This window comes from Cyprinodon tularosa, unplaced genomic scaffold (assembly GCF_016077235.1).
Source record: "Cyprinodon tularosa strain WSP-4 unplaced genomic scaffold, ASM1607723v1 ctg289, whole genome shotgun sequence".
Lineage (NCBI taxonomy): Eukaryota > Metazoa > Chordata > Actinopteri > Cyprinodontiformes > Cyprinodontidae > Cyprinodon > Cyprinodon tularosa.
The window spans coordinates 399,696-688,053 of NW_024038995.1; the positions used below are offsets into that span (position 1 = coordinate 399,696).

The window sequence follows — 288,358 nt, forward strand, 5'->3', positions numbered from 1 at the left end:
ACTCAGTTGTTTGAAAGGCGTTATGCAGGGGTGTGTTAAATGAGTTGAGGTCATCCTGGTTACGACCCCAAACATTATTACAAAACAAACATCACTACCAAACATTATTAAAAAAAGCAGGAAAAAGGCAAAGCTCTTGATGTACTGTTCAGTCTACTTTCCTACTGTCAGCTACGTTCATGAAATCTATATCATGACTAAAAGAACAAGATCCCGTACTGTATACAAGGCGCAGAAATTAAGTTTCTCTGCAGGGTGGCTGGGTTCTCCTTTACAGAAAGTGAGGATCTTAGATATTCAGGAGAGGATCAGAGTAGAGCCGCTTCTCCTCCAAACTGAGAGGAGTCAGCTGAGGTGGCTCAGATATTTTTCTTGGAAGTCGCGAGATTTTCAGATTTTCCTCCTCCAGGAGAAGGCCTAGAGGAAGACGCAGGAGATGATGGAGGGTCTATGTCTTTCGGCTGGCCTGGGAGTGACTTAAGGCTGATTTATGCTCAGAAACCAGGTTGTCTGCATGTGAGTCGCAGTGAATGCAAATGTACCCTGCCCCTTCCGCAGACACTCTAATGCACCTCTCCCAAATTGCAAATTGTAGGTGACCGCAAACAGTGCCGCAGACAGGAGGCATCTAATTGGTCAAATCTACATCCGCTCTATACTATGCATATTTCCTGTTTGGTACCTTACCGGCTTTTTTTGTTTTTATGACCGCCATTGTGGAAAATGACTCATGAAGATGGAACAGCTAGAAGAGCGAGGTGAGCGAGAACGCTGGGACCCTTTTTCAACCTGGATTCCCCATTCTTTTTCGGCCTCATATCCCTCCGTTGTCATACAAACTTGCCCCCACTTCCTCACCGCCTCGGACGTATCTAGACCCACAGCTAGTTCGTGATTGTCCCTCTTGCGTTGTGGTGTAAAATAACATAGCGCAGATCACTCTTCAAAATTGGGCATAAATCAAAAATATCTGCAGCAAGCTCACTGCGACACACTGCTGCGGGAGGATAACCAGCCCTTTAGGCTTCCCGCAGCAGAGCTGGATGTGTCCAAGTGGGGCATCTGGGAGTCTCTACTCAGAAAGCTGCTCATGCGTCCTGGTTCTGGATACAGTTGAAGACGAATGTGAGTGTGAGCCGTCATTCGCCACTTTGCAGGTAGAAAGATTAGGATGACCCAGTTTCAAACATTTCTTGAGACCTGTCAGATCTCTTTTTTCTTGATAAAGGATCAGCTTTTTTGAACATTAAATTTAAACAAAAGGAAGAGAAAAAAATGAGAAACGTCAATGGCACCTTTCTGTCATGTGACATAGTAGAGGGAGTTGGAACTGGATTGCTGAAACAACACAATAAAACAAAGTCTTAAACCTAATTTATTAGTTTCTCCGAGGTTATGTTCATGAGCGGTTCTGGAAAGGGACTAACAGGGGCCAATGCCCCTATAAAACTAGCCCTGGCCCCTGTCATGCACCCCATACTGGATATATAATACCAAACTAATTTGTTATGATGAAACCATAACGGATTGATCCCTTTGACCAATTAAATTGTTTACCCATATAATTTTTACCGTAATGATTTGAATATTAAGGATCACAATTTTCATCTGCTAGATCAGGGGTCTGAAAATGGCTCTTTGGCTTAATTAAAACAGAAAAATTGTTCTGTCACAGCTCTTTTTGGTAGTTGTATTCTTTTGTTTTGTGTCCCTTTGACAAACCTGCCCTGCCCCCTTGGTATATTTGGTCTAGAAGTATGTTTTAGGAGATGTATTTAATCTACTGCACCAGGTGACCTCATATGCCTCAATTTTGCAGTGTTCATAAGGGCTTTTTAAGCTGCTTTTGATCTTTTTTTGTGCTTTTGGTTACCCAGAGCCTGTTCGCCTTGGGAGACCCTACCACAGACATTTAAGCCCCTGACAACATAGCCTCTGGGATCATCATGTATCTCCAAAGCAATGTTATTTGTACCTCCAGTGTTTTCCCATTAATTAAATTTTACGTTGTGTAAGAACAGCAAATTAAGCAAGAATATAGTCTATAAAAAAGCTTCATAACTCTGATTTGTTAACTGGAAACATAACAGCATAAATCGATGCGCAGTCAAAGCGGCTGAGTTGTAAAATATTGAAGACAAGCTTTTGTCTAATGTTTCAAACTGTCTCTTGAATATTACTAGAAACCAGGATTCTCTCGTAAGAAGCAGACTAACAACCATTTATCCCATTTCTAGCTTTTTGCTGAACTCTGTTCTAATACTTAGTCAACACTGATCCAAGTCTGGGAATTCAATTCAACATCTTTTATTTATTTATTTTCTTCATTTTTGTGTGGCATAGAACATGAAAATAGTCATAGATGCTGTTTTACTTGCAGGCTTGGAGCAGCTGGTGTGTCTTCATCACTTTATGTGCTGGCACAGGCTTGCTGCTGTCCCTCCTCCTACACATGCAGATAGACGCTGATCACACTATGATTTTCTGTTGTGTAATTTTCCTGAACCAAGTGACCACAGCTCTCCAGTGACTGCTAATGAGGAGAAGTAAAGTGAGTCAGTTTGTGTAGCAGAGAAGCAAAGAGGGAGCCAGCGGTCAATAAAATCAGAGGAAAGGGACTAGAATTTAACAGAAAAAGGCAACATAACGTCTGAGCTGGGCAGTGAAGTGAAAAAGAACAGGACCAGGAGAAGGAGTGGGCAAAAGAGAAAAATGGACAGGAACCAGAGTAATATGAAGTATTAAAGCTTAAACCTCAGGGGTTCGAGTCTGCAGGCTGTTTAGTTGTATTACTCCCTCTGTGTTGCTCACAGATTCAGTGACATTTTTTTCTGCCAACCCTCTGAAGCAGCCACAATTTGCTCTAAAGATGCACTGCCTCTCATCCTCGAGATGATTTGCTTTAATTAGATGAAGGACGAGGATGACAGAGGATCGCAGATATGAGGAAGACGAGCAGAAAGAGGCTGAGAGTAAGTGAAGAGGAACCAGGTGAGGGAAGAGGATTAGGCTGAGGCGGCGGAAGAAGAGGAAAATGGGAAGATAAGGCGCCGTGTCTAGCTAATAGTTCCCCATGTCTTTCTTTCCTCCTGTGACATTCTACAATTTCACCCCTGCTGGCTTTTAAGGCAGAAAGAATTTGTATGTTCCTGTTTATAGTTTAGCTTTGCAGAGCTACAGGAGAAGCAGGAATTTTGCAAAGTGGCTGTGCTATAAATACCAGACAAGTGAATGTTGAAAAAGAGAAGCATTTTTCTCCGAGTGGCTTGATCTCTAAAATTCTTGTCAGTGTCACAAGTAGGTATTAAGTTTTCTTTGATGTCAAAGCTTAAAAAAGACATTCATGGATGACTAATGCAACAATATTCATCCCTCTTCTTCCAAGATTAGGATCCAATCTTAGCAGGATCTTGAAGAGAGTTTCTAGAAATTATTGTGAAATTGTGAATAGAAATTAAAGTTTAAAAATTTACATGCATTTGCATTAGGCTCCTCAGATCCTGATCCATTGTGAAAAACAGTGAAATCAGTTAGCTTTAGAAATAGCCTACCGTAAATCCTCTAATATTGGCCTGTATTCCATTGGCGGCCGGGTCTCTAATAATGGCCGATCTCACTGTCGGCGGAGGTAAATACTGGCCGGACTCGTATAGAGGCCGGGGCTATAAGTAGAACCAACAGTGTTTCTGGGCATTCCTCAACAACTTGTGATAGAAACATACAAGTACCACAGGGGGGCAATGCTTGCTAATGAATCCAAGCCATTAGCATGGGAAGTCCCATGCTTACAGAGATCATATTGGCCTTGCTCAATCGTTCTAATCTGAAAGACAAATGTGATTACCGGTAGGTCTGGTGGTAACCAGGCAGTGTTAAAATGACAGAATTTCGTCGGCCTTTGTTGTTCTGAATTTCCCTTGAAATATATGATACTGGTAGCCTACTTCCACTTAGCCTGTGTCAAAAAAAATTTGCTGTGATGGCAGAACAGTTCCCATTGAATTGTTTTTTTTTTTTTACTTTGTTTCGCAAGTCAGTTAGGCCTTCTTTTCTTGGATTGCCGTGCAGAAAAATTGCACTTGCTGGAAGATGTCTGAATAATGTTCTGTATACCGTTATGGTAACTGTACTTTTTCAATAAATGAACCTACTATTTTATAGGTTCAAAAAGACACAAAATCTCTTTTTTATTTATTCCACTGGTAGTGTGTTTTGATCAAATAGAAACAGAGGCCTGCCACCAATTCTGGCCTCTTTCCAATAATGACCTGGACCAAGATGTTCCTGAGTGAAATAAAGGCCTCGTCCTATATTGGAGGTATTTACGGTAATTTGTTTATGCAGTCTGCCTTGTGTGTATTTTAATCTCACTATAACTGCAGCTATCTTTAAGCATATTTCAGCGCAGCTAGCCCTTACACTCAAAAAAGTTGCTGTTACACTGAACATCAGACCAACCTGTACATTTTTATAAGTGTAACGGCACTTTGGCATCTGGGTTCTCTCCAGTGCGTTTCAGCAGAGATGCTGGTCACACTGAAACCTTTGAAATTTTAATTTAGTAATGCCGATACCCTGACTTTTAATGAGCTTAACAATGTTTAAAAAAAAATAAATAAAATATCTCCTTGATTGCAGACATCAGGAAGGCCCTGTAAAAATGTGAAATGTGTGCCACTCAATCGTCATTGACTCGGGTCCCCAAGGCAGGTGAAAACGCTTCAGCCTCCAAATGCTCATAAAAAATAAATAAAAATAAATAAATTCACTACGCTCATGAAAAATCCTGGTGAGGACCCAGGGTAATAATTGATCAGTGAAACTAAAGGCTAAGGAACACAGCAAGTATGTTAGGGAGACGGTTGTGATAACCTTTTAACCAGGATTAAGTCATTGGAGTTTTAAACTTCTCATAGGCCACTGTTCCAGCTGTCATCCAACTGTAAACCTACCAAGGCAGGACCTTCAAATCAAACAGACAGGCTCAGCGAAGGAGGAGAGCAGAGACACCAGGGATGTCCGTGGTAGCTGCAGAGATCCATCACTTGGTAGGAAGACTATGTCAATGCTTTACAAGTTAAGGTAGAGTTATTCCTGACGCATGTACTGTATGTTCTTTTTTAAATGACACGCAGAACACAGCCTTTGCAGGTTTATTACTTCATGTGGCTTTTCCTCCCTTACCTAATATTCTGGCCAGCTTGTGGTGGAAGTATAGGGCAAAGACTGCAAGCCTAAAACACCCACTACATGTAGAAGTAGGAAATAATGTTATTTACATCATATTTATAGCCTCTTTGTGAAAGCACTTTTTTGTTTGGTAGGTGCTTAATGGCATGATTTTGCAACATGGACATTGGGAACATATCAATTAAGTTTTACACTCCAAGGTCTTAACCAATACAATTACCAGCCTATTTTTGGCCAGTATATTCATATCAGAATTGGCCAACATGTCAATGCGTTTCCCGTTTCATTATTCCATTCAGCAGCCATGCATTAAAGTCATGTGACACGCATTAATTGCCCCTCCCTTAATTTGCCATCCATTCTAAATATTTTTTTTCCGGTAAATACGTAAATGTCTATGTAATGTATAAACTGAGACCTGGTTAATGACGTGTTATCATTGTGTTATTTTCATCATATACATGATGCGTAAAAATCTGTTCCCCAAAAATTGACAGCAAATATCTGTTACGCTAATTTAAAAATAATTGATATGGGCATTGGCCTAAAAAAACTGAATGAGTCAATCTCGAGTTAAGACCCCATAAATAAATTATTTTTGAAAGATAGCCATAAGAGATTCAATTAACAGTTTGACACTATCCTTTAGGAGGGAAACAGCATGTGGGAAAAAGGTGCTCTTAGAAAAAACCCTATGGGTAGAACACTAACACTGCATTTCCCTTCCATTTATAGCACCCCTATATAAAAAAAGGTAATGGTAACATAATGCTACTTGAATAGGAAGAGAAAGGCTGATCAGCATTAATCAATGTAGCTTAATAAGACACAACTCAGGAGAAACCTTGCTAGAGGTTGCAAAATAGATGCAGCTAAGGTGGAGTTTTACCCTCCTGCAGTACAAAAAACGTAAACCAGGTCAAGATATTTTGATGTTAGAGTGGCCTTATCAAATTCAAAACCTCAGTCTTCTTGATTGAATAAGGATTTTAATATCGTGGTTATTAATTTACTTACAGAAGAAAATAAACAAAGTAATTCTCAAACTACGCAAGAAGAAAACACCTCCTAAAATGGCACTATGTAGCAATAATAGCTCTGCACCATCATATTTACATTATGCGGATTGGATGAGAAAAACTCATGCAATAAAAAAACAAAACAGTCCAATGAGATGACACAAGGTAGAACTGTTTCTCTCTTCTAAGGAATATATTGCATAAGGTAGATTTGTAATGTCATTGGTGCTAAATTCTCTGACATACAATGTTTAAAAACGTGATTGTATGAAATCTCAAATAAATAATCTCTGTATAAAGACCTATACTTCCTACATGCTGAGGTCGAGGTCCATCTCTATTTTATAACTTTGATATGATGCTTAAATTACAAATTGCTGGGATGTGATGAGGCGACTGTGCTGGTGAAGGTTCTCAGTCATCCAGGTCATTGTCATTCCAAAAAAAAGTTAAAAACAATCCATTGGACTTTGTTCCCAAGTTTGAAAACGTTTCGCTTCCCATCCAGGAAGTTTTTTTTTAAAACCTGTAAATTGAAACAGAAGAAGGGGTACACCACTTTGGAATGGTGGTGGTTTGGCTTTTTTTGTTAGCCTGCAAGGCCCCATACCCTTCTAATTCTCTGAAAGGTCGGTCGTTAGAGGGAATTGTTAGCCTGGCTAAATAGGCAAGGTCCTCCTGCGATGATAGTGGGAAGGGATTAACTTAATTGCTGCATTTTAGGTTTTTGAAATTTGAAATCTCAGTCCACCCCCTCTGTATAAGGTTGGTTTCTCTTTCTTAACATAAATGGCTTCCTTTAAGCCCCTCTCAAACCACCTATTTTCTTTGTCCAAAATGTGAACATTCTGGTCCTCAAAAGAATGTCCTTTGTCCATAAGGTGCAGATGTACCACAGAGTCTTGTCCCGAGGAGCTCGCTCTTCTGTGTTTGGCCTGTGGAGAGTTTGTTTTTGTGTCTCCAATATAAAGATCAGAGCATTCCTCCCTGCATTGAACTGCATATATGAGGTGACTGTGTTTGACACTTATTAAATCCAGTACAAACACAAACATCTAAAACCCCGGCAAAATAGACAGAAACCCTCCAAAGATTTTTTTTTATGTTAAGATGATTAAGCTTGGCATTTCTTTTAACCACCTGAGATTATATTTAACTGCTGCTGAAATCATTTTTCGTGTTTAATTTCACAATTTGCTGTACTTCTTTTACTTTTTTCTATATATTTCAAAAATCTTATTGAAAAATCCGCTACATAGCTGCAGGAGGTTCAGGTTCTGATCGGTTACATTGCGACAATATGATAAATTCTTACCCCTGCAACCAAACACACAAAAAAATTCAATTCCTGTATGAAGCCTTATTATCAGCTTGAAGATAAAACACTTTAAGCTTCAGCAGGAGATTAAATTTTGGCAAAGCGGAGAACAAATGTGTGTAATACTGGTCAGGAGCGATGCCATGTGCAATCATCTACTCCATAACTTCCGGCAACACCATCAGGAAGAAGATTGTCTTCACAAGGAACTCCAGTAAAACTTTTGCACAACGGCTTCAATTTTTCACCTCATGGTTTAACTGGATTAAAATATGTTGTTTTTTCATGCTAAATGAAAGAAAATTTATGCAGGCATTTGAAATGTAATATAGTCGATCCTGCTCAAAGCAAGTTCTATAAAGTTTTAATTGGCAAATAAAGTTTTAAAGACTATAAACCTACAATTTTACTAACAGGAAGGTATATTTAAAGCATGAGCAAAACTAAAGAAAAAAAGACAATCTAAATGGAGAAACCACAAAAAGAGAAGGGGTAAAAAGACAAGCCTAATTTGTTGGACCAAAGTGGCAATTTTTAAAAAGAATTAAAAAACTTACCTTTCTTACAGAAAAAAATTATAAAAGCGATCAGGTACAAGATATTCGTTTCTAACAGTGTGAGAAATCTGAATAGGCCAACAGACCTGCAAGAACAGACCTGAACACTAATTAAAAGTTTGGTGACAAAATGAAGAAGAACAAGTCATCCTTACTGAACTTTAAGCCTTATTACATACTATTAGAATCTTCCCTGTCAAATCTACTGCCGTCTAACAAAGAGTGATGATTTATTCTTGCTGAATTTGTCAGTGTTTCTGAGGCACAATGTGCTTTTACACAGAGAAAGAAGCGAAAGCAAGGTAACAGAAGATACCTTGCCTATATATAGTCTGTGCATAACTTTTAGGTTTGTGGTAGAGCTGCTGCTCCTCCAAATCATAAGGAATTTGCTGAGGTGGTTTATCTTAATAGATCTCTCCTGGTTGCCTTTCTAGAGGTTTTCTAGGAAAATCTAACTGGTGAGAGGAGACAATAACAAAGAAGAATTCCAAGTGTAGACCCAAACTTTATTCAAAACAATCAGGCCCACAAAGTCCAGAAAGTAAGTAAAATGTAAGATGAAGGTGAAATCCAGAAAAATGTGCAATAACAATAATATACAGTCCTGATCAAAGGTGAAGGTAAACATTTAGAGAGGGCTAAATGTTAAAAAAATATTCCAGAATTAATAGATGACAAGAGATAACTGTAACAAACTAGCTAAGAGGAGCGTTAACCTGGCGACTTAGATATGACACAAAATAATAGTGAACAGGTGTAACCCTCAGGACAGCACTCCGGATGGTTTCTGACGAGGTAACCATAGAACTACACTCACCGGTCACTTTATTAGGTACACCTGTCTAACTGCTCGTTAACACTTAATTTCTAAGCAGCCAATCACATGGCGGCAACTCAGTGCATTTAGGCATGTAGACATGGTCAAGACAATTTCCTGCAGTTCAAAGCGAGCATCAGTATGGAGAAGAAAGGTGATTTAAGTGACTATGAACGTGGCATGACTGTTGGTGCAAGAAGGGCTGGTCTGAGTATTTCAGAAACTGCTGATCTACTGGGATTTTCACGCACAACCATCTCTAGGGTTTACAGAGAATGGTCCGAAAAAGAAAAAATATCCAGTGAGCGGCAGTTCTGTGGGCGGAAATGCCTTGTTGATGCCAGAGGTCAGAGGAGAATGGCCAGACTGGTTCGAGCTGATAGAAGGGCAGCAGTGACTCAAATAAGCACCCGTTACAACCAAGGTGGGCAGAAGAGCATCTCTGAACTCACAGTATGTCGAACTTTGAGGCAGATGGGCTACAGCAGCAGAAGAGCACACCGGGTGCCACTCCTTTCAGCTAAGAACAGGAAACTGAGGCTACAATTTGCACAAGCTCATCGAAATTTGACAATAGAAGATTGGAAAAACGTTGCCTGGTCTGATGAGTCTCGATTTCTGCTGCGACATTCGGATGGTAGGGTCAGAATTTGGCGTCTACAACATGAAAGCATGGATCCATCCTTCCTTGTATCAATGGTTCAGGCTGGTGGTGGTGGTGTCATGGTGTGGGGAATATTTTATTGGCACTCTTTGGGCCCCTTGATACCAATTGGGCATCATTGCAACACCACAGCCTACCTGAGTATTGTTGCTGACCATGTCCATCCCTTTATGACCACAATGTACCCAACTTCTGATGGCTACTTTCAGCAGGATAATGCGCCATGTCATAAAGCTGGAATCATCTCAGACTGGTTTCTTGAACATGACAATGAGTTCACTGTACTCAAATGGCCTCCACAGTCACCAGATCTCAATCCAATAGAGCATCTTTGGGATGTGGTGGAACGGGAGATTTGCATCATGGATGTGCAGCTGACAAATCTGGGAGAAATGTGTAATGCCATCATGTCAATATGGACCAAACTCCCTGAGGAATGCTTCCAGCACCTTGTTGAATCTATGCCACGAAGAATTGAGGCAGTTCTGAAGGCAAAAGGGGGTCCAACCCGTTACTAGCATACCTACAGTAATAAAGTGGCCGGTGAGTGTTAATGTCCCTTCTAGGATGCCTTAAAATAATCTGGATTATCTAAAGTATTTTACAGGTGAGAGAAGTCAGAGTTTTCTGGACCTTTTTGGACCAAGGGTAAATCGACTCCCACGTTTTTAAAAAATCTATTAAACTTTTGTGTTCTTCTTGTGGATAAATCCAGCAGCTTGTTGTCCCTTGAGAGACTTGTCCTCTCCCTCTCTCCTTCTGACAGAAAATCTGAAAGTTAAAGGAAGATTGAGCGGCTTGATATGGCATAAAATATCCTTTAGGTTTCTTAAACTACAGTAAGTCACCCTATTTCCTGTCCAATAATTGTGTCCTGTGAAGGCTTACATTTTAGCCCAAAAGGTCTGCTTCCCTACTTGTCACCATTATTTTTTGAAAATCCAAGAATTCCTCTGTGAATCAAAGATATTTCAGCCCCCGGGCGAGCTGAGCTAGGATTGTTAGAGAGGCACAGGAAGGTGGGGAGCATCGAATTATCTGCAGAGTTTTTTAAGGAGCACTTATCTTTTAATGCTTCCTGTGGGAGGATGGCTGCAGAGATGAATTCAGCTGATGCCGCTGTTGCTTCAGCTGCTGTTGTGGCTCAGCAGAGAGGTCTGGAAAGTGTGCACACAAACACACGTGAGGGCAAGAACCGTGATTCATGCACACCCAGTCAGTCACAACATCCCATTTTTCTTCTGCAGAGCTAAAACGAAGTATTTCTTATGAGTGTCAGTGCTGTGGGGGTTCCTGGTCTCTATGGAGGAAACTGATCTACAAACTGCTCGGCGGTTTGCAGGAAACATCTTTCCCCTTATCTTAATAAGAGTTTCAGCACAGGCAACTTTCCAAGTCTCCAAACTGCTCCTGTTAATTGATGCATGTTGCGGCTGCTAATACATCAAAATAGGCTAATGGACATAATGCAGCTACGTTTCATTGTTTTTTTCTTTTGTAGCAGAGAAAATTGGACTCTAACCTCTCTTTATGACAGTCGGACAAATTGTTCTTTGCTGCTCACTGAACTGTGACAATATTTTGATCATTAATGCACATGCCACGGACCAAATCTCAAGGACATTATTGCAATGACAGGATGCTGTCTGGTAGAATAAAACGCATAATCTGGGTCAAAGGTTTTACATCTCATGTGCTAATTTAAACTTTGAGCCCAAATTTACTTCCAATAAGTCAACATCATGTTGTCAGGGTTGCTTTGCATCAAGCTGTACCTAATTAAGCACAGATAAACATGCCTTTTTTCATCCTGCATTATAAAAAATATTTTTTTTTATGCAAACAAAGATCCCTTCTACACCCCAAAACTTATCTTCTCTAGCTTAATTCAGGAAGAATTCGGTCCGGACAGAGATTTCTCCTTGGCTCTATCCGTCTCATACCTCATCCAAAATAGTTAGGCTATGCCGACCTATTTTTTATATTTATGCTGCTATATGTTTTGGCTGCTGGAGGACATAGGGACCACTTTTAATCATTTGGCTTCAATCTATCTCTTTTCTCCCTTTCTGTGGTATTTGTTTGTTCCATCCATAACCCAGTGTTCTCTCTGCTTTGTCTTGTCATAGTAGCTTCAACTGTTTGGCTGTGACTCCATTCTGGATTGAAATGTCTCTCACCACAGGGTGACTGTAGTTGAAGATAGTCCACAAGAGATTAAGCCATGAGATGTACATTATGAAGCCATTTAATCATTTACACATTAGACTGTTTTTCCTTTTATTTTTATATCCTATTAGAGCTGTTTTAAATGAGTCTTATTCTTGTATTTTATATTTACAATCCTTTGGATCTTCATTCAGACCCCATTTCAAATCTTTATATTTCCTGTGAGGGTACGCACAAGAATTTGACATTCGTGTAAGAGCTTTCGTTTGGATGTAGCATTCACAACATTAGCAGTGTCCATGGTTTACAGTACCTTTTATGGTCACTTACACAACAGGTAAAACATTACACAAACAGCAAACCTTATTGACTGCCTCTCAGGTGAGTAGAATTGCCACTTTTTGGTAGAATGGAGACAGGTTGGTTGAAAGCAAGGTGAGCTAATGTTAGCACCCTCTTTGAGAGACACATTTCAAAGTGGGGAACCCACATCGTGTTCTATCGAGATTGCATTTGTTTAGCTATCCTTACTGCTTTGGATGATCATAATCAGAAATTGATCTGGACACAACATTTTGAAAAGATACAAAACATACTAAAACTATAACCAGACTCAGTTTAAGATCTAAGACTGATAATTTGACTCTCCTTCTGTTTTAATTTGTGTTCAAATTTCTTTCCCAATTATTCTGTGTCCTCATGTGACCTTTTAGTTAACAGATGTAATTCCTTCATAGCTAGAAAGTGTGCGTTTTACATTAACAATATGATTGGGATGGCAAAACGCCATGGAGACATAGGGAGGGAGGATAGCTCAGACATCATGTTGGTCAGTTGAAAAGTTGGCACAAGATAAAATTATATTTGGACTTTGTAATTTAACAAAATATTGCAAACTGAGTCAAATCAAAAATTAAAAGGGCCAGGAAACCTTATTTCCCTGAAACATCTACAGAGTAAAAATTGTGCGTTAAAAAAAATTCAGACTAAACCTACTGTATTTTACTCTAAGTAGAATATGCAGTGCAACTTTTTATCTATATAGTGTCAATTGCTGACCAGACTCTTAGAGGTCTTCTTGATTTGACATGAAAATGAGTAAAATTAACTCTGAAAAGTTAACATTGGCTATAGAGTAAATTTTGCGGTAATTTGGAATAGGACCAAAATATTATCTGAGTTATATGACAAAGTTATATTCAACAAAACAAAAACTAAGTGTTATAGTAACAGTTGTTTACTGTGTATGTTAAAGCTGATCGCTGCTCAGTAGAGCAGTGGGTAGCACTGCTACCTTGCAGCAAGAAGGTTCTCGGTTCGATACCCAACCCTCTTTCTGCATGGAGTTTGCATGTTCTCCCTAAGCATGCGTGGGTTCTCTCTGGGTACTCTGGCTTCCTCCCAGAGTCCAAAATCATGAATGTTAGGTTATTTGGCTTCTAATTGGCCTTTAATTCTATAGAGAAATTCAATGATTCTTTAGAGACAACACTAGAACAAGTTTTGTGACAAAATTTCAGGCAAATAAGCTATTAGAAACCATAGGCAAATAAAGCTTGTGCCTTGAATCCCATACCCACCAAGCTTTATAAAAATGTCAGTGCTTGTTTGGTGGATTACATTGTCTATGCTTCTCTAACCTCTGAAATATTTCCTTGTGCTTTTAACATGGCAATGTAACACGAATGTTATAAAGAAACAATTGACCCTCTTTCTTCTGATAAATACCATTTCCAATCAACCATACTTTAGTAAGCTACTTCAAAAAGTGGTTTTCAACACGTTCATGTATATGAACAGTTTTGTTGATATATTTCAGTCTGGGTTTAGAACCAATCACTCTTGACTAATTTAAAATTATATTGCTTATATATAATAGTTTTCTTTGACCTTTGTGCAGCTTTTGACACCGTTTACTCCTTAAACATTTTGCACATCATCAGTTCTAAATGATTCTGTTGTTAGTTGGTTGTCTTTATATCTCATGGATTGAACATTTATTAGGTGAGAGTTGTGGTTCTAAATCACAGTGAAGGAGTCTTTACCCGTAGCACAGTGAGCATTTTGTACTTTACAGGAGTAGCTTAATAAGCTCAAAGAAGCTGTGTCAACGGTCAAACCACTTCCAACCACATCTACAGACTTGTCGGCTTTGTAGATGAACTGCAGGGGATTGGATGACTTAAAGTGGGTCAGCACAAGGCACTAAAAGGACTTCATTACCACAGAGGTCAGGTTGACAGATCTGTAGTCATTTCATCCTAATAGACCTAGGTTTAGGTGTATTGATTGCTCTTATTTTTATATTTTTTCTAGCCTAGTGAATCTTTGATTGCCATACAACATTTAACTTATAGATAAACTTCACATATAATTAAATCAATAAAAAGACATTATCTTAAATAATTTGTAAAATGTCCAACAATTGATAGTATGATGCAGGCCAAAGTTGGCCATCGAGAGCAATTCTCCTGCAGGTTTTAGAGATTTTCCTCCCTCAACTCAGCTGATTCTGAGGATTGCAGTTCAGCAAAAGCCTGTTAATCACCTACCAATGGAAATGAGAGGAAGCTCTAAAACCTGCAAGTACATCGACCCTAGAGGGCTGATTTTGGGCAGCCCTGGACTAAGGTTTTCGCAGTGAAATTGATTTTTACTTTAACACTGGCAATATGACTATGTTGTCAGTACAATAAGGCATATAAATGGGTGTATGTTTTCCTGTCAAATATGTACAAAAACCCCCCCTTTAAAAATAGATGGTAAATAATTTGCAGCATGATTTTATACACTTTTTAGCAAAATTGTAGTGATTAAAATGTTGTTTTATTATACAGAAAATCACAAATGTGTACAATGGAAAACCTCCTGCTTAATTTGCCAGTTGACCTGCTATGCCCTTTGTCTCTGTGTCTCATTACTCTCATCTTGCATTATGGAGAAAATGTCCCCACCAAGGTACATATGTTTTTTAATACAATGCTGCAAATTACATTTAATGCAATACGGCAAATTTTAGATATCACAGTTTAACATGACACAGGACCCCTGAGCATCTATTATCTTGTGTAACTGACTAAGTACTTTATGACATGCCATATGTCCATCCAAAGTTAGAGAAAAGGAAATGTTTTAATAAGCAGGGGTGGGTGGGTAGGGAGGAGATACTTCCAATGACCTTTGACTAACAGGGCCCCCGCATTTGAAAAAAAGGTTTGATCGTTGTTTAAGTTAAAAAGGTTTCTGCCTCTACAGCTTCTGCCTTGTCTGATTTATTTTTTGAGAGAGAACTTCAATGGTGAAGTGAGTCTGTTTTATCCTCTCACGAAGCAGCTTGTTGCGCATTCCTGAGCATGGAAGGAGATGGAAACATCAACATTGAAGTGTATAGAAATTATACTCACACAGACTAATATCTTCGTTTTAACTCACACCGCCCATTGGAAAACTACGGAGCCCCTCTGATGACATGGTCAAAAAAATTTTTTTATTGTGGCCACGAAGTAGTATTTCGTGGCCACGCAATAAGTTTATCGTGCGCACGAAATACTATTTCGTGGCCACGCAATAAGTTTAACGTGCGCACGAAATACTTATTAATACTATTAATATCATTCCTGGACAACTGGGTAAGCAAATCGAGCGCGCCTTCTCTAAGGTCTAAGGCGCGCTCGATTTGCTTACCCAGTCGGTCTCCGCCAGTCACGTGACATTTGTTGCTAAGACGCTATTTTAGGTGGAAAAGGCGTAGTGTAAACAACCGCAGCATAGCTAAACGAAGGACTAAAGGCCCGTTTACATAGCAGCCTGTCCAAGATAAGTCATTACAGTTAACATAAGCCTGAAAACAGGGGCGGATTTATTGATATTATTAATAAGTATTTCGTGCGCACGTTAAACTTATTGCGTGGCCACGAAGTAGTATTTCGTGCGCACGTTATACTTATTGCGTGGACGCGAAATACTACTTCGTGGCCACAATTAAACATTTTTTTTGACCATGTCATCAGAGGGGCTCCGTAGAAAACAAACTGTGTGTCATTAAAACCTGACAACACCGGGCCGAGCATGTCGCTACTGTAACAAAAGGAAAGCACAAAGAACAGAAACACATCAAAGATGCTCTCCAAATCAGCAAGGAAATCCAAAAGACACGCAACAGGACATAACAGCGAGAACATTAAACGCAAAAACATTGTCATCCCATATATTGCTGAAGTCTCTGAAAAACTCAATCGGATTGGATTTTCTCCAAACACAAAATCCCAGTACCTTTCAAACCAAACAAGACCCTTAGACAGAGACTAGTGCATCCTAAAGACAAAACCCAGATCTAATATAAGCGGAGTGTTGTATGCAGTTCAGTGCAGTGAGGAATGCTCTGATCTTTATATTGAAGAAACCAAACAACCTCTCCACAGACGCACGGCTCAACACAGGCAAGCTACCTCCTCCGGACAAGACTCTGCTGTCCACCTACACCCTAAGGATATTCTGAGGACCAGACTATTCACATTTTGGACAAAGAAGACAGGTGGTTTGAAAGGGGTGTGAAGCTAGCCATTTACATTAAGAGAAAAAATCCAACCTTAAATAGAGGGGGTGAACTTAGGTTTCAACTTAAAAACCTACAATGCATCGATAGATTTGATCCCTTCCCGCTATCATTTCAATCCTCATCACGATGCAGGGAATCAACGACCCTAACCACTCCCCATTACTAAGCCCCATTACTAAGGGGTGGACCTGCTTTTCGGTTCAATTTCCATGTTTTCTGAGTCATAACAAGGCTTTTGTTGGGCTACTCTATAAAGCCTGGAACTTGATGCTAGTCCAGTAATTTTGAATCGAGAAAGCTTCCTGGATGAGAAACTAAAGCTTTCAATCTTGGAAAATAAAGTCCAGTGTTTTTTATTTTATATTTTTTACTTTTTTGGAATCACTATGGCCAGGACACCTGATACCTATCTCCAACAGTTTATGAGTGAGAGGTGGGTTACACCTTCAACAGCCTGCCAGACCTTCACAGGACCACAGAGTTACATACAAAATGCTGCACACCCACCCACACACACACACACACACACACACACACATACTTGTCTCACTATCTTTGCGGGGTCTTTCCATTGACTTCCATTAATTTCTACAGCCTAACCGTGACCCTTAGCCTAAACCTTCACTAACCATTGCGACTTCATGGCTAACCCCAACCAATCTAAACTCAATTGACACCTTAGTCCTAAATGTGACCCCTGACCCAAAAACAGTAAAACTCCATTTGGGGTCCAGGTATTGGTCCCCACAAGGAGCAGTCAACCCCAGAACCTGCTATTTTTCCACAAAATTGGCCCTGAAATATATAGAAAATAACAGCACACACATATCTGAGAATAATTTAGAATAATATTTTTGACTTTGGGTGGAAGCAGGAGTAGGCCTACCCAGAGATATTCATGGACACACATGGGGAACATGCAAACTCCATGTAGAAAAGGCTGCAAACTGACCCCAGCAAGTTGTCGCTGCAAGGCTACAAACTCAGCTACTGTGCCACCCGATGTTTGTATATTTGAATGTATTTTGATAAAAAATGTCTACATGTTATTAGTTGTAATATACACTGTGTGCAGAATTATTAGGCAAATGAATATTTCAACCACATTATCATTTTTTATACATGTTAACCTACTCCAAGCTGTATAGGCTTGAAAGCCAACTACCAGTTAAGTAAATCAGGTGGTGTGCATCTCTGTAATGGGAAGGGGTGTGGCCTAATGACATCAACACCCTTTATAAGGTGTGCTTAATTATTAGGCAACTTCCTTTCCTTTGACAAAATGGGTCAGAAAAGAGATTTGACAGATTCTGAAAGTCAAAAGTGGTCAGATGTCTTTCAGAGGGGTGCAGCAGTTTGGAAATGGCCAATCTTTTGAAGCGGGATCATCGCACAATCAAACGGTTCATGGCAAATAGCCAACAGGGGCATAAGGAGCTTGAACTGAGAAGGATCACGCGTGAAGCTACCAGGAAGCCACTTGTTGTGCCATATTTCAGAGCTGCAACATGTCTGGAGTGCCGAGAAGCACAAGGTGCTCAATACTCAGGGACCTGGCAAAGGTAAGCAAAGCCGAAAAAAGGCCACATTTAAACAAGACAAAACGTCAAGATTGGGCCAAGAAATATCTGAAGACGGATTTCTCCAAGGTGTTTTGGTTTGATGAAATGAGAGTGAGTCTTGATGGGCAGGATGGATGGGCATCAGGCTTGATCAGTAAAGGGCAGCAAGTTAATTATCGACTCAGACGCCAACAAGGTGGAGATGGGGTACTGGTATGGGCTGGTATCATCAAATGATGAGCTTGTGGGACCTTTCCGGGTTGATGATGGAGTCAAGATCAACTCCCAGACCTACTGCCAGTATCCGGAAGACACCTTCTTTAAACAGTGGTACAAGAAGATGTCGCCATCATTCAAGAAAAAACATGATATTCATGCAGGAAAATGCTCCATCACACGCATCAAAATACACCACAGTGTGGCTGGCCAGAAAAATTCTAAAAGGAGAAAAAATAATGACATGGCTCCCTTGTTCACCTGATCTGAACCTCATGGAGAACCCATGGTCCTTCTTGAAATGCGAGATCTACAGGGAGGGAAAACGGTACACCTCTCTGAACGGTGTCTGGGAGGCCGTGGTGACTGCTGCACGCAATGTGGATCTGCACGCAATGTGGATCGCAAACAGATAAAGACACTGACAGAATCTATGGATGGAGGGCTTTTGAGCATTATGTTGAAGAAAGGTGGCTGTACTGGTCACTTATTTGTTTTGTTTTTTTGTTTTTGAATGTCACAAATGTTTATTCAAGAATTTTGAGTAGTTATATTGGGTTACTTGGTGAAAATAAACAAGTGAGATAGGTATATATAGTTTTTTTTATTGCCTAATAATTCTGCACAGTAATATTTACCTGCACATACAGACATCCTCATAAAATGGCCAAATAAAAAAAAGGAGTCTTTTGGGTTGATTGAGAATACAATTGTGATCCAATAATAAAAAAAATCCTCAAAAATAAAGCTTGCCTAATAATTCTGCACACAGTGTATAGTTCTGTGTATTTTATAAAAGTCTGTTTAAGATTATTTATTTTTCAAAATTTTCAGTAAATTTATATAGATTGCAAAATATGGTCTTTAGTTAGCTTTTCATTTCTGCTTTTAGACTCTCTAGAATGTAGCATTCTGTCGTGGTCTCTCTTGTATACCACTGAAAGAAGCAATACAATGTCAGATCTATGTTGCATAAAACTTTTGATAGGTCATTTAAATCCTAGAGATTTGGTGACAGCCACTGCTTACAGACCAGCGGGCCAAATTTGTGGTGTTTTGTTGGCCAGTGGGCCAAAAGTCCTGGCAGCACCCCTGTTAATAGCTGCCAAAAAAAGTAAAAAAAAAAAAAAATGAAACATTGTTTTAATTGGAATTAAGGACATATAACCTAAACCTAGAAAAAGATCCTTTTTTTGGAGATAACACCCAGCTTGTCCCTCTGTTGATGCATTTTGTCTAGATCTTAGACAATATGTTTTTTTTTTTTTAAGTTTCAGGAAGAATTTTCTCTCTACAAATGATCCTCTGTGTTAGAATACTTTTGCCCTGTGTTTGAGATCTTATCTTATATAAGTTATAGTGATGGATAGTTTCTTAAAACTTCACATTCAGAAAGAAAATAAACTCACAAGCTTAAAGTAAGTAAAGTAAGTAAGTAAGTAAAGCTGTTTAATGAGCATACAAGTATTTGCTGTATATTAAAACTGATCCCTGAAAAAAAGTCAAATGTTTAATTCCCACTAAGTACGGTAAATGAGGCAGCCTGGATACTAAACAACGCAGGATCTGGTCTTACATTGCAATATAAGCATCACATTGATGGCTGCAGACCTTTTACAAACACGCCATGCTGCCCCTAGAGCTCATTTGCATAAAAATAGTTTCTAGTATAAGCTTTTCTGGTGCTGCATTGCAGTTTTCCATTTTATGAATCCCCAGCATCCAATTTCGTGTTTCCTTTCCAAAATAAATTACATTTGCAGAAGCGCTTGGGTGATGTGTGCGTGTAGTTTCATTTGAATCAGGAGAAAGAAAACAGTTTTCTTTTGTTGTTGGCCTGCTACCCTCCATTAAGAGAAATTTATATCAACTACGTCAGCAGCATTTACTTCATTAGGCTTGTGAATTAGAAGATATTTTATTGTGCATAACACCTTGTAGATTCATCAGTATGGGCAGTGCAGTTTCCTGTACATCTGCATATATCAGACTAGATTGTTTTGCATTTCTGCTTCTTTCAGCTCCTCTGTCAGTGACGCCTGGCAATTTAAGGATGAAGCGATGTAAGATAACCACAGAAACGAGGCTTGTTGTTGTTTTGATCATATCGTTTAGTTGATGTCTGTCTCCCACTCAGACACCCACGTCGCTGATCAGTGTGATGATTCTCAATAAGAAGGAGGATTTCGTTTATGCTTCCAAAAGCAACGACAGATTGGTGAATGTGTGGATTATTGAACAATCTTGTATCCACAGATGCTGATGAGCACAATCTCGTTGTCATTTACTGTCAGTGAAAGAAATCAGGCTGATTTAGCTGTGTTTGCCTTAAAGGATGCAGAATGTTGCATGAAGAGCAAGTGCTCTTTTTGTTACACAAAGCTTGAAGACAAAGTGCTGAACCGCTCACTTTAGTAGCTGTCAGAAAAGCAGACTGTTATCTGGCCAGAAGTGTCAGCTCTCTGGAGAAAAAGACTGTCAGAGAGGAGGAGAAGGTCAGACCTGAAGTATTGAGGTTTCACAACTGAGCCAGTGCCTTGGAGCCGCAGCAAACACCAGAAAAAGTTTTGTAATCTAAATGTGTGTTAGAGAGAAGAATCCTCTGAAACAACAGCAAGCATGTCTAGGAAATAAAAAAATAATTTTATTCTCTGATCATGGTAAATGACCGTTCTTTACTCTCTATGTTGCTGAAATCACTGCATTCAAAGAAACAGCGAAGAGAGCCACAGAGATCTATAGCTCGGGAGTATCAATTAACAGGACAACTATTAGCTGCACAGCCATTAAATCTAGGTTGAAAGAAGGAACAACAGGAATAAACATTGGGTTTTCCCTAGCAATTTCCAAGGGGGCTGCCCTCAAGATGATCATGGTGTAGTGATTGTACACGTTCACAGTTAATGTCATTATATTTACTTGTCTCTCTAGATGACACCATATCACTCATGAGCTATTTCTGTCCCTACATGTACGCTCGTCGACTTTCAACTCTTTTCTTTCAACTTTCTAACTTTCAACTCTCTCTTATGAAGCAACAAACTTGACAAAAGCTCATCAAAAACACACACTTCACAGAGACAGAGTCAGTCAGGCCTGCTTGCGCGCAGATGAATACATGCACTCCTACAAGCAGAGAGTGCCACCTTTGAAGGTAGGGGTAAGGCTCTCATAGGGAGATTAGTTAGGAATCCTGAACTGCTGACTATGTTTTTCAAGCCCAACCAACTAACTGTTAAGGTTTATTTTTGTATCCGCAATTAAAACATATGCATATTGTTCCCGGTTGCAAATGTCAATGTCAAACCGGGTCAACCTGACAGTTTATATAAAAGGGATATAAATACAAGAGATCTAAAAAAAAAGAACAAAATAGAAATAAAATAAAAAGAGTGGCTATATTAGAAAAGAGGCTGGTGAGAAAGCAGAAGGCTGGATGGATGAATGGCTGCAGCAGAGAAAGTTTGTGCAGGATGCAGCCAGAGTACAGAATACATGAAGCGTACGATGCTGTGCATAAAATATTAAACCTCTTTGTTTATTAAAAGAAATGTCATCCATACTAGTTGACCTAAAAAGAAACCCATGGTCTTACTGCACATGAAAACATTTAAGGAGAGTCTGTTGAATTAAGTTAGAGAGATATTAGAATATATACTGTATGTAATTTTATTAATTAGCCTTTTTGCTTATGTTGTGTTATATTTTGTATTGATTTTCTAGCTCTGAAAATACATTCGTTTTTTGTCACCCTTATCCCTGCTGGGTTCATGAGGGCTGCTGCTGCCTATTTCCAGCTGTCTACGGGTGAGAGGCAGGTCGCCAGGCTATCACAGGGCAACACAGAGACAAACAGGATAAACAACCATTCATACACATACTCACACCTAAGGAGAATTTAGAGAAGCCAATTAACAATGGCTTTTTGGACTGTGGGAGGAAGCAGGAGTAACCGGAGACAACCCACGCATGCACACACAGAACATGCAAACTACATGCAGAAAGACACAAAGGCCAGGATTCGAACCATCTTCATGCAAGGCAGCAGTGCTACCTACGATGGAGTATTAGGGCCACACATGAAGAGAAAAAATATTTTTGCCATGACGAGATTAAACTCGACATGTCGACTTTAAACTCGACATGTTGAGTTTAATCTCGTCATGGCAAAAATATTTTTTCTCTTCATGTGTGGCACTAATACTCCATCGTAGCTACCCACTGCTCCACTCTTAAAGTCGTGTTATTTTAACAAGCTGATTGTCAGTGTTTTGATCAGCTAGGTGATGTGCAGGAATACAGTCATACTAATTGAAGGACTGAGAAGGAGCAGTAGAATGAGGAGAAGGTGGTAGAGAGGAGGAGAAGAAGAAGCAGGATAGTGGAGGATTTAGTCTGATACCCTCATTTTCACAGAGCTTTATACTTTTGTCCGGCTGATAAAATTATATTTTTTTTTATAATCATTTAAATTATATCATCAGGTACTCAGTAATTGACATGATTCTGGAGTTGACTCTTGCGCAGACACAACACGAAACTGGAAGCGGTTTAGATAGTTTATTGAAAAGTTTTGACAGAGAGATAGTTTTTGGATCGGCGAAGATTCTCAGGAAACAGCAGCTTAATCAGGAACTGCACAGAGAGAGAGATCAGTTAGATTCGGGCTAGGGAACTGAGTTAACTAGAAAAGATGCAAACTCCTTACAGGTCGATGGAGAGCGGAGCAGATGGAGGGGAGATTGGATGAGCCCACAGAGATTGAGTTTGGCTGAGTGTCGGGTTTCGGCTTGAGAGCTCCAGAGGGTGGACAGGCAGGTGAGCAGCGGAGGACGGATCCAGGAGGACTGAGAAGAGAGCCGGCTTGGAACTGCAAGGCTTCTAGGGAACAAGGAAGACAAGGAGGTGAGCTTGAGCCAAGACACAGAGTTCACTTTAAGACGAGCTAGCTGGTAAGTTACCACTGCGTGGAAATTAACCGACTGGCGTCCGTCCCAGGAAATCCACTCCTCTAAATACTGCTCCCTGATTGCGTCCAATTGGAACCAGCTGGAGGCTCTTCTGGGCTGGAGACTCTGAGGAGGAAAGGTAAGAGAAACCCTAACACAGCTCAGCACACAATCCTGAGGGCCCAACAGTACCCCCCCCTCAAGGGACGCCACCTGGCGGACGAGCAGAAGAAGACGCTGAACGGCGCTCAAAGTCAGAGATGAGCGCGGGATCCAGAATGAAGGAGCGCGGAACCCAGGACCGCTGCTCCGGACCATAACCCTCCCAATCAACCAGATATTGGCAACCCCGACCTCGGGGACGGACATCCACAATGCGACGCACAGTGAAGGCAGGGTGGCCGTCAACGATCCGGGCGGGTGGAGGGGGCCTGGAAGATACTGGCTTGATTTGGGAGACATGAAAGACGGGATGGACGCGAAGGTGAGAAGGGAGCTTCAGGCGGACAGTGGTAGGACTGATGACGGCTTGGACTGAGAAAGGGCCCAGAAACCTGGGAGACAATTTTCGGGAGCACCCCTTAAGAGGAAAGTTCTTAGATGAAAGCCAGACCTTTTGTCCAGGAGAATAAACTGGGGCAGGGACGCGTCTGCGGTCTGCAAACTTCTTGTTCTGGGCAGCCGTGCGGTTGAGGGCTGCTCTGGTCTGGTCCCAGATGCGGCGACAGGCCTCCATGTGGCCCCTTACAGAGGGGATGACAGTGTCTGGAAAAGAAGAGGGGATGAGGGATGGCTGATAGCCAAGAGAAGCTTCAAACGGAGACAACCCAGAGGCAGCGGAGATGTGACTGTTGTGGGCATATTCAACCCAAGGCAAATGTGTGCTCCAGGAGGAGGGGTTGTTGGCGCAAACGCAACGTAGTGCGTTTTCTAGTTCTTGGTTCAGCCTTTCACATTGGCCATTGGTTTGGGGATGAAACCCTGACGAGAGACGAGATTTGGCCCCCAGGATAGAGCAAAAGTCCCTCCAGACACGAGAAATAAATTGAGGACCTCGGTCTGATAGAATCTCTGAGGGGATGCCGTGAAGTTTAAATACATGAGAAAATAGGAGGCGAGCGGTTTCAGCAGCAGAAGGAAGCTTGTTAAGAGGAATTAGGTGGCAGGCTTTGGAAAATCTGTCTATGACTGTCAGGATGACTGTCTTATTTTTAGAGATAGGAAGACCAGTGACAAAATCTAGTGCTATATGTGACCAGGGCCGACTAGGGACTGAGAGGGGCTGCAGGAGACCAGCTGGAGGGCGGTGAAGATTTTTTCCACGTGCACATGTGGAACAGGCAGAGACAAACTCTAACACATCCTTGTTGAGGGAAGGCCACCAGAAATAGCGGCGGAGCAAACCAATGGTACGGCTAGCCCCTGGGTGACAGGAGAACTTAGAAGAATGAGCCCATTGGATGGCCTGAGAACGGGTTCTGGCCGGAACATAGAGGCGGTTTGGAGGTCCCCCCCCCAGGATCGGGCTCGGCCTTCAAGGCTGCTTCAATGGCCCTCTCCAGATTCCAGGATAGCCCCCCTACCACGCAGGATGGTGGAAGGATCGGTTCAGGGGTTTTAGAGAAATCATCTGAGGCAAACTGTCTGGACAGGGCATCAGGCTTAATATTGCGTGACCCAGGACGATAGGAGATATTTAGGTTGAATCTAGAAAAGAACAAAGTCCAGCGGGACTGCCGGGAGTTAAGCCTCTTAGCGTTCTGGAGGTAGGACAAATTCTTATGGTCAGTCCAAACGACCACTGGGAGTTCTGAGCCTTCTAGCCAGTGTCTCCACTCTTCAAGAGAGAGTTTGATGGCTAGGAGCTCTCTGTCTCCAATGTTATAATTTCTTTCAGAGGGAGAGAATCTTTTAGAAAAGAAGGCGCATGGATGGAGCTTACCATCTGCTGGGGACCGCTGGGAGAGTACAGCCCCAACACCAGTATCTGATGCATCTACCTCCATGATGAATTGAGCCGAGGGATCAGGATGAATAAGAATGGGTGCCTTAGAGAATTGGGTCTTGAGCTCAGAGAAGGCTTTTTCAGCTTCAAGGGTCCAGATGAAGGGTCTCTTGGTGGAGGTTAGGGCGGAGAGGGGAGCGGCGATGACGCTGAAGTTTCGTATGAACCTCCTGTAGAAGTTGGCAAATCCAAGAAACTGCTGAAGCCGCTTTCTGGTTTCAGGGGTTGGCCAGTCCAACACTGCCTTGATCTTGGCTGGATCCGTCTTCACCTGTCCACCCTCAAAAACAAAACCAAGAAAAGAGATTGAAGGAACATGAAATTCACACTTTTCGGCCTTAACATACAGGCGATTCTCTAGCAAACGGTGGAGAACCTGTCTGACGTGGGTCTTGTGTTCCTCCAAATCTCTGGAAAAGATCAGGATGTCGTCTATGTAGACAAAAACGAAGATGTTTAGAAAGTCCCTCAGGACATCGTTTACGAGGGCCTGAAAAACTGCTGGGGCATTAGAAAGACCAAAAGGCATGACCAGATATTCAAAATGACCGATGTGAGTCTTGAAAGCGGTTTTCCACTCGTCCCCCTCCCGAATACGGACCAGGTGGTAGGCATTTCGGAGGTCGAGTTTATTGAAAATGGTGGCTTGGCTTACGGGTTCAAAGGCGGCGGATATGAGAGGAAGAGAGTATTTGTTTTTGATGGTGATCTGATTTAGTTCCCGATAATCAATGCAGGGGCGGAGAGTCTTATCTTTTTTCTCAACAAAGAAGAATCCAGCCCCAACTGGAGATGAGGAGGGACGGATGATACCTGCTTCAAGAGAACTGTTAATATAGTTCTCCATGGCCTGACGTTCAGGTCTGGATAAGTTGTATAGTCGGCCTGAGGGAAGAGGGGCGCCAGGAAGAAGATTGATGGCACAATCATATGGTCGATGAGGAGGCAAGGAGAGGGCTAATTCTTTACTGAAGACGCGTTGTAGATCATGATAATCTGGTGGAACTTTAGAGAGGTCAGCTGGAGGTTGCTGGGGATTGGACACAGAACTCTGAGGAGGGAGTGCTGAGCGGAGACAGCTATTAGAGCACTCAGGACTCCAGGACTCAATGCGGGATAGAGGCCAGTTTATTTGGGGATTATGTCTGATTAGCCAGGGGTAGCCCAAAACCACTGGGGAATTCTTAGTGGGAAAAACCAAAAATGAAATCTGCTCGTGATGGTTGCCTAGGGACACAAACTGAAGAGGGACAGTCTGATGAGTAATGGTTTTGAGAGCGCTGCCATCTAAGGCTGACACAAAAATAGGAGTTGGGAGTCTTTGAACTGGAATCTTATATTGGTGAACGAGATCAGGACTGATGAGATTCTGTTCAGAACCGCAATCCACTAGGGAGAGCACGGGGAGGCTTTTATGGTCTAGGCAGATGGATGAGTGAAAAGTTAAGCGGAGGTTGTCTTGAATCATGGTTTTGCCCGCCAGTACCCCCAGATTTACTGACGGGCAAAGGCTTTTGGGCGAACCGGACAGGTGGAAATAAAGTGACCAGAGTGGCCACAATACAAACAACACCCTGAAGACAACCGCCGTTGGCGTTCTTCAGGTGAGAGCCGAGCTCTGCCAATCTGCATTGGTTCAGGAGAAGGTGGCCGAGGCTGAGACTGAGGGCTAGGAGTCATAGCAAAAGCTTGGTGCGGGGAAGCTATATTTCTCTGACGGTTCCTTTCTCTGAGCCTATTGTCAATTCGGATGGCTAGATTAATTAACTGGTCTAAGTTTTCTGGTTCCTCTCGGCAGGCTAATTCATCCTTAAGCTTTTCACTAAGGGAATGTTGGAACGCCCCCTTGAGGGCTGTCTCGTTCCAACCTGAGTCGGCGGCTAGAGTGCGAAACTCAATTGCCAATTCGGCAGCCGACTTGTTTCCCTGTTTCAGAGTCCATAATTTTTTGGCTGCTTCTTCCTCCCCAACATGCAGGCAAAATGTTTGTTTGAATAAATCCAAAAATTCTCTGAAGGAGTATTCATCAATGTTAGATTCATCAATTATTGCTTCTGCCCACCTTAAAGCCTTGTCTCTGAGCAGGCCGATGACGTAGGAGATCTTGTTGGCGTCATCCGGAAATGACTGCGGGGACCGCCCGAACACTAGGGAGCACTGTAGCAGGAATCCTTTGCTCTTGTTCAGGTCGCCGCTGAATGGCTCCGGGGTGGGCAAAACAACGTCTCTAGGCATGGGAGACCTGGAAGAAGCTGCAGAGCCAACAGGTAAGTACGGTTTCGGAGGAGAAGGAGACGGCAATTTAGAGCTTAATTCCTGTACTTAGAGTGACAGTTGGCTAAGGGTTTGCATGAGTGAGGTTTGTTGCTGAGCAATAGTAGAGATAGCCGAATCGTGCCGGCCGAGGAGAACTCCCTGTTCAGATAGAGCGGTTCGTAGTTGTGCTGCAGAGTCTTGCTGGCCAGTCGGTTCTGACATGATTCTAGAGTTGACTCTGGCGCAGACACAACACGAAACTGGAAGCGGTTTAGATAGTTTATTGAAAAGTTTTGACAGAGAGATAGTTTTTGGATCGGCGAAGATTCTCAGGAAACAGCAGCTTAATCAGGAACTGCACAGAGAGAGAGATCAGTTAGATTCGGGCTAGGGAACTGAGTTAACTAGAAAAGATGCAAACTCCTTACAGGTCGATGGAGAGCGGAGCAGATGGAGGGGAGATTGGATGAGCCCACAGAGATTGAGTTTGGCTGAGTGTCGGGTTTCGGCTTGAGAGCTCCAGAGGGTGGACAGGCAGGTGAGCAGCGGAGGACGGATCCAGGAGGACTGAGAAGAGAGCCGGCTTGGAACTGCAAGGCTTCTAGGGAACAAGGAAGACAAGGAGGTGAGCTTGAGCCAAGACACAGAGTTCACTTTAAGACGAGCTAGCTGGTAAGTTACCACTGCGTGGAAATTAACCGACTGGCGTCCGTCCCAGGAAATCCACTCCTCTAAATACTGCTCCCTGATTGCGTCCAATTGGAACCAGCTGGAGGCTCTTCTGGGCTGGAGACTCTGAGGAGGAAAGGTAAGAGAAACCCTAACACAGCTCAGCACACAATCCTGAGGGCCCAACAGTAATAGGCTAGACTCCTAAGCAAACACTTTTTGTCTTTATTTAAGTAATTATTTAGATTGGTACTTTTCTACTTTTACTGGAGTAAAAATATGATAGAGTAATGCTATGCTGGCTAATGTATGTTTTTTGTGTTTGTTGGGTTTATAGGGTTCTTAAATGCACAACTTGATGTTGGTTGCTGTTTGCTAGTGATGGATGCAGCTCATCAGTATTCAGGGTTTCCCAATCTCTGATGGACTTTGTGGGCACTTTGTTCTGCAGTAAGAAAAAGTAAGTGTGGAAATCTCAGGAATAAGTCTCGGTTTTCCTCCCTTTCCGTGATGGTAGCCTCCCTTTCAGGAAGGATTATATGTACTTAGTGTCCTCTCTCCAAATATTGTTTTAAAACTTTTTCTCGAGTTCTCAATGCAGTCAAACTCAACATTTGTCACCTCAGCAAAAAAGTTAACCCAGCACTGTTGGAGATGACGAAATGTCAAAAGGCTGAGTGATGGATGTCAGGGCAAATATTTGACTGTAGAAAATCGATATTTACCATCAGTCAGTGTCGATTAAGTTTGCTGCTGCATAACTTTGTGTTTTACCAGCAAAAATAACTTTCTGCTTTTTAGTATGAAAAAATATTTTATTTAGTTTTTTGAAAAAAACAAGAAAAAAACAGATACTCCACCAGTTAACTTAGACTTAGACAACTTTTACTGTCATTTTGAATACACAGCGTTATGGCAACTTGAAAGGGCTTTTGCAGAATCTGCTGGACCTGCATTGAATGCTGTAAGGGCAGCAGGGAGAACAGTCCATGGTGGGGGCGTGAGAGGTCATTGATAATATTGCAGGTTCGGGACAAGCAGCGCTGGGATGAAATGTCTTTAATGGAGGGAAGAGGAGCCCCAATGACCCTCTCTGCTGTTCTCACCACTCTCCTCACTTTCTCCCAGTCTGAGGAGCTGCAGCCTCCACAGCCCACAGTGAGACAGCTGGTCAGAACGCTCTCTATGGTGCTTCTTTAGAGCGTTGTGAGGATGGGTGGGGGCAGGTGGGCTCTCCTCATCCTCTGCAGGATGTACAAGCACTTTTGTCCCCTTTTGACCGGTGAGGTGAGATTGTCTGTGATGTGCACCCCCAGAAATCTGGTGCACTAAAGGTATAGTAGAGGATGTTCTTTTTCCGGGTGGATCATCAAAATAAGTTGTCCTCCTAAAGCCAAGCTTACACTGTGTGATTTTTCACCCTTTTCAGGGCGTTTTTCCAGCTGTGCGAGAATTTTTTGATCGGGCTGACTTTCAGCCTGATCGTACTTCTTGTAGTGTACAGGGGGTAACGAGGGGCGATCAGCCTCTAAAAACCACCTCCCAATCATGAAACGGGAAGTCGGGATAAAATCAAGCATGTTTGGTTTTCAGTCGGCCATCGTGGGCAAATTGCTCAGTGGGCATGCACAAGCAAGGATTCTTCTTCTTCCTCTCAGATGTAAACACAGCAGCATGGCAGGGGTGCGAGTAAAATGGAGTTCTTTCTGTAAAATTGAAGGACCGTAGTAGCCACATTTGTTCAGCCATGTCTTTGTCCAAATATGTCATCACCTTTTTGTTTTAGAGCTTTCAGCACACAAAATTGCACAAATTGCTGAAGCCGCACATTTTACTCTAGTGAGCTTCATATTCCTCTTCTATTTGTTCTTGGCTTCTGGATAGACGAGTCAGAATAGCTCCATCTCACTGCAGGGCTGAATCCAATGTGGTTTTTAGACGTACAGTGTGAGTAGGTAGATCGCATCAGAGCGTTGTACTGAACCTACATCGTGAGCTGTGAACTCAGACGAAACCCTGCTGTTTTGTCTACAGTGTGAGTTGGAGCTGCGTGCAACGATTGCAAAAAATTGCATCGGAATTTAAAGCGACACATCAAGTTAGAGCATCCGTGCTATCTTGGGAAATATCTGCTAGTGAATGATTAATGTCAGAAATAATTTTTGATACAGATCTTTTCAGCAGAACCTTAATGTACCTGTATGTTTCTGAAGTTCTGGGTAATTTGGCTAAAAAAAGGGCTTTGAATCCTGAGATTGTGAGTTCGATCCCCCACTCCCACAGGCTGCCACTCTGGCTCCCTGAGCAAGACCCTTGACCCCACACTGCTCCCTGGGCGCCGCACAATGGCAGACCACTGCTCCCCAAGGGGAAGGGTTAAATGCAGAGAAGTAATTTCCCTCTGGGATTATATAATGGGAGTATACAAAATAAAATAAAAAAAATAATAAAAAAAAAAAATCACATACAGTCCTTGCAGTCAAGGTATACAGTATTTTCCATTCTAATGGTTTGCGATGGTTCTAAATATGGTTGACCCTCCACCTGAAAACACAAATGGATTGTTAGTGTTTAGAGGTCAGTTTGGCCTAGCGCTAGGATGAGCTACACCCTCCCAGTAGGATAAAGGTTTCTCCTCACTCATTTGCAGGTTTTTGAAGCTATGTTGTGAGCTCTCTGGGAAGACAGTGAAAGTGGCCCAGATTCTCAACAACTCTTGATGGTTTCAGATACTTTGTGGAAACTGTTAAAAAATAACTTTGTAATTATTTTTCTAAATTTGGGGAAATCTTTAGCATTGCGAGCTTGTTTGACTTCCAGTTTACGGTGAGAGGATCGATCAGCTGTTTAACTTTAACTTCTGGGTGTGTTTTAGTTTCCATCTTATTTTTCAAAAGAGCTCATTTCAATATCAAACTTCTGCAAATATATTGGAACTTTTTTTAAAGTGGTTTTCTCCTTGTATGTAACCTTATGCTGTATATTGACCAGCAGGATTTAACCTTAAATTTAACCTTTAAATTGATTATAAATTAGCATTAAGATTATCAAGTTATGGCTGATAAGTAATTGAGTCAGTGGAGACACTTGGGGTGCTGGTTGTAAATGCCCACTAAGAACTGTTATCTGTGTTTCATCATCTGTTTGCACAAAACAAAGCTTTTATTTGAGTTGCTGGGCTTGATATTTAGGGAGGCTCTCAATTCAGCATCACTAGGGTCAGTGTTAAGGTTTGTTAAAGGCAAAGGCCAGCAGGTATTCAACATTTACCTCCATTTTCCTCTGAGCTGTCTGTGTTTGTGCTCCACTGGTCACACCATCAGGGCTGTCAGCTCCTAAATGCCAAATAAAACAGCTCGGTGCTTTTTAACTCCATAGCCCTTTCTCTCTCTCTGAATTCTACCTCGCCAAGGCTGTGCTCCTACCACATATTATCTCCTCGGGGATTACAGCACTCCAGGTTGGAGAGCCATCCTTCTTATTTCTCCCCTTTAGACCACTGTAATCCACCTGTCTTTCACAATAGGAGCTCACCAGTACCTACTTTAACGACTGTCTGTCAATATAAGGCCTTTAGGTATAAAAGTGAAGCATAAGAGGACCACATAGCTGGAGAAGCCTTTGCAATGGCTGCGCGAACCGTGCAACCACAACGGGCCTCGTGGTAATAGGGGTCCTTATTCCTGCAGTCTAAAAAAAAAATGTATTGTAAGAAATGTATTTGTTATATATAATTGTTTTGATTTCTGTCAAAGGCAAATATGAGATCTAAAAGTACATTCAAACGATAAAGCTGCTTTGTTTTCGTTTTTCTTTGGTATGCCATTATGTGTCCTGGAGGAAGCGAAAAGGGAGGAAGCCAACATGAAAAAACGCGACCGATTCCGCAAGAACATATCAGGTTATGAGAAAAAAAAACTATTAAAGAAAGAGGAAACTAATAAACCACTAAGAGGATCTTTAAAATTAATTCATCAGCCTTATCAGTGAGAGAGTGGCTGCACTAGAAAAAGATCTAGGAATAAGCCTACATTTCTTAAATTAAATGTATGTACCCTTAATTTGAGTAGCTAAATAAAATGATTAGCCAAAGAAATTAGATTTTTTTTTCGTAACAAGATAGGTAGATATTATGCATTTGAAATAAGAATTATTATTAAATAATTTTTTTCTTATTTTAAATGTCAATTGTATTGTTCCATTGGCAAAAGGGTCTCAATTTCCTCCTCAATTCAAGAACAAATGCACATTTATTTAAAAAAAAAAGACTAATTTAGTTTTATATTATTTCCAGTGTGAGCAGTTTCTTTGCATGAGGTGGAAGTCAGTTTCATATTCAGAGTTCAGAGGATGGTGTAAAGTTTTAATTAAAACAAACAGTGTTGTGTAAGAGATGTCAAGATACCAAAAATGAAGTGAGCTGACTTGATGTAAACCTGCTTGCTTCACTGTTTTTTTTTTTTTTGTTTTTTTTTTTTTTTAATCAATAGAAATACAGGTGAGTCTAAACAAAGTTGTATTATTCCTCAAACAGGGTTAAATTGGAATGTATCTTTCAGAACATTTCCCAGATGGTGCTGTGCTTTAATAATATTAAACCAGAGTTTTAACTTTTTTTTTTTGTTAAGAGGGGTTCACAAGATTCGGATTGGTTCTGTGGTGGCTGGGTTCAGCTCGGTTGGCACCATGCTGCTGCAGCCGGGTGTGAAGGCGGGCGGTCAGTGTTGGAGCCCTGTGTGCAGTGCTGGTGGTTCTAGATAGCAGACTGTGCTCCGCTGCTGTGCCTGGACAGGGAAGGCGGTAATCCGATTGTACTGAGCTGTCCAAGCACTGGATCCTTTCTTCTGTCCGGGTGGGAAACATTGCCCTTTAGATGTGGTTATTACCTGGTTCGGCTCATGGCTGCTGGCCGGTCGGGTTCGAGCTCTGGGTCCCCACCTGCTTTATCTGACTGTTATCCATCTCAGTTCTTGTTGTTCTGGAGCCTGGATCATAATGATATGGAAATCCGTCTGGAGCTGCGGCTATACTAACTGTACAGCTAGCTAGGATGTGTTGTTTTATGATATAAAATATTTCATAAAAAAATAAACAATGCTTTAAATCAGCTGTTTGCTATCAGGCTATTAATGCTATACAACAGAGAAAACAAGCCTTTGATACTTTGGTATATTGAATCCAACTGATGATGTGAGAGCGGAATTAATGATAAAAGAATCTGCCCTGAAGTCATCCTAAAATAGTTTGGTGTATCGGCTTGGACGCCACAGATTGTCCGGTTAATTTTTGTCTAATCCATTTACTTTCCGGATCGCAATTGCAATGATTAAACATTATTTTTTGCCGAATGAGTGAAGTAGTGGTTGTATACACCAGCCCAAAGACGTTTGACTGCACTGACGTATAGCTTTGACTGCTCTCCCCCGCTCTCCCCGGACTCGCAGATCCCTACAGGCGCCAAGCACATTTTAAAATTCTCTCGATTTTTAATTACCTGCTGTATTTTTAGCACGACTTAGACCAGCGACGTAGAGAAAAGAAAGAATAATCTGCTATCAAACATGATAAAACTGCTCTAGATGCACTCCTTTCTATTTGACCTTTAGGTTGCCATGTTTCCAGCTTGCTGTTTATGTCAGGCATGCAGTTTTAGTCTATTTGATGTTAACGTATTGTAGTGGGATAGTGTGTTTGGTATTGCTACATGTATGTCTAGTGCTAAACGTTAATTACACCATTTTTAAGTCATTGTTATATCCGTGTGGCTTTTTCACTTTACCTAATATTCTGGGTGGGTGTAGAACACAGAAAGAAAGGTTTCGACACAACCCTACAAGCAGGCTCAGACTGGTAATCTGTGATACCGGGCATTTGCCCGGTGGGCCGGTCCTAATTTCAGTGTGCGAGGGCCGGCCCTCCTTAAACCATACAGGCCCCAACACTTCCGGCTGAAGCTCCTACCTGTGACAGTAAATAACTCAAGGAGCTCAAGAAGTAATCCAATGTTAACTACTTAAATAATGCATGCAGTATATATAGCTCTCCCTTGTCATGCGCATCCTTAAGATGGTTGGCATATGGTGAGCCTGCGTACAAGTAGAATAAAAAAAAAATAAATTTAGCCAACATTTTCAATGCCTCTTTGCATCATCCAAGGGTGGCAGTAATTTCTTTCCATGGGTTGTTAATAATCAGTTGCTTGTTCATCTGCTCATTCAATTTTACGTATGTTAGAATCAAGTTGCCTCAATTTTTAACCTTGGTCTAACTATGCAATTTGGCATTGATATAACAAATCATTTTCACAAACTAAATCCAATGTTTACATAACAGTTTATATGAAACATTATATACATACACTGGTGACATGTTCATTCTAACCTAGATGAGAGAGTGTGTATATGATGAAAATCAGTGTTTCCTGGCAAGCATTTATTGTTTGAAAGTCTTACTTTATGCTACTTTTTTTTTAAAGTAGTGTGATATTAACACTTTAATTAGAAAAATTATCAGATGGGTTACAAAATGCTAATTAGAGCTTGTTTTGTTGGTGCATTGATGTTGAAAGAGTTATCAAAGCATTTGCTTTATTTGTTATAGCGTTCTGAACCCTAATTTTTCTGCAGTGTTAATCACAGTAATTGGTTGTTGTCTCAGTTGTGCCGAGACTCTTTTATTTTAGCACAAAGTTAGCTGCCTCCTCCCATATCTGTAATGCCAACAAGCAAAAAAAAGATTTAATTTCTACAATACAGTCGTAAATAGATGCAAAATGTACAAATGGTCTTCTCTGCCTGAAGAAAACAAGTTTAGACAATATAGAATCAGTAGGATAAGCGATTTCGGACTTCAAATCATTGTTAGTCTCCCCATTGTTTTATTTAACACTTTGTTTTTAACCTAAGATTTTTATAAAGTCTTTTATGTTCAATATAGTTGTGTTGCTTCTGCTGTCCCTGAGGGGCCAGTATTGGAACCAAAATTGCTCATTCTTTACATAAGTGAAATATGCAAGGTTTTTAACTTAATACAGTTCCTTTTGTTTCCAGACAATAAAAATATTTTCTGTTCCCTAACACACCAGAGATGAAGCTACAAAACTGATTTGAAAAAAGAGAATTGTCCCTAAATCTGATGAATTAGGTTCAACTTATTATTATGAAGACTAGAAATTATGAAGGAAATATAGATGTGAAAGTCATAATAGATGGGAAAAAGGTGTAAATACAAAATTCAATTAAATTCTTAGGTTTGGTTATTATACAAAATCTCCTGAAAACCTCACATCAAATCTATTCAGACTAAAGTATCTGGAAGCATCGCAATTTATATTTGAGTAAAACATTTTCTGAATTATAAAGCAGTGCACATGGTGTACTGTTCGCCGTTTTTACCATACCCTTACTGTAGCTACATATTTTCTAAAAGTCTGGTTTAGCACCTACAAAACATGAGGCAAACCACAATGCACACTTCACCTGAGACATCAGGATAATTCATAAGGCTGGCTATCATCATCACACTAATGCATTTTTCATTATTTCCTGCTGGCTTTATTTCCCTGATCTGGTAGAATTCCAAACTTCACTATCAATGTATAAAGCTAGAAATAAACAGCTACTAGACAGCATGAAGAATTTATTTATTGAGCAAAGTTGAGGGTATAATTACAGAGATAATCTAAAATTTTAAATCTTATATGCTCAGAGAAACATAAAAAAAAGAAAACATGACTTTCAATAAAAATTGTGTGAAAGTATGGAACAAATGTGGTGGGGAATGAAAGCAAGCATTCATGCAAAAGACTGCTTAGGAAAAGGCTCCAACTAGATTTCTCCCAGAGGACATGAGATGGAGGAAGTGCGATGAACATCATCTAAGTCAGTGTACATGAGTATATATATATATATATATATATATATATATATATATATATATATATATATATATATATATATATATATATATATATATATATATATTTATATATATATATATATATTTATTTTTATTTTTATTTTTTTTCCTGTAGTTGGGGTCGTGTGGGCTATGGGTAGGAATTGTATAAAGATGTTTTGCTAGGCCCATTAAAAAAATTAAATACGTATACATATGTTTATTTGTACATAAAATTATTTATCTGTCCACTATGAGCCCATACTAAATTGTAATAGTATGGGCTCATAAGAAAAGTGGAAATATTGTTGATGTTAAGGACAACTGATAGAGAAGAAATAACATCCAACATTATGTCTTATTTAACGGGTTTGTGTTAATTCCTTCTGGGAGCGAGTGTGTCTCACTCCCATGATAAATCATACATGATACACGCCTACTGACATAAGAAACTCACTGCACTCCGTGAACACTTTGCATCACAAATGAACCAGTTGCTGAGAGATGGGAACCACCATAAATGGCTAACCAAAGGGCGCACAATCCTGATCCTGAAGGACCCCTCAAAGGGTACAGTCCGATCCAACTATCAGGCCATAACCTGCTTCTCCACAACATGTCCAGCTCAGGATCATAGCGGCTAAGATAAGCGGGCACATGGATCAATACATGAGCACAGCTCAGAAGGGAATTGACAAAAATACCAGAGGTGCCAAACCCAACTCCGGGTAGATAGAACAGTCACTCAAGACTGCAGAACCCGGAACACTAACCTAAGCACTGCCTATATTGATTACAAGAAAGTCTATGACTCAATGCCACACACTTGGATCATTGAACACTTGAAGCTATACAACATCAGCAGGACTCTAAGAGCCTATATTGCAAACTCAAGAGGTTGTGGAAAACCACCCTTGAGGCCAGTAGCAAGATACTTTAAGTTACATCAAATGTGGCATATGATGCACTGTTCTCACTGCTGTTCTGCATAGGTCTGAACTCCCTTAGCCAAATAATCAACAAACTGGCTATGTTTATATATATATATATGTATATATACCCAGAGTGAAAATGTACCCATCAAATATCCAAATTTGCTAAAATACCTGTTTCCATCCAAGATCATTGCTCCTGCCCCTGAATGATCAGCATTTGCTCACCTTACCCCTTCATATTGCAGTGAATTCATACAGTAAGGGCTTTAAAAACAGAATATCTAAAGCTATTTGAATGAAACTATTTTCAATTTAAAAGCTGATGGCGTGGAGATAAACGTCTCTAACCTCTCAGCATCAGTGAGCTCCTATCATGCTGCTTTTAACAACTTAACTGTCTTCCTCCTCGGCTGAGAAAAAGAGAATAATCCATCTCCAGCTGTGTCAGGTTTTGCGACGTATTCACTTTCATGACTTTGAACAATGGGACTGTTTATAGTCCTGCTAAGAAAGAAGATGTGGCCTCTTTTCAGTTAGCTAGCATTACACTTAATGTCTACTCCAAACTATTTAGAAGGACTAAAAATGGAAAAATGCAATTGACTTCTCTAAACCTAAATTTATGGAAATGGTGATGTGTCCCTGGATGGAAGGTTTTCCTAAAATGTGTTTCCACTCCTTCAAAGCTTGATAAATGTCTGGTTAAACTAGTGATAATGGCAAAAATTATTAATTTTATTTTCTGACAAGAAAAGACAAACAATATACATTTTGTTTAAGCAATTAGATGGAAGGTGTATGTTTTGGCCTCTCTAACTGAGCTGATGTATTTTCAAACATTTAAAAATGCCTTTTTTTTCTTTTTGCTTTGCTTTTAAAGAGCAAAGCTTTGTTGCAATAGCTGCTGTAGAGCTCTTAAAATATCCTCCATGGTTTTAGTTTTATTATTTAGTTTTAATTTATTATTATTCAGTCTGACAAAGCTAGCTAAATGTGTCATACTGTGCACTTAAAAAGGAAAATATATGTGCTGTTCAATCTTCACAAGTAGTGTAATACATACTAGCTATTGAAGGCTTCAGGGTTGAGCAATGATTAGAGCTTTCCCCTGCAGCCAGAAGATCTTTGGTCGTTTTCCCCAAGGATGCTTGAATTCTATTTTGGCTCCCTGGACTTCACTATTGGCCCAGAAACATGACTATTAGGTCAATTGAGCCCTCTAAATCACCCTTTAATGCAAATGTTTGCATAGATAATTTTTTCTCCTTGTGATTGACTCTGCCTCTTTCCCCCTTGACCAGTCTAGATAAGTCAGCAAGCTTTAAGCCTGTATGTAAGTATTGTCAATTAGTTTTTTAACCCATGCAGTATAAGCCTGCTTTACAAAAAGGGCTCTAGATATGGTAAAAGCCTGTTATGATAAGCAACTTTTCAAGTAAAGGGACTCCAAAGTGCTTTAAAATACACATGGTCATTCACCCATTGTGGCAAGTTACATTGTAAACACAGCTGACCTAGGGCACACTGACAGAACCAAGGCTGCTGCACAAAGGCACCAACAGACCATCTGACCACCACCCAGAGGGTCTTGTTGTGCCTAGATAATCAAGTTAGTGTGTCTTGCACAACCACACAACAACAAAGACATCTAGAACTGGCAACGCTCCAGTTGCGGGATGAACTCCCTCTTAACTCGCCAAAGCCACCGCTTGCTAGATAGAAGAGTCCCAACAACTTTGATGTTTATACTTTATCTTTTTGTAGAACACTGGACAAGATATACCTGAAAACACATTTTTAATCAGTATATTTTGTTGATCTGGAGAAAGCTTGTGACAGTAATATGTATCCTTTTCGAGATAATCTTGAAATATATTGTTTTTACGCTCATATTGAGGTTAATTCAGTCCCTCTATGATTAAAGTGAGCTTATTTAAATTCTGCTAATAAATCTGAACTATTCCCAGGTAGTGTTGGAGTGCCATAATAGCCATTAGAGTTTCATTGACTGAATTTATAAGCACACACACTGTAGTTGTACTTATGTTGGTAGGGTCTCTATTATCAATCCATTCAGCAGTTTATCCAGATTCTGATCCTGTCATTAAACTGGAGCCTGAAGCTGGCAATGAAATCATTTGTAACTCTTGAAACTGCCAAAAGGAAGATTATAGGCTAGTTATCTGGCCCTTTGGTCTTAAACAGAAAGAAGGTTGTTTTATCATCATAATGCTACTACTCCATTGCTTCCTGAATGTAAGGTGCTCCTTTGTTTACTGTTTTTCTCTAATGGATGAACTGATCGATCTATGGGCATTTCTCAATTCACAAGAATGCAAGTGTGGACTTGTGTCCTGACAAGTATGTTCTTGACAGGAAGACAAGAAAGTATGGACTCGGGGAGTACTGGAGCATGTAGCATAAATGTTAGTCAATTGAAACAGAAGCGCACTTGTGACATCACCACATGCTCGGCTCTTCTGGAGCTGCATTTCCCCCCCATCAATTTCCCTGCCAACCAACTTTTCATAAGCTGTGGGTAGTAAGTACAGAATGGTTAAAAAACACTTTTATTTACCAAGCTTGTAAATTCACCCTCAGTAAGTAACTAAATGATACTCAGCAGAAGTTCAAACTGATTTGGGGCATTTGATAGGGATGCCTTTTAGATGCTTGTTTTAGACATGTCCCCTATGAATAGAAGCTAAATGGTACTGTAATATCAAGAATCCCTCCCTATCAAATGAAAGTGGCTGCAATGGGGGAAGAAGCCTATCAATCTATAGCTCCGCTTCTATATACTACCCTTTTGAAACCGAGCCGAGCACGGTAACCAAGATAACTGTTACGCAGAACTGAACTGGACCGACAGTTCCTAGATAACAAAGAGCGTGTGAGCAGACCGCATCATCTCCTTACAGTCAGCCTCCGTAATCATGAAATTACAGACATTGATAAAAAGTCTAACTTTCCTACCTTGCCACGCGATTTCCAGAGATGATTCTGCCTAGCAGTGTGATTAACCTCAACGTCTGTCATTGTTTCCTACATCTGTAAGCCCTGATTAGACTACAGTATCCTTTGTCGTGTCCACTTCCCAAAGAAAGACTCTGTCAAGTAAAGTCACCAACAACGAAAAATCCTATTATAACCAAACTTCCTGAATGTTACAGGCACCTCCATGTTGATTTGCTTGTTTACCTTTAGAGAGCAGTGGTACCATAGGAGGCGAGTAGTCGTGCTAGCATGTTGTGTTAATGGTCATAAAGAACCGACTTGGCACGGTTAACTGATTCAAACTTAGTCTGAACTCGGCAGGGATCGGTTTTCAGAGAGCAGTGTAAATGGGACTTATGTTAAAATTGTCGATTTGGTCTTTAAGCAACAGACGTTTAGATATACAAAGGTACTCACTGAACTTGTGTAGTGATCTTAGATAAAATGTTTATCCCACCATTTGGATTGTCTGATATACAGGGCAGCAGCAACTTAATTTTGTCTTAATTCAGGCAGGGACCAGTATGTCTATTTAGAGATGATAGTTTTAACAACTTTCTTGTTATACTCAACATACAAGAGGCAACATGTGGTGTTAATCAGTTCTAATGTTTTTAACAGTTGATATTATGTGAATAGGCCAATTAGAAGACAATAAGTATAATAATAAATAATTGAACTGATTTTACATTGGTGAAATTTACCTCAGCATTCAACCCGGTGTGGGATTAAGGGTCTTGCTCAGAGACCCAGATTGGCAGTCTGTGGGATAGGGTTTCAAACTCACAACCAGAGGATTCCAAGCTCTATGCCCCAACCACTAGGCCACCACTTCCCGCCGCTGATAATGATCAGGTTTGACGCTTGCATTCTGATGAGAAGGATGGTTTATTGTTCAATTTCCAGTTTGAATATTTCTGGGTTAAAATGTATGATCAAAGAGCAATCATCAAAACATGTTGAACTAAAAGCAAAGAATACCCTTTTTTCTTCTTAACACCTAACCTGGTGCACAGCCAATGAATACTGGTAACACGCTCTGTTTATTACTTGTTATCTCTGTTTCATCTTTGTTATCCTTGTTATTGTTTTACAGAGGCGTGTGACTTTGCACTGATTTCCAGTCTGCCACCATCATCCTTTAGGAGCTCCTCCCAGCTTTCCAGCAGCCATGCTCCAGGTTTCGCCAAGCTAAACAGGAGAGATGGTGAGAATCAACAATGATTTGATTATTCTGGTCTGTGTTCATTTTGGGTATTTATATCTTACATTGTGGGACCGTTTTCCAGAAATCATAGCACATGGAGGGGGTTACGTGTTAGGTATAGGACCAAGGAATGAATTGATTTTAGGTTGGGGTTTGGGTTAGATATGAACCCGTAATGGGTTATGTTTAGGTAAGGGTCATGGTTAGACTCTAGAAATGGTATAAAAATAAATGGAAGTCAACGTAATGTCCCCAAAAGGATAGAACAACACAATTTTGGTTGTGGAAGTATAATTTTGAGGTAGGATCCATCTGTTTCTAAGTGTGCTTCATACTGATCGCATTGGAATTGCTGAGTATTAAAGGTTGCCTCAGTGGTTATACTTGTGTTTCTGAGATGACCTACAGTATGAGGTGCAGAGGGGTGTGGGAAAAAATTGATTTGGCAATATATCGGGATTTTTGGCATCCCAATATCATATCCATCCTTACGGTTCTGATATCTATTTTTTTTTTAACACATTTTTCCCTACAACAATGGGGAATATGCACTACTTTCACACATCCGCTCTGGTAGATGGGGTCCTGGAGCCCTTTTGCTGTACATTTAGCAAAGGCAATCACAGTAGCAGACGCTGAGTGACTTAAATCCCAAACAACATGGCTACCAAAAAGACACAATAACTGAATGGTGAATATCTTCTACTGAATATAAAAAGCAATTGCTTTTTGATCTCTATATTTAATTTTGATATTAGCTGGGTAGTATACCGTAATATATATTGATATTGCAATTTGTGACAATATTGTGTCATGACCCAAGTATCGCAATGCATGTCATTTCACAACACCCTTGCCAATACTCACCCCTAGTAGTGCATATAGTATGTAATATTGCCAAAATTATCTTTACCCATCTAAATTAGGAATGCTCGGACAATTCGACAATTTGACCACCAAAAATGTTCCACCGAAGCTGATCAAAAAGTGCATTTTCAATATTCCCCTTCAAAAAGGTGACAACAAAGCCGAAACATCCAGCATGGGGAAATAAGATCACAAGCAAAAAGCACTGCCAGTGTGCAGAAATGTTGTCAAGCTTGCAAAATAAAGCACTGAAGCAAGCATAGTGTCCTGATGGGTTAACGGAGGCAAGCCCAAGATGCAGAATACACACGGAGGAGGCAGGGGAAAAGTTCAAAATGTTTAATAAAGTCCAAAATCACAAAGTTTAACACTGGGACTGAAATGGGTCTGGGGCTGGTTCACTGGAGTCTGTGCAGGGAGCGGGGGATGGCTGGATAACAGAGAACAACAGGGGATAGTCCACATGGGAACCTCTAGGGAAACTCCTCAAAGAGGTCTTCAAGTTCAAACCACGTAGGGATCCTCGGGTTGGCTCAACAGGGCGGGTTAGCAGGTTGGGCTTTCCAAGAGCTTCTGACTTGAGACTGGTTTCCTGTGACACAGCTCTCCCAGAGCTGCAGACCAGAGACAGGGTTCCAGTGAGGGTGCTCTCCCAGAGCTTCACAAGGAGACAGGAGGTTAAGCTCATCCAGAGCTTTCACGAAGAGACAGGAGCTTCACCAGGAGACAGGAGGTTAAGCTCATCCAGAACTTCACAAGGAGACAGGAGGTTAAGCTCATCCAGAGCTTTCACGAAGAGACAGGAGCTTAAGCTCATCCAGAGCTTCACGAGGAGACAGGATTCCAACTAAGATCAACACTGCGGCGTGGGATCAAGGTCAGGCAGGAGCTTATAAAGGAGAGGTCTTCTAATGAGAGGATTAGGAACAGGTGTGCAGGTGTGCAAGTTCCAGCTCCAACTCCAAACCTAAGGGAAAAACAAAGAGAGCAGAAGAGGATCCTCGGCGCCCTCTGGTGGGCAAGCCTGAGGATCCCAACAGAGCCCCCCCCCTCAAGGGCGGATTCCAGACGCCCCCTGAAAAAAAAGTCCAAAAAACAACCCACTCAGGGTGGGCGGAGGGGGCACTAGGGTGAGGAGGGCCAGAGACAACAGAAAATAGAGTCCAGAAAACAAAAACAACCCACCCAGGGCGGGCGGAGGGGGCACAAGGGCGAGGAGGGCCAGAACTAACAGAAAAAAAGGTCCAACAAACAAAAAACAACCCACCCAGGGTGGGTGAAAGGGGAAACAGGCCAGGAGGGCAGAAAACAAAAACAGAGTCCAGAACAAAAAACGATCCACTTATGGTGGACGACAGCAAAAGAAAACCCAAAAACTTTCTTGGGCACAGTCTCTGGTGGCCGGCCGAGGGACCGGCAGCGGGACAGATTCTCAGGTGACCGGCCGAGGGACCGGCAGCGGGACAGATTCTCAGGTGACCGGCCGAGGGACCGGCAGCAGGACACAGTCCCAGGTGGGCTGCCGTGGGGCCGGCAGCAGGACACCGTCTCAGGTGGCCGGCCAAAGTACCGGCAGCAGGACAAAGTCTCAGGTGGCCTGCCGTGGGGCCGGCAGCAGGACACAGTCTCAGGTGGCCTGCCGTGGGGCCGGCTGCAGGACACAGTCTCAGGTGGCCTGCCGTGGGGCCGGCTGCAGGACACAGTCTCAGGTGGCCTGCCGTGGGGCCGGCTGCAGGACACAGTCTCAGGTGGCCTGCCGTGGGGCCGGCAGCAGGACACAGTCTCAGGTGACCCGCCGTGGGGCCGACGGCGGAGGCGTAGTTGCTGCTCAGGAGGTCGACCGTTGTGATGAAGGAGGAGCAGCGTCTTAGGGGGACCACCGCCGAGCCGGAGACAAGGTTGAGGTTCAGGAGGCCAGCAGCGGGGTCGAAGGCGACGCTGACACTCTGGGGGTCTGCCACGGGGTCGACGGTGAAGATGATGCTCCGGGGGTCTGCCGCGGGGCCGGAGGCGAGGCTGACGCTCTGGAGGTCTGCCGCGGGGCCGGAGGCGAAGCAGCTTATCAGGAGGATGACGCCCAAGCTTCAGCACGGGGTACCCCGTCCCCTCCTCGGCAGCTCAGGAACAGTCTCAGAAACAGCCGCCGACTGCGGCTCAGGAGGAGGCTCTGAGGAGAACGCCGACTGCGGCTCTGGTGGAGGCCCTAGGGAGACCGTCGAGTGCGGCTCTGAAGGAGGCTCTGGGGAGACCATCGAGTGCGGCTCTGGAGCAAGCTCTGGGAAGACCATCAAGTGCGGCTCTGGAGGAGGCTCTGAAAAGGCCGCCGACTGCGGCTCTGGAGGAGGCTCTGAAGAGGCCGCCGACTGCGGCTCTGGAGGAGGCTCTGAAGAGGCCGCCGACTGCGGTTCAGGAGCAGGGGAGCCCGCCGATTGCGGCTCCCGATCAGGAACAGGGGAGCCCGCCGATTGCGGCTACCGATCAGGAACAGGGGAGCCCGCCGATTGCGGCTCCCGATCAGGAACAGGGGAGCCCGCCGATTGCGGCTCCCGGTCTGGAACAGGGGAGCCCGCCGATTGCGGCTCCCGGTCTGGAACAGGGGAGCCCGCCGATTGCGGCTCCCGGTCAGGAACAGGGGAGCCCGCCGATTGCGGCTCCCAATCAGGGACAGGGCAGACCAACGACAGTGGCTCCAACTCAGGAACATGTGAACCCACCGACCGTGGATCCGTCTCAGGAGCAGGTGACACCACCGACTGTGGTTCACCCTCAGGAGCAGGAGGGACCACTGATTGCGGTACAGCCTCAGGAGCAGGTGGGACCACCGACTGTGGTTCCACCTCTGGAAACTAAGGGATCACCCATGGAGGCTCAAGTTCAGTCTCTGAGGTGGCTTGGGGCGTTGGTGGAGGGTCCCTGGTGATTAGAGGCCTTCGCTGAGGGACTCTTGGAGGCACACTTTCACCAACACAAAATTCTGAAGTTCTCTTAAATGTATGCTCAAGGGTCTCTGGACAGCACAGTGTAGGCTCAGGGGTCTCTGGACGGCACAGGGCTAACTCAGAGGTCTCTGGACGACACGGGGCTAACTCAGGGGTCTCTGGACGGCACATGGCTAACTCAGGGGTCACTGGACGGCACAGGGCTAACTCAGGGGTCTCTAGCCGGCTCAGAGCGTGCTTTGAGCCAGAAGAACATTCAGCTACGGACCTAATACCCTGTTTGAAATTCAGAAGGTAACTGGAAACGGAGAAACTAGAGGACTGGCTAAAGGTTCTTTCTAATTCTCGGTTGAATCTCTCATATGTGTGGTTCTTTCTGGTTTTTAGCGGAAATTTTGTCTCTGCCCATTCAAGGGCCTCATCAGACAGAAAAGAAACTACAAAAGCAATCTTATCCTTATCATTAAGAAAGCTAGTAGAATGAAAACTGAAAAATAACCGACACTGAAATAGAAATTCCCTTAGCTTACGTGGGTTGCCAGAAAATCTCTCAGGAAGTGAAGGACCAGGTGACGAAAACGACGGACTGAGCTCAGAATAGAAAGGAGGGTTATCATCTTGACTCAGGGGTGACGTGCGGAATTCCGGAAGTGACGAAACCGGAACCGGAAGTTGAACTGGCGCCATCTTGTGATTCCCACGAAGCCTGTGGGATCTTGAAACGTGTGTTATCTTAAAGTAAAACTGGGATTTTAACTCACGGAGGGACTGTGTGTGATCAGGAGTCAGAGCGTCCAGTTTCTCAGTTCTACGACGGAGGTGATCTGCTGGGCTTAGTGTGGCCGCAGTGTTCTGTCATGATGGGTTAACGGAGGCAAGCCCAAGATGCAGAACACACACGGAGGAGGCAGGGGAAAAGTTCAAAATGTTTAATAAAGTCCAAAATCACAAAGTTTAACACTGGGACTGAAATGGGTCTGGGGCTGGTTCACTGGAGTCTGTGCAGGGAGCGGGGGATGGCTGGATAACAGAGAACAACAGGGGATAGTCCACATGGGAACCTCTAGGGAAACTCCTCAAAGAAGTCTTCAAGTTCAAACCACGTAGGGATCCTCGGGTTGGCTCAACAGGGCGGGTTAGCAGGTTGGGCTTTCCAAGAGCTTCTGACTTGAGACTGGTTTCCTTTGACACAGCTCTCCCAGAGCTGCAGACCAGAGACAGGGTTCCAGTGAGGATGCTCTCCCAGAGCTTCACAAGGAGACAGGAGGTTAAGCTCATCCAGAGCTTTCACGAAGAGACAGGAGCTTCACCAGGAGACAGGAGGTTAAGCTCATCCAGAGCTTCACAAGGAGACAGGAGGTTAAGCTCATCCAGAGCTTTCACGAAGAGACAGGATTCCAACTAAGATCAACACTGCGGCGTGGGATCAAGGTCAGGCAGGAGCTTATAAAGGAGAGGTCTTCTAATGAGAGGATTAGGAACAGGTGTGCAGGAAAGTTCCAGCTCCAGAAGACCCACAGCGCCCCTGCTGGAGACAGAGGGTAATCTCCAGATCCCCACAGTAACTCCAAACCTAAGGGAAAAACAAAGAGAGCAGAAGAGGATCCTCGGCGCCCTCTGGTGGGCAAGCCTGAGGATCCCGACACATAGGTAATGGAGGCAAGTTTTCAGAGTTGAGTGTGTGATAGACAGGTTTTGAGTGAGGGGAGCAAGTTTAAATGCCACATCAGTTTCACTGGGGGCTCAGGTCAGTGGCACAAAATTTATGCCATGGAAATTTAAATGTCACCATCACCATTCTGAATATTAGAACAATGCATTTACAGAAAAGGAAATTTACACCAAACATGCCAACTCTGTCTGTGGTGGAATTGTGTGAAAACTCAGTTTCCCAGTGACTCTGCTAGGGAAAAGGACATAACAAGAAATATCATGGGTAAATTGATGTTGTTGTACTTTGTTATTGAATAGCTTATAATTTATTGAAATGCCTTGAATTTTTATAGGGGTAGTAAAAAAAGTTTTCCAAAATGCTATGCTTGTAATATTTCTCATAATAACCTATTTTGAAGTTTAATTTCAGCCAAGAGTTTTCATTTTGGTGCATCCTTGATCTACATTTTTGGAATCATTAACTCAGTGAATTATAGTGTGGAACTGTGATAGGATGCTATCTGAGCAACAAATCCTGTCATGAAATGTTCTAGCTTCTAAATGGTCCACAGACAACTTTCAGCTGTATCGTATGAAAATGAAAGTGCTTGTGAATTACAGCAACTGAGCGATAAAGTGGTCGGTCACGTAAACTGATGGCTAGGGGACAGCAGATGCTGAAGTGTATAGTGAAAGTGGTCGGCAGCTTTTAGCAGAATCAATCACTACACACTTACAAACTTAATTTGGCATTGAGATAAGATCAAGAACAGTGCATAGTGCATCCATGTAATTGGCTTCCATGGTCGAGCATCTGCATCTAAGCCATACATCATCAAGTGGGAAGCATCAGATGCAGTGGTGTAATGCACTTACCCTGCAACCAAGATGAATTGTCATGTGATTTGTGAATTCAAAAACTCACGAAAATACATATTGCCAGCAGAAACGTTGAGCTTGGTATGAAAATGGTTTGGACCAAGTGATTGGCTAAAAGCCCAACATGGGAGGTGGGTACCCAATCAGCTCGAAGCATTGTGCTTAATTTCCCTCCCTTTTGCAAACACTCCAGATCAATACCTTTTAGAGTTCAGAACAAATTCCACATATGATTCTGGCTTGTGCCAGGTTAAGAAAGCACCCTGTCTGCACTGAAGGATATGTGTCCTCTTGGGTGACAAATCACATTTCTTTAACTGGAAATATGACGGACGAGTCTGGGTTTGGTGGTTGCCATGAGACTTGTCTGACTGCATTGGGCAAAGTTTAAACTTTGGTGTAGGGGAGGGGTATTATGGTGTGGGGCCGTTTTTGATGAGCTGGGTTTGGCCCCTCAGTTCCAGTGAATCATTCAGCATACCGAAATTTTGGACAATTCCATGCTCCCAAACCGGGAACAGTTTGGAGCTGCCCCTTCCTCTTCCAACATGACTGAGCACCAGATCACAAAGCAAGTTTCATGAAGACATGGATGGCAAAAGCTTTTGTGGATATGACCTGACTTCAACTTTATAGAACACCTTTGGGACAGATTAGAGACTGAGAGCCAGACCTTCTCATCCATCATCAGTGTGTGACCTTACAAATGTACTTTTGGAAGAATGGAAGTATTTTTCCCATAAAAAATACTCCTAAATGTTATCCCAGAAGAGTTGAGGCTGTTCTTGTTGCAAAGGGTCATACCTAATCCTATGGATTAGGGATGGGATGTCACTCAGCTCAAATGTGTATAGTGTATACATTACAGGTAAACACAACAAATTCTCTATCCTACTGAAATTGTGCAATAACTGCAAAGAGGAAACCTCTACAAGAACTGTAAATGTAAACGAGACATTTTTCCTGGAACTGTAATGGTAAAAATTGAAGTTTCTGACTGGATTCATGACAGCGTTCAAAATAAAATGAAAGAAAAAAACAAGCAGCAGAAGCTGTCTGTTCTGTCTCTATAGGTGCTGTTTCTATTGAAGAATTGTATAAGAATGATGGATAGCATTTGCAAGTCCAGCATAAAACCCCGACTGGGAGCAAAAATGCTGATAGGTAGCTTTGACGAAATAAAGATGGTTGTTTCTCTACTTCAAACTGACATCAAAGCCCCGTAACAGCTAGGAAGAAAAACAGGTTTATTTTGGATCAGAACAATTTCCACCACATCAGAAACATACTTGAGAAAGCTTTACTGGATTTTTAAATCATTTTAAAAGTTGAAACCCTAAAGCAGCAGAAAGCATTAACATTATGTCTTTGAGCCAAGTAACATTTAATACAATGGTGGCTCCACACATTTTTCTCTGCAGGTGCTAAAGGGGGCTAAGCATTGAACTGAGGGTGCCTAAAGCAATTTCCCCCCCTATATTTCTTAATGTACAGAGATGCAAACAAAAACAGTGGAGCACTCACTACTCCTAAATCAGTAAAAGTCAAAATAGGGTGGATAATAGGTTGTCAGCTATAACATAAAGAAAAAAAAATGTGTAGAGTATAATATAGAATATAAACTGTTATAATCAATTCACTGCTATTTGTTTCCTCAGATCTGGGATAACAAAATATACTGAAATCATTGCGAGATCTGGTGATGTAGATGCAATGTTATTAGTACATTAACAATACGTATAGATTAATCTATAGGTAAATGGTTTAATCATATTCCCCAAATGACTTTAACTTCTATTTTTTCTTGTTTTGTGTAAAAATAATGCAAAATGTTGTGTATGTAATAGTAGGGGAAATAAAAATACTTTTTGATAAAAATAAGACATTAAAATCTAAATAGGGCCAAATTTAAGTTGCAGTATTTCATAGAAATGATCAAAAGCACAAATAGGACCAATTTAGGTAATATGTTTATCATGAAAAGCTCTCTGCAATGGTTGCACCACATCATTGTGTGCTCCACATGATATTTTGAAGTCAAATCAAAGTTGAGAAATCCTCAACTGAATATTATGATAGAAATAGAAATTCTTTAAATTACAGGTCTACAAATTACATATGAAATGATGCCCAAACTTGCATAAAATACATTTCAATTAAGTTCAAAGACCTTTACAAAATAGTAGTTGCACTGCATGATATTTTTACACTATAAATAATTGAAAAAAAACAAAAAAGGTGAGTGCATCTATAGAAGATGTACTACTGATATGGTACATTTGTATTCATTTGAATGTTTTAAAATAAGCAATTATTTTTCTTTTGATTGGGACTGGTTGTGTTATTTCAGGGAAAGCCATAGCAGGCCCCCTTGGCACCACCACTCTCAATAGTTTTTAGTTTCACTCAGCATCAAATAATATTCAATTTAGAGTTAGATTTGCCCATTGCTTCTGTTAGCAGTAAAATAAATGAGGTCAAACCAGAACTTTCTGTACTTTTTTACATAGAGAAAAGCTTATTTCTATCGTGCCCTTTCCTCAAACTTGCTGCTTAAATCTTACTTCTGTAATGAAACTTATTACTTGTCTCTGATTCACCTATAAGAACCTAAACTTATAAAAATGTCAAATCTGAAAAACATCATACATCTTTTTGACTCTATAGTTAAGTTTGTTCATTTCCGTTTATAGCTCTAATTGACAGCAAATGTCATCTCAAAATAGGTAGATATCCAAATATAATGATTCAGGTTCAGTTTCAGATACATTTCTTTAATTCCAATACCATCTGATTATATAGTCTCACCAGAAAATAGTCACAGCCAAATACTGAACCCTAGGAGTATTTTCTGTTTGTCAGAAAAGCAGAATAATATATGTAGTTAATTGCAGATAATAACTCTGTCCAGGTAATGAGGAGGCACTTGGTCAGGAATCTTCTCAATGGTACTGAAAAGCAAAGAGTACCTAAAGTTAATGAGAGCAACAGCGTGGTCAATAGCTCTATTGTTAAAGAAGGAGTCCTAATAACAAAAACAAACTTAAGGTTTGCTCTTCAAAAATTCTGAATATAGGGTCTTAATTTTCATGGAAAAGAAAGCGATTCCTAATGCAATAAATAGGTGTATTGTGAGTAATCTACAAAGATTGTGTGCTGACGGAAAATACGTGCAAGCATGTTCAGTTTCACTCTATTTTAATAAGTAAATTGTATGTGTTACTGGCAGTTTGAGAGTGGCCGTAAAAGAACTATGAAGTTCTAAACCATGAAGTTGCTAAACAATGATAATAATAATAATAATAATAATAAAAAAGTTATACATATTAACAATAAATAGTATTTAGAGTGTACTTCACATATCATAGTGGTAAAGGCAGGTTTGTTAATCCCTCTGTTGGTGGTAAGCTTTTAAATTTGCATATCCCTCTCCTTCCTCTGTGTGCTTTGGTCATAATCATATAATCTACATTTTTGGGGAGGACACCACTGATATCTCTTTATTCACTGGATTGCTGATTGCACAAAAAAATTGAAGCCACTGGCCGGCATGTTGGTACTCCTCACTCCCCCGGAGATGCACAGTAAAAATGCCTACATGTGCAGCATTTGGCTGCAAAAACAAGCAGTTTGTTGCTTGTTTTTGCAGGTAATTTAGAGTCAGTGGATGTACTAACTAAGACAATCATATATCTATATATACTATAGTATAATATGTATACTATATATTCTATAATGTAGTATGTATGTATAGTATGTAGCGTAACATTAGTCTGGCTATCTCAGACTCAAAGATTTTGACTGAATTAGTCATTGACATGTTTAATGTTAGAAAACAGAAAGTAGAGAAAATGTAAAGTAATTCACTGTGAAATGTCAAAGTAGTAATTCTTTATGAAGCGGATGACGCTGTCGTTTTTGTATTGTTTGTTGTATTTCTAATTTGAAAAAAATTATTTGCTGAAATATACTGCATGTTATAATGACAAAAAAAAAGCAACTCAAACATTTTTAAAGGCTGATGCACAGACACAGCATAAAAGTGTATAGCATCATTCATGCACAATTTGCAAATAGGAAAATATAGCATTAAGAGACATGTACTTGTAATTCCGTCTTGATGTCAAATTTTGAAATTATACGTAATATGTTATAACAACAATAATATCCAATGTACATCTTCAATTCAATTCAATTCAGTTTATTTATATAGCGCCAAATTCACAACACATGTCATCTCAAGGCACTTTACAGTTCAACCAGATCATACAGTCAAATTGATACAAAGTTTTCTATCTAAGGAAAACCAGTTGATTGCATTGACTCATTGACTCAAATACAATCCCTCACACTAAGCATGCTTGTAGCGACAGTGGAGAGGAAAAACTCCCTTTTAACAGGAAGAAACCTCCAGCAGAACCAGGCTCAGTGTGAGCGGCCATCTGCCAAGGCCGACTGGGGTTCAAGGAGACAGAAGCAGAGATACAAGCAGCTGTAAAAGGCGGCCCTGTCCAGGAAACACACAGCCAGGCAGACGAGCTCCAAGGCAGCTCCCATGCCAGAGGATGAAGAGAGCACATCCACCCAGCCACGGCCAGAGAAACAGGACCACACCTGAAGACAGGCCGATCTCCAACATCTACAAACAAGGGTGTTGATGGAAGCAGCACAGCTGATGTTTCTTTCCTGGATGACGTCACAGCCAAACAGGAACAGACGAGGCAAAGCTACTCTGAGGAAAAGCAGAGAGAGCAGAAGGTTAGAGATTGAACAAACAGATTCTGCAGAATAGGAGAACAGAGAGAGAATGAAGCAGAATGATGAAATGGGGGTCCCTATGTCCTCCAAAAGTCTAAGCCTATAGCAGCATAAATATAGAGAGAGAGCTCAGGATAACCTGAGCCACCCTAACTATAAGCTTTATCAAAAAGGAAAGTTTTAAGCCTAGCCTTAAAAGTAGACAGAGTGTCTGCCTCACGGACTAAAACTGGTAGTTGGTTCCACAGGAGAGGAGCCTGATAACTAAAAGATCTGCCTCCCATTCTACTTTTAGAATTCTAGGAACCACTAGTAAACCTGCAGATTGAGAGCGAAGTGCTCTGTTAGGAACATAAGGAACAATCAGATCTCTGATATAAGATGGAGCTTGGCCATTTAAGGCTTTATATGTGAGGAGGAGGATTTTAAATTCTATTCTTGATTTAACAGGAAGCCAATGAAGAGAAGCCAGGATAGGAGAGATATGATCTCTCTTTTTAATTTTCATCAGAACTCTGGCTTCAATTTAGCACTTTTGGCACTTCAGTATTATTATGTTAAATTTAATTTATTATTTATTAATTTAACCCTCCTGTTGTCCTCGGGTCAAAATGACCCGCCACTGTGTTAAACCCCCCCTAAAAATCCACTAAATGTTATTTTTTTAACTTGAGATTTTAAGACATTTCCTAGATTGGCCAAGACAATAGAAAAAGTTAAATGTTGCTTTTATTCACATTTCCATGTAAGCTTTATTGTGATGGATTTGAATAATATTTTATATTACATGATTTGGAGACTTCATTGACTTCATGATGACTATGCAATGTGATGTGACAAAGACATTCATTTATCTTTATTTTAAAAGTCTTAAGGCGACCTGGAAATAAGATCATCATGGTTGTTTGATGCTGTAGCGCCCATATTGTTTACATTGCGACCGGTCTAACTAGGGAGTACAAATATGGCGGCCAGTGGCTTCACCTTTGCCCCGTACTACCAACGGGCAATCTGCAATCCCAGGAATAAATAGATAACAGTAAAGCATACACACACACACACACACAGAAAAAGTCTGCTGCTCATGTTCAGAATATTTCAGAACTTTCAATATGGATTACAACTACTGTGAAGATCAATTCTCGGATGCTAACAAGCTTGCAGGGCTTTTAAATCGCTCAAACCTTTTGACGACCAGAACATTTCTCTAGGCAATGCAGTTAAACATAGAGGTACTGCTATGTAAATGTAAATGAAAGTAATGCATCTAAACACAGAAGCACAAAAACAACTTCAGATAAAGTCAGAATAAATCTGTAGAACAGGTAAAAGTATCCAAGGCAAACGTTTTTTTATCCTTGGCAGAGGGTGATCAGCCACATATAGTTTATTAGGTAGTGAGAGCAGAAGGAGCCATACTGCTGAGAGCGAACCATCAGTGTGGAGCATAAAGTGCAGACTCTGAGCTAAGCCCGTGCAAAGACGCATTTTTTCACTAGCGCAGCTGGAAGATCAGTTTGTCAGACACTTAGACCATTCTGGATTATTTTCTCCCCTGCCGCTGCTGCCATGATCCATCTGTGCTCCTGCAGCATGTGTAGCGCTGCGCGTCAGGTGGGCTGCGTTTTAATATAGGTTGCAGCAGCGCAGCTGATACTGCTCTCAAGTTTTCATCAACAAAGATCCATGTCTAGCTCATCACTTCTCATTATCGTCATGAAAAATAGGAGCGTCTACGAAGTAATTTCGTCATACTCATCATTGATGAAAACAATACTGGTAGAGTGAGTACCAATAAGGGTAAGAAATAAGAATCTAAGACTTGATTGAACCTGAAAATAAAATAATCTATCCTGTTGAGGATCCCCGGAAGAAAATCAGCACTCAGAACTTTTTGAACTTCTTTGTGTTTTAAGTCCTCTTATTCATCAGTGTTCATGACATTTATTTATCTCCATATCTTCTTCTCCTCACTTCCTCACTGCTCCTCCTCTTTTCTCTAGGCCCAAATGTATGTGTCAGTCTTCAGCTCCTTCTACCCTGCATTTCATTTTCTTTAGCAGGAACTAATTTAGTCTGTGCTGTCCTCTTGCCAAATGTTAATAGCACTCTTCATGTTTAAACATTTTCTTTCTTCTGTAGGCAAAGCTGACAGTTATCAGTGACGCTGCTACAATTATGCTGAAATGCGACTTGAAAAGAATTGCTGTGCCTGAGTAATCTTCTTTCCCTCCGAGATTTGAAGGCTGAATTAAACTTTAATTGAAGGCTGTGTAACAACAGCCAATTAATCGGTTGTTGACGTTCAAATTAATCTGTCCTTTCTGACCTCCAAGACTTCATATTGTGTCTACATGATTAACTTTCAATCTCTATAGAAAATATCACCATCTAGGTATTGAATATTTACAATTGCAATAAGTGGAAAAAATAGATTAAATTCATACATGTAAGGCTATGTGTTTGCAAAAAAATGTCCTTTGTTGTAGTTACTTCAGATTTTCATATCCTCAGTTATTTTTTACTTGTTTTAAACATAAAAAAACAAATAATCAATGAGTAGGAAATTCAACAACAGGTGCATGCTTAGCACGTATACATAGGAGGGGGGTGAACAGTGATAGCTTTGCCTTAGCCCAACTCATCAGCTCCTGCGTTTGAAGACAAGAGAGACTACCAAGCCAATTGTTCATCACCTAATGACATCTCTTTTAGAGCAATGGTCTTATAACGTTTGTTAGATGTAGGGGAGCGCGCGGCATTTTTCTCTGAGATCATCCCTTAAGTCTTTCCAACTTAGGGTTGTGTTAGAAGACACCTTTAACCCTTTAACTGCCTTGTCTGTCATGATGGGTTTTAAAGATCTCACCCACATGCAGAGATTCACTTAGAGAGCCAGGAGAAAAGTTAACAGGTTTATTGAGGGGTTGACAAAAAACAGAGAGAGAGATTATATGCAGGGTTATCGCAGTGGGACTTCAGCGGTCTGGTGAACCGGAACCGGAAACTGTTAAGGGATCAGTTAAAGATCCGTAGGGAAAATGGTAAATGGCATGTACTTGACCAAAGTGCTTTACACTACATTCATTCACCCATTCACACTGATGGTGGCAAGCTACATTGTAGCCACAGCTGCCCTGGGGCTCACTGACAGAAGCGAGGCTGCCATACACTGGCACAACCGGGCCCTCTGACCACCATCAGTAGACAATGCAGGTGAAGTGTCTTGCCCAAGGACACAATGACACTGAAAGTCGGAGTCGGGGCTTGAACCGTCAACCCTTCGATTTCAGAGCAGACTCCTACATCCAACGCCACTGTCGCCCCTGACAGTGACTGAGACTGGTGAATAGCTGGAGAAGGCTCATGTTAGGGAGATTCTTGGTTTCCCTTGGGTCCGGTTTGTGGGGGGTTTAATCCAGAGATGAATTAACTCATTGGAGGGCGGACAGGCAGACTTGCGTGGGGTCCAGAGGAGCAATAGTATGGCCTGTCACCGGGTTTTCCTGAAGTGGGCTTGAACAGATCTGGCGAAGGTTTCCCCTTGCTCAGTGTGACTGAAATTATTCTTTCCAAGGGGGGTAGAAGGACCAGGCTTATCCTGTGGATCAGGAGGGCTACCAGAGAACAAAGCTTAGACTCAGAGAGACAAGGCAAAGGTTAGACTCAGCTAATCTCAGTAAGGCTAGAGTACCCAATACTGGCAAACACTACGGCGTCGAGGTGGTGACAGTCCGCAGCTCAAGTACTCCTCTGGTAATGATCCAACGACCGCAGGTGTGCAGAGGGGCCCAACGAGAACAGGGCACCGCCTGGTGGTGGGGAGAGGAAAAAACACAGAAAAACAACCCACACAGACTGGAACCCTAACATTGTTAACTTCCAACCTGCATTTTCCGAGCAAATTGTCAATCATTTGATTGACCGGCCAGTTAAACTTCCTGAACATGTCCATTAATTTACTAGGAGCAGCACGATCAGGCTTAAAGATTACATTTTCATGTAAGCGGCAAAGGTCTCACATTTTTTCTTATCAATGTATTGACAATAAAAGGCACTTCTATCTTATATGGCTATACATATTACTATTACCTTCTTCCTGATTTTATTAAGGCAAAATAAGGATTTTTTTATGGACATGTCAGGTAGCAAACCTGCAGCTTGATGTTTAGTTCTGGAATGTGGCAGCTTAATTTACAAGTAAATAGGATGAAAATTACAGATCTCTCTCGTAATTCTAAACAGGAGAACTTGCACAATATGTGGTTGACTAGATATTTTTTGACCCAATCGTATGTAGTTTTAAATCACTCGGGCGTGCAAGTGGCACAGTGGTTAGTACGCACGACCCATATTCAGAGGCCTTAGTCCTCGATGCGGCCGACCCGGGTTCCAATCTGGTCCTTTGCCGCATGTCTTAGCCCCTTTTCTATCAGCCTACTGTCAGAAAAATGAGCCGCTAGTACTTTAAAATCTCAAAAAATAAAAAAATAGCTGAATTTTTTTTCTCAAAGCTATCCCAGATGCTAATACAACACATTGCAGAAAAGATTCATTTAGCTGTGAATTATGTAGTTCTTTTTCTGTGAGCATGATGGACTAAATACATTACTGAAATTTAAGCTATCTTATAAGAGGTGGTGGAATTTTTCAGGCTGCAGCGATCATTCCAGTTTGCCCCTCAGAGTAGTGATATCACACTCTGACCCCCATTAATCTTCACTTTCAGCTGTGGGTGGTTGGATCTGCCACCTTGACAGACACATGGGAAAAGGGAGCCAAAGATATCTCTTTGATTCAAAGTGACAGGCGTGACTTGAAGTGTTCAGACCATCCACCAGCAGTTCACCTCCATTATATAAGTCGCAGTTATTCTGACAGCGAGGACACCACGAATCTTTGTACGCCCCTCATTCCCTCCATTGTTTTTCTTTAATCTCCCTCTCCTATCCTCCACAGTCTAATCGCCATGCTGAAAGGTCAGAGTGTCTGCCCTTTTCTTTTCTTCTGCCACTGAACACGTCTTTTAGTCAAGTGGTTATTAGCTCTGGCCTTTAGCTCTTTAGAGATATGCTACCAGACCGACACTGATTCATTTTCACTGCTGAGTGTTCTCCTCTTCCCTTCAAACAGCAATCAAAGTTATGTCTCAATGGCAAAAACAGTAGCTGTTCAACCTGTTACTGCCTCCAGGTTTACATGACAAACACACAGAGAGACTGCCAGCGTTAGTTAAATTGGGTAAAGACAAAAAAGACAAAAAAAAACTTTCAAATCTGCCAAAATATTAAAACACCCATTCACCTGATGACAACCCTTTCATCAGATGAACAGTAGCGTCAGGGTCTGCATGAGAAAGGAGGTGCATCGTTTGCTCACTTTGGAGCTCAGCTGGGTAAAGACCGTGGAGATGATCTCAGTGAGTGCAACCTTCCAAATGAGTTGCTGGTCACCTTCTGAACAGCCATTCTTCATGTCTTTTCTTTGCTTGCATCCCCCGTACAATCAGGACAGGTCCAAACTGCAATGAACAATTAGCTCTGCACTGCAGAGAGAATAATCAGGTCTGACCTTCCCTCTATCCAGCATTTGTACAGGTCAAATTTGCACAGGCATCTATCTCCTGCTTTTGTTTAAACACAGCGTGTTTAAAACTTATACAGTACATAATAAAAAATAATGTAATTTATATTTTTCCCCTTAAAAATGTTTTATATGGAATGTCTACATTGAGAGCAAACAGATCTAAGGTCAAACTCTTTGTCTGTCTGCAACAGTCAGTAACACTGATTCTGATTCTCATCTGTGCTTCAAACATCCATCCATCCATCCATCCATCCATCCATCCATCCATCCATCCATCCATCCATCCATCCATCCATCTGTCTATCATCCATCCATCCATCCAGCTGTCTATCATCCATCCATCCATCCATCCATCCATCCAGCTGTCTATCATCCATCCATCAATCCATCCATCCATCCATCCATCCATCCATCCAGCTGTCTATCATCCATCCATCCATACATCCATCCATCCATCCATCCATCTATCCATCCATCCATCCATCCATCCATCCATCCATCCATCCATCCATCCATCCATCCATCCAGCTGTCTATCATCCATCCATCCATCCATCTATCCATCCATCCATCCATCCATCCATCCATCCAGCTGTCTATCATCCATCCATCCATCCATCCATCCATCCATCCATCCATCCATCCAGCTGTCTATCATCCATCCATCCATCCATCCATCCATCCAGCTGTCTATCATCCATCCATCCATCCATCCATCCATCCATCCATCCATCCATCCATCCATCCATCCATCCATCCATCCATCCATCCATCCATCCATCCAGCTGTCTATCATCCATCCATCCATCCATCCATCCATCCATCCATCCATCCATCCATCCATCCATCCATCCATCCAGCTGTCTATCATCCATCCATCCATCCATCCATCCATCCATCCATCCATCCATCCATCCATCCATCCATCCATCCATCCATCCATCCATCCATCCAGCTGTCTATCATCCATCCATCCATCAATTCATCCATATATCCTTCAAGTCAGCTGTCTTTCCATCGGTTGTTTTTTTTTTGTTTGTTTGGTTTTTTCTAAAGTATATTTACTTAGCTGTTTTTTAAGTATCATTGTGAAAAAAAAACCCCAGCAGATTGTCTTTTTAAAAAGTTTATAGATAGCAGATTGCCTCCAGTCTTCGGAAGAGTTAAATTATAATTTCCGACACAGCAGTTGGTTTGTTTGCATTTGGTTATATATTCCTATAGGGCTGCTGAATAATGTTTAGATAGAAATAAATAACAGAAATATACTTATGTATTCATTTTATTACATTCTGGTTAGCACACAGAGGGCTTTTTATTGTCTCTGAGCAGGTATACGTCAACATGTTGCCAGAAAACTGGCTCCAAGCTGCTGAAAACGAAAGAGGTCCCTCTGAGTGTGTTTGTGCTCTGTACAGCTTTCTGCCGCTAGTTTTATGAGTGTGTGTATGTGTGTGCATGTGTGCTCAGTGGGTTTCTGGTCTGCAGCCTTCTTCAGGATCCGTCCATCTGGTGTTTAAGCTCTGTGTGTCATCATTTTGGCCCGACAAAATGTTTTCCATGCACGCGCACATGACAACAGACCATGTTTTCTTCAATGAAGATTTTGTTGTACTGCAGCATGTTTTTATGACCTGGGTTTATCATTTTTAGCACATTTACTCTTCTGCACATAGAGAGTTTAAGTCTATGATGAGAACACTCTAAATCATTGCTTAATTTGCGTTTAAATTTCTGTTTTCACATAACAATAATTTAGGTCACTATATTTTCACTGAATTTCCATTGGAAACATCCTAACCAGGAAAATGTAGCACAAAAGAACTGAATGTAGCAGAGCTCCTTTATCAGTGTCATTTACCAAATGAAAGGATACACATGTTAGGGGTTACTATATATCTAATCAATACTTTGTATCGATTTTTATGAGAAACCAAATTATGTAGCTGCTGGCAAGCTGCAAGGTTTTCAGGTCACTGTCTGTTTGCTGGTGAAAATAATCACCATCAGTAACTTTAACTTGTACAGAAATCCTTCACTGTTCTGAAGAACAATGAGTGCCACCAACCAAGTTCATAAGTTAACAGCATGTTTCACTTGGCTATCAATCTTCATGAAACAATACCTGTTCACTGCTTTTCAACTGAAAACACTTTCATACAAAAGTAAAAAAAAAAAATACTTTTTGTTATAAATTTTTAATGTAATTTACCAGGGAAGGTCACATTTAAACATCTGCACTGCTTTAAATAGAGTATTTTTATTGAGGAAGTAAATAATTAATAAGATGGGTTTATAAAATCAAACAACAAATAGTTTTTTTATGTAGAGACAGATTTAAAACTTTGACCAGCTATTCTTGGAAATTGTATTTAATATTTATTCTTGCTGTAAAAAATGCTTGAGTTAACTGTTGTTTCTTTTTTAAACCCATAAACTTTGGCTGCCTTTTTTCTCTCTTTAAATCTCTCAGAAGATAATGTGTTCATTTGCTTAATTGCTCTAAATGCAAGGAGGTAATGTTTCTGTTGGCACAGACACCTTAGCAAATAAATTATTCTTACATTTTTTTTAATTAAGTGATTCTCAAAGAACTGTTTGCAAAAGACTTAGAAAAAGATGACTACATATCACTCAGGCTCTGTTTAAGGATCCGTCCTGCTAACCCCAGCCCTCAGCTGGACTCATTCTTCAATTCAATTCAGTTTATTTAAATAGCGCCAATTCATAACACATGTTATATCAGGGCACTTTACAGAGACAATTCAACCAGATCATACAGTCTGATTGTTCAATTATTTTTTTCTATTTTAATGGCTAAAATGTTTCTCTTAGTTTTCCTTTCCTCATTAGAACAAGGCTGGTAAAGACAGCTCTAAAATATTAAGGTGAAATCTTCTACTTTCGAAAAAAAGCATATAGAAACTAGGAATGGTTTTAAACTTTGATATTTTAAGGCTAGGGTCTATTGTTGATTGTGTTTAGAGAGGAAAAGTGCAGATCAATAGTAGATTTATGAGATTAAATCTGGGGTCAGTTTAAGCACTGACATAAAAATAACCAAATCTTATAAAGAGGAAATTAAGAAATGGGGGCATTTACGGTTTTATTTATTTTTACATATTTACACCTTGCATCTTTCCTGACTGGCGTTAGCATGATCTATGAATATCATGAAAGAAGGGATATATTGTTAATAAGGTACTCACAGCTGAGGGTCATTAGTAAATTCAGTTTTAACCATGTCCTTTGCTCCTTTCTTTCAAAAACTGTTCAATTTTTTCCACCTTCCTGTCAGCCTTCCTAGGTTCCCTCACTTTGATTCAGTCTTTTTTCCATCATCTCTCTCTTAACTTCTACTTTACTCTTCCTGTTTTTCTTATCTCTCCTCTCTTTTATCAGTCTTCTACTAGTCTAATTACAGCCCCCTCAAGCAACACAAGAGCATAAATCCAGATACCATACTGAACGTTTTCAATTACCAAATAAAATATTTCATTTTTATTCCAGATGTTATAAGTTGGTAAGTTTTATGCGAAATGCGAATCTGGGACAACCCTTGTTAAAATCTTAATATAAAGATTGATAATTTTAACCATTTTCCTTAGCTGTTGAAATGCCAGAAAAGCTAAGCTTTCATTCTGAGCTCCATGCTGAACAGTTTAAATGTACATTTTTAACCAGGTGATTATCTCTCCCTCCTTACTTTTGTCAGTTCATGGGTCCTTACCTACTTTATCAGTTTATGATTCACCTATTTCCTCTTTCTGCTGCTGCAGCTATCCATGTGCCATCTGCCTTTTTTTTTTGGATAAGTCTATTAATGAAGCTACTTTTTATGTTTGCACTTTGGTACCGGTACTTAAAAAAAAACTAATTAGATCTCATACCATTTTGTTTACCTGGGCACAGTAAATGCTGACAACACTACTTACCTAAACTAAACTTATTTCATTGCAAAGATCAGCCCAGTCCAAAAAAACGTATGGATTCACATCTACCCTGAGGAGACTGGAACAGAAAATCAACTCTGGCATCTTAGGCCGAATTGCCACAGATTTTAAATGCTTTCCAAAAGTATTATTGATTAATACTACTAAAATGTTAACCACCCTATTATAGTAATCAGTCTTTGTGCAGCATCCACTGTATTATGTGTGCCAATGTGTTTAGGGGAGGAGAAAATAAAAAAGAACAAGAAAAAAAAAACAGAGATAAAAAAAAAAAAACTGAATGAAATCTTTCTAATTTTTTCAAAATATAATGCCAGGTGGATTATTTGTCCAGCATGAAATCTTCAAGTCATTCTTTCTTTAATTCCAAGTATTATAAAGTCCTCCTACTACCTTATGATATCTAAAAGACATTCTGAAGCTTGTTACTTAAATGTATTAACTTAAAAGAAACACACATTAAATATTGTATGATTATAAATCTTTGACTTACTGAAAGACATCTTTAAAATAGCCTTTTTATTTAACCCTTACGACTTAAAGAGCTGCCTTTTCTCAATTCATGAGGACGCGAGTCAGATAAACACAAATGAAATAAAACTTTTTGCCAAATAAAACAAAAATATCTGCATCATAGCCAGCGGTCCTTCACACATGGGTATGCCGAGAGGGGGCTGCTGCAGACTACAATTAGCACTGGCTGCCTTTAGCCTCGGAGTTCTGCTGATTGCCGCGGTCCCCTCAACTTCGGAAAACATTTTGAAATTATGCATTAAATCGGTAAATGGACCATATAGTGAAGCTTAAAAGCGTAATGGTATCCCCTCAAATGATTCTAAAACGTACTTTTATTGAACAACGGTAACAGAAAGAGAGCTTTTGACGTAATACTCTAAGCTCTTTGAGCGCTACATTGGAATCTGCTGCTGTCGCAGTGCATACTGGGACAGCTGTCAATCTCAAGAATGGACAAGTCTGCTCTGATGCATGCTGGGTAAAGAGGGAGGGGCAAGAACAACATCCGTGGACTCTGTCCATTCTCGGTCTGCTGTTCTTGTGAATTGAAACAGTACTAGGGCTGAGACTAACGATGTTTCACGAGTACATGAGAACGCACAAGTACACATATTGAGAAATGGCCAGCATTTAAGGAGCTGACTGACACCTCAGTAGTTCAGCGCCATTGCATCTATAAGCCTAGCCTATGTTCCTGACTTTGGTTGTGACGTTTCCATGCTTTATCTGTGCATGTGGCATCAAGCACAGCCATGTTAAATGGGTCTGATTTAGAAAACAAAGGCAGTGTTATATTTAAGATGGATTTTCTGGATACTCAAAAGCGTTCAGCACAACTCATACACCAATGGTAAAAAAAAAGAACTTGCTACAAAGAGCGCTACAAAAATGAGAAGACCAGTGTTGCAGTTCTGTGTTTTGGGCACAGGTGGCAGTATCATTAGAAAACTTTGTCATAACAAGACTTTAAAAGTAGACTAAAGGGTTTCCTTTTTCAGGGTGCATCATCAAAATAAGTGGTCCTCCTAATTGTCAATCATTCGTCCCAATTTTCACTTACCGGTGGTGAGTCTGACATAGTGGAAAAATTGCAAATCTTCTTTTGGAAAGTAAGCTTCTATGAGCGATGCAAACAGCAACAGAGCGTGCACGAGGGGAAATGGGCTTGTGCACGTGTTTAATAGGTGTTCCCTCTCAGGATCGGGTGAATGGATTGTGCATTTGCATTCAAAAATTTACGAAAATCCTCCACTATACATTTAAGTTAACAGAGTATCCTTGAAGGGACTTGGCCAAATCTTGCATTCCTTCTGCAATACAGAATATAGTCTTACTAATTTAAAATTGGCGACAAACTAACCTGCCCATAGAAAATCTGCCAAAAAATAGCCAATAATATTGGAGCAGCCCAGCTCATTGCAGGTACCTGTTCACTGCGCCACCTTTCCCCGTCTTTCTGTCGTCACCATCACTCTCATCAGTGAGAGTTGATGAAGGTCCTTTGCTGGGGCATTTTTACAGTCATATTGCCATTTTTGATGGAGTTCAAATGGAGAAATTTTTTTCTGTCACCCAGTTTCTCTGTTAGTCATTTCTGACCAATATCTGCATCATAACAGATGCATATCAATGTTACACTTCATTAGGTGACTCTGTTCAAAGAGAGAATGTGTTCCATGATTCTGTATTATTGAGCCAACCTTGTTTCAGTAAAGGAAATACAAATCAGCCCCAGACAAGTGTTTATCAACTGGAGGACAGTTGCCAGATAAGCTCCTGCGCTTCTCTCCTTTTTAGTTTTTTTTAAACCAGCTACTCAAAATGGCAGCCATTGTAGCTGTTATTATGAGCAACATGCTCAGTTTTGACTTTACAGGGCTACCATAACATGAGTTTATATGATACTTATTTGGTTCATTCTTTTGGAATGTTTCTGGGGACAGTTTTTTTGTTGGTGACAGATTATCCAAAACTGGGAAGTACCTCCTAAAACTATATATATATATATATATATATATATATATATATATATATATATATATATATATATATATATATATATATATATATATATATATATATATATGTATATATTTAAATATATATACATATACATATATTTATATATATATATATATATATATATATATATATATATATATATATATATATATATATATATATATATATATATTTATTTATTTTTTTAAACAATATATGTTTTTTTAATGATCTTAGATTGCTTTATTTTTGCTGGTGTCCTAACATGCTAACTATTGACAGACCTGTGTGTTAGCAGACCTTCAGTTGGATGATATATGCTTATTTAAAACCTTCTAAAAACACCCTGAAAACTAATTTCTTATTTTACTGTTTTATTTTTTAAATCAATTTTTATTACGCTTTCAGTAAAAGAACTGAGATTGAGTTAAGGGGCTGAGCCAGATGATTAAATATTTAGTTTTCACCAGAACACAGAGCTAATAAATCAAAACTATCCTGTTGATTTTTTCTTCCTTCCTCTGTAGGAGCTGGAGGCTGGTCTCCTCTGAGTTCGGACAGGTATCAGTGGCTGGAGGTCGACTTGGGTGAGAGAACCAAGATCACAGCTGTGGCTACGCAGGGCCGCTATGGCAGCTCTGATTGGCTGACATCTTATCAACTAATGTTCAGCGACAAGGGACACAACTGGAAGCAGTTCAGACAAGAGGACAGCATTGGGGTTGGTTTATTCCTTGATTCATGAAAATAATATGTTTTTGTTATTTTTATTTGTCCTCACAAATGACTTTATTTTCAGAGCTTTTAATATACGTAGACTATTCCTTCTGGGATCATTAACAGAGATTTTCCCGTTGCTTTAAAATTACAAATTTTCTGCTGTGCTACATGTACACATTTTCTTAGTCAACAGTTTATCTTTTCATTTGTAATGTATAAGCTAGTGTCGGAGCTTTGCTGACTCTGCTGACAAAACATTTGGCTGCAAACCACAAACTCAGACGCAGTCAAGTGGGACAATTTGTTCCCTTTTTATGTCTTGTTTGTTGCTCCCTGTTATTTTTGTCAACTCAGTTCAGCTCGGAAAAGGCTTAACTAGCATCTAAGTTCAAGAAACAATTTAGCATGAGTATCAAAGCACAGCTTCACATTTTCTCTTTTGATTCTGTGAAGACAGTGGAAAAAAATAACAGAGTAAGAGAACAGAATTGGACATAATGTGCAAAAATCTCCCCCCATTGCTCCGAATAGTGTTAGATACACAGAAAAACATCTTTTGACTGACAAATATATTTTTTTTTCTCAAAGAGATTAAGATTATATGTAAACGATCATTAAATTTTCTCAGTACCAACTGAACATTCCAGCTCCTGACTGATCTTGCTTTTCTTTACAGTTTATGTTCAGGTTTGTGCAATATCTTTAAACCAGTAGACGAGTATTCCAAAAAGTTAAAGATAAAAAACAAACCTCTGGACTTTGTTTTCCAAGTTTGAAGACATTTTGCTTTCCATCCAGGAACCTTTCTCAATTAAAAATGTCTGGATTAGCGTTAAGTTCCAGGCTTTTATAGGGTAGCCCAACAAAAGCCTTGTAATGGCTTAGAAAACATGCAGATTGAAACTGGAAAACCAGCTCCATCCCTTAATAATAACCCCGTTTACACTACCCTTAAAAAACTGAGCCGAGACCGGTCCGAGCTCAGTAACTGAGATAACTTGTCGTGTGTGAACGGAAACAACCTGAACTGAACCGAGATAGACATAACCGGACCGCGCTAACTGCAGACCAGTTCCCGAGGTGGGTTCGGCTCGGTTTTTTCCTGGCTCGGTTCTCTGATAACAAGAGCGCATGAGCAGAACGCGTCATCGCCGACTGGCAAGGTTGCCGTCTTCGCCTTACCCACCGCAAACACCGAAGTACAGCAATAATAATCAAGCATAACTTTCTGAATGTGACGGGCGCCGCCATTTTGATTTGCTTGATTCCCTCCTCCTTCGTCTTCTTCTTCTTGGGTTTTACGGCGGTTGACAAACAGCGTTTGGTGCATTACCGCCACCAGCTGCTTGAGTCCCTCCTTCAATCCTAGCAGTAATACCGCACATCGTCACTAGGAGGCGAGGAGTCGAGATAACCGAGATAAGTGTGACGTGTGAACGGTTGTCAAAACTGAGCTTGGCCTGGTTACCGATCCAAGCTCGGACCGGTCTCGGCCTGGATCGGTTTTTCAAGGGTAGTGTAAATGGGGCAAATGAGAGTCATTGAGGTCGTTGTTGGCCTGCAATACCAGATACTGGCCTATTCCTCTTTTTATTTATTTATTTTTTTTCCTTTTCAAAGGAATAGGCCAGTTTCGGGTATATCAGGCCAATAATGACCTCAACGACTCCCATTATTAAGGGTTGGAGCTGGTTTTCCATTTTCAATGTGCATGTTTTCTAAGCCGTTACAAGCCTTAGTTGGGCTATTCTATTAAATGCTAATCCAGACATTTTGAATTGAGAAAGGTTCGAGGATAGGAAGCGAAAAGTCCAGTGGTTGTTTTTATACTTGAACTTTTTGGAATAACTATGACCTGGAAGACTGAGAATCTCTACCAGCATACAGTAAACGAGTAGGTCATTGGCATGTTTTAAAGAGTTATCAACTGTATAGAGTAAATATACAGGTGCTGGTCATAAAATTAGAATATCATGAAAAAGTAGATTGATTTCAGTAATTCCATTTAAAAAGTGAAACTTGTATATTATATTCATACATTACATACAAACTCATATATTTCAGATGTTTATTTAGTTTAATTTTGATGATTACAAATGACAACAAATGAAAATCTCAAATTCATCATATCAGAAAATTAGAATATTACTGAAGACCAATAAAAACAAAGGATTTATAGAAATGTTGGCCAACTGAAAAGTATGAACATGAAAAGTATGAGCATGTACAGCACTCAGTATTTAGTTGGGCCTCCTTTGGCCTGTATTACTGCAGCAATGCGGCGTGGCATGGAGTCGATCAGTCTGTGGCACTGCTCAGGTGTTATGATAGCCCAGGTTGCTCTAATAGTGGCTTTTAGCTCTTCTGAATTGTTGGGTCTGGTGTATTGCATCTTCTTCTTCACAATACCCCATAGATTTTCTATGGGGTTAAGGTCAGGAGAGTTTGCTGGCCAATTAAGAACAGGGATACCATGGTCCTTCAACCAGGTACTGGTAGCTTTGGCACTGTGTGCAGGTGCCAAGTCCTGTTGGAAAATGAAATCTGCATCTCCAAAAAGTTGGTCAGCTGCAGGAAGCATGAAGTGCTCTAAAACTTCCTGGTATGTGGCTGCGTTGACCCTGGACCTCAGAAAACACAATGGACCAACACCAGCAGATGACATGGCACCCCAAACCATCACTGACTGTGGAAACTTTACACTGGACTTCAAGCAACGTGGATGAAGTGCCTCTCTTCTTTTCCTCCAGACTCTGGGACCTTGATTTCCAAAGGAAATGCAAAATTTACTTTCATCAGAGAACATGACTTTGGACCACTCACCAGCAGTCCAGTCCTGTTTCTCTTTAGCCCAGGCAAGACGCTTCTGACGCTGTCTGTGGTTCAAGAGTGGCTTGACACAAGGAATGCGACAGCAGAAACCCATGTCTTTCATACGTCTGTGTGTGGTGGTTCTTGAAGCACTCACTCCAGCTGCAGTCCACTCTTTGTGAATCTCCCCCACATTTTTGAATGGGTTTTGTTTCACAATCCTCTCCAGGGTGTGGTTATCTCTCTTGCTTGTACACTTTTTTCGACCACATCTTTTCCTTCCCTTCGCCTCTCTATTAATGTGCTTGGACACTGAGCTCTGTGAACAGCCAGCCTCTTTAGCGATGACCTTTTGTGTCTTGCCCTCCTTGTGCAAGGTGTCGATGGTCGTCTTTTGGACAACTGTCAAGTCAGCAGTCTTCCCCATGATTGTGTAGCCTATAGAACTAGACTGAAAGACCATTTAAAGGCTTTTGCAGGTGGTTTGAGTTAATTAGCTGATTAGAGTGTAGCACCAGGGGCCATCAATTTTGAACCTTTTCACAATATTCTAATTTTCTGATATGATGAATTTGAGATTTTCATTTGTTGTCATTTGTAATCATCAAAATTAAACAAAATAAACATCTGAAATATATGAGTTTGTATGTAATGTATGAATATAATATACAAGTTTCACTTTTTAAATGGAATTACTGAAATCAATCTACTTTTTCATGATATTCTAATTTTATGACCAGCACCTGTATACCTAAAGAGGAAAAATTAGACTTATACATCAATAAAAACAAAAACTAAAAAGGAGTTTTGGATTAACCACAGTGATGTAAATCATTTCATATCTGTTTAGGAAGTAGATGTAAAATCTGTTTTTAAATAGTAGTGCTGTTGTTAAAATACTAGTTAGTCACACTAGGATGTGCATAATAAGGCATAAATATCAATAAAGACTTTCAGTGGAAGGAGATGAACACAGCATTACCCATTACCAGCACCTGCCTATCCTTGTAGGGTAGCAGGGGGGCTTATGCCTACCACCGGTAACTTGGTGAGAAGCAGAAGCAACAATATATACAAGATTACTGTAATTACAATATAAGAGTTACTGTAAAGGCAATAAGTACAGAATCTTTAGCCTCCTGAGACCATCCTGATCTCGCGAGCTTTCAAGATTTCACTCGCTAATCAGTCTGGAGACTCTCCGTTGAAGAAAATTTGGAGCCGTTCACCAAACGAACGTCCAATCAGCGTTGGCTTTGAGGCGGGTTGAGGTGTGACGCAACGAGAAGCGCGACAGTTCAGTCTAACGAACATGGCGGCTTTCTTCACTGATAGAAGAGCAAAACACTGCTCTGGAGGCTTTTCTCAGAGGAAAAGATGTTTTTGCTCTTCTCCCGACTGGTTTCGGCAAGAGTTTAATCTATCAATTGGCTCCTCTTTGTCGTCGCTCTGTTACGTCATATGCTTCGTTGATCTGATTGGTTTATTTGGCCCGTCTATCAACAACATAGGCCAATCAGCTAACCAGTATTTTCGCCCCTTCCCAAAATTACTTCAACGGAAGGTTTCCAGATGGATATGCGGAGCAAATCCATCTGGCGGAGTCAGGTTACAGAATCTTAGCTTTCTGGTAAAAGCTGTCATTATTCCCTGAGCCCCCGAGGATAATTTCTTGATTTGGTACTTTAAGTTTTGTAAGGATTTCCTTTTAATATTATTAAGTAATTAATATACTATAACTTTCTGTTGTCAACTTGTTTTGCCAGTACTGTCACACCTGAACTCTGTCACTATGGGACAGTAAATTTAATTCTTTTTATTTTTATTTCTCTACACAATTGTACTTTGATCTAATAAACGTGATAATATCATATTCTCACAAGCCTAGCATCTTTTTTGGTGATCATTTAAAAATTAATGATGGGAATAAACTTTTTTAAAGTCAAAGAACAGTAAAAGCGGCACATTTTAAACATTATTGACATTCTATCTTGGTGATCTTGGTCATTTGAAACTTTTTCAGATAATAACAACATCACTCCATTTCATTTAAAAGATATTTAAATTATTTCTTTAATTCAATTTGTGAAGAGTTTAATTTGTGTCTTCATGTTAATGGGACTAGATGACTGTTATAATGTAGTTTAGCTATTTGCAGCTCTCTCAAAGGCAAGATATTCAAGCTGTTGTACGGAGCTTATTAAAGCTTTTACAGTCACTCTTTAGATAATTCTCTCAACTTCAGATTGTGACCCTTAATAATCCTTACTAAGAATGCATAAAAATGCTGATATTCTTTTTTATGATATGTAGCAGATGCAGAGACAAGGGGCAGGTTATTGTGATCAAGGAAATATGTAGGTTTAAGTTAACTGACATCAACAAATTCCTGGATTGAAACACCCCAAACATGCATTCACAAGAGTTCCTCTTCCTAAAGTCTCCTGGTAGCTTGAGCTGACAGAAGCTAAAGGATAGAGGAAAATGGATTCAGGAGAATCAGATTAAACAAAATAAGATTTGAGCAATATTTTTGAAAAGAAAACAAAAATCAGTCAAATTTTATTTACTCATTAGTCACAGAAGGGAATTGAAAGCATCTATAATATACAGTATATCCAATAATCCAGTTGATGATTGATGCTCTTTATATCTTGTAGTTTTAATGTGTCTTTGGGTAATTTTAAAGGCAAAAGTGACATCAGATTCTCCCTTGTTGTGTTACAAAATCAACTGGATTATAAATCTCAACTCGTCTTGTCCACATATTGTTCGACTTAGACTTAGATTTATTTGTCTTTTTGTATACACAGGTGTAAAACAAAAAGAAATTTCTTTAAGATCAGCTCTCTAGACAATTTCATTTTCTTAAAGTTCAACCTTGAAAAGTTTGACTATTCAAACTTGAAAAGTTTGAATAATATGATTAATTTAGATTTGACAGGAGATTATCAAATGCAGTCCAGACTCATTCAAAGGCTCAAATGACGCTTTAGCATTTCAGTAATAGAGAACCCTTATCAGATGATACTTAAGCATTTTTATGCTGTAATTCTTCATACAGTTTTATCTCTTCTTCATGTGTTAAAATGTGTAACCTAATGTTACCACCCAGCCTGATGAACTGGCTGGGTTCCAGTTTTTGTTTTTGTAACCTAAAGATGGTCAGGACCAATTCCATAACATCACAGGAACAGGTATAGAAATGTGAGTTGGAGAACCAAGCTTGTAATCATTACTCAGAACTAGAAGTGCAATTGAAATGATTAGAATATCATAAAAGAAAAAGAAAAAATACCACATGGTGGAGACAAACGCCCTTGTGGGAAACAACAATGACACTAGAGGGACATGATAGGGAGGGATGGACCACCAATCCTAAATCCAAGTGGTGTTTCATTTGTAGATTTCTGTGCAAGTCATGGATTGGTCATAATGGACACCATGTTCAAGCATACGGATGTCCAACAGTGCACTTGGCACCAGAAAACCCTCGGGCCCGAGGTCCAAGGATGGAGTTTGTAGTTCTTCTGGCCTTTAGTCGTATGTCTTGGACACGTTGATTAAAAGAGGGGTGTAGCTGTGCGCTGATCACCATCTGGTAGTGAGCTGGAGGAGGAGGATGCTGAACAGACTCAGTATTGAGGCTATTGAGGAAGTGGTGCCTCCTGAAATTTTTTTATAGGGGTGGCCAGATGGAGTCACGAAAAATCTTGTGGTTGCATACTGAAAGTAAAAGTCCTACTTTGAGGGATTGCATCTACTATTGTGGTAAACCTGCCTGTAGAAAACTATTATAAAGACTTAAGTAAAAACTTACTCATATCTTGGTTTTTGTGTGTGCAATTGTGTGATGTGACCAATGATCTAATATGTATAGATGCAGATAAGTTAACATTTATTTTTATTATTCTTATTCCATTGTTCAACATTTAAGGAGAGAGAGTGCACATATTTTAATAATATAGCATTTGCCTGAGGCACAATGCCTACAACAAGCAACAAATCCTCTGAGATTAACATCGAAACATTAAACAGAAAGTACATAGCTTTTGTGCATAAGCAGTTTCCTCACACATTTGAAAAACAACTTTATACCTCTGTCAACACAAAATAGAAATGTAATGAAACCTACAAAATCAAAGTGCATAAAATCTCTGATATAAGTGCAAAGTTTATCACCAGGTGCGTCCATGTATTTTTACAGTTGAAACAAAGAGGGGACGCACACTCAATGTTTAGCAGGGAGCTAGAAAACATGCACACACACACACGCATTCACTACACCTACTACACACGGTAAAACATTGTTCTGAACTACAAAAATATCCCACAAACAAATTTAACATCCCTTTAACATTTTACTGGATTACTACAACCAAGCTATGTTTAACCCTTTAAAGCCTGATCCAAGAATAAAACCAAACAGAAAATTACTTTTTTCTGGTTTGAATTCCTTATTTGGCCTCTTAACAAAATATGTAAAAGGAAAAAACAGAAATACATTTTTGATATGAATAATTTATTACTATGTGATAAGTCAAGATTATTTTTTGTGTAGTCTTCTACTGGCTGTTATCAGGTATATCTGATTGTGTACAATAGGATTTTGAGCAAAGTTTTTACCATTAAATTATGCAAAAGGTGTCAGACGCAAAACATTTCAGAAACCGTATGTATCAAATACGATACATTTGGCAGTACAGGGTTAACAGCAACAACATACCTGAAAATGGGGAGGAATGATGACAGTGAAAAGACATGTTTCCTCAGCGAGAACCTTTTCTCTAATGAGGAAAAGACCTCAGCATCTCCAGGCACTTGGGCAGAGATGGATGGTGTCCAGTTCAAGATTTCTTTGTAAATTGTAAATTCTTCTTAACCACAAATTGCGAGTGGGATGGCCAGTGGGTTGGCCAGGGCATTGTTCCCCTGGCCACCCCCTGGTGGCGCCACTGTACTGAGGCTCTGCAGGGAATGTCTGGTTGATCCCTTGGTCAGGTATGTATTCAACTCCCATCTGCAGAGGCTTTTTTCCCAGATTTTTGGGGAGGCTGGGGATATGTATTTTGAGTGGAACGTGCATTTTGTCTCTATTGCCAATGTAGCTTTGACCATGAAGTCTGTGGTGCCTGTTATGGAGACATTCTTTGAATCTGGTGGTAGAAACCGGAAATAAAAGATGCTGTCAATCTGAGGAAGGATTCTCATCAATCCTGGATGGCTTTTGGAAGTAAAGAGTCAGCAAGCATGTACCGTCACTGCTCAGGGGGTCACAGAGGCAAGAACTTGGCCTAGCAGGGGTTTGGAGAGGCCATGGAGAAAGACTCGGTCAGCTGTCCGACGCCATCGGGGGGAAAAGCAGGGTTTTGCTAGTGGAGTGGAGAGCTTCTGACCCTGAAGGAGGACATCATAGATTGTGGAAGGAATAAGTTGAGGATACCCTTAACCCTTACACACCTTCAGTAGAAAATGCAGGTTACTCGAGTGTAGGGTGCTTGGGGCCTGATTTGTTTACTGAGGTGGTCAAAAAGCTCCATAGTAGCAAGACTTCAGTACCCCATTGTCCAACGTCAGCTTCAGGCAGAGCAGTATGAATTTCTTCTCAACCATGCAACAGAGGACCAACTCCAGACGCACCACACTCTTTACTAGGGGCTATCCAGTCTCTGTACAAGTGAGGCAGGAGTTGGATCCTCATCGGTGGTCATATGCGGTCCTGTTCATAACCTTCATGAACAGGATTTAGTGAAAGGGTCGGTATGGGGACTGGCTAATTCAGTCCATGCTTTTTGCAGATTACCTGGTTCCGCTGGAGATTGATTGGTGCAGCTGCTGCTATAATGCAGATGCTGCTAGGGTCTGTTGTGGTGAAGCCGGGTGAAAGCGCAAAGCTCTCGATTGGTTTACATTCCTTCCCTCATCTTGGGTTATAAATCTGTACATGACCAAGATCTCAGATACAAACACCTGGAATAAGCTTTCTTCGCAGGATGGCTGGGCACTCTGTTAGAGATGGCGTGAGGAGCTTTGTCATCCAGGAGAGGTACAATAGAAGTACCAGGTTTCTTGTACTGTATGTATGTTTATTTCTTTGCACTCAATATTTAATTGGGGCTGCGTTTGCATGAAATATTTATTTGACTAGCTTTTGTTCCGTTCATCAGTGTGGATAGATGACAAGTCCTGCTAGACTAGTGTTATCTAAGATAAGCTTGTCATTAGAGGAAAGGTTGATCTGAAATGAAGTGTAAGGCTGCATTGACTGTCAACTTGAACCAATACCAGCAGATTGATTGACTTGTCACTGGTTCATAAGTGGATTTTCAGCAGGAATGCTCTATTTGTAGCCCATGTGTAGGATTTTTCTATGCCTAATGGTTCTTGAAGTGCCATCACAGCCTCTGATCACAGCTAGTAAAGCTCCTACATTTCTGACTGGATTTTGTTGGACAGTCAACTAGGCTGTAGTTATCTCTGAAGCTAATTAACATTCTCCTGCAACACTTTATCCTTCCACTAAACTTTAAAAAAATATTCTGTTGGTTTTTTACAATGTTGTTTTTTTTCTGAGACATCAAATGTTGTGTTTTGAATTATCGGTAAACCATAATAATCAAAATAATAGATAAACATCAGGAATATTTCATTCTATGTGCAACAGATTTTTTTTCAAATTTCGAAATTTAATGAAATTGAAAATTAATTCTATATGTTTTATATATTTATTTTGTAAATCTTTCACCTTGGCTTAGTATATACATTTGATTCATGGGAAATTGTGTTTATATAGTTTGTAGTTCTAGTAGTTATTTCTGTGTTTTGTCATGTTTTATTTTGTCTTTGATATTGCTGCAAAACAAAGCAGTGCATTCCATCAGCTGAGTGAGCCTGGTAGAGTTTTTTTTTTTAGTTCTGTATCTCCTTACTGCAGATCAAGTAATTCAACAAACTTTAACTCCCCCCACCCCCACTTTGGGCATAAACATTAACCCAGTTTGAAGCCCCATTTGTCACACTGCAGCATGGAGGTGTTTTCTGATTAGCAGCCCAGCCAGGCAATTTCCTCATGTGCAGAGAATCCGGATAATCTCAGTGCTGTGGATCCAGCTTAAAACAAGTTGATCTGGCACTGTACATAAATTCTGCACCAGCTCAGCCATGCTTCAAAGTGTGTCTGAACTTCTGTGAATGAGCGAGCTAAGGCAGTCTGTCAGAGGAAAAAAAGTGTGGCAGAGCCGATGGATCAAGCTCAACACATTACCTACTGGGCTTCAGATCTCAAAACAGGAGGATACAGACCAGAGGAGGCAATATTTTGTTTTCCTTTCTCTGTTAGAAGATGTCTTCCTGTACCCCATCCTCCCTTAGAAGCCTGTTGGTGTTTGGAGATGCTGCAATCCATCTTTTCTTTATTGTTGCTTCTCTTTATCTGTTACTTTCTTGCCTCCTTAAGAGCTGAAGAACTAAGACCAAGTCCAGATTCTTTTATCCATCATGTTTCCTTCATCATTTCCTTTTTAAATTGAATTTTTTTTCTGGTGTTTATTCCCATCTATTTTGTTTTTCTGTTTCCTTTAGTTTTTGTCCTTTTTCCATTTCAGCCTCCTGGTTGGTAATGGCAGTAGGCTCATCATAACACCAGACCTTGTCTGACAATTGAATAAAAACAACACGTAATAGAGTCCAGCTCAGAAAACTCACGTGCATTTCTATTTTTTTATATAAAAGTATACATTGTAACACAAATTTTTATTTGATGAAAGAGAGAAAAGGATTCTTGAACAAAACACGTTTCCACATTTTTAGCTTCAACCTCACGAAAACAGATCAATTAGAGTCTTCACGCTTGCAGCTCTTGACATATCTACTTACCATCACTGGAGACCTTATTAGGTACCGTTACATTAAAATACCTAAAGTGAATCACACAATCCTTTCGAATCAACTTAATTTTTTTAGGCATTTAGAATGCCCCTAAAGCAGGGGTGTCAAACTGCTTCCAGAAAGGGTCATGTGGCTGCAGGTTTTCTTTCCAACCAAGCAATAACACACCAGACTCCATTCATCTCATCAAATGAGTCCAATCTGGACATAATGACTTAATGGGAGTTAGACTGGATGGAAAAAGAGGATTTAAGCAGACAATAACACAGGGCATGAATCTTTCAGACATGCTCAGTGAGTATTAGCGTTCAGTTCAAAACATACAACATGTGTAAAAATATCTATATTACGCTAATCATTCAAGCAGACTATTTATTAAGCATCCGATGAACAGAAGTAAAAAGGGGGTTTAATATGTTGGCTCTGTGGAATGGAGGGGGCGGGGTTTTATTCCATTTGGTCCAACTCAGGATAAAGGAGGGTGAAGTCTGTCTCAATTCAGCTCAGGAAACACAGTCCACTCATCCAACCGGCAGCTTCTCAAACACTAAATCCCGTCCTGCACTTTCAGATTCACACAATAATTGTTTAATACTTAACAGTTTTAAAAATGAAGTAATCACTTCTGGTGTTAAATATTTGTTAGTAGAATTTTACTCAATACACTCTAAGATAGTAGATGTGTTTTGGTCAGAGTAAATTTCACTTATTTATTTTCTCCCACACTGTTTACATTTGACCACTAATGCACCTTATGGAATGGAAATGTTCTTTATTACCTGGAAAGCTGTAATAAACAAAATTTTGGTTTCGTTTAGTAACCAAAATTACGAAACCAAAACTCTGTGTATACAAAATGACGATTAAAGTTGTCTAAGTCTATTTGGTGATTTAAAAAAAGTATCAATTGAATCTTAAACTGATTTAGTCATTTAACTGTGATTTACATATAAGAAAATACCAATTTTTTATAATCACAGTAAAATCCTTTTAATTACAAGATGAATCAACTCTGCTGTCATTATTAAGTTGGGATTTAATAAGTTAATTACATGTTTAGTCATTAATGTGCAGTGGGGGAGCTAGTTAACCTGCATGTCAACCACATGGGAGGTCAGCAATTAGGAGAGATTGCCAGATGGAGGATATTAAATAGAAATTAACTGAAAGAAACCCAATAGGCATTCAGCCCATAGTTACAGAGATCAGTTTCTAACTTGTCATTTTTCTTTTTACTCTGATGTTGTTTGGACATGGCTACACTTTATGAGCATCATAGCAGTATTTACCTAATAGGAACTCTAACCCTAAAAAGGGAAATAATTAAGCTAGCAATGCAGTGTAAGCTTTAAGTTCTTGTAGATTTATTAATGAGAAGAAATCTTGTATGTAAGTTTGTTTGGTTTGACCATAATATGTTGTCAACTATTAAAATGATTATACAGAATGTATCACAATGGTGATCTGTGCATTTCTCATAAAATATAGTTTCCATTAGTGACAATAAACCCTGAGAAGGATCGCATCCATCCATCCTTCCATGGCAGTGGGGCTGGTGCCTCTCTCCATCAGTCTATTGGGGACAGGCAAGGTACATCCTGGACAGGTCACCAGTGCATCGCAGGCAGTCAAGTGGGAGTAATTCCCAGGTTAAAACTAAAAGGAAAATGGTTAAGGTGCAGAGTTTTCTCTGACACAAAGATGGACCCTAATCCAGAGGAGGTCAGACTCCATCAGGGTAGCCCCCCCTTGTCTCTGATCTTATTTAGCTTTTATGGAGCTCCACATCGCTGTTTAGAAGGTGTCTAGTTTAGGAACCATAATGGTTTGCAGCTGGGTGTGAAGTGTACAGAATGAGAGTCTGTACCACTAAATATCAAGCCAAAGTGATGAGTGGAAGAAACTTTAGGGTTTGGGTATTAGGTTCAAGTATCAGGATGTTATCCAGAGTGGATGATGGAAGCAGTAGAAGATGAGATGATCAGATGGAAGGAAGTTATAAGGAGGTTACTCTGAACTATCAGGATACAAGACAGTAAATTCAAAAAGGAAAGTGTGTAATTGGGTGTGTATTTATCTGATTGATTTGATGATTATTTTTTGAAATAAATTGAATATTTATTTTTCGTTGAGATAGAATTTGTTTTAAAAACCTTAACTCTTTATAAGGCAAGTTGCTGTTTTTGATCACTTGCATACGTCTTACAAATGGAGTCCCCCACATCCCTCAGTGAGGTCTGGAAGCACAAGATCTATATCCAGCTATTCAGCTAAGATTCCACTACATGGCTGTACATCTTATTTTGGCAATTGACCAATTAGCTGAGCCTTTTAATTATATATTGCCTACTTTAAATTTAGTTTGGAAAAAAAGTTAACAAGTCAAGAAAAAAGGTAAAAAGCTAATTGAAAAGTTAAAAAGTAAAGTTAAAAAGTTAATAAGCCTAGTTAACAATAATATTTAAGTTTATAAACTAAAAAAATATAAGTGCCAGTATCTGCATTATATACCTCTAAGGTTATGTTGTAGCAAAAAAAATGTTTATTTTACTGAATTTTCTGATTTCTTATAGAAGCACGTTTGTTATTTTTCTTAATATATTCGGTCAAGTTGACGTTTGTTGTTATTACATTGACATAAATTTTTGCCATCAAAATATCCATATTTTTTAAATGTTACAAAGGTAATAAGTCTGTCCTGGTAGTAAGTCCTGTTCTTGATTCCAATAACACTATTGACTTGGATTTAGATTTTTAAAGTATTTCACTGAGTGCCCTACAAAGGGTTAAAATCAAAATGAATAGGATAAAGAAGAACTACTCACTTGACTGGTATCTCCAGCGTCTTCATTTGGTATTTCTTTTTGCCTTAACAATGAGATTCTAGGTAGAAATCCTGAAAATAAAGTTGTTCTCTGAGGTGATTCTATTATCCTAATAGAGCGGAAAATAAACCCACTGCTCCTCTGCATCAGAAGGGATGTTGAAAAGGTTTGGAAATCTGTTCAGCTTGGCTCCTTGGTGCCTCGTCTGAGTATGTCTCACTAGAATGAGACCCAAGGTCAGAGAAAAGTCTCTAAAGGGATACCCTTTCTTGACTTGGAACAGATATGGTATCCTATGAGGGAATTGAGAAGTGGCTGGGGAGGGAGAGGTTCGGGTCTCCCTGCAAGAAAGTTACTACAAAGGTGGAAGACTGTGGATAATAATACAAGTTCATTATGTTTATTTTACACTTTTCAATGATGGATTTATTTTTTTACTTAAATGTTTATATATATATTTATCTGTGTGTTTCCAGTTTTTTCCAGGTAACTCTAATGCAGACAGTGTGGTTCAGTACAAACTGCATCAGCCTGCAGTGGCTCGCTTCCTCCGCTTCATTCCCCTGGACTGGAACCCTGTCGGGCGGATCGGACTCCGATTGGAGGCCTATGGATGTCCTTACGGTGAGTCTCAAACCGACATGACTTTAACTTTATTTCGCAATGCGTTGCTGCTCAACAATCTGAATTAAGAGATGCTTTTCGCAGCAACTTTGCACTCCTGACAGTAAAACCACAAAACGTTTGTGTATTAATTTATTAACAGCAATTTTATGCTAAAACCAGATTGGCACTACTGATGTAGGTTATTCTTTATAACCTAATGAATGGTCAATTTATTATCAAAGCACAGGCTGAAGTTTTTTTTTTTTTTTTGGAAAATTGTTATAAATACACAGGATGGTTATTTTATTTGCTGCTAAATCAATTGTTTCATTATTGTTTCACCTCTTTCTTTTATAAAATGGATAAATCAAAGGAGCAATTTACCCACCTATAATTCCATTTGAACAGAAGTGTGAAGCAAACCTTTTTCTATGACTCTAAAACCCAGCACTGAATATGAAGTTACTTCCCGTAGCCCTTAATCCTGCTTTGTAGTGAAAGCCCCAGGTTTATGTCTGGTGCCAAGCACTCAACTCGAGGTGATGTTCCTCTTTGTCACCCACTGAACGGTGGAGAGAATTGCACCTGCAGGGGGGAAAGTAAAACCTCATGCTGACATTTTGTAGTGCTGCCTGCTGAATTTTCCTGAAAAGCTGCAGCATTTATCCGGTAATGTATGCTTTGTTTCTATTTGAAAGTATTAAAAAAGATTAAAGTAACCAAATTTGGAGTCAGTGCCATTCATCTGCCAATACTGAGAACTAAATTAGAACAATTTCCTTCTACATCTGACATTTTGTCATGTTTCAAATGTTTGCAAGCTTAGATGCAAAAATGTTCTTTCAGAAGAGCAACACTGTTGATTCATGTCAGAGATCTGCAACCTTTACAATCCAGAGAGCTGCGTTAGTCAAGCTAAATAAAGAGAATTTATATGATTTTTGATATAAATACTAAAGGATATGTGCTATTTTTAAAGACATTTTGGACAATATTTTATTTTTTTCTAGACTTTACAATAAAAAAGACTACGGATATATTTTATTTGTTGAATGTTATTTCTGTATAATGTTGGTCTAAAAACATAATTGTTGTTTTTGTATCATTTTGTGAATAAAATCTGTGCAATTAATCCACAAAAAAACTAGTTCAAGGTGCATTTGTTGCTGTTGTTGTAGAATTATCTGGCTGGCTTGCCAGATATAGAAGCAGCTGTACTGCCTTACATATCCTTATTCGTGGCCTTATAATCCTAGCAGTACATGCTGAAGGTCAAGTATGAGTCTTAGCAATAATAAGGTCTCTAATGGCTGTTTCGTACGCAATTAGATGATGTATTAAGAGGTTTTGATATAAACGGGGAACATCTGGAGAAACATTCTTCCCAGTGTCAGAACAACCTCTGGCGTCGACCAGCACACGTGAATTCCAGTAAGCTTTGACATGATATTACATTGTGCATCTGCACTTAGGTAATGCGATGTTGAGACTATAAAGCAGCCTGAGATGAAATGAGAGTTGGGGGAAAACTGAGATGTCTGACGATGTAGCGCTTAACTTATGAAGTGTTGAAGACAGCAGTAGGAATTCGGAATTTAAATTAAAGTTTCCCCCCTCCGGAGGATTAAATGATGTGAATCGTGTGCCCTCCTTTCTGTCATACTGTAAGGGAATTCTACCAATGAGCTTCCACAATTGGTGCATTGGCCGGGAAATTTTGAGTAATTCAGTAATGTGTGGGACCAAATTCGTCAAAAAATACTACAAGACAAACAATGACAAAACTTTCTTAAAAAAAAGAAACAAAGAAAAGCAAATACAAATAATGTGCACAAGAAATACGATCTGGTCTAGACTATTTCTATTACAAAGTGTTTGGTTTTAGTTATATCTCGTTTCTGTTGTTATGCAAATGCTGTCGATGTTTGTGTGATTTTTGGAGATGAACCTTGAGAGAAGAGCTGAAAATATCTCTATTTAAAAAAAATTGGTCCTTAATGTCCTTTTTAAATTCACTTATGAATATTTACTAGATTTCATAACACTTGGTTTACTGGATCTCTATTTAATGACCTCACTAAAGTATTTGATATGGTTGCTTACTTTAGAAAAGTTACACTTGTTTGGCCTTTGATTTGATATAACTCTTCACCATTAACAGAGTGTCTCCTTTAAAGATAATAATTTTGATTTTCAGTGAACAGACAGAGGTGATCCATAGTGTTCCTTAATTGGACTTCTTTTATTTAGTTTTCCTGTACATGTAGTCTTAGACACTCTATTTAAAAGTATTTTCTTGTTCCATTAATTAAGAAACCTGGAAAATGACCTTGTTCTTCATTTACAAGTAGATTTAATTGTTTTTGACTCTGCATTATTTTTAATAGCTGTAATGTTGCTAAAGTGTTGCCATAGAGAGTATTTTGTGTGTTTGAATGTTTGTGAGATTGGCCATATATATCATTATGTTAGGTTTTGTATATACAGTATTAATGTTTTTACATATGTTGTTGCATCTATCTTATGTTTGTTGTTTTGTGTGAATTAGGACCCCTTTGAATATGATATGTTTAATTACACAAGGGGCTTGTCCTTTTAGATACTTTAAAATGTAATGCTTTTAAGGCAAAATGAGGACAGCCATTAAGGTCCAAAAAGCCACTTGCTGCTTTGTACACCTCTTTTCTTTGTTGGGAGCTTGATTTTACATCAAAAGTGCAAGTAGACTGTAACTACTTGTTTTAAACGCATTTTTGTATGCCTAACAATTCCCAATTGCCATTTGAAGGAAGAGCACAGATACTGCAACACAAAGACTCGGTATTTTGTGTTACCTCCATTTGTTAATGAAACAGCACTTAGTTATCGGTGAATAAATAAAATAAGGTTGAGTGAAGAGTCTTTGAGAATTCGTATTTGCATAATCGCTCTAGATCTAGATGAATGAAACCTGTCTTTTTTAATTGGCATTAAAGGTTTTAGCTGAATTGAGTTATGGAAACAGGCTTGTGGAATAATTGTGTTTGTAGAGCCATTTCTGGATTCATTTTGCTCCTTGTTTTAGGTCATTACCTATGGGAGACCCATCGATAACCCATTTCTAGTAAACAAGGCCACCAGATTTCTATTCATAATGCTCTCCATGCAAACACATTTCTCAAGGTCTTCAAATGAGATTTATTTGGTAAAAATTTGCATTGTGAGTGATCAAGAAATAAAACAGTCCCATATCAACAGCCAACATCTAGCATTAATATCAGCTATCTGCTGTATAAGCAAACCAACATGTAGCCCTGTCCCCACAGTTTAGCAGTCAACAGATCTGTTTCTGTTTATGCAAAGCCACAGATGCACCTGAGACACAGTGATTTCTGTTATAAATCCTTTACAAGCTCACCTGTGCAGCTTTTTGGACACAATAGGAGGAAGGGAAATGATGTTGGTCTTCACAGACCTCACCTTCTGTGCATTCTAACCCATAAAAAGCCCCACACTAAAACAGCAAACAGCTTTCTGCTTTTGTTACTGTGGAGAAATTCCCTCACCAGTAAAATATAACAATAGTCTTTGATCAATATTATCTAGCATTATGAGTTTAGATATTGAATATTATTTTAAACTAGACAGCAGAATAAATCTTCCACTATTCTACCAGTAGGCTGCTCGTTTTGGGGATTTTGTCTATGGAAAGCAGTCCGGATGACCGTTGTTAAAGGGGAACCCTTTCAGGCCTGTAGTTTGGCAGCACTTTGCAGGTCAGCCTGCATTCAGACAGCTAAATTATGCAAGCGCCCCAAGCCTCCTCTAAAGAAAATCGTCCTCAATTCATCCTGAGTGCACTCAGTTTTGTATTTAGTCGTCTTCTGGAATATTTGGTTCACTTGGGGTAGATCCCTGATGTGAACACTATTTTAGGATGTTTTCACATCTCTTGTGCTTAATAGGGGTGTAAATCAGCAGCTTCATCATGACAAAATCTTATACAGATTGGTTTAAATGAAGATAAGATGTATGCCTATATCACAGTGTGACGTTAAATGCTGTCCATTCAGTTCACTTTACAATAGAAGTCTGTGATCAATGTGATGTCACCAGGCCTATCTAACAACTATTGGTAAAACAAAAATGTATTAACTACTACAGAACTAAAGAGGAACTAATGAATAGGTAACTGATACTTTTTGGTGCATGCAAATCATCCCTTGTTATGGGACTACTGCTAATTTATTAATCATGAACTAAAAAGTAGTTACCAAGGAAACAAAAGTAACTGATCAGGAACTATTATGAAGTTACCAAGAAAAGTGGGACTAACAAGGAACTAAAGGTTAGTTAACTAGTACTTACAAGGTGACTACTGGTTAATTAGTGCCAAATTAAATTAGAAATGCTCAGTGTAGGTTTAGAATAAACCCTAAACATGTGAAGTCACAGCTTAGAAAAAAAATTATTTTACTGAATACCAAATTATTGCATAGCTATTATTTTATGGACTTTGTTGAGTCAAGCGTAGTTGGTAGTTGCAAATGAACTAATCCTTACCTCATTAGTACCTGACCATTATAGTTTTTATGTACCCTTATGTGAAGTAAAGCTACCCATTTGTTCCTAGTTACTCTGTGTTCCCCAGGTGCCTAAGCACTAGTCCCATAATAACACAATTAACCACCCATTAGGGCCTGGTTAGTTCCCTAGGGGCTCTCTAGTAGTTAGTCAAATTTCCCTTAACTTAGTGTAAAATACTACCCAATTATTTATATCATCAACTCCAAAAACAATTACTGTTATTTCTAAGCTCATGGATCAAGCATTTAAATGAAAACCAGCATTTTTCTAAATATAAGAAGGGGAAAAAAATAGATCATCTACTTACCATGAGGGAATTTGGTCCCACTAAACCCTCTTTTTGAAGTCAGCTCCAAGTAAACTGTGATGTGGTTCACATCTGATATGCATTAAAATCAGTTTCAGTTTGACTCCTAAAGGAAACACTCATTGCTTTGCACCTACCGGGCCACTGCAGCAGGGTCTGTAGTGAAAGACAGTGTACTAATGTCATACCTGATTCTCGCCTTCTTAGAAACTCTGCTGCCCCTATGATTAGAGTTTGACAAGCTGAGCAGATGTTATTCTTGCTCTTATTGTCCTGAAACATGTTGTGAATGAGCGACTCTTCAGATGTAGCATTTTTGGTACTGTAATAAAAGCACAAAAGTGCATTAATAAAATGCAGCCCACAGGAATTCCTTGATAGTTCCCCATTTTTGAGTAACGGACATACCATATTACAAACTCTAAATTAAGTCAGCTTTTGGTCCAAAGTGAATTACTCTTCTTGTGTCAATATACCTTCAGATTTGTTCTGGTTGCGAAATAGAGTTAAAGTCAAGTCTGGTTCTGGCTGTTCTGGTTTTAAACTTTTTTCTATTTAATTTCTGCTGGATAATATGGGAATGTTTGGGGAGCAGTCATTTTCTTTCCTACGAAAATAAACCCACAGCTAATTATTGACATGTTTTCATGTATTTTCAATGTTAAAGAGTGGCTAAGAGAAACAGGTAAGAGAAATATGATATGAAACAACACTGTTTCATATCATATTCTGTCTCAGGGATATACAGTAAGATGTCATGAATTACTGATGACCTAACAAAAAATATTCTAGAAACAGAAAAGGAAGATTTAACCTCTGCTAATTCTTTTGTCAAGGAAATTGTTGAAAACCGTTTCTTCCTGAATAAATATATCCCAGATTATTTATTGCTGAAAAGTCTTGTAATACTCCTAATGGGTTCTCATTATGTGAACATAATAAATGTGACCAGGACTGTGTGTAGTTTATACCATATTTATGAACTGGTGTCACAGATGTCAGATTTTGGTGATCCTGCAGGAGACCAATGCAGCTCCTACAGCTGAATCTTCCTCTAGAAAAACAGAAATGCTGTAAAATAGAAAGGATTGTGGTAGCTTAGTAGTTGGTGAAAAATGTTCACCTCAATATCATTATACCGGTTGTACATATTGCATATTTACATTTACAGTCAAGCGACTATTTTGTTTGACTTTTTTTGACATCTTCACCATAGGACATTCTGAGTTAAAACAAAATGCTGCAGCCATTAGGTATTAATTCAGCGTAGCTGCATTTTGTTGAAGTCTAGAAACAACAACTTTAAATTTCAGCTGTCCTAAACATGGCTGCTGATGCAATGCAACATAGTTGATGATCCAGAGTTTCCATCTGGTTTCAAAACACACTCCAGCTCATAAACTATAGTAGCAGAGTTAGTTTTATGGCCAAGCTGTCAAAAAAATAAAATGAATAGTTAAGAATAATTACAGTCTCCGGCCTCTTTGCAGTTGCCCACGGCAGACGCACAATCTGGATCTAAATGAACTCTGAAAATAAATCAAAATCTAGAGAAGTAATTTTTTCTTAAAATAAGTCTACTTTTTATTGGATTGTGGCACATTTTGCCAATGGAACAATTCAATTCAATTCAGTTTATTTATATAGCGCCAAATTCACAACACATGTCATCTCAAGGCACTTTACAGTTCAACCAGATCATACAGTCAAATTGATACAAAGTTTTCTATCTAAGGAAAACCAGTTGATTGCATTGACTCATTGACTCAAATACAATCCCCCACACTAAGCATGCTTGTAGCGACAGTGGGGAGGAAAAACTCCCTTTTAACAGGAAGAAACCTCCAGCAGAACCAGGCTCAGTGTGAGCGGCCATCTGCCGAGGCCGACTGGGGTTCAAGGAGACAGAAGCAGAGATACAAAAAGCAGCTGTAAAAGGCGGCCCCGTCCAGGAAACACGCAGCCAGGCAGACGAGCTCCAAGGCAGCTCACATGCCAGAGGACGAAGAGAGCACATCCACTCAGTCACGGTCAGAGAAACAGGACCACACTGGAAAACAGGCCGATCTCCAACATCTATAAACAAGGGTGTTGATAGAAGCAGCACAGCTGATGTTTCTTTCCAGGATGACGTCACAGCCAAGCAGGAACAGACGAGGCAAAGCTACTCTGAGGAAAAGCAGAGAGAGCAGAAGGTTAGAGATTGAACTAACAGATTCTGCAGAATAGGAGAACAGAGAGAGAATGAAGCAGAATGATGAAATGGGGGTCCCTATGTCCTCCAAAAGTCTAAGCCTATAGCAGCATAACTATAGAGATAGCTCAGGATAACCTGAGCCACCCTAACTATAAGCTTTATCAAAAAGGAAAGTTTTAAGCCTAGCCTTAAAAGTAGACAGGGTGTCTGCCTCACGGACTAAAACTGGTAGTTGGTTCCACAGGAGAGGAGCCTGATAACTAAAAGATCTGCCTCCCATTCTACTTTTAGAAATTCTAGGAACGATTAGTAAACCTGCAGATTGAGAGCGAAGTGCTCTGTTAGGAACATAAGGAACAATCAGATCTCTGATATAAGATGGAGCTTGGCCATTTAAGGCTTTATATGTGAGAAGGAGGATTTTAAATTCTATTCTTGATTTAACAGGAAGCCAATGAAGAGAAGCCAGGATAGGCGAGATATGACCCCTATTTTTAATTTTCATTAGAACTCTGGCTGCAGCATTTTGGATCAGCTGAAGGCTTTTAACTACAGTTTGTGGACTTCCTGATAGTAAAGAATTACAATAGTCCAGCCTTGAAGTAACAAATGCATGGACTAGTTTCTCAGCATCACCCCTGGACAGGATATTTCTAATTTTTGTAATGTTCCTCAGATGAAAGAAGGAAATTCTGGAAACCTCTTTGATGTGGGATTTAAATGACAGGTCCTGATCAAAAATAACACCAAGATTTTTTACTTTATTATCTGAAATCAGTTTAATCCCATCCAAATGAAGTGACTGGCTAATCAGTTTCTTTTTCAGAGACTCTGGTCCAAAGACTATAACTTCTGTTTTGTCTGCATTCAGGAGCAGAAAGTTAAGAGTCATCCAGGTTTTTATGTCTTCAAGACATGCCTGTAATCTATGTAATGGGTTAGCTTCATCTGGATTTATAGACAGATATAGCTGGGTATCATCAACGTAACAGTGGAAATTAATCCCATGCTGTCTAATAATTCTACCAATTGGGAGCATGTATAAAGTAAAGAGAATTGGTCCTAGCACTGATCCCTGTGGTACTCCACAGGTAACCTTTGAGCGTGTTGAAGATCTATCATTAACATGAACAAACTGAATTCGATCAGATAGATAAGATTTAAACCAGTCTAGTGCTGTTCCTTTAATTCCAACAAAATATTCAAGTATTTCTAAAAGAATATTATGGTCAACTGTATCAAATGCAGCACTAAGATCCAACAGGACGAGCACAGATACAAGTCCATTATCTGAGGCCATGAGAATATCATTAGTGACTTTCACCAGAGCTGTTTCAGTGCTATGATGAGCTCTAAAGCCAGACTGAAACTCTTCAAAAAGTTCATTATGGTGGAAGTGATCGCAAACTTGTTTGGCAACTACTTTCTCAAGAATTTTGGATAAGAAAGGAAGATTGGATATAGGTCTATAATTGACCAAGTCATCTGGGTCAAGAGACGGTTTCTTAAGCAGAGGTTTAATTACAGCAACCTTAAAAGCTTTAGGTACATATCCCTGTAACAGAGATAGATTAATCACATCTAAAATGGAGGAGGAGATCAAAGGGAATACCTCCTTAAATAACCTGGTTGGAACTGGATCTAACATACAAGTTGAAGGCTTAGATGAAGACAATAATTTTGCTAATTCAGAGAGTTCAACTGGATCAAAGCAGTCTAAACCCGGTTCAGATTCCATGACTACCTCAGGTACAATCGCGGATAGAGGAGTGCTTATGATCTTATTTTTAATAAGATCAATCTTATTTATAAAGAATCCCATAAAATCATTGCTGCTAAGAGCAGGTGGAATGGACGGTTCAACAGAGCTATGGCTCTGGGTGAGTTTGGCAACTGTATTAAAAAGAAATCTAGGATTATTCTTATTCTCCTCTATTAATGAGGAGAAGTATGCTGCTCTTGCTTTACAAAGAGTCCTCTTATACGGCAGTAAACCATTTTTCCAGACTAGGAAGGACTCTCGCAGGCCTGTGGAGCGATATTTTCTCTCCAGTTTCCTAGCATTTTGCTTCAAAGTACGCAGCTCTGCATTAAACCAAGGAGCAAGCTTTCTATTTTTAACGGTTTTCATTTTCAAAGGAGCTGCGTTGTCTAAGGCAATACGCAGAGAACTAGCAACCCCATCAACAAAATCATCAACCTGTGAAGGGGAATAAGCTAAGCTTTTGCACTCTGCAGCACTGCTCAGTGACACAGAGGAGAGAGAAAGTGAAGCAGATTCTTTAAAATTTATAACTGCACTATCTGATAAAGATCTACTAAAATTGAACCTTATTTTGGGGGAGGAGAACTCTGTTAAAGTAATCCTGAAGGTTATTGGAAAGTGGTCAGAGAGGACAGGGTTGTGAGGAAATACTGTTATTTCTTCACATTCTATGCCGTATGTCAGCACAAGATCCAAAGTATGAAGATGAGAATGCGTGGGACTATTCACATTTTGAACAAAGCCAATAGTGTCTAAGATAGCATTAAAGGCTGCTCTTAAGCTATCGCCTTCAATGTCAGCATGGATGTTAAAATCTCCCACTATGATGACCCTGTCAGTATTTAATACCAAATCAGAAAGGAACTCTGAAAACTCATCTAAAAATTCAGAGTAAGGTGGACGATACAAAGTTACAAAAAGAAGAGGTTTTCTTGCCTTGAAATTTGGATCAGGGAAATTAAGGGTTAAATGTTCAAAAGAGTTGTAGGTATTAATTGTTTTGGGAGTAATCAGTAAGTCAGACTGGAAGATTGTTGCTACTCCTCCTCCTCGCCCAGAACTTCTGGGGATGTGAAAATTTAAATAGCTTGAAGGAGTTGCCTCATTTATGCTCACATAATCCTCTTGCTGCAGCCAGGTTTCTGTAAGGCAAAACAAGTCAATGTGATTATCACAAATCAAGTCATTAACTAGTAGACTTTTAGAGGAAAGCGATCTTATGTTAAACAGACCGCATTTAATTGTTTTAACTTTTTCCCCAATTGGAGTTATTTTGATTTTAATTAGATTATCATGATTTACTCCTTTGGGAATCTTTGCTAATTTATTAGATTTTGGTCGTGGGCAAGACACTGTCTGGATGGAGTAAAGAGTGGGTAACAGTAGAGAACAAGACAATTTACATTAAAAATAAGAAAACACGATTGCATTATCTTATTTAAAGCGCATCATATCTAATTATCTTATTTTAAGAGTAAAAATAGTCATACCATTGGCAAACTATCTCATTTACCTACTCAAATTAAGCATAAATACACTTAATTTAAGGTCTTTTTACTTATTAGTAGATTGTTTTTTGCAGTTAAAAATGTCTGGTTGACATTAAAGGAAGCAACGTTTTTAACTGTATGTAAAGGATGAGTTTATAAGTCTGAGCTTCAGCTTGCTGCCCTGTAATCAGCAGGAATTGCACTGTACAGTGCAATAAGCACATTACTGTGAGCTAAGTGAGGTCAAAGAATTGCCAACTTCATTAAAAAAAGAGAAAGGGAAATTAGTTGTACAGCTGAAGAGGAAACTGATGCTGAGCTCAGCAGCTGCTCTTTTTTAAAACAGTCCATTCTTTACCACCCACACAGTTTGGCTCACCTCAGTCTAATTCCCAAGCCGGCAGAGGACACCGGCAGAAAAGTGCTTGATAAACAGAATACAGATTTGTAACCTGGTAGCAATCTGAAGACAATAAGTGTTGAGAATCACTCGGATATCGTAAGGATAGGAAGGCTGCTGTAAAGTCCCTAGAGCTGAAGATGCCTCTGTCCTGATTTTATTGTTTATCTTTATTTTCAGCCTCTGATATAATGGGCTTTGACGGCAGCAGCAGCCTGACTTTCAGGCTCGGCCCCAGGCTGAAGCACGGGTCAAAACAGGTCGTCTCCCTGAAGTTCAAAACCCTGAGGAACTCTGGGACGCTGCTGCATGTCGACGGGCAGGATGGGATGGCCCTTAGTCTGGAGCTGGAGAGGGGAACGCTGCAGCTGCTGCTCAAAAAAGGTACAACACTGCTCTGAAGAAGTCGAAACGCCTTATTGTGACTTTATGCGCATTTCTGTTATCCATGCTTTTATCATCCCTACACTCACCTGTGACTCACTGCACCTATCCGCTACCTGAATCAGTACCAATATTTATCACAATACCCAACCCCTCAGACATTGCTAATTTAGTTCCTTTTGTCCCTAAAATTATACATTTTAAACATGATTGTCGAAGGTATTTTGTACAATATATGATTATTTTTCTGTCGATAAATAAATACAAAGTTCCTGGCTTTGGTGTTTCCACACTTTTCCATACCATGGTCCCAGGTAATACTACAAAAAATCTACTTTTAGATTGTTTACATTCGGCCCAACTCTGCTATTAATACAGTTGTTGAACATAGAAAATATCAACTCACTTTCAACAAAGTATTATGTTTCCACTGAGCAAAAAAGAAGAAACTCAAACCTCTCTCAAATGTGTGCAGTGGGAGGGTTGAGTTTATTGGCCATTAATGACCATTAATGGCCATTAATGATATGTAGACGTTCTCTGTTTTTTATGGAGAACCTTGAGAGTTTTGCAAAAAGAGAAAAGGCATTCACAGAGTACATGATACACAGTTTTATAAAAAACTTTGATACTTCCTTTTTCATAAATTTTCCTCCAATTTTCTAAAGGGCTACAAACCCTGCTTTAAAAATCATGTGGTGACATGATAATGTAAGATGAAAACCCCTAAATAAAGGTAAATTTTCTAAGGATTTATAGTGCAAATACCTACTCTAAAGATTAAATGTAAAAATATTAACAGTATATTATCAGTGATTAGAAACATGTTTACTATGTTGCACATATAAAACAAAAGCAACACGGTAAAGAAGATTAGAATTAGGAGAAAAACATCAATTAGGCAATTGTGAAGAGAAAGGTACAAACCTTAAAATTCTTAGTGGCTAATAAGGAGCAAACACATCGACAGGTCAGTGTTGGAGGCAGCAGAGTAGCTCCTCAGGTGTCCTCGTTTGACTGACGGCTCTCAGTGATTATTGGTCGGTTTGAGACCACAGGAATCCAATTAGTAGCCAGACTGTTTGAGCAGACTGGAAAATAATCAGGTTATTAACACCTTAGAAGAAACCAGAGAAAAAAGATATCATCAGTGTTGTTTGCTACCAAAATGTGCAATAAAAACAGTTTCAACACAATAAAAAAACATAAACATTTCACATGTGCACTCAGCAGTCAAAACAGATCTAAACAGGTAGGTTTTCATACGAACTTTAAACTGTCAGATGATCTATAGTTAAAGGGTTAGCCTTTAGACAATGTTCCTAGACTTTGACAGGTTTAAGGACAGGTTTTATAGGATTGTTAAATCTACCTCCTCCAACAGGGAAAAAGGATGACACAACAGAAAAAACTAAACAAAAAAACAAGATATGAGTGTTTACTTAAAAGCATTTTAATCTTGAGAGACTCATAAGGAGGCAGTTAGAGAGTTCATTGACATGAATGAATTTAAATATTTAGGCACTCAGACCCCAGCAGAGGATGTAGAGCTAAGGATTTATGATTTTGATAGAATGTGCAGAGTTATAAGAATGGAGATTCGGTTCCATTTAATAAAAAAAATGTTATTCACTCCAAAGGGAATGTTGCAGTAATTCATAGGCACTCAACAAGTTTTGGTATAGATGTCTTTCACATAGGACCTGGACACTGATTGTTGACTGGATAAAAAGATGCATTGGGCTGATTGGAGTAGGAAGTAGACTGGGAAGGTGAAAGGGGTGGAGGTCGGTTGCATCTTGGTTGGACAACAGATATGGCCATAGCGATTAACTTAAAAAGGAAAGCCTGGGTTGCTATTGGCTGCTGATGTATTAGTTATGTTCTTTACAAGTGGCCATCTTAAAGTGGAAAATGCTAAATTGTCTGGACTTCTGTTGGTCCTTTTCAAGTCAGAGGACTTCAAAGGTCTGTACACTACATTCAGTCATTTATGCAAGATGGCGCCAGTGTGTCAGGCGGGCCGTCAGCTGCTCTGATTGTTGTTTGTTTTTCTGTTGTTTGTAACTTATGTTGCACATACCGTCAACACTCTACGGGTGTATGATCGCCAAACGCTGTTAGATCTGAGGATTTATGGCAAAAATCTTGTCAACGTCAGCTTTAATTATTATGGACAAAAAACGTTGCCTCCTTTCCTATCGGGCATCCCGACGTACCTCTGCCACACTCCGACGCCACCCCCGGGGCGAAAACGGCACCACCGCCGGGGTAAGCATAGTGGCTGTCTGGTGAGGCTGAAGGCCGGGTTGGTACGTCCTGATCGAGGTGGACATGGAGCGGGGCTTCGCCTTTGTGTCTCTCGACGTTCCCTGGACCCCGTCGCTGCCTGGTTGGTACCGGTGGCGGGCTCGGATGTGATGTTTCAACCCCGCGGACTCTGCTCTCTTCGTCCCCGCTGGCGCGGAGTAAATCTGGGGAACCTGCGGCCTCTGTGTCGGGCATCCCTGTCAGCTGTTCGTCCTGACCAGCCAGCTCATGCTAGATTTGGCCTGGTAAACGCCAGATCGCTTGTGAATAAATCATTAATTCTTAAGGATTTCTTCTTATCCCGGAATTTGGATTTCCTCTTCATCTCCGAGACCTGGCTGAAGGTTTTAGTTATTTTATCTTTTTGTGCAGCACTTTGGAAACCTTGTGTTTATTTAAATCGTGCTATATAAATAAAGTGGATTGGATTGGATTGGATTACCCATTTCCACCCTGATGGTGGAAAGCTACGTTTTAGCAACACCTGCCCTGAGGCTCACTGAGAGTGGTGGGACTGCCATACACATGAGTCACCGGGCCCTCTGACCACCATCAGTCCAGTATAGTAGAAGAGTAAAAAGAGGAGATTCTGTGGAAGTCCGGCTTAGACATGTAGTAGCTAACATGTGGAATATAATATCCTGGTTAAAGTAAACTAAAACTGAGCTCTTTGGCCTCAAAACTAAGAAAAATCTAATACAACACTACATGTAATTGTATATTTACATGTAACATATCTCAACTTGGAAGAAATACATGTAGTGAAACTACTACTATTAGTACTATGATGCTTTTCTTACACAGAGAGATGGGCGAACCCCAAAATCCCTCAATCACTGTATAGAACGGGGACTTTATAGTGAACTCAGTTAACTGACGGTTCGGACAGCTGATCACTACTTTTTACTCCCTGTTGGTCACGTAACTCCGCCTCCCCGCGCGGGGCCTGCTTAATCTTTGTCCCCTCAATCCCTACCCCACAGCAGGCCGCTGTCATAACAAATTCCATGATACTTTGCTATGAGAGCTCTCGCAAAGCATCCCGGCATATATCTGCTCGGCTAGTGACCATGGATGATCACTACTTTTTAAGATGCATTGTTGGACATTTCGAGTCCAGACTTTTTCATCCACTAGAAGTTCGGACACTCATTTAAAATGGCGTAACCACAATAAAGTTCCGTATATATTGATTAGGGCAGACGTTAAGACACAGCTATGGAGTCTCAGTGTTTGTCAGTGTTGATGCATATTACTAATAAAGAAAGTGACGCTTGTTTTCGGGAGGATTATAACATAGAGCCAGAACTAGTGTGGAATGGTTCAGATTAGAGCATAATCTGGTGGGATGGTAAATGACCTGTACTTATATAGCGCTTTTTCAATTCAGAGGACTTGACAAAAGCTCTTTTACACTACATTCAGTCATTCACACACACACACTCACTGATGGTAGATCAGTAGATAGGATTGAATCAAGATCCAAATCTATTTGGAAAATATAGATGTATACAAATCCTCTCATTCCAAATGGACTGAACTAGAAGTGTTTAGCATAGAAGAATTGGTAAAAAGCTTAATCTAATTTTGTGCAAAGCTGGTGGGGCATACCATTAAGATTTACAACTGTAATTGTAAATGATTGTTCAACAACATATTGGCTTAAAATCCAGATGACACTTTGCAGATTGTATATATAGATATAGATATAGGTATACTTTCAGTTAATAAATATGTACAGTTTTACCTTGGACTCTTGCGTAACATATTTGTGCTTTACAGAAAGAACAAAAAAAGTGTTGCTAACATCCATATTTAACTTAGGAAACTTGATTTTCAACTCCAAGACCTTTTGAGAGTTTGTTCTAAAATCTGATCCTCCCACAAATTACAGTTTCAGGTCTTTATTGTAAATATAAAGAGCTGTATGTGAACAGCAAGCTGAAAGACTTTAAAATTGAACCCCGGAAAAATAAAAGGGAATTTCTAAAGGGATGCTGTGTAAAAACTCTGCGTTTGCCAGTTTTAGCTATTCTGAATAAGTAGAAAAAACAATGTATCCATGAAAGGGCCATCTATTGTTTGATTTATAATCATTGAGCTCTGTAAAAAGAAAAAAAGGATCCTGTGATGTATTTTTTAGTGAGAGTTACTGGCTGCCAGCATGCATGCTGTATTCTGATTGGTTCAATCTCAGTTCTTTCTGGCTGCTGCATCGCTGTCTCGTTACTGCCATGATGGATGGTCCTGGTTCATGGCAGCATGTGTTCTGGCTGGACTTACCAAGACTCTGTGCTCGGCTTCCAATCTGTGCAAAATTATATGTTTGAATGAGTTAATATTTCTCAGATTACATTTGGCTGAAATTGCCTTCTAACTTCCAGGCTGGTATTAACACTTCTATTCTATTCTATTCTATTCTATTCTATTCTATTCTATTATATTCTATTCTATTCTATTCTATATTATTTTTTTACTCTTTGTTTAGTTGGTTTTTATTTTCACATTGTCTTTACATTCCCTTTTTTTTGTTTTTTTTTAGCGTTTTTTAAGATCTGTAGAACAATTTGAACAAAAGGATAAAGCATTTTTAAACAAAAGTTCTGACACTGTGTTAATAACTCCTGTATGTCTCCTTGGGCGCCCGCTGCTCTATGACATTTAGCCCCTGTATCTGTGTCACCTTTTTGAAAAAAATGACCCAGGCACCCTTTTTGGAAAGTTTCTGTTTGTGCAAACCTGGAGATCACCTTGGAAAACTGTCCAATTAGGATGATGAAGTACACAGCCTTAAAAATAATAATCCATTTTTCTTCACCCATCTATTAGAGTTGAAAAAAAATCACAAGAAAAAACATAGGGTTTTTAGACATTCCTATGAGGACATCTTTTTTTACATCCTCTAGCTCAGCTTGAAGCTCCTGATTTTAGGTGTTTGTATATTTGATCTTATGGACTGGCTCTTCTTCTAAATATCCTCCCAGCATTTAAAAGAGAGAATAAAATCTGTTCCAATTTTTTTAATGCGCTTGATATATCTCAGACAATGTAAAGTGGAGATTTTTTATACCTTTTTAGCTGCTTTCTTTGTCTTATTGTCCCTTTTATTGCTCTGGAGTCTGCAGTATATCTCTAAAGGTTTTCAGCTTTTAACAGGAGTTCATGGAGGGTTATTGAACCATTTCAAACCATGCATAACTCAGGCTGGATCATTGTCCCCAGACTAATTGTTGTTACTGAAAATGTTCTATCCTATATAATAATGTATATTTTTAAAATCTCAGCAACTTTAAAAGTTAAATATCCTATTTTCATCAAAGTGACATTGTCTTCTTCAGTGTTAGCACCGTGCCCCATTAAAGTCACCAGTTCATGACTGCTTAGTATCATTTCTTTTTGTGAACTGGAGCTTGGTCTGAACTTGAAGTTTCTTTTTTGTTTTAAGATAATTAACTAAACACAAACAAGCACAATAAAGTCACACGTCACTCCTGCAGACAGTATTTTGATGTGGAACAGTTTAGTGAAGGTCTTGCCCTCCGTTTTCATATAAAATGTTGATTTGACCTGTAGAATAACTAGTAATAAAATAATTTCTTAGCAGGGTCAATTATGTATCTGCTCATTTTTCTGTCTACCTTTCAGTCTGTCTTTAAGATAAATGAGTTCATTTTAAATAAATTAGGGAAACAAGCTTCACAAATTCAAGCCTTTGCTTTGAAGAATGAAGCTTACTTTATTGTAAAGAAGAAAAAAATAGGTTCACTCTGCTGGTTGAAGCCAGGGATGCTCCCTGGCCTGCCGAGAAACATGTCCCTGCATCGTGTCGTCACCTGAGCTTCCTCTCAGTGGGACGCACCTGGAACACCTCCCGAGGGGAGGCATCAAGGGGGGATTCCAAAAATTCCTAACTACCTCAACTCAGACATATTGAGCCGTTTTAGTTCTGGACAAACATACAAAATGTCCTTGATGTCCACATTTTTCAATCAGGTTGAGTAGAGGTTTGAAGAGGACCCAAATACAGAGACTGAACCTGAATTGGTTTCTGGCAGGTTTAAAAAAAATTCCTAAAATACAGAAATCCAAGAACAAGAAGACTTAAGGAAAAACACACATAAGGGATAAAGAAGTGAAAGGCGACAAGAAAAAAGTGACTGAACAGAAGGTGTATATATGACAGAAACGACGGGGGGACTGATTGGCAGTCGAGGAACAGGTGTGGACAGAAGAATCTAGAAGGGAGCGAGGAGAAGGAGACTGACACAAGAGGGCAACAGAGGGTAAACAAGAAATACATAAGAACTCAAATACAACCATGGCAATAAAACTAATGAAAAGTCAAAAAGAAAACTTAAAGAGAAACAAAACCATGACATTTTTCAACCAGGCTGTTGATACGGTTTTAGTTTTACCTGTTAAAAGCCTGACAAATTTAAAACTGTAAAGTTGCTAAAACTGTAAAAGTGGTTCCCATTCCGAAAATGTTTTCAAAGTTTTCTTCTGCTTAGAATCGTTTTTCATGTTCTTTCCAGTGGTTATATCTGACTGTATCTATTTGGCAATTTCCAGTTTTAATCCATAAATAGGCATATATAAAAAAAAAAAAAAAACAATTATATTTTTTTCTCTCTCATGTCTTCTATCCTGTCTTGGTATCAGTTCCTCGTCATGAACACACACACATATTGTAAATACCCAGACAGAAGCATTTAAACTATATCCCTTTCTTATCTCTTATGTGTTCCCCATCCTTTATCGTCCCATATCCCTGCCTTAGTCCTTTAGCAAACACATTCACACAATCTGCTTTATTTCCCCCATTCTTGCTCCTTTCCTTCCAATTCATATCATCTGCTTTGTCTGCAGACTGCAGATCTGTGCATATTGTGCTCTGCTGTTCCGACACATCCAGGCCTCCTTTCTCCTCCCACAGTTCACTTTAGATCCTGCACTTTTCTTTATGAGGCAACACTGAGCAACAGCCCAGAAACACCAACATAATCCTAAACAACAGAGAAACCAAGAACCCCAATTAGAAACTTCAGAACGGATTAATTTTGAGAAGAAGAAAATAACTTGAAGTCATTTTTCTGTCATATGAAATTATCAGCCTTGTTAGCTAAATTCCCACCTGTTGTTCTGAGCTCATGGGTTACTTTCACGTTTAATTATGTACAAGAAACTTGTCGTTCTTCAACCTTTTGATGTGCAGTCTGAGCTATAAGAAATGACTCATTCCTATCAGGGAATAAAAAGAAAAAGATCTTGGTGCAAACCTCCCCTTTATTTGATCTGAATTGAATCATTACAGAGTGTCAGTGACGGACGCTGTGCTTTACGAGAGTCAGCTGCTGAAATGGCTAACAGCGGACGGTTTTCCCGATAAGAACGATCAGATTTAGAGGCGTTTTAATAGAACAGCAGAAGAAATACAATGAAGCCATACTCTGAGGACATGTGCTGAATGATAAAATGAACAGAGTCGACTGTAATGATGACAGCAGCACAGTCAATCCTAATGTCCTTTATATGAGTGAAGGGGAGAGCACTAAGGTTTATTAAGATGGGTTGTGTTCAAATTGGGAAAATAAACACATCGCTGTTCAGATGCAGTTAGTTGATAAAAAACCTTGTTTGCTTCTCCGTCACAGATAACTCTCGTATCTGTTAATAAATCACGCTTCTCTTCATGCAATCATCCTCATCTAAACTAAGAAAGGGTTGATCTTGAATGTTCTGTTTTTTTAAAGGACTCAAGTAGCAGCAGACTAATGCCTCATTTGTGTCACAGCTTCAGTAATCAGAGATTATCAAGATAGAGCACGTTTAGGCAGTATTTTCTTATACAGCTTGGATCAAACTGGCTGGATTACATGTGAAGCTTATCAACATGTGTTAGGAGAGTTTGTCCTCAATAAATATGGAATAGTTTCTGTTTTCTTTACTCTGCAGTGTAATGTCAGCTTATTTATGTCAGGGGATCCACATTTCAGCTTTTATTAGTTTACTTACTTCTACATATACTATAAATTAGAAAATGTGGCTGGATATATAAATTTCCTGTCACATCCCTTCTAATATTAATTATGAGTGCTGATTTTAATTTTCTTTGCATATAAAAGTGTTCACTCAGGCCATCAAAGACCTGCAAGGCTACAGAGTGCCTGAGTGAACGAGTTGTTTGGAATAGAGGCCAAACTCCTTTAGGATCAAGGTTTATTAAAAATGTGACTGTTTTCTTTGACTCTGCAACTTTTTTTGATTAACTGTATGTGAAGACCTTCACAGATCTTTGCAAACTTTAAGGGAAAAACAAAAAACCTTGTCTGGAACAGAGCATGGAGCTGTGAGGCTGTTCGCGCCCTGGCAAATAAAGTGTCACCTCACCTATTACCAGTGTTGTGCCTGAACGCGTTAATTGAACGAAAGTTCATGAACTCGTTCATATTTTGGGCAAACGTGAACTGAACGTACTGCATTACTGCCTGATGAACGTTATTGTGAACTCGTTCATTCTGGCGTCTGTGAACGGCACGCTCTCTCAGTTCAGCTCCGTTCAATAGGTTGCCAGATTTCTATAAAGCCCTCCAGGCGAAACCCCGGCTAAATCACACCGTAAACAGGCCTTAATATGTAGCGGGAAAAACACCCAATCTGGCAACAGCAGCTACCAGCCTCGTAGCCTACAGCCGCGTGCATCATCAAAACAAAATGCAGCGTGGAAGCCACAGCAGCATGGAGGCGACTTAAAACAGGTTTATGACCAGGTGGTCGGTGAGGATGATGGCAACAAGTTTGCCCGCCGGCTTTCAGTAAAAAATCCGCACTTCAGTAACCTTAAATTTCTACCTCCTACCTCAGCCTGGTCCCTCAGTTTGTGTTAGTAAAATCTTCTTGAGCGGAGGTCTTCAACAGGGTATCCGCGACCCCTAGGGGGTCTACGGAGGTACTGCATGAGGGTCTGCATGGTTAGCTGATATTTTTATATCCCCCCCCTGCAATTTTTTCCCCCACTAATTGAAATGTCTTTAAATACTCATTAACATGAAATCAACACACTGTAGTAAACAGATAAATGGAGACAAAAGATGTCTTTCAGTCATCAATGCACACATTCAGCGACACACAGGAGCTCTTTCAAGCTGGGCACCGTTTCCTTCACAACAACCAGGAATCAGAATCAGAAAAACTTTAATAATCCCAGGGAGAAATTAATTTCTTTACATTACTCCATCTGTAATAGAGTGACATCAGTTTGGGGGTCCTTGGTCTGGAAAAGAAGACCCCTGTTCTTGAGGGTTTTACTATCCATGTAACTTGTTTGTTAAACCTGCCTGGTATAATTTTCCAGGATTCCAGGATTCCTTTTTAGTACGTATTGAAATGGAATTTCAAATGGAAAAAATTATTAAAATAAAAAAAAAAACATTTGCACCTTAAAGACTACTTTCCTATTTTTTCTTTTAATAATTACTCATAAAAAAGACCATTCAAGCAGCACATTTTTCCTGATGTTTTTGAGAATATACTGTAGGGGTGAAAGCTGCAGCTGCTACTAGTGTGAAGTGAATGGACAGCAACAAAGCATTAAAGCAACAATGGGCAAATGCTGTCCCCTCAATGCTAATGTAAACCCTGGTTGGATAAGGATTCAAAACTGGATATGAAGATGAAATCTGACGCACAGCTTCAGAGTTACAACTGATAAAATAATTACTGTCTGTGGTTCTACAGTAGGCTATGGTGTAATTGAGCAATATATGAAAAAAAAAGAAAAAAAAGAACTATGAACTAGTTCGTTTTTTGGAATTGTGAACTATGAACTGAACTAGTTCATTTTAAAATGTGTGAACTGAACTTTGAACTAGTTCACGTAGAAAGAGGACTTTCCCAACACTGCCTATTACCATCGATCCCCTTTATTTAACTGATTGTTTAGGTACTTTTTCCTTATTACAACATATAGGGACACATGTAGGGGTGTGCAAAATAATCGTCATGACGGTGCATCGCGATTCTAATTTTTGTGATCTACTGCATCGATTCTTGATGCCAAGTATAGATTCTTTATTAACAAAAAGGAATAAATAAAATAAAATAATGAATGGTTGGCACACATCATCCAAAAACAAGTGGAATACAACTTTCCAGTAGATGTTGCTGTGGATACGTCATTTATAAACAAAACATGGAGACTGAGAAAATTTGCCCAGCTCCATCACATTCCAAGTCAGATGTTTGGATGCATTTTGGCTTTAAAATCAAAGAAGGTAAAAACGAAATTGATATGATGCACGTCATTTGCAAAAGGGGAAATGTCAAACATTTGAATGTTTCCATTTCATTGGTTTAAAGGACCACTGAGGCCATGTTAACAGCACTGTTATTTTAAGTTTTATAAATCCTAAGCACTTTTTGTCAGTGTGTCCACTCCAGTAATAGTAATATTTCTGTCCAGTATTTGTTTTCATGGCAATACCTTCGATAGTTGTTTCAATAAATACAGCTATGTATGAATTAAGCTGCTTTCAGTTATGTATCAATTGAAGACACTATACAGATTATACACAGCCAGTCAGCCACTGGTAAGATTTTTTTCTTACAGTGTTCATTGAAAATATCACGATGAATAACAATATTTCAAGTATCGCGATGCATCGTGATAGAATCACATCGTGGCATGTGAATTGTGATTCGGATCGAATCGTGACTTCTTTGGCAATACCCACCCCTAGACACATGTCAGAATACATGTGTGTCACAATATTAGGCTGGATTCTGTTAAACAACTTCCTTTTTGGCTCCAGGGGTCGGTTTCACAAGGCAGGTGTAAAAAAAAAACTCAGATTCAAATCCAAAACTCTAAATTGATAAGAAAAGATAAGATAAGATAAGATAAGATAAGATAAGATAAGATAAGATAAGATAATCCTTTATTTGTCCCACAGTGGGGAAATTCTAGCCTAAAGTCGAAAATCTGAGTTTTTGGTTTCACAACAGCTGCTTTCAATTAGTTCAATCAACTCCAAGTAGAACCTCTCAGAATTTAGCATGTGCGTAACAAGTATGAAAAGGCATCATCACTGGAGCACCGATTTAACGAGTATCCATGATAACAGGCAACAAACAGGAAGTGCCGATTTCACCCGTCTGGATCTAGAGATTTTAATAAATGATTTTAAAGAAATGAAACAAATGTAAACTAAAAAAAATAGCCGAATGTGTTTAAAAGACAGAGAAACAGCGCTACAGCTACAAAGGAGAGGACAATGCAAAGAAGATTGTTGCTGGAGTTAATGTGTAAGGTATATGGCAGACCATTTCTACATTTATTTAAAGCACTGCTCTCTGTTGTTCCATTTGTAGATCTTTAAAATAAGATTCTTCCTGGTAAAAATCACACTCCTAGACCTAAATACATTTTTGTAGCAGAAACTGAATTGTATAAAGTAAAAAAAAAAAAATAAAATTATACTAGTATATTTAGAGATTTTTTTACACATTTTAATTGGCTGTTCGGGCATTTATCAGCTTCATTGAAAATATATTTATGATATATTAAATACATTTTTTCATAGTTAAAATAATGCAAATCTTGACCAGTAATATTAGTAATATGTAGATCTGAAATTAATTTCTAGACATTCAGAATATTTATTGTAGATGTGAAGAATGTCATTTTGTTTGAAATGGTCATTTAGACAAAGAAAAAAGTTTTTTTTTCAAGATATCAGGAATACCTATTCAGTAAAAATAGTACATATCAAAGGACTTGCCATAGTCTTTTATGATCGTGATAACATTAAGGGTTTATTTTTTAAATGGTAGTAGATCAATGTATCTATTTAGGTGAAACCTTCTGGCAGCAGGTGAAAATGAAGTCTTAAAATGTTGTTCTAATACATAGAATTTGTGCATCATCTCATGCATCACTCCTCATGTTGATTCAGTCTTTTTTTACACTGTAAATACTAAGTGGCTGTTTGCAGCTGCACTTCGGATGTTATCATCTCGATAAATGTTTGTTATTAGTGGCTATAAGGCCCACAGGTTGTGCCAGTAAGCTCATTAGGTTGTTATCATCAAACAATTCCTAATCCTAACCCTAAGGTAATTAGTTTTCCTCGTTGGATTAATGAAACTAATTATTTGTAATCTGAAAATAATTTCAGTATTTCTTCATGTACTGTAAATATAACTAAATAAAAATAAAAGCATCTTGGTCATACTAAATAAACCAAAAACAGTCTAATCTCATGCCCTGTCAACTGAGTTAAGGAATCCTCTCCCTGTAAATATTCAATTATCTGTGAAAAAGTGCTGATCATTCTTTAATAAGGTCCTCGTCAAACTGACACATTTTTTTTTTTTAAACTAATGTGTGTAACGGACCTAGTGAATGATTGATGCATATTTTTTTATGCACAAAATCTGACTAAATCAGGAAATAAAACAGCATGATTGGCTGTAAGGAGAGCGGAGACAGAGGACCATCCAGGTTTAGTGAAGAAAAGCTGCTACCCACCAGGTTAGCTCTGGGGAGACTGTTGCTATGGTGACTGAAACAGAGGTTGAGGAAACTCTCTTTGTGAATCGGAAAAGTCAGAGTTTCCCGATTTTCAGGTTTAGAAAACTTAGACTTTTCCGTAAACCTGCTTCGTGAAACGGACCTCAGCACATAAAACTAGACATGTCAGGTTGTGTGAAGGTTTGAGGAAGACCCAAATGCAGAGACAAAAGCTGAGGTGGTTTCTTCAGGTTTAATTAATTCAAAAGGTGGCAACAGAAGCAAAAATCCATAATAACAACATACAGAAAACTGAAATCCAGGAGACATAACTGAAGAGGAGGAGTATAAATGGGAGACTGAACAAAGATCAGGCTAATCAGCTGATTGGGAGCAAGTGTGGACAGAAGAATAAAGAAGAGAAGCAGACTGACATGAGAGGGGAACAGAGGGTAAACAAGAAATACATAAGAAATTAAATAAAACCAAAAACAACTAGAACAACACAAAATGGAAATAAAACCAATGAAAACTCAAAGGAAAACTTAAACAGAACCAAAGCCACGGCAAGACAGGGATTACTGTATAAAATGAATAGGTTTAAAAAATAGTAAACCTTTCCTTTCTTGAGAAATGGATGGCGTCTCCGATACAAATAGGATAGTCAAACTTTAGTAGCAGCACTATATTAAATTATTTAACTGTATACAGAGTTGAACCTTCCAGGTTTACACCACTGATGTTATTAAAGCTAAAACAGTACACACTCAAACAATATATTAAACTGAAATAATCAAAAACTAATTCTGATCTGTCTTAAAAAAAGGACAAAAGTGGGGTGTTTCCTAACTCTAATCTGTCTGGAAATTAACTGAATTTCTCTAATGAAATTACAAATATGGGTTATGTATTGATAGACCTCTGTCAGATTATGAGAACATTAACAGTGATGTATTTTTTTATGTAGAAACTGATATTCTTCCTTAAAATGTGGTTTTTGTTCTATTGAAGTTAAACTGAACTTTTTAAAAGCCAGCCTCCATAGGTTGCTAATGGTTTACGACAATCTACTAAGAGTTTTGATGAGAAAGCCCAGATGGACAAGTGTTATTGTCTGTAGGAGTCAGCATTTCTTGAAACAGCTTGATGGTTGTTTAAAGAAATGCAATATAAAGCTGTCAATTAAATACTCTGGACAATATCATCATTATGTTCCTGACTGACACTGAATATATTGCTCTACACTATGTTTCTGTGCTTTAAAAACACTGCTATGGCTTCCTCCTAGACAGTTAGAGAGCTTTATATATATATATATATATATATATATATATATATATATATATATATATATATATATATATATATATATATATATATATATATATATATATATATGTTTTTTTTATCTTATTTCTTTTTGTTACTGTGTTCATGTTTGTATAGTACGTACTGCATGTCTGAAATAAATCTATTTATCTTGTAGTTTTAAGATCTATCAATAAACTACTTGGCAATATAACATTTCTCATTCTGATTAAAAGAATTTGATGGATTAAAAAAAGTACTTTTCTTTTCCTAAATACATAAATTCTCCAAGAAAATACAAATTTGTTGGAGTTTTACTTTTCAGTCAATCATTTAAATGTGTGCTTAATGACTTATCAGGATTAATTGATTAACAGTAATTTCATTATTTATTTGTAAATTCAAAAATGGATACATTAAATGATTTAATGGGAAATATATTTCTTTACTATTTCTATATTTCTTTAATTTAATTTTGTCCCAATCTGTCCTGTAAAAAAAGTCAGTGTAGAACATCATGATTATTCAAATTATCTTAGAACCCCCACCTGGCAATTGATGATCCATCACACCAAAAAAGTAGCTTTGTATAAATAAAGTCATAAACCATTTTTATGTATCTAGAGCCAGTTTGAAAGAGGAATTTCAAAATGAAATTATTGCTGCCTTTTCTCACCGTGATATTTATTTATTTCCATGTATTCATTTATTTTTTACAATTTTTTCTATAATCTTTTTCGATTATTTGGTTGGATTGAATATTTTCACCATACCCTTTCGCCTGTTTTAAAATCTGTAAGTAGATAAACTAAACTTAAATTGATCTGAAAAACAAAAGGAAAAATACGATAGAAAGCATCTTTGCTTTTTTTTTTATTCTAAAACATTTTTGAACACATTTGATGGCCTCTATATGGACTCAATAAACTGAAAATATATTGTCAACTTAGACACAGTTCACAAAACATATTGTCCCCTGACCATGTTAGTTTTTAAACTAGAATTAAAACTATGTTGCAAACTGATAAGGAGACCATCACAGAGGACCCCTTGAAAAAAACATATATTCACTCTTAAAAGAGTTAATACGTCCATATTCAAGTCATGCATGTATGTGGTATAATCTTGTTTATGCATGGCTCATTTGAGAATAAGATTTTTTTAAATTCTTAATAAATGCATGAAAAGTTTGGTTGATTTTCTGCTTGACCGATCAGGAATTTAAGTGAAATTGGGCTGTCATACCAAATTAAAAGAGCTGAATTTTGATGTTCCAGAAAGTTTCCAGGGAGCAACACTACAACGGTGACTGAGACAGAGGAGGAGAAAAGAGGAGCGGCTCTATTCAATATTATCATTAGGCACATTTTCTTAGTTAGAAAATTTTATATCTCATATCGATCTTTGTCTTTCCCTTCATTTATGTAGTAATCAAATCATCCATTTGATGAAACATCCATCCAGTGGGATCCTCTTCTTTACAACCTACAGCATATTAATTGTTCTATTAATCAATGCCAGTGAAGCTATCTAACTTGTTTTGTCTTTCCATTCATATTGATTGCTTTTGTCTCTTTTTGCTTACCCGTCCTGAAATCAAATAAATCATCACAATAGCTGTGTTGACTGCACAGACTTTCCTCTCTATCATGAGGTGAAAATCATAACTTTCTCTGTCTGGATGAAGTTGTTTTCCTGTGGAAAATCTATCCTCTCTTGGAATGAGTTCAAATATCAAAGGTACATTTGTCCATCATCCTCCAACCTGCCAGCTCATCTCTTTTCTCTCTCTTTCTTCTTCTTCTCCTCCATGACTGAGGTAGGGATTGACTCTCCATGAAGGATGTGCATTGCATTTTTAATGTGGCTTCTCATCAGTTTCTTCCCTCAGCAGAACCACAAAGTTTTCTTTCACATCCCAAGTGGAGATCCACTTATTAGGACTGGCTGATGCTCATTTATGATTAATGATGTCTCACCATGTTGCTTTTGCAGTTCTTTATATTCGGCATATTCACATATTTGCCTCTGCTTTCCAGAACAAGTATGCAGATGTACTTATGAGTAGATAATGAGATGACTACGGGTGACCTTGCAGTGATCCTCTCTGTGTGAGCTGAGGAAATAGGGTTTTCTTTTTTTAAATGGAGCACAGAGCTCTGGTGGGTTCTATCTGTCTGCAAAAACTCTTTGTTGCTCTGACTCTTGGTCAGATTGTCAGAGAGAAGATTGCATGGATTACTACTAACATCTGGTGAAAATGTCATGTCAATAGCACCTATAGAAATATACAGTATTTACTGAGAATGATGGTAAGGTGTTCAATACTTATTTCACCTGCTGTGTGTGTGTGTATATTCCATTCACATACCACACATTTATGTGAGGCATGTAAATGGAAATATACACATATCTGTGGTTACTTTTGTCAATTTTCAATTTATTTTATTTTCATACCCTTTTAATTAAAGGGTATGAAAATGTTTCTTCACAACTGTATACACAAGTCAAAGGAGTTAAAGGAAAACCTTAAACATACCAATGAAATATATTTATCTTTCTTTGTTTTATGTTTAAAAGTAAAAAAATACAGTAAAACACAAAAAGAATCAGAAATACAGTACCTTTATTGCCCAAGTTTGTACAAATAAGATGTATGAAATCAGTCTTGCATCCTCATAGCATACAAACAGTGAGTGAATAAAAGTATTTTATCACAATCTTTCTAAGACACAAAAAAATAGAAATATTCTTTGGACAAAATTAAAAAAACACTTTTGGGGAATTGTGGACTGAGTGGTGATGGAGCCGGTAGCACTGCCTTGCCTTGCAGTAATAAGGTTCTGGGCTCAATTCCTGGCTAAGGGCCTTTTTTTTTATTGAATTTGTATGTTTCCCTGTGCAGGCCTGGCTCCTCTCTGGGTACTCTGGCTTCCTTCCATAGTCCAAGAACACTTGTGTTGGGAAAAAAATACATCTCCTATTAATTCGCTTTTACATATTTAGATCTATGAGTGCTGAGTTTCATTCATTCAGGCCTCAGAGCTTTAAGGCAACACAGTGTCTAAGGGAGAGGGATTGTTTATCCCATTAGGGAGTATTTGAGATCAAAATAATGACTGTTTCAAACTGTGTCGGCCAAGTCGAGTTCTAATGCCTCCGTATATGAATCATGCGCGCCAACCACTGCGCCACTGAAGCAGGCCCAAAAGTAGAAATATTCTTTGGATAAAATTAAGAAACACTTATGGGGAATTTTGAGATGAACGGTTGTGGAGCTGGAAGCACTGTCTTGTCTCTTACTTGCCTTGCAGTAAGAGCGTTCTGTGCAGGGTCTTTTTGCATAGAGTTTGTATGTTCTCCCTGTGCAGGCCTGGCTCCTCTCTGGGTACTCTGGCTTCCTTCCACAGTGCAAAAACACACATAGTAGGAAAAAATCCATCTCCTTTTAATTCCATTTTACAGATATAGATCTATGAGTGCTGAGTTTCATTCATTCAGGCCTCAGAGTTGCAAGGCTACACATCATCTAAGGGGGAGGGATTGTTTATCCTATTAGGGAGTATTTGAGATCAAAATAATGACTGTTTCTGAGTGTGTGTGTGTGTGTGTGTGTGTGTGTGTGTGTGTGTGTGTGTGTGTGTGTGTGTGTGTGTGTGTGTGTGTGTGTGTGTGTGTGTGTGTGTGTGTGTGTGGTTGCCATGCGACAGACGCCTATCCTATCCAGGGTGAAGGCCGCCTCACCCTGGATAGAAATGCATCAACCCCACTGTGACCCTGATGGAGTAAGCAGGAGAAGATGGATGAATGTGTATAACATGGAACATCCTTAGAAGAAAAAAAAACTTTAAAACAAAGATTTGACATGTACATAGGGAAGATGTCAGCAGTGGGTAGTGTTTTCACAAAGTGCAGCTGGAGTAGGTCCGGTCCATGAGATTGGCTGATGGTCTGTTTAATCATCAGCAGAGAGGCAGTGAGCCTCCCCCAGGGATGGGGGAGCTCTCAGACATGCGCTCTATACTACTGGGGATGTTTTGGTTTTGAAGAAGTTGATTTTAATTATGTCTTTAATCTTTAACAGCTGAAATGTTTTCCTGAAGGAAGTGTGATAAACAGTGCATTGATTGGGTTTGATATGTGGCCTTCATCTGAACTCAAGGAGCATAGATTGAGTTTAGATCTGGTAGACCCTCTGTGCCATCCTCACCACCCAGGTTTAGTCCTTCCTTTCCTGTGCCTTGCAGCTCCCATACTACCCTGTCAGGCTGAGCCTGGTTCTGCTGGAGTTTTCTTCCTGTTTAAAGGGAGTTTTTTCTACTCCACTGTCGCTGCATGCATGCTCATATATGAGGGGTGGTTGTAGGGTCAACAGAACAATGAAAACAAATGTCTGCTATTATACATGTGCATCCAGGAGGAGTGTGTCCTGCATAGTCAACGACTTCATGCAATTTAGATGACATGTGTTTGGAATTGGCCTAAAGTAATAAATTAAAATTGGAATTTTGACAGCAGGTGTTTTCAGTTCAGTTATCTGTTCATAAATGATTTTTAATATATTTTGAATTCCCCCTACTAATTTCCTCATTTACTATCTGATTACAATAAATAAAGTTTTCAAGTCACATGCAATTAAGAAAAAAGATAAGGACTTGCAGATTTTAAACAGCCACAAAAAAATGGATGTGCGCACCTGTTAGCTGGTAAAAGTGCCAATGAGATTCTTTGAATAGTGACTCTTTTTTTTCAGTTTCTCATCTTCTCCCAGTGTAGATCTGCAGAGTGGTGCAGTGGTTCGTCCTGCCTGCCCCCTGCAGAGAAAAGCCATCCTCACTTGAATACCTACCTTGGCACTTTACTGCATTTTTTGCATGTTAGTGTGCTTGATTGTTTGTTTGTGCGGATATGTTCACTTTATACCCCCAAACACATATATACACAGTGTGGATATAGACAATGGATGGATGAGCTTCTACTCCAGCCATTCTCATGCTTTCATCAGCTGCCGTCTTAAATTCTCCCTCCGTCTAATTTTCTCTTTTCTCTTTATCTTTCCCTTCATCATTTCCTCTTCTCTCCTCTCTTTATTCTCATACCTTTGACTCTTTAGCTTCACCCCGTCCCTTCATCATGTCCTGTCTGTCTATTTATCTACTTGCCTCTCTTGATTTATACCTCCTGCTTCTCTTTTTGTTGCTCTATTTTCCCCAGGCACCTCTTCATCCTCAGAGCAGCTGACCTCCCTCGGTAGCCTGTTGGACGATCAGCACTGGCATCACTTGGTAATGAGACAAAGAAACTCTCAACTCAACCTCACTGTGGACAAACATACAGAGACAGTTGAGACCCCTAAAGGCTTTAACCTCTGGGACGTCAAACAGGTGCACAGAGAAATTATTTAAACCATAGACCTGATTTTTGAAGCTTATTTACATGCACACACAAAAAAAATACTAAAGTCTGTGTTTTCAGTTAACATTAGGAGCATACCAGGATCTTGCCGGTGCCCAGAAATACTTCCAAGGCTGCATGGAAAACCTGATGTACAGCGGTATTAACCTGACAGAACTGGCTAAAAACAATGACCAGCAAGTTCATATTTATGTAAGTATACTTTTTACTCCTTCATTTTAACAATCTACAAGACTGATTCTATCAGGATGACCATGAAATAAGTATTCCTGACACTTTCAGTTTTCAAGTGTAAGTTTCAAATTGTACATGCCCAAAGAGAACCAAGAGTGGATTGTTTCGACTTTTCTAAAAAAAGGTCAATTAAAGAAGCAATTCCACAATATAATTGTTTTCCAGTCTTTATCTTGTAATAATTGAAAAAAAATCTTCTTCTTTCTTATGATAACACATCGACTTCGGAAGAACTTTTGTTATTTTTCTTTAAGTGATTAAAGTTTTCCTTTTCATTGGTTTCTGTAAAAAGATTACCTTTATCTGTTAGATACAGTATGTATTGAAACCATGAGCTGTGGGATGTTGCATATATATATATATACATACGTGTGTGGGTGTGAGTATAGTGTGATATGTATGTAACGCCATAAAAGAAATACTTTTATACATTTAAAGGATCGACAAAATAATTACAATTTGCTTTAAAAGTCCATGTTAATCCAGAGATGGTTAGAGTTTCCAAACACTTTACTAAAGTAAAAGTAGCAATGTCTTTACTTGGCTACTTTTTACTCAAGTAAAAGTAATAAGTAGCCATTCAACATATTAGTAGTATTTGGTAAAAAGGCTACTCAAATACTAAGTAATTGAAAATAAAATCTGATTTGCTATAAAACAACATACAAGTTATGCTCATCACATGGTATGTTTAAGACTAAAATTAAACAGAGAAATCATACAAATTATTGCCATAATTGCAAAATTCAAACGTTAAGGCACAAGAAACCCTTTTCCAAAACATGTCTTTTTTTTTTACCATCCCCTTTTTTTTTACCATTTCCATCCCTACAGTGACTGTTACAACAGTTAAGAGCAGCTCTATTGATAAGATCTACTGTATTCAACTAACCTTCAAATGTCATCAAAGGTTAAACAGATAGAAAATAATGTTGTGTACAAAAAAATGACAATTTTAGAGTAAAATTAGCAATACTTCTTAATAATGTTCATCAAGTAATAGAATAAGATTAGTAAAGAGTATGATTCAGTTAAACCTCTAAATATAAATCTTTGTCCACAAAGTTCCCGTATAAAACATGACTAGTTCATACTCACCTCTGTATAAATCAAAGCTCTGACACCAATAATTTAGAAGCTTTTTTTAGAAAGAGTTATAGGAGGTCTCAGCTTTATTTCTGTGTTGTGAGGAGGACAGATCACATAAACCTTGTGGGAAGACAGCTTTGATGTTCATCTCCTCAGGTCTCTGAGCTCTGGGCTTTCATATCACACTGAACACTGAAGAAAGACCGAATCAGTCGCAGCAGCAGAACCATATATGAAAATAAAGAATATGGGAAAATTATATTCCGCCGTGACAGTGAAAACAGCTGAAATATGGAGCTCTTTGTTTTTTTTAGATGCTTTCTACCAAAAGAAAAGAGTAATTAAATAATCAATAAAGTAAAGCGACAACTTTCCAGATATTTGCAGACACATCGATGAGCTCGGAGCTCCAGCTGCAAAACCGGCTTTAAAACATTTGAAACTCTTTTAATAACAGAAAAAACAGAGCACGGCTTTAAAGTCATAGGGAAATCATATTTAGATGTCAAATCATTTTGGCTTAAACGTGTATATAAATGTACTCTTTATCAGACCATATTGTCCCAAAATTTGGAAAATTTCTATAAAAAAAAAATCCTGTCTTAAAATCTGTGTTTTTTTTCCGTTGTCTTTTGCAGGCCAGTTAGTTATGCATCAGCTTGTACACCTAAATTCGGCCAATCATATATCAACGGTCATCTGTCAATCAAATTTTTGGGTCACAGCATCTTCATTCATATGTCGCAGCTAATATACACAACGGTTAAAATAAAAAACAAGAATAATTTCCTTTCCCATTGAGTTCCGTCCCAGTGTTCATGGGGATGGACGTCTGTGTCTTCAGCAGGCGTAGAGCTAACAGAACTGGCAGGGTTGTAAGGCGAGGGCTCAAACATGTACGGCTGGAAGCCTTCTACACCAAATCAAGCTTCTGCTGCCCTGGCATCCTCTTCCACAACATCTTCGTCCCCGCTTTCGTCCTCTAAATAAAAATGTATGATGGAGGAGACTCATCCACGACCTCCGACACAAAACTCTCCTCCTCTTGCATGTTTCCTCTGTCCATAGCGTCCCTTGACAGTGTCGTTTCTAAGTTACCAATTTAGTGCTACTTGGTCCCAATGGAATTTCCCATTGGGAACCTACTAGCACTAAGTTGCTAACTGGTTAGCAAGCTGATTCCCACAGACCAGCCATAATAAAACTTGCTTGCGAACCTTCCACCACAACAATCCCGCCCCGTTGATAATTAACCAATCACATTCACTTTATTCACTCGTTTAAAGTCATGCACCACTCGTGAAAATTTGGAAATGCAACGGTTGGAACAGCTGCTTCCCTACGACTTTAAGTTTAAACAGCTTGGAGTGCTTTTTCCAGTAGATGTTTCCTCCTCTGATCTGAAACAAAAGTGCAGAGAAGCATGATTCCTGAAAGAGGCTGTAGCTGTAATAGTGAGGGTACATTAACTTAGTTGCTGCCAAATTTGAAATGTTTCCTCTAAAGCCAAACTTTGATAGGTTTCAGTCCAAAGGTGTATGGGTTTTCTTTGGGTTTTGTGTGGATAGAGTAGCTTCGATGGACTTTTATAGTCCCATTTTTACATTACACTTTGCGGCGAAAATGCATTCTGAAGCACAAACTTTCATATATCACTTTAACGGCTTTACAAAGGGCTTTTAGATGTCATCTATGGCTACGTTCACACCGCAGCCTGAAGTGACCCAATTCCGATTTTTTTGCCCATATGTGACCTGTATCTGATCTTTTTATGACAGTCTGAACGACACAGATCGGATTTTTTCAAATGCGACCCAGGCCACTTGGATATGTGGTCCTGAATCCGATACGTATCTGATCTTTTCAAATGCGACCTGTGTCTGTACGGCCAGGTCGCATTCATCCGACCTACACGTCATTGATACTTGACAAATATTACTAAACGTTACTAATCTGCGTCCTACTAAGCGGAGGCGGGAAAAACTAACAACCATGGCGGAAGATAACACAGAGAGCAGTCAATGGAGAGAAAGTGAGGTTGCTGACTTAATTCATATTTAGAAAGCTCGATTCAGACCAAACTCGAAGGGTCTTACCGGAACCGGGGGAGGGTCTTTCTTTTTGATCTTCTTAAAAAGATTTCGTTCGTAATGTGCCTGCTCCTGTTGGAGAAGAACTTAAAGAACGCAATATACGCTGCGGTATTACGAGTCATGTTTACTTCCGCAAAAACTGAGGACGCTTGCTACGTGTGACGTCATCGCGTCCTCGAGTGCGCATGCGGGACACTTCGGTTGGACGCATTCAGTTCACACAGTAGATCACATACAAGTCGCATATACTTGGAAGTGTGAACGGACATGCAAAAAAATCCGATTTCACAAAAAAATCGGAATTGAGCATTAAGGCCTGCAGTGTGAACGTAGCCTAAGTTTCCAGAGCATTATAAAGATAGCAGGATGATATTCCCAGTAGAGTGCCGCCACAGTAATATATTACGACTGTGGCTTTAGTGGTAGATGCTGTGTCATTACCCCTCAGAACAATGGGCTAGAATGAAATGACTGTAATGTCCATACACACCACCCCTCCACTGTTTTCAGTTGAATGACTTTAGTATTTTCAGTTAGTGCTTCTGTTCTCAAGGAGACTTGCTGATGAGTCTGCTGCACCATGAAGCCACATGGACACGCCCCTTGCAGCTGATTAATATTCATGTTTTCTGTTGTTTTATCTCTCAGTAATCAGTCCTTCTGCCACTCCTCTCCTTTGCTTTCAGGGCAATGTGACCTTTACTTGTGCTGAGCCAGTTTCTGTTGCCGTAACTTTCCCTGGGCCCAGCAGCTTTCTTCAGTTGCCGTGGACAGCACCATCTTCTTCAGGCGAAATGTCCTTAGAGTTCCAGTTCAGGACATGGAATAAGGCCGGGCTTCTGCTCACCTTTAGCCTCCCTCTGCAAGGGGGAGAGGTCTGGTTGTACCTGAATGATGCCAGACTCCACCTGCAGATCCAGAAAGGAGGCCGCGTACTGCTGGAGCTCAGTACAGGTCAGTCTGCAAGATTCCATGAAGTATACCTTGAGCCTTGTCAATTTACAACTACAAATGTCAGAGTATTCTCTTCAGAAGCTTTGCACATATAGAGACTAAAGGTTCTGTCTCTGTTTTGTTTCTTTGTAAAAGCTCAGGCTTGTTTATCCCATTGTTTTTTTTTTCAGTTTCTAACCTCTATACTTAAATATAGGCTTTATCCATTGACAACGCTCTGTTGGATCAGGAACACAACTAAGGGATCCAGGACACTGGCTGTTAAGTACTGAAGTTAGCTAAGACTATTCAAAGGAGATTAGTGTTTTTAAAGTTATCTCTTATCTGTCCCTTGTTTGAATTATGCAGGCAAACAGGTCACTACGACCTTAACCTATTCCACATGTTCCCTTCTACCATGTCTGCTGTGTTCCTTGGTCTCCATGATGCTGTTGGCTTTATAATGTACTCTAACAGAGAACTTCAAACGAACAGCTGGATTCATAGAGATACAATATGGGATAGATTACACCGGAGCATTGCAAACACTTATTTAAAGCAAACAATGTTTTCTTAACTTTAGTTTATTTTACTTAATTTGAGAAGGAAAATAAGATAATTTGCAAATGAATGTAGTATTTTTCCCTTAAGTAAAGACATTTAGACTGTGATTGGGGGCTGCATGGTGCTGCATTTTATAGCGTTGTTTCCTTGGAAGAAGAAGGTTTTGGGTTAGGTTCCCTGCCCGAGATCTTTCTGCATTGAGTTTGCATGTTCTCCCTGTGCATGCATGGGTTCTCTCTGGGTACTCCGGCTTCCTCCCACGGTCCAAAAACATACCTCTTGGGTCAATTGGCTTCTCTGCCAGAGATAGGTACAACCCACCGTGACCCTGACAGAATTATATGGAAAGATGAATCGATAGATTGTCATTGTATTCATTAAATAAAACAAGATAATAGAGTTGGTTTTCTTTTTTTGTTTGTTTGCTTATTTCCATTTGTAAATTTTTGAAATCAAGGGAAACTGCACTTATTTCTTGAAAATGTGACGCATAATCCAATATTTGCAGTGAATTATTTAGGGATATCCATGTAAAGGGAGCTGAACACATATAAACTTCACACTCTTAGCTTTTTTAACAATCATACATCCAATTTTTGCTCTAATCTATTTTTCCTAGGATCCGCATTAAATGATGGTCAGTGGCATATGGTGGACCTTACCTCCAGGCGAGGACGTCTGACTGTCTCTGTGAATAAACAGAAGGGTGGCGTCGCTCATGCGTCTCCCTCCTTTCCTGTCATGGTATTAGACCAGATCTTCTTTGGAGGTAAAGATTAAACGTTGTTGGAAAGTATTAAACTTAAACCTGTATTTGCTGAGTATTATATTTGTTCATCAATAGAATACAATATAATAGAAAACGATACAGTACAATCCAATAGTTACTGTCCCTAAATGGGCTCACTTAGGTTTGCCATCACCAAAATAACAGAATAAACATCAATAGATTGTTTATTGTAAACACAAGACAATGTAAAGAACAACAGTAATTTCATGGGACATATGCAGCATCCTTTGTTTTTTTGTTGCCCGTAAATGTAATGTATGTATCTGAAGTCTCTAGGATGTAAAATAAAGTCTGATTGAGTCACTCCAAGTGCTGCATAGGTATTTGTCAGGTCCTGTGGGTTCAGTTAAGGTTTTGTTTTGGATCAATAGGGCTTTCCATATTCAGGTTGTTTTTTTTTCTGTTTGAGGTTTTCTGTTTGCTCATTTGCTTTGTGCCAGGTGTCTTCTAGGCAAGGCATGGCACGTTTATTTATGGCACAATTCACTACAAAGAGAATTCAAAGTGCTGCACATGAATTAAAAATAAAATGAAATAAACTAGAAGGAAAAAAAAGGCATGATAAAAGCAGGATTAAAAACATGATAAAAGCAGGTAGTGAAGAAAATTAAACAGTTGGTCCACAAACTAATGATACTTGAGATAACAGTCAAAGGGCGTTCTAAACAATAGGGGGTTTTTAACTTTGACTTAAAATAGCTCAGGCTTTCAGCACTTTTACAGTCTTCTGGATGTTTATTCCAGATAAGCGGCTTCTAGTGTATTTCTCGCTATGTATTTCTCAGTGTTTTTAGTTGGTTTTGTCTCTCCTTTCTGTAGTCATTATTCCTGTAATTTTAGATTGGTTCTCTTAGTTTCTTCCTAGTGTTTTTCCCACAGAATCTCTATTAAAAAAACAGTATAAATTCCTCTAAACTTTCAGTTTAAACCTCATATCTATAAAGACCTAATACAGAACTTAGAGCCACATTATTATCATAAAGTTAGGTTCTGCTTTGGTATTACAGAAGCTAACAACAATTAGCTTCTGGGACAGCATTGATCTAGGCTCCACATCAGCCTCCACTTATTTTCTCATAATATTTAAAAAATTGTTCTAACCTCAACATGATCTCTCTTACATTGAAGAAACAAAATAAAAGAACTCCATTCTCAAATTGGTCCAAGCTACGAAAAGATGGTGTGGAGTGCTCCAAGTCTTCCAGATCGTCTCACCTGCTTCACCCAATTAGAAAGCAGATCAGGATCCTAAGGAAACTTAAATAAGCCACCATCCTCCTTATAGGGGCTGAAGCAAATAGCGGCGACACACAGCGAAGACATGGCTGTATCTCAATCCATGAAATCGTCAACAATTGTACATAACAAACTACAGTTCCAGCTCTCTGTCGTTCTCATGTATTCGTCACTCCGGTTTCCTCCCTCAGTCACTGAGCAGTATAGAAACCTCTGAATAATGACGGCACCTTCAAATTATTACATTTATAATCAATATTGACGTTTCGGTCTACAAAAAATATTAGAAAATGCCAATATCGTGTCTTCAACACTTTAAGTTGTTATCAGTATTAATAGTCATAAGTTTCCTTCTTGTTTCCTGTTTCTTTCTTCTCCAGACACAATAATTTCATCAAATTTACTACCCCGCTGCTTTTTACACTTTTGTCCAGAACACCTTATTATGACAATGTTTTTATATTTTTTTTGGGTCACCTTTTTTAGTCTGTTATGTTTTGAACAATAACATCACTGTATTTGTTGAAGAACTGCTAAACAAGGTAATTCAATTCAGGGTAACTTACATTCTTATTCTCACAGAGGCATAAATACAGTAAATGCAACACACCTTTGTGATGATTTTTCAATGCAGAGCAATGTCTTCATTTACCTCCTGCTGTGGGTGAGATTTTGGCTCTAACATGTTAAGCTGGAGGGAAAAGTCGCCCTTCATTTACATATATTAATTAAGTTGTTAATAAAAAGTTTATAGGGAATTGTATATCCCCTATCAAACTACAGAAAATGGCCAAACAAAATGGTCTTTTGGATTTCCTCAAAATAATTTGGTCTCAGATGCTCCTCAGAACAGAAGCAAAATAAGGATCTATAAACCAACAATAAGGATGAATTTAGACCATTACAGTGTGAATTTTTATAAATCTACAACTGAATGATTTAAATGTCAAACGAATTATTTAAAAGCATGATCTGTTCACTTTAAACATTTATATAATAAATATAACATTCATATATATATATATATTTATAATTATATATTTATAGCACGTTAAATATTTAACAGTTTCCTCAAACTGTTGGACTTCTTTGTATGTGTGATAGATAAAAGCCAACACAAAATGCCAAACATCTAAAATACAATTAGGTCTGTTTTCATTTGTACTGATGTGTATTATATCAAGCAGAAAGAAGCGATAAATTTATGTTTACGTTATGTTCTATTTGATAGTTAAAGTAGCTTGTTTCTTTGTTTCTACAAATGTGTAATCACACTTTTTAAGTTCAAAGTTGTTATTCAAAGTCGGATTTAAGCTTGCTGTTTGGACGACATTTTAGCTGCTATAGAAAAAAAAGACTTTAAGATTTGTGCAACCCTCATAATAAAAAGCAAATGTCATGAGCAGCTTAAAGTGAAGTAGCTTGTACAGATTATGTTAGGCCCAAAGATCTGAACCTCAGTGCCCCTCAAAAAACTAATGAATACAGCTTGATAGAGGACAAAGCTGTGAATCTTTTACTACTCAACAAGCTGAGTTTTAGTATTATGTGAGCGTTGAAACATACCAGGAGTGGAGTTTGAACCGACAATAGAGATTCATCTTTTGGATCCTCAGCTCAGTATCTGAACCACTTAGCCATCCTGGTGTTTCTCATATGCCTCCCAATTCACCCCTCAATATCACCCACCAGAGGTTACTGTTACCCAACTTAAATATTGGATATGCTACGCCTGCTAGCATTCTATATTCATTAAAGTTAAAGGTTTACCCAGTTTTTCCTCTCTCTTTTTTTAATCGCTCTTTATCTTGATTTCAAGCCAATTCTCTCTCTCCTTTTTCTTTCCTTTTACCATATTCAGACATTCCAGCCTTTTGCTCCATCCGTCGTCCCTTTGTTTCATTTTTTCACCACCTAAACTGCCGCCTGTTGTTTTTTTGCCCACTCAGCAAGATTGTGGTCCAGACAAATTCTCATTTCTGCCTTAGGTTCTTCATCATCTTACATATGCAGATTTAAATACTACCTCCTCCTCCACATTTTAATGGACTACAGAAGGGAAAGAAATAGTTCCTCCTTTTAGAGGTATATTAAATTCTTCCGAGCCACATGATAAGAAGCAACACACCATAAATCAAGGAGTATCCTGTATCTTAAAACACATTCATCAATTTCACTGTCATGTTAGTTTTGTATGCATTTTTACTTAGTTTTAATTCTCTTTATTGATGTAATCTTTGCTTGTGTGTTTGAATCTCTTCTCTGTTGCTCTTTAAGGTTGTCCTGCTCAGAATTATAATCAGGATTGTAGAAACCCTTACGACACGTTCCAGGGCTGCATGCGCCTCATCACTTTGGACAGCCAACCAGTTGACCTGATCATGGTGCAGCAGAGGCTTCTGGGAAATTACAGCCAACTCCAGATCGACATGTGCGGCATCATCGACAGGTCAGAGTGACCAAAAGTCATCCTGTTGGTCTACAGTTAGAACATAATTTTCCAGCACCTGCCGATGATTTTCAGTTAAAGCAAATGACTTCCTTTGTGTTTACAGCAATAATTTTTGAGGAAATATGCTTATGGGATTCTGGGAGTGTTCAGGGTGCAGTATAACATTTGGCACAGACCTAATGTATTGTTTCTGCAGCAAAATGATTTACTGCCACACAGGAGAGCAGAAGGTTTTGCAGAAAATTTAAGAGATGTTTTTTTCTCCTGCTAGTCTTGCTTCTTAATAACAACTAACAGTGTTTTATTTGCTGTCATTTTAGATTCTATCAATGTAAATTTGTGATTGCATTCTAATGTAATAAATTATTATGCAGCATCCAAGAAGTATTATAAGCATAGCTCATTCTGCACCCATACCGTAGACTGTTTTGTGTGTTGCTATTCTTTCAAGTTCTGCATTACAATGCAACATGGAGAGCATACTGAAACTGTCAGCCTGCCCAGTTTAAGCGCTATGATATTGCATTAACATGCATTCTGCATGATTTGGATATGAACTAAACAAAGAGGCCTCACAATGACCATTTATACCTGGCATTAAAATCAACCTTTTTCAAGAAGAATCTTTCTTTGCAAATGAGACAAATCACTCAGTGGGGAACATTAACACAGTCATCAACTCGTCTGTTAATCTTTCTTTAACATCACAGTTATATTAAGTCATTACAAATTTGGATTTTTTTATTTCAACTTAAAATATTTAATAACTTTAATATTAGAGTTGTTCGAATTCCGATTATATTTATGCAGATGATAGTCAGATATATTTGCCTATTAAAAAGAAAAATGCTGAAGAAGTAACTGAAGATATGGTGTTTTGTCCCAGTAACCTTTGTGAATCCTAGAAGTACCAATGTCCAACTGAAAGCTCAGAGGGGGCGGACCTTTTTCAGCTCCCCCTCTATATTAGACAATCCTCTTCAATGTCAATTTTAAAAATTCAAACTTGAAAGGTTTAGTTTAGCCAAAATACTCAGGGTTGCCTAAAACTTTAAGTACATAATTTGTGTAATTCCACTCAGAGTAAAGCTTCCCAAAGTGGAAAAGACAGGGCATTCAGAAATAAACCCAAGACCTTGCCTTGTGCAGTGCAATTCAAGGAATGAGGTAAATTTTTTACTCTATCATTGTATGTCTATTCCAAGGAAGGTATATAGTTTCTAAAGCAAATTTACCAGGAGTGGGGTTTGAACCCACGTGGACATTTGTCCATTGGATCTTAAGTCCAACGCCTTAACCACTCGGCCATCCTGGTACCTGCAACAATGCAACATTGTTGTTTAATGGGCTTCTTTATTATTTTTTTCCTGTTTTTCCAAATCAAATGTGCTGTACTTGCGTGATATCCTCTCTTCCTTGTTTTATAACCTGGCAGAAATATAGCCCGATCCAAATACCTAAACTTGTAGCCCCTACCTTGTTCTGGCTCCCATCCACTCACCTTTCCTGGGGTTGTCAATAAGAACACTGTCCACGGTAGCAAAGGAGTTCTTGTCTGTTATGCTGAATACAAACAGCCTTCAGACATTTAGGAATCATTTGGGGACAGAGACTGTGTTTATTTAAACTCCATGTGGTGTGTTGTGCCTATAGGTCCTTTCACTCAAAATGACACGCAAATGACAATAAAAGTTGTCTAAGTCAATAAATTGTGGGCAGCTCTAAAGCTCCTAGCGACAGCTACTGTAAATAGGGATGTCAGGATGTCCCTATGCTAAATGCATCGGCACTACGAAGCATACTACTTCATTGTCCTAGCTCCTTTCTTACCACCAGTACAACCTAGATACAGCTACTAGTACTGGAAGTGCATCTACAACGTAGATTGTCATTACTGAATAGCAGAGTGTGTATGACGACATCCGCGCACGTCAGCTACCAGTCATTCATCCTGTCCGCTGAACTGCTGCTAGTTTTACTCTCATGCCTGGAAGATGTCTAGTGCTACTACCACAGATGATCTCGATCTAGCCAAATGAATAGAAGGGGTAGAGCGTAGCCGCCTGTGGCCCGGGCTGCCTGTCACAACTCCAGTCCGGCGCGCGGATGACGTCATACACACTCCACTTTGTTTTAAAAAAATATAAATATAAAAAATATAACTGCGGATGTTTGGAGGACAGTGATTCGCCTACATGTTATGAATGCTGGCGTGCTATAAATGATAAATTATGAACAGTTTAGTTTGCGCCTTCAAGTCCTTGCCCATAGGAAGACGCTACTTGGATATTACAAAACCGAATATCTTCAGAACAGCTCCAAATGACACAAAACTAATATGGGTGAGTAGAACATGATGTAATAACGCAAAATCAAGGAGCCAATGTAAAAAAAAAAAAACGGAATTCCCCTTTAACCGTTAGTTGATTACTTTCTTTATTGATGATTTAGCAATTATGTATACCACACTTTCATGATAAAAGAACAGAGAGGCTGGTATATTGATTTGTTGAAAGTCCAAACTTTGATTCATGTGCTCATTTAAATTTTTCCTTAGTTACTTTTATTGTTTTTGGGTTATAACTTTATATAATAGGTAAACCTTTAGCAGCTGTTTTGGATATTTTGGCTGAGCTGAAGCCTTGTGCTTTTTATCAATCTATGATATAAACACATAAACAAAAGTATAAAAATTGAAAACAGAATTGATAAATTAACTAAAGCAGACGCTCATGCTAATGGCATTTCAATTAAAGGATAGAATATTATTGCTTGTAATTACTAAGCCAGAAATAACCACAGGCAGCCATGTTTATTTATTCAGCCCAATGAAAAATCCAAGATATTTTTACTATGCTCTATGTTGTGTTTATTTATTTATTTATTTTATTTTATTTTTTTTACTTTTTTTTCCATTGTTTGCCCACTTTTAAAAAGGTTGTTGCAGTTATATCCATTTTAAAAATGTCAGATAATCCTTAAGGACCCTCTGCTCTTGGTTTTATGAATTGCTTCTACCTCAAAGCTGTTTTTTTCTTGGGCCCTTAAGACCAAAAACTTAAGGAACAAAAAAGATGTTGCTCTGCTGTGATGTTGAGGCCAACACACAGATCATGTTGCTCACTGAAACAGAAAAAGAGAAATAAAATCACAGCTCTCCACACTCCCACACTGATTAAATTCAGGGTCCGTGAGATATGAAGTTATAAGGAAAATTGAGTTGCGGACCCACCTTCCATACGCTTGTCTGACCTCAGATCAAACTATTACATCTGTGTTTGTGTGTCGATGTCCAGACTAAAGGGCAAAGTAACCCCATGCAATAAGCAGAATGCAGGAGCAGCCACGCGTTTAATTGATCCGAGCGATCAGTCTGATGACAGGATTTGAACTGAATCAGCAGCTCTGTTCTTATTACAAAAGTTCTGACAGAGGTGTTCATTTTAGTTTCGTTGTTGAAGATTTTAGGACCCTGCGGACTCTTGTTAGCTTTTTTATTAAGATGCTGCTCCATCTTTAGCCTATCAGGTAAAAAAGTAACTGACTTATAACTTCTTTGGTAAATTACAAAAATTAAGGACTTTAAAGAGCATCAGTTTTTCCTACAGTATCTTCCAGGCTATAGAGACATTGTGATATCTCCATATTTTAGCCACTGCCCTACCGCTTATTGAGCTCATTCTCGCAAAATGTGATAAATACTCAATCTATAAAGCCTTGAACTCAACACTAATGATGACATTTTGAATAGAAAAAGCTTCCTGGATGGGAAGCCAAACGTCTTCAAACTTGGAATCAAAGTCCAGTTTTTTTAACTTTTTTGGAAAGAAATACTCAGTCTACTCATGAATCCAAATACGCCACGCCATCATCGTCAAACTATTTCCGGTCTTCTTCTTCTTTCTGCAAAGAAGTAAGGCTCAACTGCAGACTTGTGTGATGTGAAAAAAGTGATTCCATTCATTTGCAATTTTGCAAAACTGCAATGGACATGACACAAAAACCTTTTGTCAGTAAATGTGACTTATTTTAGTATATTGCAATGTTTCCATTCAGCTCCTTTGTTTTTGTAATTATAATTTGTAATTTAATGGTATAACAAGATCAGTCACCGTTGGCCCCTTAAATTTCACTGAACAACCACCTTTGGGTTTCAATTTGTCAAATTTAAATGGAGTGACAACATGCAAAAGATGAGATAACGCTGTACTACCAGGAGTGGGGTTTGAACCCACGAGGACATCTGTCCATTGGATCTTAAGTCGAACGCCTTAACCACTCGGCCATCCTGGTTCCGGGTTCTCCAGTAGATCATACATTCAACTTGATTCAAACCTTTCTCTCTAAGGTTGATCACATTGACTCATTAACTCAAATGCTATCCCTCACACTAAGCATGCTTGCAGGGACAGTGGAGAGAAGAACTCCCTTTTTAGAGGAAGAAACCTCAAGCAGAACCAAACGGCCATCTGCCGAGACCAACTGGGGTCCAAGGAAACAGAAGCAGGGATACAAAAAGCAATTGTAAAAGGCGGCCCCGTCCAGGAAACACACAGCCAGGCAGACGAGTTCTGAGCCAGCTCCTATGCAAGATGAAGAGGGCATACAGAAAACACAGGCCGATCTCGAACACATACAAACAAAGGTGCCGATGGCAGCAGCACAGCTGATATTTCTCTCCAGGATGGTTTCACAGCCAAACAGGAACAGACAAGGCAAAGCTAATATGAGAAAAAGCAGAGAGAGCTTAACGTTAGAGGAGAACCGAGTACTGATCTAGGTGAGAGGCAAGCCGGTTGTTTCTTTGTGTCAGATTTAAGGACTCCTAACAGGAGTCCTAACAGGAGTCCTAACAGGAGTCCTTAAATAGGCCTCTTTGTGCTTATAACCAGTGTCTCCCAATTTTTTAGGGTGGCTAAAGTGTTAGTATGCAGAATGCAGCAAGGCATGTGCCACATCCTCCCAGAAACTGTTACCCTGATGTATTATATAAAAAAAAAAAAAACACATGCATACATCCATTCATTTTTCGTCACACTTATCCCTTCTGGTGTCGAGAGGGGTGCTTGTACCTCTCTCCAACAGACAGACGTTGCTATTAATTTACTTTTTGTTTACAAAAAGTAATTTAAGATATAATGGCCGTCATACTGCTATAAGTCTAATATCTCTGAATGAATTTGCTCCTAGAAATTTGGTAGAAAACATTTGATTCAATAGATGTCCACCTGTTAGACATAACAGATGTCATGCAGGGTGTTTGCTTAATGGTTGGCTATGTTTTTTCTTAGTATTCTATTTCTTCATGACTTCCTGAGTAATTTTAAACAATATTATATAATAACAATATTTTTACTTTTATCGTGTGTGGTAACATGTTTTGAATAGAAATATGGGGCCATATTTATGATAATCATAAGAATTTTGTATATATTATTATAGTTGTGTTTCACTTATGCAGTTATACAGAACTGTTTGCACTTGATATAAAAAAATAGGATATGGCAGACTATTTATGTTTATCTCATTATCACACAAAGTATGGTCATAACAGGAGAGTCTGGCTGCAGACCTGCACGGTGAGGACCCTTTTTTATAGACCTGCACTGCAAGGTCTCCTCCTCCTGTCTCAGAAGTTTATTCGAAGCCTTTCAAAGTAAAAGGGAAGTAAATTAAAATGTTTAAGAAATGTTTAAAAGCTAGTATACTGAAATTATTTTATGTTCCAGCGTTTATTTTCTGGCTTTTCATAATAGAAATATGTTTGTCTATTTGTGTGTTTAAAAATAGATGTATTTTCCCCTTTCTTTTAACTGTATAAAGTTAAAAAACACAAGAATATAACAAAATAACAAAATTAAATCAGTTCTTTTATCAAAACATCGCTTATGTGTGTCTACAAGTATTACTGTATATAGCCTTTATTCATCTTAGAATTGATTTATTCATCATAGAATTTAAACATATATTTGCCAAATGAGGGTGTTTGATTTCAAATTAACTTATCTTTGTGTACTCAGTGTGAATTACTGAATACCTATATACATGACCAAAATAGTCAATAAAATCTGGAGGGTTTTTCCCATGACACCAGAGAAAACACTAGACACAAAACACACTTTCAAATGTTAATTTATTTTATTTTCTTGGTAGTGATTTTATTGTCGAAAGAGCAGATTATCGAACAATGTTTAACTTTTTGCGACATGTCAGTGAGAGTCACAATTGAAACATGATTCTATAAGAAACACATAATGTTTTAATAAGTAAAAGAAAATCACCCAAAAAGCATATGATAGAACACAGTGTTTTTGGTCTTAAAGTGGGGAAAGTTAGGGAAAAGGCACATTTAAGAGAGCACTCACCTCGCAAAAAAATATTTCTTCTTCCTCTGCTACATGCTGTTCCTGAAGGCTTCGAATAAAACTTCTGGAATAAATTCCTGGTCCTGAAAGGACGCATGGTTCGCGTGGTTTCCTCTTAGCTAATTTGTTTTTTTAAAAATCAATTTGTGCAACTTAGTGGATGAAGTAAGTCATCTACTGTGGAAGGAGCCCTTTAATCTTTATGCCCCATGCCCGAATAAGGTTACCAGGAATGGAGTTTGAACCGACGAGGAAGTATGTCTATTGGATCTTATTTCCAACGCCTTAATCCTAATCCTGGTCCTTTATGTACCCCCTCAGCCAGGTGTCCACACCTCACACATGACAACGTCAACATTCACAATCAGCAACACACCTACATCTAGGTATGAGGCAGGTTGATTGTTTCTTGCATCTAATTTAAAGGGCACCTCAGAGGAAAGGGCGCTTTGTGCTTAAAATCAGTTTCTCCCAATTCTTGGGGTCGCTAAAAGTTTACTACCGGTATGCAGGAATTGACAAAGCCACCTCGATGGATGTCAAAATGGACTCATATAAACCAAGCCACAACTATGAACATGCAATGTTTACTGTAATAATAATTTCAGATATTTTCATCAAAAAATTGTTTAGTTTTTTTATATTGCGTGTTTCCATTTAGCTCATTTGTTTCACGGAGGTAGAATTTGTGCGATTTAAGGGTTAAAGGATATCAGCTACTGTTGTGGTGGCCGTTTAGACTTTTATGAAATATACTACCTGCAAGGGGTGTTGAGCCTTAATTCCTTCCAAAAAGGGGAACAGTTTCTACAAGCTCCTATGAGATGGCATCGTATCCATTTGTTTACATTACAAATGTGTGCAAAGCTACAGTGGCGTTGGATGTAGGAGTTTGCCCTGTAATCGAAGGGTTGACGGTTCAAGCCCCGACTCCGACTTTCATTGTCGTTGTGTCCTTGGGCAAGACACTTCACCTGCATTGTCTACTGATGGTGGTCAGAGGGCCCGGTGGCGCCAGTGTACGGCAGCCCTGCTTCTGTCAGTGAGCCCCAGGGCAGCTACAATGTAGCTTGCCACCGTGAGTGTGTGTGTGAATGGGTGAATGAATGTAGTGTAAAGCGCTTTGGTCAGGTCTCCTAACTTGAATAAAGGTGCTATATAAGTACATGCCATTTACCAAAGCTATCAACCTATGGTTGATATTCTGCTAACTCTGCAAATCTTTGCAATAGGCTCTATGCACAGCTCCACTACTTCCTGAATTTAATGCAGCTCCTTTGTTTCCTGTCTTTCATGATTGGATGCACTGATTAATCCAGGTGTGTATGACCTAAGTAACTGGCCAGACACACCTGGATTAATCAGTTCGTCCAGTAATGAAAGACAGGAAACAAAGGAGCTGCATTAAATTCAGGAAGTAGTGGAGCTGTGCATAGAGCCCATTGTGGTATTACTATTACATAAGAAATACAATTACAATTGCAAATGAATACATTTGTTCACCTGGGGGTTCACTCTAGTGCTTATTGAGCTCCTTTAGGCCTACTAAATGTAAGAAATAGTCTCCTCATGAATCCAAATATGACACGCCATCATCGTCAAACAGCTTTGGTAGTTTTTCGTGTTTCTACAAGGACTTGTAGTGCAGACTTGAGTGATGTGATAAAAGTGCTTCTATTGCAGCTTTGTGAAATATTTTGCAAAACTGCAAAGGAAACAGTGCAAAAGGTTTTTATCAAAAATATGTCTGTGTTTTCCAATTTACATTGATTCCACTTAGCTAATTTGTTTTCAGAACTTCAATTTGTGCAATTAGTGGTTACCCTATACTTACACCAATCTTTAATGCAATTAAGAGTCAGTAAAAACCTGTGTTTTTACAAATTTAGTGGGGTACCACATGCTTCGTAAGGTAGCACTGCATTACCAGGAGTGGGGTTTGAACCCACGAGGACATGTGTCCATTGGATCTTAAGTCCAACGCCTTAACCACTCGGCCATCCTGGTTCCCTCAACCAATTTGTCAACACGAAAAAAGAAAAAACAAAGAAGTTTGGGTCAAAAGCTGGCTGGTTGATTCTTTGATTCTCTAAGGGAGATCTCTGAGGGGAGACTCTCTTCATTCGTTCAACAGCTTTAATTCGGCAAATAAATGTCTAAATGTTTGAATGCATGACATTTGTTCTCTGTTCTGCCTGCTGCTAGTATGTTCTTGTGTTAAATTAAAATAATCCCCTTCTTCTTTGATTTCCAATTTTGTCTTCCACCCCCTGCCAGGAAGGAAAAATCAACAGAAAAGTCACACCTTTGTTTAGGCCCCATGGTTCAAAACGTGGGAAATAGATATTAGAAAATATGGTAATAATGTTGCCTTCATATGATATCTTAATTATGGTAAATACCCAAAGCTGATATGAAAATTGCACATGAATTCCGCTCATGTCACAATTTCCACTGGAAAAGTGGGAAACTCTATAATACTCAATGTGCAGTGATGAGGTAAACTTTAATCTTCAACATGCTTCATTTAGAGTTCTCTCCTTTTGCAGCCTACACATGTGTCACCATTCAAACTTGTCTCATTTTTGACATAACCCTTATAGTTTTCTTTTATGAATTGCTTGCTGGAGTCAGTACATGCATTCGCTTCCAATCAATTTCTCTTTTCTTCCATAGAAGCCTCAACCACTCGGCCACCCTGGTCATGCTTTTGTCATATGAGCCGTATGTCTCAAGCACAGATCATATCATCTTGCAAACATTTCAATTCAATTCAAATATTAACACCAAACAACAGAGTACTGATATAGTTAAGAAACTGGCCGGTTGTTTCTTTGCATCTAATTTAAAGGGCTCCTCAGACGAAAGGGCACTTCGTGCTTAAAATCAGTATCTCCCAATTTTTGAGGTTGCTAAAGGGTTACTATGCAGAATTCACAACGCCTCCTTTATTGGTGTTAAAATGGACTCATATAAACCGAGCCACAACTACGACATGTAATCTTTACTGTGATAATAATTTCAAACGTTTTTTTTATCCAAAAGTTGCTTTTTTTCTATATTGCAGTGTAAATGTTTACTGTTTAGCTAATTTGTTTATGGATGTAAAATTTGTGTGATATAATGGTTAAGGGAAATCCACTACTGTGGTGGGTGCTGTTTAAACTTTTATTAGAAGCAACCTGCAAGAGGTAAATGGGGCTTCAAAGAAGAGGAACAGTTTCTACAAGCTCTTAAAAGGATGCGTTGCAATACCAGGAGTGGGGTTTGAACCCACGAGGACATGTGTCCATTGGATCTTAAGTCCAACGCCTTAAACACTCGGCCATCCTGGTGCCCTCAACCCATTAATTAACACCAAAAAAAAAAACAAAAAAAAAAAGAGGTTAGGGTCAAAAGCTGGCTGGTTGATTCTTTGTATCTGATTTAAAGCTCCTAATATGAAAGACCTAATCGTCCTTAAAATCAATATCGCCCAATTTTTGGGGTTGCTAAAGTGTTAGTATACAGAATTGACAAAGCCTCTTTGATGAGTGTCAAAGTGGACCGTAGAAACCGAGCCACAACTACTGACATGCAATCTTTACTTTGCATTCAGATTAAACTAATAGTTCAGCAAGACATGTGAAGGCTGAATCCCCAGAACACAGGGGTAGCATTTACTTAATCTGAGTGATTAATCTGTCACGTGCTGTCTTGAGTCTATCAGGTGAAAACGTTATTGACTCATAATTTCCTTAGTAATTTCAAACATTAAGGTCTTTAATGAGCATCAGTTTTTCTATTGTATCTTCCATAGAGCACACCTCAGTTTAAGCTGCACCCTTCACGTTGATTTTAAAAACTTGAAATGTACATATGTAAGCCACAGTGGGCTCTAAGCCGTTGACTTCTACTGAATTGTCCCCCACCGAACATATCTATGAAGACTCTCTGTGATCCAGGTCATGGTCAAGTTTGAGAAAAGTTTCAGTCTAGGCAACTGGACGAAGTTTTCTAGAAGACGTTTCACCTCTCATCCAAGAGGCTTCATCAGTTCTAACTAGTGGTGGGGGGCACTGACATCGATATACTTTAAGTCTAATAAAGAGCAAGAGGGCGGAATATGCTGGTGAAATTTCTAAGTCATCCAGGTACTAGTAATTCTAAAAAAGTTAAAAAGGTTAAACATCTTCAAACTTGGAAAACAAATTCCAGTCGTTTGATTTTTAACCTTTTTAACTTTTTTGGATTTAGAGGGGGACAAAGGCAGCTCTGATCCCTCCCACTGGATTTGCAAAGGAGGTCTCAATGGGGCGTGTTAATTGCCGTTGGGGGTTTCTGATGGGTCGTCAACTTCCTCATCAGAGGTGTTTCGGTCATATGCCTCATTGAAGTGTGAATCAGGTGAGGGCAGGTGAAAGGTAAATCTTCTGGGTATTGCTCCTTAAAGTGCTTTATACTGTAGGTGGGTGAAAGGTTATGTCTAAGACCAACTCCTCTGTTGAGAAATAATTTTTCCAGGTTAACAAAGATGGCTTCCTTAACCCCTCAGTCAAACCATTTTTCTTCCTATGCAAGAATATCAATGTTGTTGTCCTCAAAGGGGTTTCCTTTAGCCTTCAGGTGTAGGTGAACAGCTGAGGAATTTCCTGAGGAGTTGGCCCTGCTGTGTTGAGCCATGCACCTGCACTGCATGAAAAGTGAGATTTTCGTCCCCGTAAACCCCCGTAAACTCCCGCAGATCTGCCTGATTTTCGTCAGTTTCCGACAATTTGCAACCCGTGCTTGTCCGCGTTTGTCGTGCCACAAATTGTCGAAAACGGACTCTGACGTATGTGGAGAGCGATCAGCTGTACTAATGGCCCTAATTAGCATATGAATGCAGCAAACCCGCGCGGCTGGCCAGGTCTGGCTTGAATAACCTTCTCAGTATTGGCTGAAACCACTATTCTCAAACAAATGAAATCGCTCGTGATTGGCAGCAAAACCACACGTGGCCACGCCAGGCTTTAATTTTCTTACTGAGTATTGGACGGAACCACTTCTTTTTAAACAAGTAAAGTCGCTCGTGATTGGTTGGCATATATATATTTACATATATATATTTATTCATATATATATATATATTTATTCATTCATATATATATATATTCATATATTCATATATATATATTCATATATTTATTCATTCATATATTTATTCATTCATATGCTGTGTATTTATGTTATCCTACACTACTACACAATTATTATGTTACCATCAAGGACATGAATTAATTTATACAGGAAATGAAGATTTGCCAGGAAGCTGTTTATGCAAAGAAAGAGCTTTATTAAAACACACACACAACTATATACAACGCATATCCAAACACATGCGTATCTAATAATTACAACTCCGTGAACGGTCCGTTTGCTTCCTCGGGGTTGGAGGTAACAGGCAGCATTCCCTCCGAGGCAGGTCCGATGTGCAGACGCATACTGTGCGTGGCCCTGTACTTCGGCATCGCTTCTAACCGGGACTGCAGCTTAACACAGAGTTCAGTGAGATCCGGCCTACGAAATGGCGGCGACCGTACAATCCATCCAGAGACAGCGCCGACGACGCCATCTTCTTCGTCGGACATGAGGTCGACGGTGGCGGACTTACAGAGTTCCACTTCCTCATCTGATAGCACACTCTGCCTCGCCTTCAGCAGCTGAAAAAAAAAACAATGAATCAGCGCACTGCATATGGACACAACACATCTATCAATGCACCTGAAAAATAGTCACCAAATAAAGTCTTACCCTCTTTCTTCTGGCCCGACTCCGAGCAGATAGCCTCAGCACGCAGCGTGCTGGCTAGCAGCGTGTATCTGAAGCTCCTGCATACCGTCTCATAATACGTCTTACAGGCAGCTGGAAAACAATTAAATGAGAGTGGTATGAATAAAAAAAAATAAATCAAACGCAAGTCACAGTAACAAGGAAGGAGAAAACATTAAAACAAGTCACTTACACACAATGTCGTCTTTATCAACATCGTGCAAATCCAAGCAAATAGGAGGTCACCGCCTCATTGTGAGGCGACTGTAGTCTGTGAAAAAAAAAAAAAAGTACAGCTATGGTCGGTATCCATCCGTATCCATGTCCTTTTACCGCTGAATGAAAGCATATTCTTTAAACCTTACCCCTGCCCCGGTTCATAGCGCCTGCAATTAGTCTCCGAGTTGTTAAGACGGCATAATGCTTCCTGTGAATCACAAAAAATACACTTTAATAAAGCTTTAGGCTAGGCTGCTTTTAGCTTACCTAGCTAGGCTAGGTTGTCTTTAGCTTGCCTAGCTAAGCTAGGCTGCTTTTAGCATAGCTACCAGTAATCGAACATATATTTACCGCTAGCGTGGCGTTGTGCACCCGTCTTCTCTTCCTCGAGTTCGTATATCCCGCAAAGTTGCTCGACTGCAGATAGGGTGGCCAGATGTCCGGCTTTAGGGCGGACAGTCCGGATTTTCATTGCACTGTCCGGCGTCCGGCGCTGCACCCAGCCGGACATGTATTTGTCCTCCTTTACCCCCAGATTCCACATACTCCGTCAGCGCTCCGCCCCGCTCACGTACGGAGTACTTGTCTGTCATGTAAATCAATGAGAGCTGTTCCACATCCTCCGCTCGTCACCGCCCACGTACGTCTTCTCCGTCCTTCACCGTCAAAATACGGAGCTGAGCTATTTTTTGCTCCCCTCCGGTCCGTCCAGATCAAGACCCGCTATTGCAATCGCACCAAACAGAAAAAAGAATGTAGAGAAGACCCGGTTTGTCAAATTAAATTATAGTAAAAACAGATCGGTATCTAGAAATTAGAGCATAGTTTGTATATATTCCCAAAAACTAAGAGCAATTAATTAAATAATTGGATGCAGACTATTGGTGCTTCAACAGACCAGGAAGAAGTTGTGAGATTCTAGAGTGAATCTCACAACTTTAAAAGAAAATTCTTATTGCAGGAATGGATGAAGAGATGATGAGTTTGGAAGCAGAGAATAAACAGAGTTCATACAAACTATGTATGATCCTAGTTATCCCTGTTACAAAAATCGGCAACAGAAAGAAAATATTTGGGCAGAAACTGAACATCTGCTGGATGATGATGGGGATTTTTTTAATATGTCAGATTCAATTAAGCGTTCACAGGTTTTATACAGGAATGAGGAGCTCTAATTTAATGCTCTTTTAATGCTATTAGAAATAATTTTAATGCCATCAACAAGTATCATGTACACAAGTTATTAGTTTACATGAAATAAGGAGCTGTAAGCACAGTTCCATGACTCAAGTTTATATATATATATATATATATATATATATATATATATATATATATATATATATATATAGATAGATAGATAGATAGATAGATAGATAGATAGATATGGATAGATAGATATATAGATAGATATGGATAGATAGAGAACATGGTGAAATCATCTTTACTCTCGACAGGCTGCAGCCATGTCATGAATTCCTCTTTTCCAGCCACTTTTTGCAGTTTGCATCGTCCTATTCTCTAGCTCTTTCTCGAGCTTCTTTTCCAAACAACTGCTTTATGATCAATTGCAGCAGTTCTGCGCAAATTAATTGTGTTAAAAAAATGGTCACTTTTTAAACACCACAATGTATTAAATAAATACAAATGCTGGGAACCAATTCTTTTTTACATTTCTTTAATATTTTGTTCTATTCAGCTACACAAGCATCCTCTTTAAACTACTAAGAATTGTGCTATAAATGTGACTTTACCCGATTCTTATGTACACCTTAGTAATTTATTGATATGCCGCACAATGTCCTCCTTTTTGGTGCTATAGAAATGGCCACCCTAACTGCAGAGCCGCCATCTTGTCCTCTATGGACTACAACCTGGAGTGCATCGAATTCTCCAGCTGAGTGAGGCGCTCATTCATGTCGGCAGTATGTTGGGCAAGCTGACGAGACAGTCCGCTGATAGCAATCAGCAGTTTCTTCTCGTCAGTCTGCGGGCTGGCCGAAAGTTGTGGACTAAGAGCAGTTGGAGGCGAGTTGAACGCGAGACGTTGTGCAGCCATTGTTCACGTAACAACAAAATACAAACACGGTAACTGGAGATGAAGCTCTTCTGAGTATAGTAACACAAACATGTCTGCTAATATGCTGTTCTCGCGAGAAGTCGTAGTGCACAAAAGCTCACACGTGATTGGACGATGGGGCCGAAGGCTCATCAGGCTCCTCCAATCACATACGACGTCATTGTTATACGGAAGGACTCGCGAGAAGAGCTCGCGTCGCTCCATTCTGGAAGGTGGCGGTAATGCACCTATAAATTGTTTGCAATTGCAATTGTTTGTCTCCATAAGATTGAATTTGAGCAGGTGGACATTAGAGATAATAAATGCAACAACAAGTTTTTGAATCAATATTCTATATATAATATGTACCCAGGAAGAACAAAAAGCACAGCTCTCTTACAAAATTTTAAGAAATCTATGATAGTCAAAATTAGGACAAATTATTTGAAATTCCCAATTCCTCCTAAATATAAAGAATTACAATTTAAAATAATAAATAACATATATCCTTCAAATGAGTTTTTAAGAGAGAGATTTAAGTTTAATGTTGAGAATTGTGGCTTTTGTACAACTCAATTGGAAACAACTAAACATCTTTTTTATGAATGTAAAGAAGTATTAAACTTATGGGATCAACTTCGAACCTTTCTGTCTTCTAAAACAATAAATTTAGATTTTATTTCCTGGCAAAACATTTAATTCGGTTTATCCATTAAAGAAAAAAAATTTGGAATTTTTAATTAATATTCTAATAATTGTAACAAAGTATTATATCCATAAATGTCGCTATGCAAAATGCTCCCTCTCAATCTCTGCTCTCAAAAATGAACTTTCCCTTTTCAAAAGATGTCTGAGAAAGATGCAGAATTTAAATGCAATTAAATTGTTTGAGTTAATTGAAGAATTTCAGTTGGTAGTCCCCACTGATTAATTTACTTTCACTACTATTATTATTTTATTTATTTTTATTTATTTTATTTTATTTTATACTTTGTTCCAGCCTGTGCATTTAATTTTATTTTTCAAAAGCAGGAGTTGTGATATTTCTTCTTGTATTGAAATATTTGTTATTGACTTGTTATTTGAGATTGTTATTGTTTTCTTATATATTCAATAACAAAAAAAAAAAAAAAAGTGGAAATCTAAAAAAAAAAATTAACCATTACAGCCAACTGATTCTGATTAAAACAAATTTTTGAAGTAAATTATTTTGTGTATTTTTTTTTTACATAACATTTGCATACACAGTAATCTAGCGTACTTTAATTAAATAAATCAATTCAAGCTAAAATGTAAGAGTCTATAATTAGGCTATACTGAGCCTGATCTATTTCTACCATCTATTTGGGGGATATTTATTGCCACACTTTGGGCCACTTAAAACCAATTTAGCATGCTGACCTATGACCTTATGACCACAGTGTACCAATCTTCTGATGGCTACTTCCAACAGGATAATGCGCCATGTTATAAAGTGAATCATCTCAGAATCATTTCTTGAAACTTTTCCACTTAAGTAATTGTGAATTGAGCATATTGACAGACAACATTTTATTTTTTATCTTAAATGCAAATTTAAAAAAAAATAATTACTGCTCTAAATGTATTGCTCTGTCAGCTAAAGATCTGTTTTGGTCTCTATACTTTAATTAAATAAATCAATTCAAGCTAAAATGTAAGAGGCTATACCTGATCTCTTTGTATCAGAGATTTTCTTACCCAGGGTTGCAGGGGGGGTAAAACCCCCCCTGCAACCCTGGTTTGCATTTGTATAGCTCACAGCATGTTCATTTACATGTTAAAGCCTCCCCTAGAATTCCATGGGGGGGAGGCATGGGGGGAACACTGCCTAAGAAATTCCACGTCAATTTCTGACAATTTACGGGAGTTTTCGTCGAAGCCTGCAAATTGCCGTAAACTGCCGCTAACCTGAAGTTCCACGACAATCTACAGTGCCGTATATTGACGAAAATCCCACTTTTCATGCAGTGCTGTATAGTGGTTGCCTAGTCTCTCCAATGTAAAGATCTGTGTTTGTAGGAGGGGTCTACATATCACCCGTAGAGTAGGGACAAAGAAGAATGCTAGTTCTCATTTGCTTGCTGGCTCGCAGCAGTAGGAGCTTCTAATAAAAGATAAGCCTTAGTCAGCTCTTTATTTCAGCTCTGAGGGAGATCTCTGAGGGAGACTCTCTTCATTCGTTCGACAGCTTTAATTTGGCAAATAAATGTCTAAATGTTTGAATACATGACATTTGTTCTCTGTTCTGCCTGCTGCTAGTATGTTCTTGTGCTAAATGAAAATAATCCCCTTCTTCTTTTATTTGCAATTTTGACTTTTACTCCCTGTCAGAAAGGAAAAATCGACAGAAAAGCCACACCTTTGTGTAGGCCCCATGGTTCAAAGCGTGGGAAATAGGTATTAGTCTGGAAAATATGGTACTAATGTTGCCTTCATATGATATCTTAGTTATGGTAAATACCCAAAGCTGACATGAAAATTACACATGAACATGCGCCCATGTCACAATTTCCACTGGAAAACTGGGGAAATTCTATAATACTCAAGGTTCAACGATGAGGTAAACTTTGATCTTCAAGATGCGTCATTTAGAGTTCTCTCCTTTTGCAGCCTACACATATGTCACCAATCAAACTTGTGTCATCTTTGATTATAGTTATAGTTTGCTTTTATGAGTTGCTTGCTGGAGTCAGTACATGCATTCCCTTCCAATCAATTTCTCTTTTCTTCCATAGAAGCCTCAACCACTCGGCCACCCTGGTCATGCTTTTGTCACATGAGCCATATGTCTCAAGTACAGATCATGTCATCTTGTAAACATTTCAATTAAATTCAAATATTAACACCAAACAACAGAGAACTGATATAGTTAGGAAGCTGGCTGGTTGTTTCTTTGCATCTAATTTAAAGGGCTCCTCAGACGAAAGGATGCTTTGTGCTTAAAATCAGTATCTCCCAATTTTTAGGGTTGCTAAAAGGGTTACTATGCAGAATTAACAACGGCCTCCTTTATTAGTTTTAAAATGGACTCATAAAAACCGAGCAACAACTACGAACATGTAATCTTTACTCTAATAATAATTTTAGCTAATTTGTTTACGGATATAAAATTTGTGTGATTTAATGGTTGAGTGAAATCAGCTACTGTGGTGGGTGCTGTTTAAACTTTTATTAGAAGCAACCTGCAAGAGGTAGTGGGCCTTCAAAAAAGAGGAAGCGTTTCTACAAGCTCTTACAAGGAAGCGTTGTAATACCAGGAGTGGGGTTTGAACCCACGAGGACATGTGTCCATTGGATCTTAAGTCCAACGCCTTAACCACTCGGCCATCCTGGTCATGCATATGCCACCTGAGCCATGTGCGTTCAGGTCAGACCATATAATTTTGCGAACATTTCACTTCTATTGCACAATTAACACCACCATCTAGTTAAAGGTGTAGGGAAGAGTTATTTAAATGTCCAACATTGTGGCCTAAACATGTACGTAAATGTAATCCTTATCAGACTATATTGTGCCAAAATGTAGAAAATTTCTATAAAAATAAATCCTGTCTTAAAATCTGTGGGGTTTTTTCGTTATCTTATGCAGTCCATTTAGTTATACGTCTTATATCAACGGTCATCTGTCAATGAAATTTCTTCGGTCATAGCATCTTGATTCATATGTCGCAGCTAATATACGCAATGGTTTAAATAAGAAAAAAAAGAATCATTTCCTTTCCCATTGAGTTCCGTCCCAGTGTTCACGGAGATGGACGTCTGTGTCTTCTGCAGGCGTAGAGATAACAGAACTGGCAGCGTTGCGAGGCAAGGGCTCAAACATGTATGGCTGTAAGCCTTCTACACCAAACCAAGCTTCTGCCGCCCTGGCGTCCTTTTCCACAACATCTTCTTCCACGCTTTCCTCCTCTAAATAAAAAATACTCATACTCCGACACAAAACTCTCCTCCTCTTGCATGTTTCCACTGTTCATAGCGTTCCTTGACAATGTTGTTTCTAAGTCACCAATGTTGTGCTACTTGATTCCAATGTAATTTCCCATTGGGAACCTACTAGCACTAAGTTGCTAACTGATTAGCAAGATGCTTCGGACAAACCGGCCACAAACAAATGCCACAACAATCTTAATGAGTCAACATTTCACAATCAGCAACAGACCTAGGTCTAGGTAAGAGGCAGGCGGTTGTTTCTTTGCATCTGATTTAAAGGGCTCTTAAGAGGAAAGACCTCTTTGTGCTTGAAATCCTGGTCCTTTTAGTTAAAACTAGTTACAACAGAAGAGATTCCCACTGTTGGTTTGCTTCTGATTTAAGGGGCTCCTAAGAGGATAGGCCTGCTTGAGAGAAGTATCTCGCAATTTTTGGAGTTGCTAAATTGTTAGTATGCATAGGTTCTCATTAGCTTCTAAGTCTTAAAGCTCTGAGCTTTTACATTGTTCTTATGGGTCACTGGCCCTAATGTGTCCCAGAGCTGCTTATCAGGTATGTGTCTTTTCCTTGCATTGCACTATAAAATATTTGACACTGAAATTTTTCTGAAGCAGTAAGCTTTTCTTACTTTATGCATTCCAAACAAATCGCTGAAGTGAGACATTAAAACCTCAAGGAATCCTGAAATTCAGACCTATTTTGAGTTCACGTAAACTTAACAGCAGAACAATGAGTGTCTCTTGTGTCCGAGAACATCTCTGAGCTGTTGAGAGATCCAGCTTCATCTCCAGGATATTTTCTTTCTTACAGTGCCTTAGCAGCAAGTTTTGCCTTCCCTAAATTCAGCTTGTTTTACCAGCACACAAATACTCAGTCAGGTTGATGTCTGGGGATTGTTTTAACAGTTTGAACACTTTGTCATGTTTTTCATACTGTTTCCTCAACAAAAACAAAACTAGCAGGAGGCTACTGCAGTGAATTTTACCGCGTCCTCTACAGAAATGTCAAGGTTAAGGACCAGATCATCCTATGATGTCAATATACATTTTGCTGTTTATGAAGGTACTTTTGCGACAGGGTTGTTATTATTTGTTAAATTTTTCAAAACTTATCTTAATATTATCATACACACATTTCTACTTCATCATTTAAATCATGCCTAACACATAGGCCATATGCAACAAAAATATGGGGGGTAATTTTACTTGCATCTGAATTTGAGTGTGATTGGGAGGATGGACCTCCATGCTGCTAAAAAACATCAGCAGTCCAAATGCAGATTGCTCCAGTGCCTTTGTTATTTTGTGTTTTTGACAAAAGATGACAAAGACCCCCAGAGCTTGTCTGCCTGACTGTATCTTTCCAGTACAGGGCCGCCTGGGGAGTCAGTTAACAGTTACCTTTTTTTTTTTTATTGCTCCTTTAAGTATGTCTGCTTCTCTCACCTTGAACACCAGTCCGCCTCGGCAGAAGGCTACTCACACTGGGACTGGTTGTGCTGGAGGTTTCTTACTGTTAAAAAGGATTTTTCCTCTCCACTGTTGCTGCTTGCATTCTCAGCGTGAGGAATTGCTGAATAATCCACCACAAAAAAAAAAAAAAAAATCGTTACTGCTAGCTTAACCAGGAGGAGCATGTCTTACAAGTAAACGACTCTATGAAATCATCTACTTTTCCTTCATAGAGTTGGCTTTTGTTGTTAATTGGCTCTATATAAATAAACCAAATTGAATTGGAAAAGTGTAGAAATGTCCTACAAATACTGAGCGTTTGCCTCCGATTTAAGCCTGTTTTGTGGTCATTACAGGGAATTTACACAGGCAAATGGAAACATGTTTTTTCTACTACCCTGCTTTTTTTCCTTTAAATGGTATAAATTTTACATTTTTTTACAGTTTACAGTTGCTTTATTTTATGTGATCCTTCTGAGCATGAAACTCATTCAGATATCAAATTCTTAAACTAATAACCATGTTTAGCAGATATAGAACTCTGTGAGAACATAAACCATTGTATAAGTTAGTTAACATTTAACATACTGCAAAAAGAAATCCTGGGTGCTGTTCCAAAGGATACAAACTCATTGACTGTTTTAAATTTTACTTTCATATTTTAGAAGTCTCGAAGCTATAATTTATTATATTATCATAACTCTCTACACATAATGCAGTCTTTTATACTGTTTCACCTCAAACTGAAACAAAATGCTTCTGCGTGTTTTTAAATGGTAGAAAAAAGTTTGCATGATTATTTTAGGGTGCATTTATGTATTGTTTTTTAAATGTGTAAATTGTTTTGCCCCATTATGGAATTCAGTGCTTGCGTCTGAAAATGGTTGATGAAATGGCTCTGAAGAAGAGTTTTTTTTCGGTTTGTGTCTTTTAGATGTTCTCCCAGTCATTGTGAACACGGCGGCCTCTGCAGTCAGACCTGGTCTGTCTTTCACTGTAACTGCTCCGACAGCGGCTACAGCGGAGCGACCTGCCACAGCTGTGAGTCACATGATGACAGCAAAGCATCACAATGTGTCCAGAAAGAAAACTCACAGCTTTACAATCACAGAAGGATCAACAGAGATACAGGATATTAAAAAGTTAGACATCAAAAGTGTCATACCCCTGGCAGATTGAAGTTTAAAATATTTCTTTATTTCCGCCAAGAAGTTTGTTTCTAACAGGTAATGGCATCTCATCAATAATAAAGACAATTTGCAAGACGTATCTTTAAAAAGGTATATATTTTTATGATGAAAAATATTAAAGCTTACCCCTAGTTTTGCCTTTCTTTTCTTGTAGCTGGGGATGCACAGATCCATATTTCTTCACTTCAAATCCTATAATTAGATTTGGATTGCTGCAGATCCCGATGCTTGACCAGAGCTCTGTTTGCTCACAAGCAATTACGTCTAAAATGAACTAAAAGCTACTTCAGATAGGTATAAGGTCAAAAAATAAAATCATAAAACAGTATACCTTGTTAAAAAAATTCAATCCTAAAAACAAATATGCAATTATAAGTGTTCATATTTACTGTATCTAATAAATTAAAGAGCAATGCTCATAAAAGAATACGCTTTTCTGCTGCTTAAGAGATTTTTAATCTAACTTAAATCTGTTAGTGAAGAGGATTCTATTGCCCTGCAGCACTTTCTGCACAGTGGCACGGTGATAAACTTTCAATGCCTCCGCTGTGCAACTCCCACAACAAACATGGTGTAAAAAATGAAATTATTTGTCCCTTTTTATAGGTATAGTTAAAATAAAGTGAAAACACAAGTTAGAGCAAAAACTTCTGAAATGGAAAATATCTGTATCAGCAGAACTTTTTTTTATAGACGAAAAATGCACATCTAGGATAAATGTTATACAATGCTTCTCCTGGGGGGGGGACTTATAGCTATTTCTTGTTCAAGTTTGAGATAAAAACTCAGTTCCAGCTCATAAAGAAGAAAAGGCCAGCAAACCTTTGCTGTATAACGGGATAGATGTTAATCCTGGGAGACATTTTATAGAACCATTGTTTATGAGGTCCGACATAACATTCCTTGTGAAAGCTCGGGATAAAGAAACTTGTCTTTTAAAAACTACATCTAAACGGTGAATTTTGTGAAACCTGTGGGATTGCACTTACTATTACATTTTGAATGTACCAGGTGCTTTCCAGGCGCACAGTTTTTATATTGTTAAAACACTTTACAGTACAGTATTGTATTGTTTATCTTCTAACTCTTCATTATTATATTCTTATACATTTTTCTAAGGTCTGCACTTGTGTGACCGTTTTTTTTCTATAATCTTTTTGCTGCTGTAAACAGCAGAATTTCCGCGGTACAGTAAAGGAATTTTCTATTCTACCATTGGAACAAACTGGGTGGAAGTATTTAACATCTGTGCAGCGTGTCTCTTTGAAGCAGGTTTGATGAGGTCACAGTTTTTATGTAATTGCGAAGGGAGAATGACCCTGCTGTTTTGACTGAAGCACTACTTGATCCATGAAAAAAATAAACAAATCCAATATGGTGAGGGAAATTTGATTTGGGTAATTTTAAAGTTTGTATTTAAAGCGTTTTAATTTAAAAAATTTTATAAAAACCCTGAATGCAGGCGTTAAACGAAAGGGATTTTTGGGGGGAATAAAAGGAGATAAAAAGGCAAACTAACTTCAGGATTATTTGTAGATATGTACTGTACTTTGTAGGTTTGTTTTTCTTTCTGTGATCTTGGTAAACCATAACAGGGTTGGTTTCTAGATGTGATGCAGGGAGCTTTATCCTCCATGGTGAGCGATTCTCCTTGTTCTTTTCTATCGTTCTAACTACTTTCTCATTATTTTAACTCCCAGCTGTGTATGAACAGTCCTGTGAAGCGTACAAACACAATGGAAACACTTCGGGATATTTTTACATCGACGTCGACAGCAGTGGACCCATCAAACCGCAGCTGGTCTACTGCAACATGACAGGTGACAAATGCACACACTCTCAATCCTCCATTACTAATTAACGTTTTACATGATTACATAATTACTAATAATCCTACTCATCTTTTCTTTAATACAACACCGTCTTTCTTCCTTTTATTTGTTAATTATAAAATGATATAAATAATATTTTTAATGACAAAGTTGATGTTTTTTTCATCATACACTTCCTCAGGTTTATGGGTTTTTCTTAAATTTTATTTAATATCTGTATTATAGGACCATCTTGAATTATTATACCTTAAATACATAGATAGCATAAAAGAAAGCATAAAATAACCAATTAACTAATAATAGATACTGTTAAAAATGCATCATTTATATTGATATTTAGTCATATTTAGGTTCAGTGAGGCTTTTAACTCACACCCCCTTTGCTTGGAAAATTCTGGAATTAAATTCCAGGACTGGATTATAATGGAAAAATTATTCTAGATTTTGGATGGATGGATGGATGGATGGATAGATATTTATTTTATAAGGTCATTTCATTATTTGAATACTTCTGAATGTGTATTGTTTTACAAATATTACATTTTAGGCTTTAAAGAGGCATGGTTTAAAATAACTTCTTGCATTGTCAGCAGATGAGAACACATGGATGGAGGTCCAGCACAACAACACAGAGCTGACCAAAGTCCGCCCCTCTCCGGGTGAAAACCAGCATATGGTTCATTTTAACTACATGTCTGCAGAGGAGCAGCTTAAAGCCATCCTCCACCAATCAGAGTATTGCCAACAGGAGCTGTCCTATCAATGCAGGAAATCCCGCCTTCTCAACACTCAAGGTACCACAGAAAATCGGCATCAATTTTGACCTGACAAAGAATGCATGGTTGTGATAAAATAGACCCAAAATAATATAGAATACAAGGCAAGGCAAATTTATTTGTATAGCACAATTCAGTACAAAGACAATGCAAAGTGCTTTACATGATTAAAATACAGGAAGATAAAACAGAATCAAAGCAAGTAGACAAAGTACAGTCTTCACTGATTACTGGGAAATATAGGGAGATAATTGATGGTTTCTCACCTCAGAGAAAGTCAGAGTTTCTGCATTTTGCTGCTTTGGGTCTTACAGCGTTGTGAACTAATGCAACTTGCAGTTGCATCAGAGAAGCAATTGTTTCTGCACATCAGTCTGGGAAATTATATAATTAAATCCCAAACTATGAAGAATCGTTTTTACGACATTTTACAGAATGAAGCATTATTTACTAGAGATTAAGAGAGAGGTACAAGTGCTCCCCAGGAGATAACATCCCAGATTACTTACCCTAAGGTGAAGCTGATTCTCTGATAACAGACCTTTATGTCATGTTTGGTTTCAGGTGTCTAACGCACATGCAGAACACTCAGAGGCAGGAGAAAAGTTCAAAGGTTTATTTAAGAAGATGTGCACAATAAACGATCAGATCCAGTGGGGAACTCGTCTGGTCACGAGTGGGTTCTGAAAGGCACACAGTTAAATCAGATCCAGGAAGAGAATGGACTGGTCACGAGTGGGTTCACTGCAGAGGGGGACAGAGGAGTTAGTGGAGGTCCAGGTATTTTGCAGGATGAGAGTGTGCAGGGCTGTACCTGTTCTGGAGTTGAGCAGAGCGGCAGAGGGGGGGAACCTTGAGGGTCCAGAGGCTGTCGGCAGGCTGAGGGCTAGGCGGAGGCAGAGCTAAATTTGAGTGCTAGCGGATCATAGATTTGAGTTTCCTTCCAGCGTCTTCTGAGAACGGACAGGCAGATCACCGGCAGAGAAACTCTTCAGAGTTTTCAGGTTTCAGGCAGGTTCAAATCGTTACTGACAAACACTCTGGCACTGGAGAGAAGTCCTCTGCCTCCTTAAATACAGATCTCCTGATGAGCAAATGAGCGACAGGTGGTAGCAATCAGCTCTGGCTCCAGGAGATCTCATACGCCCTCTGGTGGAGAAAGTGGACAGACCTCCAGATCCCAACACTTTAAGATCCATCTCAAGCTTTGATCACCAGGTACCCGAGTTAGCACATTAAAAGTTAAGCTTCTTGTTGTATAGAAACTAATGAGAAGCCACCTTTAGCACAGTATGCCAACTCAAAAACATGGTGGAGAAGGAGTGATAATTTTGGGGTGGTTTTGAGGGTGCAACAAACAGCTAGATGCCCAGACCAGGTCTTGAAAAGGACAATGAAAATAGATACAATAGCAACAACTTCTTACAATGTTCCAGTCCAAGTAATACTGCAGTCTGCCCTAGTGAGAGCTGTGCAGGAGCCATTGTCTGCAAACCTTTCTGAAACTCACATAGTACTAAGATTTAAATTTATAAATCTGTTTAGCACAAATCCTGCAGATTTATAGAAACCTCTTAATATTATTGTTGAATGAGTCAGGTTCTCTTCAGGTGCATTTATATTTTTTTATCTTAGTCTGCATTTGGGATTATATTTTAATTACTCAGTGATTGATCTCACTGTTAAACCATGTTATCCTAATCCCTTTAATCCCCTAATCGTATCTCAGGGGAAGAGATGATCCTCGTAGATGTTCCTTTAGTTTGCCTGAAGTTCAAATACAAAATGATGCTCATAAGAGTTTGAACCAGAAATAGAACCTCTTTGATCATCAGGTAGTTTGCATTTCTGTAAGCAACTCTGAATCTAGAAGATGGAGCACCAAAATCAACACATTTTGTGCAGATAAACAGAATGATTCACCAAATTTTTTATAATACATTTGTATTTGAAAAAAAAGAGAATTTTAGTGAAAAAAACACCAACAGGTAACACAATAAAGTGTCATTTTGATCTGCTGCAGTGCAAACTAAGATGGCGGATACACTGTTATGTTAGAGAAAAGAGCGAGGGACCATTTTTGTGTCAGTTAATAAAAATATTGGATGAAAACTCAGTAGACAGTGATATATGGGTACGAATGAGAAGAGAAATAGAAGTTTCAACATAACCTCACTGCTTGCTGGATAACAAAGGAGTGCTGACTTTGCAGCTTCACAGTGTGTATCATCTGCTATATCACAGCATTGGGGTTAGAAGCTGGCAAACATCCCTCTGTCTCAACTGCTGGCCTCCTTTATGGCAATTTTAGGACTGTTTCCTGAATAAACTTTTACATTGTCTGTGTGTATTCAAGAGCGTTGTAACTTGTCCGTCAGTATTCCTACTAAAAAAGGGTGCTGTGTGTTAACAGTTTTTTCATACCATTGTTAGATGGTGCAGGCTGAAAGGCTGCTTTGCCACTTACAGGGCCAGAGAATGTGCAATCGCTCTGCTAAAAAAGGCCCAAGGCCAGGAATTGAATGCACAGTAGTAGCCATTCAAAATGTCCCCACTTTCCTTGATGGGCCCTTGGATGGTCCTTGGTTGATCCCCTAAAATTCCTTTTTAAACATCAATCTTTTTACTAAAATATATTTTTTGTCATGATTTGTGGACATTAAGAGCTAAAGAAGAGCGTCATCTCCTGGTCAGACCCTGTGATTCAGTGGAAGGGTAAAAAAACATGTTGGGTTCATGGAGGGGAAATTGCTGGGAGTTGCAGGGGAGTGGGCTGCCATTCGCCTTGCGTTTGACTGGGAAGGGCCATTTTGAATGCTACTATAGAAACATTTTGCAGCAAGGCACCAAATGCACAACGACATGCAACAACAAAAAAAAAATGCATTTAGTTTTTGAAAGATGGACTTTGCCGTAATCCCCTCTGCCTTTTGGACATTATTCCAAACTCATCTGGCTATCAGGGAGGCAGATGTTCACAAATAGAAAAGCTGTAAGTCTATGAATGAAAAAACTAAAAATTCATGCTTGTGTTTCAGAGGGATCTCCATTCAGCTGGTGGCTCGGTGGTCCCGGTCTCGGACTGGTCCAGACCTATTGGGGAGGAGCTCATCCAGGCAGTCAGCAGTGTGCCTGCGGCCTGCAGGGTGACTGCGTGGACCCACAGCTCTATTGTAACTGCGACGCTGACAGATTGGAATGGTACTGATGAATACTAAAACATGTATTTTTTTTTTTTAACAGTCCGCTGTGGACAGTAAAGCTCTCAGATGATGATCTTTTGGTCGTTTAGTGGTGAAAAATGGCTCTGTACAAGCTGCTTTTGCCTTGAGATAAATTCTTACTTGATGGAGAGTGACTGGAGGAGCCATTAGAGGAGGATCAAGGAGTCACTCAAAATATTTCTAAGCTGTGTTCATCAAGTCCAGGTGTGGCTCAATATTTTAAAGTGCTTGTGGGATTTAAGGAGGGTACCTTTTTGTTATATTTTTTAATACCCACCTAGCAAACAATAAACGGATTGGTAGATTGTTAAACTTTACGCTTTGTCGTCCTCCATTTTATCAGAATAATCTACCACAGAAGCACGAGTAAATCCAGCAAAAGCATTACTACAGTGACATTAAGATGATCTGTCCACAGGTGTAAATTGACAAAGCCGCTCACTCAGCTGTCCACCCATAGTGCTCTTTTGGGAAAAGGTTGTTAATCAGGAGGCAGGAATGGAGTGTAAACTGTCAAGATGGACCCAGTCTGGCTGACTAGGACACTGTCATCCTCAGGGGGAGAAAAATAAATAAAATAAAGATCCCCTCAGAGGCAAATCCTGCTGTTCTTGTTGTGGTGTCATGGAACCTAATTAGTCTAATTAGGATACATGTGAAAGGATAAAAATGTTATTTATCCTCTTCTTTGTTCTTCTGGTTTTTTTTAATCTTTTACTATTTCACCATTTTTGTGCCTATTGTTTACTCCTCAAAGTTGCTCCTCTTGCATCTTCTCATTGTCCTCCTTTTGCCTCATTTTCTTTGCTTCTCTTCCATTCTTTCTCGTTTTCATAACTTAATCTCTTTTTTTCTAATTTTCCTTTTTGTCTCACACTGTCTCATCTATGAAATTATTTCTCATTTGCTCAGTTGTTCTTACCTTGCTGGTTTTACCTCCTCTCTTCTTCCCCTCTTGAAGGAATGAGGACTCTGGTCTTATTTCTCATAAGGAGAGCCTGCCGATCAGATCTCTGGTACTTGGTGATGTTCGGAGGCCAGGTTCGGAAGCTGCATACAGGGTGGGATCACTGCAGTGTCATGGCGACAGTAAGTGCGTCACTGGTTCCCAATGTAATGACATTTAAACCTAACAAGGATGAAACTAGATGAAAGTAGCTAACAGTCAGAGGCGCACCTTGTCAACAGGCAAACCAAGCAACTGCTTGGAGCCCCAAGCCGCTGGGGGGCCCCCCGAGAGCCAGCTACTGTACACCCGGTAGATAAACAGCAACAGGCGAGCATGAAGTGGCAACGCTATAGTGACTGAGGAGATGCACAACTGCATTTAAAAATTCTGATTGGATGGAATGTTGATTGACATTGGCTTTGCCCAGTCAAAATCCAGCCTTTCCCAGCCCAGGTGGATGACTTCCCTTAATGAAAATGAATGTAGCCTAGCGAATGGGTGACGTTGTAGGCCTATCGTTCAGTAAATTGGAAAGCAATTATGTAACTAAGCTGAAGGAAAATTATTAATTTTCCATGTCTCAAGAGAGACTTTCAGGACTGGCGCTTATTTCTATTGAGTATAGCGTGCGAAGGTCTTTGGATCTGGAGGACTTAGGCCCCGTCCACACGAAGTCAAAACGAACACGAAACGCTAATATTTTCCAGAACGTTTGTCGTAAAGACGGAGACGTAAAATAAATGTAATCGTCCACACGGATGCATGAAAACGCTGCAAAATGTATGCCAGGCCTGTAAGTGGCGCTGTGTTGCCAAAGCAAAAATAGGCGACGAAATGTTGGGCATGCGCAGTAATATTTATACATGGTTGCCCTGCGGGTCCATTTTCGTGGTTCAGTCAAATTCAGGTACTGAACTATGTCGTCGATATTGCTCTGTTCTTCCTGGAGATATTCCAGAAGAAGAAGATTCTGTTGTAAGCCCGACAGCAGGGTGAGTAGCATGAGCAGCAACCATTCAACACAGTACAGCGCCATTGTTGTTGTGATACTGTGTCGCGCATGCGTGTTTAGAGGCGACGCTATGACGCATGCGTGTAAAAAAAAAAAAGCGGTTAGAGCTTAAAGATGGAAACCCGAAAACGGCGTTTCAAAATCTTTCCACTCTGAAGGCTTCATAAAAAAAAAAGATCGTTTACAGACCCCCGAAACGCTGGCTTCGTATGGATGAGAGGCTGGTTTGGTGAAAAATGAGTGCGTTTAGGCCAGGGTTCGGCTTCGTGTGGACGGGGCCTCAGTGTCTGCATTTGCACAAGCCAAGGCCCGTAAGTAGCAATTCTGGAAGCAGTATAGGACCCCAATAATTTCACTACACTTACTATACTTTATATTTTGTACAAAGTTTATATTGGGTTTTTAAAGTAATTTACAGTTTTTTTATTTTATTATACATTTATTTTAATTTATTTGTTTATTTTTAACTTTTATTCTTTTATATTTTCCAAAATAACAAGGTTGTTCATGTTTAGAACATTTGGAATAAAAAAAAAGGTTTTATTTAATACATTTTTCATAGGTGTCAGATTATTTATAGCCTAACATAACGGTGATGAACACTGGTCAGTAGGGCCCCCTAGGATTTTTTGCTTGACTCTAGAATCGCCTCTGCTAACAGTTTACTTTTAATTAGATCACACTATTACCTCAATAGCTGAGCTAAATTCAAAATCCCCACCATTAAATAACTACTAATAAGCCTTTTATAAAATAATATAATAACAGGAAATACAGGTCATCATGCCATGTCTCAAATATTATGCTAAAGATGTCACCTACTTTGGTTTAACTGCTAACCTTTTCCTTGGTCTCAAAAGGTTTTTTATGTCCAAATTTTGACATAAAACTGCTTCTATTTGTATATATTTTATTTTTAGTTCTTTAAAAGCTCTATGAGTCCTGTTAGGTTAAACTTTTTTTTAAATGCAGGTGCTTAAAATATACACAAAGTAGGTGTTTCTTTTCTAGAAGAAAGTCAGACGTGTCAAATGTACCATCTGCTCATCTTTATCAGCTCTCTGTTGAAGCATAGATCAGGTATATCCAGCCTGACCGAAACCTGGTCAACAAACTTGAATTGTGGACCCAAGTCCAAAGATAAGCTGAAGAGAATGATTATCTAATATGGGATGTATCTACTACTATACACAGTCAGTTCGAGCTGCACGCACTGCTGCAAGGATGGCTAGGTTAGACCGCACTCAGTCAGCACAGTGCCGTCCACAATGAGAACTGAACCAGGGAATGTCTGTCCCGGATGTGCCGGTTGTACAGGTCACACTCAGGGTGTTGCAAAGTAGAGCAGATTCAGATGAGTCTGTCTCCACTCCCACAGCTCCAGGGTGGGCTCATATACATACGTATCTCAAACTTCCCACTTTGGATTTGCACCATCAACTCTCCTGTTTTTAGATTTAGTTTCAGCTCTTGTGACTCCATCCTCAATCTGAGCCCATCCAAATCCATTGTGATGTGGATTAGAGAAATTTACTGATACGCTGTGAGGAATCAGGTTCATGTTCACAGCTGCTGTACCACATTATCTATTTTCACTAAGCAGTAAACAAATAAAATACTAGGATTTTAGTTGATAAGTCTGAATACATTTTGTAGATCAATTACAACCAAACTGCCAAGGGGGTTTTTGGTTTTTTGACACACTTGCAGAATCACACGAAGTGTGAAATTCAACCTGCCAAAGACAATAATGGTACACTTTTTAATCCTCCATCATTGAGTCCATCCTCACCTCCTCCATCACCATCTGGTACACTGGTGCCACCGCCAAAGACAAGGGCAGACTGCAGCATGTCATCTGGTCTGCAGATAAGGTGAATGGCTGCAATCGTCCATCTCTCCAGGATCTGTATGCCTCCAGGACTCTGAGGCATGAAGGGAAGATTGTGGCTGATCCCTCGCACCCCAGCCACAAATTATTTCAGTCATTCAGTCACTTCCCTCTGGCAGGAGGCTGCAGTCCACCAGGACCAAAACCTTACGCCACAAGAACAGTTTCTTCCCATTCGCTACGATCCTTATCAACAAGGCCCAGAGACCACCATGACACTGACGCTGCCTCTCTCCCTCCCCCAATCAAGACCAAGAAGCTACATGAACGTAGCATTTCTAGATCTCCTGCATTACATTAATGCACAGTCTACTGTGTATATAGTATATAGCTATTTACTATATATTGTATATAATACATTGTATGTCTTATATTGTGTATATATATATATATATATATATAATATAAAACATACTATATATGTATGTATATATATATATATATATATATATAACATTTATCTGTACCATTAACACCAATTTACATTTCTCGTAAGTGCAAACCTACTTGGCAATAAACTCAGTTCTGATTCTAAAAATCATAGAATCAGACCCAAACCCAGCCTGCGTCTAACCGTCCTGTGTGAAATCATGACCAGGCTTGGCTTTGGGCATAAAATCCATAGTCTATCCTGCCTGCAGCTGTGCAGCAGCTACAGAAATAGGCCAACATAAACTATACGTTTCAATGGCTGTGACCCAATCCTACAGTTTAAATAGCTGATTCATGCCTTTCCTCACACTATAAACCTATCAATAACTGGTCCTCACTGAGAGCAGATCTATCTCTTGGCGAGTCGATGAACGACAACCTGAACCACACAGACAGCGGTTATAAGCCCTTTGCTTCCAGGAGAAATGCTGCAACTCTCCACTGGATATGGGAGAAAAAGCTTCTGCAACAAGATTCTCAGTTTGCAGCTTTCATTGATTCACAAGCAGAGCCTACAATATAATCGTTATGTAAAGAAAAGTCATGTAAATCACAGCTGGTTTCCCTTTTACAGTTATGTCTTTAATTAGGAACACCAGAATGTCTTATAAGGTATTGTTGTTAGCAGTACCTGTTTTTTTTGTTGTTGTTTTTTTAGATAAAAAAAAAATATATTTTTTTTTTCTTTTCTTTTTTTTCCCCCTTTATTATAGTATTTTTATTTCCAATATTAGAATATATAAGAAGCATAACTCTTTGCATTAGACTGAGAGCCTAATGATCTAATTTAAAATTCGTCTCAGCTTTGCTTCTGGCAGCCTGTGAAAAACACATGTAGATTTCTTTGAACCTTCAAAGGTTGCAAAGTCAGGCAGGTAGAAAATGGGATTTAATCTTCAACCAGAGGATTCCCAAAAATGAATTGGCTAAAAAAGTCAGCTTATGGTAGATGATCAGAAGTGTGTTGAATCTTTTTAATGTGATGCTGTCATGGTAGGAACCTGTTCTGAGTTAAAGATTTGTTTTTTTCTTTATAAAGCTGCCAGAGTTAAATAGAATGTATTTAAACCACTTAGGTTTGGTTTACAATTTCTGTGCCTTTTAATGTTTTCTGCTTTTAAAATAACACTGATGAATAATTTTAAAGTTGTGTGCCAGTTATGAGATGAATACAGTCAAATTGTGATTAGGCTAAATTTCCTACTTTACATGTCTACTTCTGTATGAAACCTTTTTTAATTAATTAGAGAATAGAAGGTCCTTTCTTTTTTAATTACAATCACAGCATCTGATGTTTGATTAAATCAAAAATGATTATCAAAGAAACAGTGAACTCCTTTCTCAGAAATATCAGTTCTGTTAGTCGTTGTGTGACTTCAGTTTAATAATCCTAGTCACGTTTCACAGGGAACTTCTGGAATGCAGCTTTCTTCGACAAGGAGACATACCTCCACTTCCCAACCTTCCACGGAGAGCTGAGTGCCGACATCTCCTTCTTTTTTAAGACTACTGCTTCGTTCGGGGTGTTCCTGGAAAACCTGGGCATTAAAGACTTCATTCGCATCGAACTGAGCTGTAAGTGCTTTGGAGGCTGGGATTTGGTGCGGATTAGGATGATGTGTGTTAAACCTGGAGGCTTTAATCTGCCCACACCTAGAAGATACAATCACAGTCTGGTAAAAAAAAAAAAAAGAATCTCCCTATAACATCTCCCTGTAAGCTCTTGAGAAATAGTGTTTTATTTTAAATGAATTACTAATGGGGGTTCTACGGACAATTTATTTAAATAAATAAAACTATTGTTATTCTATCCTTCTGTTGGCCTTGGCTGTAATCATCAAAAGGGGGGCTGATATATCTCTTTTAATTTTGATCAGCTATAAATTAAACACCTGTTTTAATTTAATTTAACCAAAAAATCTGTTTCATATACTCTTTACTGAACCATCAATTCCTGATAAGAGGAAGTCAGGTTCAGGTTTATTATAAAAAACTCTGTAAATATATACTATCTCGTTCATAATTGGTTTTATTATTTGTAAATAATACATTGCAGTTATTACACTTATGAGTTTTCAAAGCTTCTCTGAGCTTGAATTTCAAGGATTATAGTTTTTTTTTTTTTTTTTTTTACATATCTGAAATATGTGTTTTTATTAAAAAAGGTTATTTCTCTATTGAAAGAAAATATTATAACCAATTATTTTAAAACCAACTCATTCAAATTAGGTTTGTCATTCTGGAGAGAAACTAAAATGTAAGAAGGACACACTGTATTTGTGAATGGAGGGAAATGAAAGAGCCCAAACATTCTCTTGGCATCTAAGGTCAAACAATACTTTGTTAGTTTCACACATCTGTGTCCTACTAACATTTCCACTCAAACAACATCTTTGTTGGCACTACTGATGAGGATGTGCAGAGTATATTTTACTGTTGTAGGGGCAGAATCGTATTGTTGCAAAACCCAACATTTGATTTGGTTACACTTAAAACCAAAAAGTAAAAAGTAAACTTAAAACCAAAAAAACTAAAAACCTAAAAAAGTTTAACAATGTTAGTACAGACAGAGAGAGGGTATTTGTCCTGCTCTTCTTTGCAAAATGTGCTCTTTTTTCTTCAAATAAATTTACACCAACATTTTTCTACAGTATTCAGGTCTTAAGACTGAGAAGATGCTCTATTTTGTATCTGGAGAACCTTTTCTATATAGATTTCACCATATTTTTTCACCTACTGCACTCCTTGAAAACTAAGTTCACAAGGCCACCATGTTATTGCATACATTTCCATTCATTCTTTAGATCTTATGATGCCATCCACTCACTAACATAGTTCCCATGGAGCTTGGAGCAGAAACAGAGCCATAGCATCATCCTAAGACTGACAGGTTGGACAGATTATGCTAGTTTAGTGAAACAGTCTATTGTTATACCTTTAGCAGGAGTACTGAATTTGAAGCAGACTGTCCAATATAGCTAACATCTATTATATGCAATAGGTCCATGGCGCCCGAGACAGAAAGGTCCATAAAAGTCCACAAAAAACATGGGTAGCGTCCATAATTTACTCGAAACGAAGTCATTTAGAATGTTTTTAGAGCATAAACAGTAGTGTATAGGATTTCATGAAAGCGCGTTCACGAGTCTACGGAAACCGCGGCAGACCAAACCAGATGAAAGTGCGCATTCAGCTCGGCAAAGAACTCATGCTCTTCCTCAACACTGAAGTCGTCAGACATTTTTCTTTCGTTGTTTCTTTCTTTGCACAGGTAAACAGCACATTTCTTCTTCTACGCTTGCATTATCGGCAGAGCAGACGCTGAATGCGCACTTTCATCTGGTTTGGTCTGCAGCGGTTTCCGTAGGCTTGTGAACGCGCTTTTAGGAAATCCTATACACTACTGTTTATGCTCTAAAAACATTTTAAATTACTTCTTTTCGAGTAAATTATGGACACTACCCACTCAGGACACTTGGAATACATTGGACGAGCAGTATGGAGGAATATTGACACTTTTTTTGTGGACTTTTATGGACCTTTCTGCCTCGGGCGCTATGGACCTCCATTATTTGAATGTCAGCAGACAGCAAGAAGCCTCCCAGATCTCCAGATGCATTTGAGATATCAAAAAAGTACTCCAGAGTGTTGTTCAGCATGGGGGTGAGTAGAAAATGAAGGCTAATCATGTTTTGGGTGTACTATTCCTTTAAAGAGTAAATTGGAGATGACCCAATGAGAACCTAATACAGGAACAGAGATGCACCAACAGCTTCCCTCTTCAGGGAAATCTCCGTCAGTATGCCTTTTCCCAGCTGCTGCCGTTCCTGTACAATGTCCACCTCAGATCGCTCATAGAACAATTGCTGAAAAATGAAGTTACTGCAGGAAGCAGGGATGGTGTTTCATCTTCCCGGGGTTATACATCCACCTGCAAAAACAAGAAGGATGGATGTTTATTCGGGAAAATACTGTCTTATCAGATTTTTCTTGGAATATAAACAGCATAAGTTTTGTGAAGCAGCTGTTACTAAGATTTCTCCTCCTCCTTGCATTTTTTAGAGAAATGCTTTACTCAATATTGTCAAAAGTGGCTGATATGGCGATCTGTACTCTGAGTTATATAATTCTTAACTTGTCGAAATTTGCACCATTCATCACATATAGTTTGTGGGTGAAAGATTTCCAGCATAGCACTTTGATTCAGTTTAAAAGTTTTCTTTTTCCAGATAAATAAATCAGTCGCATCTGGCAATATGAAACCTTTGCTGTAAGTCTTGTGTTTAGTACATCCAACCTCTAACTTTCCAACAGGCTTCAACCAAAGGAGATTGTTGATCAGTTGTTTAAATGTAGAATAATAAAAAAAAAAAAAATAACTATTTTTTTTTTTTTTTCAGATACAGCTGGACGGGTCAGTGCATATGAAAATCCCCTACACATAATGATAGCCCTGCTGCTGGTCTCCACTCATTGCAAAATTTTGCATACTTTCTAAGGCATTCAGAAATACTTTAATAATCCCAGGGGGAAATTACAGATTGTACATCATTTTACATCATTTTGAAACCTATGAAGAAACCTATAAATTCAGATTTGAAGTAATCCACAAGCTATATTTGCAGTGTACTCTACATCATTTGCTTTACCAAAATCATTTATATCTGATTCATCTGTTTTATGTCTTCCCTTGTTGCAGCCTCAAGTTAAAGTGGGTTTTATATGGATTTTGTTGAATAATGCAGAGTTTTAAAATGGCTTTATTCGAAAAAAATGTAGGTCTTGAATGCTAGCATTTTTTATTCAACTGTGAATCTTTGAATCTCTCTTACTACTACTGTATCCCGAAGCAGCAGATCTGAAGCTCTGCAGCAGATCTGAAAGGAGTTAGCTAGTTCCAAAGTCCCAAATTATGACCTTCAGTAGGTTTTTAACCCTTTAACTCCCTCGAATTTGGCTAAACTATAATAACAAAGAGGAAGAGACCAAAATTCCTCCATAGAGATATGAAAGATTTCCTTTAACTGCGAACTCTAGATGGGTGTTGTTACGACCCAGAATGTTGCAACCAGCTAATAAGTTAATGTGGAGATAACTTTATCACACAGGGACAAATAGGGGTATCAATAAACAGAGAAAGACAATTCCCTCATGTTTTCTTTATTTATATATTTAACTTAAGTTAATTGCATAATTTCTTTTTTTCACTTTTGTTTGTAGCCGTCAGAGATATTTTTTTTTCTACTTTTATTATTATCTCCCACTACATGTCTTAGAACCTCATCTTTCTTTACAAAACCATTGTCAAGTGCTACATACAAGCTGCTTAGTTTAATGGAGGGAACCAAACCAGTTTACAGGTATTTGCGCATATGCAGTTTAGGGCCCCTTATTCTGAATCTTTGAAGTTCAGGCCCTCAGAGTTCTGGGAAGTGTTTAAAAAGTAGATGAAGAAAGTGGTGTATAATTATTGTAGAATTAGCTGAACTTGTCTCTCGTTAAACATGACAAAAAATGAGAAAGTTGACAACGGACTGCAAATATCTAAATTTTTGCTTTTATTTTTTTTTATTACAGCTTCCAATCAGGTTGTTTTCTCATTTGATGTTGGAAACGGCCCGTTGGAGGTTCAAGTTAATAGCAGCTACCCCCTCAATGACAATCGTTGGCATCGAGTCAGAGCCGAACGGAACGTGAAGGAGGCGTCCCTCCGTCTTGATGATCTTCCAGTTGCCACCCAGGAGGCTCCTGCTGAGGGACACATCCACCTGCAGCTCAACAGCCAACTGTTTATAGGTGAGGACGGCTCCTTTCTCTTTCTTGGCTGCAGTGTTTGCTGCTTTCATCTCTTTATCCTTTAGTTCTCCCGAGCTTTTCACCGTCTCATATCTTTCAACCAAACTCTTCCTGGATATAAATCTAATCTAGAGTTTATTTTCTTAGACTATATCTTCTTTGTTCTACAGGGAATCACTTGTTAGCTTCAGTGTTTCTGAAAACTGCCAAAAGGCGTTTTTTTTCTGTTTATCCCCTTTGTCCCTGCAGTATATCCCCATTTCACATATAGTATGATAATAATAGAACTCATTTTACCAAAAAAAAAAAAAAAAAACTGTTGTGTCATTAAAAAATGTAGATTGAATCATCTTGCTGTTGTTTCTACATAAGACTAAAAGCCTGTAGGTTTTACTGCATTCAATGCTTGTTAGAAATATAAGTCAGAATGTTTATGTTAGTCAGTCTAAAGCTTCATTTTCTCATTTGAAAAGAGCTATAAAGCAAAAATAAACATGAAGGTTAAAAAAACAGCAATCTCTCTGGCTGGAATCCTTCCCCTCACTGTATTAGTTCGTTAATGTGTGTTCGTTAATGTGTTTGAATACAGGTTGGAAACGTTGGTGGGATCGTTTGTTGCTGCGCTGAAAAGGTTCAGATGGTGTTTGACAGAGTTACACTACATTCTGTCATTTTTATATTATAAGTATAAGCAAATAGAAAACAACCTTGTGAGGTTCCCCTTGGCTCCCTTTTTTAAGCAACTTTTATTGAATATCTGTATTATCCATCTTTTTTAAAATATGGACTACTGTCCAGTGTGGAGCATTTCTAGTAGCTAGAACCTGAACTGGTCCGCACAAACAGGAACTATAATAGAAGACAATGCACTTTCAAGAGGTGCAACCTTTCACTGGAGCTGCAAATCATCTCCCACTCTGCTGTTTACAGGAAGATAACATGATTTAGGTGGAAGGATTTCTCCAGATTTTTGGCAACACCTCATTGGCCCTTCTTACATAAATGTCAGCGGCTTATAGTCATGATGTAGGCAATTGTTAAAGGGGTGTTCCAGTTCATAGAGGTTACCTTTCAGTAACTTTCCGCTTGTATTGAAGCTTCACTTTAAAGCCCAAGGTGAAGGGAAAGGAGGCCTAGTGGTAAGGGCTTAGGGCTTGGAATCCTGAGGTTCTGAGTTCAACCCCCACTCCCACAGACTGCCACTCTGGGACTCTGAGCAAAGACCCTTCACCCCACATGGCGACACACAATGGCAGTCCACTGCGCCCCAATGGGATGGGTTAAATGCAGAGTTAATTTTGTTGCTCTGTACTTGTGACAGTGTAATGACAAAGAAAAAAGCTGTAAAGGGATGAAATAGGATTTACTGTATTTTTGTGGATCTGACAAAACAAATCATTAGAGTTTATAATTACTGGTTTACAGTTGCCTTTTGTATCTATGCTTCTTTTTCTTTGTCTGCTTCTGTCTCCTTTAAACACAAGTCGGCCTCGGCAGATGGCTGCTCACACTGAGCCTGGTTCTGCTAGAGGTTTCTTCCTGTTAAAAGGGAGTTTTTCCTCTCCACTGTCGCTACAAGCATGGTTAGTGTGAGGGATCGCCTCTGAGTCAATGAGTCGATGCAATCAACTGATTTTCCTTAGAAAACCAATTTGACTGTATGATCTGGTTGAATTGTAAAGTGCCTTGAGATGACGTGTTGTGAATTGGTGCTATATAGATAAAATGAATTAAATTGAACTGACTAAAATATGGATAGCGTCAGTAATAGTGCAGATAAGTGGCGGAGAGAAAATAGTTTGTCTTGAGTAATTAATTAATTTACAATTCATACATAGAATGAGCCATGAAGAGACTTATTTAAAAGGCTGTATTGTATTAATTGTATTGTAATAATCATTCGAAAAGTGAAGAGGAACCTATAGGAGATGAGCTTTTACAGAAGTTCAAGTGAGGTGTCAACCTTTGTTACTGATCAGGAGTTGTCATAAACGGGAGACATGGACCCAGTATTCAAAGTGAGACAGCCAGTAGGAAAGTTCAAAACATATAAAAATAAAACCAGAAACAGAGAGAACATAAGTGAAGCTGCTGAAGCTGTTCAGCTGTTAAACCAGGTATGTGACTCACTCTGATTAACATCTCCTGACAGATGATCATGGTCACTTACCTGTGTTTCTCCCACAATCAGAGTGTCTGTGATTGGGCATTGCCCCGCGCCCCCTCCTGCAGTCGCCGCGAGCCGCAGATCCTCAGCAGCTTCGCCTCTGTTCCGTCTGTTCTTGTTTGTTTTAAATAAACGCTTTCAACTTTCCTACTGGCTGTCTTACCTTGAATACCACCTGTCCCACCTGTCCCGTTTTCTGACAGAATGATCAGGCCCCGAATACTCAGGCTGACTAAATATACAGCCAAGGAAACAGGTGAATGAAATAAATGATAATTACAGCAGGGAGGGAGCTACAGGTGAATAAAATAAACAATCAAGGTGGAGGAATCAGGCCAGATCATGACAGGAGTAGCATGTTTGGCTCAAGAGATGCAAAGTCCTGCACCTTAACAGCATTGAACCAGTTTATTTGACACACAAAGCAACAAGGGACATTTACTGAAATATCCAGAGCAAAAATAATATACATTGACAGAAGCTGTTTGGAATTTCTTATGAGTAGAGATTGATGAAATTCCTGAGAGTCAAGTGTTTTATGATCTAACAAAATAACTGCATTTGCACGCTCTGTTTTCACAATAAATGATCATATTTAGACAAAGTAAATGTTATATTGTAGGAACGTTATATTGATTTGTATCATAACAAAACACATTTGTATATTTGAATATTACTGTTAGAATAATTACGTTTTCAGATTAAACCATGGTAATACTCTATTTTTCTTTCACTAATGGAGGCTACGTGTTGTGGATCTGACATATCTATGAACAGATGGAGCCCAGCAAATTTACGGAAACCCAAACAAATCTGAGTCAAAGTAATATATTGAGATATTAAAATGTTGCTTATTTAAATGCTCAGGGGTACAAAACTAGAGTTAATCCTAATTGTTATGTTTTTCTAAGAACGTTAATTGGGCTGTTTGGAGCAGAGAGATAATAGGTTTTCAGTATAGTGATCTGAAAATAAGAGAAGGAAAAGCAGATCTATACTTGGCTTCAAGGCTTAAGCAAATTACATAGAAAATCAAGAAAGCCTAATATATAGAAATATATTAACTGGAGAAGAAACAAAGCCAACATTATTTAAAAGTATTGTACTTTCTGATAATACTCAAGGGTTCAGGTTTGGCCTGGACCACATACCTAAACCAGGAGCTCTGGCTGTCATGGTGTTTTTAAGAGATCTGACCCACATGCAGGAAACCACTCAGAGAACCAGAGTAAAAGTTTAACAGGTTTATTGAAATAATCAATAAGATTGATCCAGGGTAACTCAGAGAGCTGGTGAACCGGAACTGGAAGTGAGATGGGGAGTTCAGAGGTTAGTTCAGGGTCCGTGGGAACTTTGAACAACGGCTTGCAAAAATCAGAGATGAACGTGACTTCCCAAAATTGGCAAACACTCTGGCGACGAGGTAGAGGCAGTCCACCGCTTAAGAGTCCTCAGATAATGAGCCAACCATCCGCAGGTGTGTGGGAGGACCAACGAGAACAGGGTGCCACCTGGTGGTGGGGAAAGAGAACACAAAAAAACAAACAAGCAAAAGATTTGAGCCTGGTTGAAATAAAATCCTGCTTTGTTCAACCTGTCAGTGTCAATAGAGTCCTTATCTGAAGTATCCACAAACCTAAAACTAAAAACTTTTTTTTCCAAACCACTTTGTGCCTTATCTTTGAATTAGTTGAACTAAACTTAAGACACTGTAATGTAGGCACTGATCAAATCCACCCAAATGGTGTCATGAGAAGTGAGCAGGAGTTGCACTGTTTTAGCAATCAAGAAGCAATAATGGAGCAGCACTAACAACTCTATAATTGTTCTTTGCTTTAAAGTGAGAAATAAAGTAGTTTTTCCAAATGCAAATAGCTATTTTCACAACTTACACCTTCAAACAAACTCTCCTCAACTTTCTCTGATCAAACATAACCAAGCTGCCTAGTTTTTGACTTAATAAAAAGGACACATACTGATTTTGATGTTTTCAAATGAACTGCTCCTGCTAACCAAGCCCCTCCAGGGAGAACATACATTTCTCACTGGGCGACTTGTTAACCTGCAGGCTGTTCCTCTCCACAGACATGAATTATGCAAAGATAATGTTGGGTTATTTAGGTTCTGCCTCTTTAATGTTCTCGTTTTAATATATTTCAGCATCCCAGTACATGGGTTGTATTTACAAGACAGCAAACTGTTTCATTGTTTGAATTATTAGAATCGTTGTTGGTTTGTGTAAATTCATAAGCTGTATTTATAGGCGTAAATCCTGCCCTGCTTTACATACTGTAGCTGTGAAGTCTGTTGTTTTGATTAATGAGCCATGTTATTTGCTTTCATGGATTTATAATCAGCATTGTGCCATTTCTTCTGTTGGGGCTGAAATCTGTCCACAGCAGTTTGAGGTGAGCTCAGCTGTGTAGAGATTTGTAAGCAATCCTTCAGCCTTGTTTTGGTCTTCTGTGTTTTTGTGACTTGCCTTTTAGAGAGTTTTTGTAGAGTTTATACTCCCTCAAAACGAATAAATGTCATCCTATTCTAAGAATCTTAAGCCTGAAATGCTGAATCTTAGAAACCTCATTGCTTTATAAATCAAGCATTCATTTCTGCACCATCTCTTTAGAGATTTCTCAATCATGCAAGTCCTCTTTTATGTCTTTTCTTTAGTTCGCCCCACAGGTCTTTTGATCTGGGGGGAGCAATGATAGAACCATTTTTGTGTTTATTTGGCCATTATCCTACTGAAAGCTCAGAGATGACCCATTTTCCTGTTTTCTGGCCCAGGCCAGCAGGTTTTTATTTAAAATATACAGGGATATCTAAGCATTCATGATGAAATCCATTCTACTGAGGTTCCTTGGGGCAGTTCGAGGCAATGGATTTTTCAGGATAGGAGTTTTTTAACTTTTGTAATAGCCTATGGGCCAGTAGTTTATCTGAAATGCTGTAAGATTAGATAGGAAAACCTTCATTATGCAAAAATAACAATATGCTATTTATCTTCATCCTAAAAAAGCTTTTATTTTGCATTTTACCTATTTAAGCTAAGAGCAGACACCACAATTTCATACTACTCAACATTAATTCAGTTCTTCTCTTTATCTACATAGCACCAATTCACAACACATGTAATCTCAAGGCAAATTACAGAGACAATTCAAAAGGTCATACAGTCAGATTGGTTCAAAGTTTCTATCTAAGGAATACCAGATGATTGCATCAACTCATTGAGGCAATCCCTCACATCAAGCATGCCTTTAGCGACAGTGGAGAAGAAAACTCCCTTTCAACAGGAAGAAACCTTAGCAGATTCAGGCTCAGTGTGTGCGGACATCTGCCCAGGCCGACTGGGGTTCAAGGAGACAGAAGCAGACAGAGAAAAAGAAGAAGAGATACAAAAATGTAACTGTCAACCAGCTCCACAGGCGGCCCCATCCAGGAAACTCTGGCATATGTTGGATAAATTATCGGTCAGTTTTGTATAAGTTATGAGCATTACTAACGCAAGTATCTCGAGAAACTTCTTGACATATGCCAGTGTATGGCTCATACTTGGGCTATAAGTTACAGGTAAGTTATCTGATCACTGAAATACATTAAGTCTAAGTTACTCATAAGTTACAGTGTCTAGCTTATTCTTTAAAAATTCCGAAAAAGTTTAAAAACAATCCACTGGACTTGGTTTCCAAGGTTTAAAGACGTTTCTCTTCCCCTCCAGGCAGCTTTCTCAATTCAAATGTCTGGATCCGCAGTCAGTTTGCATGTTTCCAACCAATACAAGGCAATACAAACCAAGTCCAGTGGATTGTTTTTAAACTTTTACGGAAAGACTATGACCTGGATGACTGAGAATCTTCATCAGCATATGTCTAGCTTATCCAAAACCTATGAGTAACTTGTGCATAACTTATGCGTAACTTATCAAGAACTTGTCTCCAATGCATATCAACGTATCTGATGTGTTCCAGATGACCGCTGAACGTGTTGTTAATGTACAGCTACTGTTCGATGTAGTATTGGCAGCATTTTGGTATAAAAGGGGGTTCACAGGAGGAAACTGTCAGTTCTCCTCCAGACTTCATCCCCATCATAGGGTGAGCGAGAAGGCGAATATGATGGATCCTCCCTGGGTTGACGGCCATGGCCATGACCAACAAACTTCCTAGCAGACATGACGTATCTGCTGCAACTGCAAACCTCCTATTTTATTCTTTTGGCGGGCGGTAAACAGCACCGAAGTTAATATTGCAATCAATGAAATCTTTTTATGCAGGCCCGGGCACCTCCGGGCGCATTGCTGCCCCCCTCAGGACACTGGCTTGTGACATTTCATGGGCATTATTCTGCTGTGCATTATGCATATTTTAGGCTGTCGTTAGACATATGTTCTGGACTCGTTATGAATAAGCTATGCCCACTCCAAAATTGAAAAAATACATAGTAAGTTCAGCATATGCCAGTGTTTTAGAAGATTCTGGGACATCGGGCATACGTTGGCTAAATTTTTAAGGTGTAACAGGGCTTAACAAATTCTGCAGACCTGGAGAATAGAGATAGAATGAAGCAGAATGATGAAAATGAGTACCTATGTCCTCCAGCACTCTAAGCCTATAGCAGCATAACTATAGGTTTTATCAAAAAGCAAAGTTTTAAGCCTGGCCTTGCTCATTGGCATTACCGATTAATCATGTACCACATCTAGGAAAATTGACAGAAGTCAGGTTTAGGGTAGACAACAATTCAATATCCATATATACTGCAAACTTTATTCAGTAACAATGACTTTTCCCATAATTCAAAATACAGTACAGTCTATGATTATAGCATTTGCCACTGACTGACATCACAGGTTTTGTGCTATTTTAGGTGTTTTGTGGCAAATATTTCTAAGATGTTATATTGGTGGAAGTAGATGATCCTTTTAAAAATAAATCTCATACGGTTTTACAGGCATCTGTTATAGGGCCTTTTTGGCTGTCTTTCTCATGCTTTAATTTTGCCAATATAGATGAAAAACCAATTCTACTGAAACATCTTCTTCCTGTGCATCATAAAAACATGAGACAACATGAAGTGACTGTCCACATGAGTAGCAGATATAAAACTTTTGTTCATCTGATCTGATTTTGTCAAAAAAAAACAATTATACAGAACACGCTTAAACTATTTACAAGTTCTGTAACTTAGTATGATAAATAGAAAACAAATTAAAAAGGAATCACAAGATTGCAGCATATATTCTCTCTACACAAACGCACATCTGCAAAACAGTTTTTTCTGCATAAAACCCATGTATTCAATACGTCCAGTAGGTATCCATACGTCCAGTGACATTATTGGTTATACCTTTTGCTGTATGTTTAATCAACCTAAATATTGTACAGACACAGCAGGTAAAATTTTACTGTGAAAAAAATAGGTTTGTTACAGAGACAAAAATATCTCACAGTAGTTGTGTGCTTGGGCATTTTTTTATCTTTTTTTTAAATAATTTATAACGCTGTGATACAGTGAAGTAACGGTAGAGCAGGAAAGAGTAGCTCTGTTTTAAAAGGATGTAAGGGAGGAGTCAGTAGTATCTATAAGTACTCCTAGATGTACATTTCTTTCAAACAGTTACACACGTAAATGTAACAGATATAATGTACCTGGTTGCTACCCACCTCTGAAGAGTTAGCCTAAAAACATGGTACTATTTTTGGTAATGCCCACTGAGAGTACAAACCTTGGATGCAGAAGTAACTTCTTCTGAACATCAGAAAAACTAGGGAGGTTGCTGTTGATTTCTGGAGGTCCAAGGGGACAGATTACATCCTGCTCCTGGTGCACCAAGAAGCAGTGTAGCGTGTGGATAACATCAAGTTCCTGGGCTGTCATATCTCTCTGACCTGTTCTGGACCTGAAACAACTTGACGCTGATGAAGACGACTCAGAGGATCTTCTTCCTGAGGAAGCTGAAAAGTGTTGGCCCATCCTCTGGGTTGCTCAGGAATAACAATAGAGAGCATGCCATGTTCAAGTACAAAAGTGCGGTAAGGGAGCTTTAGGACACGCGGAAGAAAATACTTGAACAGAGCAGAGGATGTCAGATTGTCCTTTCTTGAACTGGACTTTCATACTGCTCACCTGTATGTACTCCTGCTTTCAGGAAAGCCATGCAGAATTCAAATTGAACTATCTGAGAATCCTCATGTAGAAAGTTTTAGGAAAAGGAGGGACATTGAGTAAAATTCATCAAGCTGATTCTGCCTCCCATGTCGAGTTTTAAGACAATCACAGCAGCAGTAGAAGCTTGATTTGTTTCACAGCCAGCAGTGTTGATTGATAAATCAAACTCTTATCAAATCCTTTCTGTGTCAATTGGGGTGGAGGTTGGACATGACCCAAATGCAGAGACTGAAGTTGGTTTCTTGAAGAATTAACAAAAAGAGTAACATAAGCAAAAATCCAAAAAAAACAGGAGTCCACAAAAATCTAAAACTACTGAAAACCAGGAATACTCACAACAATGGGGCAAAGAAATTACCACAAACAAGCAAAGAGTGACTGAACAGGAGGAGAATATATGGGAGAGAGAATCAAAGACCAGGCTAATTAGCAGATTGGGAGCAGGTGTGAACAGAGGAGGCAAGAAGGGAACTAGCGAAAGGAGGCTGACACAAGATGGCAAACAAGAAATATTTAAGAACTTATATACAATCAAAAATAACTAGATTACAAAATGGAAATAAGACCAATGAAATCTCAGAGATGAAATTTGAACAGAACCAAAACCATTAAAGGCTGAAAAAATAGGCAAACAACTTCCCACTCACAAAAAAGCGTAATTTAGCAAATTTTTCAAAAAGAAAAAGAGGGTTTTCCAGCTAAAACCGGCATAGCTACATTTGCTTTGCTTCAGCCTTCCTCCTCTGATTGACGCGTTCACATCATACAATTCGCTGCATTTCATTGGACAGCATTTCTATATCGAGACAAACTTATTTGAAGGCTAACGGCAAGATGAATGGACTTTTGTGAATTCACAAATCTCACAGTTCATATTGAATTTCTTGCAAGGTAAAGTGTGCAGAGCTGTTAACAAGAAACTCAAACAGAGGCTGTGAATAAAGAAAAGGTTAATTCTTTTGATCTTTTTGGATTTTTAAAATAAAATATAAGGACACTCATATGGATTCTATTTACTGGAACCATCAATTTTGTTACAGCTTTATAATATTACTGGGCTTTGCATTCATCCACCACATAAACTCTAGAATATAATTCACAATAAAATACACTAAGTTTGACGTTTTTCTAGGCTTAAGGTTTGATGATAAAGAAAAACCCTGCTATCAGTGAAGTTACTCTGAATGCAGGGACACTCCTCCACTGCAGTGGGTCTAGGATTACATCATCTGTTGTTAACAAGTGCTCGTATTCCTCCTGTCTGCTCACAGAGCCTGAAGGTGAGTTGTACAAATAAAACAGACTGTCAAATTATAGCTGATTTTGGTTAAGACTAGGTGGTTATATTCTTTTCTAGATATCTAGAAACATTAATTTCATCCCTCATAGTAACAAAATGCTCTCTCAATGCAGATACGGTTATCTCTGTCTGTCAAGCCTTGCAGCTTTGATCACTCAGAGCTGCTTTATCTGTAGTTTCTTCACTCTTCTCTCTGAGCAGAGGCTTAACCATCAGCTTTGCTTTGTTCTTAAAATAAATCTATGCTTTACATTCCTCCTTTTTAGTACCAAATTTGGTATTCTTACTGTCGATTTATTTCGATTAACAAATTGCTGGTATAGTCATCCACTAATCTGTGCAGACTGAGCTTTGTTTAATGATTCATTAATAAAAGGTTTATCCTTTCTGGTCCTCTTAAAAAGCCTGAGTTATTTTAGACCTTTAAAGTTGTTAAATGACTAACAAGGTCAAGCGAAGAGCTTTTGAGTCTTCAAAAGTCTGGAATTTCCTCGAGTGAGTCCGATTTTCCTCCAACTGTGATCTGATGAGGAAAACACAACCATTTGCAATCATGCATGGTTTTCACTCGCAGCCTCAGGACAAACTGTGGATGAATTTTCACCTCAGCCTCAAATTTCTTTCTGGATAAAAACGAACATGAAGTGTTAAAATGTTAAAAGCACTCTGAGGCATTTAGTAACCCAAGCTTTTATTTTCACAGGAGGAATTCAAATGGTGTTAATGTTGTTCTCATTTAACCACTTTTCCCAATGCTACACTTGGTTATTTTCTAAAAATTCCAGCTTATGGTAGTGGAACAAATCCAGACTTTTTTTCCCCTCATGTCGATGTTTTATGCTCCTAATTGTGGATTAAGTCAAATGCTAAATGTATATCAGAGGACTCATTTATTGGTTTTGTATTCTTTACTTTCTACATAAAATATCTATTAGGCATACTCATTTTTAAAATCCAAAGATTCATTTATAGGCATTCAAACCTCTAATGCATAAAATAAATGTGTCTGTGATGTCGCAACAAGCGGCACCATGAGTTGAGATTCAGTTTAATACGAACATCAATCAGCTTGAAATATATAATTTGTAAGCAGTTAAAATTTACATTTTATACTGATTAAAATAGTAACATTTTCTATAAGACAAGGTTTTGAAAAAATACAAATTTAATGATGTCTGTTCACGTCAGGACTCAGAACGGAGTACCCAGTATTCAAAGCAAGACAGACAGTGGGGTTACTCAAAAAGCAGTTCTTACATCGGAAAAACAATCTAGAAATAAGTAAATATGTATTAAATTAAGTGTATTTACCCTTAATCTGAGTAGGTAAATCAGATAGTTAGCCAATGGAATAAGTATGTTTACTCTTAAATAAGATAATTAGATAATATGCACTTGAAATAAGACAATGCAATTGTTTTTCTCTTATTTTAAGAGTAAATTGTTTTGTTCCATTGGCAAAATTTCTCTTTTACCTCCTCAAACCTAGAACAAATGCACTTATATTAAGAAAAAATTACTTATCTAAATTTCGATTTTTTTTTCCAGTGTAAAGCATGATGGATCTGCTGTAACAGCTACTAGAGCGTCTAAGGCAGGAACCTCTCAGACCAAACATTTATTTATTTATTTATTTATTTTACAAATATGGGAAGTTTATCTTGAAATTTATTTTGTCTTCCGAAAAAATAAATACTCCTTAGCAGCAACTAATACATTCTATCTAGGGTGGCCCTAAATCCATGCTGGTATCACAGGGAGGGTTTTAAATGGTCTTAAATCAAAAATATGATTGTGGAAATGAGGTGCACCATCAATGCTTTAATGATGTTGGGGGGTGGGCGCTTTTTGGTTGTTGCTAACTATATTACCTATCACCATTAATTTAAAATCCGCATCTCTAATTAGGATTTGTTACATTTTTAAATATGTTACTAAAACCTGCTTTGCATTTTTTTATTAAACCCTTTAAAGCCAGATTAATTTTAATTAGATCCCAATTTGTTAAACCTCAGAATTGAGAGAAGGTCTTGCTTGAAGCTTTAAATATGAATTTTACTAGAATGAATTTCTTGCAGGTGTTTGAGGCTGAATTAGTTGCTCTTCTGGGAACTGTTGAAGTGAAAATGTGAATTTGCAGCTTAATTACCGGAATCATTATGCAGAAAGCAGAATAACAGTAGCTGTGAGTTTGACACTGATTAAACTGTGGTGATATTTGCATAAAAAGCCTGATCGGTGGCTGTTAAGTGGATCCGTGTCAGCGTGTGAGTGATCGTTAGAAGTTTATCTTTTCATGTATTAATGTTGGTCATTTACTAATGAAAGACAGACAACTGCTCCTCTTTGTGTTTTCCCAGAAGAGACACTAAAGGAGGTTTCCTGTCATCTGTAGCATTACAGCTTTAATAATTTATGAGTCATATCAGAGCACAGACTGTGGGCCTAGAGAGGAGAGTCTTACAGTGATTTACTGGTGTGGAGAATAGGAAGCTGTCATCTTGAACCTCAGAGAGCAAACAGCTGCTTCATGAGTTTGCTCTTCAAGTACAAAAGAAGCTTCAGCTCGTGATCTTTACTTTGAAAGGTTGTCATGTTTGAGCTATGGGAACAACAGAATCCCATCTGAATGAAAAAGAAAAGCATCATTAAAACTCCTCGTTACACAATTCCTCCCAACTTACTTCTTCATTTTCAGCTGAAAAGTTTTTTCTTTGAAAATCATGAAACTTGAGAATGTGTGGTTAATTCACTGCAGCGTCGGCTGCTGGAAACCAAAGAAAGCATTTGCTTCATTTTGAATTTATATGCAGACCCATGAAATATTAGAGCTTATGTCTCTTTTTAACCCTGTGGGAGAAAGGTTTTACTTACAATGGAAAAAATGATCTAGAAATGAGTAAAAATGTCTTGAATTAAGTGCATTTACCCTTAATTTGAGTAGGTAAATGAGATAGTTTGCCAATGGAATGAGTATTTTTACTCTTAAAATAAGATGATTAGATAATATTAGGGTTGGGAATTGAAAAGATTTTCACGATTCCGATTCCCTTTTCGATTCTATGAAACGATTCGATTCTTTATCGATTCTTTTTTCGATTCCAATTTGGGGGAAAAAGGAGAACAAACAGTTTGATTATCAGAATCAACTTTGTTTACTTAACTATTGCACAATCTTACAAACTCAACAAGATCAAGATGTCCACAGGAAACGTGAAACTGGAGTAACATCTGTGTTTAAATGAAAAATGAATACAAGAACAAACTTAATAACCAACAATGTCTAATAACAAATGATGGGATAATAACCTATTTTAAATAACAAAAAATACTAATTATAAAACAGTAGTAGCACTGCAAAAAATGTAAATCTAAATAAGTCATTTGTTCTTAAAATAAGTTCATTTTTTCTTGAATTGAGTAAGTAAGTGACACATTTTGCCAATGGAACAAGACAATTTACATTTGAAATAAGAAAAAAACTATTGCATTGTCTTATTTCAAGTGCATATTATCTAATTATCTTATTTTAAATGTAAAAATACTCATTCCATTGGCAAACTGTCTTATTTACCTGCTCAAATTAAGGGTAAATACACTTGATTTAAGATATTTTTACTTAATTTCAGATCGTTTTTGCAGTGAGGGAAAATTAACAATTGTTTTGCAGAAAGATGAGCATATCTGCTTTTTCTGGAAGGATACGGGATCTTTCAGCGCTTATGGTGTCTCCAGCCGTGGAAAACACCCTCTCAGATGGGGTGGAGGAAGCCTGCACACAGAGGTAGTTTTCAGCCAGTCCAGATAGCAAGGGCAGCGTATCTTGCTTCTTCCACCACCACAGTGTGGCGCTATCCCTGCAGGGGATGGAGGGCAAGCTTTTACAGAGCTGGATTTCCTGATCTACCCTCTGGGCTAAGGAAAGACGGGGCTTTGATTCACAAAGTGACCGCAGCTCGTTGTCTTCCTCCTCGAATAGTGCTCCCCAGAGCCGGCGCTCTAGGCTCTGGTGCTGCGGGAATCGAAAAAAGAATCGTTCAGCGAGCTGCCAAACGATGCCATGGAATCGGAAAATACGGAACCGGTTCTTAACAGGAATCGGTTTTCGATTCCCATCCCTAGATAATATGCACTTGAAATAAGACAATGTAATTGTGTTTTCCTATTTTAAGTGTAAATTGTAAATTGTTCCATTGGCAAAATATGTCTTTTACCTCCCCAATCCAAGAAGAAATGCACTTATTTTAATTTCAAATTTTTCCAGTGTAGTTTTTATCACACACTGGAAAAATGATCAAGAAATAAGTAAAAAATTTCTTTAATTAAATGTATTTACCTTTAAGTAGGTAATTAAGATGATTTGCCGATGGAATGAGTATTTTTGCTCTTAAAATTAGATATTTAGATAAAATGCACTTGAAATAAGACAATGTAATTGTGTTTTCTTATTTTAATTATAAAATTTCTTGTTCCATCTTTTACTTCCTTAATCCTAAAACAAATGCACTTATTTTAAGAAAAAAATGACTTATCTAGATTTTAGATTTTTTCCAGTGCAGCTGTTTGGAAGATTAAAGCACGCTATTTTTCCTTTGACTGTATCTTTATTTTAAAAAGAATATATATATATTTTCATGTTTATGTCTCTAGGAGGCACAGCGTCCAGACAGAGGGGTTTCCGAGGCTGTATCCGCTCTCTGCAGCTGAACGGAGTCACTCTGGACCTGGAGGAAAGGGCAGAGATCACGCCGGGGGTTCGACCCGGCTGCCCCGGTCACTGTAGCAGCTACGGATCCCTGTGCCAGAATCAGGGACGCTGTGTGGAGAAAACCACCGGCTTCCATTGTGACTGCAGCCTGTCTGCTTACATCGGAGCCTTCTGCCATACAGGTACGCAGAAAAGAGAGGTGACTTTAAGTCTATATTTGAGCAGAAAACAAGAGCTATAGAGCTGTAATCAACATTTCCCTCTCACATCAAGGTGAACTGTGGATAATGGTGAATAAAGATAAAAATAGAAGCTTTATTTCTTAGTTCATATCTTGCAGAATGACCCACAAATCTGTGATATCTATTTAAATTCTATATTTACTTATAGACAAAGACCCCAATCACAGTAACAAGGATTATACACTTATAATAAGAATTTTGACTCTGATGAGATCTAATTTCTATTTTTTCATAAATCTGATGTAATATTCTTATCTTAAATGTTGTAATTCTACATGACATCAAAAACTAATCATAGTTAACAAAAATGAAGGCTTTAAAACATCAGACTGTGTCTAATTACTATTGTGTTTTTTCTAATTGAACAGAGTTACCAGGAAGGTTTTCAACGATATCCTATTTTATTATGTATGACTATTTTTAAGTTATTTAGCAGTTTTTCTGCTGAAGAAACACAGAAATCCCTTGCTTTTTATACCTTTCAAAATCACCTACAGGCAAATATATAATGAAACAACACCTTTAGCACTACATGGGTATTGCTTTTTAATAAAATATGGTTCTTTTCTTCCAACCCTGAAGAAAAAACACTTGCCTTCAAATTGAAGCCAACTCCCCCCGTTTCATGACCTCGCCTTATCATGCCAATAGGAAGGTTGAACAAAGTCAGAGACCACTCGCTGCCAACAACAGATTTTCCAGACTTAGACATAATCTAAAAGAGAGAGGTTTCTGACCTGTTTTGATTAGCTGCCAAAAGAGAGACCTCATCTTAACTTTGCACTCTGCTTCACATCACTCCTTCCTGATAGGAGATAGTGGGCATATTTTGCAGTCAGATCAGCATACCCCATCAGACCACCATAACTGTTTGGCTGTGACGTCATCCTGGAAAGAAACATCAGCTGTGCTGCTTCCATCAACACCCTTGTTTATAGATGTTGGAGATCGGCTTGTTTTCCAGTGTGGTCCTGTTTCTCTGACCGTGACTGAGTGGAAGTGCTCTCTTCGTCCTCCGGAATGGGAGCTGGCTCGGAGCTCGTCTGCCTGGCTGTGTGTTTCCTGGACGGGGCCGCCTTTTACAGCTGCTTTTTGTGTCTCTGCTTCCGTCTCCTTGAACCCCAGTCGGCCTCGGCAGATGGCCGCTCACGCTGAGCCTGGTTCTGCTGGAGGTTTCTTCCTGTTAAAAGGGAGTTTTTCCTCTCCACTGTCGCTACAAGCATGCTTAGTGTGAGGGATTGTATTTGAGTCAATGAGTCAATGCAATCAACTGGTTTTCCTTAGACAGAAAACTTTGTATCAATTTGACTGTATGATCTGGTTGAACTGTAAAGTGCCTTGAGATGACATGTGTTGTGAATTTGGCGCTATATAAATAAACTGAATTGAATTGAATTAACCATAGTCAATACCCACTTTCCCTTCAGTTTATCCCTTTACTTTATCCCTTCAGTATATCCCTTTAGTTTTGTACAAAAAATACACTTTAAACTACCTCAATGGGCGTTTATCCCTTTAGTCATGTATAAAAAAACAATTTACTTACTTACTTTTTGGTGTTTTTTGAAGCGTGTGGTGATCCGACCTTAAATATTTTTTTGTACATGACTAAAGGGATAAACAGGACTAGCATACGTGTATGCAAATCTGAGATCTTGAGCATGTGTATTGACTCTGGATATGCTGATCTGACAGAATGCCGGCACTGCGTGGTTAAGGTAGCTGGTTCCAGGAGTGAGCCATGTTATTTAGATGGCTTCCACCTGCTGATTTAAATAGGTCAGGGAGGTGCTGCTACACAGACAGCAGGACTCATGTGGATTACGCACAGATGCAAAAATCAAGAGAAAATAAAATAAGATAGAATAGAATAAAATATAATATAATAGAACAGAATAGAATTAAACTCTATTGTTATTACACTGTCACAAGTACAAAGCAACAACATGTAGTTTGCCTCTATCCAGAAGTGCTATACAGGATATAGATAAGTATTTACATGTGGGCATGGACTATTCAGATTATACAGGAAAGTTGGAATATGGATTATATGTATATATATTAGGGGTGGAACGGTTCACAAAATCCACGGTTCAGTTCAGTCCATGGTTTCGTGGTCACGGTTTTCGGTTCGGTATATGTTTATTGTTACACCGAAAAATAAAAAAATTAATAAAAATTAATGAAAAAATAAAAATTAATGAAATTAATGAAAAAAAAAAAAATGTATGAATTGTAATTATTTTTAATGATCCGCGGAAACCATGGATAATTTCTGCATGTTCTGCTGCTTTGAATTTAATCATCTCGCGCATGCCCTCTATGATCTCCAAGGAACTCAGAGCGGAGCGGACGGGAGCAACAGCGGAAGCCCAATCCGCCTGCAGGGCGGAGAGCTGTCGGAGTATGTGGTATTTCGGGGTTAGAATGACATGTTGGTCGTGTTGCTGTTAGCATGAACAAAACGTGTTGCACAATGCTTGCACACTGTTGCACTTTCATCCACAACTTTCTTTCCGCCGTCATCATAGGTCACTCTAAATGCAAAGTGGTCCCATACAGCAGTCCTATAAAGTGCTGCTGGTGCGTCTTCCAACTCCTGTTCTTTCCCGCTCGCCATTCCGACACAATTCTCCACAACAACAGATTTTTTTCTGCTACACCCGGCTTACGCTGCTTCGCTTCTTCTTCTTCTTGTTTACTACTGGTGGTTGGCTTTGGTTGCAGTACCGCCACCTTCTGCTCTGGAGTGTAATCGCTTCCCCTATGAGAAAAAGGAGCAGCGCATGAACCGAACGAAACACACCCGAACCGAACCGAGACAGTCGAACCGAATATATATATATAATAGGGTTGTCAAAAGTATCGATACTCAAAAAACTATCGAATACAACACTAATTTTCAAAAGTATCGATACAGTGCTACCACCAGTGGCACCTAAACAATCATTCATCTTATGCGCAGATTAGAGGAAAATGCACTTTCTGAACACTGCGTGATTGAATAATTTTGTGCACTTTTCGGTTTCAGACTTTTTTCTGTAACAGGTGCAGCTGCTGAGAATTATTTTTGTTTTTTAACCGGTTTGGCTAGCCTCATTGTTATGTGTGCAAAGCATAGCCAAGGAAGGAACACTTAATTTAAATTTTGTAAGTTTTTTTTATCAAGCTTTCTTAATATTGTGCACAGCATACAACCTCAAAATATTGTTTATTGTATTTATTTATCTATTTATTGTATTTTGTTTATTAATGAAAAAATTTCTGTTGAATTTTGGAGTCTTTGTTTTTATCCTTGTGGTATAAAAAATGACATCGAGTATCGAATATTCTACATAGTATCGGTATCGAGTTGAAAAGTTTAGTATCGTGACAACCCTAATATATATACAGTATATATATATATATATATATATATATATATATATATATATATATATATATATATATATATATATATATATGTGTATATATATATATATATATCTATATATATATATATATGTATAAGTGAAAAGTAAGTGGTGTTGGATCCGTATGTTTATGGTTCCATTATGTGCATGGTTTTGATGGAGGAATAGAGTTATAACTGTTAAAAAATCAAAAAGCTGATTTTGCATGGTGTATGCTCTTTAAATCAGTTCTCAAATCTTTCTTAATTAGGTCTTATTTAATAATAAAAAGACAGAAATAAATACAAATTTATAATGGACAGATTTTTATATTGAATAATCAGAGAACAGGTTTCTGGATGACTTCACCTCTGTTTCAGAAGGTGTGTTATGGTCTGTCTGACTTTTTTTTTTTAAATAAACCCTTTTTTCTGCCATTACTGCCACTGAGAACAAAGTGATTAACAATGCACTTTTATTCTGGCAATCCATAAGTCCTTTAAGTTGAGAGAGTCGAGCTGTCTGTGTTTTGGAACGACCCTCTTAACCCACCACCCACCAAGTATTGACATGCGTTGTTCCTGCTGCACTCATCTCCTGCTGCAGACTGCGGGTTTTCTTTGTGAGTCACACTGACACACTCACTGAATAATACTTTACAAAGAAATCACAATTTCCTGGTGAAATAACATCTAAATCGTCTTTAAAAACATACCTCCTGTATTTACAAAAATGTTTTTTTCCCGACTAAACAACCATATAATGTTCCAACAAAAGCAGATGTAGTGCACTGATAAGCTGCATTAAACAACCTGCTGTTTTATTTGCCTTATTTAAAGATTTCCTCAGTTTTTGATTTTTTTGTCAAACTTTATCTAATATCCTGTATCAGCTAAAGTAAATACAAAAGGCAGATTTAAGGCAGATTAATCTTTCATCATTTGTTAAATCAAAGTTAACTCAAAGGTAAAAAGCCATTGAACCACCCAGACCTTTGTTAACATAAATTACTTGTAAGTTACAGCAGGTTTGATTTAAATTTACCTGCCAGAGATAGGCCTGAATACTGCAAGGTTTTTAGAATCAAGAAATGTGTGACATGTTTGTTAAAACATTAAAAGAAGCAATGCATCAACTAGATATTAAAGCAGCACAAAGTATCACAAAAGTAACATTCTAGCTTAATAAATGCACTTCCATGTCCCTGTGATGGGATCTTATACAACTGGACAAAAAAAAACCACGTACAATCAGCTTTTAGTGCCAGTGGGAACGGCTCACTGAATGATGTTGACCCACGGTAAGCGACTCAGCAAGCGACTTGAGTCAAAATCACCTTTAAAGGCCTCGGCCCCGATCGGCATACAGTGGGAACATCAGACTTAACTACCTCTAAAACTGTGGAATTAATTATGAAATATGAAATGGTTTAAAATAATTCAGTGTACATTTATCTAGACCATTTTTGTTTGTGAAAAATTATGCTTTTAAAAAAATGTAACACAAAGATTTACAGTCAGTAGACCATGTAGACCAGTGGCAGCTGGTGTTTTTTTTTCTAGGGGGGTCTATAACTTCAAAATATATAAAAAAACTATTAAATGTACAATAAGGTATCACACCAGTATATTTATATGATTGCCAACAACGATAAACAACATTAAAATGTTCGGAAAAGTGCTTTAAAACAGTGCTCTTTGTCCATGCTGGGTCAGATCCTGACCTTTGAAAAAGGAGGCGGGGAAAGCAGAATAAAGCTTTAGCCTCACTACATGCAGTTAGCCAAGCCTTGTTGCTAAATAATTATATAAACCTGTCAATCAACCTCAATTTATAACAGATGACTGTGACGTCAGCGCTGTGGGGGGAGGTGGAGTGAAAATAAAGTTGCGTTCAGCTCTAGGCAAAGGAGAGCTGCACCCCAGGATGGTCCTATCATTGAAGAGGAGCTACTGGGCAAGGACAACTTTTACAGAGTCATTGGTGAAAGATTTTTGCACAGCAGGGTGGAAATAAGTCACCAATCCAATGACAAACAAAACAGCTTTACTCATCATTAAATATTAAACATTTATCTTGCAAAACTAAAAAATACATATTAATATATTGCAAAATAATTTTATTTTTTTGTGTGTTTTTATGTCTTAATCAAGTTAATTTGGTAAGTTGGGTGGCGCCCTCTATTGGCCAGTCGCCACCGATATAGACTATACTTTCATTCTTCTTTACGTTAATAAATGTTAACAAAGTTATACCATTCAGGTGATTTTAGTTTAAGTTTAAAGAAGTAAACTACAATGTATTTCCAAACTAAGTCAACCAGCTGTAAGGTTCTATTGTCATTGGTCTCTGTGTGTCATGCATCGTAAAATCCATGCCTTTATCCCATAATCTCTGCACGAGAAATCAAAAGTATTCCTCTCCTGCAGCAGATTGGTACGAGGGAGTATTAGGGCCACACATGAAGAGAAAAAATATTTTTGCCATGACGAGATTAAACTCGACATGTCGACTTTAAAGTCAACCTGTCGACATTAAACTCAACATTTCGAGAATAAAGTTGAAATGTCATGTTGAGTTTAATCTCGACGTGTCGACTTTAAACTCGCCCTGTCGACTTTAAACTCGCCATTTCGAGAATAAAGTTGAAATGTCATGTTGAGTTTAATCTCGACGTGTCGACAATAAAGTTGAAATTAGTTCAAGAGAGCCAACCGCTGCACAGGATACATGCACAGAATCCAGAATCAGACATGTCTTGTGTAGATGATTTGGTCAAATTGTACTTTCTGTGATGATTATACAGTTATACAGTTGCAGCACGTCAAAGACTACCTTCACTCTTAAAACGCAGACTGCAGCTGTGGAGCGCGGTTGCTCTTTTCTCCAAACTTTGGAATGTCGAGATTAAAGTCGCCACGATATATCAACTTTATTCTCGAAATGGCGAGTTTAAAGTCGACACATCGAGATTAAACTCAATAAGACATTTTAACTTTATTCTCGAAATGTTGAGTTTAATGTTGTCATGGCAAAAAAGTTTTTTCTCTTCATGTGTGGCCCTAATACTCCGTCGTAGATTGGGCTGTACATACTTGATATAGAATTATATTTCAATTAACTAAGGTACTGACTGAAAGGAGGAAAGTTTTTATATGACCCTGTTACTGATAGATAACAATGTTACTGATGCTGTTATTCTGTGACACCATTACTCACATCACATTTTAAAAGATATTTTGGGTTTAACTTTCGTTTTGAGACTTATTCCAATCTGCAACTGATGGACAGTTTAGGGCAGATTAAAGACAGAGGGAAATTAAATTACAAACTTGAAATTTCTTCCCTTATAACATAGCTGATTGAAATGCTTTCATCTCTAGATATACTGTATTTACCAAACCGATGAAAGCATCACGTAAAGAAAATCTGAAGAAAAAGTCATCCTTCGCAGACTGGAGAGAGGTTTAAAAATCTAGTAAACAACATGACCTTTTCACTTAATTTACGTTTAATTACTGCCTGGACAAAACTGTAAATTAGAGGCTTAATAACATCACTGAACAATAAGTCAGCGACACTGATGTTATTGAACCTGTTCTGAAAATGTCAGCAATACCCCAGTTAACCATTTACAGGTAGAAATTAGTAACCTAAGTGCTGTTTGGAAATGTCACTTCTGAAGACTTTGGAAAATTAACTTTGTCCTTTTATTATAGAGATAAACTCAGAATAAAATCTACAAGAAAAAAATAATTCCAATGAAATTCTGATGTGAATCAAACGAATGATCAAAACAACTCGACTCCCACATCCCTGAAGCTTATACTTCCCAGTTATAGTAAAGCATTAAACGTTTAATTTTCAAAATAATAAAAGCTAGCTGTTGGAGATCATCCCTGTTCTAAAAAAGCACCTGTTTTCTGTGATGCCTCTGCATCTAACATTGTTTGCATTGCAGAAAATCAGACACATTCTTTTAAAGGGATCTCTTATGTCTTCCAGAGGTGTCAGCCGACTTTAAACCTACAACGTCTGTCAGCTACACAATCAAAGACCCCAAAGAGCTGAGCAGAAACAGCAGTTATTCGCCTTCCTCCTTCCACCCTGACTCCATCCTCAGGGGAGAAAATGTCTCACTGAGCTTCAGGACGACGCAGAGTCCAGCTCTGCTGCTCCTCATCAGCTCCACCTTCACAGAGTATTTAGCTCTGCTCATCAACAGCCATGGTAAGCAGGATGCAAGTTCCTTAAACTCTTTTACTTTCTTCTCAGCTATGATATACGGTATATTCATTCCTTTATGTATGTGTCAAATATGTGCAAAGATTAATGTAAAATAATAAACATGCAAAAGAAAGTAATATGATGCTAAATTGTTGCATCAACAATAAGATATCTGTTTTCTAAATATTTGGCATTTAAGTATTTTTAAGCATATTTATGAGTATTAAATAAAAATCAAAATAACAAAATCAGGAATGTTTGAGGTAAGTTTCTTTTCAAGAGTATTAAAAACATGAAAAAAATATTTGGTGAATGGCAACTTATAAACGTGGTGAATAATCGGTAAGGGACTTTAAGTCACCTAGTTAGAGCAGCTTTTAAACAATGGTACCACTGGAAAAAAATCTAAATCTAGATGAGTCATTTTTTTCTTAAAATATTTGTTCTTTGATTGAGGAGGTAAAATAGACCTTTTGCCAATGGAACAAGACAATTTACATTTATAGTAATAACAATTATTGCATTGTCATATTCCAAGTGCATTTTATCTAAATATCTTATTTTAAGAGTAAAAATACTCATTCCATTGGCAAAGGGTAAATTTTTACTTATTTCTAGATCATTTTTGCAGTGAGTTGTGTAAGTGACCTGTAGGTGGAATGAAGAGTCTGTAGAGTGACACCCAAGATTTATGTGGTTAACCTGTAAGTTCTTGATAGTAGCTGGTAGTCACTGTAAACTTCAAAAGGACTTCTGTAATTTTTAGACTTGGTTACACTGGTAAGATCTTTAAATTAATCATTACCTAACCAGCATATTTGGTTAAGTTCTAGTAACTAATATAAACACTGCAAAAATGATCTAGAAATTAGAATAAATGTCTTAAATTAGGTGTATTTACCTTTAATTGGAGTGGGAAAATAAGGTGATTTTCCAATGGAATGAGCATTTTTATTCTTTAAATAAGATAATTAGATAATATACACTTGAAATCAGACAATGCAATTGTTTTTTGTTATCTTAAGTATAAATTGTCTTGTTCCATTGGAAAAGTACCTAACCTCCTCAATTCAAGAAAAAGTGCACATATATTAAGAAAAAAATTACTTATTTAGATTTCCATTTTTTGCTGTGTTGTGCTGTAGAAAGACTATTAATAATTCAAGAGGTGTGAAATTCAACCCCCAAGTTCCTGAAGTATTATTACATTTAATAAAATACAGTATAAATTATTTTAATCTTTTGGGGCCAGCAATTTCTTACACTTTATACTCAGCAACTATGTTTTTTTTTTTTTTTTTATGTCAGCTCGAACAGCTATAGATGCTACCCTTTGCCTGTGTAACACCTGAAGGGCTCTCCTGGGGGCACTATCTCCTGCTGTCAGAACTGTGCCCTAACTTGGCTAATCCAGCAAGTGCAAAGGTCCCCAGATGGATATGCCAGAATTCTTTATTTCATTAAAGGCAAAACTCTTCACTCATTTCTGTGCCTTTTTTGGGTGGTGCAGTCTGCACATCCTCTGCGACTCAATAAAACACTGTCACTCAAATCACATGAGAATATTTGTAATCGTAGCGTACCAACTGATCCAGACTTTGCAATACAAACTATTCAAAATAGAGCATCTAAACATGCTGGAATGCAATGCCATACAGCTGCAAAAAATACCCAAATCTATACAGAGGAAGGTCCTTTTTCAAAATTCTTAACCCATGGATAGATGCAAGAACAAGCAGCAGCATGACTGCATTCAATCAGCACAGGATGACTGACTGCAGCTTGCAGTATGATGGGAAGGTGATTTTAGACCCTACTTGGAGCAGCTTGTATGTCACTTTCTTATGTTACAGTATACTAAGTATATGGTATGTTTTGCATGGAAATGGTTGCATAATGTTCCAAAAAAAAGAAAGTTAAAAACAATCCACTGGCCTTTGTTGTTTGAAATCCAAAAGAGACGCTGCAGAACATAACGTACATCTACATTTTATGGACTTGTGCACATTTTGGACAAAGAAAATAGGGGCTTTGAGAGGGACATGAAGGAAGCCATCTATGTTAAGAAAGAAAAAACAACCTTAAACAGAGGAGTTAGACTCAGGTTTCAGCTTTTTAGAGCATACAACGCAGCAATTGAGTTGATCTCTTCCCGCAGACAAAGTCCAGTCGATTGTTTTTAACTTTCTTTTTTTGAAATGACTATGACCTGGATGACTGAGAATCTTCTCCAACAAGTTGCATACTGTTGTTTTAATTTAACATTTACTGTAAAAAGTTAAATAAGTTGTTTCTTTTTTCTGATTTTAATGTAGTTTGTATGTTTTATTCTTCACCACCCAAATGTAAGCCCTGACTTGGTCAGTAAAAAGCGTCCCTCTGTATTGGTTCTGAAAGCAGCTAATGTGCTGCATTGGAATAAAGTCCTACAAATAATGAGCTCTGGTTCACTTGTCCCAATAGGAAATCCTCCTACTGATAACAGACAAGAATTAAATCCATAATCAATACAAAAGTAATGGGGGGGGAAAAATCCACAATTAAGGTATCTTTTGATCCGAAACAGATCAATCTGACTTTATCTGTCCTGTATGAAGATCAAATAAAAACAAAAAGAAAATGGGTTTTTTAACAAATAATACATAATAATAAATTTGTAGCCATTTTGCAATATATTAGTTTAATTAGAGATAATTCTGAAAATATTACTCCTCATCAAATGATTATATTTCGATATAGTGTATGGAAGACCTGTAAGGTTCAAACAGTAAACCAGAAAATTCTTACAAATAATCTAGTCCTGGAAAGCTCTGGAAAGCAACCATTACCTTTTGGAAATGTTTAGAATGTATAAGAATTAACATATAAGCTCTTAGTAAGTTCCTTAATTTAACTGAGACGTTTTTAGAGTTATGTGTAAAATCTTCAAACTAACATCTTATCTCTAGAAAGTAACTTCAAGTAAGTTCTATGAAATATCTAGAAGGTAACCTGTTAGGCTGATTTATGTACTTTGTAATTAATTCCTCTATGAATGTAAATATTTCTATGCCGTGAATGAGCTGTAATACTTTGTGTTCATTGTACATTAATTTCTTTGACAATAGTCTGAACCTGACCTGTGCGTTTTAGAAGGTAATCTTTCAGTCCACATAATTCAGGATCTTTTTATTGAAGCAGAATGCTGCAGGAATGAGAAAACATCCTGCTGTTAGCAGGCAGATGGCATCACTGCTTAAGAAAATGATTGAATACTTGTTTTCACTGTATGATATGTTCTGGTTCTGCTTCTGATGTGAGTTTCAGAGTCATGCAAGTTGAACTTCAGACTTTTATTATTGAGGAATCAAACACAAATAACACTTTGTAGCTTGATTGGCTGTTAATGTTTTTTTCCCTGCTGTTAATGACTTAGAGGAAGCTGATAGGAAGTGAGGCATTAAGATTTTGTGCTGACATCTTAAAATTAAAGCATCCAATTAGATCCCCAAGAGCTTTTTCCCTTGTTTTGCCCTCAGATAACCAAGACTTTAGATAAACCTCCTGAGCTTAGCACAAGTGCTTTACTGAAGGCCTTTTTATTTCAAATTAATGGAGCAACACCAGATAAAAGCCTTCATCATTTCCCAATATTACTCATAAACAAGTGGCGGGTTGTGTTTTCAACGAGTTTAAAGGATTTATTGGAGTTTAAACAAACAGTAACAGGTTGTAGAGCAATGTACTGATAAAAGCATTACATTATAGCTGAAACTCTCAGTAATTATTAACTCTTTTGTTAAAGCTCCAATGTAATATGTTTAAATATCAGGAGAAATAAATCCATTGTGTTACTGAGAGGGAATTATCCTCCCAATATAGCAAATGAAATAATTAGAGGACAGAAACAGACCTGTATTGAACAGATTAAATACATAATCCCAGCCTGTTGGCAGAGATTACAGTACATAGAACACCAAGGCTTTCTTCTCACAGAGGAAACAAAATAAAAAAAAACATTGAGTTCTAAAAGATGTTCTGATTTTGGACATTTAAATCAGCTGCTTGGCTAATTATTTTGTCTTGTTTGTGAAGACGAGCTGGAGCTGAGATACAAGCTGGGCAGCAACAGAGAAGCAGACGTGCTGAGGAGCAGCATAAGGGGAGTGGCAAACGGGCTGCTGCACACTGTTAGCATCAGGAGGTCGGCCGACTCCGTGTCTCTGCAGGTAAAACCATCTCATTAAGGTGCTACACACACAGAGCAGCACCTGAATCCCTGTAGGTTTTACTCTTTTTTTTTTCTGTTTTCTTCTGTTAGGGCTCCAAAATCTTTTCAAAACACATCAAAGCAAATGAACGTTTTTCTTAGTCTTGTTTTTATTGATAACTTTGGCGAAGCTATGCCTAAATATAGGCTGGTCTTAAACTCGTTCTTGGGTTTTTTTTATTCCACCTGAAGAAGAACAGATGACCTCCCATAGATCTGTCTTAGATGGAGACTTGAGCACTTTAGTAACGACTGAGGTTTTGTTTGGAGGTTTTTCTTGTTGTTTCAGTCCAATATCAGCCGAAAAAATATCTAGTCTACATTTAAAAACATCTAAACCTAATAGTGTGCTGATAAAACCCCTCTGCTTTCTATGGTGCTGATTCTGTGACATCAAATGTGAGATTTCGCTTTGAAAAATGAAACACTGAAAATTCAAACTTTGAAAAAGTAAATATTGAAAAGTCAGTCATTGAAAATTCAGAATTGCCAAACTAGTACCAGTTTGTGTTAACATCACAGCTCTGCAGTAACACTGACATCATCTGTCAATGAAAAACTGCTGCAGCTAAAAATCTTCACTTTTGCTTCTATATTTTTAGAGGGAATTTTGAATTTTCAGTTTTTTTAATTTTCAAAGCCAAATCTTACATTCAATGTTAAAGCAAGCAGTCATTAATTTAGCTCCATACGCTTATATTTAAAGTTTGTGTTACCTATTAATCAATATGAAATGGGTCTCTTCTTCTAATTATTATTATTTTATTTTTTTTTTGTTCTCTGAATATTATCACTTTATCAAGCCTTTTCTAACATTCTCCACAACAAAATAACTAATAAAAAGAATGTATGATTTGTTCTAATATAGTATTGTGTCAATGTTGGTATTGGTCAATATTCAAAGCTACAATAACCGTATTAAATCAGAAATTAAAATGCTGTATCGGGACACCTGCATAAAATCAGCTGAGGTTTTGCTTAGTCTATTTGAGCAGAGCCAGTTTACCATCAAATCCAACTCAGATTTAGTTATTAAAATGAATTGATCAGATAATTCCAATCTGATTATTCATAATGTCCAATACAGTCCATTCATACAGTGAGATTGGGACCAAATTACACACAGACCAATTTGGTCCAAAGAGTAAGATGAAATTCTAAAGTCAGTTTCTTAGAAACCAGTAAACGGTTATCCATCTTAATTAGACCAGGTGGTTTTATCCAGTTACTGACTTTGTGAGAGTCCCTCTTTCTGGAAAAGCACACGGTGACAGTGGAGAGAAACAACTTTGTTTTAACAGCAGAGTAGCTCACTGCAGAACCAGCCTCCGTCAAATCAGCTAATGTCTAGTTTATCTCGAAACATTTCCTTTATTTAACTTTTTTTAAAGCACTGTGTCCCACACTTACTGTTTTGGTTACAAAAGTTAAAAAGTGGGTCTTCTCACATGGATGAGAGCTGCAGTCAGAGAGACTTGAGAGGGGTGCAGGCCTTATCTGCAGTGACTGCCGATGATTTAGGGGACAGGAAGGAGAAACGCAAAGAAAAAAGAATTACTTTCTATGGACATAGAACCCAAATTTAATTGTATCCATTTTATTGAAAAGGTTTAACATTACTGCAGAAAATTGATAGGTGGACACCAAAGCATATAAATTTAGCTGAGCGCCGCGCAATTCTCCTCAAATTTTCAGGAGAAGGCATTTTCTGACATTTTTCCTTTATGTTATGATGCCAGGGCCCTGGGACACACGGCGTTAATGATACTGTGTATTGTGTATTGTCTTATTTAACTGGCTGTTAAATTATCGCACTGTTTCCCCAGCTCTCAATGTAACATCTCGCTCCATTCATGTTGCCCCGTGTTTCCTATTTAATTATCAATTTTTTTTACTAGACTATATTAAAAAGGTAATTTCACATCCTACTGCAAATGAGATAATAGCGTATAATGCATGTATGTGATCCATTTTCAAAAACAGGCTCTTACCACAACGATAACTTTTTGTAAACTCACTCTGTTTAAGTATAGTTAGTGTATGTTTTGATGATATTCTATCCCACTTTTTATGACACAATATGCAGTCCTCGTCCCGGCTAATCCGTGGTAAAGCTGAAACATAGACTATAACAGATTATAGGCCCAGACTACAGCATAGACATTGGTCCTAGGTTTTAAGTCAAACATGACTTTAAATAAAGTCGGAGCGAACAGGTGCATAGACAAATCCTTTCTCCAGCCTTTGAATTGAAAACCGCTCTGCGCTCCAAAATATTTATTCCGCTCCACCCCACTCACATGCTCTGGTGGACACATCAACAGAGCAAAAGGTTCATCCTTTACTCTAACAAAGTAAAAGTATCAAACATGCATTTCCCTCCTGTGAGTTAACATCTGTAAAACTTGTGTTAGTGTTGATATAAAGGGCGTAGTGATATGGCCGATATGACTTTCTACTTAGGATGGCATCTTAATAGAGGACGGTTGATAAGACCCCACACTGTCGGTTTTGTCTATTACCCTGTAACTGTAAGTCTCTAATTGATTTAACCCCTGAGGCAGGATTATTGATGAGGGAACCAGGTGTTGTCTCTGTTGCACCAGATGCAACCTATTGAGGTTTTAGCATCAAGTTCATCTCAAATACGTGGACTGCTAGTAGTCATGTTACAGCGCATATTAGAAAAAAGACTAACTTTGTGGAGTTATACGAAAAACACCAACTACATAATGGATGCATGAACAGAGCAAACCTCCTAAATAGTCCTATAGTTGCAGTCTGAAGCATGACTCTCAAGTTAAATATTAAAAAGAAAATCATCTCACTATCTGGGCAAACAGAAAATATGATCAACATGTGGCTTTTTCCACCTGCGGAGATAGGAGGATAAAAAAAAAAGCTGTAGACCTTCACCAATGCTGGGAAGCAGCAGCATATAAGGCTTCTGTTTCCTCCAGAAGGCCCACACTACAGGCTGAAGGACCACATGCCTGAACTCCAAACCATACACCTCTGCCAGTCTGAAATGAGGGCTCCCATTCACTTTTAAACCAACACTAAGTAACTTTTCAACCTACATAAAACCAAAGTTAAATATTTCTTTATTTCAACATCATCAACTGACATTGTATCACCACAATTAGATTCATTACCTCATTGCCGTTAATCTTTCACACAGCCAGTGGAAACAGAAATGTAGTTCAACTGCAGGCGACCAGGAAATCAGGGTTTTACCACGGTATGGTCTTTACCTGCTCCTCATTGGAAATCCTGTCTTCCTTCAGGTAAAACAATACAGCTTTTGTCCATGAATGGGTCCAAAATCGACCAAAACTGAAGTTTCTCTAGAACTGCTTTCACTATTTAAATGAGCCCAAGAGGTTTAGGAAGAATAAAACATTGTGCAGGAAAGAACACAAGGTGAAGACTTGAGCATGAGACTGGCTTTATGACGTTCTGGGTCTGGGAACCTGTAGCCTGAGGAGGGGAAGATGGATTCAATCCGGTGTCAGGAACGACAAACAGGACAAGGATTCTAAGCATATCTCAGGCAACCAAGGCTTTATTTCATGAGAGATCTTCAAAGATTCCTCGTCACATGTAATCTTAGTAGCGTTGAGCTATTTAATTTGATATCTGCAGTGTGGGCTGACTTATATTAGATACCCCGACCTGCATTTACATCCAAATTATGCGATTTTTTTATGGATGGTTACGTTTTGTCCAGTTGAATTGATTCATCTGCCTACAGAGTCTGCATAGATGCACATGCTTGTGCTCCTTTTAACATGCAGATTTATGGGTAAAATGTTGGCTCGTGTTGCTGTGAACCGGCAGCTGCCGCATCGGCTGGGTGGAGGGCATGCTGATGTAAACGAGATGTAAATCTGATTAACACTAAACCTGCTCAGTCTTCATTTGCCAATGAGGTGCACATTTCAAGGGCTTGTAGACTCATGCAAATATCCGAGGGGAGTACCAAGATACATTTTATTCATCCATGTATTAAATTTCTACTCAGCACTTTTGTGTCACTTCAGCTTGTGTCCAAGAAGAAGCTCTGACAGGGAAGCCATATGTGGTGAAATATGAAGCACCCTAATCATATCTGGACTTACTGAATCACCGATCTTGTTAACAACTTCGGATGATATACGAGGGGAAATGCATCTACGGAGTACCCAGCAGTCAGTGGGTATGTGTATGTGGGTGTATGTTTAATTATAAACACAGTGAGATAAATAACAAGGTGACCTCGTCTCGCCCCGGTGCTGCCTCCTGATTCATGCCGTTTGTGAGGTTCCAGTGAAATATGAGCCTCATCTTATCCGTTTATATCGTCCTGAATTGTTTTATCTTTACTCATCTGCATTAAAAAGCAAGAGGCATGAGGTGATCGTGGGGAAAATTATCTCTGCAGTCGTTTGCAGCAGATTTACATTTGCCGCATCTCCTAATGTGTTTTAGGCATATATTTTTTTCCTTCCTCCTTTCAGATAAGAAATATCTTCAGCCTGTTTCTTCAGCATAAATACTGAGCATTATTCTTTTTATCTTTCAGATTGATGATAATGCCAGAGAAGACTTTAACCTCAGCTCCGCTGAAGAACTCAGCAGCCTCAAGTCTCTTGTTCTGGGTCGAGTACAGGGTAAGTTAGGTGCTGAACACTGTGTGTTTAGTTAAGAGGCTCTTTGACTTATTAGAATAACGTCTCTGGGCTGTTTGGCCTTGTTTCTCCTTCAGTTAATATAGATGTTATCTCCAGGACTGATTCAAAGGATTTGGTAGAAAAGTCTGAGGCCAAAACAGAAAGTAGAAATTAATCAATCCTTACCAATTCGAGGCTATGAATCTTGTATTACCTTGCTTTTATTATATTTCTGTTGATCAACGAGACATAGTGAAAATCTAGTTTCATTTTCAGATTTTGTTGCCTAAATTATTTAAAAGTGTTTTTCAAGAGTGCTACAGACTTTAACCTAATTTTGCAGTATTTGTATTTTCCTTCCAAGAAGCCAGACTTTATTATAGTATTTTGGGGTGAAATATTAGCTTTTTATAGTTTTTGTCTTTTGGATGTGTATTCCATTTTTCAGTCACATTTTTTTAGGCTAACTATGGTAAAATATTTTCTTAAATAGGAAGGTAGATATTTGATAAAAGAAGATCAGGCTGAAAGGGTTTTCTATAGAAGATTAAAAGAATTTGAAAGCAGAGACCCTGCATATTTTTCACTTTAACTTTCTATAGGTTTTCCAGCTTCAAACCAATAGACTTCTTCTGCGTTTCTTATAAAGATCTGAATTTTGTGTTGAAGTACAAATCGTTACCTTGGAAGTGCTTTTTACAGCCTCATTATCTGGTCTATAAATCAGGAAACACAGTTTGTTTACCGATTTGTAGGTCTTACCTAAACAAAGGGGACAAATCCTCGCTACTTCTCCTATCTAGCAATGCCTATCCCAATCCTGACCAATCAGACAATTGAACTTAGACATGCTGCAAGGAGAGAGATCTGCTCAGACACTGTGCTGAGAAGAAACAGTGAGAACACCCATACTCCCTTAAGGCTGGTTTAGAGACACCAATAACCCTAACAATCATGTTTTTGGACTATGGGAGGAGGCCAGAATACCCACAATTTACAGGGAGAAGATTCAAACTCCATGCAGAAAGCTCCTAAGGTGGTATTGAACCCAGGACATTTTTAATACAATGCAATACAGAGGTAAAAACTGCACCACCACGAAGCCTCTCCATGTTGAATTTAAGTCAAATTCAGATGAAAATGAATCACACAAAGGAGGTACGATGGATCTACCACTTAATATGTGAATTTTTACCAAAAATTTCCAGCCAAGCCTTTTGGATCTCATTGCATGTATACAAAGCAAATACAGAACTATTATATACCTGAACATGAGTCTGCAGAACCAAGGGTGTAATGGGAATATTAAGGTTACCATCATCCACCCATTCATCCATCCATCATCCACCCATTTATCCATCCATCCATCCATCATCCACCCATTTATCCATCCATCCATCCATCATCCACCCATTTATCCATCCATCCATCCATCCATCCATCCACCCATTCATCCATCCATCATCCACCCATCCATCCATCCATCCATCCATCCATCCATCCATCATCCATCCATTCATCCATCCATCATCCACCCATTCATCCATCCATCATCCACCCATTTATCCATCCATCCATCCATCATCCACCCATTTATCCATCCATCCATCCATCCATCCACCCATTCATCCATCCATCATCCACCCATCCAACCATCCATCCATCCATCATCCACCCACCCATCCATCCATCCATCCATCATCCACCCATCCATCAATCCATCCATCATCCACCCATTCATCCATCCATCATCCACCCATTTATCCATCCATCCATCCACCCATTTATCCATCCATCCATCCATCCATCCATCCATCCATCATCCACCCATTCATCCATCCATCATCCACCCATTTATCCATCCATCCACCCATTTATCCATCCATCCATCCACCCATTTATCCATCCATCCATCCATCATCCACCCATTCATCCACCCATTCATCCATCCATTATCCACCCATTCATGCATCCATCCATCCATCATCCACCCATTCATCCACCCATTCATCCATCCATTATCCACCCATTCATCCATCCATCCATCCATCATCCACCCATTCATCCATCCATCATACACCCATTCATCCATTCATCCATCCATCATCCACCCATCCATCTATCCATTCACCCATCCGTTCATCATCCATCCACCAATGCATTTATTTATCCATACATCAATCCATTCATCCATCCATTTAACCATTTGTTCATCCATCCATCCATCCATCCATCCATCACCCACCCATTTATGCATCCTTCCATCCATCCATCCATCCATCATCCACCCATTCATTCATCCATCCATTCACCCATCTGTTCATCATCCATTCATCCATCCACCCATCCATCCATCCATCTATCCATCCATCCATTTATCCATTTGTTCATCCAGCCATCCATTCATTAATTCATCCATCCATCCATCCATCCATCCATCCATCCATCCATCCATCCATCCATCCATCCATCCATCCATCCATCCATCCATCCATCCATCCAATCAGTAGCTCATCATGTCAGTCCTATTTTAACCACTATTCTTTGTTTAAATGAAGCAAACCAACAACATAAACTGAATAAAACACAAATAACCTTCTTTACATCATTCCAAATTTCAGACAGTAATAGGTTAAAATCAAAAAATCAACAGGATTAAATAGAATTTAAGTTTTAAGTAAATGGTTCCACGCTGAACTTCAAATGAATGTCAAAATTAGCTAAATTTCAGCAAATAATGTAGAAAACCTGAAAAACTTTTAATCTGCTTAGAGGATTGTTTTTCTGGTTGATTTGACAGAGCAACGATCTGTCATTGCTGATCGTAGCTGTTCTTAGCTGCTTTTTTATTGAATCAACCCTACTCAGTTAAACTCTGACATATGCTGTAGGTATGAATTGTACTAACAGAGCTTGGTTCTTCTCCGCAGATCAGCCAGGCATGAGATTAGACACTTTTATGGTTGATTTACTGAATAGGTTTAAAATAAACTTCACAAGGACATTTCGTGTTCCTATAGAAGAAAATTACTTATACTCAGAACTCATAAACTAATTTTCTCCCAACATAATTGTGGTATATTTGACCAAGTTATGCATGAGAAACAGCAGCTCAAGTCCAGATCTGACAAGATACCAAATTAGATTTGGAGTGAAACATATTCAGACTTCAAGGGAAGATGGAGCAGTAACCTGATTTCTTCTGCTTCAATATCAGTAAAAATACAGCTACTCTGTTAAGGCATCAGAGCTTTATAAGAGAAAATGTTGGAAAGAGAGCATAATGGAGAACAGAAAAACCTAACAGCCAGGTTTAAAGCCAGCAGCATCATGCTGTAGGCATGCATGTCTTTTATAGAATTTAATAATCTAATGAAACACAGTGGAGGGAGTCCTGATAGGCTGCAAAAATCCTGAAACTGGGATGGAGCTTCATCTTTTGCCCTAATGCCAGCCAGAGCTACAATGCAAGAGGATTTGTGTGTAATGCATGTGCCATTAATGGTCTAGTCAAAGTCCGGTATAAAATCTGATGATAAACTCAAACTAATTTGCATTAAACATTTGCAGCAAGTCTGGTATTTAGATATGCAAAACAAATGATCTGTGACTGAGATTTCAAGAGGTGCTTCTCCGCTTTATTGGCTCATGGGGTCTGAATTAGAGACTGACATTTTTTCGGGAATCCCACGGGTCACGGGATTCCCGTGGGATTCCTGTGGGATGGGAGTAAGTATTAGTAATGATCACGTGATTTGGACGGTACTGGATTAAACATTAACGGGAGCAGATGGGAGCAGGAGCAAACCAATAGTAACTAAAAAAAACTAGGATCGATGCCAAAAAATAAAATAGAAAGAAAAAAATCCAGTACTGGCGCCGCCATTTTGTAGTTTTTTTCCTAGAAGCCTACACTATAATACGAGTCTTCAAAACTACATGACCCAAAAACCAACAGTGCTTCCGTTCTGAGTTTTTCACCCGCGCTCAAAAACAACAAGAATGGGAGTGGCGCAGAAGTGGGAGTCATTCTGAATGGGTGCAGGATGGGAGTGGGAGTAATTTCACCAGGAGTGGGATGGGACAGGATTTAGATTTCTACTCTGGCCCGGGATCGGGACGGGACACAATTTTTTTCTGTGGGAGTGGGACGGGACAGGAGTGAAAATCCACTCCCGTGTCAGTCTCTAGTCTGAATCGATATGAGCCTTACAGCCTGATGGAGAAAAATGATGGAGCCTTACTCCATCATTTTTGTAAAAAAAAAACAAACACAACCCCTCATTCAGCAAAGCATATATCAGATTGATCTAACTCAAAACTTGGTGTTGTACAGTTTGGTTGAACCCTGTCATGTCCGAATGTGACCCACCATCTCAGCTCTTGAGCGAGAGCAAGCAGAGTCAAATCAGCATCAGAAAAAGCAGCAGTGAGCTGAATTTTCTGTCGTTTCCTTCTAAGCTCATCATCCATCAGGCTAACTAATGGAGCCGGAAAGAACACAGGGAGACCTGAAGAGATGGAGAGAGGTGATGTAGCGAGCAGAGTAGCAGCTAAAACACTGCTGAAATGTTTCCTGCTGCCCTCATCAACATGCAGATGTGTTCAGGTAGCAGTCAGCTCTCAGTCATCTGATCAGACACTGATGCAGCTGTTTATAGCCGCCATGTCGGCTCTAACAGCTGCTGTTTATGCTGCTGCGAGGGAGGGCAGATAAAAGATGGAGGGGGCCTGAGTCAGTAAAATCAACAGATAATGGCAGAGAGGGAAGATTTGTCTCATGGAATAATGGATGCAGAGTTCACGCTGGATGTTTGATAGCCTGTCAGCTGATTTGAATGTTTTTATGAACTAATGTGAGTAATAAAATGAATCGATGAGCTCTGGAAACAGCATGAAGTGAAACAGAGTCTGTTTACTTGTTTGTGCATTTTTTTATTATAGGCCAAAGGAGTTTCAAACATTGTGAAAATCTTTTTTGAATCCTCAGATTTGGATGACTTGGATCCGGATCTGGCCCGTCTGGGATCTCTTGGTTTCACAGGCTGCCTGTCAGTGGTTCAGTTTAAATCCATCACCCCTCTGAAAGCAGCTCTGCTGCACTCGGAAACAAGCCCTGTCCAAGTCCTCGGACCTCTCGTCCGGTCCAACTGCGGCTCATCAGTTTCAGCCAATCCCTACTCGGCTGAGAACACACGCCACCTATCAGGTAACAGGATGACTGTCACTTGGGTAACACAAGAGATGATTACAAGGATTCTCACTATTAGAAAGATAACTTTAAGGTCTGCAGGCCACATTCAACCCACCTTACATTTGCATCCTGTAATAATTCTCTTTTTTTTTTTTTTGGCACTCGTCGATGTTTTTTTTTCAACAGTAGACTGACAGGAGAAGGGGGTATGAGAGAGGGGAGAGACATGCGGCAAAGCACCACAGGTCGAATTAGAACCTTGGTTGGCCGCGAAGAGGAAAAGGCCTCCTTACATGGGGGGGATAAAAAGTGCCAAAATTAAATAAATAAATACAGCATTAAATAAATAATTAAATGTGTCAATAATTAATTAAATGAGGAATTAAATAAATAAATACAGCGATAAACAGTTAATTAAATGTGTAATTCATTAAATAAATAAGGAATTAAATATATAAATGTGTCATTAATTAAATAAAATACGTCTTCATTTTATAAAAAAAATATATATAATTATTTCAGTGTGCATTTAATTATTTCATGGTCCTGTGTCGCAGTGCATCGAAACCATTAAAAGAATCTGTCAAACTCACCCATCAAAGTTAGGGGGCGGTTATCTAACACCTGATTGGTCACCCTGCACATTAAGGCGAAGCAAATCGATTACAGAGACTCGATTCGCGTTAACCCCGCCCCCTAACTTTGATGGGTGAGTTTGACAGATTCTTTTAATGGATTCACTGTATTTATTTATTTAATTGTGGCACTTTATATTAGTGACGTGGTTTTAATTAATGAATGACACATTTATTTATTTAATTCCACATTTAATTAATTATTGACACATTTAATTATTTATTTAATGCTGAATTTATTTATTTAATTTTGGCACTTTTTATCCTCCATACATGCGTGCTCTCTCTTTATTTATTTAATCAAATGGAATAACACTTTTTATTTTTTTTGCTAATTAAACTACACATCCCATAATGCAACACAATTTGACTACTTGATTTAGATCCATCAATGAAACCTATGGGACTTCCTGTGTTGCAAAGACTTAATAGACCCAGGCACACCAACGGTGCACATGTTGCTCCTAAAATTGGCGCGCTGGGTGATGGACTTACAACTGTTTTGTTGTCCATTCGTTTTTTTTATGTGGAGAGAGCATGTGCAAACAACCAGATGGCCTTCATTGAACTGCGGTATAGCAGCACATTCAAGGTACAATATGACTCAGTGGGTCCCACATAGTTTTCCTTCCTCGTTTCTTAATGAATTTCCCAACCCAACCTCCAGGCTGCCTTCATGCTCTGCATGTTTGGTGTGCAGCAACAACCTGTTTGAGCCACTTTATATTTTTTCTCTCTGGTAAGGACAAACAAGAAGACACACTTAAGCTAAATCACTGATCTGCTGCTCCAAAATACTTACACCCTGAACATCAGATAAATACTTGCCAGAAAGAGAAGATAACATGTCTTTTAAACTGTTTGTGTCAGGATCTGCAGGTTAGTATTGGTTTTGAGTTGGTAAGTTATAGCTTGCCATATTCTGTTTTCTTACTTTTGCCAGTTTTTTTCTCGTTTTTTTTACATCTGTATTTAGTTGGTTTTGTGTTTTTGTTCTCTTATTTCTTTAAATAGGTTCTCTTAGCTTCTTCCTTGCAATTTTCCCTCTTTATAATAATTTCTTCATCAACCAAAGACTCTTTTATCCAGTAGATTCTGTTCACCTGTGCCTCATTGCTTTTGCCGTTGTCTGCACCTGTTTTCTCCATTTCTGAAGCCTTCATCATTGTGGGTCATACAGTAGTTGTCAGTATTGATTGGGTTTGTAGTTTTTGCTGCATCTCTCCCTGTCAGTTTCCCCGTTTACCAGCAACTATATTTGCATTGAATTTTAAAACTCACCATGCTTCCTCTGTCTGCGCTTAGGTCCAGAACACCAGAATTTTACCCTTTTTACAACTCCAGTAGTAGTTGAGATCAAAATCGCAATACTGTTAAAATCTGTTTCTCGTTCAGCTGAAACACTGAGGAAGAAAGTGTTGCTGTAAAAGCTGATAAACATGTAGGATGAACGATTGGACGGAGTTGTTAATATTTATTTTGATGACACAATTAGAGGGTTATAGTCGATAGTTTTCACTTACAGAGGAGTAAACACAATGCTAAAGAAAACTTTGTAGTTTCTGATCTGGATCCAGACATACATGATTGGAGGCAGATGGGCCTCAGTTGGAGCTTAATGTTGAATTTATATCCTCAGGCCACAGCTGTAAATATGTTTCATAAACAAGCACAGGCCCATTTCCTTGTTCTGAAAATAATTGCCCAGCCATATGCTCTTTTGATTCACAGATGGTGTTTAAGTTATCAGCAGAAGAGCAGAGCATTAATATTTACTGTGAAAACAACAAAAGAATATTTCTCAAAAAATATTTTAATGTTCTTGGAGATCTTTAAGCTCTGATCCCAGAAAAGCTTTTTCAGTGATCAACATAGCATAAGAATTTTAAGTTTGGAATTATGGTACAATTTACAAGATAAACGGGGTAAACAAGTAATTGAGGATAATATTTGAGCTGCACAGAATAAAAATTATACATTTAAGCCAAATATATATGCATTAATTCCCACAAGTGTTTGGTAAAATGTCTTCTTAAGAAACAAGCATTTATATACTCAATTATTTTTACTTACTAGACTTTAAGCATAATGCACAAGCTATTGATAGAATTATGAGTTTAAACCTTTACCAGTGTTGGTGTCTCTTTGGGATTATTGTCCAGATTCCAACCACCCAACTGTTGATTTATATGAAACTGATCAATTATGAATTTTTTCCTTAATCCGAATATTTTATGCAATATATTAGCCTGGGTGCCATTCCGAACTTAGTCCCGCCCACAAAGTTTGAGGTCGGGGAAGTTCGGTCTGGCTCTGCTCCATAGTAGCGCGAGTATTATCGCCCACTGTCAGGCGATCCAATCAAATTGTCAGGGCGGGCTTTATACGATGATGGACAGATGACCAACAGTAATGTAATCAACCACGTGACCAATGCGCGCTTGGGTGACAACAATAATGGCTGCCGCTGGAGAGTTTAGGTGAGTAGATTCTGCTATTAGGTCTGTTCTAGAAGATATCGACAGCAAATTCATTTAAAAAGAGGAACAGAGAAACGCGATCAAGTCTCATCTTCTTATTCTAGGCGTGCAACTGCACGCTTTGATTTTTGTGGACAACAACTATGCCTCGCTTAACATACGTCACGCACTCCGTTGCTCTTATTGGTTGTAGGTCTATCCAATTGAGTGCAGAGGCATTTTTTTTTTCCTGGTTCGTTCGAAACACAACCATAATCACAGCTCTATGGAGCAGTATCAGACTCATATTCTACCTAGAATTGAGTCGGACTACGTCAGGCTAGCAATATATGGCCTGACAGGCAGCAAACAGACCAGCAGGTTTACATTAGTAAAAGCAATGAAAGGACTTCCTTCAAATCCTCAAAGAAAGACTGTAAAGCACGTATACTTCATTTTGAACATGAAAGAAACTATTTAGAAGATAATTTATTCATGTTTTCTATTACTTTAAAAGCATTTTAAAATTGTCTAAATGCTGAGAGTGTTTAGTTTGAGGTATTTAATAAGAGTTTTCAAATGTATTCACTTGTACTAAATGTATTTTCAAACTTATTGTTATATTAGTATTACGTTACCTCTACTAATAAATGTTATAATACAATTTAGATTTTATTAGGCTTTCTTGATTTAAAGTAATATTTTCTGCATGATTTTAACATATGTTTGTAAATCTTTGATGAAATTATTAACGCGGATAAACTTTTTTCCAACTTCAATAGTTTGTGTTTCTATTTTTAAATATTGACAAATTCAATAACTTAATGAAATAGTTTTTGTGGTTTCTGTATTTAATAGGTATTCATTTTTTAAATTCAAAGGTTTTTTCATGTGATATAGGTCATTATTACATGAAGACCTAGACAAAAATGTTCTGATTTCTCCTTTATTGAGTCCTTGCTTGTCTATTGCTCTGTTTTCTAAGGCTGTGTTATGAGCTAATTATATAGCTGGTTTCTGTAAAAATTACCCTGAAGAGGATTTGGACCACTCCTATTTATTTCTGCTGGTATTTCTGCCTCCTTGTCTAATTCAATTTAATGACAAAACTCTGTTTCCTCGCTTTAAAAATCCTGTTATTTGCCTTCAATGCTTTTAAGTTTTATTTTGTGCATTATTAATCTTGTTTCTTCTCATTGTTCTTTCATGTCTCTCCTCCTTTCCTTTGTACCCATTTTCTCTCCGCTGCAGACCAGTCTGGTTCTGTGGGTTCTGGTCAACCTCTTGTTAATGCCATGAAGAGGGACTCAGCTTTGATTGGAGGTATGTTATGTGTAAAAAGGATGTTTCTTTTTCTCCCTATCATACCGTCTACTCCGTCCATCATCTGTGAGAAACAGTCCTGCATTAGTGATGAGATATTTTAAAAGGATAAAAATATATTCCTTTTCTTGAATCGAAACAAAATAAATATCGGAATTGTTAAAGTCAGTTAAAATGGTATAAATCTGTAACTGGCACTCAGAACACAATGACCGTAAAACTAATTAAAGCTGAACCCCCTACAGAAACTTTTTTCCTCTGTAATCTTTAAATGTGTTAAAGTTTTAAAACCATGACGATCCAGTAAGAAATGATTTCAGACATATTCTGAGAATCCAATTAGAGGAAAGTTGAAGAAATGAGTCAAAGTGAAGGACCTGACTGTGTAAAAGTCTTAACAGTTAGTCGAACAAACAGGCTGCAGGGCAAGAAGAAATGATTTAACCGAGACATGCTGAGACCACCCGGGTAGATTTACTAAAGGACTCAATACAGTTCATGAGTTGTTAAATATGATCTTTTTGTAGAATAATTTTCTGTTCACCCTGAAATCTCAGGTTTCATTTATTTCTTTCATAAAAGCCACTCTAGCTAATTTTATTTGAGTATTTACCAAAATGATCTTAAAACATTTACACTAATTATTCCCATGTTTTGTCATCCCAGTAGGATATAAAGGTAGACCGATACATTGGCCGGTCAATGTTTTAGGCTGATATTAGTGTTTTTTTTCTGCACCGCTGCATTGCTGCACTCTCCATTTGCATTCCATTGCTACTTGTGTAACTTGTGTAACATTTTTTAGCATTGTATCAGTTTTATCATATCCTTTTCAAAAAGCTTGGCCCCCAAAAAGCTGCCTGCAGATGATGATGAGCTAGACTGAAGTCAATAATCTGTGTCCATGTTAGCCTAAATGTAACCTACGTGGGTCCCTCTCCAGTAGAGTATGATGCCATATCTGGATTTGGTTCACAGTGATGTGAAAAGACCATAGAGATTTTTTCTGGTAGTGTTTTTAATCATAAGTATTTAAGATCATCAAAATATTGTTTCTTGCAGTCAAAGATAACCAGTGTAAATAGTTAAAAATAACTGCTTTATTGGGTAGTGATTATCTGTAATGGACTGGGGACCTGTTCAGGGTGTACCCCGCCTAACGTCCATAGACAGTTGGAGATAGGCCCCAGCTCCAGTGCCAACCTGAAGATGGATGGATGGATGCTTGTCATTCCTGGTCACAAAAAATTCCATTAAAAAAAAGATACTGTTCAACCACATGGGAGGATTTTAAGAAATGAAACCCTTTTTAGGACTATATATTACAGAATCTCACTTAGATTTAAGCGGTTGGAGAAACTGAACTTAACTTCTCACAAACCTCTGGTTGATGACTGATCACGATTCAACATGTAGGCGGTACGCATTTTACAGACAGACGTCATTCATTGCAATGCAGTTTTCCTTTATAGTATAACCTTTATACTAAAACTCCTTATTAACTCCTTATTTCTAACTCTGGTTATCTTTGTCTAATATTATTGATTGATTATCTTTACTAAGCAATAGCATGAATATGAAAAGGAGGGAAGTGCTTCCAAACAGCACTGTATTATCAAATGTTTGTTAGATAAAATTACCATGCTCCAATAAAATTAATTAAAATTTGATCTACTAATTTTATATATAATAATCTTTTTGACAAATTTTGCAACAAAAAGGTTCTGGAGACCCAACATTTAGCCTTGCACAACTGATGGTTTAATAAAATTCAAACAGGCACAGGAGCCATTATGGGCAGAGGGATCGGGTTAGCGGCGGTTCAGCAACTCAGGGAATTAGAGGAATTCAAACTGAAAGCTACTAACCTTTTCTGAATCCGAGGATTGATTAGGATCCTGAATTTGGTTCCTCAATGATGGAGGTTCACAGATGAGAACTGCTCCATAGAATAACCAGGAGTTTGTAAGGGAGAAATTCTTGCAGGCTTTAAAAACAGGTCTGACAGGGATCAGTGGTTCAGAGGCAGAACAGTATCACAACCAGGGGGGCAGAATTGGAACTTACTGTTGGAATATTCATTCGGTTTATTTTAATTCATCTCCTGCAAAATAGCAGCAACTTCGGGTGCCCAGTTTCAGTTTTTACTGAAGAAAAAAAAAAAAATAGGTCAGATTTTATTTCTAGAGTGAGAACATCATGCAGCTTAACCACTTGGAACTGAATTAAAATCTAACTTCCAGGGTAGAAAACACATAGTAGATCAATTTGTAGACCAAGATAAAATGGAAAATCTGCTGAACTAAATTCTTATATCCAGAGTTTCATAGAAGCATCTCTTGCAGCATTTGTTTTCTCTCATTTCATCCTTCACTGTTGAGTAACTTTGTCCATCTCTGCTTTTTACAACATCACCTCATTGCCTCCTTGTTCTAGCTTGGAAGAAGCCCCTCCATACATGACTCTAGACTATTTGGTACAAATATGGGTTTATTTTACTGAAAGGTGCTGAAAATGAGCTACAAAGCAAATCCTGCAGAAACCTGCTTTAACTCGCCCTAACATGAAAGGCTAGTTAGGGACTCTGAAAGTCAGTGTCACTTTAAAATCCTGTGTGGATCTTGATTGGTCCTTCTCTTCCTGTAAATTTCTGGAATAGAAGAAACACGTTAAGGTGATTTTACAGAATAAAATCCTCATGTTCTATAAAAATATAAATCATTCAGTTTAGCCAGCAGAAAAACAGTTATTGGCTCAAGTTCATTTTATGCCGTTCAGCATCTATGATGTTACATAAATTTTGTCATGGTTGGTTTGTGGTTTTATAAGCAACATGAGTGTGAAGGTTAAGCACTGTACAAAGCAGCGTGGAGAGTATGAGGCCCTCTGTACTCAGAAACACTTGATAAATGATGATATCTGCTCAGCAGCAGCCTTTTTAATTAAGAAAAGCAATTAACATTAAGATAGATTGTTGATGCAGTGCCGTTCTTTTCATTTCTTTTTTTTTTTTTCAGGGCTTTAATGGCCTTTATTTCTATATTAGAAGGGTTTCAAGTTTAAATTACCAAAAGATTCCTTAAGCATTTTTTTTATGCACATTTTAAACTGTCTGATGCTAACATTTACATTTAAATGAACTGACTGAATTTACAAACAAAAGTATTTATACAAACTTGAGCTGGTTATTGACTTGTTACCTTTGCATCCTGTTTATAATAGCCAAGCGTAACCTAAACGTATAACATTAAACTTTGTATCATCTCGGTAATTTGCATAACATTGAATAGAATGTCTTCTTTTCTGACAAGTTTGCTTGAAATTCACATTAAATTCTATGGAAACAGAACTATAGTAAAATATCCAGGTAAAATGTGAACCAGCAAACCTGACGTTTCTATAGCTGTACAACAAGCTTATATTTAACCCTTTAAAGCCCGATCCAAGAATAAAACAAAACTGACAATAGGATTTTGAGCAAAGTTTTTACCATTAAATTATGCAAAAGGTGTCAGAAGCAAAACATTTCAGAAACCGTATGTATCAAATATGATACATTTGGCATTATAGGGCTAGATCATGTCCACCTAAAGGTAAAAATATCTACTCGCTCTCATTTATCCAAATAACTTTGTTCTATAAGTCAGACTTTTTTCAAAATGTTCTATACTGAACCTTAAAGAACATGTGAACTGATGCCTCTAGGAGAGAGCCTTTGGGATTCTGCAGATCTGATCCTGACATCAATTGCCTTGGATGTACACTCCTGTAAAGATTGGAAACTTTTTTGATTGAATGTTTATTCTTTGTAGACTTAGACTCCTTTTTTTTAATATATATATATATCCAATACAAAATTTAAATTTAAGGCCCCGTCCACACGAAGCCGAACCCTGGCCTAAACGCACAGATTTTTCACCAAACCAGCCTCTCATCCACACGAAGCCGGCGTTTCGGGGGTCTGTAAACGATCTTTTTTTTATTCAGCCTTCAGAGTGGGAAGATTTCGAAACGCCGTTTTTGCGTTTCCATCTTTACGCTCTAACCGCATATTTTTTTTTACACGCATGCGTCATAGCGTCGCCTCTAAACACGCATGCGCGACCAGTATCACAACAACAATGGCGCCGTTGCTGCTAATGCTACTCACCCTGCTGTCGGGCTTACAACAGAATCTTCTTCTTCTGGAATATCTCCAGGAAGAACAGAGCAATATCGACGACATAGTTCAGCACCTGAATTTGACTTAACCACGAAAATAGACCCGCAGGGCAACCATGTATAAATATTAGTGCGCATGCCCAACATTTCGTCGCTTATTTTTGCTTTGGCACCACAGCGCCACTTACAGGCCTGGCATACATTTTGCAGCGTTTTCATGCATTCGTGTGGACGCTCACATTTATTTTACGTCTCCGTCTTTACGGCAAACGTTTTGGAAAATATCAGCGTTTCGTGTTCGTTTTGACTTCGTGTGGACGGGGCCTAAATAACATTTTTTAAAGTGCAGCAGTGATTAAATATAAGCATTGTACATTTGTAGCGTTCTGAATGGCATAGTTTGTATTCTGTTGCCATAACTGGTCGCTGCCACCAGGCGCTGCCATGACTATGATGTCATTAAATCTTTCTCTTTACAGATAGATTGTCTCCTTAGGAGCATAAAAATTCATAATAGTTTTTCTTTTTTTAAACTTTGCTCTTATCCCTAAGTACATAAAAATGACTGGCCTGCTGAAATGAAAACAACGATATGTCAGCAGATGCAAAGTTTTTATATGCAACACCAATGTGGCCTGGAACTGCTTGCCTAGCTTGCTTCAGACATTTAATGATGTCATTTTATATGCTAGTTATCAAAGCTACTATATTACCATTGTGCATAAATAAAGTAGAGTTAATTTTTTTCCATAAAAACAAACAATTCAGGATGAAAAACCTTGCTGTCATCTTATCCCCGTACTTAGATTTTTCAGCTTGATGTCTAAACCATGAAGGAACGTTCTTATCTTCAGCTTTTAACAAGTTAGAGAGAACTTTACCGAAATAGCATTATAGTCACAAAGCACAAAGTTTGTTTAAAGAATCCCAAGAAATAGATTATATTATTATGACAACTGTAGGTATGCTTCAGATATTTGTATGTCAGTATAATCTGTGCTGGATGCACATACCAACAATGCTCTCTGTTCTGCAGGTGTCATTGCAGTTGTGATCTTTGTGATTGTGAGCGTCTTCGCCATAACTGCCAGAATCCTCTACAGGAGAAAAGAGACGTATAGAAGTCGTGAAGTCAAGGGAGCCAAACAGGAAGACAGCCAAGATTTCCATTACAACAACCAGACTGATGCCCAAAACGTCTCTGGAGAAAACTCTAAAGACTTTTTCATGTAACTGGAGGCCTGTTGGGATGATCTGCTGCTGTTTATCTAAGAAGAGGCTGCAGACAGTTGTCTGACCATGCCTCAGGACTTCACACTGCACTAGCAGCCAGTTACACACTTTAATGGATGCAAAATGGTCTCGGGAGGGGGGGTAAAAAAGAACAAAGCACACAGTTTTGTCTTCTGCTGTATATTGTTTATATGCTGACTTAAACAGACAGCAATACTGGAACTGAGAGGTGTTCACATACTTGTTTAAAAACTGTAAATATCTAAAATGTAAATGTGGAAGTAATGCGTGGTCGGTGAAAGAACTTTGAACTTTGTGTTTGTAATGTTTCTGATGGCACTTTTTCTGCAAGAATGAATGTTTGCACAGTGTAAGCAGGTTTTTTTTTTAATCTTTTCTCAGTTCCTTGAAACATGTTCTGTAAGAGCTGTTGTTTGCTCAAGGGCAACCCTTTTTATCGTGTGTGCTGCTTTGTGGAATAAGAATATCAACCCTTCAAATGTTTTGGACTGTTGTTGAAAACTTATAGGATCCTTTATTAATTCTGACATGTTATTGTCAGTAGCAGTAGTCACTAACAGGCGGTCAGCATAATTAGATTTGGAGAAACAAGGAAGAACCATTTGGAGGAGCCATCTTTACAGCCAATGAAATCTCCCACCATTTAAGGGCAAGAACCAAAAATAACCTAGCCGTTTGATCTAAAGCCAGGCTTATCCTGTTTTTTGCTGTTTCTATGCCTGTACATATTTGGTGCAAGTTAATTAATAAGTTTATTAACATTTTACTTTTGTGAGTGGTTTAATTCCTTTTCAGACCGAAAACTCAGAGCAAACCAACATCTGCCACTAAAACCAGGCAAAGTTATTCAGTCTATGTATTGCTAAGAGTTTTCTTAGTGGGTTAAAAATGTATAGAATGTAATTAAATTATTATTTTGTTTCATGCTGCTATTTCTGGTAATGTTATTTAAGAGGAGTACCAATTAATTTCAGCAGAGTTCTTGAAGGTTGCATGGATGTTAATGCTTTACAAAAGAGATGAGCAGCCACTGTTTATCACTTAATCCACTCTAACAATGGCAGAAAAACCTGGCTGCAGAAGGGCTTTTGGCTCAAGCTTGCAGAATTCACACGGTTACAGATTTGGATCACATTCCCGACATAAAAACGACTCAACTGCTCGGTTTTCAGTCCACACACTCATCAGAATGCTGTGTTCACTTCTACTCAAACAAAACTGGAGTGGGTAAACAAGTGAGTTTGTTTCAAACAGACTAAACACATCAGATTTGAAAGCACATTTTATACTGCTTTGTTTTTTTTTTTAATTTTACATAAGAATAGTGTTTTGGTTCTCCATGTTTTTTCTAAACTAAACAACATTCAGTTTGTTCCAGTTAATTGAATACAAAATAATAGCTTAAGATAATCTTTCACCAATAAACGATTACTGTTTTCAGTAATTCTGATTTATGAGATATTAAAAAAAAAGGCTCAGCAAGCATTTGAGTCTACTGAAGTCAATCCCTGTGCATCCTGTTTATGCCTCACTAAGGCCCACTGTGTAAATGACCATTTTTAGCCAAACCAAGGGGTAAAAATTCTATGTAAGGATAGAAGTATGAGGAGCACACATGGGACAATGACTGCCTTTGCAAAGTACAACTTAGATATTAGTCAGAGAATAATATTGTGTCATTTTGTTTAAGTGTTGGATGGTGTGCATTATTTAAATGTGAAAGCTTCAAAGATAATTCTAATTGTACCTGTAAGAATTTTTTTTTTTAAGGATTGCTGTTATTTAGAACCAAACAAAGCAAATATACATAAACTTTTTTCCTGGAGTGCTGAAAACTGACTCTTAGAGGTTAGCTTTTCCCTCAACTGGCTTTTCTTTAATTTCCTTCCAATATAACATTCAGAAGAAGTTAGTTTGCTCTGAAGTAGAAACTAACCTAACTCCTTAGTTAACCTATTAGGAAACTTAAACCTGAGAGGAAATTCGCTTTGCTCCTTTAACTGCCTGATCTGTCCTGGAAGCAACCTAACCTGACATAAGCCAGATTGATACCGTGTAGAATTCAAATTGAACTACACAGATTGATCCGGGAAGCCTCAGGTAGAAAGTGTTTGGTACAATTCTTCCAGTTGTTTGGGTACCTGCCTCCCATGTTGAGTTTTTAGCCAATCACAGCAGCAGTAGCAGCTTGCTGTGTTTCACAACTAGTGTTAATTGATCAATCAGAAATGCGCACACATCTTCCCATCCACAGAGGCAAAAATCACGTCCAACGCAGCCATTCAGTCCACATTAAGGAAACTTCAGCCTTACTCCTCAGGTTGATGCCTTAACATCATATTCATCAGCGCATTTTTTTGGACCGAAACCTTTCTGTATCACTGCAAACGCATCTGCCGGCTTACAGCAGGAAGTATTTTGAGGAGTTTGTCTCGCTACAATTAATCTTTTTGCAAGGTAAGCAAAGTCCATGCCATCTCCTATCTGGCCATGCTATACAGATCGCCATTGAATTCTTTAGAATAAGGCCCCGTCCACACGAAGTCAAACCCTGGCCTAAATGCACACATTTTTCACCAAACCAGCCTCTCATCCATACGAAGCCGGCGTTTCGGGGTCTGTAAACAATCTTTTTTTTTATTAAGCCTTCAGAGTGGGAAGATTTTGAAACGCCGTTTTCACGTTTCCATCTTTAAGCTCTAACCGCATTTTTTTTCTTACACGCATGCGTCATAGCGTCGCCTCTAAACACGCATGCGCGACACAGTATCACAACAACAATGGCGCCGTACTGTGTTGAATGGTTGCTGCTCATGCTACTCACCCTGCTGTCGGGCTTACAACAGAATCTTCTTCTTCTGGAATATCTCCAGGAAGAACAGAGCAATATCAACGACATAGTTCAGCACCTGAATTTGACTGAACCACGAAAATGGACCCGCAGGGCAACCATGTATAAATATTAGTGCGCATGCCCAACATTTCGTCACCTATTTTTGCTTTGGCACCACAGCGCCACTTACAGGCCTGGCATACATTTTGCAGCGTTTTCATGCATTCGTGCGGACGATCACATTTATTTTACGTCTCCGTCTTTACGACAAACGTTCTGGAAAATATTAACGTTTCGTGTTCATTTTGACTTCGTGTGGACGGGGCCTTAAACTACATGAGGCCCTTTGACATTGCTTTTCAAAAGCCAGAGGCTATTGAGAACACCAAAAACATTTGCCCAAGCAACTTACTTTTGCAGGGGGGACCTAGTGCTTTCTATCTATTTAGTTTTTTTACATCTGCAATGCTTTGTACCAACAATAGCGGCACTAACCAATGAAGGTAAGTGTACAAGTTGATTTCATGCTTTTAGTTTGCCACAAAATAATTTTAAGATGATTTGAAGAGAGAGGGTACATTCAGACATAGCCTAGGTTCAACTCTATGAGGAAGCCACAGAGTCCTGTGCTCTCTGGCCGGTGTTCTGTCAGATGAGCACCTTTAATTTAATAATTAGCTTTTAACTGAAACAATTCTGTTTGTCCTGCAGATATCTGAGAATTACCTGGTCATTATTATAACAAAAGAAGCATAACTGTGTCAACATTTTTAGTAGTTATTTTAAACATTTCATGCTGTTAGAAAAAAAAACTGCCCAGATGCAGGTCGATAGAAAATCAAAAACTATAAAATATATATTTAAACTTTTTAGAATATTTCATTATAGCTGATCTTCACTGGAAGTGTGTTTTTTTTTTCCCAGACTGAGGTTTTTAGAGTAATGAGAAAAATGGGATTGGTTTAGCTGGGTAACATAAATCCTGGGGCTTTCAATGGAATAGGGGCTTTAGTTAGCCAAATAAACTAGCCCCACCCACCAGCGGCCAAAATCATTTTTGCCTGCGAGTGGTCTAGCCTCGATCAATGCCCCAGGCCCCAAATCAGGCTGGCCAATCACAACGCAGAGATGTGGTTGGAATATCTGGATGCAAAGCGGGCGGGTTTTTTTGGGCGTGACGATAAAGCTGTGCGACTATTAAAAAGTTCTTGTTTGACTCAGCTTTGGAATCAGTTTTGGAAGGATTAGACTTGGGGTTTTCGTTGAAACGTGAGCAGGAAGAGGTATTCTTCAGGCTGTTTGTTTACACTCCCCCACCAGCTTTCTGTCGCGCTTCCTACTTCACAGTCAGTTGTGTTCATTGGTCAAAGCGTTGGCCAATAGGCAGAGACATGGTTTGAAAATCAACAGGTTGTTCTCATCAACAATCTTCCGATGTCTCATTCATCAGGCCCAGATTAAATTACACATTTAATCCCACATTTAGTCTGGTTTACCAGGCTAGGCTGTAGTGTAAATGAATAACACCAACTTTACTGACAGAATGGATTCATGCCTTTCTGTTGAGATCCTTTCTGTTTCATTGCTCATCTGATGTCATCATTTCACAAGCTTAAAGCAGTCCAGCAAAATAGGACTACACCTTTTTTATATTGTTCTTTAGATTATACATTATTGATTTTGATATCACATTATACATTATTTGAGCACAAAAATATTAGTTATCCCAAATTCACTACAGTAAAACCTAAAAATGCAGAGCTGGTAGAACAGTACAGTTCAGAGGACAGAACTCTTAGTTCTTAGCATTAGTTTAATTGACTCTGAACTTCAGATAACTTTATTTCAGTAGCTGTTCATTTTATCCTGAGATGGCCGTTTACTGCAGGTTAGCCGCATACTGCTCATTACTAATTCAGCAAACCCACTACAACTATCAGACCATATCATTAAGGCTTAAAGCACGCAGAAAAAATATATATATATCTTAGTAAAAGAAACTACAAAACATTTTGGTATGGAATAAAATTGCTCTTTCTAAACATTAATGTTTATTATCGTATTTTAATAAAATTGTGATCATACTGTACAACTACTAAGAGGTCAGTTGGATTCTGATGACTCTTTTTTGTAGAAAAAAAAACATTTATTTTTATCAGGCCTGTACTTTAAACCTCTGCCAGGTTCATCTCTCATTAACTTCATTCACTCTCCACAGTATCAAAAATTATATTCCAGATTATCACAGAAAAATTTAATTAAAACATTCCTCAAAAACCCTGAAAGTTGTAATTTAGTTGTTGTGAGAAAAAATGTAACATTTCTTTTCGCACGTCTCTGCTATCCTGTCAAGGCTGTGCATGTTTGGGATGTTTGTCCAATGCAAGAGTTATTGGTAAATTATTTGCCTCAGTTGTGATTTTCCTCTTTTTACGGTGTTGTTGTACTTTTTAATCTTTATCTGCAATGGATGAAAACAGGAAAATCAGGCTGAAGAGCCAGAACAGTTTTGGTTTCATCAGTCAACACACTAAAAATTTATTGTGAAAAGGGTTACGAGGTCAGACCTGAAAATGATGCTTCTTTTTAAAAATCACTCCTTCACCCTTACTTACAAGAAATTTTTAGGAGAATGAATTGCTCTGCTTTGATTTCTCTTTAAATGAAAAGGTTTTTTTAAATATATAACAGCTAAAAGTATTTGCGTTTTCTTTTTAAGTCTGTAAATGTTATTTAATACACTCCTTAGTTCTTAATCATGTTAAATTGGTGCTTGTGTCAAACTGTTTTTGATGAGTGGTATTTATAAGTCAATCTTTATGTCTGCTTTCTATGGTGGTAAAAGGAAATTTGTAGGATCACCAAAGTTATCTGTCTCTTAAATGTTGCACATAATCAAAATAATCATAGCCAAACAAGATGAGCTAAATGAGCACAAAAAAGCTGTTTTTCAGTTATGATTTTCTTTATGTATAAGGTGTAAATCTTATTGAAAAAGTAAAATAATGAATTGATAGTGATTAGCCACTTAGTGGGCTTCGCAGTGCAGCAAGAAAGTTCCAGGCTCGATTCCCGGCCCGGGTTCCTTCTGCATGGAGCGTGCATGTTCTCCCTGAGCATACGTGGTTTCTCTCTGGGTACTCCTCCCACAATCCCAAAACATGACTGTTATGTTATTTGGCTTCTCCAAATTCTCCTTAGGTGTAAGTGTGAATGGTTGTTTATCATATTTGTCTCTGTGTTGCCCTCTGATGGACTGGCGACCTGTCCAGGGTGTACCCCGCCTCTCGCCACTAGACAGCTGGAGATAGGCCAGCACCCCTTGTGACCTCGCTTCGGATAATTGAAAATGGATGGATGGATGGATGGATGGATGGATGGATGGATAGATGGATGGACGGACGGACGGATGGATGTCCACTTTCCTAGCAACACCCATGCCTAATTACTGCCTGATCTGCAGAATTAAGAAATCACTTTAAAAAGAAGCTGTCAGACAGTGTGAAGTAGGCTAAAACCTCCCGACAGTCAATTTCCCGCTCTGACAAATACATTCAGATGATGATAAACGTCTCAAAGTGCTCATCATGTCCTTTGGTGAAAAGTCTGACATCTTAATGGAAAGCAGAATTGATCATGGCAGAGATAGTTAGAAGAGCTCCTTAATGTTGAGGTACCAGCGGTGGATGAGATTTGCTTCATGTTACTGAAGCATGGGTTGATGAAGGGTCGGTGCAGTTGAGTTGCCTCTTGAATGCCAAATGGAAGACTGTAAAAGTGCGGGTTGGTGTTCCCTGTCTTTAAGGATTGGGTTTGAGAGTCTGATCCTATTTCTCACCTTCCCTGGAAAAAGCTTGCTGCAGCTAAATGTAGTGTGATGGTCTGAGCCTGTGTTGCTTTATCAGGACCTGGATAATTAGCCAAAATGAGTCATAAATTATGCTCTCCCCTCTAAAGATCCTAAAGAGTCTGCAGCCTTTAGTTCATAACCTTACCCTCAAACAGACTTGGGTCAATCAGCTAAACTAACAAGTTTAGCTCTGATGGATAAACAGAAAATGTTTTAAGATGATCAAGTTGAACTCTGGACTTATTTTTGAAATAAATCATTTATGAAGACCCTCCAATATAACAGAATGAAAATAATTCTGCAGAAATTAGCATGATTGATTCCTATGAGGTAAAAGATCCGTTACAACCCATTAGTAACATTATGGCAATGGCTTTGATGAGTTTTTGTATCCCCTGCAATTAACATTTAAAAACTGACTTATGATTACATGAGTTTGATTTAAAAAGAAAAGAGCAAATACTTGTCACAGAACTTAGCAGCCCAAAAAGCTTCTTATGACAGATTATTATCCATATTAGTTATTGTACTCCACAATTTCTGGACTATTTATTTACATTTCATTGCTCCAAGCTTAAAAACAAATCCACTTGTTGGACCCTTTAGAGAGAAATCCTTTTTTTATTTATTTAGACGATAAAATAGACTGCTTTGATAAAACATCACAGAGATCTGAAAAAGAAATCCCAACTCCCCCATTTATACCAATAAAAGTTCTTTCTCTTCTCACATTTAACTTATTTTCCTTTGAAATTTTTAGAAAAAGCGCTGCTTGAGTTTTATTTTTTTTAATACAAACAGTCATATCAAGAACACTGAGCCTTGAGGAGTAAGAGGGGTTTGAAAAAAAAAATTAAGGAGCATTCAGTCAGTAAATCTCCATAAAATACCAACACATTTGATCGTTTTTCAAACTAAAGTCAGCACATGAATTAAACATTTTTATGAGTGATTTTCTTCCAGCGACATTAAGCTACTGCAATCTTTTTTACAGTTATCAAAAGGCATCTTCAAAGTCCTCCTCTCTCCAATCATGCAAATGAGCAAACCTTACATTTGTTTGATGCGTACTCCACTACTCCTCAGCTATTTGTGAAGATATTTGAATAAGAGGGGGGTTATTTACATTTTTTTAAATTTTACTTAAGTTTCTAGTAGTTTTTGGAGGTTTTAGGGAAAGTCATGCACAGATTGTTCCTTCTTTTTCCCCTGTATGTGTTCTCCCTGCAGAAAGCTTTCCATACATCCCTGTTAACAGCTTTGATGGCTGAAACGTTTAACGCTGACAGCAGACTTCACGTAGAGCTGCTGAATGTGCTTTTAAACTACTAATCTACTTCGATCTGACTGGTGGTTTGTTTGGTCTTGTGATGAAATGAGAGGAAAATTCCCTGAAAGGCTTTCTGAAGCAGTCGAGCTACAAGAAGAAAAAAATGTGGGGGAATAATAAGGAAATCACTCGAAGTGTTAATCTCAGCTCTTGTGTATGGGGGTCTGCGGTTTGAGGCATGATGAGCAGTGACTTAACTCCACTGTGTGAGCTCAGAACCACAGATGGGATTCTAATGACAATTATTCATGTCTCAGTTTGAGTTTTTATCACCACAGAGGCCACGATTTGTCATGTTTGTTGAAGTCTTTTCTTTTCTTTTTTTTCATAGTTTGATCTTTTGAGTAGAGATCTTTTGGACTCACTCTTTCAGCTCCTCCACGGATGTCTCTCTGTCAGTGTTGTGTTGTAGTGCACATTTACCAAGGTTTTACCAGTTAATAGATGGTTGCTGTTAAGGAAGAGATTTTTTTTTAACAAACTTTGCCCAATTCTTGCAGAGCAATGCCTGATATTTTCCCATACAAGCAGAATCTTCTCACTTGATTTATCATGTTGTCTTACATGCTTCTTTTTTGTCAGGATCCTTTATTGATCAAATGCAGGCTTTTCCAACCACTTCAAAATCAGGATCTGATTTGCCATTCAACACATTTCAACTTGGGTAAAATCCCATTCTTAGTTCATAATGTTAACATCAAGTCCTGACCTTATGAATGTGCTTTATTTATCGAACTTCTTAAATGCTTGTTGAAAGGCCCCCCAAGAGACGCTGAAGCTGTTACAGCTGGAAGGGGTGACGTCATATTATGCAAAGAGGTTTGTCTTTCAGTCTCCAGTTGAATCTATCCTTAAAATTTTTGAGATGTCAAATAATTGAATACCTTTGTCATTAGCCACCAAGGCTTATAGGGGCCTGTTAATCACCCATTTATTTAAGTCAGGTGAGTACAGAAAGGAAAATACCTAAAACCAGTGGCGGTTGGCCAATAGAGGGTGCAAGGGTGCCGCCCCCACCCACCCACTGACCTCTATTAAAGGTATTGTGGAGCATTTTTTGCTATTTTTTTAAAAGACTCACCCTCTCCACTTAAAAAAAATGCACATGCACAACCTTGTACCCGCTCCCGAGAGGGAAAAACTATTAAACGTGTGCGAGAGAATGCTGGAGCCTTTCGAGTCCAGTTCTCCTCATGCAGGCTCTGTTTAAAAGTTGATGTTCTCATAGGTCATACAAGCTTACTGTGCCCGAATGTCCGCCCTAACCCCTATATTCCTCAATTGCTATACACATTGACTGCCTGCCTCCTTTTTCAAATGTCAGGATCTGACCCAGCATGGATAAAGACATGTAGGACTGAATTAAAGCAATTAAAGCAGTAAAAGGCAAATAGAGAAGAATAAAGAATCTGGGATTCGCATGAAAAATACTATTAGGAATTTTTTTTTTTCTAGATATTTGTTAAATTACATAGTGGCTCCTAAACAAACACATTCTAAAAAAATAAAGTTTTCATATATAAAAATATAAAGCTGACTAATAGCTTCTCCGTTATTAAACTGGCACATAATGTTTTTACGACACCTTATTGGACCATGCAAAAAACAGATTTGCCTTCACAAAGCCTCAGAAGGACAAAAATTGTGTACAAAAGTAAACCTGTACATGAAATTATGTTTTGTTTTAATAAAGTGTTTTTATAATGTTTTTTGTCGTTGGAATTTATATAAATATACTGGTGTGACAAATTAATATTTGAATTTATAGCTGCCCCGGAGAAAACTCAGAGAGCTGCTACTGCCTAAAACACAAAGGACTGATAGTTCCAGCAAAACTCTCCTCCTCTTGCATGTTTCCTCTGTCCATAGCGTTCCTTGACAGTGTTGTTTCTAAGTCACCAATTTAGTGCTACTTGGTCCCAATGGAACCTACTAGCACTAAGTTGCTAAATGGTTAGCAAGATGCTTCAGAGACACCGGCCACAATCAGACTTGCTTGCGAACTTTCAACAATCTCGCCCCCTTGATAAACGAACAGTCGCGGTCACTTTATTCACTTTTGTAAAGTCGTGGACCACTCGGGAGAATTCGGAAATGCTACGGTTGGTAGAGCTGTTTCCCTCCAACTTTAAAACCCCTATTCAAGTACACTAATTATGGCAAGCAGTCACAGCTGCCCTGAGGCAAACTGATAGAGGGGATGCTGCGATGCACCAGTGCAACCTTTTTTCTATTTTCTTTAGGTTTGAAAAGGAGTTCTGCATGGCTCTATACGAGAGTCCCAACATAATGATTGAGTAATACATACCAGGATTGGCACAAATATTAGGAAAAATAGTAAGCTTAGCCAAACACTGAAAAATGTTAATGTATTTAATTACTAAACTCCACAATGGATGCACAGCATATTAGCAACACAAGTCTGAAATTAAAAAATACTATATTAATTCCAAAGGGAGAATATTTTCTGTTGTTACTCATAGAGGGGTTTCTGCAACGAGATTTTAAATAAGGAAATATCTCCCACTGTGTCTGTCTTAGAGCAGAACTAGATAAGACTCTGTTGCACAACAGTTTACTGAAGAGGATGCTCAGGATTTTCCATAAGCTTTTTAGTTTTTACTTTCAAAAACCTACAATGCAGCAATTGAGTTTATCCATTCCCACTATCATCACAGCCCCAGCCTCTGTACAGGAGAGGGGAGGACCTCGTCTATTCAGCCAGGCCAACAATTCCCTTTATCGACCCATCTTTCAGAGACCTAGATGGGTATGGGGCATTGCAGGCTAACAAAAGAATCCAAACAACCCCATTCCAAAGGGGTGGACCCCTTCGTCCGTTAAATTTGCATGTTTTCGAAACATAAACAGGGCTTTGATGGGCTACTGTATAAAACCTCAAACTCAATGCTATTCCTGACATTTTGAATTGAAAAAGCTTCTTGGATGTGAAGCAAAACGTCTTCAAACTTACAAAGTCCATTTGATTGTTTTTAATTTTCTTTTTTCTTTTCTTTTTTTGTAACTCTTTGTAAAATAATCTTAGGTTCCTGAGGAACTCCCAGGACAGAACAAACTTTCTCTATCAGCTTGTTGAGCTTCTTTAAGTCATTTGTCCTGATGCAGTTACCCAACTAATGACGCCAGGAGAGATCACACTCTCCCCAGCAGACTGGAAGAAGCTAAGCTTCTTCATAAAGTGTAGTGGGCTCTGTGACTTCTTGTTGACAGCTTCACGCTTTCGTTCTCCAGTCACCAAAATTCTGATAGGAAATGTGAAGCTCAAATATGAGTTAATAAAGCAGAGGCTGGCATTTCCATTTGTCTTGTGAGGAAAAGGAAACTCAGAATAAATGCAATAGCTTTTAGACCTGACACCCTAGACAGGGATTTAAATGTGCTCTGTGACAAGTCCCAACTGTCCTCAATTCACTATAGATGCAAATGACAGCTTAAGACAACAGCCATAATTTTAATACCTAAAGAAAACACGTTTAGGTTGATGTAGTTTTCCTCACTGGCGTTGTAAGCAGAATATTTCATTTCAGTTAGCCATGTAATGGATGTGTAAAAGCAGTGAGCAGGGGCCGCTAAAAGTTTAACTTTTATTTAGAAAAAGTGCCTCTAATTAAACTGTGGTAATTTAAAGGTAAGCTCACAATGCAGGTCTTGATAGTTGTTCATTTTATTATCTATGAGACCGCCATCAGACCACAGTCTGAAAGGTTCACAGCCTCCTAGCGCTGTTAACCTTATAAATGTCACACAGCAGCACACTGATTATTCTGACATCTCTGTATAATTATTGAGTTTTGCAGTAATGTGAGTCAACGATTTAATGACCACATCGAAACAACGCAAAGAAAGGTGAGAAAAAAGCACTTCTATAAACAATAGCAATTTATGAAGCAATGATATAATGCGACGCTTTGAAAGCTATCGGATACGTATCCCATTAAAAACACATGGAAGAGTCACAATTGTGTCACACTTGCCTGTTGTGTGGACATAACCTTAGAATCCTTATTTAATGTGTTTTTCTGTTTTACCAACAGCCTGCCAAACATCCATTTACTGTATACCCATTATAAATGTTTCTCCACAGTGATCGTTCATATACAGCTTTGCAAAAAAATAATAAAAAAAAACCAATCCACTGGAATTTTTTCCCAAATTTGAAGATGTTTTTCTTCCCGTCCAGGAGGCAAAACATCTTCAAACGATGACCTGGATGACTGGGAATCTTCACCAGCATACTTCATATACAGCTGTTCTCTACAACTCAGCTTCGCTCCATTTCTAGTATTGCCAAGTCCATTGCATGAAGACAAGCTTCCAGAGGCCTAAGTTACAGGAAGATATATTTTCAAACAACTTAAAATTGAAAAAATTATTTAGCTTGGAATCCTCTGAATGAAACAAAGATAAAAATATCCATCATTCATTCTGTCATAGTCAAGAATTTCAGTATTTCTGTCATCAAGCATGGAGAACAGTGTGTTCAGATGTGTTATCTAGCAAACAAAACTGAAGAAATAAAGTTCAGGTTAAAATACTTTAACAGGTGATTCCTTTATAGTTAAATTTCTGTTACATGAGTCTGATACTCATTTAAATCTGATCCCAATTTGCATACGTTCACATTTACTGTATTTGTTCCTTCAAATTGCACCGTGGGAGGAAGCACATCCTTCAGTGCTGACATTTCTAACGGTTGTTAACATCCCAGAGATGAGAGGAAATATGCAGATCTCCACAGCTTTGAGGAGCGGTGGGTGTCAGAGTGATTCTCTGTGAAGAGCCACTTATCCTCTCTGCCTGTTTCAATCTTTAGACACCTGAGGATACAAGATGATTCAACTGCCTCAGATCACTAATCCCCACTCAGTTTATCTAAATCTCCTTTTACTGGATGAGATCAGAGACCAGATGCGAGGCTGATAACAGACATCTTAAACATATGTGAAAATATAATTATGATCAAATAATCTCTGCAGACTGCTATAATTAGGATTTGGGGCTCCTTTGTGGGCAGTGCAGTTTAACCATGACTTTATCATTGTCAGGGATCCAGCTAGGTGAGATTCAGGCTGTAAAGCTGGAGAATATTCTGTTCTTGGATTTTATAAAACAAACCTTAAAGTGCTGATGTTTCATCTGCAGCTGAAATTTGACATATAGTGTTTTATGTATTCTCGTCTGCTGTTGTTCTCATTGATCCCTGCCGCGTTTGCATCTGGAAAAGACTTTCGAGTAGCAGCTCACTTTCTCTGACATTGTGCAAACACTGCAACATCAGACAGTTATATTTGCTACTATATCATCTGCGTGTTTTGAAGCAGCATCTATGAGGCAGAAATATGGTGTATGTCTATTATTACTATAAATCGCACTTCACAATATTAGCTTTATCTTTCTAGGTTTTTAGAGGTTTTTTGTTCCTCTTAGAAAGGTTTGAGGAATCAGGCGGGATTTCACAGAGAAGCTCTGCAAAAATTATCTAGAAATAGGTTAAAAAAAAATTGTTAAATCAAGTGTATTTACCCCTAATTTGAGTAGGGTAATGGGATGATTTGCCAATGGAATGAGTATTTTTACTCTTAAAATAAGATATTTAGATAAAGTGCACATGAAATAAGACAATGTGATTGTGTTTTCTTATTTTAAATGTAAATTAACTTGTTCCATTGGCAAAATGTCTCCTTTAACTCCTCAATCCAAGAACAAATGCACTTATTTTAAGAAAAAATGGCTTATCTAGATTTTGATTTTTTCCAGTGGCATTAAAACAAAGATTTTTTTGTTCCCTTAAAGATCTAAAACACATTTCATGACTTATCAAGGATCTTAAAAATATACTCAAGTTTTTTATAATAAAAATAGAAAAAGTGTCTTGTTAGGATGAGTAGGGCTACAGCGAAACATAAACTGCAAAAATAGTTAAAATCAAAGGCAAGGCTACTTTATTTACGAGGGGCGTTCAATAAGTAATGCCCCTAACCCGCTTCCAGATGTTTGATCGAGCTGAAATTTTTCATGTGAAGTTATTTAAATGTTTATACATTAAGTAGCAAATTACAGCTCTGAACTATTTGTGGTTTCTGACTTACAGGTGTTTGAACTGAGTAAAGTCTGAAATGGAGCCTGTTGAGTGTCGAGCAGTGATTCAGTTTTTCTATTGGAAAGAACTCACGTGACGGGAGACTTTTAATGAAATTCAAGTAACTTATGGTGATTATGCCTGTTATATGACCTTGCAAAATGTTTTACAAGGTTATATTATGGAACATTATCACTATAAGTTACTTTCATTTGATCAAAAGTCTCCCGTTGTGTGCGTCCTTTCAAATTAAAAAAACTCAGACTTGACTCAGTTTTAACACCAGTAAATCAGAAACAACAATTAGTTCAGAGCTGTCATTTGCTATTTCATCTATAGAGATTTAAAATACTTCACATGCAAAATTTCAGCTCGATCAAACATCTGGAAGTGGGCCAGGGGCATTACATATTGAATGCCCCTCGTAGATAGCACTCTTTGGCCAAGGGCAACTCAAAGTGCTTATGCATAGGCATGCTTACAAATACAAAAAAAAAGGTTATAATAAGTTAAAAAAAGGAGGGGGGGGGGAAGCATAAATAAAAGCCGTTAGGAAAAAGACAACATAACCCAAAAAAAGTTTTATCATTGTTATAAAATATGATAAACAAACATTATTGATCCCACATTGGAGAAATTTACCTCTGCATTTAACCCATCCCCTTGGGCAGCAGTGGGCTGCCATCGTGTGGTGCCCAGTGAGCAGTGAGGGGTTAAAGGTCAGAGACCCAGAGTGGCAGTCTGTGGGAGTGGGGCTCAAACTCAGAAGCTCAGGATTCCAAGCTCTACACTGCAAAAACGATCTAGAAATAAGTAAAAAAAATTCTTAAATTAAGTGAATTTACCCTTAATTTGAGCAGGTAAATGAGATAGTTTGCCAATGGAATGAGTATTTTTAGTCTTAAAATAAGATAATTAGGTAATATGCACTTGAAATAAGACAATGCAATTGTGTTTTTCTTATTTTAAGTGTAAATTGTCTTGTTCCATTGGCAGAATGTCTCTTTTAGCTCCTCAATTCAAGAACAAATGCACTTATTTTAAGAAAAAATGACTTATCTAGATTTAGATTTTTTGCAGTGTATGATCTAACAACTGGGCCGCTTCACAACAAGAGCTCAGTGTGGAAGCTCTTTAAAACAAAGGTAAAGCGATTTTCTGTGGCAAAAAGATACCTGTCAGACTAATTTTATATAGTTTAATAGGTTTTAAAACTTCTAAGCAGCAGAAAGATGCTAATATCTGTAAAACATTAATGAACTGCAACCTCTCTGTTGCAGTTCTAGCACCATGTTTAAAGTCAAACAGATTGCTGAAAATGTTCCTTTTTCATTCATTATATAATGGCAAACTAAAAGGGTTATAAGTAATTTCGATCGTGCATCAATATAGAGAACTTTCTGTGCTTTTATCAGGTGCTGCCATTGTCTGAGATTCAAATCACATTAGAATATTAGTAATTTTGATGTAACAGCTGCACAAGGCTACAGAGTAAAAACATGCAGTGGGTTTGTCCTGTTTATAACTCCATTCATTTTAACATAAAATCTGAACAGCTACCCTGACCAAGCAGTGAGGTTTTCTGACTGAGATGTCAGCAGAACACTTAAAGGACCAGTAAAAACAAAGATGTGGGGAACTAATTACAAGAGCTGTAAATGCAATGGTTGCATTGTTATAGTAGTAACATAAAATTAATAGGAAAATAATTTAATATGAAAAAGGTGCTTAAAAACATGTCTAAAAGCAAAAGCAAATCAGTAAATGAAAATTACAGGTGGAACAAAGAGGTGCAAAATATCTTGTAAATGCTAAATGTGTGTTTGCTATCAACCAATGAGACACAACATTATGCAAAATCTTCTTTTAATACAAATGTTTGAGGCATTAATTTCTTATGCATGCAAACAGACCTTAATAAATACAATTTTGATTGAAACTATTCTGTTTGTACAGCCGATATCTGAGAATTACTTGGGTATTATTATAACAAAAGAAGCATAACTGTGTCAAGGAGTTTTGGTATTCTTGCCATATCCCGTCTGTTATCCCTTCATCACACTCTCTATCTCTCATAAAACACATCAATATAAAATATGTTAATGTTGAAACTCTAACTTGGTGAAGTCAGACAGACCCAAACCCAAACATTCCTGTTTTAGTGTAATAATAAATCCAAGGAGCTGATGTGGAGTACAATTAATGCAAGTTTTACCAATATAAGAGTTTCAAGCAACTAGTTGGTGAACTTTATTCTGAATTTTCTATCCATTTTCTGTTCCAGAAGTTGTTTCAATAGTAGCTTGTAACACATAGAGCTCACTGATTTTCTATTTTGACTAAGTGACAACAAATTACCCCTGGTGTACCCCTGGAAATGGACGTGTCAGCTGCAGGTGTAGTGACCAATAGTTCTGTCATCAGCGAATAAAACTGGTAATAATTAAGAATTGCAGAGTTGCATAATATAAGATGATGCAGCCTAATCAAATGCTGGTTAGGATAACAGATGATAGACTCCTAAATCAAGGCTGGAGCAGACGTGAAATGTGATTAGACATAAGAAAAAAAAACACAAATTCAACATTTTCTCCTAAATGGTTGTATGAATCATTTAAAAATACATTTGTTCGTACAAACATTTCTTACATAAGGCCTTTTAGGCCTTATTTTAGCAGAGTGCAGTACCTTAATTTATCCTGTCAACAGATTGTCTCACCTGAGCTGTTGATCTCTGCAGCTCCTCCAGTTTTACTGGTTTTTTTGGGTTTTCTTTTTTAACTTCTTCTCTCATCATTTCCTTTCGGGGTGTGTTCTAGTGTATTAAACATGCTGATGAAGATTCTCAGTCATCCAGGTCATAGTCATTCCATAAAAGTTTAAAAAACAATCCACTGGACTTGGTTTCCAAGGTTTGAAGAAGTTTTGCTTCCCCTCCAGGAAGCTTTCTCAATTCAAATGTCTGGATCGGCAGTGAGTTTGAGTCTTTATATAGACAAGGTCTTGTATCGCTTGGAAACATGCAAATGGAAACCAATGAGTGGGTTGTTTGGTTCCATTGTCAGCCTGTAATACCTGAAACCTGTCTATGATTCTGAAGTTCAGTCATTAAAGAGGGGATGGTTGTTAAAGGGGGGGATTGTCTCCTGTAATACCTGAAACCTGTCTGTGATTGTTAAGGGTCGGTCGTTAAGGAAGTCGTTAAGGAAGAGAGGAGGTGCTTTATTCCTCTGTGATGGGGTGGGGGGTGTGGTGATATCTGGAAGGGATCATCTCTACAACTGAATTGCAAGTTTTTGGAAGCTGGAATCTGAGTCCACCACCTCTGTTTAAAGTTGTTTTTTCTCTCTTAACATAGATGGCTTCCTTCACGCCCCTCTCAAAACACCTATTTTCTTTATCTAGAATGTGAACATTCTGGTCCTCAAAAGAATGTCCTTTGTCCACAAGGTGTAGTTGTACTGCAGAGTCTTGTCCAGAGGAGTCTGCTCTTCTGTGTTGGGCCATGCGTCTGTGGAGAGGTTGTTTGGTTTCTCCAATATAAAGATCAGAGCATCGCCCTCTGCACTGAACAGCATATACCACTCCGCTCAGAGCGGAACATTAAGGAATTGTTGTATTAACCATACATGTAAAGAGAGTTTTATGGGGCCCCCAGGAACTTGGGAACGTGTGAAAAGGTGCAAAGCCACCTGTGTCCCAAATGATGAGATTTGGGTCACGGGTAGCTGCAAATTTTTTGTTGACCAAGGCTTATCCATACACACACACATTCATCTTATCTAGGTGCAACCTGTTTGGTCTCATTACTACCATTTTCATCTCTTTATTCTTTGATAGTTATGTGTTCTTGCAATTATTAGTAGTAAAAAATGTTTTATCATGTTCAAATTGCTCACATGTAAATATTTAGAATCATCTTTAATACCTAATATAATAATATTACGCTTTTTTCTCACATATTTAGGACTAGCAGATCAGTGCTTCTTTGTCCTGTTCTGTGTGCTCTGTCTTCTCAGCCTCCCTCTTGGTCATGGCAGGAAGCAGTTCACACTAAGCCTAGTTTTAAGCTTTCCTCTTGTTAAGGGGAATTCAATTTTCCACTGCATGTTCAGTAAGAGTGATTGTTGCAAAGTCGACGACATGATTGAAGCAACTTGCTTCATATTCATCTAATGTAGGGATTCCTGCAAGACAACGACTCAAAGCAATTGATGAGTTTTTAGAAACATTTTTGCTTGAGGGCAAAAGAGAACTAAGTACAAGTTGGTAGCATGCAGAGAGGAACAGATGTTCTGAAGCTTAAATAGGCCAGCCAAATTGTTTGGGTTTTATAAATATATATGAATTCCACAGAGTGTGGGAAAGATCACATGTAAAACGAGAGTACAGCTCTTGCTGACTGCCTGAATTGTTTTGCAGGCATTTTCATATTAAATGTAGGACTGCGGCTTTAGTATCAACAGCTGATTCATGAAAAGCTCTGGTTGAGACAAAAATGCTACTTGCTGCTATTAATGACTCCTTTTTAATCCCTTCAATGGCATTCAGTAAAAAAAGGAAGCTATTGCTGTTTTGGGATAATATGCGTGGTGAAAAACATCTCAGTTTCATCATCTTGTGTGTCAGAGTCACCATGTAATCACAGCAAACCCCCCTTCCTACTCGAGCTCTCTGCTGCTATTTACAGGGCAGGGGTTCAAGCTAATAACCAAGATATTAGCAAAATTGAATATATGCTATGTGGTGCAAGGACCGACTGCATAAAAAAACGTGGATTATTAAACATTTGTAATTTTCTACATCTATATTAATGATTGATGTGGTTGTATCATTTAAACTGTTCCAAAAAAGGAAAATAAAAAAGAATCCACTGGACTTTGTTCCCAAGTTTAAAGACATTTCACTTCCCACCCAAGAAGCCTTTTCAATTCAAAATGTCAGGAATAGCATGAGTTCAAGGTTGCATACGCTATTCCTGACATTTTGAATTGAAAAAGCTTCTTGGATAGGAAGAAAAATGTTGTCGAACTTGGAATGTTCTTATATCTGACAACTCAAAAAGACATTACTAAGGAGTTATCAACTTTAAAATTTATGAGGATGTAACCGGCTTTTGTCGTGTATGGTGTTTTTTGTTAAATCCTCAAAGTCTCTCCGAATGTTTGATTCTCAGAAGAACATATTATCATACAACTGGTGCATGCATTGGTTCTCTTATAGAAGAAGAGGTGATAAACCAAAGTGTGACACAAACTCAGTAACAACAAAAGCTGGAAACCAAGTCTGTATCAGCCGTCAAGACCAGCAATTTGATGGCAAATTATTGATATAAATGTAATTAACTTTACTATTTTAGTTTAGCACCTGGAAGAGAAATTAGTATTAATAATTAATTGACCCAAACTATATATTAAAGTTGTTTAATTCTATTATTTTTTATAATTTAGCTTACTGCTTATAAAAATCCAAATGCAGTTTTGTCACTAAATTTGAATAAAACAGAGGATCAATAAAAACATCTTTTTCTTAAAAAATGTCATGATTGTATACTTTCCTTAAAATTATGGGAAATAGAACACACATTCTCCATTTCTATAAGTAGGATAAGCTACAAAGAGTCATAGCTAAAGTTTGCAGTTAAAAATACTTGTTTCTAAGGTTTAGTGGAAGGAAAAAGTGCGGTAGAAAAAGTTGGCCAGTCAAGAACTGGGTAAATGCATCACTGTGCTTGACTGGCCTGCAAACTATTCTGACTTAAACCTCAAAGAATCTGTGGCGTATCTTAAAGAGGAAGATAAGAAACACCAGAGCCAGGGATGCAAGACGAGATAAGGATAAAGGAGGTTTTTTGAGTTACCTGAGCTTTCTCCACACCTCAGCAGAGCTACAAGCTTATCATCTCCAGGCCATGCTGCACTGATGCAGTAATTAATGCAAAAGAAGCCCTAAACAATAATTTAGCACATATACAAATATCATATATCTGCCTTAAAAAAAAGGTGCAGTTATACATTTCTGGTCTTTTTAGAGAAGGACATTTCTTTAATTCCAAAGTCATCAGTAACAGTGTTGCTTTTGTTGCAGTTTTAAAATACAAACTATAACTGATATTTATGCAACTTATTAGCGACTAAATTCAGCTTTAAGATGCAGAAAAGCAACGTCGCATTTTAGAATCCTCCACCAGCTCATTCTTAACTTATTTCTGTACACCTGCAAAGTGCTTGGTAACTTCACACTGGCTATAAATAAAGCCCGGTTCCTTTGTTCTGAGACAGGTTGCCATTGTTTTTTATTTCAGTTTATTTCTTGAGCAGTGTCTGTTTCCTGCAGGATCCTGGGAATTGGATGTTTGGACAAGCTGCCACTGCAGCTCTTTGAATCTTTTGTATGTAAATAAACTTTTTATTTACTTATCCTGTGTGTCTGTGTTTGGGTTATTTTTCATTTGATTTAACATTCAGCAGCAACAATTTTCATGATGAAATGTAAAGGTCAAAAATTAAAAGGTTCATGTCTTTTATTTTTACCTTTGAAATGTATCTCTTGAAAGAAGAGTCTAACAAAGGAAGATGTTGTTTGATGTTTATATTTATAATACTGCTCATTGTTGGCATTTCCTATTGGTGAACAGGCCAAGTCACATGGAATCTGATTCTTTCAAATCAGATCTGGGCCACATTTGTATTTAGTTTGAAACCCGACAACCTGATTAATCCAGGTGTATCTGGCTCGTTGCTGTGGTTCTTTTCTTTCTATCTCTCTCCTGACTTCTGCTTGCTATTTTAGATTTTTCTCTCTTCTCCTGTTCTTTCCATCAGTCTCCCCATCTCTTCCTTTTTCATCTTCTATCAATCTTAAACTATTCTAAAACAGAGACATGATATTATAAGCCCTTCCAAAAACATTACAAAGTATGAAATGAAAAATTACAGCAAAAACTAAAGTTAAAACAAGTTTTTGTTTTACACAGCTATTGTAAGGTGGTTATTTTTAGATGAGGTACTGGGGTTATTCAGGAATCTCATCATAAATATTATTATTTTCTTTTTTTATTATATGTTTTTTTTTTATCCTGATTTAATATTTGATATGCTAATTACCAGAATATTTGTAGCTGTAAGCCAAAATAAATAATTAATAATTAATAAATAATTAACAAATGTACATTTAACAGGTAGTTACCGCTGACACCGTCATCCTCAGATCATGCACATCTTGTCTCTTTCAGTTTTCCTCTTACTGACTCCTATTTTTTCATGAGGAACTTTCATTTATCCAAACTGACCAATAGAAAAGCACACCTAAGCATGGAAGTTTTTTGTTGTTGTTTTTTCTTTAACCAAAGATTTATCACAGGGATCAGCCCAATCCACATCAAATAAATCAATTAGCACACTCACCATATATATTTGGTCTGTAGGTACAGTATAAGGAAAATAGGACAAAGGGAAATAAATGACTGTTAGAAAAAGGACAAAGGGAAAACAAGGGGAACATTCAATAAAGGCTATATTCACATTGCAAACAAATGCGGCCCAAATCAGACTTTTTTGCCATGAGATTTTTCTAATGACTGTGTGAACAGGCCAAGTCACAGGGAATCTGATTATTTCAAATCTGATCTGGGCCACATTTGTATTTGGTTTGAAATCATCTCATCATGGTGGAAATGGATTTACAAAATGACTGGCAGTGTTTTTAAATATAGAAAGCCTGAAACATTTTTTTTGCCATTTATAGGTTCACCAGATTCCCGGAGATAGAACTAGTATGTGAATATCACCACCACCTCTGGTTTAGTCTGCATGCAGAAGTAGAAAGTTGAGTCAACCATGTTTTTTATGTCTTCAGGACATGTCTGTAGTCTATTTAATAGGTTTGTTTCATTTGGATTTATAGACAGAAATATCTGAGTATCATCAACATAACAGTGGAAATGAATCCCAATGCTGTCGAATAATTCTACAAATAGGGAGCATATATACATATATACATATATATATATATATATATATATATATATATATATATATATATATATATATATATATATATATATATATATATATATATATATATATATATATATATATATATATATATATATATATATATATATATATATATAGTAAAGAGAATTGGTCCTAGCACCAATCACTGTGGTACTCCACTGGTAACCTTTGAGCATAAAGAAGATTTATCATTAACGTGAACCACCACATAAATAAGATTTAAATGAACATTGTGTTGTTATTTAAATTCCTACAAAATATTTAAGTCTTTCTAAAAGAATATTATGATCAACTGTGTCAAATGCAGCACTGAGATCTAACAGGACAACTACAGATACAAGTCCATTATCTGAGGCCATGAAAATATAATTAGTGACCTTCACCGGAGGTGTTTCAGTGCTATGATGAGCTCTAAAGCCAGACTGAAACTCTTCAAAAAGTTAATTATGTGAAAGGAAGTTAGAAATAGGTCTTTATTTGACTAAGTTATCGCCAAGAGATGAGTGTTAAAGGACGTAAACAACTAAAAGGTTTAATTACAGCAACCTTAAAAGCCTTTGGTACATATCCCTGTAACAGGGATGGATTAATTACATCTAAAATGGAGGAGGAGATCAAAGGGAATACCTCCTTATCAAGATGGTTGGAAATGGATCCAACATACAAGTTGAAGGCTTAGATGAAGATAATAGTTTTGCTAACTCTTAAACTGGATCAAAGCAGTGTTACCTCTGATGCTGCCTCACCTTACATAGATAAACCAATCATATTTAGAGGGATGCTAATGATCCTATTTTTGAAAGAACCTAATTTTTAAAGAATTCCATTAAGTCAGTACTGCTAATAGCAGGGGGAATGGACAGTTCAACAGAGTCATGGCTCTGAGCTAGCTTGGTAACTGTATTAAAAAGAAGTCTAGAATTATTCTTATTTTCGCATTAATGAGGAGAAATATGCTGCTCTTGCTTTATGAAAGGTCTTTTAAACTGTTTTTCCAGACTAGATAGGACTCCAGTAGGCACATAGAGGGTCATTATCTCTCCAAAAGCCTGGCATTTTGCTTTAAAGCATGCAGCTCTGCATTAAGTCAGGGAGCCAGCTCTTTATTTTTAAAGGTTTTCTCTTTAAAGCTGCAGTCTGTAACATTGAGAAGAGAGCAGACTTCGACTGAAAATTTGAAGAAAAACAGGTTTCCCGCCACTCCCCACCCTCTCTGCTTCACTCATGCCCCACCTCCAAGCTCCACCCCTCTCACAGCATCTGCGCGGCTACCGCATGCGACCAGAAGCGTCCAAGCAGCGTACGCGGCATGGAGTGTGAACCGGTAAGAGCGAGAACACTCAGCTCCAAGCAGCTAGATATAAGATGCTGGTTATACCGAAGTTTGCCGTGTAAGCAGTTGTCGGCAGGGGCAGTAAGGGCAGTTTCTCTTTCGCTGGTAGCTGTCTCTCCGCCATGACTTCCATGCGCGTCCTCCTGACTGCGGCAGCCGGGCGCTGCGGCAGGTTAAGCGGTGAGGGGGGGGGGGCTGTGATTGACACTCCATCAGACGCTCCTCTGGCTGTGATTGGTTGTTTTGACTCGTCCCGAATTATTCTTTCCAGATTGAAATACAGGCAGTATGCGGGACAAATTGAAGCAGCTTTTTTCACAGGTTACATATCAAATGCACTGCTGTCTGGGCATAGGGACAGTTTTAGCCAATATGACAAAAAAGTGATTTTTAAAAACTTACAGACTTCAGCTTTAAAGGGGGCAACATTGTCCAAGGCAGTACACAGGAAACCAGTAACCCCATCAACAAATCATCAATTTTGAAGCGGAATAAATTAAATGGTTGCACTTTTCAGTATTGTTCAGTGATACAGAGGAGATACAAACTTGAATATATTATTTAAAATGTATAACTACATTACCTGATAATGATCTGCAAAAAGTGAAACCTGCTTTTGGGCAAAGAGAACTCTGTTAAAGTTATCCTGAAGGTTATTAAAAAGTGATCAGAAAGGACAGTGTTGAGAGGAAATACTGTTAATCCTTTGCATCCAATTTCATATGTCAGAACAAGGTCCAAAATATGAAGATGGGAATGTGTGAGAGTATTCACATTTTGAACAAAGCCAGTTAAATGCAGCCTTGAACGCCTTTAATATCTTAGCATTAAAGGCTGCATAAGCTTAATGAAGGGTTTATACAGTGTATAGTTTCAGCCTTTATCGAGATTCACCAGACCCATTAAGATCAAAACTTGCATACCACATTAATAGATCATATTTTTACAAACCTGATACATAGCAACACAACAAGTGGATTATTTATTCATGATAAGAGCCACCATTACCCAGTGGTTTCTGTTAATCACATTTATTAGAGGATTAAAGCAAAACTGTTTATTCTCTGCAAAAATTACATATTTAAAGGGTCACTAGTTTCAAGTTGGTTTTGGTTGAAGCTGAGACAAGTATTTTCTGAGTTTAAAGCAGCTCTCGGATGATATCACACCAGAGATAAAAGGCTAAAAAACTGGTTTCACAAAAGAAAATTGTCCTTAAACCTCGTGAAAAAAATATCTTCTTATTTTGAAATTATAACGGGAACAAAGATGTGAACATTAACATAGATGGGGTAGAGAGGGAACAAGTAAATGAAATAAAATTAACGTGTGATTATTGACTACTTGATCTGCTAGGAGCCTCACATCAAACATGTCCAAACTAAATTATTGGAATTCCTAATAAAGCAAAACATTTTATGAACTAAAAAGCGCTACACATTATTTACTGTTGAATTGTTTCCCCATACCTGAGCTCTTGTGTTAAAGCCTGGGGTAACATCTACAAGACATCAGATAACAGGATAATTCACAAGGCTGGTTATCATGTCAACACTAATCCATTTTTTATTCTCTCCTGCTTGCTTAAAGGGCTATCTTTAATAACTGTATAAAAGAATATGTGTGTAAGCACATGTGAATAAGTTTATGTTTTTATGTACATAAACGTATGCTCACTTAATGGACATGGAGCAGTATGAACTAATAAGTTAAATGGGGTTTGGGAATATGGCTGGTAGGATGGAGTATAGGTAAAGGGGAATAATTGATCTATTTCTTTACCGGTTTGTCTAAAATAAAGCTATCCTACATTTATTCACTGCTTTAATGCCAATGTTGCTTTGTTTTAAATGCAAAGTGGCTTAAAAGCAAAAAGAATGAAGACACTAATATAATATTCTGATTTACCCAGTATTGAGGGGATACATGGTTGACAATAAAACCAAGATACATACATTAGTCAGCCTATCTTTGGCTCTCCATGTAGGAGCAAGTCCTAATATTTGTCTAAATGTGAATATGTTGACATGGATATAATACCTCGGAGATATAAACGGTACGGTTTTATTTCACCATCTCTTGAAAGCATCCCTTTATAGGCTTTAACATTTTTTCCCATATAAATATTTTCTTATTTGTTTCCAAAAGCAAGCTCTCATCCAACCCTTATGCTCCTGAGCTTGAGCCAGAGCAGTAATAGACCACAGAGATCCTGTGTTCGCTGACTTAATGTTTATCTGAAAACTTGAAGGACTAACAGAGCAAAGTTAATGCATGGTTTCTTCCTTGAGTGCTGCTGTTGTCTAGTTAGATTGGAGCAAAAGCCTCTGTAGATGCATTTTTTTAAGCCCAGGGCAGCAAATACTGATCACAATGGCAGGGTGGTCTCTTATACCACCACCCCTTCACCCAACCATGGGATTCCCTAGACTGTTTGCTTGCTTTCAGTCAATTCTAAAGCTCAAATATTGTTAACATTATCTCCATGATGTAATGTTTTTAGTAGCTCATCTTTTAATGTGGAGTAAAATATATTTTACAAAGAGAAATAATAATGACTGAGGAGCATGTTTTCTTGCTGCACAGATTAATAATAAGAACTGAATTTTCTCACTCACTCATAAAGCTTTGCTTGGTAAAAACTATAATAAATCCCTTTCATAGCACAGTTTTATTCATGTTTAATGGTTTTAATGCTGGATTTGCCACAGTTTCCCATTTTCTATAATTCAGATTTTTTTCTTAAATTGGATCAATAAAGTATTTTATAATTAAATTAAACTGAATTAAAGACAGAATGTCCATAACTAAAACGGAAACTATAACTTTCTGGTAGATGCCAGCAAATATCTATTAAAATATGTATGTCACATATTTGATGATATTTAATCTGATGAATGTGAATAGCTTTTGATGGGAGAACAGCCCAACAGCATGTGTGATCACCCGGTTATTAATCGAGAGGGAAGGGTAAAAAGGAAAGGAAACATCCTAAAATATTAACTGAATTTATTCTGGTCAAGTTTAACCAAATCATTGCTATAAACACAAATTACAGAGGAAGTCTTCACTTTCTTTTTCTTAGACCTGCATTCTAACCATAGCTAAGGAAAAACCAAAATGGCTCTCATGATAGGTTTCCTCCTCTACTTATCATAAAGCTACACACCCCCTCAGGATGTACAGCATCCAGAGAGGATACATATAGCTGGTCGTAGAATCTTCACCACTGACCAGAGAATTTTCAAATAAGGTAAAAACAGTACCTCAAAGGGAACATTGAACATTGCAATGTCCCTCAAGCTGACTAACACAAAAGTTAACATACATATAGAATAAATTTAAGACAGAAAATAAAATAAAGAAAAAATTATCCTCCAAGGGATCCATTCTGGCTGTCACGTGAAACTATTCTCATCCCAAAAGAGTGGAATGCCTTGTCTCCTGTGATATGCTTGCAAGTGCTGCATAAACTCTGTGTATATAAAACTAATCTAACATGTTTCCTAAATCCCATCACATCACTTAAAGTAAAAAAAAAAAAGAAAAAAAAAAGGCAAACCATCATATAACATCACTGGAATATATAGTATAAATAATGAATTACAGAACGATAGAGATGGTAAAGAAATATAAAAGAAAAATTAAAATATGGCTGAAAATAAGTATAAAAATCTAAACTATTCCATCTGCTTCTGCCTCCGAAGTCAGCAAGGGCACTCATCAATGGGAATGCATTGTTCCAGCATCTAAACATCTCCAGGGTATTTCCTGCTCCTTCTATCTTGGAGAAACCTATGACCCTTTAACCTTTTAGCCAAAAAACATTGTGTGTCTCCATGATTCCTCTAGCTGACACTCAGGGGGTGCATGGGCATCTGGTTTGATATTAAAGTTTTAAACAGAGGAATTACGACAACAGCCAAAAAATAGTAACAGAATAACAACAATACTAGGAAAATTAAAAGTCATGGACATTGTAGTTCTCCACTTACTTTAATTTTTTTTCTTTTAAATTTTTATTTAAAAAGGCCTACTGCTGTACTGCCTTTCCTAAAATAATCACTAATTCATCAGTAGCAAAATACTGGATCGTAGCAATTTAATTAAAAATAAACCATAGTATTCTTATAACACTCCTAAATATTTTTTGGCTTAGAAAACATACATATTGAACCGGAAGAACCGGAGGAAACCGTCCCTTGGGAATAGGGGTAGTTTGGGATCTTTGTTACCCTGCAATACCTGATACCTGTCTATGTTTCTGAAAGGGGGGGGGGGGGGGGGGGGGGGGGGGGGCTGATTATAGGGAATTATTAGCCTGGCTGAACAGGTGAGGTTTTGTTTTCGGTCCACATATAAAGCCTTGAACTCAAAGCTTCCTGGAAGGGAAGTGAAACATCTTCAAATTTGAAAAGAAACGCCTGTGGATTGTTTTTTTACTTTTTTGGAATACAATAGATTGTAGTACTAGAATATAGTCAACACAGCAAAACCGATATTTGCATATACAGAACATTTTTTTCTACCAATTATCACTCTGTAAAGGTGAGATCGAAAACTGTAATCTACTATTTCAGGTAGGAGTCACTCCCCTACTGTCCTGCTCCACTCTGCATACTGTTCCATGTACGCCCTCTGCAATATGCCTATGTCTATGAGCAAACAACACGCGAGCTTTGTTGAATGGTGCAACACAGTATGTCAATGCTGTGACAAAGTAGGCAAATGTTGCCGGAAAGATGATTAGGGGCTCACACCATCAACAAGAAGTACAACAGCTTTAATTTACAGAAACTCGTCTGGCCTCTAATACACCAACTTCTTCTTCCTCTGCACCTTCTTTCAGCATTTGGACACCCTCTATCAATTCTCATCAATAGAGGGTCAATACAGAAAATACGACAGGTTAAAAAGCATTGCCCAAAACAAACGAACGTAGGCCCTGGGAAACACAAAGTACCTAACATGGTCTGACTTTGCTGTAAGGCTGGAAACTAGCAACACCTATATGGAGGTGTTGCTTTTGGGGGAGTAGAACTTAATTGCTTATTTTGATAGCTGAAGAAAAGGAACATTTAAGAAATCTATATGGATCATGATTAATACTAGAGAAACACAAAAGTATACAAAAGAGCCACTATGCAAATACACACATTATTATAAAATGCATCTCCTATATTATATGAATAACAATATTTGGCAATGCAACATCAAATATATATATATATATATATATATATATATATATATATATATATATAAACAGTAGCATAAAAGAAATTAACTGGATATGCAGTAGACTTCACACAACACAATTACCAATAGGCACATAAAATAATACCATAGATATATTGTTATCAGACTGACTTCAAGATGTTATGTTTAATGGTTAACTGAGATTGTAACTTTCAAAGTTAGGTGCCAATAAGGTGAGCAACAAACTCACTCTTCAGGCCTGACTAAATAAATCTTACATGTTGTTACGCTCAGAGCGTAAGGACCCAGAATTCAGTCAGAACAAACAGGTGACGTTCAAAGACTTATTTAAGGGTACACTGCAGCCAGTTGCAGGGTTATCATCAGCATCCTGACCTGAAATGAGGACCAGGGTAAGAGCCGAGTAATCCGAGGTCCAGAGACAATCCAGAAGGAAATCCAAAGCAGAGTCAGGGTACAGATCCTGGTGAGGTAACAGGCAGCAGATTCCACAGGGGTCCGGCTAGCTCAGATAATTGGGAAACAGAACAGGTCAGGCAAACAGGCAGGCAATCAGATCAGGCAATGGTCAGACAGGTATCAAGAGATAGATCAGGTCAGGCAAACAGGCAGGCAGGAAGTCAGGAGCAGAACACTGGAATAAATCTCAATAATGGCTGGAAATAATCTGGCACTGTTTTGTTTTTTTTTTGTCTGAAGGCTGGTTATATACTAATAGGTGCAGGTGCCTCAGATGAGTAGTGAGGAGAAAGGGGCGGAGATGAGCAGGTGTGTCTTGTGAGGAATCAGACCAGCATCATTGCTGAGATGATAACACATGTAGAATTTTAAACATGCAACAATCACTGTAATTTAAGCTGCACTTAGGAAGGTGCTATTGATAAGCAGGAATATGAAGTCATAACTCAATATGCAGCTACTGTATCAGTCACAGCATTTCTTTTTCTATATACATTACCTCTGAGTTTGTTGAGTGGCTGGTTGTATCAGTGTGGAACTGTAAACTAAAAGCAGGTGGCTATTTATTAGACTTTCAATGATCAATCAGCAATGCTCCAAAATAAGCCGATTTTCACATGATTGGGTGACCAGATGGTCATTATGAAGACCACTGATTTCAAGCACAACTCATTGTGTTGTTGATGAGTTTTTTTCTGAGCTAACATGCACCTTTCTTCTACGTTTGGTCCATGTTTGCTTTTGTCAGAGTGCAGAAAACAGAGGGAAGGAGACAGCATTCGGAACTTCAACAGAAGCTGCAAGAAATCAGCCAGCCAGGCCTCCTTCTGGATTTAAGGAACCAGAGAGGTACATCAGAGCAGACAGCGTCCTCCTTTGTCAAGTAAAATGTATTTTTGCTTTGTTCGCATGTTTCTGCTGTTTCCACACACATTTTTTTATCTAGAAATGATATATAAATTACAATTACCATTAAACACATTCAGATTTAACAGAACATAGTGTGAGCTGTGAACTTTTAAACCCTGCAATTTGGCCCTACAATTTGAGCTGTAGCTGAGTACGACTGAAAATATTTTACAGTATATGCCCACCTTAACGCTCACAGACACATTTGCAATAAGCAATATTAAGAGCAGAATGTATTCACCCAATTTCTTCTAGATCACTCCACAAACATTAGATAAGTTCTCCGTTAAAGTTTTCTTATAGGAAGTGATAGTGGTGCCAATAATAGCTGTACCTGTAATGAATAGTAAGAAAAATACTAAAACAAAGATTGTCCAGAAGCATTTATTCCACTTTGAATACACAAAGCATGGATGGCTATGTAATGTTTTTTTTGGGAGTATGTTTTTTGCATATGTTAACCAAGGGTGCTGCTTATGAATGTGTAGGCTGCATAATTGTCAGTTTTGGTATATTTTCAGCTCAAACAAACGCAGAGCAGTGACATTTCAAGATTTTTTCTATATTTTAAAGCTTTTGCCTATTATGAGATGATGCAACTTAAATAAATCTCTTCACCTGCCCAGATGCTACTGTAGCTTCTTAGTGTTTTGTCCAAATGAGTTGGACTATGAGGTGTCATGCAGTGCACCCATTGCCTTATCAAGTCAGGAGGGTTTATGAGAAAGACAGCGGCCCACATAATGATCCCAGTTGGACGGCTCCATTTTCATTCAGGTATCACCTATGCTGTGCCATTACTGTAAATATGTAGCTTTTTGCAGCTAAACACTCTCATTTACCCTCCTGTACACCTGCCATTACCTTCGCCTACAGACTGACATTTACAGAGGCCCTTCATTTGTTATCTCACAGAAGGAAATGGTGAGTTATTTCACATTCCCAACCAGAGCTTAAAACGGCTCCCTTTTATTGACAAGTTGGCACAATGTAATTTTTATATGAACACAGGATGCACATATTGTCAAATTCTTCCCCAGTTTATTTCTTATCCAGATGGGATGTAAGGAGCTCCGTCGGGGTTGAGGGTAATTCTGACATTTTAGTGCTTTTCTGCCTAATATGATACTCAGAAAAAAGGTCAATTGGGCTGAGGTTCAAAGAATAAACACAAATCTCAACACACCGTTTCCTGAAGAGACAGTAGGATTTATCCAACCGACAGACGTGTAAAGTAGGTTATAGTCAGCTGTAGCTGGAATCATTAGTGTCAACCCAAGCCTGCTGATGCTTTAAAAGGGCAATATATTCACCCCACAACCAGGCAAGAGAAATGTTTCCCAGCTATAATTTAAAGCCATGTCTGCTGAAGGGCACATGAATAATGCATTCGTAAAGAGATCTATTTAAGCTGAGATAGGGGTTTCTGTATTTATTTGTTTTGCTCACAGAGTGGAGCAGAGCGGACTCCCAAATGCAGTTTAATTTCCCCCTACAGGCAGATTCTCCTGTATAGAAACCTTTTTTTGTATTTGCCATTTTAAAGTCACTGTGAGACAGCAAAGTCGATTAACATTGGTGCAAATTAAAATGACATGATGTTTCCAATCCTAAATCAATAAAGATCTTTAACACAGTGCCTTGCAGAAATATGTATAGAGATGAAACTTTTTCTACTTTTGTCAGATTGCAACCACAAATTTCAATGTGTGTCATTGGGACATGTAATAAGCCAATGCAAGGTAGGGCATACGTTTTGAAGTGAAAGAAAAATAATGCATTAAAAAAGTTTTGCTTTTATTTGTGTATACCCCTTTTATTATAAAGATACATTCAGTCACCTAATAAGCAAAAATTCCATCAGCATAAATCCAGCTGCTTTATGAAAAACAGTGGTTTGTTAGATAACATTGAATTAAAGCATTAAAAGCATTAAAAGTGAATTAAAAGCATAATGACGACCAAAGATAGCAGCAGCAGACAGACTAAGGTGATGAGTCACTAAGATGAGTCATAAACCAACCTCCTGAACTTTGAACATGTCACAGAGCTCTGTTCAATTCACCATATTAAAATTGAAAACTGGTAAATCAACTGTAGAAATACATAGACATGTTTACCCCACCCAACCTGAACGCCCTGCAAGGAAAATGCTCATCAGAAAACCGCTTAGACGCCCACAATAACTATCAAGGACCTATAATGTTCCAATGCCAGGGTGAGACAATGTATTGACAGGACAGCTATTACACGTGATCTCCAAGAAGACATTTTAAAAATAGTTTTTTGTTCACCAAATGTAATTTAAATGCAAAATAAACATGTGGAAGAAGTTAAAATACAAGATGCTATGAGATCACAAAATTAACACTTCGTGTTACCACAAACACACCAAGCCCTACTGTGAAACATGATGGAGGTGGCATCATACTGTGGGGTTCTTTAGCAGTGACAGGGTTTATTTTAGAGTTTATAGAAAGGTGGACAGGGACACATAAATGGGAAATCCTAGAAGAAACCCTGTTAGTGGCTACAGAAGACTTGAGACCAGGGCAGCAGTCGACTGCAAGCATCCAGCAACAATAGTTAAGATAAAAGCATGTTAGGGTGTTAGATCAGCCCAGTCAAAATCTAGATATAAATCTAAATGGCAATCTCAGAGCTTCAGCTTTTCTGCAAAAAGGAATTTGCAGATTTTGTATGGATGTGTAAAGTGTGGAGACAAACTACTGTAGAAACTATTTCCTTTAGACTTTTCTATCAATTCAAAAGCCTCCCCACTTATGCTCTACATTTTGAGAGTCTATCACCTCAACCCCCCCTCCCTGTAGAAGCCAATGTGTGCAAAGTCTGTATAATCCAATTTAATCCAACTTTCCTTTTAAAGCACTTTGAAATTTCACGAAGCACTAAAGTGCTGTACAGTGAAACAACATAAACGATTACAAGACATAAAAACATAAGAGCATAAAAGACATAACAAAACCTAAAATCAGAACTATAAATCTATAGCAAAGTAAAAATAAAATAATTTATCACAGGCCAAAATCAACATCTCACATAGTTTTGAAAGCCAAGGCAAAATTATTACTTTTTAGAAGCGATTTAAAATCAGACAGGGACGTAGACTTTTTAATCCACATCGGAAGGTTTTTTCACATTTTTGGAGCTGCTACAGAGAAAGTACAAAACCTCCTAAGCTTCAGTTTAGTTTTAGGCACCTCAACACAGGGGGCAGATTTAGGAAATTTGGGGCCCTAGGCAAAGACAAGCAGGGTGCCCTATGAACTGAGAAGACAACACATAACACAGGCCCATTATACAGGTACAGAAATCTTTATAGAATAGACATACATCATTTGTTCTACCTTTATTTCCGCTCTTCTTACCCCTTTTCTTGTTGGTTTCTTCTGTTTATTTTTCTTTTCATATTGGCAATGTACTCAGTTGACCTTTAATGGTGTCTCAAAAGGAATCAACAATGTTTCAATCACTAAGCCCCTTCTGACTTAGCTAATTGCTCCTTCCTGTCTTTCCAAAAAAGACAACTGCAAAAGTAAATAACAAAGTCCTTCTTTTCACTGTAGAAAAGCCACGATCTGCTAATCTCTTCTCCATTTTTCATTAGGATGAAATAATAACTGCATGAATCATGACAGGAGAAAAGATAGAGGAGAGCAGGAGGCGGGGTTACAAATCTTCTTGCTCTGGAGAGCAGAGTTCGCTGCTTTTATATGTTGTCGCCAAAGTCTCCAGTAGCAGTCAAAAGTCACTAGATGTGGCGCTAGGTGCTTTTTGGAAATAAAACTCCTGGAAAAGGTCTGAAAAGTAGCTAAATAAAGCAACAAAAGGGCAAATTTGGCAATGCTGCTCTTCTTATCGTTTGTTTACAAATGGTTTAGTGCTGTCTGTTTGGACCTTTCTGAACATGTGCAGCAAATGGACTGATCTGTAATAAATGTGCACAAATAAGGAATGGTTGTATTAACCATACATGCAAAGAGAGTTTTATGGGGCCACCAGGAACTTGTTTTTTGCCCAATGGTAAATCCGCCCCTGCCTCAGGAAGCAGCTGATTGAAGGCTAATCAGTTTTGACCACTTGTAGTCAAAACTAGACTAAATTGGCTTTAGCCTTAAAGATTTGGCAAGTTGACAAAATGTCTAAGGAAAAATGTTTAAGGAGTAAGAAAACTTTTGCAATCCACTATAGTTGCACTACAATTGTATACAGCAGAAGGTGACTGAGATCCCCACCTAAACTCTGAGACCCTGATTGAAATTCAACAGTCTTACGGACACTGGTGAGAAATCCTCCCCCTGTACCAGGTGACAAATTGAAACTTAAAGAGTGGAAAAGAAAACAGCTGTGATTGAGTGCTCTGTCAGGTGCAGACCAAGATCTCCAGTATTTTTTATTCCCTTCTCATCCTGTGGGTTTCACTCAGCTTCTCAGAACAGAAGAGCTGGTATTTAAAACAAGAAAATGTTTTAGTCATGCAGTAAAGCTATTCTACCTCAGAGCTTCTATATTCCCGCTCATCCAGGCAGCAAGCGGCTGCTAAAGTTCAACCACGCAACCATGATGCTGTTCATGTCCCAAGGTCAGAGCCACAGTGATGGATTATCGCTTTGTGTGGCTGTGAACTGTGTTGGACAGAGACGGATTTGGGTGAATATAGAAAAAATGTGACTTTACCGCAGACCGTTTTGCTTCAAAGCATCAAAGAGCCTGAATGAAAAATGGTCTGTGTGTTTTTATTAAAATTTGACATTAAACAACACTTACACTCATTTTGATATATTTTTAACAACAAAGAAACAGGAGCTTATCATCATTTTTAGACTTTTGTTAAGATTTATACAAAAGCACTAGTCATATTATAGAACAGTGCATCTCCAGGGGGGCTGCTCAGTGGCGCAGTGGCACTGCTGCCTTGCAGCAAGAAGGTTCCTGGTTTGATTCCCAGCCCGGGGGTCTTTCTGCATGGAGTTTGCATGTTTTTCCTAAGCGTGGGTGGGTTCTCTCCGGGAACCCCAGCTTCCTCCCACAGGTTAATTGGCTTCTCTAAATTATCCTTAGGTGTTAGTGTGTGCATTAATGGACTACTGGAAATCAATGTACCAGAGCTAGATGAGAGTCCCAACTGATTTGCTTTCAGAAGCAGACCATTGCTCATGGTCCCTCGTACTCGTTACAGGACCAGGGGAGATTGCTCCTTTCAAGTGGTCGCGCTGCTGCCCTGGAACGGTCTCCCACTTTCCTTGCACTTATCTGATTCTGTTGATGTTTTTAAGAGTAGACTGAAACCTATTTGTTTAAGAGAGTAATTTAATTCTAGTAGATTAAGGGTTGTTTTATGACCATGTCTTTTGTGACTGGAAATTTTTATTTTTATTTACATTGTGATTTTGTGAAGCACTTTGTGACCTCTATTTCTGTGAGAGGTGCTTTATAAATAAAAAAATACTTACTTACTTATTGTGGTTGTTGCTTTAAGGTATTCTTGGTAGTTGCATATGAAGCTTTATTGAACATCATTTAGGGAGTAAAATCGTATGCAACTGACACTGAGATGGAAAGGTGAGAAAGAGAAGGGGAAACTATCAAGGTAGAGAGAGAAAGAGATAGAAACAGGAAACAGTACATGAAAAGAGGGTAAATAAAACAAAACCGCAAAAATATAGAACAGAGAATATATACAGTAAATCCTACTGGTCTGGTTCCACACCTGTGGCACTAATGGGACAGAAAAGAGAAAAGATAATAACAGCAAAAAGAAGACAACAGACAACCAAAGTAAACATAAAAAATGTTTAAAGAACAGTGTGTATCCCTATATCCACGTGTTTGAAAGGCTAAACCTTTGGTGATTACAGTACATAACATTATTCAGTATGGTATATATATATACCTGGAGCTGCAGCTTAGTGTTTACGATTAGTCTTTATCCGTGAACACCTGGAACCAAATTTCCGTGGTATGTCTGCATGTGCATTCTCGTGTATAAAGGATTTACAAAGCTTCTTCGGAAAGAAAATATGCTTAATAGCAGGAGTGGGTGGCTCCAGACTCACCCTAGAGTGCCCAGGATTGAAACAGGTGGCTCGAGCTCCAGATATTCGAAGGCACCCCTGATAGACAAGGAGGGCAGACATAAGGATGGTCGTACCCACCAGAGAAGGGCATACAAGAGCACCTGGGGCCCCAGCCTAGAGGGGACCAAACCCCAAAGGGACCAAGTCCCTGAGAGGCCCGGCTCTAGCAGCCATATTGCTCAGATTCCACGGGGCTGCCCCTATGCCCAAGGTGATTCCTGATGAGAGCCCAGGGGTCCAAGGCCACTGAAGTACCAAACCCCGCACCTACAGAACCATCAGCATGCCAGCAGACATAGGTACTTTGGGGGGGGGGCCTGATAAGAAGGGGGAGGAAGCAGGCCCTGCTCATACTTGGGGGTACAGCTTTCCGACAAGTGGAAGGGGGCAAACACTCAACCTGAAAAGTAGAATAAGATAAATTCACATTCATCCTGTCATATTCACACAATCCCTCCCTTACACCCATATGGACATATACAAGCACTAAACCGAGGCGCACACAGGGGAAGACACAGAACATATTTCCTCATACAAACACTATCCTCCCAGGTCTAGAGGTCAATCCCGCTCTGAGGAACCGAGGGATTGGATTCCTCCTGTTCCCCCCAGGCATGTTCTGTAGAGGCATGACAGCTTCTGGCTACTTACCTGCTTTTTCATCTGTTTAAACACACGGCTTTGTCCACATACCTAAAACAGAGACATAAAAACTCCAGACCTACACTCATGGTAATGGAGACAGTGGGATGGCAGCTTTATTTTCCTCATATAAATTCACAATCAGGCATCACATAACTTCACTATCTTGTAACCAGACAGTGAACTCATGTGGGAGGAGGTTTTTGATCTGATGAAGTTGCTCCCTGGTAATCTCTGGAGGGGAGAAATGGGTCAGGAGGAAAGCTACGGACAAAGCATTCTGTTGAATTCTGGTTATATTGTTTTCATAGCTGCCAAACACCGGATAAAAGATGTTCTTTTTTCAACAGTGTTTTTTTCTTTGTCTATTTTCTTTGTGGTAACCCCAGCCTGAACTTTGGAAAACTTTATATTTTGCTGTCAAATCTCACCTTTGTTGGCTTGGTTTTATTTTTATTTTACTCTTTATGGTGTATTTCTTCCAGATTCAGAACAAAGTAAGCTATTTTTCACTCAAATAACCTGTTTCTAAAAGTAATATTATATCGAATTGAAAAGATCATGGTGATTTCAAACTCATCTCTTCTTCTTTTTATTACCACTTTTTTTTTTTACAAGTTCTTCACCGTGGGCTGCACAGTGGAAAGTGGGTAGCACTGATGCCTTGCAGGAACCCAGAAAGTTCTGAGTTTGATTCCTGGCCCGGGGGCTTTCTGCATGTAGTTAGTATGCTCTCCTCATGCATGCATGGGTCCTCTCCAGGTACTCCGGCTTCCTCCCACAGTCCAAAAATCATGACTGTTAGGTTAATTTGCTTCTCTAAATTGTGCTTGATAATGTGTGTTCATGGTTGTGTGTCTCTGTGTTGCTTGGCGACAGACTGGCGACCTGTCCAGGGTGTACCCCGCCTCTCGCCCATAGACTGCCGCAGATAGGCGACCCTGACAAGGACTGAGTTTGGTATGGATGGATGGATGGATGGATGGATGGATGGATGGATGGATGGATGGATGGATGGATGGATGGATGGATGGATGGATGGATGGATGGATGGATGGATGGATGGATGGATGGATGGATGGATGGATGGATGGATGGATGGATGGATGGATGGATGGATTCAATTCAATTCAGTTCAGTTTATTTATATAGCGCCAAATTCACAACACATGTCATCTCAAGGCACTTTACAGTTCAACCAGATCATACAGTCAAATTGATACAAAGTTTTCTATCTAAGGAAAACCAGTTGATTGCATTGACTCATTGACTCAAATACAATCCCCCACACTAAGCATGCTTGTAGCGACAGTGGAGAGGAAAAACTCCCTTTTAACAGGAAGAAACCTCCAGCAGAACCAGGCTCAGTGTGAGCGGCCATCTGCCGAGGCCGACTGGGGTTCAAGGAGACAGAAGCAGAGACACAAAAAGCAGTTGTAAAAGGCGGCCCCGTCCAGGAAACACACAGCCAGGCAGACGAGCTCCAAGGCAGCTCCCATGCCAGAGGACGAAGAGAGCACATCCACTCAGTCACGGTCAGAGAAACAGGACCACACTGGAAAACAGGCCGATCTCCAACATCTATTAACAAGGGTGTTGATAGAAGCAGCACAGCTGATGTTTTTTTCCAGGATGACGTCACAGCCAAACAGGAACAGACGAGGCAAAGCTACTCTGAGGAAAAGCAGAGAGAGCAGAAGGTTAGAGATTGAACTAACAGATTCTGCAGAATAGGAGAACAGAGAGAAAATGAAGCAGAATGATGAAATGGGGGTCCCTATGTCCTCCAAAAGTCTAAGCCTATAGCAGCATAACTATAGAGATAGCTCAGGATAACCTGAGCCACCCTAACTATAAGCTTTATCAAAAATGAAAGTTTTAAGCCTAGCCTTAAAAGTAGACAGGGTGTCTGCCTCACGGACTAAAACTGGTAGTTGGTTCCACAGGAGAGGAGCCTGATAACTAAAAGATCTGCCTCCCATTCTACTTTTAGAAATTCTAGGAACCACTAGTAAACCTGCAGATTGAGAGCGAAGTGCTCTGTTAGGAACATAAGGAACAATCAGATCTCTGATATAAGATGGAGCTTGGCCATTTAAGGCTTTATATGTGAGAAGGAGGATTTTAATGGATGGATGGATGGATGGATGGATGGATGGATGGATGGATGGATGGATGGATGGATGGATGGATGGATGGATGGATGGATGGATGGATGGATGGATGGATGGATGGATGGATGGGTGGATGGATGGTTTTTCAACATTCTAACATTTGATAGCTTTCAAATTTTAAGAATTTATTGCTGATACAACTCTTTCAACATAAAACCAGCTACACCTATACTACAGGAAAATAATTAGCTTCTAAAATCTAAAATTTTTGTCTCACTAATAATTTAAGTAAAATCAGGTTTGTCTGCCTCCTTTGAAAAATATCTTTGCTTGTTCTTTTTTTTATTTTACCAATAAGTTCCTCCATTGCAGCCCTGTATGTCCCTAATTCATGATAGAAATATTTAAAATACAAATGTTACAGCCATGCTTTAATTGTGATTATAATGGTAATACTGAGCGATCTATGTCAGTGTTCAGTGCCAAGAGACCCTAATTTATAGGGCAAAAGGCAGCTACTGTATATACTCCATGAGAACTGTACTTTTTTTTTTTTCAAAGCATTAATACTCTATGAGAAGCTGGGCCTCGAGCTCAGTCTGCCCTGCTATAACACACGTCATTGAAGATCGATTGAGAGTGAAAGGAGGAGGGGGGCAAAGACAACTGTTAGAGCAGGACAGGTGGAGAGCTGAACCTGCGTAGAGAAGCAGAGAGAAGAAGGAGCTAATGGTTTGCCCTGGTGCTATTTGGAAAGACTGCAAACTGGGACTGTTTCAGTAACATCAACTATGGTGGAAAAACTGCCAGTGAAGAGAAGAGGCATGTTCGACCTTTTAACCCACCAGAGTTGAACTGCAGGACTACAGTGTTCAACAGATAGGTTACGCATCTTCCCCTTTTCCAACCGAGACACAGCCATCTAAATCCTGTCCAATCACAGTACAACCATTGAACACCCAGCGAGGAGGAAAAATTCTACCCAGACATTATGTTAAGGACAAGCAGAGAGTCCCACCCCCAAGACAGCTGAGAGAGAACAAAACAATGTTATTTGCTTCATGAAAATGTCTCAGTTTTTGAGTATTAAGCAGCGTTTTGGATGGGGATGAGAAGCGGGAGTTTAGCAGGGTGCGGTAGCTAGCTTAGCTTAGCCATATAGAAGACAATTAGGGAAGCTGGTAGTTACTCTTTGAATAGATCATTTAAGGTGGAGGTTGTCCGTCTTCACCAGATGTTAAGAGAGGTTTTGTTTAACCCTCCCTGGCCTTATCAGTTACTTCAAGGTGTCAGGATTTGGTTGTGGTTTGAGGACCCAAATGCAGAGGCAGGGGGCAGAGGTGAGTTTTTGTTTTTTTTTTTGATTTAATGAAAGGTAAACAAACAACTGAGGCAGGAATCCAAAAAAATCCAACAAAAAAAGGTAAAACAAACCAGAAACCATTGAGCCTTCAGTGGAAAACAATCATGATGAGGAAGACACAGTAAGACGGGTTGAATGAAGTTAGACGAGGAACCAGCACAGGGGGTGTATTTATGGGAGACTGAACAAAGAGAGGACTAACGAGCAGATTGGGAGCAGGTGTGAACAGAGCAGACTGGGAAGGAGCAAGGGGAAAAAAAACAACACAAGAGGGCTTTCCGTAAAAATTCAAAAAATATCCACTGGACTTGGTTTTCAAGATTTGAAGACGTTTCGTTTAAACAACAGGACTACTTTCACTCCGGACCAGATCTGCACACTACTGGGCCTTTGTCTTACCACAACCTATTTCAAATTCAGAGGTAATTTTTACAGACAGAAACATGGCTGCGCAATGGGATCTCCAGTATCACCAATTGTAGCAAATCTTTACATGGAAGAAATGGAAGGAGAGCTTTAGACACTTTCAATGGAATACCACCAAGCCAGTGGTTTAGATACGTGGATGACACTTTCGTCAAAATCCAGCTAGAGGAAGTGGAAGTGAATTGTTTTAAAACAATTAAAACAATTAAATGCGGTCTGTTTAACATAAGATCGCTTTCCTCTAAAAGTCTACTAGTTAATGACTTGATTTGTGATAATCACATTGACTTGTTTTGCCTTACAGAAACCTGGCTGCAGCAAGAGGATTATGTGAGCATAAATGAGGCAACTCCTTCAAGCTATTTAAATTTTCACATCCCCAGAAGTTCTGGGCGAGGAGGAGGAGTAGCAACAATCTTCCAGTCTGACTTACTGATTACTCCCAAAACAACTAATACCTACAACTCTTTTGAACATTTAACCCTTAATTTCCCTGATCCAAATTTCAAGGCAAGAAAACCTCTTCTTTTTGTAACTTTGTATCGTCCACCAGGTCCTTACTCTGAATTTTTAGATGAGTTTTCAGAGTTCCTTTCTGATTTGGTATTAAATACTGACAGGGTCATCATAGTGGGAGATTTTAACATCCATGCTGACATTGAAGGCGATAGCTTAAGAGCAGCCTTTAATGCTATCTTAGACACTATTGGCTTTGTTCAAAATGTGAATAGTCCCACGCATTCTCATCTTCATACTTTGGATCTTGTGCTGACATACGGCATAGAATGTGAAGAAATAACAGTATTTCCTCACAACCCTGTCCTCTCTGACCACTTTCTAATAACCTTCAGGATTACTTTAACAGAGTTCTCCTCCCCCAAAAGAAGGTTCAATTTTAGTAGATCTTTATCAGATAGTGCAGTTATAAATTTTAAAGAATCTGCTTCACTTTCTCTCTCCTCTGTGTCACTGAGCAGTGCTGCAGAGTGCAAAAGCTTAGCTTATTCCCCTTCACAGGTTGATGATTTTGTTGATGGGGTTGCTAGTTCTCTGCGTATTGCCTTAGACAACGCAGCTCCTTTGAAAATGAAAACCATTAAAAATAGAAAGCTTGCTCCTTGGTTTAATGCAGAGCTGCATACTTTGAAGCAAAATGCTAGGAAACTGGAGAGAAAATATCGCTCCACAGGCCTGCAAGAGTCCTTCCTAGTCTGGAAAAATGGTTTACTGCTGTATAAGAGGACCCTTTGTAAAGCAAGAGCAGCATACTTCTCCTCATTAATAGAGGAGAATAAGAATAATCCTAGATTTCTTTTTAATACAGTTGCCAAACTCACCCAGAGCCATAGCTCTGTTGAACCGTCCATTCCACCTGCTCTTAGCAGCAATGATTTTATGGGATTCTTTATAAATAAGATTGATCTTATTAAAAATAAGATCATAAGCACTCCTCTATCCGCGATTGTACCTGAGGTAGTCATGGAATCTGAACCGGGTTTAGACTGCTTTGATCCAGTTGAACTCTCTGAATTAGCAAAATTATTGTCTTCATCTAAGCCTTCAACTTGTATGTTAGATCCAGTTCCAACCAGGTTATTTAAGGAGGTATTCCCTTTGATCTCCTCCTCCATTTTAGATGTGATTAATCTATCTCTGTTACAGGGATATGTACCTAAAGCTTTTAAGATTGCTGTAATTAAACCTCTGCTTAAGAAACCGTCTCTTGACCCAGATGACTTGGTCAATTATAGACCTATATCCAATCTTCCTTTCTTATCCAAAATTCTTGAGAAAGTAGTTGCCAAACAAGTTTGCGATCACTTCCACCATAATGAACTTTTTGAAGAGTTTCAGTCTGGCTTTAGAGCTCATCATAGCACTGAAACAGCTCTGGTGAAAGTCACTAATGATATTCTCATGGCCTCAGATAATGGACTTGTATCTGTGCTCGTCCTGTTGGATCTTAGTGCTGCATTTGATACAGTTGACCATAATATTCTTTTAGAAAGACTTGAATATTTTGTTGGAATTAAAGGAACAGCACTAGACTGGTTTAAATCTTATCTATCTGATCGAATTCAGTTTGTTCATGTTAATGATAGATCTTCAACACGCTCAAAGGTTACCTGTGGAGTACCACAGGGATCAGTGCTAGGACCAATTCTCTTTACTTTATACATGCTCCCAATTGGTAGAATTATTAGACAGCATGGGATTAATTTCCACTGTTATGCTGATGATACCCAGCTATATATGTCTATAAATCCAGATGAAGCTAACCCATTACATAGATTACAGGCATGTCTTGAAGACATAAAAACCTGGATGACTCTTAAATTTCTGGTTCTGAATGCAGACAAAACAGAAGTTATAGTCTTTGGACCAGAGTCTCTGAAAAAGAAACTGATTAGCCAGTCACTTCATTTGGATGGGATTAAACTGATTTCAGATAATAAAGTAAAAAATCTTGGTGTTATTTTTGATCAGGACCTGTCATTTAAATCCCATATCAAAGAGGTTTCTAGAATTTCCTTCTTTCATCTGAGGAACATTGCAAAAATTAGAAATATCCTGTCCAGGGGTGATGCTGAGAAACTAGTCCATGCATTTGTTACTTCAAGGCTGGACTATTGTAATTCTTTACTATCAGGAAGTCCACAAACTGTAGTTAAAAGCCTTCAGCTGATCCAAAATGCTGCAGCCAGAGTTCTAATGAAAATTAAAAAGAGAGATCATATCTCGCCTATCCTGGCTTCTCTTCATTGGCTTCCTGTTAAATCAAGAATAGAATTTAAAATCCTCCTTCTCACATATAAAGCCTTAAATGGCCAAGCTCCATCTTATATCAGAGATCTGATTGTTCCTTATGTTCCTAACAGAGCACTTCGCTCTCAATCTGCAAGTTTACTAGTGGTTCCTAGAATTTCTAAAAGTAGAATGGGAGGCAGATCTTTTAGTTCTCAGGCTCCTCTCCTGTGGAACCAACTACCAGTTTTAGTCCGTGAGGCAGACACCCTGTCTACTTTTAAGGCTAGGCTTAAAACTTTCCTTTTTGATAAAGCTTATAGTTAGGGTGGCTCAGGTTATCCTGAGCTATCTCTATAGTTATGCTGCTATAGGCTTAGACTTTTGGAGGACATAGGGACCCCCATTTCATCATTCTGCTTCATTCTCTCTCTGTTCTCCTATTCTACAGAATCTGTTAGTTCAATCTCTAACCTTCTGCTCTCTCTGCTTTTCCTCAGAGTAGCTTTGCCTCGTCTGTTCCTGTTTGGCTGTGACGTCATCCTGGAAAGAAACATCAGCTGTGCTGCTTCTATCAACACCCTTGTTTATAGATGTTGGAGATCAGCCTGTTTTCCAGTGTGGTCCTGTTTCTCTGACTGTGACTGAGTGGATGTGCTCTCTTCGTCCTCTGGCATGGGAGCTGCCTTGGAGCTCGTCTGCCTGGCTGTGTGTTTCCTGGACGGGGCCGCCTTTTACAGCTGCTTTTTGTATCTCTGCTTCTGTCTCCTTGAACCCCAGTCGGCCTCGGCAGATGGCCGCTCACATTGAGCCTGGTTCTGCTGGAGGTTTCTTCCTGTTAAAAGGGAGTTTTTCCTCTCCACTGTCGCTACAAGCATGCTTAGTGTGGGGGATTGTATTTGAGTCAATGAGTCAATGGAATCAACTGGTTTTCCTTAGATAGAAAACTTTGTATCAATTTGACTGTATGATCTGGTTGAACTGTAAAGTGCCTTGAGATGACATGTGTTGTGAATTTGGCACTATATAAATAAACTGAATTGAATTGAATTGAATTGAATTGAATTGAAAATTGAATTGAATTGAATTGAAGCTTTCACCAAACACATCAACTCTGTTGACCGTAACATCAAATTCACCAGAGAGGATGCCAAGGACAACAAACTACCCTTTCTGGACTGCGTGGTGAGCATGGAAGGAGATGGAAGCCTAAACATTGAAGTTTATAGGAAACCTACTCACACAGACCAGTATCTTCTTTTTGACTCACACCACCCACTGGAACACAAACTCTCAGTCATCAGAACCTTACAACACCAGGCAGAACATGTCCCTACTAAAACAGATGGGAAGCAAAAAGAACAGAAACACATCAAAGATGCTCTCCGAAACTGTGGATATCCAAACTGGGCTTTTATCAAATCAGCAAGAAAATCCAAAAGACACGCAACAGAAGACAGCGATGGGAAAATTAAACGCAAAAACATCACAATCCCTTATGTTGCTGGAGTGTCTGAAAAGCTCAAGAGGATTTTCTCCAAACACAAGATCCCAGTACATTTCAAGCCAAACCAAACCCTTAAACAGAGGCTAGTGCATCCGAAAGATAAAACCCCCAGACCAAATATGAGCGGAGTGGTATATGCTGTTCAGTGCAGTGAGGAATGCTCTGATCTTTATATTGGAGAAACCAAACAACCTCTCCACAGATGCATGGCCCAACACAGAAGAGCGGCCACCTCTGGACAAGACTCCGCAGTACACCTACACCTTGTGGACAAAGGACATTCTTTTGAGGACCAGAATGTCCATATTCTGGATAAAGAAAATAGGTGGTTTGAGAGGGGCGTGAAGGAAGCCATCTATGTTAAGAGAGAAAAACCAACTTTAAACAGAGGTGGTGGACTCAGATTCCAGCTTCCAAAAACATACAATTCAATCATAGACATGATCCCTTCCAGATATCACCAAACCCCCCACCCCATCACAGAGGAACGAGGGACCTACCCGCTCCAGCCGGTGAACAATACCTCCTTAACGACCAACCCTTAACAATCAGACAGGTTTCAGGTATTACAGGAGACAATCCCCCCCTTAATGACAATCCCCCCTTTAACGACCGACCCCCAGAATCATAGACAGGTTCAGATATTACAGGCTAACGATGGAACTAACGACCCATTCATCGGTTTCCATTGCATGTTTCCAAGCGATACAAGGCGTTGTCTGTATAGGACTCAAACTCACTGCGGATCCAGACATTTGAATTGAGAAAGCTTCCTGGAGAGGTGGCGAAACGTCTTCAAATCTTGAAAACCAAGTCCAGTGGATATTTTTTGAATTTTTACGGAATGACTATGACCTGGATGACTGAGAACCTTCATCAGCAAAACAAGAGGGCAACAGAGGGTAACAAATAAAAACCGTAGAACTCAAATGTATCCAGAGAACACAACAAAATAAGAATTAAACAAATAAAACTAGAAAACATGTAGCAAAGTTAAACTGAATACTCAAAAGAAAACATAACAGAACCAAGACTGTGACAGTACCCTGCATTTGTGTCCTCAAACCACAACTAAACCCTGACAAAAGCTATTAATTCAGCAATGCATGAGGTCACTGCTGCTGAGGCAGCAGATGAAAGGATGACTTGTTGCAGAGGTGTCTGAATTAGTTGTTTTTATACCTGAACACGCGGCTATGGTGACAAATGGCTTCATGAGTGATTAGGTCCTGTACCAGTATGCACTGCTTCAACTAATAGGTACATTTGACTGTAGTAACTACTGTTCAGCCAATTTGGCAGCATTGAAACAGGTTTGAGACACATCATGTGGAGCTAAAAAAAAATCCACATGAAACGGTAAAATAATGCACAGTAAGGTTAAAAGAGCGACCATGTTTACACAGTTTCAATTCAAAGTATTTGTCATGATCTGGCCTGTTTGCTCTCCCTTAATTAGTCATTCCTTTCACCTGTCGTTTTTCCCTCCCTGCCTCAATTATAATTTATTCCCCTCACCTGTTTCCTCTAGTTTATATTCAGTTCAGCCTGAGCATTCAGTGCCAGATCATTGCTTGTCTTTCTGTCAGTCTTTCTGTTCAGTTTTATTTGGTTCATGTCCTGGATCCTAGCTGCCAGTGGAAAGAGGGTTTTAGTGTTTGTCTCGTCTCCTGATTGTCCACTGTTCCTCCCCTGTGGAGTCCTCTGGGTTTTTGGCTCATTATGGGGGGAGGTTCAGTTTTTATCAGTAAGCCTGGCTCCAGGGTGGAGACCAGTTTAAAGTCCTGCTTCAAGTTCCGGTTCCTACGTCCTGTCTCGGCTACCCTCTTCCACTGTGCCTGCCTGTCTGCACCTGATCCTGTCTGCTCCTGTGCGTGATCACCTGGTCATGCTTCTGGTCCCAGTCAGACTCTGAACCCTCCTGGAAGCCTGTGGATGCCTGGAAGTCTCGATCCTGCCACCTGTTTCTGTTCCTGCCTGATCTGGATCCTGCCTGTTTCTGTCTGTTCCTGTTTGTTCTGGATCCCTCACCAGGATCAGCTTCCAGCATGACCTCTGGGACTGCAGCACTGGGGACACTCGTGGTCTTGACTGTTAAACCAGGTAAGTGACCAACACAGATAATCTTATCTTATCAGTTTATCCTGGTCACTTACCTGTGTTTCCTCCCTAGAGTGTCTGAGATTGGGCGGTGCCCCGCCCCCCTGCCTGCAGTGTCCGCGAGCCACAGCTCCACTTTTGTTTTGTTTATTTAATAAACCTGTTTGAACTTTCCTACTGACTGTCTCGCCTTGAATACTGGGTCCCTCTGTCCTCGGTTCATGACAGTATTTAGAGTATTTTGTTTTCAGTTTCTCCACTTGAGTCAGAGACTCCTCTCTGACTCAGAGAGGGCAAGGCCCCCATTTATTATTTTTGGGAGGAGCTGATCCTCTTACTGCTCTTAACTGAATCTGTTTTCCAGTGCATGCTGCAGGTCCTGTATAGAGCCAGCAGAACCATGTCATCAACAAAAGAAAATAAAAAAACACTATTCCCCGAAAAAGATATCCCCTGGACTTGACTGAGCCTTAGAATCCTGTTCATGAAAGTTCAACAGGATCACTGCTGCTTAAAGTTTAAACACCCTGACTGCAATGAAAATTGAAATTTCTCAGAACAACATGGTCACTCGTGCAAGTCCTCTCATCCAGATCTAACCCATTATCTAGGGAAAAAAAACATTTTGCATTCAAAATCATTTGTCTTTGATCATAGAGTGGCAGCCCTGACCAGAAAGTTTGTATTGAAAAAAAGTAACGGCTTTATTTTAGCATCGGCCCCGTTTTCACCCACAGCTATGTGCAGGTGCACACCTGCACAAAACATCTGGCTGTGAAAGGGGCCTGCTGTCACTTGACTGTCAGCTACTGTCCCTGGAGATTTGAGGGGTTCTTTGTTCCTCCTCAGAGCTTTCACAGCAGAAACTTGGCTAGAAAATCAGACGTGGAGGAATGTTTTTCCTCAGAGGAAATGTGCTGCAGAAATTCAACACATCCCACAAATGTTGGGTTGTATAGAACAGATCAGACCCTTCAGAATTGATTTCTTCATTTGCAGCAGATTTATAAAGCAGGTCCTGCTTTTTCAATTTTTTGGGATTTACCAGGTGAATTTAAATTAAAGTCAAAGTCCTGTGTGGGCAGAAGACTGCAGACATTTCCGCTGAGACATTCTCAATGAACAGTGTCTCTTATCACAATTTTTTTCAGATTGTGAAGCTACATTATGGTAAACAGTAAATGACAACATATAAATTCTCATTTTTTATGTAAATAATCAGTTGGTGTATAGTTGAAAGGGATTAACGTCACTATGGCATTGTCACTATCAAAACATTGCTCTACATAAGCCATGCCCATGATGTAGACCGGAGGTTACGGATTAGTGGATGCGGACCCACCTGCTGGCTAATCCGGACCCAACCTGATTTAAATCATCTATAAATTACCGCATTTTGTCCGACGACAGTATCTAACTTCACTTGCGCCGCTTCTCCTTTTAATATGGTAAAGCCCAGGACCAGGCGTGCCCAGGACCAGGCTACATGTGATACAAATTAGCCAATGAGCTGCTGTGAGTCTGGGTTGCTGCTGCTGCTACTTTTAGACACAGCAGGCAAACCTGTGTCAAGCCGGGCAATGGAAAAGAAGGAGAAGATGATGAGAAAAAGAGAGCAGAGAAAGTGTGGACTGCTGGAAGAACTGTGGTGAACTGGTGACAGAAAAGTGAAATCGTGTTCAAAGATGACCCTGAACATTTAAAGGATGTTTGGATCAACCTGCTGCTGTGAAGCAGGATTCTCCACCATGAACAGAATCAAAAATAAATATGGACCCAGGCTCAAAATGAGCACCTTGATATGTGCTTGAGAATGACTTTGTCTCCATTCAAACCCAGGTTTAAACCCTTGCAGGGCAGCATGAAGCCCACTGCTCTCATTAAGCCAGAAAAAAGAAAAAAACTAACGGTCAGTTCAGGTGTTTTATAAAGTATGTAAATCAGGAAATTGTCTATATACCAAACTGAATGATTGTTGTTCTCTACTTAAAAAAACACTTTAGATTTTAAAATGCAAAACTCTTCTATTTATTTTGCATTTTTTATTCAAAAATTCAATGTATAACATTAATGCATAAAAACCTGCTTTTTATTTCAGTGTTAAATTGTGTTTAAAGTAACAGATTATAATTAAAAATGTCTCTTGTTGTTGATTTTCTTTATTGGACCCTGCAGATTTTTTATTGGTTATCCTCGGTGTAGACCATTCTTTTCACTTCATACTTTGCACTACTTTGATTGCTCTGTAACAACTCTGTAAAACAAAGTGGACTATGAAGATGTTACATGACAAAATGTGTCAGTTTTTAATATATGTTACCACTTTATTATAACCATCTAACAAGCAACAGATATTTTAGCTTCCTGTTGGCATGTCTGAGTCGTGAAGTAATGGATGATAGCTTTAATTATTACTTTTCTTACTTTGATTGCATTGATGTTTTATACTGTACTAATTCAAATTATTATTTTTTTGTTTTTTTCAAATTCCCTGTTTGTTTTATGTGAACTTCTTCGAATGTTGAACACCTGGTGACCCACTGGAAGATTTTCAGAGCAGGTGATAATAAATGCATTACATGTAACTCTCTTCCTCGCCTTAGCATATTCCCCATCTTTTGTTGTTGCTCCTTCTAAATAAAGACTGCTGAACAACTCAAATTGTTCTCCAAAAATCAATCTGCGGTGTCACTCTTAATCATTGCGTTCTGCACCGCCAACAACATGTTAGCAGGAAATGTTTGGCCGAATCAATGAGAATTACTGCAAAGCTGCTCATATTCATTTTCTCCCACTGCAGCAGGAGTAAACATGGAGATAGGAAAGCGGTGATTGCATTCTGTCTGGAAATTTGATGTAGATTAAAGAAAATCAAGATGTGAAGCAGGTGATTTCTGAGAGAATGTGATGAAATTGGTGTTTCAGCAAAACTACGGCTGGATGAAAACTTCATACAGAGATTAGTACAGTGCTGTGAACAGCTTTCACAGAACCATCTCACCCAAGATGCCATAATTGGGGCCCTGATTGTACACTGAACAGTTAATTAAGGCTGAGTGGGAGTGGATTTGTGTTCTCAGCAAATAATTAAACTGGACTTGCAGAAAGGTAAAGACAGCTTACCCATGAGCCACAAAGGCCTGGTGGAAGTATGCGGGTGGAGTTGTGGGTGTTCGGCACACTAGATGGGTTGACACACTAACAAGCTGCAGACGAACTGCCTGATGGGAAAAGATGTCAAAATCAGACTGAACCCTTAAATAAGAAACATACTGTACTCTCCCAATCTTTAAACTCATGATTTATGTCTTCTTATTGTGCTTTTTCATCAAGTAGGACATAATAATGAATTAAATTAAAAATTATAAGGAAAAACATTTTGTATGTTTGATTGATTTAAATAAGCTCAAAAAAGGCTGGCTCTGTTCTAGGAACTCATCTAGGATCCCTAGAGATTATTTCACAAAGCAGAATTTTTCATACACTGAAGGAAAGTATGGAGAACAGTGAGAATCCTCTTCAGAATATTTTTAAACAAAAAGTGTCATCAGTAAGAGGATTCTCCAGATCTGGTGGAAGACAGACTGCTACAGAAGATCCTCCCTGCCTACAGCTATCAACCCCTCTGTTTGAAAAATAACGTATGAGTTACTGCAACCTTCAATTTCCGTTTGGGATTAAAGTATTTTTGGATAGAATAGAATAGAATAGAATAGAATAGAATAGAATAGAATAGAATAGAATAGAATAGAATAGAATAGAATAGAATGGAATAGAATAGAATAGAATAGAATAGAATAGAATAGAATAGTAGACTCATTTATTGATCAGTTGACTATTGTTAAAGAAAAATTATTATTTTAGTTTTTAAAACAGTTAATCTTATGGCGTGTGTAAAAGGTATGTTGAACACTTTCATTTTGACCATATTTCTGAATTTTGAACAAGGCTGTGTTAATGATTTAAAACTACTAATGGGTAAGTATTCAAAGCACAGGAGGCCTTAAAATGAGTATCTCCTGGGGGGTGAATAACAGTTGAGCCTCAGGGGAGAGGTCTCCTTGGGTTACAGAAGATCAAAGGTCTTCCAGAATAAACATCTGAGATGCTGTAATACTGAATAAAATGTAGAATGTTAAAACATTAACATTTAGTTTTTAAGACATTTTTCTAAGTATTAATATCATGTTTTTTAATTGAAAGTTGTACTATCTGTGTGAATATCAGAATCAAATTGAAATTGTTTGAATGAAAATGTTTTGTTTACTATTAGAAAATTGCTCAGGATATAGGTTTAATGGGGTAATTGAATATGTTAGATTGAATATTATGTTTTATATGTGAGAAAAAGGAATTGTATTTTATGTTCTGTTGATTCTATGTGGTTTAAGGCAGGATTCAATCTTTTGGGGTGGAATGGTGCAAAAGAGCAAGATTGAGCTGTGAAGATAACCTTTCCCTGAACCAAAATACTGAATTTAAGTTTGTTCTTGAGATTTATGGCAGGAAAGGGGCCCTCAACATTCCACATCGATTCTGTTAAACTTTATCTCATGACAGCCAGATGTCCTTAGAATCTAGTGGGGGGCCCGGCCGTAAATTAGTTTTTCTGAGTGTCCAAAGTAGCTTCCAATTGGTCAAGCTGGACGACCTTATACTAAAGGGAAGGACTTATCTACATTATAAAATTTTGGGCGCAGGGGCAAAAATTCAGATAGCTGCCACTTTTTTGCTTTTGCACCAGCTCTCTCCAAAGACGCGTCTTTGCCTCTCTTTTTCTATTTTTCTTTACCTCAGGTAACTGAATGTATGTTTCTGTTGTTCTGCAATTTTGTTGTTAACTCATAAGCTGTTTTTTGTTGGATTAAATTCTGTGATTCTGTGACGTTCGCATATCTTGCTGGTTTTCCTTGGGGGCCACACGCAGCTCGCTGAGCGCACCTGGGAGAGGAAGAGAAACACCCAACCTTTTTCCAAAGTTAACTATTTAGAATATTTTCTTCCTTAACACTATCTATTTGGCTGCAGAGAAATGGGAAGGGCTCAGAATTTAGGCCAGAATAACTGACCAAGGACAGAATTGATGGAAATGAGTCTCTTGGTAAACTGAAATAATTAAAACACCTCACCTGAAAAAACACAGATGGCTAAATCTTGGATTGATTTCCTTTGAGCCCAGTGATGAACGCAGCGTATTGGTCAGTTTTGGTCTGCGTTCATTGTCTTCTATATGACCCGTCCTCTTGGAGAGCAGTGGGCTGCTATTGTGCGGCACCCGGGTAGCAGTGTGGAGTTAAGGATCTTTGCGCAGAGACCCAGAGTGGCAATTTGTGGGAGTGGGGCTCGAAATCAGAACTCAGATTCCAAGCTCTATGCACTAACTTACTAGGCCGCCACTCAGAAGTGTTCGAGTAATTTTTTTTATCATAAGTCTTCAAACAGATCTTAACATATTTTGCTGATGAATTCTAAAATAGAATTTAGATATTAGGATTTTCTGCCAGTTTGTTTTGCTTATAAATCAGTGATTTAAAAATTTGACCAATACACCCATTATTGTTACGCATGCAGGTACTGTTCTGCACCACCAACCACCATGGTGATCTCTCTTCTGGATTGTCGTCATCTGTTCAGCTCATCTAACCGTTTATTTTAAGATTTAGGTTTGCAGACTGAGGTAGCAAAGGTTTCTATTGAGTCTGTTAAGCTATTTATGTGCCAATATGGCAAGATGTTTAGGTACATTATTCTGTTTAGATATAAAGCAAACTCTAAATAGGACATTTTTCCCCCAATAAATAAATTAACTAAAATAATCAGTTCTTCCAACATTTGTCAAAAAGTATGGTGGATTCTGTTAAAACAGTGTTCTGTTTGGTTTCCTTAGTTTTTTATTTTACCAAAAGAAATGTAAATATTATAGTTATAATTAAGGATCTTTTAGCTTGTAGCTTTAATAAAATAAATCTGAGGGGTAAAATATGCTATTTAAGCTAAAGATGTTGGTTTGAAGTCAGTATGACTGCAGACCAGTCAAGTGTCTTTAACAAGAAAACAAAAGGAGTCCATCTCTTTCCCTCCAGAAATTAATGACGTGACACGAGGTCTGAAGGTCTGTAGCTATTGACCCTACAGAAAGACTGTGACATCTGCACACTGTGCATCTCAGCATCCACCGACCCTGTTTGATTTTAAATGGCCTGCCATTTTGTTTCCCAGCCATTATTCACAAAACATCCATGTTGTTAAAGTATCTCTAATGGTTAACTAATATTTAGTTACGCTGAGAGTTCACAACTGGATTTAATACACAGGTTGCAGTCCTTCCCAGGACCATGCTGGAAATCATAGAGCTTCTAAGAGTGATTCATTTTTTTAATAAATGTTTGTAGAAACAGTCAGCGTGCAAAAGTTCTAGATTTTAAACACGTCAGAGGGATTAACCTCCTTGGATTTAATGTCTTTGCATTAAATGGTGAATCAATGTTTTTTGTCTTGTGTTGGAGGTTCTCAAAAAGAAGTATTTTAAAGAAGTTTTGTCTCTGTTGTGCTACTGTCACTGAATAACATTTAAATTCCTGGGGATGCAAATACCCCAAAAACCTAGGCTGTAGAGCCAATACCTCTGCGTCTCTAAATGGATTTCAGCTTTATTTTCTGGAGATGCTTCAGAGGAACGAACTAAAAGAGCTGCCTAAGAGTTTACTTGCATGTACTGCACAACAGTGTTGTATGATCATTTTGGGGGGACTGAGAGGAAAGCTCTGCAGAGGCTGATAAATTCAAAGACTGCTCTCCAACCAGGTCACAAACTGTTCTCTCCTTCCTCTTTAAAGGACGATATAGAAACAGGAATTTGACCATTGGCCCAGAAGTGTTTTTAACATACCTGCAGTACTTTGATTTCTGTTCTTACTAAAAAAACGAATTTCTTAGAATGTTACCTTGTTAATTTCACTATTAATTAACTAATTATTATCCAAAGATAAATGCATCTGATTTTAGTAGATTTTTATTGTTTGTTTCTCTGTGAGCATTTCTTTCAATGGCAGCATGCCGAATCTTACTGTATATAGTAGGCTACTCAACCATGCAGCTTCTCTGATCTGAACATTGTTAACAAAATCCAATATTCCTCCTGGAGGAGGCTGGTGTAAAAACAAACGTATTCTTATCCCTATACAGGAGACCAGATGTGCATGGTCAGGAAACTCAATAAGGTGGAAGTAGAAATATGTCTTCTTGTGCAACTGGCCCACTGCCATTGGCCTTCTATTCTGTCAGTCAGATGTTTTATGAAATAGTTATTGTAATTTTCTACACTCTTTAAATAATTGGATTCTCCACTGAACCTTTTTTTAGACTTCATCGATCTTCTTTCACCCATGGCACTCCTCTCAGGATATAAACTATGTTTATATCTCTATATTAAGATTATATTCTGATACATTTATCTTTTCTACATCATAATAAATTTTGTTTTTTTCTGATCCAACTCTTAACCAAACAGCTCTTAATGGAGAACATAAAAAGCACACACAAAAAAAAAATATATATAGGATGTCCTTTTCCTAACTTGGAACCTGTATCAATCCTGGATGGAGGGAAGGTAAACCCGGATTATTCTCTCTGCCAACATAATTGTCTATTTTAAATTGGGACTGTCCCTTTTTTTAAAAGTGCCAAACCACACAGTGAAGGATGAACACATGGCAGACTGAATAATAGCATCTCATGAGGTAGGTTGTACATCTCTGTCTCTGGTGGGGCTTCATTTGTACAGAATGTCAGTTGTTTAGGAGTGAACACATAATGGTGGCAGAGAGCAAAATTAACACATAAAAAACAATGTATATAAGTTCAAGAGAATGAAGCATTGAAGCTAAAATTTGCAGAGCTATCTTGGTTATACATACTTCTTCAGAGTTGTACATAGTTGTCTTTATTATGTTATTCTGTGCAGAACTTTCATGGTCTCCACTCACTTCTTTATATTTGACTCAGGGTTCTGCCCTCTGTTTAAGTTTATTTTTAGTTACTTTGATATTCTGTGTCGTTGCATTCTGTCAGTCTAGTATTTCTTCAGTTACTCTCTGTTGCCCCCTTGTGCCTGTTCCTTCCCCTTGACTCCCTCCTAGATAGTTCTATTCACATCTGCTCCGTATCAGCTAATTAGCCCATCCTTTGTTCTGTTTCCCATATATACACCACCCCTCCAGTTCCTATTTCCTGGTTTCTTGTTGTTGTGTTGCTTCCTCGTCTCTTTCCTCCTCACATGTATTTTCCCTGATGCTTATAGGTTTTTGTATGGTTTTCAGTAGTGATGGTGAGATGGCTTTTAAGGTTGCTGTAATTAACAGCTCTGGTGAAAGTTGCTAATGATATTTTCATGGCCTCAGATAATGGACTTTTAGAAAGACTGTAATATATTGTAGGAATTAAATGAACAGCATAGACTGGTTTAAATCTTATCTATCTGATTGATTTCAGTTTGTTCACATTAATGACAAATCTTCCTCATGTTCAAAGGTTACCTGTGGAGAACCACAGGGATCCGTGCTAAGACCAATTCTCTTTACTTTATATATGCTCCCAATTGGTAGAATTATTAGACAGCATGGGATTAATTTCTACTGTAATGCTGATGATACCCAGCTATATCTGTCTATAAATCCAGATGAAGCTAACCCATTACATAGCTTACAGGCATGTCTTGAAGATATAAAAACCTGGATGACTCTAAACTTTCTAAACTTTCTCCTTCTGAATGCAGACAAAACAGAAGTTATAGTCTTTGGACCAGAGTCTTTGAAAAAGAAGCTGATTAGTCAGTCACTTCATTTGGATGGGATTAAACTGATGTCGGATAATAAAGTAAAAAATCTTGGTGTTATTTTTATTCAAGACCTGCCATTTAAATCCCATATCAAAGAGGTTTCTAGAATTTCCTTCTTTTATCTGCCAAAAATTGCAGAAATTAGAAATCTCCTGTCTAACTAGTCCATGCATTTGTTACTTCAAGGCTGGACTATTGTAGTTCTTTACTATAAGGAATTCCACAAACTGTAGTTAAAAGCCTTCAGCTGATCCAAAATGCTGCAGCCAGAGTTCTGATGAAAATCAAAAAGAGAGATCATGGCTCTGTTCGAAATCCTGGGCTGCATACTCCAAGGACACAGTCTACCTAGACTGGATCCTTCGAATTCTTTGAAAATAAGGAGACCGGAAGAGTTTTGGCTGTGAATTCGACCAGGTCTACCCTTCGGCAGGTTTTACCGCCGTAAGCTCTGTTGCTTAGCAACCGTGAAAGTTGACACACACAGCAGGTAAAGAATGAATACCGAAGTTTTCAAAACTGTTTGTTTATTTATTTCTTTTTCATTGTAAAGTGAACAAAGACTACATTAACAGGAATCCAGAGTGGAATAAAGGTTCCAACTACCGGGAGCAGGAACAAGTAAAATCAAATGTAATGATAGAAACCTTAGTCAGTTGAATAACTTGCTGCTGTCATTTTGCACATCTCTGATGTTGCTGCTATTTTCAAATGTCCATTACTGTAAAAATGTCCATAGTTGCATATTGGTTATTTATTCTCCAGTTTGATATTGTTAAAACACTTTACAGTATTTTATTGTTTATATTTTAACTCTTCCCTATTATGTTATTCATAGACATTTCTAAGGTCCACATTTGTGTGACCATTTTCAATAATCTTTCTACTGCTGTAAATTTTTGCCCATTGTGGGACATTAAAGAGATTTTCTATTCTATAAAAGGGGTGGAAAGATATAGGTAAATCTAAACAATGTATGTATAAAAAATATATCTGCAAAATCTCTAATATTCAACAAAAAAAAATACTTAGTTAAACATATTGTGCAAAACAGCATCAAACAGATTAAAATCCTATCAGATTTATAGTCCCCACCCTGCACATATATTAGAATCTGTCCTTAAATTAAAGCCAAACCCATTTACACAGTAACAGATTAAAACCTTTAGATAAATCAAACATTACCGCCAGAGATGGCAAAAGTACTCACTTTCCGTACTTGAGTAAAAGTACAGATACTTGTGTTAAAAAATACTCTGGTAAAAGTGGAAGTACTGATTAAACTTCTTTACTCAAGTAAAAGTAACAAAGTACAGGCTTGTAAATTTACTTAAAGTATAAAAGTAAAAGTAGAAACCACTTTTTTCATGCCGTTGCCTACATTTTAAATGGATGTCTGCCAATAGGACTAGATCTCCGTTGTGTTCATTTTCAATCATCTCGTCGTCCATACTACTATGCTAACGCCACCGCCACCAAGCTGCAATGATTTGCCGCGAATAAATACCGCCGAATCTGTCTGTTAGAATGGCCTTTAGCGGTTGGAGGAAGTAGAAGACTTGAGGCAGAGAAACTGTGCAGCCCCACTGGGTGTTTATTCACCAACATTTAACAAACAAAAACAAACTCTGCTCATTTTGGCCTAGGGTCTCAGCAGCAACAACCACTCAATATGGCCAACATGCAGCCTTTTATAGCTGTTGGCTGTTCCAATACACAAACCCACCAAGAAACAGGGTAAAACAAAATACATACACACAAACAAGGTTTGACAAACTACCAAAAATCCTCAAAATATATATTGCCAATGCTAGTCATTTTCAGCATCTCTACAAACACATCTTTATCAATATAAATACAAATCCAACATTAAGTTTATAAAATGTCTAATTCTCTGCTCCCCCCCTTCCGTCTGCTTTGGTCTCTTCTGGAACCTTTAAAAGGTACTCAGGCCCCCGGGGAATCTTTTAGCCTGAACACCCTGCAGAGGAAGAGAGGGGTAAGCCACACCCATACAAGCCTTCAAACATTTTAAACAATCAATACTTATATCATCCCTTTGTTGTATTTTAACAGGACATAATCAGTTCCAGCTGAGATGCCACCGAACCCACCATTAATAAACCATTTCAATCAGTTTGTATCCGGTTCATTTCCTTCATCATGCATTTCTTTTATCATTTAACACATTTTAAGTGTTGTACCACCAAGTAATGAAGACCTTCATTACATTTCCTCCCCCCTTCCCCTAAGCTCACAGTACCTTAACTTTCAGGAATCCTAGATAAACAGTCAGCTGCAGTGTTGGTTTTTCCAGCCTTGTAATGGACAGTGAAGTTATATGGTTGCAGAGCGAGGTACCATCCAGCAATCCGTGCATTCGCATCCTTCATCCGATGCAGCCACTGGAGGGCCCGGTGATCCGTCTCCAGAAAGAAATGTCGTCCCAGCAGGTAGTATCTCAATGATTCGATGGCCCACTTCATGGCTAGACATTCTTTCTCCACCGTTGAATATCTAGTTTCTCTGTCCAGAAGCTTACGGCTCAGAAACACCACCGGCTTCATCTCTCCATCCACTTCCTGCAACAAAACAGCCCCAAGACCCACTCCCGAAGCATCTGTTTGCAGTGTAAAAGACTTCTCAAAATCAGGGGTGTGCAAAACAGAGTCTGTGCAGATAGCATTTTTAAGATCTTCAAACGCTTTGTTACATTCCTCAGTCCATTGGATCTTATTTGTGGACTTGCCCTTTATCAGGTTGTTTAACACAACTGAGCGTTCTGCAAAATGAGGAATAAACTTCCTGTACCATCCAACCAGGCCCAAGAAGCTCCTCACCTTCTTCTTTGTTGTAGGTACAGGGAAAGTACGAACAGCATCCACTTTCCCCACCTGTGGTCTAATTTTGCCAAAACCAATGATGTGGCCTAGATAGGCCACCTCTCTCTGGGCAATGGCACATTTCTGGGGGTTGATGGTCAGACCAGCTGCTCTGATGCATCCCAACACTTGTTGTACATGGAACATGTGGTCCTTCCAGGTTTGACTGAACACAACCACATCATCCAAGTAGGCTGCTGAAAAGTCTGACACATTTCTCAAAACATGGTCCATAAGTCTTTGAGAAGTGGCAGGTGCTCCCTGTAAACCAAATGGCATAACTTTGAACTGATACATACCAAATGGTGTTCTGAATGCAGTGAGCTTGCGGGCCTGCGGTGCTAGCGCCACCTGCCAATATCCTTTACTTAAGTCCAGTGTAGTAATGTACCTTGCTCCTCCCACTCTTTCCAACAGATCATCTATTCTGGGCATAGGATAAGGATCAAACTGAGACAGAGAATTCAGATAACGAAAGTCAATACAAAATCTCAGTGAACCATCTTTTTTAGGTACAAGAACCACAGGACTGCACCATTCACTGGTTGATACTTCAATTATGCCAAGTTCCAACATAAAGTTGATCTCTTTCTTGAGCTCTGGCACCAACCGCTCAGGAATCCTGTAGCTCCTCTGCCGAGCTGGTGCATCCTCCTTGAGACGGATGTCATGTTGTACCAGGTCTGTAAAACCTGGCTCCTCTGAAAAGAGTTCCGAATCCAGAAGGGCTGCAACCTCCTCCTGCTGGACTGCTAACAGATGAGACAGATCAACCACCCCGATCTGTGTTTCGTCGGAGGGCAGAAACTTCGCCTTCACCTCCTCATCTTGAACTTCACAAATCAAGAGCTGCTGCACTGGTCTCTGACGCCCCTGGAATTCTTTCAGCAGATTCACATGAAATGTCTGATGTTTTTTCACTCTGTCAGGCATAAACAGTTCATATGTGACCTTACCCACTTGCCGAGTCACTTCATATGGACCCTGCCACTTGGCAAGCAGCTTGTTATCTGAGGTTGGTAACAGCAATAAGACCTGTTGGCCTGGTTTCAGGACCCTCTCTTTAGATTTCTGGGCATACCATCTTTTCTGGTTCTGTTGTGCCGTCTTCATGCTCTCCTGTGCCAGAGCTGTCATCTCCTCCAACCTCTGTCGCATCTTGCCACGATGTTTTCCTCTGCTGATTCAGGATGTTCCCAGTAGTCTTTCAGGAGGTCTAATGGTCCTCTCACTTTGCGTCCATAGAGTAGTTCAAATGGTGAGAATCCAGTTGAAGCCTATGGGACCTCTCTGTAGGCAAACAGCAAATAGGGCAACCACTGGTCCCAGTCTGCTCCTGTAGTGGAAACAAACTTGCGTAGCATATTCTTTAAAGTCTGGTTGTACCTCTCAACAAGCCCGTCCGTTTGAGGATGATAGGGGGTGGTCTTAATTCCCTTTACACCTAGCAACCGGTAGACTTGTTGTAACAGCTTAGACCTGAAGTTTGTTCCACAGTCAGTCAAAACCTCTTTCGGTATCCCTACTCTGGAGAACAGTTGTATCAGACAGTTTGCAACATTTCTGGCTTTCACACACCTCAGGGGAAACGCTTCAGGATATCGAGTTGCATAATCGCATATAACTAGAATGTACTTGTTGCCTGCTGAGCTTCTCTCTAAAGGACCCACTACATCCATCCCTATTCTCTCAAAAGGAGTACCAATAATTGGTAAGGGCTGAAGATGGGCCTGTGGAATCTTTTTTCCTGAAGTGAGTTGACATTTAACACAGGACTTACAGAAGTGTGATATTTGAGTATACATTCCTGGCCACACAAATCTTCTGGCAATCCTACACAGTGTTTTCTGAAATCCCATATGTCCCGCCCATGGAACTGTGTGTCCCAGCTCCATTACTCTCTCTCTGAACTGTTGTGGTAATGCTAAGGACTCCACATCCCCTTTACACTGATACAAAATTCCCCGTTTTACTACATAAGTAGCTTCCTCAAGAAACCCTGCAGTGCCCTGCGCATTCCCGTCCACCTTTATGATTTTATTAAACCAACATTTCAAAGTTGGATCCTGTCTCTGAAGCTCACCCACATTAGCTGGAAGATTAACATCTAGAAGCTGGAATGGTTTAAACGTGTCAGTTTGCTTGGCTGAACCTCTTATCTTGTCCCTCCTTCTCTCAGCCTTGGTTTTATAAGGTTTAACTGGCCCCATTTCCCATACTTCCTCAAAAAATGGTAACTCTCTCAAGGTGTTTTGAGCACTCTGAGCCCTTGTGGTGACCATGTTGTGCCCTGAAGAGGCTACTTTACATGGGCACTCTATGGTGTGGGCTAAAAGAGTATCAGTCACTTTCTGGGGGGGAAAGTTGTCTGGGTGTGTGGGCCTCAGTACTTTGGGAGGATGTAGCTCTGCTTGCTGAATGAGATCTGCAATAATGGGGACATCATTACCCAAAATAACAGCATAAGGCAGCTTTGCTGCAAGAGCTACCGCCATAAAAAATGTGTGTCCTCCCACAGTTAGATATATGTCAGCCATTGGATATTCATGCTTATCCCCATGTATGCAGCTTATGTGACATTTCTCCTCAGACCACTTTTCTCTAGGTATTAAGGAAGACATAACCACAGTCTGAAATCCTCCTGTATCTAGCAAGGCTGTTTCACGCTGCCCATTAATCAAAACTGGTGCAGTATGAGCAACATCATGAAAGGCATAGGTAGTGGGTCTGGGGACAGTGCAAAACAGTGATGGCTTAGACTTATTAGTAAGAGGGCAGAAATACTGAGTGTGGCCCAGACCATTACATAAAAAGCATCTTATATCTCGCTTGACAGAACGAAAAGGGGGATTCTTTGCAGAATCAGGTTTGAACTTAGCAGAAAGTTGCCTACCACTAGAAAATGTCCTGTTCTCCAACTGACCACCACCCCGGTCATCCCCATTGGACTTACTTTTGTGGGCAAAGTTGGAGTCCCGGCCAAAAGTACTGTGTTTCGTCCCTCGTCTAGCTGCCGTGAAGACCTCAGCCAGTTGTGCCGCCTTCTCTGCTGTCTTTGGGTCATGCTCACGAAGCCACACCTCCAGTTCAGGTTTAACCATTCTTAGGAACTGTTCCAGAATCATTGTCTCTGAAATCTCTTTCACTGTTGCCTTGTCTGGTTTAACCCACTTGAAAAACATTTCTTTGAGGCGCACATACAGCTCTTGTGGAGTCTCTCCAGGAAGAATGTCCAAGGAACGGAAACGTTGACGATAGGTTTCAGCTGTAATTTCATACTTTTGCAATATGGCCGCCTTCACTCTGTCATAGTCATCTGAGTCTGCAAGATCCATCAAGACATAAGCACTTCGTGCCTTGCCCGTCAATAGGGGAACTAGCTGGATAGCCCATTCCTCCTTTGGCCATCGACAGACTTTGGCCATTCTTTCAAAAGTAGTCAAAAAATGTTCAATGTCATCATTAGGCAATAGAGGATGTAGCCTAGGTTCTCTGTGCATGCTGAAGTCCCTCTCAGGCCAAACAGACTGTTGACTTGACCCTTCTTCTGGATCATCCATGTCATCTTGAGGCTGTGCTGCTCCAGACTGCAGCCGGTCACCACCAGAATCCTGTGTCAGATCATTCACTTGCTGCTGTATTTGGTGAAACTGATGCTGCATACTCTTCCATCTATGCTCTTGACGGGAAGCTTCTTTTGCCAGCTGTTGGTCCCTCATTGATTGAGACTGAATGAGGGATTTCACCAAATCTGCAAGCTCCTCAATCTTGTCAGGGTTGCTGGATGCCGCGCCCACCTGGTCATCAGATGACTTTGCTCCATCATCAGGATCCTCCTGTTGGTCTTGTTTCCTCCTTTCTCTGTCTTTCGTCATCCTCAACTCCACTTTGTGACTCCGGCCCCAGCTTCTGACACCACTTGTTAGAATGGCCTTTAGCGGTTGGAGGAAGTAGGAGACTTGAGGCAGAGAAACTGTGCAGCCCCACTGGGTGTTTATTCACCAACATTTAACAAACAAAAACAAACTCTGCTCATTTTGGCCTAGGGTCTCAGCAGCAACAACCACTCAATATGGCCAACATGCAGCCTTTTATAGCTGTTGGCTGTTCCAATACACAAACCCACCAAGAAACAGGGTAAAACAAAATACATACACACAAACAAGGTTTGACAAACTACCAAAAATCCTCAAAATATATATTGCCAATGCTAGTCATTTTCAGCATCTCTACAAACACATCTTTATCAATATAAATACAAATCCAACATTAAGTTTATAAAATGTCTAATTCTCTGCTCCCCCCCTTCCGTCTGCTTTGGTCTCTTCTGGAACCTTTAAAAGGTACTCAGGCCCCCGGGGAATCTTTTAGCCTGAACACCCTGCAGAGGAAGAGAGGGGTAAGCCACACCCATACAAGCCTTCAAACATTTTAAACAATCAATACTTATATCATCCCTTTGTTGTATTTTAACAGGACATAATCAGTTCCAGCTGAGATGCCACCGAACCCACCATTAATAAACCATTTCAATCAGTTTGTATCCGGTTCATTTCCTTCATCATGCATTTCTTTTATCATTTAACACATTTTAAGTGTTGTACCACCAAGTAATGAAGACCTTCATTACACTGTCGATTCATCTTGTAGTGGTGCGTCAAATGCAACGTAGATTCCCATCCAATTAGATTGAATTTGGTGTTGATGACGTGAAAAATAATAACGGTAACTCCATTGAAATGATTCAAAACTAATGTAACGAGCCAATTTTTTTAAATGTAAGGAGTAGAAAGTACAGATATTTGTGTAAAAATGTAAGGAGTAGAAGTAAAAAGATAAAAATAAGTAGTAAAGTAAAGTAAAAATATCAGAAAAATCTACTTGAGTACAGTAACAAAGTATTTGTACTTCGTTACTTCCCATCTCTGATTACCGCCACATATCTGACTCAATAGCCATTAAAACAACTGTTTTCATTAATCTCAGACGGAACTATTAACTGACTTGTAATATATTAAACTAAACTTCAATTTTCACCACTGTTCGGCGCCAAGTAATCTTTCCTCTGATCACGGCTTGCTTGGTCTCGCAATGAATCCTGGGATATCCAAGGATGCCGAGGATACATTGGTCCCGTCCTTTAAATCGGGCAAAAAGAAGGACGCATTTTAAGGCCGCATAACGAGGACTCTCGGAATCCGACCAGACCTCAGCCTTCGAATCTGGCCTTCTAAGGACGCGTCCTAGGTTTTCAAACAGAGCACAAATCTCTCCTACTCATCTCGGCCTTCTCCTCTCTGCATTTGGGTCCTCAAAGTTTCCACCCAACCTGACAATTTCAGGTTTAAATAAAACCTTTAAAGGGGTCATGGAATGCAAAACCGAGTTTACATTGTCGTAGATAAATAATGACAGTTCAGTGAGTGAAATGGACGTACAGAGAAGTTCAAACCCCATTAACACCTCCTTTCTCTGCAAATATTACAATTCTAAAATTCCACCATAAAACAGGCGAATCCAAACGAAGCACCAAGTTGATGTAAAGTCTGGGATATTGCCTTATTTGGTTCTGGCCTGTACTTTTGTCCTGCCCCGAAATTGACATACAGACCAGCCCACTGGTTCACTGGCCCAAGAACATGAATAGAGGTCACAAAGATGTAAGACAGCAATTTAGCTGTTTAACCTACAGATGGGTTTAGTTCTACAAAAATTACAAAGCAGGCAGTTTCTCTATTGAAAATGAGCCAGGACCACGGGCGTAAATGCAGTGTTCCAGGCTGCACCGAGACAGAGGAGAATTTTCACAGTCTTCCCAAGGATCCAAAGACTCGACAGCCATGGATTATTTTTGTCAGATCAGAAGATCCCTGTAAAATTTCATGCTCAGCTGTTCATTTGACTGAAGACAGGTTTCCAAATCTTGGATAGTTCAAGGCAGGATCTGCTAAATTTCTTTTGCTGAAATGAGGGGCTGTTTCGACCATTAGGCCATCACAACCGCAAGCTTGATGTATTATTTTGTCGCTAATCTGTTGATAGCAATCCTAGCATATCTTTGGTGACCAGATTTGGGTTTCGGAAAAAGGATAAAAAAAAATAAAAATTTCTTTTTAGGGGCGGGGGTGCTACTGGGCCACTGATTGAACCTGACCTCAGCAGAGAGCTGCCCGTCCTCAGCCGGAGGAAGGGGGCTGGGGGCCGGTAAGGCAGGAGTGGGGAAGCATGGGGCCGCCGGTTTCAAGCCTGCCATCTCCAGGTCAGGTTCGGTCGCTCCCCGGATGCCTCCCTGCCCCCGTCTGCCGGGGTTCCCAGACCAGCCCCAGAGCTCGGTTAGAGTGCCCGGTGTGTTTCGACAACATGCTGCACTATAGTCGACCAAAACTATTTTTGGATTTTGAAATTCCCCCTGGATATTTTTTTAGGTATGAACAGTAGGACATGTCCGGGAAAAAGAGGACACCTGGTGACCCTACCATATAAACAATTTGATGTTTCAGTAAGTGAGTGCTTGTTGCTCTGATGTGTCTTTATTTAGCAGCTTTGCTAGTTTCTAAACCAACCAATCAGCACACAGCTCATCTAAATATTCATGAGCATCCCATAAAAGGAAGGAAACCTGTCATTTCATTCTAGGGCTTCTAACCAGGCTTGTATTAGGGCACATAGAGCAGCAAATATGCCATTTTCAGCACAACCAATGTTACACACCCTATTCAGACACCTAAAGGACCAGCACCAAATACCCTATATAATCATTCTGTGACCCCTTTAAACAATCCTCAGCCTGAAGAGCTAACAGTCATGATCTCTAAAAAACATAAAATATAATTTCCCTGAAGTATGTTGTCCCTCACACCCCATAAAACATTCAGCATGATTAGAATTTTTGAGTTTTACCTTAGTTTGTTAGAATCTGATTAAAAAGTTGTATATGTTTTGTGCATATGCAAGTTTCTTTCTTTCTTTTATAATTGTTCCCTGCAACTGTGAAATAGGATCCTAATGATTAACAGATATAAATACTTCACGTTTCTCTCTGCGTGTCTTTTATGATACCTAAAATAAATTACATTTTAGATCGTAGTCAACTTTACTGATGTGCAGAATTTCTGCTAAAAGTAATTGTTCTGATTTCACCACTCTTTGGTTTACATACTCAGTCATCCCAACTCTCACCCTCATCTTAAAATAGAAATCGGAGCTACAGATGGGACGCCTCGGCTGCGTCTTTGCTTCACTTATTTTTCTCCTCTCTTCACAGCCTGCTGCAGGTTGCTGATAGCAGGTCTTCAGTCAGAGCTGAGATGTTTATATCAGCAGTCAGATGAATGAACAGACCTCAGAGTCTCTTATGCCGCTTTGGTCCTTTTCCTCTTTGTAAGCCTTCACCTTGCTGACAGGAAAAAAAAAAAACAGATTTAAAAACACATGTGGGTGTCAAGGAAACTTAAAAGCAAAGCCTAATATGCTGCTCCATCTGCATTCATTATTCAGGATTCAATTATGTTGTGGTAACTATTAATCTTCACAAAAGAAGGAAGCTGAGTGCAGCAAGTGTTCAAAAGCTGATTATTTTTGGTTGTTTTTTTAACCTAAACACAATAGGCTCTCTATTATGTTTTTTCCACTCCCTATAATGTCATACAGTTGAAGACTAAAGCAACAGAAACCAATCAAATGAAAACATCAAAAAAAGAAAATCCATATGTTACTGCTGGTTTACGCTTTAAAGAGGACCATAAGGTCGGGTTTACACTGTGCGATTTTTTTTTCCCTTTTCAGGGCGACTTTCCGTTTGTGCGTGAATTTTCCAATCGGCCCCATTTTTAGCCTGATCGTGCGTCGTGTAGTGTATAGGGGGTAAGAGGGACGATCAGCCTCTTACGACCACCTCCCTATCAGGTCAGGAGAAAATCAAACATGTTTGATTTTCCGTCGACCTTCGTGGGCAAATCGCTCAACGCGCAAACAAGGATTCTTCTTCTTCCTCTGTGATGAAAATACAGAAGCATGGCGGGGGTGCGAGTGAAATGGAGTTCTTTCTGTTAATTTGGCAGACCGTAGAAGCCATGTTTGCTCAGCCATGGCTTTGTCCAAATACGCTGCCGCCTTTTCTTTTTAGGGCTTTCTACCGGTTTTGGCTTCCGGACAGATGAGTACCAGTAGTGCCATCAGGCTGAGTCTGATGTAGTTTTTAGACGTGCAGCGTGACCAGGTAGTTTGGATCAGAGTGTCTGGCAGCACATGCATCGTGAGCTGTGAACTCACACTACGGTTCCGTCGTACAGTGTGAGCTGTCGCTGTGTGCAACGCCTGAAAAAAATCATACAGTGTATGGCTGGCGTTAGATATGTCACAGCTTGTTTCAGCCTCTGCATGTATTTTGCTTGCAGCAAATGACAAGAGGAGCAAAGTGACTGACTTGAAAAAGATTCAGATTAATCAAGCTGGTTCTAAAGTCCAAATACCTGTGATTTCAACTCTACCTTGGAGTAATTAGGTTATTTATCCTACCAGGAGTGGGGTTCGAACCCACGAGGGCTTAAGCCCATTAGATCTTAAGTCTAACGCCTTAACCACTCGGCCATCCTGGTTCTTGCAGTTTAGATTGAAGGTATATGGCATCACCATATACACCTGAGGAATGATTCAAAGAAATGATTCAAAGAAAGACCTTTCAACCAGAATAAGAACAAGAGCAAATAAGTTTATGTCCTTGTAACAGTGAGTAAAACCCCTTTGGATAATAACTTGTGTCTAATACAAGATCAGTTCATCTTTTTAGCTTGCACTGCTCTGCAAACATTTCTTGTAGTAATTCAGCAAATGCATCAGAATAATTTTAGTAAAACTTTATCTAAAGGATCAGTCAGGGCCCATTTTCCTAGCCATTATCAGGTTTAAGGTACTGCATTAATACCAGACTCTTATCGGGCGATAAAAAGATATCACCGTTAATCTTTTCTCACAGTTGGGTTGGGAGCTGGGTCTATACTAATAATGACTTTCATCTTGGCATTTTAGCGCGGATGTATATCTGGTGCGGATGTATATCTGGTGGCCAGAACAAATCAGTCTTCCAACCTGTGTAGGCGTACTGTGTAATTACCACATTGTATGTGAAGTGCTGACATGGATCCAGCTATCGATAAAAAACACGACAAGACTAGATTTGTTTGCACCTTGTGAAAAGCGGAATTGGTTAAATCTAGGAGTTCTGCCAGTCTCAACTACCACGTAAAGGCAAAGCGTCCCTTAGCCAATGCGAAAGATGGTGAAAAGATGAAAAAAGTCGGCCCATCAGCAGAACTCTTTGAGACAAGTAACCAATACCCTCGCTCTGTGGATAGACACATGCTGCAGGTGCATCAGCGTGATTGAAGATGATGGGCTCGAGCTGGTTATTATGGCAGCAACAGGTGACCCATCTTACAAACTACCTGCGAGACGAACTATTATGGGTAGAATACATGACCACCACTCTACGAAGAAAGCCACGACGTGGTTAAGGCGACGTGTGTAGCACTGACAGGCTTCATCAAATAGGTGGAGCTTGAGCTGCGCATAGCTGACACACCACCCATGTCTAAAACAGCAAATAAAGTGAATGGTTACTGCTATTTTATGTAAATTGGGTAGTTAAATCTGTACTTTGGGCTGCTTTGGTTCTTAAGATATAATAAGTTACATTAGTGCTGAATATAGAGAATCTAAAGTTATTGCATAACATACTATTTCATTCCAGTGCTGGTATTAACTATAACAGCGGACATATTTATGTTATTTAGTGGGTGAAATTATCAAATCTTTAGTAGTTGGCCACCAGCCTACCAGATCCTTCAATTTGGATCTGCCGTTACCCCTGGCAACTCTATAGCATTTCCTGTCTTAATCTTGCTATCAGGACTTCACAGTGAAAGCATTGGGGAAGACCACTGCTAAACTGGACTCTATGGACAACTGTTATTTGAGTTGGGAAGATCATACATTTTTGGAAAAGCCCTGGAAGCACTGAAAACAGTAGTCCATTGTGGTTCATTCAGAGTAGCGTCTAGATGGTTGGATTTAGCAGTACATTCCCTATTTAATCCTTTGACATTATTTTCTCTATACACCATTTTACAGGAAATTTCTGATTATTTTTACTTCTCTGCTGCTTGATGACACAGGACTGCTGTCAAGCAGGTGAGAGCTCTCCTCGACTAAAATTTATCACTCTGCCTTACAGAGTGTGCTTAGGGATGCTATGAAAACTGTGCAACTTTGCAGGAGTATACGTATGCAGCTTATTTCCAGGTGATAAGTCCTCTAATTACCATCAACAAGGTTTCAAGATCTTGCTATCTGGACATTACAGTGAAAACATTGGGGAGGAGTTACATTTCAGACTGCCATGATTCTATTATTGTGTCTAACAGAACAAGATTCTTTGTTGTTTGAAAATGTGTAAGTGAAATGTAAGGGTGCCTTTACACTATGCCTACCAGGAGTGGGGTTTGAACCCACGAGGGCTGATGCCCATTGGATCTTAAGTCCAACGCCTTAACCGCTCGGCCATCCTGGTGTGTTACGAAGCTTCACCACGATAGAGTTCAGAAACAAAGGTTTAGATGCATCTGCTAGATGCTTAGAACCGATCAATACATGGATGTGTCAGAATATTGTCCAACTGAAAAAAACCGAAACTATGGTGATAATATTTCTACCGAAGGAGAAGAGATCCAGAGTTACTTCACTGCTTCAGCTATTACAGCTAGAAACCAGGGGTTATGGCAAAAAATCTTGGTTCTATCATGGACTCAGACCTGAACCTTTAGAGGCTTATAAAGGCAGTTACTAAGTCTGCCTTTTATTGCCTGAAGAACTTTTCCAGGATTAAAGGATTAATGTCAAAGCAGGGCTACAGCAGGGCCTAGAAAAACTAATCCATTCATTTACTTTTAGTAGAATCGATTACCACAACTGTCTATATGTCTTTGCCTAAAAAATCCATCAGACACCTGCAGCCGTTCCAAAACTCTGCTGCCCGTGTTCTCACTAGAACTAAGAAAGTAGAGCACATCATTCCGGTTCTGAAGACCTTCCACTGTAGCTCAGAGAATAGACTTCCTCTAATCTATAAATCAGTGAATGGATCAGCACCTCCTCGCATAAAGGATTCGTAGTCAGTCTATCAACCTCAACCCAAATCACTCAGGTCTTCTAGTTCCAGCCTAGTCTGTACACCAAGAACTAGAATCAAACATGGAGAAGCAGCATTTAGTTCCTATGCTCCACTGACTGAAACAAACTCCCAGAAGACTGGAAAAGTACTGAAAGCCTGAGTTCTAAGTCGAAGTTCAACCCTAAGTCTTTTCCAAATGCCTTTGACTGTTAAAGTTCAACTTTTAACTGAGATATAATTTGGTTAAGGTGTTGGTCTAACTGTGTTCTGATTGTTTTGGTAGCTGCTCCTATATTTTTATCTTTACTTGTTTTCATCCTACGTTTGCTTCTTTTGAACTCTTTCATTTGTGTAAACAAGTTTGAATTGTGTTTACTTTACATTGTGCTCTTCAAATAAACCTGCCTTGCCTATATACGATGAAATTATGTCTCCAGCACTACAGACTATTTATTTGCTAAACATTAGTTAGGACCGGTAATGTCAGCTCTATATAGACATGGATCTAATTTTTACAGTACAGTACAGTACAATGAACAGGAGTCATGATGATTACACAGAACTGGATTTTTCTTCCACTAGTTTTGGGGTTTAAAACCAGCAGGGTCTCTAACTATTAAATCTATCTGATACATCATCTATTCAGCTATACCGGTAAATTATTTACTTACTGTATTATGGAAATCTTCTTTCCATGAATCCACTTATTTTCTAGTATATTAGAATGAGAAGATAAGAAAAAAGTGATAATTAAAGATTATAAATAGATGAAGGGAAAAAATCGGAGAAGAGTAGGAAGCTGTCAACGAAAGGATGGGCAACATTTTTTCCTACTTCCATGTGTTCATTTCCCTTCAGACTCCCATCCATCCATCCACGCATCTTTCTTTCTCCTTCCTGCCTCAAAGGCTAGATTCCCTGATGAGGTTCCTGCTGCTTGAATTCTGTCTATTTCCCCTCTAAGTCCATGGAGATGCTGAAAAAGCTGAATATTTCTCTTTAACCTGAGCTGAATTCATGTGTCCTTTCCAGCCTCTACTCCCTGACATGACCTCCTAAAGCTTTTGTTATGTCCCAGCATTGCACCACAAAATAAATTATCTCCCAGTTTGGTTGTTCAGGCCTGTTTTGACACCTTTGGGACAAACGGAAACAACAGATCCTCTCATCTGACATCAGTGGCAGAGCTCATTGCTGTTTTTCTTGCTTCTATCTTTAAAATCTGGTGGAAAAAAAACTGAACCCAGAAGAATTAAGGCTGTTTTAGTAGCAGATCAAAGGTTTTGGAAAGCGTTTGTGTTTATTATCCTCTGGGACCGTTGATAGGAACTTTGCCCTAGAGGTGGAATCCTACCAATATTGTTGATCTCCAATGTTTCCTCTGACCAAAACTGCAGAGACTCCTGTCATCTCCCGTTGTACATTGTGTTTACTGAAAATAGTTTTCCAACATAGTTTGGCCTAAAGCATCGCTGTATATGTGCAGCCATGCATAGCTGCTTATATTTTTCAGATATGTTATTTAAAAAGATTTTAAAAAGCTTTAACTCTTAAAAGTACCTTTATTCTCAACATTTTTTAAACTGTTTTATATTTTTCTTAGTTTGATTGCATTGCTTGCATCAAACAGAAAAAGCTTGAACCAATTTTCATGATTATAAGCAACAAACTATCGTCTAAGCTTTCCCATTCCCATTTTTATTATTGATTTCGGTTGTTTTACTCTATAGTTACTTGAAGATGTTTTTCATTTTTTAATTTATAACAAAATAATTAATTATCCTTTCCTAAAGCTAAGCAAAACCGAAATACAAAATCACTGTCTGAAATGTGTAAACACTCAAAAAATCCAACTCTACAGGGGCTTAATTTATTATGTCATAATTATTATAGCGTGTTTATCTTTTTGTAAAATTTCTGGCAAATATAAACTTTAGGCATTACTAAATGTAAGTGAAAGTTTTCTAATGCTTCGGGACCATATATTTGAAATCAAGTAATTTGTTTAGCAATTGTTTTCATAGTGTCTGGTTAGGGAACTGACAGGGTTTCATCCTTGGTTTTTGTTGTTTCTATCTTCTTAGTACCGTAACGATTTGCAGCAGGGATGAGAAAATACTATCTGGAACAAAATTTCTCCCCCTGCATCAATTAAACAAATTCAAGTATCTTGATGTCTGGTTAACAGAGATGATATTGGGATCAGTAGATGGCAAAATGCTCATATAGAAGCCACACTCATTTGTCTTACTCTTTTTTATATATATAAATCGTAGTGTTGCACTGATGCCATTTTTGGCTCCGATAGCGAAACCCAATACCTGGCTGTGCAGTATTGACAGATATTGATACCATACAGGTACCATCTGTTTAAAATTGATGTGTGTGTATATGAAGAACTGCATACTACTTGGATGTAAAATAATTACCATTATGGCTTTGTCAAGCTGCTGCCTACCTTTGTGAAGCAAATGTTTGATCCAAAATGGCAGACTTCCTGATGGGTTTGGACCATGGCTCCAATAGACTTTTTTGTGCGTCCTGTCCAGTTGTACATGTGTACCAAATTTAATAATCCTCAATAAAAGCAGGGCCTACGGCAGTTTTGTCATACTGTCAACAATAGTTGAATTTTAAAATGGTCTCAGTGCCCTATTTGTTGGTACTCTCCAATACCAATAGCACCATTTTAGTGCTGGATCGGGGCCCCGTCCGATACTGGTAACTGGTAACACTAATAAATAGTAAACCCAAAAAGCGAAACTCTTGACTTGCCGGTCTGTCTACATTACAACCTTCAGCAATGGTCATGAGAATGGTCATCTTGACCTAAAAAAACAAATACCCTTGGTACAAACACCTTGAATTCATTTCTTCAGCTTCTGACTTTCAAATATGGCAAAGCTCAGTTCTAGAGATCAGAAGATATGAAAATGTATACATATGCTGTATCTTCCCATACCGCCTGGATGCCTCCCATAGAGGATTTTCCAGTGATGTTTGAATATGCCTGAGGCAGACCCAGAAGTTGCTGAAGCAGTAGCAGCAGGTGGAGGAAGTAGATAAGAGGGGGTCATCCAGGAGGAAACAACCACATTCGCCAAAATAAAACATTGCAAATACACTTCTTGTCATCTCAGGTCACATCTAAAAAACATATATCAATATATTTGAAATGTTACGTCACGTCCCCCGGCTGGGTCTAGGCGGTATAAGGGACCAACAGAAATTTAGACAGGAAATAAAGGAATCAGAAAGGCATTTAAATAGGTTTATTCTGCCATTTATTTTCAAATTAATAATGGTAAAGGCTTCAGAGAAAGCTCAGGCCACAATAACAAACAAAATAACCCTAAAAGACTCAAACTCAATCTAAAACCAAAATACACAAACCTAAAAAAAAAAAACCTAACCAACCAGCACATAAACTGGAGAAAACTGGGGTTTAACAAAAAGGCAGCTCTCCCCCTACAAAAAACATCTAAACAGGTTTACATGGCAGCAAATTAACAGCCCATTAGATGCTACAACAACCACAGAGGTGTATGGCAGACAAAAGGCCCAGAGGCCCTGAAGTACAGCTTCAAAGGCCTTAAATAGTGTGCAGGTGATCTGGATTGGACTTAGACTCAGGAAGCAGGATCCAGTCTTAAAGGTGGAGCCTAAAACAGAGCAAGGTGTTACTTGGGTGGAAAAACAAAATTACATCCATCTTGGGGATATAACAGTTAATTTAAGATTAAATTATATGTATAAATTATATTTTTTTATGTCTTAATCAGCATCATACGGTGGGTAGGGCGGAGCCCTAGCGCCCTCTATTGGCCAGCCACCACTGTGCTGAAGGGGTATTTGGAGATGCTTTGAGGTCTCGCTACATCAGCTGGAAAGCATGGCAGGAAAATATTTAAGTTTCCATATTCATGTGTTCTACATATTTTTAAATAACTGGTAGGTTGATGCACTCCTTTAAGGGTTATACTTTGGCTTGTCCTCAGCACTATCTATAAACCAACCAGGCTCAGTAGATAAACCAATTTTACTTTGATTTCATTACAATAATATAAACAGGTTGGAAATAGTTGAATTTCGTAAGGCTGCTATTCAAATTAGAGCATTCTTAATTAAGTAAATCCACATACATTTGTTAATTAATTATAGTCAGATTGTGGTTTTGTGGTAATCCACACAGGTAGCATTTTGAGAGATTCAGATTTCCATTAACCCTTTATAGGGCTATCCAAATTTCAAGCCAATAGTGTTATTGGAATCCAGGAAAAGACCTTATTACCTTTGTAACACTCAAAAATTTTTGGACATTTTGATGGCAAGAATAAACGTTAATGTAATAACAAGAAGCACCATCTTGCCCGAATGTATTAAGAATCTGAGAGTGAAAGAAACACTTTTTTTTTTTAGTCCAACATAACTTTAGAGGCATTAATGCTGATACTGGCACTTACATTTTTTAATTTATAAACCTAAATACAATTGTTAACTGGGCTTATTAATTTTCTAACTTTACTTTTTAACTTTTTAATTAGCTTTATTACATTTTTTTTACTTCTTATTTTTGTTGTCTCATCTTAATTTAGCATGTGTAATATATAATTCAAGGGCTCATCTATTGGGTCAAATGCCCAAATAAGATGTACAGCCATGTAGCAGCATCCTTGCTGAATGGCTGAATATAGATCTTGTGTTTTTAGACCTCACTGAGGGATGGGGGGACTCCATTTATAAGGGGATCAAAAACTTACCCTATGAAGGGTTAACATGAAACAATAACAAAAGATGGAGATGTCACATTAAAAGTAATAAACCCCATCCTGCAGCTGAACACTTAATTCCTCACCCTTGATCTCACTAAACCTGTGCTACTCAGAACAGGAGCATTTAAAAAAAACAATAAACATAATTACCTTAACATCAATTTCCTCATATTCAGGTCCACTAAACTTGCATGTTAGTGTGCCAGTATAGATGGGTGAATAAGAAAGAGTGAGCAGCTGGAGTGAAGATTCAAATACTGCTTGGGTGGTCCTGCATGCATCAGTGTTAAAATATGTATCTAATATATAAAATGAAATAGTTTGTTCCCAATTTCTCCCCCACTGAACTAATATAAAGTTCAGTTTGCCTCAGTGTGCTCTTTTTGTGAGTGAATGTAGAGAAACTGTCTGCTTATAGTAAAAGGAAAATGTGTAAAAAGGTTTTAGAAAGCCTCAAGAAGGGTGAAAGGATGTTAAAGGGTGTTTCAAATTACACATTTTTAAATAATAACTGACTTCCCCACCTATTAGTGAAGCACTTTCCTTAAATTCTACTTTTAGAGAGCTTTTCTAGCCATACTGACAACTAAAAAGCACTTTTCCAATTGTGCTTTATTTGCCCCATCTAAACACTTATCACCAAAACACTGGTTTGTAAGCAACTTTGTGTTAAGTGCTTTGCCCAAGGGCATATAAACAAGTGTTAGGGAAAACTGGGATCAAACTCATAACCTTGTGATGACAGAAGTACTTGTCCATCTGAGCCACAGTCATTTCAATACAAGGATGAACTGAGGAAATAGGTGGGAGTTTTTTTTTTGTTTTTTTTGCCAACTCTGCAGTCTTTTCAAGCTTTACATTTGCAATGTGTGCCATTATTTGTCCTGTGCCTGATGGTATCCACATAAAAAATATGCATGCTTTTTAAATGCCACGCAGTTCAATATCTCATCAGGGAACACTACAAATTATTTCATAAGCAAATAAAACAGCGTCACGCTGGTGAAGGAAATTAACTCCCCCACCAGGGTCAGTTTTAGCTGATCATGAAAACACTGCTGGAAACTTCATTGTAATTCTAACATTCTCTTGGGGGTTCATTGTTTGTCTTCAGGTGAGAAGATGCAACGTTGACATTAGGGGCGAAGAAAAAGCACCTCAAATACTCCAAGCAGGACTTCACCTGGGCACAAACAAGGACAAACACAATCTGATTTAGACAGTAGGGAGTCCACAGAATCCCATCAGGGCTGTAGAACCCTGCAACAAAACCCCAAGTCTGACCTGCACTGACACGGGTCAACGAATGAGAGGAAAAAATAAGAGTTTGAAATGTCTTGATGAGGCTGTGCAGTAAACTTTGAAATAATAATTAGTTTTGCTGCCTGAAGCGTATAAGGCAGAGCAACCAGACAGCTGGGTTCTACTACTGCAGGAGCAGCAACTCGCTGTAAACAGTTGAATTAGGAAAATTAGTCAGTAGAGCTAACTAGTAGTTCTATTTCATGAGTTTCTGTCTTTGATCATTCAGTGGGAGAGTGGTTGGAAAACGATGTCTGACTTCAATTCTCATACAATTTGTTTTTATAACAATCACTTTTGTAATAAACTGTGACCATTGTGGTTTTTTCCGTCTGAATTCTTCCAGTGTACAACGGAAAAATTATTTAAAAATAAGTAAAAAGGATTTGAAATAAGTTTCTTTGCTCTTAATCTGATTAGGTAAATAAGATGATTTGGCAATTGAATTACCGTAGTGTTTTTGCCCTTTAAAAAAAGGTAATTAGACATTAAGCACTTGAAATAACATAATAAAGGCTTTTTTGTCTCACTAACCTGCTCAATCAAAGAAAAATGCACTTATTTTAAGACAAATTGACTTACTTAGATTTCTTTTTTTTAAGTGTACATGCTTTTTTTTTTATTCTGTAACATTTTACAAATACTTTTTTACTCATTATTAATGCTATTTATGTCAGGAATCCAGTTTGTGTGGTCTGTTTTTGTGTTTGTTTTCCTCCTCCACCAGGTGGTGCCCCGTCCTCATTGGGTCTCCCTGCACACCAGCAGCTAATTGCCTCATTACCTGTGGAGTGTGATTAAGCTGCTGACTGCCACTAACTCGATGCCAGAGTGTTTACCAATACAGGGTACTCTAGCCATGCTTAGTTTAGCAGAGTCTAACCTGAGTCTTTGTTTGCCAGTTTTGGATTCTCTAGTCAAGCTGAGTTTTTCTGAGTCAAACTGAGTTTTTGTCAACCTGAGTCTTAACTTTGTTTTTGTCTTTGCCTCTTGGCAGGAAGTCATCCTGCAAACTGCATTTGTTTGGACCTCCTCTCTCTGGAAGGATCAACTGAGCTTCTAACTGAGTTGGGGTTCCAAACAGGAAGTTTGGATCCACTTTCCCGCAGTCTGAGTAAACCTCGTCCGCCCAACACCAAACAAGACAATCACTGGAATCTTCCCACACAGACTGGATTCCATAAAGGACACCTTTTCCTGGAGAAGTGAGTCTGCAACCTATTCCTCCAATTCAAGCCTAAGAATCTTATTTCCCACTGAGCCTGAACTAACTGCAGTGTCTTCCCTCACCTTCCAGTTCCGGTTTGACAGTGTTCTGAGCAGCACTGGATTCATCACCATATTCTAATAAACCTGTAAAATTTTTCTGTGGTCTCTCTGTTTGGTCTTTTGTATTTTGGGATCTGACCTTTAATTAAATCATGACAATTTATATGTAATGTTTTGTATGGTTTGTTTTGTATCCAATATTGTTTTCCCCATGCCCCCCTTGAAAAAGAGGTTATTAATCTCATTGGTGACTTTCCTTTACACATTGAGGTTTAATGATAATAAACAGGTAATAGGTCCAGTAATGAGGTAAACCAGTCAAGAAAGAAAAAAACATCTTTAATCCACAAAACTATTGTTTTGTTCCATTCAGTTTAATTTTTGTATGCCTGTCATCAGCTTTAATTTTATATAGTGTCCAGATTTCCAATTTGTGGTGCATTTCTGTTGACCTTCAGTTCAATGAATTTATGCAGCAGCAAACTTAACTCATGAACCACCAACGTCACAGAGTCATGAAATGTTTTTTTTTTCCCCCATCTCTATCACAAATCTTTTTCCATTTCCCATACAAAGCCTATTGAGTAGCAGCAACCATCCCTCACCCAGTTCTAGGGACTGTGTGGTATGAGGCAATCACATATTAGTAATATCACTGGTGATAACCATTATATTTATTTGTGGTGATGAACCAAAGTTTTTTTTTCTCTCTGTTCTCCCTTTATACAATGATTGCAATCCCCCAAATGTTTTCTGTAAGCATAAACCTTTCATCAATTAAAATCTATCTCAAGTTTGAGCATCAGAAGCACCTAAAGTCCATCCAAGATGAGCAGTTTATAAATGATGAGTGTCCATTAAAATATAATAACCATAATCATATATGCACCCTAACAGTCCGTAGGCATTGGTAATATGCACACATGAATATTGCAACGGTGACTGAGGTTTAAGATACTGTGCAGTTTAATGCTTAAAAAAACCAAGTAATTGCTGAATCAGCAGGCGTATATAAAATGAATAATGTATCAAATCAGTTTATTGCCTTCACAATCTTTTTTTATTAACATCGTTTGAGTCATTCAGCAAATCTTATCGGTTTTAATAAATAATACAGATACATTATGTAAAGGAGGGGCCACAGCATAACACTCCCATTCTTATCATTAGTGTGTTGGGTCATAGTACTAGCTTGGTCCCAATAGACAAACCACTACTCTACCAAGTTTTTCTTGCTATTTAGTCACTGTCTGTTTATTCATGTTTTCCACATACACAGTACACACATAGAAAAAAAGGAAATAGAAAGGATTTGGACATGTTACATATATAAAAAACATACTTTATGTTTCTGTTTGTTTCTTTTCTTTGTTCTCATATCTGCAGGTTTTCTTTTTGGTGTTTTCCTTTGCCTTATGCAGACTTAAGTTTCCTCTTACTAAAAAAAAGATGAATAATAAAGTTCATTAAAGCAGTTCCAACAAAATGACCCCAATCATTAGCCAGTGCCCTCGGCCCCACACAGTGAGGTTACCTTTCTTTAGAACAGCAAAGGAGGTGGTGTGCTTCGATGGCGCAGGGATTAGCGCACACGACCCAAGTACGCCTTAAGCCGTAAGGGCTGGTTATCCTCCTACAGCAGTGTGTCGCAGTGAGCTTGTCGCCGACATTTCGTCCTCTGGCATGGGAGCTGGCTCGGTGCTCGTCGGCCTGGCTGTGTGTTTCCTGGACAGGGCCGCCTTTTGCAGCTGCTTTTTGTGTCTCTGTTTCTGTCTCCTTGAACCCCAGTCAGCCTCAGCAGATGGCCGCTCACACTGAGCCTGGTTCTGCTGGAGGTTTCTTCCTGTTAAAAGGGAGTTTTTCCTCTCCACTGGCGCTACTAGCATGCTTAGTGTGAGGGATTGTATTTGAGTCAATGAGTCAATGCTATCAACTGGTTTTCCTTAGCTAAAAAACTTTCAATCAATTTGACTGTATGATCTGATTGAACTGTAAAGTGCCTTGAGATGACTTGTGTTGTGAATTGGCGCTATATAAATAAACTGAATTGAATTGATATTAAAGTGTGGTCTGCGCTATGTTATTCCACGCCACAATGCAAGAGGGAGAATAACGAACTAGCTGTGGGTCTATATACGGGCGAGGAAGTGGGGACAAGTTTGTGCGACAGCAGAGGAACATGAGGGCAAAAAAGAGCGGGGATCCAGGTGTAAAGAGGGTCCCAGTGTTCTCGCTCACCTCGCTCTTCTACCTGGTCCATCTTCACAAGTCGTTTTCCACATTGCGGTCATACAAACAAAACAAGCCTGTAAGGTACCAAAGAGGAAATACTCATAGTGTAGAGCGGATGTAGATTTGACCAATCAGAGGCCTCCTGTCTGCGCCACTGTCTGCGGTCACCTACAATTGTGGAGAGATGCAGCAGAGTGTCAACGGGCGACGCGGGATCGAATCTGGCCTGTGGTCCTTTGCCACATGTCTCTCCCCCTCTCATACCCCCTTTCCTGTCAAACTCAAAAAAAGAGAAAAAACTCACAAAATAAAATAAAAAATAGCAAAGAAAAAGCACCATGCGACACGAATGGGTAAATCTGAACAATCCATCAAAAAAAGACATGTGCCATATGTCTTTTCAAAGTTCTCAAAAGACTTCTGAAGTGTTATTAAAGCATAAAAAGTTACCTTCACCCATGCCTACAAGTCAGCAGTTTGCTTACTTTTTCGTACCTTTATTCGTCTTTGCAAAGTCTATAGAGGATCCCAAGCAGAGCTGTGAGGACTGATTTCCTCCAGGGCTAACACTATTGTTGGTGAGTTAGCTTTCACATTGACCGTTTCTTTCAAATAGTTTCTACGTCAGTGTTGCTCAGGGAACGGTGTTTTACTACAGAGAGAGGCCATTCTTCTTTAACTCTTCTTTCCATCCTGTTCAGCTCTCTGTACCTGACTCTGCCTGTGCTTACAAAAAGTTCTGATCACTACAGTAATTCAGAAATCCATCGGTTCACTAAGAGTTTAAAAAAAAAAACATGAGATGTTCTAACTAAAGTTGAAAAAGGCTAATTGATCATATCAATTTAAAAAAAAGAGGATATTTGGTTCCTAAACTGCAGTCTCGATAGCGATCAGTGTTTGACTCAGTCATCATGAGGATGGTTAATGAAGTAGAAAAACAGGGAATTGCTGCACTCAGTAGTCCTCAGTGGTCTGCTGTTTGGGGGACCTGGTTATGTTAAATGGTGCAGATAAAATGTGCCTGTTGCCAATGGTTTAGAGCTATTATATAACACTTTATCAAAAAAAGCCAAAAAATAACTTGTAAGCTGTTTATTTATGGTCTTTATCACAGAGTACAATGGCAAAGAGAATTAAAAACTACAAAGTTCAGATATTAAAGGGGTCTTACAATGATTCTATAGGGTATTTGGTCCTGGTCCTAAAGGTCTCTGAATAGGGTGGTTGGTTGGGCTGAAAATGGCACATTTGCTGTTGTATGAGCCCTAATGCAAGCCTGGTTAAAAGGCTGATTTGGTGGTTTACGACAAGCAAAACTGCTGCGCAAAGACGCATCATAGCAACAAGCACTCACTCACTGACACATCCAATTGTTGATATGGTAGGGTGATCAGAGGTCCTCTTTTTCCTGGACATGTCCTACTTTTCATACCTAAAAAAATCTCCAGGGGGGAATTTCAAAATCGTCCAGGATTTTGGTCAACTACAGTGCAGCAGAACAGAGCCATGAGCTCCGGGGCTGATGGGGGCCGGGGATGGAGCGACTGAACCCGGTAAGGCAGGCAGGGGGAAGCATGCCGTCACCGGGTCGGGTTTGGTCGCTCCGTCCCCTGCCGCTGAGGTTCCCGGACCAGCCCTGGAGCTCACGGCTCAGTTTAAATGCCCAGTCCAGTCCAGTCAGTGACAGCAGCCCCCCAAAAATAAAAATGCGTCCTAATTTTCAATGCTCACATTCAGCGACACACAGGAGCTCTTTTAAGCTGGGCACCGTTTCATTCACAACACCTGTCCCATCAACTTCCGTTACATTACTCCATCTGTAATAGAGTGACTATAGGATCAGTTTGATATAACACAATTTCATACAATATATATAATTAGGGTCACCGCTCTATCTCGCCATCAGATCAGGGGTCCTTAGCCTGGAAAACATTGAAGACCCATGCTTTAAATATTAAACCTGGCTTGTCTTTAATAAATTAAGTTTAATGCAGTTAATGCCTTTCAATCTTGACAGATACATCTCTCAATAACAATACAGATGAAAATGTTGATTCATTTAAGTAGCTTAAACTTAAACAGAAACATATCTATTAGATCCATTACTCATGGAGAAACACATTTTATACATTTATTCCTCTTTATTTTGATGAGCATGGTTTACAGCAAATAAAATACCAAAAAATTCACTTTCTCAGAAATTGTGGAAACATTATCATTAAATGCGAAAGAAAAAAATGTAACATCTGAAATGTCAGCGCGCTGAAAAGTAAGTTTATGTGCTGTACAGAACTGAGGTGGGGACAGAAGCGTGGTTCTGCTTATTTTGTTACTGACTTTTAGCTCTTCTCTGGACTTTTAGCTCTGTTGGTCTGGATGTCTTTGATCTTCTTCTTCTCTTAGGGGTTTTGTTGAAACAAAGTTTCAGATCAAAGAAGCCCACCCTAAATGACCAAGGTGTTGGTCATTTAGGGTGGAAAATGACATCAGCACATCCATAAAGCTCTTTAGAACAGAGAAGCAGAGAGTGCCCACATCATTTTTAATAGACCGCTCAACTGACTGTGGCTTGATTCGATGCAGTTCTCAGATTTTTAAGCCATGTTTTTAATTAAAAGCAACTTAAATCCAACAGTAATGCTACCTTTGTATAAAATGAATTCATATTTTTTGTTAGCTGTTGGCCAAATTTGTAAATAAATAAATTACGGTAACCTACATAATGATATCAAGTTGCAGCATTTTCTACCTGTTTTCAAAATCCACTGCAGAGTTGAAATGCTGGTTGTTTGTTCTTAAGAATATCAAAGTAGAAAATCAAAAATGCTTCTTTTGTTCTGGGTTTATTTTATTTTATTTATATTTCTTTTATCTTTTAATCATAGAATCAACAAACAAGCTTTTACTTGGTTGACTTAAATTAATACTACTTTAGTCTAAGAGAGATTAGGTCTTGATTATCTTTTTTTTGCAAACAGATCAGAAGTAAATTCAAGCGGGAAAAGTTTTTTTATGGTTTGCAAACTTTGAGACTTTTACACTTACAAATTTATGAAATATGAAGGATATTTCTTTTTCTAATTTCTAGATGCAAATTGGTTAACAGTAAAGTATAATATCAGTTTAATAGAGGAGTCTGAGCAACAATCTGTCATTTTTTTCCCACTGAGAATAGAAGGAAAATATGAACTTTTTAAAGTTTTTAAAGCCTTCCTCAATAAATGTGAGCATTGTAAGAAAGTGTACTTGAGTCTACTATGAAATATGTCACCCACAGCGTCTGGGTCAGCCTGGTCTCCTCTCGAAAACCTGCTGTAAGAACTGTTATAATTTACTCCCTTAGAGAGAAATTCAGCCCTTGAAAGCAATCGGAGTTTTAAAACTAGACTTTTTACCTTTTTCATTTTAATAGTGGAGGACACAGACAAAAAGCTCTCCGGCTGTAGTGCTGAGACTGACAGCGACAAATAAATGAAATGTAAGACAGTAGTTTCTAGACAGACTGTGAAGATGGTAAAATGGAAATGTTTCAGTAAAGGAAAATTGTTAATGTGTTGTGACATATAGAATATCTGAGACAGAATTATAATTTTAAGATGACGTATTTCAGATTGATATGCAGATGTACGTGTGCTTGATGGGTTGCGGGTTTATTGCCAGAAATCTGAATTGTGATTATTTTAACCAATATTGCGATAAAGCTTTACACATATCACAAGCATGTGGATATTTCACTCCAAAGTTTCATTGTTTTCATGACCCTTACAGCTGGCTTGTCCAGAGTCCTGTTGGGATCTGGAGCTGTACCACCTTCCTCCAGCAGAGTGCGCCATGGGTCTCCTGGAGCTGGAATCTTCCAGCACACCTGAGACGCATCTACTCATCAAGAGACCTCCCTTTATAACCAGCTGCCAGACCTTGCTTCGACGCCGCAGTGTTGACCTTAGTTTGGTTAGCGACCTGAGCCTGACCTGAACCTGAAGAATCTTAGCTGTCTCTTGAGAGAGATCTGATTCTAACTCTCCCTTGTTTTTGCCACACAGGAAACCTGTCTCTAACCTGAAGCTCTGGATGAGCTTAACCTGCCAAAATTGCCCTCGTGAGCCAAACCTGAAGATTCCTATGTGGATTCCCCTGCTGCTCTTAGTTAAGAGCTGGAAACTCTGATCAAGGTCTGCCATTAAAGTCAGAAGCAAGACGCTGGAGATGCTCTTGGACTCTGCTGAACAAACAGTCTATGGACCCAACGGTTCCCTCTCTCTCTCAAAGAGAAGCCAGGACTCTATCAAGGTATACTCTTGAATTATCAAAGACTCATAACTCATCAGCCTGCTTCCTAATCAAACTATCATCTCTGCAGACTTCAGTGAACCAGCCCGGACCAGTTCCTGATCCAGTTCATGATCTTGTGTTTTGTGTATAACTCAATAAACTCTGTTAAACTTTTACCCAGCCTCCGTTGTGTTCTGCACGTGGGCTAAGAACCTAAAACCCATCATGACAAGTCCATGATTCCAGGACTTTACTGTTTCCCACTTTAAGCATACTACTCTAAGCTAAAGGGCTGGAGGGGAAAAAATCAGCGTCTTTCTAATTTTTTAATGGGGGATAGAGTTGTTAAAATTGATACTTGAGTGATATTTACACTACTTCAAGATATTATTACTCAAGTAAAGGAGTAAATAAATAACCAACCAAGAAATGACTCAAGTAAGGTTAGAAAATATTCAGTAAGAAGCCTACTCAAGTACTGGGTAAATAATCACAACATCTGATTAAAATTCGAAACTAGGTTTGCCAACAGTCCCTTGAAAAATGGAATCGTTCCGTATTTAGAAATAGAAGTACTTGTCCCGTATTCACTTGAAAATAAACATACTTTGTCTCGTATTACTGTAGGGATGGGAATCGAAAACCGGTTCCTGTTAAGAACCGGTTCCGTATTTTCCGATTCCATGGCATCGTTTGGCAGCTCGCTGAACGATTCTTTTTTTGATTCCCGCAGCACCAGAGCCTAGAGCGCCGGCTCTGGGGAGCACGACTTACGTCACGTTTTTTACGTAAGTTACACAACTTACGCAAGTTACGCAAGTTGGAAGAACTATTCGAGGGGGAAGACAACGAGCTGCGGTCACTTTGTGAATCAAAGCCCCGTCTTTCCTTAGCCCAGAGGGTAGATCAGGAAATCCAGCTCTATAAAAGCTTGCCCTCCATCCCCTGCAGGGATAGCGCCACACTGTGGTGGTGGAACAAGCAAGATACGCTGCCCTTGCTATCTGGACTGGCTGAAAACTACCTCTGTGTGCAGGCTTCCTCCATTCCATCTGAGAGGGTGTTCTCCACGGCTGGAGACACCATAAGCGCTGAAAGATCCCGTATCCTTCCAGAAAAAGCAGATAAAAGAACTGTTAATTTTCCCTACTACTGTTTTATAATTAGTATTTTTTGTTATTTAAAATAGGTTATTATCCCATCATTTGTTATTAGACATTGTTGGTTATTAAGTTTGTTCTTGTATTAATTTTTTATTTAAACACAGATGTTACTCCAGTTTCACATTTCCTGTGGACATCTTGATCTTGTTGAGTTTGTAAGATTGTGCAATAGTTAAGTAAACAAAGTTGATTCTGATAACCAAACTGTTTGTTCTCCTTTTTCCCCCAAATTGGAATCGAAAAAAGAATCGATAAAGAATCGAATCGTTTCAAAGAATCGAAAAGGGAATCGGAATCGTGAAAATCTTTTCAATTCCCAACCCTATATTACTGTGAGAGTTAAAAAAATAGTAAGTAAAAAGCTAATGGAAAATGAAGAACAAAACTTAGGTAAACTTGTTCCTGGGCCCTGTCCTGCGTTGTGAACAATGATCTGACAACATATATGTAACGATCCAGAATCCTCTCATCCCATTGGTCGAGCCAACTGTTGCTCACGGAGAAGATAGCGGGAGACAACAGAGCAGTATGGGGGATGAACAGATGCTGATGCTCCTTTATTCAGCTTTACTCTGCAGCACTCAAAGACAAACAACTCCTCACTGCTGCAAGAGCTCAGAGGAAATCCAAGTGGAAAACATAGGCTATCGCCACAATATGTGGCATTTAGCCAAAGAATTTTTTTCTGTTTTACAATTTCAGCTTATGATCTTTGCATATAAGGCACAAATATGTTTACAAGTTTGCTGTTGCACCAAAATGTGCACTATTTATTTTGTTGGGAGCTGGAGAAAATCCCATCTTTCTCCAGCAGAGTCCGCCGTGGATCCTCTGAGGGAGCCTCCTGCACTGGTGCAGCTCATCAAGACCATCAGAGGATCCACTACTTAAGCTGCCTTCAGACCTTGCCTCAACGCCGCAGTGTTGTTCCAGTTGGTCAGCGCTAAAGCCTTGCTCCTTGTGAATCTCCATGACTTTGTATCCAGATTGGATTCTAACTTCTCTCTCTGTGTTCCAAGGAAACCCGAGTCTCCTCTGTGAAAGCTCTAGGAGAGCTAACCTGCCGAGCCGACCCTCTGAGCCAAACCCTGAAGACTTTCTGAGAACCCCCAAGCAGCTCAGGACTAGAGCTGGAAAAACCAAACCAAGGTCTATCCGAACTAGACGTGAGACGCTGAAGCAGCTACGGACTCTGCTGATAAACTCTTCTCCAGAACCAACAGAAACTCCCCCAAGGAGAATAACCCAAGAACCTTCAAGGTACTATCTGAGCCCACTTGAAAACCAAACCCTGCCAGCAGTTCATAACAGC

At 38.8% G+C, this 288,358-nt stretch overlaps 1 protein-coding gene, 2 long non-coding RNA genes and 7 other non-coding genes across 10 annotated transcripts; 1 reads left to right on the forward strand and 9 right to left on the reverse strand.

The window, feature by feature from the left end:
• Positions 1-22,619: 22,619 nt before the first annotated feature.
• On the reverse strand, positions 22,620-22,866 carry LOC119787138. The gene is made up of 2 exons (XR_005281294.1): positions 22,782-22,866; positions 22,620-22,708 (listed from the first exon to the last, which is right to left on the reverse strand). It is a non-coding gene; the product is annotated as an uncharacterized LOC119787138 (long non-coding RNA).
• A 4,683-nt stretch (positions 22,867-27,549) lies between these two features.
• On the reverse strand, positions 27,550-27,796 carry LOC119787148. The gene is made up of 2 exons (XR_005281296.1): positions 27,712-27,796; positions 27,550-27,638 (listed from the first exon to the last, which is right to left on the reverse strand). It is a non-coding gene; the product is annotated as an uncharacterized LOC119787148 (long non-coding RNA).
• Positions 27,797-32,638: 4,842 nt separating this feature from the next.
• On the forward strand, positions 32,639-203,033 carry LOC119787137 (contactin-associated protein-like 4). The gene is made up of 24 exons (XM_038290781.1): positions 32,639-32,669; positions 40,877-40,987; positions 64,666-64,859; positions 78,858-79,005; positions 89,893-90,096; positions 109,439-109,608; positions 109,700-109,831; positions 113,742-114,009; positions 115,172-115,321; positions 118,856-119,027; positions 139,800-139,906; positions 141,756-141,875; positions 142,478-142,681; positions 145,702-145,864; positions 146,849-146,976; positions 151,579-151,746; positions 155,749-155,967; positions 170,256-170,495; positions 177,953-178,177; positions 182,249-182,382; positions 186,988-187,075; positions 192,066-192,284; positions 196,615-196,686; positions 201,884-203,033. Exons 1-24 carry the CDS (start codon positions 32,639-32,641, stop codon positions 202,078-202,080), a joined length of 3,864 nt encoding a protein of 1,287 aa, XP_038146709.1. The 3' UTR covers positions 202,081-203,033.
• trnal-uaa lies at positions 120,263-120,345 on the reverse strand. Its single transcript has one exon. It is a non-coding gene; the product is annotated as a tRNA-Leu (tRNA).
• Positions 123,241-123,323, reverse strand: trnal-uaa. The gene has a single exon. It is a non-coding gene; the product is annotated as a tRNA-Leu (tRNA).
• Positions 127,320-127,402, reverse strand: trnal-uaa. Its single transcript has one exon. It is a non-coding gene; the product is annotated as a tRNA-Leu (tRNA).
• Positions 128,648-128,730, reverse strand: trnal-uaa. Its single transcript has one exon. It is a non-coding gene; the product is annotated as a tRNA-Leu (tRNA).
• Positions 136,736-136,818, reverse strand: trnal-uaa. Its single transcript has one exon. It is a non-coding gene; the product is annotated as a tRNA-Leu (tRNA).
• Positions 203,034-269,380: 66,347 nt separating the features above from the next.
• Positions 269,381-269,463, reverse strand: trnal-uaa. Its single transcript has one exon. It is a non-coding gene; the product is annotated as a tRNA-Leu (tRNA).
• A 1,887-nt stretch (positions 269,464-271,350) lies between these two features.
• On the reverse strand, positions 271,351-271,433 carry trnal-uaa. Its single transcript has one exon. It is a non-coding gene; the product is annotated as a tRNA-Leu (tRNA).
• Between the last annotated feature and the right edge of the window lie 16,925 nt (positions 271,434-288,358).

Coding starts and splice junctions, on each gene's coding strand:
- LOC119787137 (XM_038290781.1), top strand. CDS start 32,639: ATGCTGCTGCAGCCGGGTGTGAAGGCGGGCG. Junction 114,010..115,171: donor ACTGCTGGAGCTCAGTACAG/GTCAGTCTGCAA, acceptor TATTTTTCCTAG/GATCCGCATTAAATGATGGT. Junction 146,977..151,578: donor ACTGCAGTGTCATGGCGACA/GTAAGTGCGTCA, acceptor CACGTTTCACAG/GGAACTTCTGGAATGCAGCT.